The sequence below is a fragment of the Neospora caninum genome, chromosome IX (assembly GCF_000208865.1).
Source record: "Neospora caninum Liverpool complete genome, chromosome IX".
Taxonomy (NCBI): Eukaryota; Apicomplexa; class Conoidasida; order Eucoccidiorida; family Sarcocystidae; genus Neospora; species Neospora caninum.
This window is the reverse complement of record NC_018390.1, coordinates 1633089-1910302: the sequence shown is the minus strand read 5'-3', so window position 1 is coordinate 1910302 and position 277214 is coordinate 1633089. Positions and strand designations below refer to the sequence as shown.

At 55.0% G+C, this 277214-nt stretch overlaps 27 protein-coding genes across 27 annotated transcripts in view; 13 read left to right on the top strand and 14 right to left on the bottom strand.

The window, feature by feature from the left end:
• NCLIV_040740 (conserved hypothetical protein) overlaps positions 1–988 on the bottom strand; it is a gene marked incomplete at both ends in the record, with an annotated part of 2617 nt that extends 1629 nt beyond the window's left edge. Inside the window, 2 exons of the mRNA XM_003880983.1 lie at positions 1–144; positions 775–988. The exon at positions 1–144 is cut by the window's left edge and continues 17 nt beyond it. Of these exons, the coding sequence (XP_003881032.1) occupies positions 1–144; positions 775–988 (358 nt within the window). The remainder of the gene's footprint in view (positions 145–774) is intronic.
• A 3254-nt stretch (positions 989–4242) lies between these two features.
• Positions 4243–13308, bottom strand: NCLIV_040730 (hypothetical protein; the record flags this gene model as incomplete). The annotated part of the gene is made up of 14 exons (XM_003880982.1): positions 4243–4482; positions 4835–4966; positions 5282–5435; positions 5858–5995; positions 6274–6359; positions 6959–7280; positions 8084–8163; positions 8512–8655; positions 9096–9170; positions 9592–9664; positions 10041–10096; positions 10746–10897; positions 11443–11668; positions 12934–13308. The coding sequence occupies 14 exons, from the start codon at positions 13306–13308 to the stop codon at positions 4243–4245; spliced, it is 2253 nt and encodes a 750-aa protein (XP_003881031.1).
• Positions 13309–18279: 4971 nt separating this feature from the next.
• NCLIV_040720 (conserved hypothetical protein) lies at positions 18280–34075 on the top strand (the record flags this gene model as incomplete). The annotated part of the gene is made up of 5 exons (XM_003880981.1): positions 18280–18426; positions 18993–19280; positions 19472–23668; positions 24890–25846; positions 26201–34075. The coding sequence occupies 5 exons, from the start codon at positions 18280–18282 to the stop codon at positions 34073–34075; spliced, it is 13464 nt and encodes a 4487-aa protein (XP_003881030.1).
• A 1711-nt stretch (positions 34076–35786) lies between these two features.
• On the bottom strand, positions 35787–39673 carry NCLIV_040700 (conserved hypothetical protein; the record flags this gene model as incomplete). The annotated part of the gene is made up of 6 exons (XM_003880980.1): positions 35787–36056; positions 36657–36827; positions 37399–37598; positions 37701–37939; positions 38464–38679; positions 39567–39673. The coding sequence occupies 6 exons, from the start codon at positions 39671–39673 to the stop codon at positions 35787–35789; spliced, it is 1203 nt and encodes a 400-aa protein (XP_003881029.1).
• Positions 39674–51197: 11524 nt separating this feature from the next.
• Positions 51198–62637, top strand: NCLIV_040690 (putative selective LIM-binding factor; the record flags this gene model as incomplete). Its single annotated transcript, XM_003880979.1, has 18 exons — positions 51198–51239; positions 51770–52014; positions 52689–52797; positions 53244–53459; positions 53838–53903; positions 54358–54444; positions 54722–54828; positions 55232–55320; positions 55742–55917; positions 56345–56560; positions 56991–57098; positions 57610–57804; positions 58204–58311; positions 58766–58909; positions 59400–59657; positions 60191–60600; positions 61447–61545; positions 62514–62637. The coding sequence occupies 18 exons, from the start codon at positions 51198–51200 to the stop codon at positions 62635–62637; spliced, it is 2799 nt and encodes a 932-aa protein (XP_003881028.1).
• A 6712-nt stretch (positions 62638–69349) lies between these two features.
• Positions 69350–79669, top strand: NCLIV_040680 (conserved hypothetical protein; the record flags this gene model as incomplete). Its single annotated transcript, XM_003880978.1, has 12 exons — positions 69350–70597; positions 71023–71301; positions 71729–71881; positions 72444–72526; positions 73716–73772; positions 74664–74919; positions 75604–76137; positions 76806–77583; positions 78275–78516; positions 78975–79163; positions 79437–79505; positions 79616–79669. 12 exons carry the CDS (start codon positions 69350–69352, stop codon positions 79667–79669), a joined length of 3942 nt encoding a protein of 1313 aa, XP_003881027.1.
• Positions 79670–81590: 1921 nt separating this feature from the next.
• NCLIV_040670 (conserved hypothetical protein) lies at positions 81591–82820 on the bottom strand (the record flags this gene model as incomplete). The annotated part of the gene is made up of 1 exon (XM_003880977.1): positions 81591–82820. One exon carries the CDS (start codon positions 82818–82820, stop codon positions 81591–81593), a length of 1230 nt encoding a protein of 409 aa, XP_003881026.1.
• A 1842-nt stretch (positions 82821–84662) lies between these two features.
• Positions 84663–85250, bottom strand: NCLIV_040660 (conserved hypothetical protein; the record flags this gene model as incomplete). The annotated part of the gene is made up of 1 exon (XM_003880976.1): positions 84663–85250. One exon carries the CDS (start codon positions 85248–85250, stop codon positions 84663–84665), a length of 588 nt encoding a protein of 195 aa, XP_003881025.1.
• Positions 85251–89317: 4067 nt separating this feature from the next.
• Positions 89318–100738, bottom strand: NCLIV_040650 (conserved hypothetical protein; the record flags this gene model as incomplete). The annotated part of the gene is made up of 8 exons (XM_003880975.1): positions 89318–89422; positions 89822–90284; positions 90667–94171; positions 94497–94535; positions 95554–96953; positions 97337–98410; positions 98896–99336; positions 100626–100738. The coding sequence occupies 8 exons, from the start codon at positions 100736–100738 to the stop codon at positions 89318–89320; spliced, it is 7140 nt and encodes a 2379-aa protein (XP_003881024.1).
• A 2349-nt stretch (positions 100739–103087) lies between these two features.
• On the top strand, positions 103088–110417 carry NCLIV_040640 (forkhead-associated domain-containing protein, related; the record flags this gene model as incomplete). Its single annotated transcript, XM_003880974.1, has 10 exons — positions 103088–103187; positions 103636–105447; positions 105953–106007; positions 106410–106516; positions 106979–107079; positions 107518–107557; positions 107876–107980; positions 108355–108533; positions 108941–109042; positions 109551–110417. 10 exons carry the CDS (start codon positions 103088–103090, stop codon positions 110415–110417), a joined length of 3468 nt encoding a protein of 1155 aa, XP_003881023.1.
• A 1764-nt stretch (positions 110418–112181) lies between these two features.
• On the bottom strand, positions 112182–119596 carry NCLIV_040630 (conserved hypothetical protein; the record flags this gene model as incomplete). Its single annotated transcript, XM_003880973.1, has 3 exons — positions 112182–114680; positions 114893–118261; positions 118736–119596. 3 exons carry the CDS (start codon positions 119594–119596, stop codon positions 112182–112184), a joined length of 6729 nt encoding a protein of 2242 aa, XP_003881022.1.
• Positions 119597–123029: 3433 nt separating this feature from the next.
• On the top strand, positions 123030–125679 carry NCLIV_040620 (conserved hypothetical protein; the record flags this gene model as incomplete). The annotated part of the gene is made up of 3 exons (XM_003880972.1): positions 123030–124181; positions 124650–125114; positions 125434–125679. The coding sequence occupies 3 exons, from the start codon at positions 123030–123032 to the stop codon at positions 125677–125679; spliced, it is 1863 nt and encodes a 620-aa protein (XP_003881021.1).
• Positions 125680–126845: 1166 nt separating this feature from the next.
• On the bottom strand, positions 126846–134639 carry NCLIV_040610 (virulent strain associated lipoprotein, related; the record flags this gene model as incomplete). The annotated part of the gene is made up of 1 exon (XM_003880971.1): positions 126846–134639. One exon carries the CDS (start codon positions 134637–134639, stop codon positions 126846–126848), a length of 7794 nt encoding a protein of 2597 aa, XP_003881020.1.
• Positions 134640–139154: 4515 nt separating this feature from the next.
• NCLIV_040600 (hypothetical protein) lies at positions 139155–142346 on the top strand (the record flags this gene model as incomplete). Its single annotated transcript, XM_003880970.1, has 7 exons — positions 139155–139361; positions 139579–139681; positions 140218–140369; positions 140662–140906; positions 141291–141422; positions 141706–141820; positions 142266–142346. The coding sequence occupies 7 exons, from the start codon at positions 139155–139157 to the stop codon at positions 142344–142346; spliced, it is 1035 nt and encodes a 344-aa protein (XP_003881019.1).
• A 2272-nt stretch (positions 142347–144618) lies between these two features.
• NCLIV_040590 (DNA topoisomerase, related) lies at positions 144619–157555 on the bottom strand (the record flags this gene model as incomplete). Its single annotated transcript, XM_003880969.1, is given in 24 exon segments — positions 144619–144742; positions 145067–145134; positions 145557–145639; positions 146041–146104; positions 146604–146638; positions 147329–147412; positions 148009–148135; positions 148887–149011; positions 149746–149822; positions 149946–150115; positions 150127–150216; positions 150361–150495; positions 150867–151202; positions 152109–152255; positions 152842–152985; positions 153282–153380; positions 153774–153896; positions 154486–154603; positions 155078–155124; positions 155213–155569; positions 155986–156030; positions 156427–156455; positions 157015–157066; positions 157460–157555. 24 exon segments carry the CDS (start codon positions 157553–157555, stop codon positions 144619–144621), a joined length of 2775 nt encoding a protein of 924 aa, XP_003881018.1.
• A 3378-nt stretch (positions 157556–160933) lies between these two features.
• Positions 160934–167471, bottom strand: NCLIV_040580 (putative SIN-like domain-containing protein; the record flags this gene model as incomplete). Its single annotated transcript, XM_003880968.1, has 10 exons — positions 160934–161027; positions 161407–161471; positions 162060–162174; positions 162573–162813; positions 163244–163397; positions 163714–164064; positions 164466–164686; positions 165215–165311; positions 166003–166626; positions 167010–167471. The coding sequence occupies 10 exons, from the start codon at positions 167469–167471 to the stop codon at positions 160934–160936; spliced, it is 2424 nt and encodes an 807-aa protein (XP_003881017.1).
• Positions 167472–169300: 1829 nt separating this feature from the next.
• On the top strand, positions 169301–172891 carry NCLIV_040570 (conserved hypothetical protein; the record flags this gene model as incomplete). The annotated part of the gene is made up of 3 exons (XM_003880967.1): positions 169301–169370; positions 170990–171677; positions 172105–172891. 3 exons carry the CDS (start codon positions 169301–169303, stop codon positions 172889–172891), a joined length of 1545 nt encoding a protein of 514 aa, XP_003881016.1.
• Positions 172892–177746: 4855 nt separating this feature from the next.
• NCLIV_040560 (uncharacterized protein) lies at positions 177747–189510 on the top strand (the record flags this gene model as incomplete). The annotated part of the gene is made up of 6 exons (XM_003880966.1): positions 177747–179900; positions 180379–180463; positions 180903–184268; positions 184493–185853; positions 187042–188076; positions 189037–189510. The coding sequence occupies 6 exons, from the start codon at positions 177747–177749 to the stop codon at positions 189508–189510; spliced, it is 8475 nt and encodes a 2824-aa protein (XP_003881015.1).
• A 1585-nt stretch (positions 189511–191095) lies between these two features.
• Positions 191096–192257, bottom strand: NCLIV_040550 (conserved hypothetical protein; the record flags this gene model as incomplete). Its single annotated transcript, XM_003880965.1, has 2 exons — positions 191096–191169; positions 191678–192257. 2 exons carry the CDS (start codon positions 192255–192257, stop codon positions 191096–191098), a joined length of 654 nt encoding a protein of 217 aa, XP_003881014.1.
• Positions 192258–196566: 4309 nt separating this feature from the next.
• Positions 196567–202651, top strand: NCLIV_040540 (hypothetical protein; the record flags this gene model as incomplete). Its single annotated transcript, XM_003880964.1, has 8 exons — positions 196567–196966; positions 197496–197662; positions 200033–200147; positions 200496–200579; positions 200997–201073; positions 201503–201704; positions 202080–202172; positions 202485–202651. 8 exons carry the CDS (start codon positions 196567–196569, stop codon positions 202649–202651), a joined length of 1305 nt encoding a protein of 434 aa, XP_003881013.1.
• A 3005-nt stretch (positions 202652–205656) lies between these two features.
• On the top strand, positions 205657–211162 carry NCLIV_040530 (conserved hypothetical protein; the record flags this gene model as incomplete). Its single annotated transcript, XM_003880963.1, has 2 exons — positions 205657–208653; positions 209633–211162. 2 exons carry the CDS (start codon positions 205657–205659, stop codon positions 211160–211162), a joined length of 4527 nt encoding a protein of 1508 aa, XP_003881012.1.
• A 5708-nt stretch (positions 211163–216870) lies between these two features.
• Positions 216871–217524, top strand: NCLIV_040520 (conserved hypothetical protein; the record flags this gene model as incomplete). Its single annotated transcript, XM_003880962.1, has 2 exons — positions 216871–217008; positions 217330–217524. The coding sequence occupies 2 exons, from the start codon at positions 216871–216873 to the stop codon at positions 217522–217524; spliced, it is 333 nt and encodes a 110-aa protein (XP_003881011.1).
• A 4112-nt stretch (positions 217525–221636) lies between these two features.
• On the top strand, positions 221637–226138 carry NCLIV_040510 (hypothetical protein; the record flags this gene model as incomplete). The annotated part of the gene is made up of 2 exons (XM_003880961.1): positions 221637–225596; positions 225980–226138. The coding sequence occupies 2 exons, from the start codon at positions 221637–221639 to the stop codon at positions 226136–226138; spliced, it is 4119 nt and encodes a 1372-aa protein (XP_003881010.1).
• A 1556-nt stretch (positions 226139–227694) lies between these two features.
• On the bottom strand, positions 227695–234588 carry NCLIV_040500 (gk12616, related; the record flags this gene model as incomplete). Its single annotated transcript, XM_003880960.1, has 8 exons — positions 227695–227919; positions 228267–228350; positions 228939–229103; positions 229503–229658; positions 230271–231070; positions 231787–232086; positions 232693–233682; positions 234414–234588. 8 exons carry the CDS (start codon positions 234586–234588, stop codon positions 227695–227697), a joined length of 2895 nt encoding a protein of 964 aa, XP_003881009.1.
• Positions 234589–236936: 2348 nt separating this feature from the next.
• Positions 236937–243665, bottom strand: NCLIV_040495 (srs domain-containing protein; the record flags this gene model as incomplete). The annotated part of the gene is made up of 4 exons (XM_003880959.1): positions 236937–237818; positions 238095–238336; positions 238600–238645; positions 238992–243665. 4 exons carry the CDS (start codon positions 243663–243665, stop codon positions 236937–236939), a joined length of 5844 nt encoding a protein of 1947 aa, XP_003881008.1.
• A 3696-nt stretch (positions 243666–247361) lies between these two features.
• NCLIV_040490 (DNA polymerase, related) lies at positions 247362–263540 on the bottom strand (the record flags this gene model as incomplete). Its single annotated transcript, XM_003880958.1, has 11 exons — positions 247362–249145; positions 249547–249733; positions 250489–250639; positions 251017–251133; positions 251750–251828; positions 252186–252561; positions 252735–252893; positions 253146–253332; positions 253866–254765; positions 255065–262770; positions 263379–263540. The coding sequence occupies 11 exons, from the start codon at positions 263538–263540 to the stop codon at positions 247362–247364; spliced, it is 11808 nt and encodes a 3935-aa protein (XP_003881007.1).
• A 5071-nt stretch (positions 263541–268611) lies between these two features.
• NCLIV_040480 (hypothetical protein) lies at positions 268612–272901 on the top strand (the record flags this gene model as incomplete). The annotated part of the gene is made up of 6 exons (XM_003880957.1): positions 268612–268836; positions 269451–269618; positions 270021–270211; positions 270547–271028; positions 271254–271396; positions 272197–272901. The coding sequence occupies 6 exons, from the start codon at positions 268612–268614 to the stop codon at positions 272899–272901; spliced, it is 1914 nt and encodes a 637-aa protein (XP_003881006.1).
• Positions 272902–277214: the final 4313 nt, after the last annotated feature.

Genomic DNA, 277214 nt, shown 5'->3' with positions numbered 1-277214 from the left:
GGGATCTCTGTGCGCAGTTGGATGCTGCTACTCTCTCCATAAGGGCGACCGCGTAGCGGTCCATCCCTGAATGGGCATGAAGGGGTTGCAGGGCGTGCTCCCTCAGGTGATCTACTCGAAATAAATTGTGGTATCTGAGGCACTCTGTTCAAAAGCAAAAAGCGAAAACCGATGGACACACACAACACTGCACGAGCGATGCTCTGCTGGGGCTCACGCAGCAGAAAGCGACTCAACGGCGGGTGGTGTGTTCGAAGATTCTCCCGGAGAGGTCGGTAACATCTAGGCTTCTGTTCGCTAAAAAAAAAGACCAGCCGCACGCTGAACGAACCAGAGACTCGTGGAAACAAATAATTCCAACTGGAAACCGGACGTGGAGGCCTCGAGATTTCGGTGACCACACAACATGAAGAACAGCGACACAACCCACAGCAGGCTTCGGATAGGTAAAGTTCAGAAAAGGCGATACGCATATCCACACGCACATTAGATATGGATATGTATAATGGTTCCGGGGTCAACTATGAGAGGCTCCTGCATTCAACTGCTTTTCAGAAACGTCTGAACAGAAGCGACAGCGTTTCGAATGCATCGCTCTAGCGTTCCGGGTTTGTAGCCACACTCCTTACAAAAGCTCATGCGTAATCGACCTAGAGAGGGTACGCACATATATATATATATATATGCAAATACATATTCTTGTGCTACGTCGAATTGGAAGTTTAGAATTCCATGCATTTCGCTAGTTGCGTATGTATTCATATTCCAACGTACCTGACGTGATAGACGCTGCGCGTGGAGCCGCCTGCTCCGGTTGAACATCTGGCGGCGCGAAGGATTCTTCGTGAGAGCCAAGTTCTGGGGGAGGCTGTTCTTTCTCTTCAGATTCGCGTTCTCCATCTTGTTCGCCTGAGGGTTGAGCCTCCTTTTCCTCATGACGGCGTCGCTTGTTGTCTCCCTGCTCACGCACGTTCCCCTCGTCTTGCATTTGATCGTGGCCGTGCCCTGTCTGGTCTCCCTCTGTTTCTTCCAGTTCTCTGCCTCGAAATGCCCCGTCCTCCCGTGGTTTTGGTAGAAATAAGGCCTCCGATGTTTCTTCAAGCCCATGAATTGGTACAAGTTGTCCGTCAACACGTTCTGAAACGGCGACGAGATTGCTCAACGCGAGCATCGGCAAGACAAAGCGAAGCCTGCGTAGTGGAGACGTGTGAGCCCCCATTTTCTTGATGCGACGTTGGCTGGGCTGTAAACAGTGAAACACCCTGCAAATGAGCACACGAGAAGGTGAGGGAAGACCAAACTGGCGAGATTGAGAACGCACTCTGTCGAAAGAGAAGAACATCTTGCTCTCCACGCAAAAGTGCAGGCAGTTCCACAAGGCCACGTGCAACACAGATTGCCCTATGAACAACGGGATGAGGGACACGGTTTCCATATACGATCATCCGTTTCGTGAACATCCCCATCACGGCCATTTAAGCAGGTAGAATCTGGCAGGGGAGTGTCGCTCGCCGGCCGTACGAAATGTTTCGTCTACGCCGTTTAGCCTTTGTCATGCAAAAACAAGCTTTCGACAACAAACAGTATCGACACGCCCGTCGCCTTACGCATCCTTCAACACTGTCAACTTCCCATTGTTTTACCGTAAAAGAACACACCACCCAACACACGCACCCCTCGTGCATGTATGTAACAACGTTTTACACACGTATGCGTATTTTTCAAAGTTTACGGATTTCTAACCGCACGCGCGTCGGGTTTCCCATTGGCAAACGCCCCTTAAAATGAATTGGCTTCACTGTCATTGGGGACCGGAACGGTTTGAGATTGCATATCCATGTTTGTTGGCGCTGAGGTACTGTTGCGTTATGTAACCGACAGCTCGAATAAGCGGGGAAGCGGAATAGCGTTTCTGTTTTTACAATCGACTGCCCGCCCCGAGTTCCCCGACTGTGGACACGGAATGCAGATTGCGCTACGCACCGGATGTCCGTAGAACAGGGAAAACCACCTTGCTTCAGCAGTCAACGAGGAAACTCACTTTCGGAGGTGGACAGCCAAGAGCGGGATTTGACAAGCATCCGGCAGTCGATAGGAGGGGGCTCGAAGCTATAGGAGAGCGTTCAGTTTTTTGAACGAATAGTCGGCTATCCCCAATATTCCTCACCAGCGTGGCGACAAAAACGCAAGAACGACAGACAAAAATCAGAACGAGACGACGTGTATTCGTCTGCTGCTCCTGGCGTTTTCTGGCACGTGTGGAGTGCAGTTCCGCTGCACCAGTCTCAAACTTATAGCATGTTGGGTTTCTGTTCGAATTCGCTAGCTAGATCGCGCCATGCGAAAGCACGGGAGACGTTCGAAAGGAAGCGAGCGGTGCAGAGTCGCAGCTTTTCGGGCGTCAAAGCGAGACAAGAAGACGGAGGGGAAAACCACAAAAAGAAACAGAACAGTAACAATTGTTTCGGCACTCTGAGCACTTGAGCGCACAGACGTCAACGCAACAGAACGCGAAAAAGCGCATTTGGAACCACCGTAGTTGTTTGAGAAACCTGAGATTTGCAATACTCAACGAAGCCGGAATTCTGAGTCAGCAACATGATGGCATTGTTGCGCGATGGGCACCATTAGTTTCTCTCACGACGAACTGCACACAGACGCGTTCCTCGCAGATTTGATTTCTCAGACTTGCAACAGCGGTTGCCGGAACGAGACACCGCTCAGTCTAAGGCAGACCAGAAACGTATCCAGGACTGCTTTTCAGCAGCCGTTTATTCCTTTCCAACGAAAAAAACGTGGATGACAAGCGCTACCAGTGTGTGATCGAGTGTCCGTTGGGTGCCGCGCAAGCATCCTTTTCCCCTCATCCTGTATTGGCCACTCGTGCTTGGAGTATCAGTCCCATAGAACAAACTGGAAAGAATACATTTCCAAGGAAATGCGTACCAGGAGGACACCTGGCGCTCCGTTCTGGTCAGTTACGCCCATTGATCATGTAGCGGCTTGTCCTGAGAGTGTTTGAGACTCAACAAGAAACAGATTGCGTCCTATACCCTCCCGTAGCGTTGGCGTGGTCCTCACGCCTAATATATGTAACTTGTGCGGCAAGTCGCGCGTCTCGAGAAGCTAAAAAGGCTAGTATCCCCCAACAAAAACGTTACCTAGAGGTGATTCTTCGCTTAGACACGTTGCGAGCTGGGGAACAGAGCTGGCATTCGCAGGAGAAAGATGTACAAAACGTATTTCTGCGGTGGAAAATACCTCTATCTCGAACCCTCGAACCAACAACGTGTATGATGATACACTTTGTGGCTCTTGATTCTGAAACAAGTGGAGCGCTACCCGGTTTTGACACGCAGCTCGCCCGATACACGCCGAATTCTTGGAAAAGAAAAGACGCTTGTTGGCACCACGGTAAGCAGCCAACTCGTGTGCCGTGCAAAAGAAAGTTTCCTCGACGCCGACGACAGTTTTTCGCCTCCACAACCGGTACGTAATGTTCGCTCTCGCGGTGGAGAGAGCCCCGAAGGGCTCTAGGACTACGTCATGCTCCCATCTAAAATTGCATATATATATATATATATGTATACTGTGGAGGATGTGCACCAGTATGTAGCTACATATATACATAGACAGAACATATATACTATATATATACGTACATGTTTAGGTTTGTGGTACATTTATGTTTCGCAATCATAATTTTCTCGCTCTTTCGGGTACGCGCTGCCCCGTTTTCTTTTCGTTGTCTCCCCGTTGCTTCCCGAGATCGGTCTAAAAAACAAAGGAGACAGAAATCAGATAGAGCGAGAGTATCTTGTACGTTTGACCATCTTCCTCCTTAACTCGATTGAAGCCTAGACGGTCACAAGGTTCTTCACCTGTGCCTGTGCAGTGAGCAACCAATCGGGCTCTGCTCCTGGCGCTTGTTCAACAAATCCAGATATGCCGTTTTTTTTTCTGGAAAGGCAGAGGGAAACACCTCGTTCTCGCCGAGCTCGTACACACTCCCTCCTCTCTCCCTTCTTCCGCTCCACAAGCTGTACACGCTGTATATCTAGTGCTCAGTCTCCGCCGTTCCCCCCCCCCTCCCCCCCTCTTGGATTAGGCGTGGGCGTAGCCTGCCACACATGCACGCTTTTGCATTCGTTGAACGGGAAAGGGTATCGTCTTTCCGCTCTCTTCTCGCCAAACCGTAGACAAAGAGACACCTGCCTTCGCGTGGTTCCCTATCCCTTATCTTTACTCGAGAAGAAGCAACACATCTTGCGCAGCGTCTCCAATTCGGCCTTCAGCAGGGATATTTTGATTGAGAGGAGGCAAGGCGCCCGCCATATCAATCGCTTGGCATTCGTCGATGAGCAGTCTCCGCTGCTGAGGTTGAGGAGGCGTAACCAGGGTGGTCAGGAGAGCTACGAGACACCGGTAGTAAATATCCAGATCTCGTTCACTCTCCATCACGCCGCGAAGCAATTTAAGAAGCTGGAACAGAAACACACGCCGACAGGGGTGCCCACATGTGTACACATGTGGGAGACGAACACTGCTGCAGAGAAAACGTTTTCACCCCCTACGTGCATTCATCCCGTGACACAGCCACCAACGGCGCATGCAGATCGAACAGACGCATCTGCATTTCCCTATTCTACACACGACCCTGCGTCTGCCAAAGACGTTTTGCCGCCGGTTTACAGCCACAAGCAGGCCTGCCCAAGTGCCCATCTGCATGCATTTCGCCGTTTCTTCAGGCACGGTGTCTTCGAGCTCCGCCACGAGGTCTTTGGCGTCGCGCGGAACCAGGCAGCCGCCGCAAGCAGGTTTCTGCCAAACGCACCTTGAGGCGAGCTTCCTTTTCTTCTTTGTTGGCAAAGGCCACAGAAAAATTCGCCAAGAGCGAGGCAGCGGTGAGGCGAACATTCTTGTTGGGGCTCTTCAGAATGCGATCGGAAGCAACGCTCTCCAGGATCTGGAGAAAACGAGAGAGAACCAACTCGAAACAGCGATAACTCCCACTAAGGCCAGTTACTCTGACGCATGAACGAATCCCCATCCACACCTAAATCGACACCGAAATATATACATGTAGACATGCTAGTAGCTGCCGAAAAGTAGGAGTACAGCCAGAAATCTAGAAGGTGAACGCACACACTTACTTGGGTGCAAAAAGGCCATTTTGCGCGGAGAAACAAAGGGCACACTCAGGCGGAACTGAGCACGTGCCTCCTAAAGGACGTGTGGAGCGTCGTTTTAGACCCCAGGTGTTGTTTCTTCTTGTTCTTACTACGGCAGAATGGCGAAGCATGACTGTTCGATTCGTTGTCAGGTCCATGAGGTTCGCGAGGAAGCGGAGACAGCAGAGCATCAAGGGCGATTCGTCCGTTTCGCTCGTGCATGCGTCCTTCAAGTGCCGAAGAGCGACAATAACCGTCATCCACCTGAGGCGAGGAAAACGTTCACTGACCGGATCCAACCAAATAAACACTATTGGAAACAAACGAAGGGAAACCCAGCACGGACGAACCATCGGCAGAGGCCGGAAAGCCCCCATCCCGGCGCGCAAATGCAGGAACGGGGAGGGCGCGAAAACGCGCAGAGGTCACAGGCCAGCTAGAGACGCGAAGGAAGCAACAAATGTCTTTCTTTTGGTTTGCCTTTTCGGCGTGTCTCCCTATTTCCGCCCTGTCTTTAGGATTTAGGGTTTGAGCCGTCCTTCTCGTGCCATCTGCCTCCTGTGATAAGTGCGGCTCTCGCCTGCTTTCGGTCGGTTCCTTTTCCCCTCTCCTGTGCGTAGGCCTCTCGTTTCTCTCTTCGTCGCCCTCTTTGGGGCCGCTTCCGCCTTTCCTCGTGGGACGCTCACCCTTGGTCACCCGTTTTCTTGTGAACCAAATGGTACTGGGGATGAAGCGCCATGATTCGCCAAATGTCCATCACAGGCATCGCCTTGCTGCTCGGCCACGTCGCCAGTTTCTCGAAAAGAACATCAATCTCGCACGCCCTAAGAAGGAAAAGCAAAAACGGCGAACACATACACCAGCTGAAATATATACATATATATATTTGCACACACATATATGTCTACATATATATATATATATATATATATATGCACAGGCGCAGGAGGGAAGGAAACCGTTCATTCATGGGATCTGCAAAGGATTCTCAGGGTTGCCGTTTTTTTCTGCTGCACATCCAGGGCATTGTGCTCGGCTGTCCATGGAGGCACCGGGTGTCTAGACACTCGGTGAGGCAAACCAGGCGAGACGCATCGCCTACCGAAAGCCCTGCTTCATGAAACTCGGTGATTTGATTTTCTCCAGAGCGTCGAGCAGGTACTGCGTCTCCAGTGCTGTCAAACGCTCCTGGCGAAACAAAAACAAAATCGAGTTCCAATCTTCGCAAGGAAACACATCTCGCGCACCGTTGACTCGGGCGGCGACGTGAGAGAGACACCAGAATTCGTTTTTATCAGGGCAAGAAAACATGGAAACGCACACAGGCGCATGCGGACAGCAAGCGACAAATCGAGAAAACGTGAACAACCTGCTTAGAACGAATACATGTGTGGAAAGTCGACAATATAGACGGACATCTTTTTAGACCATTGGATGCATGAAGGAAGAAAAACTGAAGCGGAGGAAAAACCAAGCGTTTTCCCGCGAAATCAACGCTCCCCTGTATCAAGGTTACCACAATCACCGAAGGCACGGCAGTTCAAGCAGTTATTTATACGTAAATGTATGCATGCTTCTGCATATATATATATATACATACATACATACATACATACATACATACATACACGTATCTCTTTCTGTATATGGACGGTGTAGAGAGTCAGGTGGACACATCTACATCTGCGTGTAGAGGTGGTTTCCCCTATATACATATATATGCACGCCAGTGCATGTGTACAGGATTTCGAGTGTTTGTCTTGGCCTCTTTGCAAAGGGATTCTTACCGGGGAGTCGGCAGGGAACTGTGCATCGAATTCCAGGATTTTCTTGCTAGCTCCTTCAAAGTTTCCCTTGGCAAATGTGAAGACTTCCATAAGCGGCGCGACCTTGCTCGCGACAGCTGCGTCGAACACGCCCACCTGGCTCGGCGCCCCGGGGCGCAGCGACGAAGAAGAGGAAGAAGAGGATGAAGAAGATGAGGAAGAAGAGGAAAAAGAGGTGCCGGTGTTGCGGCGAATGAAGCTGGTGATTTGTTCAAGGCAGCTCTTGTTGATGCCTTCGCGAACGCAAAACTTCTCGGCGGCAACCAGCGGGTTGTCTGACATTCTGCGACAGAGACGAGACAAAAGAGACAGGAAACGAGAAGAAAGCGAGAAGAGAAGCGAGAGAATCAGGAACTCCGAAGTGCATCCATGCACATTGGGGGTAAGAAAATCCGCGATGGGCAAAAGCGGATAAGGCCAATGTATGGGGAGTATCTTCGGACACGAAACGAAAACTGGCGATGCTGCCGTCCGCCGCGCGAGACCGAAAAGCAGCCGTGCACTTCACTGCATGCAGACGCCTGGGGGCCAAAGCTGACGCCGTTAGGATTCTTCCACGACAGAGGCGCTCGATGGCGAAAGGTCAGGTTGAGACGCGCAGAGAAAAAACATTGCGGAACTATGGAATAATCGAGCAAGCGCATGCAGACATGGAAGAAGCAACGCGAAGACATTAAAAAAACGATAACATACAAAACACAGGTATAAAACACGGATATATATATGTATATATATAACTATAAAGACATGTTTCTGTTGCCTGGCCTGCCATCTCGACTGAAAGTACAGGATGAAGAGAAAATGAACTGTGGGTCACGACTGTTCGAGATTCTGGATCCGACAAAAACGTGCATGCTGCACTTTGGAACACGTTCTACAAACACACAGCTACGGGCGTTTCTATTCCAAGTTGTCTCACCTCTCCAACTGCCAAGTGCACACTGACAGACACCCAACCACAAAATGTACATATGTGCATATATATATATATATATATATATATATATGCATGCGCACGCATACACAGAAGTATTGAGAAAGACTGGTATTTACGCGGAGACACTGGTAGCTTGGCGTGCTGAGCACCTGAAGGGAAGAGGTTTGTAGGCGCCGCCTTCTCCAATTTCAACCTTGAAAACGTGATCGTACTCTCCCGCTTCGAAGTACTGAAAAAACCCGGACAAAAATGGGATGCATGCAGACGGCTAACTCGGCAGAGACGTCCATTGACGCATGCACCTGACTCTGGCACATACGCCGTCATACCCACACAAGCCTATTCGCGTCATCCTTCGCTTCATGCCTATAAAGAAATACATACATATATATATATACATACATATGCATGCTTTCTGCATATGTTAATGTGTCTGACTGTCTCTATATATGCATAATCGAAGATTATAAGGGTGCATACACAGCTGACTACTTGTGCGTGAGGTTGCGGCGCCTCCGCGTTTGAGAGGTTGGAACATGGCCCTGCTGGTTCGGGACCCGTTTCCGCATCAACTTACCGCGTCGCCCTCGTAGTGCGTTTTTTGCTTGGCTGCTCCAACCACTTCGCCGACTCGCTCCCAGCCTGTGCCTTGCCACGTGTAGACAGTGGCTAAATCCCCCTCGCGAAACATCTTCATCTCGCCGATTTTCCCGCGAAGCGACTGAAAACCGCACCAGAGACACAACGCCTTGAAAGACAAAAAAACACCAGCCCCGCCGCACCGCCTCTCTTCCCAACATGACCTGTCTCCAACGCCACTTTCGACAGTTTTATCTAGGGACAGTGATGTGTTTACCTCTGTAGGACTGAATGTCAGATTGCATGCACACACGAAAAGCAAAGGCGGGCACCTGTTTAACTCCTGTACAACTGCACCATGTCTCACTGTTTGGCTGTAATCAACCTCACACTTTTACATCCATCAATCTAGCTATTCGCAAATGTATATATATATATATATATACATGCATCTGTTTATTCATGCGGTGAGGCGTGGACGAGTGTGGGTTCCAGTATGTGCGCAGGCCACGCTGTATATCCACAGGAACGTGCGTGTATTTGCTTGCATCTAACTGCATGCACGGCAAAAATGCAACTCACAGCCATTTGGGAGACATCCGGGAGAGAGGAGACGTCAATCGAAGATTCGCCTTTTGCCGCGGCGGCCGCTTGAGCCTGCGACGGAACAACGCATTTCCACAAGTCTCTTCGAACGCTACGCTCCTTTCTTTTGTTTCTCGTTTGACTCCCTGCTGCGCATCAGATCCGCAGGAAATGCCGGTGCACAGAGGCCAGCGGTCAACCACTTCGCAAAGGTTCCTGTCACGCGTGATCTTCGCACTTTCAATTGGAAAAAAAAGCAAAAACACCGCCGATTCAGAGACGAGAAATGCTGTTGCCGACCCCTCAACGCGTGACCCCATACGCATACCGGTAGTGTCAGAAAGCGAGAGAGAAACGTGTACAGATATATGAACTTACACCTGCACCATATAGTGTAAAAGAACTATCAGAGAGGAGGAAAGCGACGGCGAGGGAGCGGACGGGGCACAGAAGCCATCTTTCAACTCATCGCGTGGGAAACCAGTTGGCTTACTTCCTGTGCCTCGTGCTCCTGCTTCATCCGTTCAGCCTCAGGGAGGGCCCGATTCTCATCCCGTGTCCATACCCTAATCAGAAAAAGAAGAAGCGGACCGGTAGAAGCCACACAAGCATCGCAGAGGTTCCCGCAATGCATTTTCTCGTCATTTCCAGTTGCAAAATACAATTTTTGGATTATGCGTCGCTTTCACAGGCTGCGGCGATGCCCACAAATGTGTATCCCTATTTATTTAGATGCAGGTTTTACGCCATGAGCAAATCAAAATTTGCACGTTCATGCACCCCGCAACTCCCTACAGTCACTTCGTCTGTACAGGTATATAGTAAAACCCGCTCAGTCAAGAAGTGCATACATACACATGTATTTTCACGCCTTATTAAAAGGACTCTGTATATACGGAGAGAGTTGGGGGTGAATCGGCCGTTCCCATTAGAGTTTCCTACCTCAGTTTCCCATCTTCGCAGCATGTGACAATATCCCCTGTCGGAAGTTCGGCGACCTGTGTAGAGACGAAATGCACAAAAAAACCCTAAAACCAATCAGAGAACAACCGACGAAGCTAGACACAGTGTTACGCATAAACTGGAATTCCGAGGTCCACATAAACTACCTTTTCCTGGGGAGTCACACTGAAACCCCTATGCCACGGGAAATACAATTCCAACAACTACTTATACACAAATGGATGAGTATATATATGATCTCGAAATGTCATGTTGTGGACTGCGTGCATGTCTGTAGATTTTGAGAATCCCTAAAGGAGGCGACGCAATCTGCCGGTAACCCAAACATGCGTTCGCCTGTTGAGTTGTCAAACATCGGAGCACAAGTCAAAAGAAGAAAGCAAACGCCATGCAGCGGCCTTCACGACTCTTCGCTGCCCCGTCCAGTGAAGGCGACAAGCAGACCTGGAACTCTCACCGCTGAGCGAGACCGCGCAACCGACATGATCATATATATATATATATATATATATATGCGTTTTCATTTAATCGCTAGATGCCTGCAAGCGTCTTCAACTTTGCGCGCATGCAAACTATATATATATATATATATATGTTTAGATGGCAAGAAGTGTGTGTCTGTCCAGATGTCCTGCCCAATGTCACTTGAGGCGGCGTGGCTTGAGGGAGCGAAGAGCCCCTTACTCGCCAGACAGTCGCTGCATGCAGAAGCGTTTGGATCGCGCGGCCTGTGAGGGCCTTGTCGACTTCCGAGCCTTCAACCAACCACACTTTGCATGTGCAGTCATCGGATGCCGTGAGGAACGTATTTGGCTGCAGGCGACTCGCCGTCACATCTGGAAAACAAAGAGAGCAAACGCGTGCAACACTGCCAACACACAGGTATAAACGGATGTTTGCGGATAGGCAAACGCGTATCTATCGATACATATATATATATATATATATATATGTCTGTGCATGGAAGCAAGGACGAGGTCATGGATGCGTGTATATATGCATGCCTATAAAAATCTGGATAGTGACTGTAGGTATATATCCCCAGAAAGATAGGTAAGCAGATGTGCATAACTAGCTTTTCGCACCCGTTTTATCTGTGGCACTGAAAGACAGCCTGTCGTTTCGTTTTTTTCGCTTCGAGCGCACGAGGCGGCGCAGCGTCTGTTGCGTCCGCCGCCCCTTCGACTGCCTGACGAATGACCGAAGCTTTCCTGACTCTCCCAGACCCTGTCCCTCACATGCCGTACACCCCAGATGGACAAACATCCGCACGGAGAGACGGAGCGATACGCAGAGGAAAATCACGAGCGTCGCCGACCCTCGACAATTTAGGGTTCACTCCCAGCTGCACGCGAACGGCCGGTGCACGCGTCTGACTCACCAAAGACGAACGCCCCGTGGCCTTCGAACTCGCCCAGCGGCGTGCCGTCGAGTCGCCACGCTTTCACGAGTTGATCGTTCGAGGCCGAAAGAACCGTCGCATGCGGAGGACTCGAGGACGAGGCCGCCAGAGCCAGGAGATCGAGAGCCCGAATGATGTCCTGATGGGCGTCTGTAGAGGCGCGAGACGCAGATGAAAGCAAAAAGAGGAGACACGGAGACGCTTGCTGAGAGCGACAGTGAAACGGAGACAGTGGCAAGAAAGAGAAGAAACGGACAGCCAGGCAAGAACCCAGGCGGCCCATGTGGGAGAGGACGGAAAAGGTGAACCAACGCACGAGAAAGGCCAATCTGAGGGCGTCCACGATTCCAAGCAAAACCCCCGGCACCCATGTGTAAACCCAGAACCTCATACGCATACAGACGCATCTATATCTCTACAGACAAGCAGATATATACGTAGACATACATGTATACGTATATATATATATATATATATATATATATAGGCCTGCACGCAGGAGTCGGGGAGAGAGGAAAGGAACGAACCAGGAATTGTCTTTTGCAGATCTCCAGAGGTCGTCCACAGCCTCAGGGCCTTGTCCTGGGATCCTGTGACGATTAGAGGCGGCTCGGGAACAGCCAAAACGGACACTGCAATTCACACACAGCAGAGACACGAGATTGTTCCCCTTCACTCTCTGCCTTCTTTCCTCGGGATTATATTCTTCCTTCTTCCCGCTGATTCCTCTGTCTCATTGTTTTTTTGCTCGGCCTTAGCTATGTGGCGTGCCGTCTCTTCCTTGGACATATAGCAGGGGCATCTTCCACAAGCCGACACCGCGTAACGCGCACGCTCTTCTCTGCTGTCTCCCCACTCCGCATTTTTGCACAGGCAGGCGGGAGAGCGCCAACACTGTCGAGTGTCTATCTTGTCTGTTTTCCGCAGCCTCTCCGAATAAAGGGCGAAAGAGGGCTCGCCGCGCACCTGCGTGCTTGTGTTGGTCCAGCTTGCGAAGACACTCTCCGGAGGCGATGCTCCACAGCCGAGCTGAGCCGTCCCAACTGCCAGTCACCAACAGCGAAGAAGAAGAAACTTCTGCCAAGGAGCACACCGGACCGTCGTGACCCTGATCAAACAAAAAATAAAGGACCCATATATATATATATATATATATATATATAAGTGACGACAAACACAAAGATGTAGATCAGTATTGGTTTTAGAGGTGAGAAGAAGGCGGTGAAAGGGAGTTAGGGAGACGACTGTTTTTGGGATATGTTGCCGGCGCCTAGACACGTAAATATGCACTGACGCATGCTGACATGCCGATCGACCGCCGCATACATGTGCAGGTACTCATACTCCAATATATATATATATATATATATATATATATATGAATTGTTGACGCCTGGGTGAGTACGGGAGTTCCGTTGACAGGATATTTGAGCGTTGATATGGAGGGTGTGTTTTTGCAGAGCTTCTCACTTTGTATTCCATGAGAACGCGGCCATTGTCTAGGGCAATGCGCACTGCGCGTTTGTCTTTTCCCCCCGAGAAGAAGGACGAGACAGTTGGATCGGAATGACAAGGAGCGACAGAGTATACAAAGTCCGTGTGGTGATGGAGACACAGACGTGACTTGAAAACGGTTCTCGGCGAGGATTCGCCCTCTCCACCCTGAGGAGCCTCCTCGGGAGACCACACCACCACGGAACTGTCGAGACTTCCCGACACAATCTCAAAGGACGCCTTGACAGAGGCAGAGCGGGGATTTGTGGGGACGACGCACACGCATCGAACTGCCTTGGAGTGTACAGAGCCCTCGAAGGCGAGAAGGAAGGAAGAAGGCGAGGTAGCCATGGCGAAGAACCGAGGGGAAAAGGCAGGTAAGCTGGCCGAGGCGACGCGCCTTTGCGGGAAAGACGGTGAAAGAAAGAGAGAAAACAACCCAGAAACAAAACAGAGAGAAAGGCCGACAGGACTGCTGGAGGCGTTCTTCTGGCCCCAAAAGAAAAAGGAAACACCAGCTAAGGGAAAAGGCCTGGAGGTCCAACACTCTCCTCAAGGCGTCATAGACCTTTTTTCTTCTCGCTCTTTTCTCCAGCACAGCCTATTTGTTTTTCCTTGATATTCCGTCTGTTCCTTCACTGCCTCCTTCTCACGGTGTCTGTTTCGCTTGGTTTGTCGGACCATTATTCAGGTGAAAGAGGACACATTGGAGCCTCGCGCTTTCCTGTTGCGGCGAGCGCATGCACACCAAAAAGGATCTCCAGTCGCTCGTGTCGCTCTGTCCGTTCTTTGCCTCTATCGAGCACAAACCGTCCCTGAAAGCGTCAGAGACAGCGCAATCTCGACGCCAGAAAAGACGGAAAATGCAGCAGGCTCCTCGTTCTGCCGCACCACACCCAGACACTCGCGGAGAGAGGCCAGAAAGCGGCGTGCATGCGTCCGGGACTCGAGCTCGCAGTCGCCCCGTTAGGCAAAAACCGGGCGTAGACGAAAACGCTGTGACTATTGTTCACACGTCGTGCGAAGAAAGAAGAATTTGAAAGGCATCCTGTCACCAAACGATGACCGTCGCTGGTCCCGCGGCTATTTTCGCACCCTGTCTCGTGTCTTGTAGATGTTGCCTCGCAGGTTCTTCGGTGTAGCCGTCGAGACATGCGTGCCACATTTTTTGACCCGAGGCGCTGCATCTGTGAATTTTGATCTTCTTAGCGACGCTTGAATAAGTATACGTGCTGAGAAACTGTGCGTACAAAGCCTTGGATCCCCCGCACAGGTCCAAAAAAGTGGAAGGGAAAATGTTTTTCGCGAAAAAGGAGCCCGGCTTCTACGTAGACGCGGCGGCAGAGGACACCGCCACGCTGCATGCACTCCAAGCAAGGCCAGAGGAAAGCCCATTTTAACGTGTTTTGCGATTTTTTGCTTCCTCCCTCGTAAAACGGGACAGAGACATGGAGCGCCGATGGATACAGACCCCTCACACCAATATCTGTAAAAGGAACGTAGAGATAGACACATCTGCGATCGTTTGCGCATATGAACTCACAATAAGCGTGCAACAACTACGCGATAGGGGCAGCAAAACCCTTCGCTGTTTAAATATGACTGAAGCAATACTGCCTGAAAAAACTCTGACAACCTCACTGACAAGAAGGGAAGGGGATCGACACAGAGCATTTGTTCAATCTATCTATCTCTATCTATCTCTATAATTGTATGTGCAATCAGAGGTGGGAAAAGAGATGCATGCACAAAACATATTCTTGAACATAATGAGCATATATCCAGATATACATATATCCTTTGTGTATTTATGGTGCACTCACTGCCATGGCCCAAAAGGCGTCAAGTCGAGACGCCGATGATGCTTTTTGTCTCGATCCACCGAGCGCCCAAAAAATGTACGCAAATACATACGTGTGAACGCAAGGGTATCCGCATGTAATCGGAGAATTACGTATACATATCTCTATACTATACGCGTTACAAGCGTTACTATGCATTTGTTGTTCTGTATATCTAGTCGTTTATGTGTGACATTATGTACATGAACATAGACCTCCATACACCTCTATTCGCATATATATATATATATATATATATATATATAAAGCCCTTGAATGTGTTAGTGAATCTATGCCGAGAAGTGTCGACTGCGGAGTTGTGACAGGGTGTGTATCGTTTCAAATTAGAAGAGAAGTTGAATCTTTGCAGATGGTTTCTCAGTTGCACGCTGCCAGGGCCTAAGTTTGTTTCCCGCACAGGCTCGGCCTTGATCGACCCCGAGTCTCCACCTAGGAATTCTGAAGGATGTGCGGTGACCACAGGCGAGTCAGCTGTCTAGAGACAGAGCACACGCACACCGGGAGCAACCCCCAGCGAGAGAGCACGAAAGAAGGAGAACAGAGACGAAGAACAGGAGGGAGGTATAGCACTCTATAGAGAGAACTAGCGAGAGAGAGAACTAGCGAGAGAGGGAACTAGCGAGAGAGAGAACCAGCGAGAGAGAGAACTAGCGAGAGAGAGAACAAGGCAGAGAGTGAACAAGGGAGAGAGAGAACAAGGGACAGAGATAACACGCGAGAGAGAGAACAAGCGAAATGGAGAACAAGCGAGATGGAGGAAAAGCGAGGAGAGAATAAACGAGGGAGAACAGGGGAGAGAGAGAACGAGGGAAGGGGAGAACAGGGGAGAGAGAGAACGAGGGAAGGAGAGAACACGCGAGAGAGAGAACACGCGAGAGAGAGAACAAGCGAAATGGAGAACAAGCGAGATGGAGGAAAAGCGAGGAGAGAATAAACGAGGGAGAACAGGGGAGAGAGAGAACGAGGGAAGGGGAGAACAGGGGAGAGAGAGAACGAGGGAAGGGGAGAACAGGGGAGAGAGAGAACGAGGGAGGGAGAGAACAAGCACAAGAGAGTGAAGAAGGCAGAACAAAAAAGAGTGGAACAGTGAGGACAAGAGAGAAAATCTGGCACACATGAGATAAAGGACACGGGAGAGAGAGGTTGAACAAGAGAGAGAACAATCTGGAGACATAACAACAGAGAGAGAACATGCGAGAGACAGAATAAGCGGAAAAAAAGAGAGAACAAGGTACAGAGGACACGCGAGAATGAGTGAACGCATGCGAGAGAGATAAGAAGGTTGAGGAAAAAATGGGGAAGAAGAACAAGGCAGAGAGACAACAGGAGAGAGATACAGAGCACGAGATAGAGACACAAGGACGAAGAGATGGCGACAGGGAGAGAGAACAAGACAGCGAGGGTGACGGGGTGGTCAGGCAAAGTGCCTTATATGCCGCCGTTTTGCACAAATGATTTCTCCAGATTGGTCTTTTTTGTCTTGGACGAGAGAAGCATTGTGAAGAGAAGCGCATTCTCTTTTTCATTTTTCAGATCCTTTTGTCCGTTCGAGGGTGACAGGCGCTGCGTGCATGCTCTTTTTGGACTCTTCTCCCGCCTCTCGGTTGCTTCGCTGCCGGCTTTCCAGCGACTCGCCGAGGGTTTTCTCACACGCGTTGAAAAAAACTGGGCTGTCTTTCATGCGAAGAAGCCGTTTTTGGCGGAGAAACGTCGGAATCCTTACTTTTTCAAAGCGGCGTCGGATACTCCGTTTTGTCTGTTTTTCTTCTCCGGTCCAACGCAGGTTAGGCGGGGCTGTTCCTGCGGTATTTTCCCTCCGATTTTTCCCGTTGCTTACACGCAGCGTTTTTGACTGCTACACTTCTCTCGCTGCACGCTCGTGTCAGGTTCTTTCACGCTCATGAACATGCACATCTTCGGGGATAGCATCACCGGACAAGGCATCCTCTTCTGACTTCACCTTTTATAGGGCTGCCGTTGCCCTGGGGCAGAGAGAGGAAAGATCCTCGTCCACATTCCCCGACGGGTCACTCCGGAGCGCCAAGTCTCCCTCTCGCGCAGAGATCTCTGCGGACCCCAGGGAAGTCCCTTCTGCGTGAGGAGCGCACCAGCGAACAGAGAACGAGAAGAAAGAGAAGAAGGAGAAGGAGAAGAGAGAGAAGAAGGAGGAGAAGAAAGAGAAGGAGAAGGAGAAGAAAGAGAAGGAGAAGGAGAAGAAAGAGAAGGAGAAGGAGAAGAAAGAGAAGGAGAAGGAGAAGAAAGAGAAGGAGAAGGAGAAGAGAGAGAAGGAGAAGGAGAAGAAAGAGAAGAAGAAGGAGAAAGAGAAGAAGAAGGAGAAAGAGAAGAAAGGCAGCGCAGGAGAGATTCGCCGTTCTGAAAAACTGGTGGAACTTGCCACTTTATCCTTTCGTTGGGAAACGCCCATCGTGGGTTCTGGCCTTTTTGTCGTCGCCTTAAACGAGCGCGCACTCTTTCATGTGTTCAGGTACCATTTTCCCCTGTCTCTTCAGTCCGAAAAGCGGCCGTTTTCAACGCCTCAGGTTCCGCGCACTCTGTCAAGTCTCACTTGCCTTGTCTCTGTCTCCTTAGTGTCACTTTCGCCGTTCTCTTCTTTCTCCCCATTTGTCTCGTTCTTCCCTTCTTTCACTCCCTGACTGGCTTCCCCTCTTCTCTCTCTTCTCGCCCTCTCATGCTTCGATCTTCAGCGGTTGTTTCCGGCTCTTCTTTTCCGGTTTGCCTCTGAAAACATGTCTGCTTCCCGTATCTTTTTTTTCTGAGAAAGCTTCTCTTGTTGTAAGCACATGCGGCATGACTTTCCCCACAGAGCCGCGGAGGGTGGCGCCTCTGGCCCTCCGGAGATCCTCCCGGCTTCTGCGTCTCCTGCGCGTTCTTCTCGCCTGTGCGCCTTGCGAAGGCGTGTAACTTTTCTATCGCGTTACCGCATGGCGGGGTGAGGCGCGTCCCCCTCTTTTTGCGGCCAAGAGAGAAGGGTGACGCTCGCGGGGGAGACCGGAGAGCGGGTCTTTGAAGTAAGAAGACGAGTTCTCGCCGTGTCGGCAGGATGGAGATGAGACGGCCCTCGTCGCTCTCGGGGGCGGCGTCGTTGCCGCCTGAGGAGCACGACCCTGCCTTCCTTGCAGATTTCTTCTTCACTCAAGCTTTTCCTCTATCACTCCTCGCGAGAAAGACCCACAGCGACAAGGAAGCCGCGCACTGCCCCAGCTGGCTGTCCCTATCAAAGGGTGAAAAGGAAAGTGGGTACCAGGCCTGTCCTGTTCCCGCGGAGCGCTCTCGCGATTCGTCTCCTTCACCCCTCCATGCTGTCTCTGCGCCGCGTCGCCACGACACGCAGAAAGTGCCTCAGCATCTGGGGCCTTCAGCGGCGTCGCCGACGAGGCTTCAGGGTGACGACAAACTGCATGCGCCGTCCGAGACAGTCTCCGAGCACTGGACGGACTCCATGTTGACGGAACAAGCTTCGCGCCTGACGCTCGCAGATCCAGAGACAACAGAGCCTGCACGCAAAGAGCCTTTTGCTTCCGCGCAGGAAGGAATTCGTCTGCAGCCGCGGCCAACCTGCGTTGCATGCCACGGGGAAACAGCAGCCGTAGGAGGGTCGGATGGCGTCATTCTCCTCTTGAGGTGAGAAACACGTCTCAAACAGCTAGAGCCAGTTCCCCGTGCCCTCAAACCGAAATGCGAAACGCGTACACATCATACACCCCTCCACACACCAGCTCTAGCTGCTTACACACATGTATGCATCATGTATATATATATATATATATATATATATATATTTGTCCGTGCACTAACGTATATATGTGCCTACGTCAGTCATATATATATATATATATATATATGATATTCCTCTTCGGATAATATATATGGATGTACCTAGTTCACATACTGAGTGGAATGCGAAGCAGTCGGAGTTCGCAGATTTTGAACGGCCCCGTGGGGGATTCTGCCCGGGGAGGCCATCGGTTGCTTCGTGGCTTTGTCCCGTCGGGTTTTTTGGTGGTGTTTGCTTCTAATCCGCCTTTTCCCTCGCGTTTTTGTGCTCAGCATGCCTCTCTCTTCCTGGCCGCCTGTTTCACTAAATTCGCCGTCTCTGTTCGTTTTTTCTCAGGCGCCCCCGTGCGTGTCTTCCCCTCCTTCCCCTTGCTCGAGTTCATCTTCCGTCTTCGCCCTTCTCTTCGTCTTCGTTCTCCTCTTCGTTTTCTCCGTCTGCTGCTTCACATTGCTCTTTGGGCGAATTCCCTTCAAGCGTTCGTTCGCTCTTTCTGTTTGACTGCGGCGATTCTCTCCCTCACCTTTCGCCTCTTTTGTTTGTCGGAACTGGGGAAGGCCTCGTCTGGCTTCTCCCGGCCGGACTTCTCCGGGTCCCACGACGCCCCGCCGTCAGAGACAACCTCCGGCGCTCGCAGGCGCCCCGCCTCTTCGCGCAACATTACCCAGGTGAACAAGGTGAAACGCCCTCAGAAACGCTCAGCGCTTACTCTTCTTCCTCGTCTTCGCTCTCATCCTTTTCCTCTTGTTTCGCCTCTTCTTTCCCAGGAGTGTTGGAAGCCGGACCGGCTCTGTGGTTTCCTCTGTTTCGCACTCGCCACTCTCTCAACACCCCGGCGAAAGCGTCTTTTTCCGAGGAGCTGCAAAAGCTGCGCCTGGAGGGCGGGAGCGCGGGAGCGGGTGACCCACAGCCTCAAGAGGAGGACAGGCTGAAGAGCCACCGAGAAAGCCCGCCCGAGAAGGCAAAAGAGCCTTCCGTGACTGCACTGCTGGTGTGCGAGAGCCCAGAGACCAGCGCCGGGGAAGAAGGAAGATTCGCGCAAAGGCAAAGCTGCAAAGACGAAGTTTCGGCCTTTCGGCAATCGGCCACTCGCCCGTTGATTCTAGGGTCTGAGCAAAGTTCCCCAGACTCGCGCGGAGCCGCATCTCTGACTTCTTCTCTCCGGCCTAATCGCACGCCTGCACTGTCTCTTTTCGTCTTCAAAGGAGACGCAGCAGGCGGCTTAACGCGAGCGCGCGTCACGTTCTCGCCCGCCGCTTCCCTCCCTTTGTCTTCCGGCTCTTCTGGTCACCCGCTCGCCTCCTCGCCGCCCTTGGACGGGGCTCTAGAGGCTTCGCCGAGGGAGCGGCCGGAGACGGAGCAGGCACACCCGGCGCGACGCCGCGGCGTCTGGGGGACTGGAGCGCATGCAGTCTGCGTGGAAGTCGTCGAAGAGGGGATCGTGTTGATTTCCGGCGAGAACACGGAGGCGGGAAGACTTGCGGAGCCGCGAAGAGACGCGTCAACGGGACCTGTCGCGAGCTTGGCCTTTTTTCCGCCGTCGTGGCAGCTCTCCTCTTGCTCGAGAAGGAGCGAACAAGACGCGAGCTGGGACATGCGGCCGGAGGCTGGTGACGACGCGACCAGAGCTCTGAAAGACGCGTGGTTCGCCGACTCCCACAGTCTGTGGAAAGGCGAAGGCGAGGAGGCGGTTGGAGGTGGTCGGGCTGAGATTGGTCAACGGCGAGGACGGCCGGCGAAAGATCTTCTCGTCGTCTCCGGGCAAAGAAGAAATGTCGCAGTGTGGGGAGCCTGTGGAACGCAGCAGCTGTCTATACACCCGATAGGCTCGCGGCCGCATGCAGGGACGTTCGCGTCCGTCCTTGCACCTGACGTGCTTTCGCCTGCACAACAGACGCTGGCGAGTTCTGGGGCGGCGCAGGGTTTCGGGAAGGACCCGAGAGATGCGTCTCGTCTCCAAACCGTAGCCATTTTCTCGGCTCGCCCCGGCGGACGCGTCTGGGTCGCAGACTCGAACTCCGGCAGTGTCCAGACGACGTTGCGTCTAGCCCCCACCAACGCCGCCTCTTCTCGCTCTTCCTCCTCGTTCGCGGAAAGTGAAGGGAGACGCCCAGGAGCGTCAAGAGTCAACGGGAAGGACGGAGAGGGCCAGAGGAAAGAAGAGACGGCGGCGTCGAAACCTCCTCGGGAAGCCTCGGAGCTCGCGTCAGGGACGCGCCCCGCTCTCCACCGTTTGTCCCATTTGACGGGAAGCTGTTTTCTCTCCTGGAGCACTGTCGAGGACACCAATTTCCCTTGCTCTGCATTCTCTTCCTCGGCGTCTGAGACTCTGACTGCGCGCAAGCAGGCAGGAGCGGGTCCAGTGTGTGGGGAGTCCCCCCGCAGTGGCACCAGCGCGTCGGCCTCTCCTCCCTCTTGGCCGGAGACAGGGAGACAGCCAGGCGGCGCGGAAGAGCGCCCCGCTCCTGGGTCTCTCCGAGCGGGACTCGACGCACTCACAGACACCCTGTCCCCCACGAGATCGATCGCTTCGCCCCTTCAGCCGACCGCTCCGCAGCAGGCCTCGCATTTGCACATGCGCGACGACGTCGGTCTCTCTCTTTCGTCTCCTTCGTCTCGAGCCTGCCTGCCGCCTCAGCTCCCCACCGCCTTCGCCGGCGAGAAGCCTGCGGGCACGCGGGCCCTCTGGAAAGAAGACGGAGCAGAGCACAGCGGGCGTCGCGGCGAGGCTGTGGCGACAGGCGGCGCGTTGGAGACGAAGACAGAGGCTGTTGCGAGCTCGTCAGTGGCAGAGCGCGTCCTCCTCGTGGACGTTGGGAAAATCCGAGTGCGCCGCGAGTGGAGACTCCCAGGCGGGGCGGTGCATGCCGCCGTCCATGCGCACGTCGGGGGGTTGGAGGCTCTCTTCCTCGTTGCTGGCCCCGCAGAGAGCCGAGGAAGGCGAGGAAGTTCGAGCGACGGGATATCCTCGCAGCAAAGGGGAGAAACAGCGACAGCGCGAGGAGACAGGGACGGTCAGGCGCGTGGAGCAGCGAGAGAGAGGAAGGCGACGCGCGACGAGGCCCCTGATGGAGAGGCAGCGATGACGCTGGGAGATGCTGGAGCCTCGGCACATCAAAGGATCGACGCGCCAGACAACGAGGAGCGAAGAACTGCGGAGGAAATGGGCACACCTGCGGCAGGTTTTGCAGCCGTGGACGGAGCGGAAGGCACGTGGCTGAGAGAGGAGGGACGCGTGGGAGTTGCGCTGGACGATCGCTGTTTTCTCCTGTGTACTCTCGCCTTTGGTGAGCACAAAAGGGTAGTGGCGACGCAGCTTCTCTCGGCGCTTGGCGCGGCCTTCCCGGCAGAAGCGCACGCCTGGAGGACGCCGGGCGGGCGAAGGCCGTCTCTCTCTGAGACTTCCCGCGAGACGCACCGCATTGGGCGCGAATGCCCGGACGCCACACGAAGAAGCGGAGGTCTGCAGACGGGGACTGGCTTTCAAGCCGGGTTTCCAGAGAATGGCGGCGCTTGGCGTCACGACAGCATCCGGCCGGAGGAGCCGTGTCCGGGGCTTACTCGCCGCACACCGTCTCCGGATCGGCCTTCGTCCTTCCCGCTGTCGGCGCCCCTGCCGCTCCCCGTCTCCGTGTCTCTGGAGGCCTTTGATTCCGACCCGGAAAACGAGACTCTGTTCCTCTCTTCTCCGAGTGTCCTTGTGGACCAGGGCGGACCTGAGAATCGCAGACGAGACAGGGACGATTCCGCCGGAGGCGTAGGCTTTCTGGGCTCCAATGCGCACTGGAATGGGCATCTGATTCGCCTCCCCCCGCCTCTCGTCTCTTCCTCTTGCTCGAGTTCCTTCTACGCGCTTTCGCCGCCGTCTCCGATCTTGGATTCATGCAATCTTAGAATTCAAGATCTGTCTCTCTCGTTGACAGGGTGGACAGAGGCAGCCCTCGCCTACTGTCTGGCGTACGCAGTCGACGAGTCCGCGCTTCTCTCAGATTGGTCAATTCCAGCGGTTTTCCTTCGTTCTCGACGTTTTGCCCCAGCGCGTGCCTCCTCCCACAACTTGGGGCAGGAGCGAGGAGGACCGAGCGATCTCTCGTCGCCGTTCTCTCCTTTCTCCTCTTCCTCGTTTCCGCTTCCTTCTCACGCTTTGCCTCTTTCGTCGCCTACTGCCTCTCGCGCTGGCCGTGGCGACGTCAGCCCTTTGGACGCACTCAAAAACAGAGACTCTGGGGTCAGTTTCTCCACGTCGAGTTCGGGACGAAGGCCAAGTGCTGTCCCCGAAGGTTCGCTCGCAGAACTGGCGAGCCGGCGCGCGCATGCAGTCCTTCGTTTTCTTCTCCCTCTCATCCGCGTCGCCGCCCCAATGCTAGAGATGCCGCTCTTTTCCAGCGTCAGTGTATCTGCCGCGCAGGCGCGAAGCGGCCTCGAGTTTAACTCGCCGCTGCGCGGACTCCGCACGGACCAGAGAGAGGCGGAAAGCAGAAGCTGGAAAGGCGGAGAGACCCGCGAGAACGTGCAGGAAGTGGGAGGGAAGACAGCAGAGAGCGCCGGCTTCCAGGAAGGCGAGAAACGACAGGAGGGGGGAGTTCTGGAGACGAGCAGAAGATGGGGTGTGGAACATCGCGTGGGCCATCATGCAGGCGGTCAGAAGGCAGACAGATGCGAGAGCACATCGAGAGGACCCGAAGTTTCTCTTTTCTTTTGTCCGTCGTTTTTCAGAACCTACTTCGCGCCTCAGGGTTGCACTGCGCCTGTGCCTGGCGACAGCTTTTTCGCAGCGCAGACGTATCTGCCAGTCTCTGTGAAAGAGACCACCGTCTCGTCCTCCGTTCCACTCTCTTCTTTTCTTTCTCTCCTTCGTCACTTCGCAGCAACCGTCGAGGCTCTCGAGGCTCTCACGTGCGCGACTGTGGCGTCGGCTGCTTCGTTCCCGCTAAGGAATTTCCCTCCAGCTCGACCTGTCTCAGCTTCTCGCGTCCGTCAGCGAGTCGCCTGTCAGCCACACACACCAAAAACCCGGTCCTCTTCTGCCTCTTCTTCCTCTTCTTTGTCGCCGGAAGTGAGCTTGGGAGACAGAGGGGAGACTGCTGTTTCTCTTTGGAGGGATACGACTGTTTCCGGATCTCGCGCGGCGTCGTTGTGGCCTTGTGCTGTCGATCCACTTCGTGCGTCTCTTCCTCGGCGAGCATCATTGTTCTCCCTTCATCTTGGCGCAGACGCGCGAAGGAAACCTCTTCCTCAACTTCGCTCGCCGTTAGCGGGCCCTCTGCTGAAGTTGCCGCTGAGGCTCTCCCAGTCAAAAGTGGCGAAGCTGAAAAAGAGGGTTCTTCTCCTGACCAGCTGGCTGCTGGACAAGGAGGAAAGCTGGAATCGAAGCCGATCCGCGAAGATGTCTCAGACGTATGTACACTGTCTGCATGCTGCTGCATGCGTTGGACTCGCTGAGAGGCAACAACGCACACGCTCGCGGAGAGGAGACCAGGAAGCGCGAATCTTCTCTCCTTTCCAAAACGCTTCGCCATTCCTCTTTTCGTCCGGCTTGGACTGCGACACGGACTCGCCTTTGCCGCCTCACTGGTTTCCTCCGGCCAAAATATCTTCAGCTTCGGCGTCTTTCAAAGCCCGCGCCGTTTCGCCTTGTCGTTCCAGTGCCAGGACTCGAAGTCACGTTCGCGAGACAAAGGGTGAAACGTGTCGCGGACTTCCAGAAAGGAAGGAAAACCACACTCAGTCGTCAGACCGCGGCCTCTCTGATAGCAACGGCCTCGCGCCAACCTCTGCCCCCGTCACTCCGCCCACGTCTTCATCCACGCCGTCCGCGTTCCAGGACGTCACTGCTCTCAGAAGTTGCATCGGCCAACCACTCGCCAGCACGGAACTCCCAAACACTTGCTTCACTCCCTCTCTCTCAGGCTGTTCATCCCCGGCCGCTTCTTCCTTTGCCTCTTTCGCGTCATCATCCCCAGCCGCTTCCTCTTCTTCCTTTTCTTCTTCATCTTCCTCTTCTTCCTCTTCTGCTTCATCTTCCTCTACTTCCTCTTCTGCTTCATCTTCCTCTACTTCCTCGTCTTCCTCATCTTCATCTTCCTCTACTTCCTCTTCTTCCTCTTCGTCCTTTTCTTTCTCTTCTTCCGCTTCGTCTTCCTCTTCCTCTTCCTCTTCTTCTTTGTCTTCCTCTTCCTCTTCTTCTTTGTCTTCTTCTTCCTCTTCTTCACCTGTTTCGTTCTCTTCATCTGTCCCTTCTTCCTGTTCTCTCGCCTCGTCTCGGCCGGTATTTCAGTCCGCTGAAGATGGCGCGTTGGGGCAGGCCGAAGTGCAGTGCGCCGGTGAAGCGGAAATCTCCAATGTCGAGACAAAACCGCTGGACGACGCAGCGGCGCTCTTTTCCGCCTCGCGGGAAATGCATGCGCACCGTGACGACCTTCGTGGCCCCGAACCCGCCCCACGAGAGGGCCCCAGAAACGCAAGCGTGGCTTTCCCGCGAGAAGGAAGTGACCCGGGAGTTTCAGCTGGGGGTCTCTTGCACACTGTGGCAGCAGCGTCTCATGCTGCAACGACGGCGCTCCTCGGCGCGGCGACCAGCCTTCCTTTGCCGGATTCCCCTGCCTTTTCTTCCTTTGCGAATCCTCTCCGAGAAGGGAACACGCGACAAGGATCGCTCTTCAGTCCTCTCGGGAGGGACGAAGAGGGGATACGCGGGGCGTGGACGCTCGCTGCAGACGGCGTCTTCGTCTCGACGCTCGTGGAAACCCACGCAGCTTCTCCGCCGCCTTCGCTTTCTTCCGCTTTCTCGTCGCTCTTCAGAGGGGCTGTCGGAAAGGGAACGGCGAATCAAGAGCGCGAGGGCGGCGGGGTCTCTTCCGCGGTGGGTGCATCGCCCCGCGTTCCGGAAGATTGCCTCGCTTCTGGAGCTTCGCCGAAGAGTCGCGACCTCCCAGCACAGGCTGACGGGGAGAACGAAGAGGCGACGAGACCGCCTCCCACCTCTCGACCCGCCATTCCCTCGATCGGAGACGCGAGGCGTGGAGGAGCCCCGACGATGGCCCAGCTGGCCTTTCACGCCGAGAAGGAGACGCGAAGCAACGCTGGACACGCCGCCGTCGAGGCAGCCGCTGCGCTGGGCGTTTCCGCGGCGGGCGCGGCAGGAGCTGCGGCGGCGTTTGCGGTTTCCGAGGCGGCGGCTGCGGCCGGAGCGGCCTACGGGAAGGTGGCCTCGACTGTGTTTCAGCAGAGTGCGGTAAGCAAAAAAAGGGTAAGAAGAGGAGGAGAGGAGAGAAAAAGGAGAGGCGAGGAACGAAGAAGGAGAGGGCGGGAAAGAAGGGGAAGGGAAGGAAAGGGAAGAGAAAGAAGAAGAGGAGAAGGAAGAGCTGAAGGAGTTGGAGAAGGAGGAGAGCAAAGTGAACGATAGGAAAACAGCGGGAAAGACAGGCGATTCAGTGAGACGATAGGGGGCTCTTTTCCCGCCTTGGTCCAGAAACGTTTCGCTTTTAGCAGTTTTCTGGATCACCGTGCAAGTGACAGTGGAGGCCGAAGAATGAGACAGAGGGATGTGAATCTCGTGCTGTTTGCGGTTTCGGTTTTCTCTCCGCAGGGCGTCGCAGCAAGGGGAGCGGCCGAGGAGCCCGGTTTGCACCAGATCGGCTCGACGCTCTTTAAATACTTCTGGGGAGATGAGGCGTCACGCGCGGGGTCGTTGCGAGCTGGCTCTTCGCAAGAAGAGGCGACGCCTGCGTCTTCACCTCTCGCTGCGGGGACGAAGGCGCCTCCGTCCTCGACTTCCGCCTCTCCGCAGAGTCTCGTGTCCCCAAAACGCCTCGCGGCTTTGGCTCCTGCAGCTGCGCCGTCCCCCTCGACGCGCTGCGGCGCTTCGCCCCTTTCCTCGCAGTGCCCAGGACACCTCGAGCACGCGAGAGGAGAGCCGTCCTCGTCTCAGCTCTCTGGAAGTGATGGCCGAGTCAGCGAGGCAAGAGAAGACGAGCGCGCCGCCTCTGACTCTCCCGGAGCTTGTCGCAGCAGTCTGGTGTCTCCTCTTCGCGGAGGCGGAGCAGGACAGGGTGGCCTCGAAGAGCGCGAGGCTCTGGCGGCTCGCGCAGGCGCGGCGACGGAGCAGACGGAAGGGGGAGAAGAAGGAGCGGAAAGGCATCGGAACTCAGAAGACGCGGAAGGAAGGACACACGCTTGCAGTGAAGAGTCTTGCAGGACGGGTTCTCCTGCGCTGGCGCCCCAGGCACGCGCTGGAGATGGCCTGCTGTCGAGGGTGCTCGAAACGGCGAGAAGAGGGAAGGATGAGGTCGAGAGGCCCACGAGAGGCGGGGGAGATGATGCAAGATTTAATGATCTGGGACGTGTATGGAGAGCAAGAGGACGCGAAGATGTCACGTCCTTCCTTAAAGACGAAACCCTGACGGCGAGTAGCATCGCCACTGCCGCTGCTGCGCTCTTTGAACTCCTCGCGCTCCTGGCAACTGCATGCGCGCAAGACAAGCTCGATTCGGCATCCAACCCCCGCAGAGGATCGACTCTTTCTTCCCGTCGCGCGTCCGCGAATTCTTCGTGCTCTTCCTCCTCCCTGGCTCCTTCCCCGTCCCCTCCTGGGGGGTTCGTTGCCGAGGGAGTGGCGGGTGGCGCTCGCCGTGGCGCATGCGACGCCGCAGAAAGCAGGGCGAAGACGCGAGATGTGTCGTTTCTCTGGCCTGCCCTGGGCGTCCCGTGGCACGTCTCTGCAGCGTCTTTGTGCGAGTCACATCGCGCGCTCTCGGGCGGCTTTTCTGCCTGGCTTCCTGATTCCGTTTCAACCGCGACAGACGCAGTCTCGCCCGCCTCGGCCTCCCACGCTGTTGCCATCTGGATGCGTGAGCAGAAAAGCGAACCAAGTGGAATCATCCTCCCGGGTGCTTCCTCCGTTTCTCCTCGCCTATCGTCAGCTTGTGGTTCTGCCGCCTTGCCTCTGTCGTGTCCCGTCGCGGAAGTCTTCGAGGAGAGAGATGCGCTGGTTTTCTGTCACTGCTTCTTTCGTCCGGAAGCGGGATTCGCAGCCGCAGCGTCGCGGGGAAGAAGAGACAGCTCCGCTCAAGATCGCCGCTCGACCGAGCTCTGTCTGCATGCAATCTTGGAGGCAGTTGACCGCGTGATTTTCGTCGCGAACGGCCTCGGCTGGTTTCGCGTTTGTGCCTTGATGGCGTCATGGTGGAGGGATACGGAGGCCTCACAGGCAGTTTCCAGAAACGAAGCCCCTGGTTCTTTGTCCTTCGCGCGTGCTCTCCTCGGTGCCGAGCCTCAGCTGAAGTATCTGCCGCTCGCTGCAGCGGTCTACGAGCTCTGCGTGGGGAGCAGAGGCCCGTTGCAATTTTGGAGGGCCGGGGGAGAAGGTCGAGAGGAAACTGAAAGCGTCGGAGACAGCGAAGAAAGCCGCGATGCAGATACAGACGAAGAAGAGGAAGAACGGCACTTCAACGACGTTTTCGGGGAGGAAGAACAGTCCCACCGAACGGTTGGGTTTGGTGCGATGGAGAGTGGAGACGAGAAGGCGCAGGGAGCGCCTGTGGGTCGGGAGAGTGAGACGGAAGAAGGAGCGCGAGAAACTTTCGAGCGAGACACGGTGGAAAGGAGGGGAGAGCGTCTGGAGGACGGGGAACAAGAGACGCCGCGGCGAGGGCGAGGGCGAGGACGCCTGGATGGCGTAGGCGAGGCGGAAAACCAGCCAGAGATGACGGTGGAACGCGGGACCTTGACGGCCACAGTTGAGATTCCTTCTGTGTGGAGGAAACCCCGTGAAACAGGCTCGAACTTCCAAGAGAGAACATGCGGTGCCTCTGCCAAGAAAAGACATTCAAACCATGTCCTGCTCTCCACGAAGCGAACACTGGTTTCCTCTGCAGGCTCCTCGGCGCACCTCAGTGTGGTCCAGAGGGCGACAGTGACGTCGCAGATTGAGATTCTCGCGACTGCATGCGTAGCAGCCTTCCCCGCCGTTCTGCCTTGGAATGTCCTTGCGTGGATCTTCCGCGGGGCGTTTTCAGTTCAGAAGAGAATGGTGAAGGAAGGAGAGGAAGCGACTCTGTGGCGAGGCACGCCGAGAGGGAGGGCGACGTCTCTCCCGGCGGTTCTCGAAAGGGAAGTTCTCTTCAACTCGCCGGACGGCGTGTGGGTGCGCCTCGTCTCGCACCTTCTGGGCGCAGCGGGGTTTGCCGACGAAGCGACACTGGAAAGACCGAGAGACGCAGGAGAGCACACAAGACGGACCACGCAGAGAGACACTCAGTCGCTCTCTTTTCTTTACGCTGTTTCGTCGGGTGGCTCCCAAAGGCGTGCGGATCTTTCCTCGAGCTCTTTTCGCGCTTCTGTCTCTTCGGGCGCGTGCCTGTTGTTCCTCCCTTTGGCCGGGTTGCAGCTGTTCCGTCGCTATCTCGCACGACTTCGGTGTTCGTCTTCCCTCCCGCGGCTGCGTCTTCCTGGACTCCAGAGCCTCCTCGCTCTTCAAGCGCACTTCCACCTGCTGGGCCTTTCGGCCCACGCCCGTCGCGAGACGCATTTTCCCTCTTTGTGTCGGAATTCGTCTAGCTTCTCGCCCAACGGAGCAGAGTCGCATTCGTCCCGGCCGTCCCACCGCATCGTTCCTCCGAGCAGCTTCGCTGCATCTGCATCGGACAGCCCTCACCAGCAAAAGGAGACCGGCGGCGAGAGGATCCGGACTTCCAATCACCCTGAGCACTCCCAGGAATGTTCAGACACCTCCACACAACTCCTTCCTTCCTCAGGTTCCTCTTTGGATGCTGCCGTCCTTTCACACTCTCGCGAATCTGCCTCCCCCGCGTGGTGTGCGTCGCAGCCTCTGCCGGGGCGTGCCTCTCCTCACTTCTGGGGCCCCGAATGTTCTGGCGGCTTCGACGGCGAGGCTGCAGGCAGCGTCGGCGCCTTCATGTCGAGTCTTGTGGAAGACGCAGCGCTCGCCTCGTCCAACCTTGAGAACCCGATGCTTTTGCACCCCTTCTCACGTGAAGTTCCCGAGCCGACCTCTCAGGACTCGGCTCGGGCGTCGTCGCGCGGCTGTGCCGCCGGCACGCCGCCGTCGGTTTCCTCCTCGCGATCGACTTCTCCACCTCGCGACTCGCTCGCGTCTCTGCCGTCGTTCGCCGCGTCCTCCGTCGCCTCGGCGTTCGGGAGCTTCGCAGGCTCGGCCTCTGTCTCGTTTGCGCACTCCACTGGAGAGCGCAGTCGAGCGCCTGCCCTGGGGCAAGAAACCCAAACCGACGGTCCAAGAGAGCGGCGAGAGGCGCAAGAACAGCTTGGCGACGCCCAGGTGTCTGAACAGGGGGAGACAGGGGGGACGGATCTGGAAAGGCCGATCTGCGTCCGGGGGCGCGACGGCGATTCAGGGGAACAAGAAGGGAACTCGGAGAACCTCGTGCCTGGTAGGCGCCCAGATAGGGAAACCGATGTGGAAAAGGAACTGGCTGCTCTCTTCTCTTTGCTTGAAGCAGCTCTCAGTCTCGGCTCGGCACTCCACGTTTGCCGTCTGCTCTCGCGCCACATTCTTCCGCGACTTCTTGCTTCTCTGGTTCCTTCTACCTCGTCCGCTTCTCCTTTTCGGCCCTCGAGTGTTTCTCTCCCATGGATGAACAATGGAAAGAGCGGCTCGGCGTTTTCGCGAGACGAACGACAGGGTCTCACGGCTGCGGAGCTTTCCCGAGGAAGCAAGGAAGGCGGACGAGAGGGAGAAGGAGAACGCGACGCTCTTAGCGAGTCAGGGCGACTGGAAGGATCGGGAAGGGAAGAGGAGAGCAAAGCGGCTGATTCTGCCAGGGCGAGCAAAAGCGAGAGTAGGCAGACAGGCCGAAGCGTCGCCGAGGGCGTCTCGCACGCTGGAGAAGGACGCGTCTGTGAAAACAGAGAAGAGCACGGCAAGAGAGCGCGAGAAATCCTCCAAGTTTGTCTTCTTCGCTGCGCAGCCTTCCTCGCTGAGGGTCTAGCGCAAACCAGCTTTTTGCCGCAATCACAGGAGGGCGATGAGAGGCGAAACAGAGAGGCGAGGTCTCGCGGCGAGCGATCCGGCGAAGAGGAGCGAGGAAGCGACGGCGGGGGAACGCAACAGGAGAGCGCAGGAGGCGTGAGCAGCGGCTTTTCTTCTCTGTCGGTTGCAGCTGAGGAACTTGAAACGAACGCGACCTCGGGTAAAGGAGCAGTATATCCTTGTTCTCTCTCTTCTTCGGCTCAAACGAAGACGCCCTCAGGTTTGTCTCTCGACGAGGTGGTGAACTGTTTCTTTCTCCTTCACGCAGCTCTCCAAGCACTCGAGGCGCGAAGGGAAGAAAGCGTCACAACGGCCAGAGGCAAGGAAGGAGTGAATCCCGCAAGAGACGAGACGGAGACGGCGTCCCAGGCGCCGTGCCGAGCCAACGTGAGGCCCGCAGACCTCGTTCTCCTCTTGCTCGCAGCGTCTGCTTGCCACCCGGGTCTCGCCGCGTTCACTGCTACGAATCGAGCGTGCGAGAGAGGGAACGAGACGAGAAAAGAGACGAGGACAGAGGGGACAAGAGAAGGAGAGCGGGAACAAGACAGTGGCGGAGTCGGGGAAGGCAGAGACTTGCATCCGAAGCAGCGCGGAAAGGGTGGGGAGGCTGAGAACCGTGAGCGAAGTCCACCGCGGCGCAGACGCGAGATGTCTCGGACGCTGTTTCCAGCAGACGGCGAGGACGCGTCAGAGGCCGGAGACCTAAGTGGCTGGAGAGTCGCAGTGAGGGGAGATTCAGAAGAAACCGAGGAGGCGAGAGAAGGAAGAGAGGAACAAACGCTTTTCAGAGAACGGCAGAACGCTCCGACAAGCGACACGTCTCCGCCACAGTCTGCGCTTCATGTCGCTTTCTTCTCTCACGCTTCTCGGGGCGCTCCTCGGGGTGCTTACAGGGCTTCTCCCCTCAACGACCGGACGCCTCCCTCCTCCGTCCTTTCCTGTGCCTTTTCGCCGGTGGCGTCTTCGTCTTCTTCCAGCTCTCGTTGGTCTCCCACAGAGTCCAGGGATGTGTTCGACGACGCGGAGAAGTCGGGCAGCGAGTTCTCCTGTGAAGACGCGCGGGGATCGGCAGGGACGCAAGACGACGAGAGCCGCGCAGGAGAACCCCCAGCGGAGACGCCCGAGTCTCTCCTCGAGGTTCTTCTCGCGCCGCCCTCCTCGGATCCTTTGAGATCTCTGCTCGAACGAAGCAGCGCCTTCTTCAAAGAGCGAGGCGAAGGAGAAGACAGAAGCGCAAGAGAAGTGCAAGGCGAAAGAGGAGCGAGAAGCGAAAGAGGACGGCAGGATGCGGGAAGAGAAGAGACGGAAGCTGACGATGAGAAAATGATGGAAGGAAAGACGGCTGATGGCGAAGGCCGATGTAAAGCTGAGGCGAATAGAGAGAGGAGGTGCGCCTGCGAGGTAGACAAGCACAGCTCGGAATGCATGCAAATCGTCGACTGGGCACGGGGCTGCTTTGGGCCACCGTCGCCTTGTCGCCACTTCGCCATGGCAACGCTCCTGAAACTGCTTGAAAGGCGCGCTTCTGGGGGCTCCTCTGTCCACCACACTCTGGGTTCTTCTCCGTCGCCGTGGTTTTCCCGCGCGCCGCAGTTTCTAGACGCGGAAAAGGAGGCGTGCGTTCTCGGAGACGGGAAGGCAGGCGGAGACGGTGAGGACAAAAGCGACGAGAGAGACGGAGGAATCGCTCTTCTGACTCCAGAGCCTGTGCAACGAGCAGTGGCGATCCCCGTCTCAGTTCACCTCGCCTTCCTGTCCCGAGCGCACGCTCTCCTCGCCGCGATTTCGAGCCACCAGCGGCTCCACGTCGCTTCCGCTTCGAAAGACCGCGGAGTCGAAGAACAAGGATCTGCTGACCGAGGGAAAACCGTCCGTCTCGTGCCGGATCCAGGAGTCCTGGATCTTCTCACGTGTGTGCAGAAACGCGCGGGGCCGATGCCCTCTCCCGCTTCTGAAAACGTCGCTCCCATCCCGTCGGGAGAAGAGAGATTTGTGTCTCGCAGCAGGAATGAAGAGGAGTGTTTCGCCTCTCCAGGAGGAAACGGCGAGACGGTTCGTCGCGAGGCCCTATGCCGTCGTCCCGTATGCTCGGCCTCGAGCGCCTTCCTCCTCCCTGCAGCAGACGCGCCTGGAAAGACCTCGAGCGTCCCGTTCTTTCTCTCGCCGATTTCGCCGTCTCACGCGGCGCCTGGAGACTTCTGGCGTCTTCTCAGCGGCCTCGCCTTAGCTGCGCGAGGGCGGGAACCGCCGTGGCTGTTACCGGCCGCTGCCGATGCCGCTCGCTTCGCCTCGGAGGATTCGCACGCCGAGGGAGAGCTGAATTTGCGTGCGTGGGGCGACGGCCGAGGTTTGCGTGGGGGCGCGCAACCCGACTCTTTTTCCCGCCAGAGCGGCGGGCAGCGAAGCAGTTTGCGGGATTCCCAGCTCCTCGCGGGCGCTCTCGCGACTCTTGAAGCACCACGAGCCCCGCGTCCGTGCGACGGCGTCTGCGGCGCGAGCGAAGGACAAGGAGACTTGTTCCCCGCGGAAGAGTGTCTGTACACTGGGAAGGCGGACCAGCCGTCGACGCCTGGCGAGAGCGTTCCGGGGGGTCCGGCGCGAAAGGACGAGCTGAGACGAGACCTGAGGGTGGCTGCGTCTTGGCAAACACAGCGAGCGGCTGCACACTCAGCGAGTTCGCCTCTTTCCCAAGGCTCCGCTGCAGCCTTCGCGCCTTCCCAGCCTCTGGGGGCGAAGGGCGTTTTCAGCGGTGGTGGGGCGTGCGTGAGGGGGGTGGGAAAAGCGCATCGCGGGCCTTTTCCGAGAGAGGGAGAGCCCGGGTGCGAGCCTTGGGCGAAACTGCATGCAGCAGTCGGCGGGAAGGGGGCTGCGTTGCCTCTCGGCGTATCAGAGAGCGCCGAGAGCTCGGAGCGTTTCCTCATTCGCAGAAAGGAGGCTCTGCAGGACTTGGCGGTGCGGTCCAGATGCGACCGGAGACTCCCCCAGAGAGGCGCGAACTTGGAAAGTTCGACAGTTGCCGCTTTGGCTGCTTTGGAGGAGACAATGCAGAAGAAGTGGAATCGTTCCTTCGCAACGAGAGAGGGCGAGTTCCATGCGGCACCACGAGAGGACGCGAAAGTGCGACAGGAGAGAGAAGGGAGCGAGAGAAAGGCGATTGAAAAGAACACGAGAGAACGAAAGAAAGGGACACGCGAAGAGAGAAAGGAGAAAGAGAGAGCAGAGAAGAACGAGGAGACAGAATTGAGCGGGGACGAGCTTCCTTTTGGGAGTCCAGGTCGGCGAGGCGTTTGCGGTGACACAGCCGAGGAAAACGGAAAGAGCGGCACTGGAGAGCAAGTGCGAACTGCTCATCCGGTTCCTGTCTCCTCGCGACAGAGCAGCGAGAGGTCGAGTTTGACTTCCCCCTCGCCGGGGAACGGCCAAACTCGGCACGTCTTCTCTCATCCTCTTGCGTAGCTTGAGGCACGCTGTCGAGTCCGGGGAAACGAAGCGTGAGACGCGAGGACAAACTCTGATGCGCGTCAGGGAAAAGACACGCGGCACGCCCCTCAAGGGAAGAAAAGCAGACGCATGCATGTATGCGCAGCAGAGAACAAACGAGCTTCACGTCTCGTCGCATCCCACCTTCTCCCTGTACCCCTGGAAGCGTATATGCATACTCTATATGCATTTACATATAGTTCTAAATATATCGGGGGATATATATATATATATATATATATAGAAATACCTTGTGTTTTTTGAGCAAAGAATCCTGCACAAGGGACTGATGTTCGTTCACGACCTTTTTCACTTTTCTGGTACTTCTGAGTTCCAAGCGCTGTAGAGACCGAGGTTCCAGATGGGAAACTATGTATCGATGCATGCAAGCGCCTGCACTTGAATATATATATATATAAGCAGAAAAAGGAGTGCGGATTCAGCATTTTCTATTTAGAGGGAAACGTGGACAGAGTGGACGCGGCTCCCACGGCTGTCACTGTTTGGAGGGAGACGGAGGTCCAGGTGTGTTCTGTCACTCTTTTCGTTTTCTGTCTCGCTCAAGGTGGAAAAATGTTTTCTGGAAAAGTCGGAGTCTCCGTCGGCATTTGAAAGTGGACGAGGCTTCCAGAGACAAGCACGGGCGCTTATCACCTCACAGCATTTCGTAGGTGCCAGGAGCAGTGTATACAAGAGTATCCATGCGTGGATATGCATGCGTATGACAAGGCGCGCTATGCGTGTGTGTGTCTGCGTCTTTTCGTTGGCATTTGTTCTGGTTTTCAAGATCCTGGGCATTCATGCGCTCGTCTCACTCGCGTCTTTCGAGTAACCCGTTGGTTCGAGACAAGACAAACTTTTGCGTTTTTTTGACGCTTTGCTCTCTTCTCCGCGTCCTTCTCATTTGGTGTGATACACACTAACATATATACATTTATAAATCCAACCATATGTATATGTGCACATATAGCTCTGCATCTGTATGCACACATGTGTATAGCGGGCGTTAATATATACATGTGTATGTATGCAAGGATTTACGGCTAACGCGACTATCGAGAAAGTTGACGGGGGAAACGTCGCCACTTCCGCGAGAAGCTCTAATTTCTTTTAGCGCGAAGATCGGTAGAGGAAAGGAACAGAAAGATCGAAGAGAAAGGCGTTGACAAAAGGGGCAAAAAAGGAGAGGGGAGCTCACGCAGCGAAAGCGAGCAAACCATGCAGCGACAGATATAGAGAGAAAAGGAAAAGAAACGGTCAGAGGATCTTCACTGCGCGAAAAAGTCGAACCCGAAGTCACGCTTCACGGAAGGACACATGCACAAATCGTCCTGGCAAACCTTCCTCAGACAGCTTGCCGCTGCCAGCGACACACTCGTCTACACATCTCAAGCGTGCACGCATGATAAAAGCTCTTCGTCTTCTGAAACTCTCATATGTCTCCAAATCTGCACTGGGTAGTGTAGGCGTATGTGTATCGCAAACACGAATACCTTTCTATACGTAGCTCTTTATATATATATATATATATATATATATATATATATATATATTCTCGGGGTGTATGTATGGAGAGATGTGCCTCTGGATCTGCTTCACAGTCCGGTGCATACCCCGCTTGTCTGCATCGCTCTCTCGAATATGTATCGTTACGTTTTTCAGGAAACAGGAACTGTGTGTGTCCCGCCTAGTTGGCGAAGTTGCTGTCTCCTCGTCGGACGCGGTCGTCGTGTTCTTGCTGATACTGTAGCTGTCTCGCTCTTTGTCGATCTTCCGCGATCAGCTGCTCGTATTCCTTTTCAATGACGTCGCGAAAATCTGCAATGCCGGCCTCGAAGGCGCGCTGGACCGCGACGCGCGTCGGCCAGTGCACGTGCGTGTACCAGTAGGGCCTTTCCTCCACGTTCTCGGGTGTAAAGGCAGCGAGGTTGTCCCATTCCAGATTTGCCGGGTAGCACTGATTCCGCAAAAGCAAAGACAGCACAGACACATCGCACCCTCGCGCCTCTCCCATGCCCCACCCGCGAGAAAACAGCCAGTCGACAGCGGGCGAACACACCGGAGAAAATCAACTTTGACTCAACTGCATGTGCCCGCATGCAGAACCGTAATGCTCACATGCTCGAAACCAAGGACACAGAGCAATACGCACCACCTAGACTCCGGCAACTCAACAGGATACGATACTTCAACATAAATATGAATGCACAAAGGGATACTTCTGGTGATGTATAGCATCTTGTCACTACTCTATAGATAAATACATACATACATACATACATACATACATACATACATACATACAAGTGTACGTATACACCGCCAATATACGGATATACAGCTTTATGTATATGTATAATTATCAATATATATATATATATATATATATATATATATCCACATACATGTGTCGATCTTGTGCACGTGGAGGGCTATAGGCAAGTATACGAATGTATGCATATCCTCTGTAATACGTGCATGAGTATCGCTGTTTTTCGAACGCATTTGCACAGATCCATATATGTTTAACAGGGTCGGCGAGCATACGGAAACGCACCTCCGACTCGGGTGGAGGCTGATTGAGGCATTCGTCGAGTTCCTCCATGATGCCGTCCTCGTCCCATTCGGGAAAGAGACCGGGGCATCCGTCTCCGCCGTATTTTTGCACGAGTCTCTCGTCCTTGGCCAGTGTGGGACAACGCGTGCGGAACCGAGGGCGCACACGATACTGACAAGAGAATGCGCACAAATCAAAACACAAAATAGCAGAATCCAGAAACAATTTTCATCTTTTCCAGCCAAACCCGCTCCGTTCACACCGGAATCTGCCGAGTCCGCTTCCATAAACGGGATGTGTCGCCTTTCGAAGACGCTCAGTCGCCGTAAACGGTACATCCATAAAATCCAGTCACAAAAAGGCGCGTCGTTACAAACGTCTCTTCACACATCATATATTTACTCAAATGCCAATGCATCAACGTATATAATTATATATATATATATATATATATACGCACATGTAGACGAACGGATGTGTATGTAGCCATATATATTTGTATCGACACAACTACGAAAATGCATCTATACGTGTATTGTGATCTCTGAAGGGTCTCCAGTGTGCCGACATTGTTGGGTGATGGAAGGCTTCTTTTCGGGTGTCTGTGTTGCTGTGTCCGCGTGTGTTGTTTCCGTCTTTTCGCGTTCTCTCCGGCGCATCGTCTGTTCTTCTCTATGCCACTTTGGAAGGCCGGAACCGCACGAAACGCGCCTGGATTTCGTTTTTTTTCCGCGCCCCGCACCTGAAGAGTTCCTCCTCTGGCGTAGAAAATGCGTCCCAGCTCAGGAATCGGCCCAACGAAAAAGACCTCGCAGAGAGGCATATCCGCAGTTAGAGTGATGTTGTAGATATCCAGCGCATTCCGGTCGTACCGACTCCGAATACGAGAAACCAGCGCGTGGACACGCGGGTTGTCGTCTTTCATCAACTCGCAATACGCTCCTGAAACACAATCCAGTGCACAGAGACAGACAGACGGATAGACAGGTGAGCAGTTATCGATCTTCTTTCTTTTGTTCCCTGGATGTGGACTCTCTTTCGTACCTTGTTTCGGTCTGACAATCCACAGAGCAGGCCGGCCACGCGGCTGGTGATGCACAAACTGGAAGTGAGGGATTTTTCGCGCTTCGAAGATCCTCTGTTGAAACTTTTCTGCGTAAGTCAGAGTCTTCTCCCCCCTCAAAATTTGCGCTTCTGTCTTCCCCGTCGCGTTCCACGACCGCTGCTCTTCCATCAAAACGTCTTCCCACCCGACCAAACGCTCATCCTGCGGGGGCCCGTGTCTGTAACCAAAAAACAAGCAAACATGAGGGATCGCACCTTCCATGATCATGCATATATATAAGATACAATATATAATATATAATACAATAAATAAATATATATATATATATATATATTTGAAAGGTGTTTGACATCGAAGAATGTCCAGATGTGTGCGCGGCGTGTTTCCCGTATCTTTCATCGCTGGTGTGTGTTGGGGCGACGCCACAGAGAGTCCCAGAGAGAGCGTTTGGAGCGTTCGCTTGGTCGCCCTTGTGTGTCCATGGGGGCGAACCTCTTTTCGTCTAAAATTTACTGATTTTACCAGAGAGACACTCAAGCGGAAGGAAGAGGACTCGTGTGTGCCGTTCCTCATGTCCGTCTCCCTCTCTTGCTTCCCCCTTTCTTCCCTCTCTCATTCTGTCTATCGCTTCTTCTCCGTCTCGCAATTGCTCGCGCGATCTTTGGAGAAGAGCCTCCACCCGATCTCTTCTCTGCCGCGACTTGGAAGCCGTGCAGCACTGTGAATGTCGCAAAAACGTACTGCTCCAAAATCTTGAAATTTCCATCTGTGTCGACAGTCCAGCGAGGCGCTCGAATGCCCGGAGGCGGCGCCGCCCCCGCTGGCCACTCTGTCTCTGTTCGCTGAGCAGGTATCCCCCACAACTTCAGTCTGGAAGAAAGGCGCGCATTTCGCTGCTCGCCGGCGGTTCGTACACCCTGGAGCGACGCATGCGGCGGAATGTCTCGATACGCAGGCCTGCGCACGTCAGCAGAGAGCGGCGGTGGAACGGGAAGGAAGAAGAGCCCGCTTTTCCGCGGGCCGTCACGAGCCGCATATGCAGAGAACAACCGGCAAAAAGAAGAGCGACGAAGAGGCCTTGCAGGCGAACGATGAGGAAAGAATGGGGCGACGAACGAGGGCCAAGCGAACGAGAATGCCTGGCCCTCTTCGCGGTTCAGACGCCAGTCTCCGCATGCCCCCAACGACGCGGGAAGAGAACACAGGAGCGGAGACAGCCCAGGGCGGAGACGATAAGCAGAAGGAAAAGAGAAAGAAGAGGTGGTGGAAGAAGAAATAGAGGGAGAAGACGAAAAAAAAGAAAAAGACACGAAAGGAGAAGAGGGTAGCGACGCGAAAATCGACGAAAAGGAGCTCTGGGTCTGTTCGTTTTCAGAAGGGAAATGAGGATACCATTGAGGCGCGTATCCAAAGGCAGTTGTGTTTAGGAAAGCGAGTGAAGGATTCTGTTTGGACTGGAGAGGCAGAAAAGGGCCTGAAGACAAAGTGGGTTTTTCGCGTCTTAGGTTCAAGACGCGAAGAGAGTAGCCGACCCCGCCAAAGGGCCGAAAAAGACGCGTGCTTGTTCTTATGTCATGTTTTCCCGGAAAGGTGAGAGCGTAGGTGAAGGTGTGCGCAGGCTGGTGCGAAACTGTGGCGGGCCATAGTGCCGGCGAGAAGGAAAGATAAAAAAAAACCGGAGAAACAGGAAAGAGACAAAAGAGGCAAAAGAGAAGAAGGCGAGGAGGAGCTGCTGCAGGCGCGGACCGCGTTCTGGGAAGTTCGAACAAGAAGAAAGAGAAACAGGAAACAACGCTTCTGTGTGGCATTTTGCGGGGTTCTCCTGAGGCCCCATCCAACCTCACGCAAGGGAGGAAGAAGAGGCTCTGGAGAGAGCAAATTTCTCTTTCTTCTTCGACTGCTCCTCACTAGAGTCGCCAAAGAAGAAGAAAGTCCTGCGGGATCGCCTCATGTCCAAACACACTCGGTGCCAGCAGCCGCCGCCTGAATCGGAATCTCCTCGGGGAACACGAAAGGCAAAAGCTCGAGGGAAGACGAACAGGACACGGCTGCTGGAAAAGATTTGGCAAACTCCACAGTAGAAGGGACGGAGGAGAAAGGAAATGAACTGTGCGGAAGTGCAGGCCCCTGCATAAAGAAAAGAAAAGAAATCCTGAGTCTGTAGCGGTCCCAGAAGACGCACGGCGGGTGCATGCAGCGAAGTAGAGAGTTACATCGGAGAGAAGAAGTGAAGTTTTTCCGGTGGAAACAGGTCACGGTCGAAAAGCAATCATCGTTGAGAAATGTGAAGAAATAGACCCGATATGGACTGGTTTTGGAGACAGAGCCGATTTCAGGACAATGGTAACCACACACACACACACACCAGGACGGACACCGAAAAAAAAAGAATTATATCGTTGAGGAGGACAGAGTGAACCTTCTGTTGAAGACCAATGATGAAGAGCGCGAGAGAGTGACGACATCAGGGAAGTTTCGGAGGGAATCTTTCAAGACAAACAGAGAGTTTGAACTCAGCAACCTCGTGCATGCAAGCTGACGAGACACGGGTTGAGGGAGAGACGGTACTTGGTCGCAGCCTCTCCCATCGAAAAAAAAGGTGTGAAAAAAAAAGCAAACTGTGGAAGGAATCTTCGCTGAAGAAGGAAAATCATGAACGCAGCAGCAAGCTGTGGAAAGCCGGCGCATGCCTGTATCGACGTTGGCAGCGAAGTTAAAGAACGGTCACGTGGAAAATCGAGGGCTCATCGACGCCACAGAGAGCTAATCTGGAGAGAGTTGACCATCATAGAAAGTAAGAAACAAAGGAAAGCGAAGGCGATGAGTCAATGCAGAAGTGAAGGTATGTCTCCCTCAAAAGAACACGCTTTGCAGCAGAGAGACGCTCAGCACGCCTCAGATGCGACTGAGCAGCCGGAACACCCTTCCACAGAGGAGTCGTTTGCACGAGATTTCAGCGTCTGAAGAGTCAACTGGACGCAGTTCCTGTGGATGATTCAAGACTCCGAAATGAGTCATCTTCTATTAGTTTTTCTTTTCGTGTGTAAGCACGAGCAGCCGAATCCCCGGACAGCGTGTGAACGAGCGAATGGTGTCCCGCGTGCTCGGTGGAGTTCCGTCGGAAACAGCATGGGAGGAGCATTGCGGCTAAACGTTTCCAGTCGACCTGAACAACACAGAAGACAACCCTGTTGTGAGAAACGACAAAGAAGATGTCGTGCGACGTTGCTGGAAACCCCAGGAGATGAAGTGCTCTCGAAAGACAGAGTGTTATGCAACAACAGCTGCAAATCAACAAGTATATGAATGCACACTAGTGAATGTAAAGGAGTGTATCTCTATTGTATCTCGTTGTTGACCGACACATCTCTACACAGCTATGTATGTATGTGTACGTAAACGCTGATACGAATAGTCAACCAGCACGACACCGTGTCACATGCTTCATCTTGTCTGGGCGGGATTGAGGCAAAAATGGTACGAAAAGGCAACGCGTCAGTCAGAAGCACACCTCCTGGGCAATTCCCCGATCGCGTGGCCCTCAGCGTTGACTTGCTCCCAGCACACATGTGCCGCACTCTGCACGAGAGCAAATGTAGGCCTTGAACGGTTCGAAATGCCGAGGCAGGTCAATGCTTTCCTGTCATGCTCAAGGTATGGTCTTTCTGGGAGCGTCTTGCTCGCCGGCGACTTGGGATCGGCTTTAGCTTTGTGTGTTGCGGGCCTGTCGGCATTCCGGAACAAGCCGATGAGTATCGTAACACGTGTGCTTCCCAGACAGAAATGCTTAGATTGTAGACAACAGTGGCTTACACAGCTTGCACGCATTATTACCTGGGGATCCTTTCTGAGAGAGTCTAGGGCCGTACCAGCAGCAAGCATGGGGAACTCAACGTAGAGTCCAAAACCGTGAGACTCCAAGGCCGTCGTTCAGAAACAGAAGTTTGCAGACGTGGGCGTGAGTCAATTTATCGCGATGCGCTTTGCAATTCCGTCTGTCAGAAAACACTTCTGGAAGTCACTCTGTGAGCAAGTCCAATTGCAGCTTAGTCCTTCTCTGTGGCAGCTCTCAATTGTAAAGGGGCTGCCTGTGCGAACATGCGCTAAACAAACTGGTTCAGATCTCAGTTATCGAAAGACTGGTTTCAGTCCTTCTCGTGTTCCCTCTAGGTTTCCCCAAGAAATCCGCAGCAGCGTATATTCTCAAAAGAGGCGCAGTTCATCGCGCATTTGATGTCACTTTGTCCTTTGACTGCTACGCCGAAATCTGCTGTCGGGTGAATCGGTTACGCGCAACGAGGCGGAACGCAAAAAGCTGTCCGTAAGTGATGCATACCGGCTTTCTTTTGCTGTGCCACTTGCTTCCTAGGGAAAAGACCCTAGGCGTGTCTGGGTTACGTTTTCAACCCCGTTGCAAGAGCAAAAAGATCGTGGACCGTTTCCTTAAGGACAGAAACGCCGTGGCATTGGAGTGAGCAAGGCGGACCAGGTGCTTCTGCCGCGTGGCGAACGCGGGAACTTCCAAGCAATTCTGAGCATGTGTGTAGCCGGACATTGCCAGTGGCGACAAATACTAAGGACTGAATCGAGCGTTCGCTGCTCCCGCCAGTAAACGTCCTGTCTACAGACCGTAGATTTGTTGCGAAGGGCGGGCTTCTGGCGAAGACCGCGCCTTGGCTGCTGCCCCGTCTGTCGAATCGCTGTGCTCTGTGTGCGAGAAATATCGCAACTTTGGCGGGGCCCCCTACGCCCAAGCCCACAAGAAAAAGGTACAAGCAAGTCACATTGGCGTGCAACTTTTTTTGGCGAGTTGCTTTCCTTCAAAGAAAAGGGTGCATGTCGACCTCGCGGAGCGGCTCAGATGCGTGAGTTGCGTGAGCCAGGGAGACACGGCAGGCTGAGATACGCTGGCAACCCAGCGTGAGGGGAAACTATTTGGAGTTCCATTTGAAACCAAAGTGGGGCAGACAGTTTACAGCGATACAGATGTCTCTGGGGTACCAGGCGCTCTTCCAACACGCCCTTTTGACAGTGTAGGGAAGAGCTGTGATATGCCTCCAGTAAACGTGGCACGATCAAGACAGCCATACAGGGTATCAGGCTTCGGAACTCCGGATTCTAACGCTCTTCAGTTTGAATGATGCTACCAGTTGAACCGGCGTTTTCGGGGAGGTAACGATATACAAGCACTGCGCGGCGATCTCGGTACAAGATGAGGCTGCAGTGGTCAGGCACAGTTTTGCAGCCTTCGGCCAGCGGCCGGAATTCAGTCTGCAGCCTGGCCCGGTCGAATGGAAGTCGAATGGCAGTAGCTCTGGCGGCAGATCGCGTCGTTCATCTCTTCGACGCTCGAGGAAACAAAGTCGATCGCTTTGGCACGCGACCTTCGGACAAAGCTGCCACAAAAGCGCACTCTGTGACGGGTAAAAGCAGAAAAAGTGGGAGAATTGAGATTCTGTGCTCAATCACGCAACTGGCTGGTTCTGGTCGCATATATGCGTTGATGTACATATATGTGTATATGTGCATATGCACAAACTAATCACTAGTGAGCGAAAACAGAAGCCCAGGCAACAAGTCTTGTTTTCCTTCCGCACACGGTAGAGAATCTCGAATGAGAACTATTGATTCATTGAAAAGGCGGAAGCACTGAGGCACCGCTTTGTGGAGAGAGCGTGGCTTGCGTCGTGTGCTGGAATCAACGTTTGGTCCCTTTCAGCGCTAGCACTCAGCCCAGACTCAAGTCGTGTGGCTGTGGCTCAGTCGGACAATATGATTGTCGTATACCATCTGGGACTGGCGCCGACTGAAAAGAAAGTCGTCTACAGAAAATTCCCAACTACAGCTCCGGCGTCCAGCGTCGTGTGGCCTTCGGAAGGGACCGACACTTTCTACTATGGTCTAATAGACGGTCGAGTGCGCGTGGCGCACGTCGAACCGAACAAATCAGGCAGCCTCTTTGAGAGAGCGAGGTAGGCAGAACATGCCCCGTAGACGCCTCCGAATTTTGGCTGTGGACCAAGATGCAACTTCGGACGCCAGGGATATATATACCGCACGGGAAGTTTTTTCTCCCAGAGGCTCAGAGTTGCCTGGAAGGACGGTGCAAAACCACAGGCAAATCAGGAAGCAAACAGACTCAGTGATGGTTTGACACTATGAGACATATGCGAGGTTAAAACTGTTTGGCGCAGGCAAATCGCCGGGGCCTTGAATGAAACCACGCTGGTCGTAGGGTTCGACAGGAACCCTGGCAGTTAGAAATTCTGGAATTCTCTGGTCCCAACGGACTGTCTCCTACGCGACGCTCGATGTGCACTTCGAGGTGCTGCAGATTGGCTGTTTGATGTCCAGTGGGGCAAGTGCAGCCTTCCCCGTTCTGGTTTCCTGCCTGAAAAAGTTACTAGTGTGGTTCCTTTCTGACAGTCCAGTCATCTGCATCGACTGCGAGAGGTCAGGTGCGCTTCTGGCTACGGGGCACGCAGATGGATCTGTTCAGCTCTGCTGGATGGGCCTGTCAACAAGTCGCGTCACAAGCAAGGAAGTCTACACGTAGGCGTTTATCATGAAACTGTCAGAACTCGGTTGCTCCAGCAGCAGTACACCACGTGTGTGTGTTGCTGCGCTTGTTCCTCTTCTCGTCCGCGTCGCGGACTCTCCTGTCGCCCACAATATCTCTGCTTCGTGCACGTTTTTGTTTTTGCGCCTCACTCTCTCCTTTCCATTCCTTCTCTTCTTCGTTGTCTCCCTTCTCGACCCCCATTCACCTGCACGACTCGTGCTCCACTACCGATCATGGAGGGAGGAAGTGAAAAGCTGGATTCTCCGTCTTGTCGAATGCTCTGCCGGCCCACAGGTTCCCCGTTTCTGTTTCCGCAATTAGCTTTGCCGCTGCATGCATTGCAGCAGCTTCTCAAAAAGCCCACATTGCGCTGATTGACCCCGAAGGAAACTTGGTGAGCTTGGCCAACAACCCCGCTGTCCCTGCTGAACGGCACCGAAGGTGTCGGTCTCTTTGCGCGCAAACAATACCGGAGCACATTGGTGCTCTGTTCGTGGTCTTGTGGGTACCTCTGCAGCTCCATCGCATGGACTTTCGCTCGGTGTCTCCAGTGCACAAAGAGATATCGGCTCTCGCTTTCCATCCCAACGGCAGTTGCCTAGCCGTTGCAGCTGGCGAGCAGCTCCACGTCCTCGTGCCCAGTTCTGCGACGGCGGCGCCTGGAACTCAGTCGACTCAGCGCCTCAAGGTAGGTTCTTCTCCCGGAACGTATGTCCCTTTGACGCTACCCTGGCAAACGCGAGGGTATTCACGCCACGAGGCGTTCTTCGAATGGTCTACGCGTTCCACGACTGAACACAGGACACCGGAAGAGCTCTACACAGATGCTACTCCTTCACAGCACGGGGAAACACTGCGCCACAGACCACACGAAAAAAGGATGATCCTGGCGCTTCCTGTTGTTGCAACCGGAAACGTAGTTCACAAAAACAAAGGCAGGCAACGGGGAAGAGAGCATACCTGTGGGGGTTCCTTCCCAGACGCACGAGGCGCACAGTCACTCCTACCACGTCTTGCTCCAGTAACGGCGCAACAATCGAATACCTCTATTGCCTGCTGAGCATGAACAGTCGGAACACGGCCGCCAGATTGTCACGCCGCAGGCGCTCCACTCTCTCCTGTCGTGTGACGACGTTGTATCGTGACGTACTCGCCGCCTTTTTTTGAGAGCAGCGCGCGACTCTCAGGTGGGGATGCGCGGGGGTGGCTGCTGGGCCCAGCTTATCTCTATTAGGTCCTTTCCTGTTTTGCGAGAAAACCCGGGTTGTTCAAGATCGCTCGCGCGTTTCGCAGCCAACGTGTGTCATGATGAAACGGTTCGTTTCACGTGCATCTGTTGTCAGGAGGAATCAGGCTGGCAGAGCGTACCGGACCACGTAAATCTCGCAGGGCGTTACGGCGTCTCCAGTTTACTCTGGACTCCCGACGGAACGGAGCTCGTCGCCGGCACCCGCCGTGGATCTGTCGAGCGTTTCCTGGCCTTTACCGAGAAGGCACGGTGGGGACAGACTTTCGAATTCACGTTTTTTTCACCCTCAAAGGTACGTGCGTTGTCGGTGTCTCTGCAGTGTCAACCCCGGCGTGTGGAGTTCGAGCAGGAAAGAGCGAAACGCACGTGAAGAAGCGGTGAAGCCCGCAAAGCTAGCAAACCTGGATCCGAGAACCCGAGCTATGAGAACCTGTCTCCACAAACATCTGTACAGTTGGGCTCCCACACGCATTTCCACATACGTATGTTTCTATACATATTGGGTATGTTGTCTCTACCGCTACATCTGTAGCTCCGTAGTTTAAATGCATGGCTAAGTGCTTCTATTTTGGAGCTACGCGTGCCGACAACCGAAATCTGATGGACTTCTTGGCCATCTGTTCGTTCGGGAGATGCCTCGGCAGGTCCGAGCGGAACGACTCTCTGATGGGCTGTCCACGACGCTCGAGGCACTGGACAAACCAGAGGATGGAGAGACATGCAAAGTTGTCGGGTTGAGCGTCTACGAGGACAGATTCCTTGTCGCGCACACAGCCGGCCACCGGATCCTTCTGGCGGATGTAGAACGGCAGAAAGTGTCGACGGTCCTGCCAGCATGGCCCGGAGTTGCGAGATTTGTCTTTGATTTCGAAGGCGTCTGCCTCGCACACGACGTAAGCTCGCAGACTGTTCTCTACGAAATTGCCACATGTCGTCTCATTTGATTGTGCACAGATATGTGAGAGGGAACGCCCTGCACACCCCTCTTTTTCGATGCGCACATATTCATATATATATATATAGATAAATAATTAGATGTATAAATATGTACAAATAAACATCAATATATAAAAGTATATTCGCGTGTCGTTGTGTAGCTGTGGCAAGTGTGGATGCGCATATGTGACCACAACTCTGCACACTGATATACACCTTCAGATATGTCAATATGTAGGCATACCGCAAAGTTGAAAAAAAACAAGCATGAAGCCGAGTGTTCCTGTGATGTTGATTTTTTTTTGCGAACCGTTGGGTTGGTTTCCTCCTTTCTCTTGCGTCCCGTAGGGAGGCAACACCGTTGCCGTGGTCGTGTTGGGAGACTCGAGCGTCGCCGGTGAGTCACAAGGGAGGCTCCAGATCAGAAGTGTTCTGAGGCTACTGAGAGGCTGCTGAGTGTGGGGGCGGCCGGTTTCGCGTCTGCATAGAGACAGCCATTCTCTTCCACAGGGTTGTCACGAAACAAGAGAAACTAGATGCACATGTAGACTGCATAGCCATGCAGGTGTACGCAGATGAGCAGTCCACAATCCTGAAGAAGGGGACACGCCTATAGCAAGCTTCTGCGACGAATCGGCATATTCTATTTGTTGTTTCCTTCCCTCGCATCTGCGTCTCTCCAGGTTGTTTCCGGACAAGCCATTTTTTCAAAGACAGAGTTGCCGTCAAGGTAACGCATGTAAGTGAACCTGTCAAACGAATCAAGTCGAACCGTTTCCTGTTAACTGTATATCTTGTTGAAGCAGCACACCTTGCATTTTGATGGTTCACACTCTCTCGGTCTTCAGGCCCCCAGCAAGCTCCTTGTTGCATATCTTCTTTCGCCTTCGACTATCCAGTAAGGCGGCCATGTGGACGGAGCTGGAGTTATTTACCCCAGATGACGCACCACACACGAGATCCTCTCTCTCTGAAGCACGACTGTCTGTAGGTTTTCATTTCGTGCTTCGAGTTCATTCCAAATCGCGCTCAACAGCGGGCGCAGCCACTCTTGAGAGCATCGCCACGCGCGCCTGCGCACGTCGACTGAGATTTGCTCTCAAACGCTCCAAAGAGAGGAAGTGATTCGGAGCCTCCGGTGGGGCTTTTAGGCCCGTGCTTGCGATGGACGCTTTTTCGTGGACGCATGCTTCTGTGGACAGAGTTTATAAAAGAAAGGGAGGAACTTGAGGGAAACTCCTGTGTTACGTGCACTGTTGAAGGACTGTAACTCTGGTCCACATCTGTAACCTTCAAGCGAGTGGAACCGTAAAACAAGGTTTCGTGCAAAGGCTTCCGCCGCACCTGTCGACTGGGTAGCGTCTCTCTCGCAATGCCCACTTTTAGAGTCCTCGACCTTTCGTGTAAGAACGGACAAGGCCGCATCCTGGCAGATTTCGAATGTCAAGCCCCGGTGAAATGGATCAAGATGACCGAAGAGTAAGGCTTCGCAGGGGCGGCGTTTCGATTGCCGACACTCTTTCATTCCGGAGAAGAAAACGGATTGTGGGTAAAGGTCGAACATCTGAAAATAGACCTTCTTCAAGGTCGGTGAAGAACGAGGCGTAGATAATCGCCCACAAGCTTTCTCGTGTATTCATAGGTAGAAACAGTTTGCTTTGATGTACGCCTGCGCTCGCAATTTCTTTTTCTCTCTAAGTATATATCTATATATATACACACACACACAAAGTATATATATGCCTATATATGTGCATGTGGAGGAACGTAGAGAGGTGGACCGTGTCGAAGACGCACCTGAGTTCGTTTCCGAACCTACGAATGGTTGAGCCTGATTTCGTGTTCGTGTTGCATTCCTCTTTGGTTCAGGGGAAAAAAGCTAGCCTGCAGGGATTCGACAGGAAAGCTTCAACTCTGGGATATTGCAAGCAGGACAACTACGCTCCTGCTTCGTGACTGTACAGCTGCACACTTCCTTCCCGGGACGGATGCTCTCCTCGCACAACAGAACTTTTCTTCTCTCTATCTGTGGTGAGGAGCGCTCCTAACCTGGCTCGCACGTAGCTCGACGACAGAAGCTTTCGCTTCTAACTTGGTATTAGCCAATGACAACCCGCATGCGCGGTCCTCGACGGTGCTCTTGCGTGAATATCGAGACCGATCGGCAGACACTGCGCGCATCGACATGTTGATTATGCGTCGCCTTTCCATATACACCTGAGGAAATGTTTTTGTGACATGGCGAATCTGGGCAAACGAGGCGAAAGTTCAGAGCGTTCGCAAGCGTGAGCACAAATAAAACAACGAGAGTTCCACTGTGAGCGAGACCCGTCGATTGAGAACGTCGTCTGTCCGTCTGCGCGGAATTTTCCAGCGCGTCGAGCTCTCCCTGCTCCGGTGACGGCATATACTTGCTGGCGTTGAGGGAGAGTGGTGGCGTAAGCAAGATGTAGCGCGTGGGTGATTTCCGTCCGTTCTAACGCGTTCGAGGGGTTTTTTGCAGGCCCAGCGTGCATGAACGTTCTCACGGAATGCCTCTTCAAGCCGACGGCCGACTTGAAGGGATCACGCGAGGCGAAGGTGGACAACACGAAGCAGTTCTCCTACGCGCCGACGGATCCCTTGGCCACCTGAAACTGGAGGGGATTCTCGTACAGCTGGCTGCATGCACGCGAGAAAAAACGTATGCACAGGTGAGGCACTACGTAGAGACGAAACGCAGTCAACTCCCATCCCAACTCAACACCATATGCGAGGTCTCGAAGGTAGACACCTACACGTCTCGTCAAAAAAAACGGAGAGAGGCCTAAAACCTGGCCGGTCGAAAAGGACAACTCGTCTATTCGAACGCTCAGTGCCGGAGTCTCTACGAACACAAAGTGACGTCAAGACGCACGCAGCCAGAGTAGCAGGGGGAGCTCGACTGAGGACAAACAGAGCCTAAGCAATCATGGAGATCTCGAGAGATTCACTCTGGCTGCGCGGCGACGAAAACCTGAGACCTTTCTTGAAAGAATTCCCCGTTTCGTTCAAACGCTGTGCTCCAAACTCTTCTCCTTCGCATGCTGGCTTACGTCCAAGCGCTTCAAACAACCTGCATGCAAATATATTAATATGTACACTTGTATGGAGAGACCAGGCTCGCTGGATTGCCGGCGTTGATTGGGAGAATGTCCACAAAGAGATACCTATAATATATATAAATATATATATGTACACGTATAGCACTTGAAAGAAACTGAGATCCAGGAGCCGTGTCGCGTGTATGGGAGGCCGTCCCCGTTGCATTCCGTCTGACATGCATCTGCACGTAGATATCTACGTATAGAGGTAGATTGACCGCAGCACTGTTGACCGGTGGGCTGAGGACGAAGTCTTGGCCTCTGTCGGTCGCACCATTCAGACCCACATGTGTCTGCACGTACGGTTCCATATTTCACCAGTCTGCCTTTATTTACCTATACATATATATATATATATATGTGAGGCCCAGTACGGGGTTGTTTGCTGCTTTGTTTCAGGCTCTCCAGCTGCTGGCGACCGTCGAGGGGCCCTTGACGCACGAGATGAAGCGCCACTGTCGCTTGCTCGCGGAGCATGCGCTCGCAGATGGTTCTCTGGAAGTCGCGCAGTTTTGCTATGCACGTTTGGGCGACATCGCAACCGCGCGTTTTCTGGGAAATGCAGCGAAACCTGCGATGCACTCAAAGAGCATTCTGCCGGTTCCTGTGGACGAACACCAACCTACGGCAAGCGCAGAGCCCCAGAGAGACGCACTGAAACCCTACCTGTTGAAGGCGAGGTAGAGACGCCCGCAACCTAAGCGCTCCGTCTAGATGATTGAGATAGTTCTGTTCATGGATAAAACACACATACATTCCTATAGATGCATAATCAACTAACAGTATAAATATGCATACGAATGTGTATCCTTGGGCGCCTGTGTATCTAGTTTTATCCATACAATTAGAGGACGTAGATCTGGTATGGAGAGCTATTTTTCATTAATGCATGCACGTGCGGGAGGAGGGTCATGTTTTTTCCGTGTTCACGTGCGGATGTGCGTCTTGGGAGAAATGCTTCAGCCTCTCAACCTCTCGTTCCCCTTGCGCAGGGGGCGGGCGCGAGGCAGGGTCATTCAAGCGAGAAATTGATACTGCTCGCTTCTGAATGCATTAATAGTTGGCCGTACATACGCTGGGATGCGCACTGGCAGACAAAACAGACACAGAAAGGTACATATTTGCATGCAGAAGGAGTGGCGAGCGTAATGTGGAGATGTGCCGAAGGACCGGTGCTCCGACGGGGACTCGAAACCGATAAGCGGCTGACTTGCCCTGCGCTCGCTTCTCAGACTCGCAGTCTTGAACAGGCAGTTCAACGTCGCGGAAGCGATCCTTTCTGAAAACCAAGACGTGGAAGAAGCGATGCACATGTATCAGAACTTACACATGTAGGTTGTCGGGTCCGGACGAAAGACAAGAAAGAAGCACACAGACCGAGGAATGAAACTGGAGAAGCCGTCGAGAGACATCTCGTCAGCAACGCATATATCAACTGGTTGTATTCGCACACAAACATTATATATATGTATATCTTTGTACGGATGTATGTATGTATGTATGTATGTATATATATATATATATCTTGTGATGCGGAGTTGGGTGGGCCTGCAGGTTCGAAGAGAGTATACGGCTAGCAGAGCGCGAAAACCGAGACGCGACTCAAATGAAATCTCAATATCACAACTGGCTGATGCAAACTGGTCAGGTGACATTCTCACGTGCACCAGGATGGGGACAGCCTGCAGCGGTTCACTCGTCGGTTTCGTCGAGAGGCCAGGGAGGCGACGAGACGGAATTAAGGTTGCTTTTTAATTGTACTTTTTCATTTTTCATTTTTACAAAGGAGATCTGCGATAAGACGACCACGACAAAGGGAGAAACGGCAGGCTGCGGAGAGAAAAGCTGGGAAGGCTTCCAATATTTCACCGTACTGCAGCAGACAGAGCATCTAAAGAACGCGAGGAAGCAAGGCAGTTTGCCTGTCACTTGTTTCCCTAGACACCCCAAAACGATGGAGAAACAAAGTTACATAGAGGGCACACAGCCGCAAACCAAGATATACACATATGCGTTTCAAAAATGTACGCACGTGCAATCGTGCACATGTACATAGGCGTGTATGTAGAGAGATGGAGCGGGCAACTCTGTTTCGGTCTCTACCGCAAGTCTGCGTGAACTGGTTTACAAATTGGTTCGTCTCGAGTGTCTGCTTGGTTGGTTTCGTCGCCGGTACAGGAAGAGAAGGCAGGCGACGTGGCGTTGCGAATTGCGAAAGACCCCGAAACGGCGGTGAAGTGCTTCATGAACGGTGGCATGCCGTTCAAGGCCGCTGGCGTGATTGCGTTACACGAGAACGCGGCCTTCCGTCCTGGGTTGTTGGAGTCAGTGGCCGAGGCTCTGACTGCATGCGGACTCCACGAGAAGGCTGGGGACATCTACCAGAGACTCGGCGAGACAAAAAACGCTGTTTTGGCGTACCGGTGAGCCAAGATTTGATTCACTGGGTTCGCCGTTGAACATCTTTGAAACGCGTCTAAAAAACGGCGTGCGGAAAGTAGTAAAAAACGTTAAGTGGACTCTCGGAAGTGGCTCGTGTCTCAGCAAAACCAACACACGAACTGGTTTTGTCCTCTGTTTCGTTAGATGCATTAACGGGAAGAAACGCCATTATATTTGAAACAAACAAACTTGGGTTAGCGCGTCACGCAGGCGTGCGGGCCTCATGCCTCTCGACCTTCAGGCGGAAGAACGCTTTCGTCTCTTATCCCAGTTCCCGTCAGGAGGCAGCCCTCGCATGTGTACTCAGTTGCTAAGAGGGGCAACATGCCGTGCACGGCTTCTGCACTGACGCACCAACGGTGTCTCTTGACAAAGCCCAAAATACAGCGCTATAGAGATGAATGCACATCTGCTCTCATGGAATACACATATACATGGTAGATATCTATACGTATATGCATAGGTCTATTTGCGCGCAAGCATCATGAACGAGAGTGTTCTGGGCTCGCCATGATGCGGTGACCGGTTGAAACTGAGGTAGCGGTCCGGGATGAAGTTCGATCGGTTGTCACCTCAGGCGCGGAGTTCTGGAACTTCCGAGGGAGACACCAGAACGCGAGTTTTTAGAGTGCGCACTTTTCCTTCGATGCTTCAGCAAAGGCTCTGCCTTCAAGAAGGCTGTGGAACTTTCGAGAGAGGTTCGGCCCTCAGATGTCGTGGAGATCGAGGAAGAATGGGGGGATTGGCTGCTCGGGCGACATGAGGTGAGACGCGCACGCCCGCGCGGCAGAAAGTGCAGTGTTTCTTCCTGGCAAAGAGAAGACGAACTGCAAGGAGATCGGAATCCCCTGTTTGCTGTACTCGATGCGTTGCCTCCCGCTCGCTGGTAGCAAAGGTCCGCGCGCCTTTCTCCACACGAGAAGGGTTAACTAGATGGTGCCTTCCTTCAAGTTGCCCCGTCATTACCCTGTCTGTACAATTGAAGTTTCGCTCCCTTCCTTGCTGGGATGTTGAAGTGGTTCTCCATGTCGAAACTGATCTTTCGCCGTTCGAACGAAGCTTCTGGAACTTCTGCTTGGTTCCAGTCTGCACGTTCCAGGCGTGTCCCGCCGCCTCGTGCAAGTTTTCTCTTTAGATCTCTGGTTTCACCAACGATATTTCCTCTCGCCACACCACATATGAGTACCCTTGGGTCCCACGGTCAATGCAGCCCGACGCAGCGCTGAACCACTTTCTGGAGGCGGCGTGCTCGAGGAAAGCCGTCGAAGCCGCGTTGAAGGCAAAGCAGTGGAAAAGAGCCCTCGAGTGTCTCCAAGATTTGATCGCCACAGAAGGCGAAGACACAGCCAGGCCGTACCTCCTCGACTTGGCCAAGACGTTCACTGCGATGGGCAGTCTTTCAGAAGCCGAACGATGCTTCTGCCAAGTAGGCTGTGGAGTTATTTCCTCTTAACGGACACAGTCAGTCGACAGAGGCCGGGGGGAGACCAAACGGTTCGAAAAAAGAACCCTCTGTTCGTTTCGAGGAAAATGTCTCCTCTGCGCGATCTTGGTAAAATGAGGGTTCCGCGTTTGTCTCGCCGACATATATATCGGGGGCGCGCCTCAAAATCTGTGAAGACGCGTTTCTGGTCCTTGTTTCCCAAGTCCACTTGTGCCTGCTCCGTCTTCGATAGACGTGCCCACAGCACCTGGTCGGCTCTCCGCTGTTCTGTTCCCACGCGTGAATGAAAGGCAACGACGTCTCTGTCCCTAGGTTCAGCGCGATGCTCTGATTTCCAACTGACTACGTCTCGCCCCTTAGGCTGGTTGCAGCAAAGATGCCGTCGTGATGTATGTGGAAGCGGGATTCTTGGACCGAGGCTTGAAGGTACTTGGAGCCTGGGGACCAAAACACGCGAACGTCTCTCTGAGTGAGACAGTCTCTGGTCAACGCGGCAGTAAAACACAGAAATGCGCAGGTTTTAAGGCCAGAAATTCAACAGACACTCTCGATGCTGAGCCCCTCTTCCAATGCCCAGGAACACGTCTAGAGGCTTCAAAGCCATGTCGAAACGCAAACATATATATATATATATATATATAGAGAGAGAGAGAGAGAGATGGATATAGATATATACATATATATTATATTTCTCAATGATCAGCTGTCAATCTACACCAATATATATATATATATATATATATATCTAACTATATGCGTAGAGATAAATACAGGCATAATACATATATAGATAATTGTAGGTTAACAAACCAGAGTGCCCATATCTGTCTTTTCGTTTGTATCTGAGGCTCTTTGTGTTGTTTACTTGGTGGCTGTGTAGCTCGCCTCGGAACGTCTCTCTGCGGCCGAACGCAGGGTAGTCGTCATGGAGATCGCGCAAAATCTTGAAGAGCGAAGAAAGCTCGAGGTGAGGAGACTCGACTCTTTTCGATATGAGCCTTTAACTCAACACGTCTTTCTCTGCATTCTCAGTCGCTAGCCGTTCCAGGGCCTTGAAAGCACCTCGCCGACATGCGTCCCAAAACTTCAATCTCTCGAAAAACCACACACTTACACCTGCACATATATGCATAGATATATATATAGATAGATATACATACATACATACAAGTAAAGTATAGAGGAACTCAAGGCGGCATCTCTCTGCATTGGATGGTTTTGTCAGGTGTGCTGGTTTGCTGTAGGAAGCGGAGAAGGCGTACCTGTCGATTGAGGAGTATGACGACGTGATAGCGATGCACAGACGGAACGGTCAAGTCGAGGAAATGCTCCAGCGCGTCTCGTTGTACAGGTGATTGCTTTTCTCCTTTTTCTCAGTCGCGCGTCTTTTCGCGTTTTATACCCCCGACGAAATCATCGTTGAGCCCCAGCAATGCGCTCCTCAGCGCCGTCGAAACGCGCACCTTTGCCAAGGCTGTTGTCGCTATCCTGCTACTCTTCATTCCCCTCAAGAAACAAAACCCCCCTTTCTCGCTTTTTTTGTCTCCTCTTGCGCTTCCAGTCGACTCGCACTGCGGGAACGAAAAAATACTCTTTCGTGCTTACGTATCATACACATATGCATATATATACGGGTGTTCTACGTGTATATGTTGAGAGATACCTTCCTCGTACATCCCTGTGAACCTATAAATGTGTATCTCCGTATGGATACACGCGAAAACGAAGGCATTTTTCTTTCCGGCTGGTGTCAGGCCTGACCTCCTGGAAGCGACGCACAGAACTCTGGGCGAGGAGATGGAGGCGGCGGGGAACCTCGACGAAGCGGAGCAATTCTACACACGTAGGGGTAGAAACCCCCGGCGAGAAGCTCCGGCTGTCCAGGACAAAAGTGTAGTCTTTTTCTTCCTTTTCTCGGGGTCTTTTTATCACCTACGGAGAAACAAACAGGAAAAAACCGCGCATCGGTGCACGTCTGCAAAAATCCATCTGCCACCGCAAATAAACACACCGCACCTGTTCAGTTACATATAAATAAATATGTATATACATCTGTATATACATATATATAGACATATAGATGCATGCGTGTGTCGTATCTCAACCGCCCAAGCATCTCCACGCTTAGTCCTGTACAAAAGAATGCATTCGCATGTACGAATAAGTATGCATGCGCATGTAGGTATGTACGTACACTCATATATGCCCGGATATACAGATGGGTGTGATGCATAAGCGAGTGCAGACGTCGTTCTCCGTTTCAGGTGGCGGCTTGTGGAGGCTCGCCGTCGGCATGTACAGACAGCTGGGCAAGTGGGATGCCGCCGCTCGCGTTGCTCGAAAAGAAGGCGAGGCGGCGCACAACGAAGTCATTCGGGCTCTCGCCCAAGAGACAGTTGCCGCGGAGGGCCTTTCGGCCGCTTGCCAGTTGCTCTTGCAGGTACCAGGCCGACACAGTTGCTCCAGCTTTTTCTCTGAAAAAGCGTCTACACGAGAAAACGTACAACTTGTAAAGGCCAAGGCAACACACGAACAAGGCAAATTTCTTCGTATCGGAAAGTACATAGAGGTGATGTCGGCGAGCGCATCGACTTCTGGATGTGTGCCGGTTTTTACACTATGCCTGCCATATACACATGCATGCCTGTGCCCAGGTACAAACATATATATATATATATATATATATATATGAGGAGAGAGGCCTTCATAGGTTTGCATAAATGTGATTGGGTAGGGCTAAATGGAAACCAAGATACAGGCAGATGTAGGCTCACGCAATTTTGTTCAAGATTGCTAGGTCGTCGTCTCTCCCTGACCAGCTCCGGGTGTATAGGTACTGTGATGTTATGGATTGCAACTTGTGTCAGCACCAGTTTCCGGAGGATGCAGTCAAGCTGGCCCTAGACGCCGAGGACTTTCCTTTGGCTCTTCATATCGCCGAAACTTCCGCGGAACACATGCTAGAAGCTGTGAACCTTCAAATGGCGACGGTGCACGAAGAAAAGGGCGACTGCTGCACGGCAGAGAAGCACTTTGTGAGAGCTGGGAGGGCCACCGAGGCAATTGAGATGTACAGACACCTGGTGAGAACGGAGTCAACGCAGCGAGAGAACGAAGAAAAAGGGCCCTTGTCGACCGTTGTCTGGGTCTCGAGTCGCACGCATTCTTCTCGCATGAAGATGCAAGTCAAATGCACCAGTTAGTATGTGTTGCGCTGCCCCAATCTCAGTGACAGATATATATATATATATATAGGTATATATATGCATGTATATAAGTATATATTTATGTAGACAGGTATGTACGTGCTGTGGTTCCGCACGGTAAACCATCAGAGCCAGGGGGTGGGCAGAGGTCTTTGTATCCGCACGGATGTGTCACTCAGAGGTCTGAGTTTTGTACGTGGAACAGGCCGCCTAATATATGCCTGTGATCGCTCTCATTAACGGCGAGAGAACTCTGCTACTCACAAGTGGCGGCTAGCCGTGCAGTCTTTCGTGCGTGTCCTCGCAGGGCGCCTGGGAAGATGCAATCCGCGTCGCCTCTGCCCACGCTCCCGACACCGTTTCAGACCTGCTCGTTTGCCAAGCAAAAAGCCTCGCCAGCGAAGATGACACCAAGGTGAGGCTCCCCATTGCAGATTAAAAACGGTCTCAAAAGATATACATTTGTGCAACTACTAACGTACATCTATGAAGTTCATGATCATAAACTTAAACGCATTCATATAAATAATTATCTCTAAATATATAAATATATATCTATGTATATACGTATATATACGAATAGAAACAGATGGCCAGAAAATGCAAATAGAGCAAGCTCGACTTCTCCGTACACATGGATACAAACACTCATCTATGTATATGTATGAATAAATGTATTTTCAATGTCCGTGCGTGAACAAACGTGTCAATATGCCTGTTTGTATTCAACTTCGGCACCAGCGGTTTGGAGGTATGCGCAAAGTGCCAGGGTTTTTTCCTATCTGGGAGAGGATCACCTGTGCCGCTGTGTCATGGACCAATGCATGGTTGTGCGTGGTTTCCTAGAATTGTTTTCGAGCGCATTTCCGCTTGAACTAGTTGGCGTGTTTTGGTTCTCTGAATGGTCTGTTGCCTGCTTGCACTAGGGAGCGGAGCGTCTGTTTGTCGAGGCCGAGCGCCCAGATTTGGCAGTGAACATGTACCTCTCGAAGTGCATGCAGACGGAAGCAATGGCCGTCAGCAGAGAGCATTGCCCACAGCTATTGCCGGAACTCGTGAAAAGAACGGCGTGTGCCGAGGGTGGACCGAAAACTGCAGCGGAGCTCATCGAACTGGCAAATGTACGAAACCTGGAGAGTAGACGCAGATGCACATTCTCAGCTCCAGAAGAAAAACCACCAGGTGTCGCCATCCACGACCGAACGCGACAGGCGTACAGCTTCAGGACCTTTCTCAGATAGAGGAATCCCCATCCATCCGCTGCGAGTCCCTACGTGCACATCCACAACAACGTCGAAGCAGATCCTCGTTGAGGCCGTATACAAATATTCAGAGTCATCCCTCCGTCAACAGATACACAGGGCATTATGTAGATGGCTCTCGACCTACTCTTCTGTAAAACTATATATATATATATATATATATATATATGTGTATATATAGGTAGAGAGATAATGATAGACAGATAAACTGGCAAATTTCTGCGAAGGGGTTGGCCTTCCTGTGTCTGTGTTTTCTAGGCGTTTGAGGCTGCAGGGGAAGTTGATGCCGCCATCGACGTCTGTTGCAGCGCAACTTCCGCCATGGTCCCTGACAATTCGCTGTTGAACAAGATTTGGTTGACCGCTGTACGACGAGATGGAAGCATCGCGGCAATATTTCAGAGCTCACGCTTCTAAAAACGAAAGTGACATCACGCTTGAATACTCAGGAGTCGGGGCAATCCGTGCAAAATGCATAGTCATATATATACTTAATCATGTACACGTGGTCCTATGTGGATTTATTTAGAGGAAGCAGGCGGAAACAGCAGAGGTAGTGTGTTACGCAGATCGGTACATAAGTAGACGTGCGTAAACATCCAGTATTTATAACTTATAATAGGTAAGAACAGCCCTATCTGGAGGGTATGCATATTATATCCTAAAATTACGAATTTAAGTACATGTCGGACAGGCGAGACACATAGTGCTCAGTATAAAAATATATCTATGTATTTATACTCCTGCCAACCATTTCGGCATTTGCATGTTTTTTTGGAGACGTGAACATTTGTTTCTCGTTGATTTGTCGACACTTCAGGTAAAGTTGGCGGAAACGAAGGCGGCGCATCGTGTCAAAGGCATCTCCGCGGAAGTGGCAAGAAAAATGATTGACGCGTCTGGTCCCTCTCTAGACGTCGCCAGGCTCTTCCAAGCAGCCGGTCGGGCAGCCGAAGCCGTGAAAGTAAGCACACCCGATGCATGCATGTGCAGTCGTGCGCAACGAGTCGTGTGTCGAAAAGCTCGTCCCGGCTGCGCTTTCGCCCGTTAGCCCCAATTACCTACCGACACATGTTTGTCGCTAAACACACATGTACAAATATGTGGATACGCGGCGCGGTGCGTGTGTACGTGGATGTGTGTATGCGTCACGACAAACGATTCCAACTACATATATATATATATATATATATATACATATTTCTAGGTAAATGTGGAAGCATACTGAATGACGAATTTTAGGTAAGCTTGTGACTGCAGACAGGTGAATATGGTGGGTTTGATTGATAGCCAAGGTGGGTGCTATAAATAGATAAGGTAGAGATAAAGAGATCGAACCAGGTGTGCATTGCAAGACAGTTATCTCGTTTGAGGTTTCTCGTCTTTAGAGAATGGGGAGGTTTGGCGAGTGAAGCGGTCGCGGGGGCGCATGGTCTTTCCGTTTCTCGCTGCAGTGTCTCGTGGCGTGCGAAGAGTGGGAAAAGGCCCGTGAGCTGGCGGCTGCAGTTGCGCCCGAGTGTCTCCCTTTCGTCGACGAGGCTCGCAGACAGAAGCTGATTTCTGCGAGAGATATCGCAACCCTTCTTGCGATCGGCGATGGCCCAGCAGCCATCCAAGTCGCTGCAGAAGAGGGGACCTGGGATGCCTCGCTCTCGCTCGCGAAGGAATGCGCACCTGGAGTGGTTCCGCAAATCGTCAACGCCTATTGCCGGGTCCGAAACGGATCCTCTTCGCGGATTCGCGAAGAAATCAATCTACAGCCATCTCCCTAACTCCACTTCCACCCTTATTTCCATCGCACACACGTCCTGCCAATCGACATGGAGAGTTAGTCACCGATACAACTGAGCATTGAGGCATATCTACCCAACGCCTAAAGATATACCTATATATATGTATATATATATAGATATATGTAGTTACGCGGACGAAGAAAAGAATCGAAAGGACCGAACGGAGCATAGACATCAATGAAAAATCTCCATATGTATGTATATATATATATATATATGCACTCCATTGGAGAGGGGGCATAGGTGGGACCTGAAGACATGGGAGCTGAGGGGAACTGAACGAAGAGTCCGCCTTGGATCTGTACATGGAGCGGTCGGGAGTTTCGTTTCGACTGACGAAGCGTTTCAAGAGTATGTGCCGTGAAAAACACGTTTGCGGAACTGGGCAACGGAATTCAAGGAGGCCCGACCCAGACTTGAGCTTTGGGCACATCTGGACTGTCTGCTGCCAGGCTCTGATTCGAGAGAAGCGGGAAGACGAGGCTGCAAACATCTTCCTTCATTCTGCAACTACTCTGAGCAGTGAAGGCAGGCTGCTGATTTGCGAGCTCGCTCAGAGTCTCTACAGCTCTCTGCATGCAAGTGACGAAGACCGAGCGCGATGCCTTCCCCTGGTCAAACGCCTTCTGATGAAGCTGTTTTCTTCCACACGTGGAGAACGAGAAGGCGAACAAAACGAAGGTCTGGCGCTGAGCATCGGCAGAGTGCAGAGAGAAGCTGATCGGGCCGAGGAGAACGAGGAGAAACATCGGAGAGTTCTGCTCCTTGTTTCTCACTATTTATCTGTTCTTGACATAGCGGGAAAACACATTCAAGAGGACGTGAAAGAAGCTGCGGCGAAAACCGCTGTCGCCATTCTGAGGTAAACCGCCTCTTTTACGTTGGTCGTGTCTTTCATCTCTTCGTAGGGTGTATGGGTACCTGCACATCTCCAGGTGGAGCTAGAGGCATGCATGATCTACGGATCGACGCCAGTGATGACACACAGAGGCCCACAGATATATAAATATTCATGCGTAGCGACACAAAATATGTGTGTAGACGCCTGTCAGATGTATCGAGAAAAGCACGTTTTGTATATACGGTTCAACGTTGGGGAAAGAGTCTTCTCTAACAACATCCGTTCTAGACTCCCGAGTCCATGCCTCCCTTACGCCTTCCAAACGTGTTCGACATCTACAAGCAGTCGTTCCCGAGCACAACTACATTTACCTGGATACCCATTCATACGTGTACACTGATATATATATACATATATATATGCATATATGAGCATGTTCACATGCAAATTCCTACTTGTAGTTTTCAGCGTAGGGAGACAGTAGGTCTGCCTTTGTGGAAGCGGCGCACAGAGCGGAACTTCGGCACAGACCGCAGGTGCCGAAAGGGTAGAAATGGACTGCTTTCACCGCCTGTCTCTCGCTGTCATTTCTCTCCAGAAAACCGGAACTGAAGGCCCAACAGCCAGAAAAAGGCTTCAGTTCCCCTTCCCCCTCTGTTTGCTGCTTGTCGGTGTTTTCTGTGTCTCGAGTTTGTCATGTTCCGTTTGATTCGGTCTCGGCTGTCGTCTGTTTGACCTCGCTTCGAGGGAAAGGGTTACCCGCTGCCGAGCCCTCATCTCAAAGTGAACCGCAACCCAGTGTATTCACAGGTATCCCTGGTCCACGTGGGAGGCCAGCGATTGTTTGCGTCTTTTTTCATTTCCCAGGCACGCAAAAGAATTTCGCTCCGACGAGGCCTTTTACAGGGCTGGGCAGCACTGCAGGAAAGCTGGGTGGACGGGCATGGCTTTCTTCTTCTTGAATCGGTGAGGCGATGCCGCTAATGGGTGTGCCGGGTTCGGCGTATATACGGGGACATGCCTGTCTGGGGTCCTGAGCGTGTTTCCTTAGAGGCTTCGTGGTTTCCCTCCCCCCCCCACCGCGTTAAAGAGACAGAACGTTTGCAACAAATGCCCACGCAAGTTTTGTCTAGTCCCCAGTAGTCGGCTTTGTCACGATTTCCTACAACTCGTTCACACAGTTTCCTTTAGACTCAAGGGCCAGCACGACTCGGATTCGCAGACTGCGTGCGTGTAACCAAAGCAAAGGTGGTCTGAGAGAGTCCGAAGCGCGAGTCTTGAATGTCTTTCCTTGCCGTTTTTTACTCCCGTTCTTCGGTGGTTTTCACGACCAGCATGTTAAGTGCATTTTGTGTAGGGCACTCGCCACCATGTTGGTAGGAAGTTGCTTATCACAGTGCTCCGGACCACACGTGTGAGATAGCGCAAGTATTCGAGTATTTCCCTTGACGCATGTGCATCAAAATAGTTACATGTGTTTGCATCGCCTTCTCTCTTCAAATCGGTCGAACCAAACGTACAAGAATCTGCATCTCTGCAGAAAATACATACATATGTGTTCACCAGAGCGAACGCAAGAAAGTGAGGACATGCTAGTACATGCATATACATATATATATATATATATATATATATATATATGCATAGAAAACCCTTCTCGCGGTATGTATACATATATATATATATAGACACATACAGATATAGACATATATGTACATGCTTTTTGAGAGAGCATGTGAGGCCAGAGGACAGCAAAGGCTATTTTCACACACACGGTTTGATTCAGATTTAGGCCACTACAAGGCGGTGTCTGCGCGGGGATATATAAATATATAAGATATCTGCCGAGCACCCGGAAGCAAAGTTTGTGAGGTTCAGGCGTTCTTTTTGGAAGCGTGGCTATTCATCCCTCGGGGTTTTCATGATTTGTTCAGATATCTTGACATTGCCGACGCGATCGATGAGCCTGGCGGCACCTCGCTTGCCAGCTCCGATTTTGAACTTACAGACATTCCCGCTCCGGAAGAACTCCGCATTCCCGAAACGCACTCCCTGTAGGACAATGCGTGCAAACGGTCTTTTCTTGAGTCGGAAAACGAAGGAGCGGCTGCAGTATCCCGGCCTGCCTTCTCGCGGTTCCCTGCTGTCACATCCTCGTTGAGGCACACAAATGGAAATTTCCAAAACCTCACACCGCCATCTTCACACTCACAGAAGTCCCACCAAACCACAACAATAAAACTAGTTGAAGCGAGTGCGAGATATTTAAGTGCAGATCGATGTGGGTAGGGACATCTGTATGCGTGGGAATCAAAGGCGAATTCGACGGGGGTCTATACTCAGAGTCTGCCGGGAATCACCGCTGTCTCACAGGGTGACCGTGTCGCCACAATGTGTCCATAACCGACGTGGAAAAGCGCGTGGATGTAGTAGGGTGTTTCTGTCAGTTTTCTCGGCCTCTTCAGACCTCGAGAAAAAATAGAAGACGCGCGGGAATGCGTCCTATCATGGAGCGTTGACCCGTCCGTATCGCCAACTCTCAACAAACGGTGAGGCGTCAGTTTCCTCTTCGTGGCGCTGTTTCATGTCTGTTTTTCACCGAAAGGTAGGTGAGAGGCACAGGCTTCCTCTTGTTCTCTTCAGCGCATTCGGGGGACTATGCTGTGGGGTTTGACCTCCGGTCTTGTTGGACCCCTTGAGGAGACTCTTCGTTCTCTGTAGACATGATGCGCCACTCTATATGTCCGAATCTGTAAGTCTACAGCATCCAAGATACGCACAAACCCTTTGCATGTATCTATATGATGTGGCAGAGATAGCAACGTACGGAGATGCTAGAGATGCATCTAACATGGTTAGCTGTCTAGACAGATAGATTTCCATCACACCTCTGCCCACAAGCATCTCTACGGAACTCTGGATAGGAACATCTACAGGTGTACAGCAACTCACAATATACCACATACTCAAATATATATATATATATATATAAATATATATAGAGAGAGACAGAGCGAAACGTCAGATATTTATACATATACATGCCATATATATATATATATATACATGCTTTTTGTCGTTGTGTAGTGCGGGCTTTCTTCGATCCGGTTCTTCGAGTTTTTCTTCTTGTCCTTGGAGATGTGTGCGCCTTTTGAATTTCGTTTTGTGTGTGTGTATCTTGTGGTATGATGTGTCTGTTCCGGTTCAGATCGTGCAGAAAGTGCAGCCATTTGATTTACGAAGCCTCCCTGACATGTCCGAAATGCTCAACCACTGAGACTCCGTGTGTCATCACAGGATACCCTGTTGACGAGGCATCTGCGGTTCGATGTTCGTCCTGTCAGAGTGTTGCAAATCGCAGCGACTGGAACGCATTCATCGGCCTCACGAAAATGTGCCCCTGGTGTGAAAGTCGACAAGAACCAAGCTAGAGGGAAATCCTCAAATGGCATGGGAGGAACGAAGTGACCGAGACACACTCATGCATCACTACAGAACGAATGTGAGCGGCAAATACTGTTACACCGAAACAAAAAAAGATCTTATATATATGCATATATGCATAATAATAAATTTCTAGAGATATTTGTGGGTGAGGGAATGGGCTTGTGAAGAAGAGGCGAGTTTAGCGTTGCCTCCATGTGTGCGTCAATGAGTTATTTGTCTCTACAGCCGAAATCTGGCTGTGAGATTTAATGTTCGTCCTTTTTTAAGAGGACCCGAGACCCGACTGACTCGTGGATTTTAGCTAGATAAAGGACAGCTGAGAGCTAGACGTTCCCCAGATGACAGGAGATAACCCAGCAAGCTACGGTAGTTTCCACACGAACTTACGATCTATCCCTTTGTGTTGACTCTCTCCTGTCCGTTACAGAAGGCGCTTTGTTTCACGCATTGCAATGCACTACACACAAAACACGCATACGCTTACATATTTTCATAGGGATGCGTAGAAATTCATTTGCTGGGGAGTATTACCACATGTGCACGTACACATCGCGAGTGTCTCCCTACAGATCGCACCGAGAGGGTGAGACGAACCACAAGGAGAGAAATTTCTTTGAACGCATCCGAGACGGGAGCAACACGAATCGCCGCCATACAGCCTGTTCCCCCCTTCGTAGATCCAGGCGGAGAACCATGTTGAGAGAAAACGGATTAGATTGTTTCGCACAGAAATGTTGAGTGCACAATCTCTCCCGGTCCTGAGAGGAGACACCAGGAGTCACCGAGGGGAAAGCAAGAGAAGGGCCAAAACGAATGCGCTGCAGCCTCGTCGAACGAGGAACAACTTTTGCCATCGCTCTGCCTACCCCCTCCTGACAAGGCAGTGCCCCACATAGGTGCAAACATTCCAGTCAGCCCTGTGGGCGTCGCCCCTCGCAAAAAAGAATCAAATTTGGCCTTCATTCCGATCACACTGCAGAAAAAGACTACAGACAGAAATCCCGCATTGATGGATCCTCGCACGAGCGACAGATCTCACTTGAGAACTTGCCCCAAGGCGCATACGTCCACACTTGTGAATCTATTTGAACAGGCTCCAAAGGATATCCATACGTTGTATATCTATGTACAGAGACGATTAGGTAGGGGAGACAGAGGTATAAGATACAAAGTGGTGGTTGGACAAAACCAGATATGTTGAGAGATAATGGGGTGGGATGGCCTTTTCGGAGCAGAGAACTAGAGACAAGAGTGTTACTTTCCATTCTCTCACGGTCCCGCAGGGATAGCGAATCGGTATTTCTTGCGGCGCTTGCTGCGTCCACTGTCTTCGCGTCTTCCCCAGCAACATACAGCGATGCCGATAAGCATAAGACAAAAGAGAATGGACATGATGATCAGAGTCATCTGAAGCGTCGTCAGCATGCAGGTTCCGGGGTAGGATCCATAAATCGCGCAGTCTGGCGGGTAATACGGGATGCCATAGGAGGGATAAGGATAGTGGACGCCCGCGAGAGGATAACCGTTGCTGAGGCCCGAGCCGAGGAGCACGCCGCCAATGCCGGCAGCCAGCGCGAGGGCATTGCTGTCGATTTGCACCGTGGAAAACGGGGCTTTCTCCAGCGCAGGTAACCTGATCCGCCCTCGCGGAACGGAAGCAGAACCTCCGTCTTCCTCTGTATCCTCTCTCTCGTTTGTCTTCGCTCTCTCCGCTTTCGTCGCTCTCTCCCGGCCTGATGGTGCGAGATCTACGAACCCAGCTACTCTCTCAGGGAAGAGTGGTACTGCAGGATTGCGGCCAGCGGGGGCTCTCTCTGGGACCAAGTCGCCTTCTCGGTCTCGGCGGGTCCAGGGAGTTTGGAATCTGGCAACTGAAGTCGCTGTTTCACCAAACAGAGAAGCTCCGTCGAGATGTGAACGACGGGTAGCGTCGGCAGCCCTCAGCAACTGTCTGGAGAACCTCGTGGCGGTCGCCTCCTTGGGGGTTGGTACGAAAAAAGAAGCAAGGTCGAGGGTTGCTGATGAGGAAGGGCCGGCTCTCGAAACCCCTGTGCGTGGATTTATTTCCTTTTCCAGAGGATCAGAGACATCTCTTTCGGTTGGCCCCTCCGCGCCACTGCCACGGCTTAGCGTCGCGGAAGCAAGCTTCCAGCTCGGCGCATGCGTTTTGGAGTCTCCGCCGGTGTCTCCACGCGTGGCGTCTATCTCAGCGGGCCGCCGAGAGAAGAAAGGCCCGGGTGAAAACACGTGCTGCTCTGCAAATGCAACTGGCTCGGTGGAGGTGCTGTCTAGCTCCCTCTGCAGGGGCAAAGTGTCCCCTTCACCGTGTATCCGTTCCTCTCTTTTTTCCCACGTGAGGCTACTTTCGTGCGTCGCGCGTTGAGCCGAAACAGGGACGGTTAGGCCGCGTCCACTGCTGTGGTCCTGCTCCTGCATTTTCGCTTTCCCAACCGCTGCAAATGGAGAGCCTCTGTCCTCAAAGCGAAGCGGACTCGCGCCTCGCCACTCCGTAGGCGGCGCTCCGTTGCTGCTCTGCAATCCTTTTGCTCGCTGCCCCGGAAGCGTCGACAGACTGGCCTCGGGTCTCTCTCGCTCTCGATGCATGTGCGCTCTCTGGAGAAAAGTCCCCCTCACGAGGGGGCGCGCACTGCGATGTCCATCGGAGAGGAGAAGGGGTGAGAGAAACGCGCACGCAAGAAGTAACGCCAGGCATCTGCGACCGCAACGCCGGAAAGGAAATGGAGATGGCAGTTCCACACCAAATCGGGGAGACATCTTTCATTCTGTTTCTGAGAGACGTCGTGATCTCCCTAGACACACAAAGCACCAAAATGGTGGGCAGTGTCGTGGCGAGACACACACTGGCGGCAGCTACGCACGAAAGACAAGGGGAGAGAAAGGCATTGCGGCGCCAGCCAGGACATCTCTCACAGATGCGTGGGGTCTGCATGCTCCGGTCAGGCTGCTCGCGCCATGCCACGGTTTTTGCCTTGCATTCCGAAGACGAAACGAGGAAAAGATCTTTTCTTCCGAAAGGATTGCAAAAATAGAGATGTCGCCCTCCCGGGACGAGGCAGAGCACCACATTCACACCCCTCTTTTGCATTTCTCTCGTTTCTTAGATGCGAGAGAACAAGCGACGAAATGCACTGAAGCCGTGGGACACGAATGCATAGATGGGTTTATCATTATGTGCGTTTGTGCGCTTTTACTCTCCACTATACAAAGGATTTCCTCCCTATATGGAGAATACGGAAAAGCTGCAACCTTTCGGATGAACCAGCGACCAGACGATTATCGGATTAGGAGGCAAGTCAGAGATAGGAGCGGAGCCGAACAGATCACAGAGAAGAGGAGGGAACAGGAACTGACGAGAAGGACAGAAAAGGAAAAAGAAGGGGAGACGAGAGAGAACTTGCGCAAGTTAGAAACCATCGAACGCGCAAAAGACAAACGTAAAACCTACAAGGAACAAGCAACTGCGACAGAACGGAATACGGCATGCGCAAAAATCCTCGGGTGATCAGCAAAAGGCTATGCAACTCCTGAGGACCTCCGTTTAAGCTGAAATGGGCGAGACGGAAGAGAAAAAGACGAGGGAAAAGAATGAAGGGAAAAAATACAGGGAAAGGAAGAAAACGGACACCCCCTCTAACTTTTGTGCCCAATAAAGCCATGCATATGAATACAATATACCTGTGTTATATATATATATATATATATATATATATATATATATATATATATATGTTACACGTATATAAAAATGTTACACATATATACGTGTGTGTCTGTATCTAATACATACAGGCGCGTCTATGCATACCGGCGGCGATCGACATCATTGCTTGTACAGGAGAAAGCGAATAGAGAGTCGAGGCAGAGCGAGGATGTCCTTCGTTGCCTTTTCCAGTTCGTTTTGCCGCGAAGCATACGTAGAGAAAAACGCGAAATACCACATTGAGACTTGTTCTGTGACAAAGTGCGGAAAAATACAGGCAGACGCCAAGAAGGAAGAGAGACAGAAACCGAGAGAAAGGGCGGAAGACTTGGGAGAGAAGATGAAAAAGATCGGAAGGACAAAGGAAAGGCCCAAGGGAAAACGGAACTGGGCGGCGGAGCGCCGCGAGTGACCTGTCCGGCACAGCCCTTTCCTTCGCGCGGCGAAAAAACGAGCTCGCAATTTTTTTCAGTCGACAATTTGCGCTCAAGAAAAAGAAAGTTTGAGGCGGGTACAGAAGAAAGAAAAAGGCAGCTTTTTTCTCCACCTGCCATGGGTCCCGCTGGGGGGCTAGCCGAACTCTCAGCAGGGCCGGGGACTCGGAACTTTTTTGGCTTCGAGTGCTCGTGTTTGTCCCCCGCTAAATTCTGAAGTTCCCTTCAGCATTTGCAAGGCGGGAATTTGCAATATATCCGGTGGAGAGAATGCGAAAAATGGCCGAGATTTTTCAAGTCTCACGGCCACTGCCCATGTCTCGACGCCACGAGTCTTGTCGCTAAGATTTCAAGACAAGCGCCGTAGCAGCTGCCCAAGCGCACCCTGCTGGCGAGTCTCGAAGCGGCGTCGAGATCGAGAAAGGCTCTTTGCCGTTTTCATCGGGGGAAAATTGACGCAGTTAGAAGGTTCCAGGACAGTTCTTCAAGCTTCCGTTCCTCTCTTCGACAACAATCAAGAGATAGGCGTGCTTACACCTCGACCCCAGCAGCTTCGCGCACTTAAATTATCTTCGCGGGAAACTGGATTCTGCGTATATAGACTGGGGAGCATGCACAGGCCACAGGAGGATCGCTGCAGATGAGTAGAAAGCACAGATTATGTACGTGGAGGAAAGGGCCGGTTTTCCTCTGAAGGCAATCATTTCCGATTCCAGGTGTTGCGAACTCAAAGGCGACGTGGGCGGTTCGCCCAGCCAAGAAGAAGATCGAGACGACACAACACACATTTCCGGCTTCCTGCTCGTCTGTGTGTCTCTCCGGGCTGCTTCGAATTCTTCGAAAACTAGGCGGCGCCCGTTTCTCGCGGACTGCATGCGCTGGCGAGGAGAGTCGGAACCGCGAGATTTTCGTGTTTTTTGTTCCTTTTCGAGGAATCGAAGACTTTGAATCGAAAAACGGACGTGACGAGAAAGAAAGATACTTTTTGCGTTCTCGTCCTCGTCGCACCTTTGCTTTTCTCCCGGGGCCTCCTTAAAACGACATGTGCGGAAGTTCTGTGTCCCTCCCATGTGATTGGTAAAGACCAATAAATGTAGAGAAAAAAGGCAGGTATGCATTCTTCGAGATCCTGTGTTTGAAACGTGTCCACTCTTCTCCCGATGCTCCAATGGTAGAACGGGGAATTGACGGGGCTCTTCCCCCGACTCGGGTGAACGAAGGGGACGGGCCGTCCCCCTCGTCTCTCCCTGCGGCTCCGCCCACTTCCTCTTCCTCCACTTCTTCTCCTCTTTCTTCTTCTCTTTCTTCTGTAACGGGTTGTGGCGCGTCTCCTGCGAGAGACGGCGCAGATGCCGAATGTGCCCCGCCGGCAAAGCGCGCACGTGTTTCGCACGAGGGCTCGGCATGTCTCAGCAAAAATGGTGAGCCTCCGTCGGGAGAAGAAGCGAAAACAGGGAAACGCGGAGAGTCTGTAGAAGCTGCTGAAGGCGTCAGGCCAGAGCCTGGTGGAACGGAGGCCCGCGACGGGGTGGCGCCGCTCCCCGACGAAGCAGCCGCGGCAAGACAGAGGGAAGAAGAAAGGCTGAGACGAATCCACCTCGAGGAGAAACAGAAACAACTGTACACGTCGTTTCTTCCGCCTGGGATGCTCAACGGTTTCGTTTCCGCTGCTCTGTCTCTCGATGCTTCGGGCACGCTCTCAGCTGCCGCCGGGGCGGCGCCCTCGGCAGATGCCAGTCTCGTGGGGTGTACGTACACCCCAGATTCCGGGGTTGCGGAGGGCAGCCCAGTGTCTAGACAGCCCGACGGCGAGCTGGCTTCGCCGAGCTGTTTGAAGGCGTCTCGAGATCCTCAGTCTCCCTGTGACGCCTTGCTCGCCTCGGACCGAGAGTCTCTGCTCACCTTCGCGTCCCTGTTCCACCTTCTCGTTTCTGGAAGAGGGATCGACGCTCGAGAGCTGCAGGGCGCGGCGGATGCAGACAAAAGAGAGGCAGAGGCAGCTGCTTTGGGCGACGGCGGAGACGCCGAAACCGCCATGAATGGGGTGCAAATGTCGACGGGGCTTCGCCTCAACGGAGATTTTGTCTCCGCACAGCGAAGCGAATCGAAGAGCTCGAATGCGTGGAAAGAGAAGGTTCTGGAGGACGACAGCTTTGGCGAGAGGGCCAGGGAGACGGCTGTCCAGATGGCTTCGTCTCCCCTCGTTTTCTTGCGAGGCCGGCATAGCCGCGAGCTCTTGGTGCGCCGACTCCTGAGGCAGTTGCGCGGAGAGGACGCAGAGGGAAGAAAGGATGGTTCTGCAGGCGCTTCGGGAGCAGGCAGCAAAACGCCTCCGAGTTCAGGTGTACATCCACCGCCCACTGTTCTCTTCGAGGCGTGGATGAAGGCCCTCAAGATCTTCCTTTCCTTTCTAACTGTAAGTGGAAGTCTGTGCTTCGAACCCGTCGTTCCCCGTCCTCCCACTTGGCGCTGCGATTTCGCGCCTCTCACTCATTTCTCTTCTTCCGAAACACTCTAAGCCTCTCGCCCTCTGTTCTACACATGCATCTGTAGACGCGCTTCCTTATCTGTGTTTCTTCTATCCTGCCACTTTGCATGTGGACCGCCGTGTTTGCAAGTGCGAATGACGTCCTCAGTCATCTCTCACTATGTGCCTCGTCGGAGGTGCGCCACAGGAGAAAAGAACGATTCTTTTCTTGCCAGGGGAAGGCGTTCGTGCTGCGAGTGTATCAACACACGAGTCGAGATAGGCAGAGAACGGCGCCGACCCTGGCTAGGAAGATCGCCGTGTCTGAAGCTTTGCTCTCGACCAATCTGTGTGCGTCATGTGCTTCTTTTCAGTCGAGTGCACTCGTCGGCAGCAACGCGAAGGCGCTTGCTCTCGTCGCAGTTTTCGAACTTTTGCTTCTTCTTCTTTCCCCTGAAGAAGGCCTTCCTTCTTCGCCCAGCTCTTCTGGTGCTTGTGCCTCTCGAGCCTCGCCAGTTGCAGCTGCCAACAAAGCGAGTGAAGGCGAGGGACAGCCGGCGGACGGCGGGCCGAAGGGCGTGGGACGAGAAGGCGCCTCGCGCCCGGTCCTCGACTTCAACAACTTTGCAGACTTGCTTGTCGAATTCGTTCGGGTACGCTCTCTGGAAAACGAGACGCCGCTGATGTCCTCGCGCAGGCTGTGTCTGTTTCGCGGTCTTCGCAGCAGCGGAATTGGGCCAGGGTGAGGCATTTGCCCGACGAAATTCGCCCTTTCGGCTCACGAGCTGAGAGACGAGAGACTCTTTTGGTCCATTCGTGTGTCGGATTTTTTGCGTAAGTGCAGGAGAATGCATCTTGACGCAGCCCTGTACCTGCGTCTTCTTGCCCTCTTTCTGGGGCGCTGTGAGGGAGCCGCCTCAAAAATAAACGTTCTGCCTTTCCTGTCTTTGTGCTGACCTCGCTCGCCTCTCGCTCTGTAGCGCCGTTCGAAGGGTACCGGGAGGTCGAGTGTGCCTTCCTCTCTCTCTCTCGACGCGTCTCTGTTTCCTTCTGTTTCCTTCCGTTTCCTGTTCGGGGCAGGCGGTGCCCTTGCGGCAGATTGGCGCGGTGATTTCCTTTCTCGAGCGAAACAAAAGCAGTCTGATTGCGGCTTTCCGGCGAAAAGGCCGGGAGTGCCTCGCCTCGGGCGGCTCCAGGCAGCCCGACACTGCGCAGGCGAAAAGGGCTCTTCAGGTAACTTGGAACGCATGCAACGAGAATCAGGAAAGCGGAGCAGAAGCAGGCAGGCACCCTATGCACCTTCCCCAATCCCGTGGTGTCTACAGAGGCATCCGGAAAGATGCGCTCACGGTGGAGAACCTGTCGCTACCGGGGGCCGGGTATGCATCTGCACAGAAATGTACAGCTATGCATAAATCTACTCATGTGCCTGTGTGTGTAGTGTTAACATTTGGTTTCTTACATATACGAATACATAGCTGCGTTTCGAAGGATTCATTCGGGCTGCCTTTATCGCACATTTGTTGTACTGGCTTTGGCCCACCGGAGAGGATGCGCATTCAGACGCGGGCGGATATCCGTGGAGACACCTAGATGAAAACGCGTCGATCTCTACATTAACTTGGCAGCGTACACCGACGCGCCTTGTCATGGAAAGGTGGAAATCGGTAACCATCAGAGAGGTGCTGTGCGAGAGTGCGTGCCTCTCCAAAAACGGTCCCCGCGTTCGGGAGAGAGGCAGCGCACAGAGGACAGAGCAAGACCGTCTTTCTTGGGCAAATGAAATGGCTTCCAGGCTGCAGGTGCTAAAGTGATTGGAATGGTGAAGAGTATCGAAGAGCCGTTGATGCATGCGAATGAAAAGCAATACATTTTCGCGTAAGTCGTGGATCTTCCCCTCTTTTTCAGGATGGAGAACACCTCATATGCCGTGTCCACGACCAACGCGGCAGTGTAAAGAGAGTGCCTCGACGTGCCTCTATCCCTCTGCGTTTTTCGTGAAGAACGCCTCTTTATGGATATGCAAATGTACATGCACTGATTGATAAATTGGTACATGGCAGAGCTAGGTGTAAAGATATAGGTGGAGAGACGGACGCTGATGCATACAAACAGATAGATCGAATTCGAGATACAGCTGTATGTCGATATTTAGGCGGATGGACGTGGACAAATAGAGATAGAGATACGAACGCATGCACCTCTATACGATGCTCAGCGATTCTGGTGCGCAGAAGTGTTTCTTTTCACCCGGTCGACTTCCTGGAGGAGCCGCCTACCACACTTTCTTTTCTGGGAGACATTTCGGCATGCGTTTTTCTGCGTGTTCTTCTACAGACTTCGACGATTGCTAATGGAGACTCTCTCGCTGACGCATGCAGGCTGTGAGGAAGAGACTGCGAAACTGAAGAACAGCAAAACGGATCCACTGCGTCGTTGCTTCTCTGCCCTCACACTTCCAGTGCACTGTCTCCATCTGAGGCCCTGAAACGGAGACGCCTGTCTAAGAACCTACACTTTGAATCTGTATCCACCGAGCCATAAATTTTCCCATTTGTATAAGCGTAGGTATTTGTATATATTTACATAAATATACCCATTCGTGGTGATATATATATATATATATAAGCATAGGCGTACACAAGTGCATAAAAGTACATTAAAATCTATAGGTTCTTGTGGACATGCATTATATGTAGAGACGAGTGGTTGGTGTGAGGATTTTTCTGCATCTCTATCTATGTAGACGTAACTTCATTGTATCGTTTTCATCAAATCGCTTTTGCAGGTGAGCGCGTAGGGACTATGTGTGCTGTGGCTGTCGGTGCCTGCAACAGCAACAATCTTCATAGGGTGTACACCCTGAAACTTGAGAGACGTGTGCATCGAAGCGAATCTTTCCCTGGATGGTGCCGAATAGTGGAGCGCGCACCACCTCTACTCCGGCCCCAAAAAAGAGGAAACGGTTGCACCGACGCGATCAGCAGGATGTAGTCCATTGTGTTTCTTTCGCGTCACCGTAAAGAGATAAGTTCTGTGTCACTGCGCGTTTTTCAGTGTCGAACAGGACCATGCAGCGAGCAGAGGCGACTCCCGTTGTACTGGATAGTCCTGAAGCGTGGAGGTGAGAGCCTCGCCAAGCTTTTCTCCTGCGTTCTGTGCGTGTCTCTCCTGTCTTTTCTGTGGTGGGGTCTGTCGCCTTCTCAGCTGTCTCTTCTTTGCTGGATTGCTCGTCTCTCTTCTCTTCTCCTGCGTTTCTCTCCCTTTTGACGAGACGTCGTGACAACTCGTCTCGCTGCTGTGTCTCTCGTCGCGTTCTTTGCTTCCTTTTTCTCCTCTGCGGAGCAAATGCATGTGGCGGCTTTGTCGGCGTCGCGTGTATAACACACAGGCGCAGTGAAAACGCCTTCTTCGCGATGGTCCTCTCCTCGGTTTTTCTTTCTTCTTGCCAGCTCTGGAGTCTCCATATCTGCGAAATTCGGCGGGGATGAAGTGCAGCTGTGTTCGGGTGCACTATCTCAGTCCCTGGCAGCCATCGCGAGGCGGCACGTCCTCTTTCTTCACCGTGTGACTCGGTCCGTCGTCCGTGGTTGCTTGATCTTTCGATCAGCTGCCGTCTTCCTGGTGTCTTCCTGGCTGTTATTCCTCACAGTTTACCTTCTTGTTCTCTCTCCACTCTGATTCTGATTTGCCGCGGGTGTGTGCCGTCTCGCTTGCTGTTCCGGTCGTTGCCCTACTCTTCCTCTCATCATTCCTCGTGTCCTTCATTCTTGTCCTGTCCTCCTCTCGCCCTCTCTTTCTTGTTCTACTCTGTCTCTTTACTCTCTCAATTCACTGTCTCACTTTCTCTCTATTTGCTCTCTTCCTTTCCTCTCCTCTCACTCTCTTCCTTTTCCTTCGCCGTTGCTCTTCCTCTGTCTCTATTCTCCGTCTCTATTCCTCTCTTTTCGCCACCACACTTCCTCTATCATCTCTTCACCCTCTCTCTCCCTCTCTCTTCTCCCTGTTTTTCCAGCGCTCTGAGCCAGTTTGAGGCAGGCGAGGAGTCGCCGGCGTTTGCCGCATCATCGTCGGATCGCAGCCGTTCGAAAAAAACTTCGGGGAAAGTGTCTCCGCCACAGGTAGCCGCGTCGGGCAGGGAGGCAGCCGCGCAGTCTGCCAAGGGCCATGAAAGTGAACCAAAGACGGAAGAGAAGAAAGGAAACGACTCTCTCGCCTCTGGCGTCGGCGCATGCTCCTACACGATCTATGCGGCATATGGCAAGGCGCTGGTAGGCTCCGTGCAAAATGCGCGAAAGAGGCGTCTCGCTATTATGTTTCGTCACGAAAAAGCGAGCAAACGCCAGGCAAAAACCCGGAAGAAATCAGACAGACCGAAGAGGCAGCATCCGCCAAGCGTGTGATGTCAAGGCAAGTGCAACACTAGGAGACTATTGGGGGAAAATGTGAAAGCGAGGGTGAGTTTCCTCGGTCTCGACAATTGCAGACCTGCATCTCGCCACAACGCGTAGGTACATGTCGCTCTGTGTCGCCTTCTTAATCGTTTGTGGAAACTGCGACTTGCGGGGCCCCTTGCGAGTTGAGTTCGGACAGGAGTTGCCGACTCCTCGTTTCTCATCTTTCACACGAGCCTTCTGTTGCGTGTGTGGCCTTGTCAGCCTCCCGCATGCATCTGCGACGTGGACCGTTCTAGCTCGAGAGAGCGAAAAGAAGCAGAGAGTGGCGGGGAGAAGCATCACGCGAGAGGCGAAGAAAAAAAGGGAAATGCGCACGAATGTGTTCTCTCTCGTACCCGTTTCCTCTCGCCCCCTGATGCGTCTTCCGTGTTTCTTTTCTCTCTGGATCCCGTTTCGCCTCGGTGTCACCTCTTTATTCTTCGCCCGACCTGTCCCTCGCTGCCTCTTCGTCTCTCACGACTCCCCCCTTTTTCCTTTCTCTCGCCGCTGTGCTTCCAGGCCTTCCTGCAGGCCCCCGACCTCGTTCTGGAGCAGCCCGCCGACACGGTCGCCGACGTTCTCTCCTCGCTCGACACACTTTTGTCGTATTTTCAGAAGCACCCCGCCGTCGCCTCGGTGAATCTTGCCACGGAGAGCAGAGTGCCAGGTGTCTCGACGCCCTCCGTCGCGGAGGGAGACCCAGGCGAGAGCGAGTCGAGGCGAGCCGGCGACAATCTGCTCCTTCTGTCGAGCTCCGGCAACCCGCACTACCTCTCCGCAGGCGCATTCCGCGAGCGCGTCGACACCCCGTTCTTTCGACGCGAGCTCCTCGCCAGTGCATGCGTCGCTTTCCACTTCCTCGGACAAGCTGGCCCCGGTCTGCTCGAAAAAAGGGACAAAGGGGACGGCGATCCGAGCGCAGCGCCGCAGGGCGCCAAGGCGCCCGCGGGGGCAAAAAAGGAGACGGGGCGACCCGCCGGTGGAGAAACAGGCGTCACAGCTCAGCGCATGCAACAAAAAATCCGGGAGAGCTACTCGGCTCTCAGTGACAAGGTGAAAAGCACTGGCCTCGAACACACGTGGTGTAAATGTTCACATGTAAATACATACGTGGAGACAGACCTCAGATGCATAGAGACAGAGTGAGACTTGGAGGCACGCGTCGGGTGTACACCGTCCCCCGCAGAAGTGCTCAGAGGATGACATGGAAACCAGGGGTGAGAGCTCTCTGCAGCTGTCAACCAGTGCCACAGTGCGCGTCATTACCGCCTACGACGTGTCCATGTAGATATATATATATATATATATATACAATATATACATACAATATATACACAATATATATATATATATATGGGGAGAGAGAGAGAGTCAGTGGGCGAGAGGACAAGGCGATGTCCTCCAGCCGCTTAGACATACTGAAGTATGTAAACCGTGGGAGCCTCTGGTTGTGATCCCATGAGGCGAGGAGTCTTTTTAGGGACATTACGCGTTGTCTCGATAGCCCGTCTGGTGATAGAGACTGGCGATCGACACACTCTCGCACGCACTCTCCGCGCCTGTTGTCAGTTCTCGCTGCCCGCTGCGCCGTTGTTTTGGCGGCGCCGAATGGTGCCGCCGCATGCATGTGTCTTTCTCGCGTTATGCCCGTTTCCTCTGTTCCTCTGTTTCTGCCTGGTTCCGTACTCTGTCCACGCGTTTCTTTCTGTTTTATTCTTCAGACGAAAAAGACCCTCGGAGCCCTTGAAACCCGAGTGTGGTCTCTGGCAGCCGAGGCCTTCAAGTCGCCCGCGCACGCTGTTCTCCCCTCGGGAAGCTCGTCTCGCCTCCCAAGTTTGTCCTGTGCATCGCTCGCCACGTCGCCCCCTCCTGGCGGCGCTTCCCAAGCTTCCAAGTTGGGCGCGCCGGCGCCCGCTGCATGCGCCGCTCGCAGGCAGGCCTCTGGCGGGTCTTTCCGCCGCGTCTCCGATTCTGAGAGGAAGACAAACGCCGTCGAGAAGCTACTGCAGACTGAGCAGCTGTGGCTGTGTTGGAAGGAACGCAACTGCTTCGATTCAGTGTTGAAACCCGTGGGCTCAGACACCCTCGCCTTCTCCGCCGCCGACGTTCCGCCGCCCGCGCTCCTCCCCTTCGCCGTCCAGACGGCTCTCTCGACTTTGAACCCGCAGAAGGGTTCGGAGCCCAAGAAGGGGAGCGCGCCCCAAACCTCCCCTCTTACGCGAGACGGGAAAGGGACGGAGAAGAATCCTCGCGAGAAGACCGACAAGACGCAGGCGAAGGACAACAAGGGAGACGCGAAGAACGGCAAAGACAGCGAGACGCGCGCGACGACCGGACCGCGGGAAGAAGCTGCGGAAGAACCAAAGGCCGAGGAGAAAGAGGATACAGACATTCCAGGCAAACTCCTCAACGAAGCTCAGAAACTCGCCAAACAAGCGGAAATGGCAAAGGGATCTTGGTGGCCCGAGGCGCCAGGAGGGGCAAACAAACCCAGGCGGGGTCAGTCAAAATTCCACATACCATATATCTGTAGCCGTCTATCTTTTAGAGACTTGTAAATGGAATTGATACAGAGGACCGTATCCAATATCGTATACATATATATATATATATGAATGTCTGTACGCATACGCACGGGTGCATCAAGGTGTGTGTTTATTTTCTTGTTCAACTTTCGGGTATTGGTTTGTCGATATGCGTATTGCTCAGTGCCTCAATCTCCTGGAGAAATCAGGATGTTTTTTGGTGTGAAATGCTCGAGTGTATCAGCGGGGTGTGATCATGTGGAAGCGCGTGACTGCTCCCCTGCCGGCTCCAGTCGCTCCTTTCCGTCTTTTTGCTCGTTCTCCTCGATCTCTGTGGTTGTGCGATTCTGGATCGTGCTCGACCTGCTGGCTGCTCCGCTTCTGCGTCCTTTCTCGCTTCTCTCGTTCTTCCTTCCTCTTGTATCTGTCGACTCCGAGAAAATCATATGCGTTTCCGTGTTGCGCCTCGCTCCCGCAAAAACGAGGGTCTTTCCTTCACCCCCCTTCGCTCTTCTTCACGTTTCTTTTTCTGTCTCTCTCGTCTATGTCTCTCTTTTTGTTTCCCCTTTGTCTCTGCCTCTCTCAACAGGCAAACATCCGTTTATCTTTTCATGCATGTGTAGAACTATTCCGCCTTTTTCCTTTCTGCGTATTCTGCGTCTCAGACAGCGCAATCATGCGTCGCCTGGTGCAATGGCTGCATGCGTGGGAAGCGGCGGAGAGTGGCAGCTCAGACTCTTCTGTCCCGCTGTCCTCCGCGGAGCCGCTGTCTCCCTCCGAGGAAACTGGAGACGTCGCGCATGCGTGGAGGCGCGGCTTGGCGGTTCCTGGTCCGCTGAACCTCCTTCGACAAGGCGAAGATTGGTTTACGAGTGACTCGCGAGACAGTCCAGCTAACTACGACGACGTAAGCTGGGCGAAAGAGAGCATCGAACGGCGAACAAGAAACAGTTTCCCAAAAAAGGAACGAGTAGTGCAACGTTGCTGGTGTCACATGTCCCTCGCTCCTGTCTGCTTGCCAAAGCATGTCCACGCGTCGTTTCTCTGGGCAAAACATGCATCGAAGGGTGTTGTCAGTCAACACAGAAAATCCATATGTCTATAGATAGATAGAGAGATAGGGTGCGATGTATATATATATATATATGTATATATGTCTTTGAATGTGGTGGAAGCGTTTGTGTTTTGTCTGTTCCATATTGGTTCAATGTGATATCGCATTCCATTCGGCTCCAATAGCATGCGTGAGGGTCGGTCCCTGTTGTGTATCAATCACTGTGTTTGTGGTGAGATGCCCGTGCATTTCCGCTGTGTCCTTTTTCTCCTCGTCTTACGCGGTCGGGCGTGCGGCCTGTGCTGTTCCAGCTTCTTTTCATGGACAAGCTCCGGGTGAAGCTGAAGGACTTGGTAAAGAAGATGGACGATGACGACAACCCCGACAACGACGTGGAGGAAGAAGAAAGAAGCAAGCACAATCCTGTCTTTTCGCTTCGACTCCAAAGGCTCTTTGCGCTCTTCTACGGCGATGCATATGTTGCCATGTCGTACAAAGACGTAAGTTTGATTCTTTACTGGTGACAAAACCGGTCGTCCGCAGTCGAAACAGATATTGCAAAAGGTCGTTTGCAAGCATCCATTTGTTGGAGATGCGTCAACCCTTAAACCATAACTAAATGCGTACACAAGCAGATGTGTTTCTAAAGTAGTACCGTTGTTCGACAAGAGGGTGTATTCGGATTTGATTCTTTCTTCGCGTCTCCCTCTCCCTGTTTTCGACGTGTTATAACTGAAGTTACCTCTGCACGGATTTTCTTTTTTCCCCCTCAGACCAAGTGCGAAGACCTGCGCCAAGCGATTGCGGAATACGACACAACGGGACTCACCGCCAGGCTGGGGGTAAGGCCAGTGGGAAAACGGCCTGTGCCGTCAGCAGCGAACGATCGACCCGAGAAGAAAGAGAGTTGAGGCCGATGAAAAGGTGGTAGTTCTGCACGTGTCTTTTGCAGATCATCGAGCGTGCAAAGCGAACAGACACCTGCGAGTTCCTGGAGTTTGCGTGAATGTGCAACAGAGGAGGAAAGGAACTGGAGCGGAACGTAAAATGGGCCGTCTGCTTAAGGACAAATAGAACGTTTGGCCGTCAGTGGCTCCATCTGGGAAGGTTCTCAGATGTTTTGTACATGTGATTTTTTTGGAGATCCTAACCGAATGAATAAGCCCTCGAGACGCGCCCTCGGCAAGAAGCTTTCTCATTCTGCATCAAAACAAAATCCCCGGGTGAAAAGGCAAACACGAGTGCCCCGCGCTTGGTAACCATGTGATTATATATATATATATATATATATATATATATATAGGGACTGAGACGGAATGACAAAGAGGCATAGACAGAGTAAGACATGTACATAGACATAGTGATATCAATACAATGTAGATATGTCTCTACATGTTTGTCGGTCACTGATTCTAATCCTGCCGAGACGCTCGTCTCCTGTACATGTAGCAATGAACAGATATGTCGGATGTGTACGTCTACAGTTCCGGTGGGGATACAGCAGCAAAGCTCAATGAAATCCATAGCACGCATACAAAACGTTTGCAGAGCGAAGCACACGCATGTTCACCTGCACCAGCGCACGAATTGGGGTCCTTGTCCTCTATCGAAAAATCCCAAGTGCCGGCCATGTGATTCGTCAAGCGGTCGGCACGCTTGCGTGGGACTACGACTCGTCAAGGTGCGTTCCCCTTGGCATGCTGTGCTTTCTGGCCTGGCTGGCGCGTGGTCTTTAGGTGCGACGTTCAAGAGCTGTTAGTGTTGCCTCTGCACACTTGTGGAAACATCAACAGTTTAGTCCCTCCAAACCGCGGGTATATTCAAAAGTGAAGAGACGGGAAAAAGTTTCGTCGGGCACCCCCGTGGTAGGATGACACCCCTGGGGAGAAAACAGGAACTCAGTGGTCATGACTTCGGATCTATGTTTTTAGTCAGATCGGGACTCATCTCGGGGATATGATGGAACTACCTCCTCTTACGCACTGTCGATCATACGACACAAACCAGACTCTGTAGAACGGCAACCAGGTGTGAACCGCCGGTGATCTGGATGCGTCACCGACTGCTTGCGCTCAAGCAACGGCTGCCGAACGAACCCTGCCAAGTTTCTTGATCTACATCCGCATTTAAGGCGAGGCGCCTGGTTCCAATTCAGGGTATCGGAGATTTTGGGGGAGTGCTGCGGGGAATCTGGGCTATCCCGTGTCACCGGGACGTTTTGCTGTGTCACGTTGAGGCAACGCAGTGGCTGACAACAGGACAGAGAATGTCTTCGTCTAGACCGCGCGTTGAGGTAGCGCGACAGGAAATATTTGCCCGGGGAATGCTGTAAGCTTTATATCGCAAGAGCAGACGCGAGAGGGTTTTTCCTGTGTCTTCAGTCGGGCGGCAAACACTGCTGCAGCGCGGGTCCAGAGTGATCGCGGCGACGGATGGTACTAGAAGCTGTGTTGTATTCACCTCGTGACGTACAGAAGGGGTATCTCATTTATGAGGGCCGCCCCCATTTCGTTCTTAAAATGGGACGGTCATCTTCAGAAAAAAAAAAATCCCTTAGAAAAGCAGAGGCACGTTCGATGACTACCACTGAAGATCATCCCACCGTTCAAGTTTCTTGTGTGCTCTCGGAAACGTGCACGTTACAAAAAATCAGCATACGATACATTTTGAGGGTACACCGTCTCCTCAATGAAGAGCTAGTTTCATATCCCCGTCTGTACTGTACCGCCATGTGCTTAACACAATCTTCAAAATCCCGTCACCCAGAACTGAAAAACTATTCCATCAGTAAGATATAAGACTGTAGCTAATCTACCAAATAAGAGGTAGGTCGCTTGTGGAATAGCACTACATATAATCCAGAAGACCCCTGAGCAGTAACCCGTGCGGTTATGTGGGGGCACTCGTTGAGTGCCGTTCCAGGTTCTTTATCTGCGGTCCTCTTCATCGACTACCATCCAGTCACCGTCGAACGTGCTCTTGTGTGACCGTCGCGGTGAGTCACCAGAGGCTCCATTCCCACTGGCTGTGGTTTGCTTACCAGCCCGGCGTCGCCTCACCCCACCCCTCGGCGAGTCGGCATTCTCAAACTGTTCGCCATGAGCGGTGTTTCCTTCATCAGGACCCCGGTGATCTCCAGTGTTGTCAGTGGAATCCGGTTTGATGTGAGTCGACTCTCTGGGGGACGGCGAAGAACTTTTCCTCCATGGTTTTTCCCTCTCATAGTCCCGGCCGTGCGCCCTGCCTCGCTCGGTGTCAACACGTGTGCAAACCCCTATCGGGGTTTGCACGCTGTATCCTAGGAGAAGTAGCAGACTCGAGAGCAACTGCCTTAGCTTTTGCTGGAAGGGACGCCACCACACTGCAGGCAGGGAAAGCTCGCAGTGGCTGCGGTCCTGAGATGCCGACTCGGGTTCATAAGCGTCATGCTCATCGGCGAATCCCGTCGTCCTGCCGTCCGTCGGCGGAGCCCCGCGAGACTCCTCATTCTCACGCTCGCCGTCGGCGTCAATCCCGTGCCGTGCTGTCGGACCTCGAACGCGTTCTGTTTGTTCCGGCGCAGTTGAGCGTGAAGGCTGCCTTCCAACTGAGCCGCCCACGGTCCTTCTGACGTACTCAATCACCGGGTTCCCAGGGAAGCAACCGAGCGCTGCGAGTTCAAACAAAGTGGTGAGGACAGCAGCGGCGATAGCAAACAGCAAAAAGACACCGGTGACGACTCGGACAAGTTGTGAGGCCGTAAGAGCAAGAACAATTGGCGTGAGGTTGTGGTGCATCAGGCCACCGACAGTACCTTGGGTAAAGTAGTAGTCGCCTACAACGCTATGCATGGCAGCTCCAGCAATACACAGTAGAACGGCCGCACAAAGTAGGGCCAGAAAGCCCGACACTATCTTGGCAACCCTCCATCGGGTGGAGGAAGAAAAACTGCACGTGGTCGCGTGTGAACTCATCCCGGAATAACCGCACGCCACGTCTCTCTCTCTGACTGCGTCGACGGCTCCAGAGGCATCATTTGTTGACGCGACGTCTTCGGACAACCGTGAACATGAAGCCTTTACGGGCGATACGGAAGAACGAGAGTTAGATCCATTTGTCCCGGTGTCGGATACCTCCCGCTGGCCGGAACGGCCGGCGAGCGGACGGTCACCAGCCATGGCCGGGATACAGAAGAAGACCCCTAGGTCTGCTAACGTTGCTTAACAGACGGGGTAGCAGCTCTACGGTTGGGGCTTGATAGAAACGATGGGAAAACATTTATTTTTGCCGCTGCGCAAGGTCTCCGGCGGCTTCCAGCTGGCCATGCGTAAAGAAGGCGACCCCCCCGGAGTTGGTTTGTTTGTTAGGCACCGGCAAAAAAGGGGGTTCACGCTGCCCCCTCCTCTCTCCTGTTCGTGGCCATCATCGTTCTGGGGCGGTACTGTTGCCCACCGGGGACTTGAAAATGACACTCACAAAAGAAGACAGCCCCTCAGATGAGGCAATGAGACCTGGTTGAAAATGGACGCGCATGCCACCTCAAAACCCCCGTTCAAGTTGCTAGTGCTAGCTAAGAAAAAAGGTCCCCCCCAGCCGGGCGTCTGGATGAACGCCTCTGGCGCAGGCAAGAAAATTGCGTGTAGTGTCAGTACTGAATGTTTGATCAGGTCAATTCTTTGTGTGCATACAAAGGAACATACGCCTTCGCATGAAGACATTTTGCTTCGTATGAGGGAGTTCATAAACAATATCTTTCCCTTGTACGTAGGCGCACCGAAAGTAAGCGACTAAATGAGTCAGCCGCTGCACTGGGTGTTCCCAAGTAGCTAACACAGCAGAGCGCGCAGCCCTCCAGTACGGCCCCCCTGTGAGGTTTGGATGAGGCTGAAGGAAGCAGGTTCAAGGAGGAACAGTTCCCAATCTCTCTTCCTCGATGTGTTTGAGTCCAGCTGGCCAAACGGACAGAGTCGCTTACATTTGAACATCAAGTGTCTGTCGTCAATTACGCGAACTAGTTCCTCGGAGCACGAAAGATTGACCGCAGCGACTCGTGGAATCAGCAGAGCTCGGCGGCGGGGGAGTGGTGTAACAAATGTTAGAGAGAAGTCCACGATGAATATTCACTGGCTTGATTACGTCGTTTTTCAAAAGAATGGTCGGTCATCTATGCCGAGTTGCGAATATCGGCACGCACTATTTCAAGTGCTAGCAAAAGACTGACCAGACACATGTGCCACTGCATCAGGCGCTCCAGTCTCAGCAGCAGCTGGTTGACTGCGAGGCCGAAAGAGGGTTCACCAAATTAGACTGCCTTTGAAGGAGCAGGGAGGGAAGCGCGTACAGTTGCTCGGTTACTCTAGTTTTGCGTGCCGATCCAGTCATTCACGGGTGCGCAAGCGAAGCAAGTTCATAAGTGCGAAGAACGTCTGCAGTCTGGTGCCGAATGAAGCCTGCACCACGCCGAATCTGATGGGAGCGAGGTGCACACTTCAGTGCTAGAAGTCGATCGGGCGCGAGAGCATTCGGAATAAAATGTGTCCGAGTTCCACGCAAGTGTAATCCACTAAACTAAGCGAAGCCAATTCCGGCCCGAGGAACGAGTAAATAACTGCTCGGTCGTTCGTTTTCCAGAGTAGTTCCACTCGATTTCAGAAGAATTGCTACGACTATACCACGAGTGTATGTACAGCCGATTCATGGGGTTGCCCCAACGCGCCACTCCCTAACGCGCTGTCCAGGTGTGACATAACTGATCACGCTTCTGCCCCGCCGGTGGTGTTTGTCCTGGTGTCTATGCGAGGAAGATTTGAGTCGATGCGCTCCGATCCCTTTATTTCGACGAAAAGGCTCATCCCCCACGAGGACACGAGGCTCTACACGGGTAGAGACTAAAACTTGCCAGGCACACCGCGTCGACCTCTTTGGGTTCACCATAGACCTCAGGCAGATTACAACATGCTAGAACAATTTTTTCCAGGCAGACGGTGGGAATTACTTCTTGCCAATACAGTCCGTGAATGCTAGCTTCCTGTGTCACTTGGTGGAACGCTGCGGGCCGATGTTCCTGACGACAGAGGTGGAAAATTGCCTCTCAATTTCTGCAGGAGTTCCAGCTGTTCTTGTGTAAACGGTTGCAACTCCAGCTGTCTCGACGCTCCATCCCTGATGTCATACTTATGTTCGTCGGGCAGTTCTGGATTTTCGCCTCCGGCGCCGTCGTCTGCAATTTCTAGGTTGCTGGAGGGTACTCCAGCGCTCCTGTTTGTGACAACGTGAACTTCTTTAATAACCCGTATTAAGGACACCGGGTCAGGCCGATGTTCAGGAGGCGACGCCAGAGAGCATCTTCCAGACTCGCGATAGAGTGGGCCAGAATTCTCACCGTAACGAGGAGATGCCTGTTCTTCAGCATCAAATGCCCTCGATCTGCCAAAGAGAAGTTTCACGTAGGATTCAGTTCGAGTAGCAGCTTTCTGAAGGTCAAGAAGGGTCCCTCCCGGAGGAGAAGAGAGGTCGAGGAATTGGTCTTCTACCAGTACAATTATTTCCCGCTGCTTCTCCCACAATCGGCGCAACCGCACCTGGATGTCATTGGCTCCTGCTGCCATTGGAGCTTGAGGCGCTTCGACTGATCCTGTCACATTATATGACGCTCGAGGCGGGCTACCACCAAAAAGGGTGACAGACCGCGAGCGGTAGACAGTTCTCGCCACTGCCACCCCGGACGTCGCTCAGCCGCTGAGGCGTACATGCATAAGACGGGGCGTGGGCTACAGATCCAGAGTATACGATTCCGGCGCCACCAACCACGTTTCGAAAAGTAACGGCTCAGAAAAGAGATTCATGTGGGCAAGCTGACGAAATCCTGCAGCCGTGTAGTGTATCGCTTATACGCTAACACAATTCGCTACCAACACACAGTACCAATCCTCTGCCATAAACTACTCTCTGGCTGCACATTCAGCTCATCTTGGGGCAGTACCCGGGACGGCAATCTGGAAAGTCCGACTGCAGGCCCAGTTTGACTCCACACCTGCCAGGCCCGGGGCCGATTCATCTATCAGTGCCCGCACTCTGTGTCAATAGCACGTTGATGGGGGTGACTCATTCTTCACAGGCACTCTTCCCTGGAACAGCCCCGGCTGGACGGATTTGCGCGAGCGAGGCCCTGTCAAGACCGTCCACAACACGAATGACAGGAAACAGATGTAGCGGTAACTGACGCAGGTAGCCTCGTTACCGCAAGAAAACAGTAGAACGAGGCTAGAATGTCAGCTTTAACAATGTAGTGGTCTTTTGAGCGAAGCCAAGATCCAAGAAGAGGGTGTCGTCCGGCAGGCCTTCCGATTCGTACCAACCATTCAATATGGATCAGAAACTGCAGATGACGACACAGGACTGTTGTCTGCCGCAAGAAAAAGCAACACAAAAGACGCGTTCACTGTTCCCATCGACGAGCAGGGAGGCGAAGACGTTCCAGCTGTGCGATTGCCGAGGAACGTCGGCATGGACGCAGAACGTGGCGCAATACAGTTGTCCAAGGAATAAAATTCTGGGCTTGCGAAAAAGGTGCATAATGGGTCCACAATAAAAATGCTGTGGTTGATTCAGCGAAGGCAATCCAGATGTCGACAATCCTGTACAATCTGGCGCGGCTGCGTTGAATGCTGACACGGTTGGCCGCCGCAGCGTGCATGCATGCAGGGGGATTGATTCATGCCTTTCCACGAAACTCCGTGCCTGCAAAAGCCATGCAGTGTGAAACACACAGTGTGGCGCCTTTGGCTTTTTGTGGCCATCGAGGAGAAAGAAACATCACGTTGGTTTCATAGGCACTCGTGTAGGTGGCAATTCGTCTGCATGTCTCTTCCATTCACGCACTGGATGACGGTCCACTCTCACCCCCGGCCGCCGATAAGGACTAGGACTGGCACATCGCCAGAGGATGCGCGATCGTAAAGTTAGGCCGTGTCTGACTGCGTCTGGGTCTTCCATAGCATTCCAGAAATATCTGTTGCGTCGCTTTTCTGTGTGACTCCCGGTGCCCAATAGCCGTGGCCTCACTAATGGTAGTAACCATTAATATCATTGCGAAGGCGCACTCGTCCCGCGCTCCGTTTCTAGCAAATCGGGAATCGTGTCCACCAAATGTTCCACAGCAACCAAGAAAAAGGGGGCGAAAGCTGGCTATACGGCTACCAAGCACAGTCCTCAGCGTCTTCATTGCTACTGCAAGACGACTCGATTCCAACTCTCTGATAGAACCACTGCGGATGATGCAGCAGCCACTAAGAAATGATCATCTAGTTGCCGCTTAGGTGTGCCACTTTCATGGGCAGTAACATCGAGAGTGGAGACTTGAATATCGCACAAGTGTAATGACGAGAGTGTGGCTCTCTGCCTTGCGGTGAGACTCCCGCCGCTACCAGACGCCATTTAGTGGCTATCATTCCGTTATTTTCTATGTTCCCTTCTCATATGTCGAGAGACGAACATAGCACCTCGGTTTGTTGCCTCGTTTCCTCCAGAGTATGGCTTCTGTCCGCAGCTCTCTGCGGATGCGTCCTTAGTCATTAACAGATAGCGAACACAGCTCGAAGGCCACATCCAGGACCAGTCACGGTTTGCTTGTCCCGGATGATTAAATCAACAAGGTGCAACGACCATGATACAGATACGCTGTAACGTGCGCAGGATGCTAAGCCACACAACGGAGGATCGGTACGGTGCTGGTTGCGGTGAACGTGGTCGTATCCGATCCGTGTGCTTTAGTGACGGTATGAACCTCATTCGGCAGCGTGAAGTTGCGTCGCAGGCCCCCACTTCGTTCACGTTTAGGTCATCAGCACTGGGCTTCAACGGAGACGCCGGCAATATAGTGATAGATGGTGCCAATCAAGTCGATGCTCTTTCAATCAGCCAATCCTAATGTATCATTCGCCACCTCTGTACGTCGGAAGGGGCGAAACCCGCTCTTCTGTCTCGGGTGCTCTTGCATAGAGTTCCTGAGGAATATGTCGCACCAGCCTCACCCTCCTTGCGGAACCTCTGCAGAGCGATTCACCACCTGCTAACCGCCGATGTCGCCAGTGAAAAAGCTCCTTCGTCCGGTAGGGCTGCCATACCAAGCTGTCTATGAGGCTACACGTTCCTGTTAGTACGCCCTGTCACTGATTGAAAGACATGCCTTCCAGGCACTTTTCTCCACTTTAAGACAGTAAAGGCGAAAGTGTGATGTCACGTAATCAACGAGGCGTACACCATAGCGTCACGACAACACAGCATACAGCGTGTGGTGCCAGAGAAAGTTGTTCAAGACTCCATCGCGAACTCAGATTCTAGAACACCACAATACTTTACACGGCGTAGGACCCGGCTTTTCACCCCTTACTACAAACACTGGATATTTCAAGCTTTTGCCCTCTTCCTGACGGTGTGACTTGGCCAGTGTCCAACGTCGTCCCGAACGGCCTCGCCCCCACAGTAAGTCCTCCTGTGAATCATGTTCGCCGGAAACTCTCTGCTCTGTGGCAAATCTTGGGCATAAACTAAGTCCTCATCAGATATTATCAACTGAATAATCCCGTCAACAAACCGCCATTATATCCTCACAAAAACTGTTGTGGACCGTCGCCCCGCTGTCTCGCGCCGGCTCGTAAGTTGCTGCAGAGCAGAAAACACGCCTTTTCAAGCTCGCGCATGCGTTGCATCGAGCAGTCCCGGCACAAGTGAACCGCATAAATGACGAAACAGGCATCCACGAAGCAGCGGGCTGCGCTCCTAGCATGGAAATCCGTCTGTGAGGGGTTTGGTTACCCCCGCCAGAAATTCTCTACGGTCATATTGATTTCCCCCGGACGCTCAGCAGTTTGCCCTGTGGCATGAACCTTGCAGCGAGTCAACAACTACCGCTAGCATTAGTCATTCCTAAGCAGGACGCGTTGCCGTTCTACCAGGGATGTCAAATACTGTTCAGTACTTCCGGTACTCACTTGCTATACCCGAAGTGGAGATCGAACTACAATCACTGTGTGCTGAACCTCCAAAAGGTACGTGTACCACGTACAGCGAGGCTGCGTTATGAATCGGGTTTTGACAACATGGGGAATATCTACGACCCTCTGCAAACATAACGGCCCCCGTAGCGTATATGGGGGAAAGAGTTGAGGGAGTAGACTCACATGAAATAAACCAATCCAGACTCAGCACCACAGAAGAGCTGGAAGGCATGAGCTGTGTGGGCAATCGGATGAAGATATGCGTGTGACTGGGCACCATGTTTCAGCATGGTTATAGTGGATACGTTCTCAAGAATCGACAATTCAGCTCCCACATGCATGGCAGCTGTATATATTCTTAGTACGAGTGTAAACTGTATAGAACCATAAAACTACAAGGGAACGATATACAGATGTCTTTTACAAGTGCGGTGCACGAACCCACATACGAAACCCCGGGGAACTTGTGGTGGCGGAGACAAGACTTCATTCGGTAATCCTCCGAGAAAAGATATCTACCAAAACTCAACTCAACCGCTTCTAATAACCACTGAAATGAAGCAGGAATGCAACGAAAACACAACGGAGACATGCTTGCTGATCCGTAAGCTATAGGCGAGAGACTGGCGGACGAACACTCGCAGGGGTCCTGAGCATAGGATGGCTCTCCTGCAGGGTCAGAATCCCTCAGAAACGCATTCACCCAACGCGGGAGAGCACACTGTCCCAAGTTCGCATGTCGGGCAGATTTTCGGACGACCTTCAAGGAACCATAATGGAGGCTGCAAAAACATGCCCACAGCAGAAATATCGGCGACGTTGTTTGACAGGAAAGAATGTGGAGGTGACCAGCTACTGTTGTCGGGTCTCGTTGACTAAGGGCACGTTGCGGCCTTCGAGAATTTTCGAATGCCACCCAACCTCTTCAATCCTTCCTTATTTAACGCATACAAAATGTTTTTTACGTGATGCAATACCAATCAGATAACAACTGAAGCTACTCTTTTTACGCCTGGTATGTATGGATAATACTCGGTAAGGCTACCATGTCAAAATGTGTCCAGAAAGCGAACGGGTAACGCGCACGCCTAAAAACGATATAAAAAAGCACCGAAAGACACAGATATTCACGCTGAAGAGAAACTTCAACTTAATGCAGCTGATGATGAATCGCAGCGTACCGTCGGCAATCCTGCTATCGTGAACGGATCTATTTGTTTCATCGTCAGCACGTCCTCTGTTCCGTGGTTTATGGGGAGGACGGCGAAGGCCTTGTGTGCCGCGCCGCTTGTTCCCTGCAAAGTACGGGAAAAGCTTGTACTACCGGCCTGGTCCCCGGGGACTGAACGCCGGGCCAGCACGTACACAAAGGCAGTAGACAGCGACACTTCGTAGAAACCTGGGAAGTTGGCGGAGGCCAGCACGGCGAAGGAGTGAGTTCCCGGCGGCAGCGACTCACAAACCCACTCAATCGCCTGTCCACGGATATATTTTTTGCAGTGGCCTTCTAAGAAGGGTGTGGTCACAGCGCAATCAGCCGCCTGATCGCGCGGAATCGGAGTTAGGCTCTGAGGGGAGAAGCCTTCTGCAACTTCGTCAAGTGGTTGCAAACCGGCAGGCAACCAATCGCGAACGGTTATTAGCCTAAACACAAACAGACAAAACAACTTGGTGTTTCTCCGGGCACGAGAACACCCTCGCTTTTGGAACGAAACACGAGAACTACACCCGTGCGTCTTCGTGTATAATAGACATTGGCTGGGAAACGATTGCTAGCAGAATGCCGGAAAACGAGTCATTCCTTCAGATCCATGGACCAAGCACGGCACCAGAGCCACTGTCCTTGCAGGACCCGGGGTGCGCTAGGTGCACACACGTGTTTCAAAATATTCCCTGACAAATAGAGAAGGAAATATGCAGCAAAAAACGACACCTGTCCCCGATTAGACGTAAGTTTCAACAGACGATGTGGTGGCATGGCACACGCTCATCCAATAAAGCCCCTACCGGAATTCCTTTAACTTACTTTGCAGTACTCTTAAAAGTTACTGTGATAAACACGCAGACTCTGTCTCCCGAGTTCACAACAAGAGTGCTGTCGGGTTTGCAGTAGCCCCGGTGGGCATCAAGCAGGTGGTATCTCTTCTGAACCAGACATCCCTCGTAGGTCGGCTGCACAACAGGTCTGGAAGGCATGAAGTCCGAAAGCGTCGAAACGATCGCGGTTCCTTTGCCTACCGCCAAGACGGCAAGCCCCGCTTTTGCAACCGGCACTTCATCTGCAAAGAGCCTCCTTAGCTTCTCATTCCGCCTGCTCGCAACTTTTTTTTCCAGTTCCCTCCAGCCAATGGATCGTTCTACTGGACCCCGGTGGTGAGAGTAAAAGCGGCCGTCGATCAGAGGATATCCATCGATTTCAGATGATTCTCGAGCTTGCACCTCGAGCACCAGATTCTGATCTGTCACGTTCCTCAGCTGACGATCCCACTGTTCTATAGCCAGAAGGAGTAAGACCAGAGACCATCGAGAGAGACCTGGAACCATAAACGCCCTAGGGGGTTTCCGTCCACCCCCATAGAGGTAAATCATCATAGCCCGTATTTCCTCCGCGTACTCTTGAGTCCACTGAGGCCTTGAGGTCAATAAGAGAAGCATCAAGCTGTGTACGGTGTTGGTGTTTGGTTCGTCTGTGTCGACACCTAAGGCGATGTATCCCTTTAGCCCCCGTCGCCGAAAGAGCCGAATCATGGCTCGGATGCAGCTGGACTCTACCGGGTGCGTTTCGGCTGTTGGGTTTTCTCGCTTCATCACCAGCAGTGCCCACAGAATGTGCGGCGGAAGTTTGTCACAAATATCCTCACGCGTTGTTTGCGTCTGTGGCAGCAAGCTCGTTGTCGAAAGCGCGTGTTCGGACTGCAGATCTAGGCCAAATCTATGCGAAGATCCCAAGACAAAGCGGAGCGTTCCAATAAGAGCAGGGCCAATATACTGTAGCAACGTCATGCCTTCATTATTTTGGTTCCAAGTGGAAGCCATCATTCGAATGTAGCGGTTTGCTGCCACAACAAACTTCCTCCTCTGGAACTTCAGGGATGATGTTACACCTGCGTCTGCCACAAACACAGCCAGCATGGTCAGCATGACGCTGAGCGGTGCATTTGCACCCTTGACTGTTTTCGCAGGCGCTGCGAGAAAGCCCCGAGAGGAGTCTCCAGAGTAGAACCCCGGGAGAAGGGTCCTGGCCCGATCAGCTGCCACAGCGACTTGGGCGTCCTGGAACCCGTAAGCCTTCCGCATCAATGCCTCGCCAAATAAAATGATCAAAAGGTCACTTCCGTTGTATGGCCGTTGAAACCAGTCCATGCTGCGGTTTTCGTAGGGCACGAACAACCTCGTTTGGATGAGCTCGCGTAGTCTGAAGAGGATTGCCGACACGCCACTTATTCCCGCCGCCAACCGAAGCGTCCCGATGTCAGGCACCACGGGTCGCGGCAGCGGCAACCCGATACGCGTGTTGTACCCCAACGCTTCCACTGCTGGGTCATCAAGAGAAATATTTAGAGCCTCGACTGGATACAAGTTTGCTGTGGTCATGCGACGCAAGCTCGGCAACACCTCCATAGTGACCTTCACAGTGACTACGCGCCTGAACCGCCTCTTCGACCACGCGCCGTTATCGTTCAGGCTACTTCTTGCCATGCTTGCTTCGAAAGTCGTGCCCATTGAGGGGAGCGACGGAAATGTGAACCAGTCGGAGAGTGATTCCCTTTGCGATGACAGTCGGCTGGTCGACGCCCCCAGACCGACACTGAAGATTGCCTCCGCTGTGCCAAAACCTCGGTCTGCAGCCACGTGAAACAGGACCTGTTGCGTCGGTCTCTCAATATAAACGCGTTGGGTCCGTGGCGTCAGCGACGTCAAAGGTGTCAACAGCGAAGTTGAAACGAGCTTCACAATCGCGCCCTTCCCTATCAGGTTCGGGCCCGCATCCAGTGTGACGCCCACTAGGGCCACGTCCTCCCGTCGTATAGTTGAAGGGGCATACGCGCGAACGGCCACAGACTTCCGAATCTGGAAGACTTTCTCCAGAGAATCCACCATGAGTGCTGTCCCTGAATATCTCTCTCGTGCCATAGTTTCGGCTTCAAAGCTCTGCTGGTCCTGTACCAAAATCCCGCGTCGTGAGGTATCAGTTGCAGCGAAAGCACTGTGCGTCTCGCTGGGTGATTCATCGGAGACTCTGCCAGGAATGGTCTCAGTTGAGGAAGATGTCTGTGCTGGACTCACACGAATAACCGTGTAAGCTCTCACAGCATGTGCAGTAGCCTCATTGGGGAGTGTCACCTCCAAGGAACCTCGCAGTATCCCTCGTCCGATGTCAACCAATTCGACTGCACGCCACCCGATAATAGGTTGCGTTCGAGGAAGGAACTGGAGTTCGTAGTCTGCATCATGATCTTCTCCGTGAAATGGGCGTACGTCCTCCAGAATATCTAGGTCTTCTTGTTCCTCTCCATTGGGGGGTTCACCCGATGCTTTTGGTGTTACATCCCACACGCCGTCATTGCCTGCCGCCTCCGCCGGATCCGGTCTCAACACCTGTCCCCATTCCGCCATGAACAATCCCCGTTGACTCACACGCACTTTTTTCAGGCTAGAGGCGTGCTTGGGAGGAAATTGTCCGGTGAGCGGCCACGCATACTTTTCGTATACTGCAGTGTCGTCCAGATATTCGTTACTGTACGTGGAGTTGTAGAACATCCTTGGCAACAGAGGCCACGGCAAATCGTCAAACCACGGGTCAGTGGCTAGTCTTCGCTGCTTCACCTCATTAATGAAACGGAAACCCTCATAGCTGCAGACCTGATCCAGAGAGGAGCTCCACTTCAACACCGTAGTTCCAACCCCATGGTGTGGCCCGGCAGCCGCTCTCTTGTCCAGTTGATCTGCCAGCGGGAAAACTGGTGCAGAAGCACTATCGAGGAATCGTTTGTCGACCATGGTCAGCAAAACCTGGCCTTTGACACTAAGCGGCAAGTCGTCCAGGAACATGCTTCCGTCCCCTGTTTCCTCGCTATCGGACGGATTGACAGAAGTGTTGCTTGGCACTGAGGGAAACGTCAAGAAAGCCGAGGCCGAAGTTGGCGTCGAGAAACTCGAGGCCGAGATTGGCCTCGCCGATTGCACTGAGGTGCCGTCGCGTTGATCACTGCTGGAAGTGACATTCCGTTGCCACCCACGGACTTTCAACAGCCCGTCGAGGCCCAGCCTGCTCTTGTGGACAGTGACCTGCACTGTGACACGCTCTTTTCCGTCAAACGTCTTACGTGGTAAGCCCCGTGAATCGATGATGCGCAAGTCAACAGCGCCTGCGGGAACGTGAAGCTCCCGGACGGGATGAGATACGACCACTTTGATCTCCTGTTGAACGACGAAGGGTCCGTACTTTAGGGCCAGCGGATTTTGTGCAACTGCAGTAGAAGGATAAAGCCCGTTTTCGCTGAGATCGAGCTGCATAAGAGGCAGCGGCTCTGACGACATTGGCAGTGTTATGAAGAGAGTGAAACTGCAAATCGATAGGCATTCCTCCGGAACTCGTCCGACAGATATATCCACGATATCCTTGTTGCGGAAAGACACCATCCGTGAATGGCGACGCAGTGTCTGTGTATTCCATACTACAGACACATTTACCTCGACATCCGCTTCCGCTGCAGCTTTTTCTGCATTGTCGTTTGCTGTACCCGTCATGGTCCGTGTCCTCAGCGGCCTAATCGCAGACCCTTCCGCAAACGGATTTAGGAAGCGCAGACGAACACCGTCACCTGCTGCATATTTATGCTTGTGTAGACGCACCTAGATAGGGGAGGGCAAACGAAACAACCAAGCAGTCCTCTGTAACACAGGCTCAGCAGATGCATGCATTCGCATAGCAGTCCAACTCCTATGAACGAATGTGGCTGCTGAAATTTAACATCCGGCTTGATACCCACTCCGTACATAGCAACTGCGGGGCAGGAGTCCAGTCCACAGAACGATGACGACCCCGTGAAGGAAAAGTGTCGTTACATTACTGTTAAAGATCGTGTCGTGACAGCGGCGAAGACGAAATATACCCTGCTCGACATCCTTCTAGATGCATGGTGCTTAGCACGAAGACTCACCTTCAGAGAAATTTGTTGCGACGATAACGTCCGCTGATTCGCCTGAAAGAACTCGCAGCGGGTCTCTCGGCCCATTGCCGTATCAGTGAGTGTAGCGATGAAAAGGTACTGGGCTGCATCGACTGGCAGTTTTACGTAGCAGTCCCTCTTCGCATCACATCTCTGCACCAACGTGATTCCCTCGAGTTTACGTAGCTCCTTAACTTCAACTGTTCCGTCCGTCGCCAGTGGCATATACCCTAGTGGACAGCGCGCCAATCCGGGGTTCTTCATCCAGTCTTTCCAGGCAATCCCGTGAGGCAGGGGAAGGGGGGTCTCTGGGGCCACTCGCAATACTTCGAGAACGACCTCCCGTCCAATTTGCTCCACTGACTTCACCCGAGGACGAGGCACGACTCTGGTGGTAACTGTAAACGGTACTCCAGGGAGAAGAGGCGTGATGGAAACTTCGAAAGCCGAGATGCTCCAAGGCGTGTTTGCTACTATCGTTGTTTCTTTGTAGGGTGTTCCTCGTTCCGTTTTCGGCCGCTGACACTCGACTTCAACGGAAATAGCAGTGCCCAACTGAAGACGGAGTGGGCTTGCCTTTCGGTCCTCAGCCATCCAGACTAGCTCTCCAAGGTTTAAACTAAACTCAAAGCTTCCCATACCGTTCGACCATGCTGCCGCCTCGACGCGGACCCGTCCAGCACGTCGGGAAACCACTGAAACGGCCGCGTGTCGTTGCCTCGTTTTCACTGCCCACCAACCTGAGTTGCGCCCAAACCGCGTAAGTAGGAAAGCCGGCACGTCGAAAATGAAGCGGAGGCGAACTTGCTGACCGTTCAGGTGAAGCCCGTCGTGGGTTTTCACCACACCTTTCACAAGAAGTTGGCCATCGTGACGAACAAAGGGTGGAACGTTGACCTCAGTGAGAAACACTGCTGTGCGCCTTGGTGCGAAGATCACAATATTTGGTCTGGAGAGGACTGTGGGCTGAACGATGTTCTCCGTTTGCACGAGACTTTCAGGGTGAAGCATGCATGCACCAGCCATGATAGCATTTTCTTCGGGCAGCCCTCCCCGCTCGAAGATGCCGACATCAATCACAGCTCGCAGGCCATGCTCAGCTTTAGTGGGGACGTTCACGGTAGCAACAAAGCTTCCGAATTCATCAAGCGTAACTACAACGTTTGAGCACTCTTCCGCGTCTCCGGCCGAACCTCTGTTTGTCGAAGATACCGCACCACGTGAATCCCTCATGACCCTGTCTGCAGAGGCTCGCTCTTCAATGGGATTGTCTCTGCTGCTCCCTCGCGGAGGAACGCCGTTAGGCGTTCCTCCGCGTCCTTCTGGAGTCTGCCAGGTCACTTGCAGCCAGATTTTCAAGTCTCCTGGATCCAAGCCAAAAGCGTCGTGAATGAGGGTCGTTGCCCTAGAACCGCTGTCCCACGACTCAACCCTGAGGAATTGGAAACCAGACAGCAGGATGGATTCTCCAGGACGATATGTACTGCGGTCACTGAGTAAGACGAAAGATAGATCCTTCCTGTAAATGATTTCCCCATTACGCAGGCGCAGTCTCGAGCGAGGCACGTCCCAGGACGGTCTGGCTGCCGAGCCAGCGGTGTTCGGGGCGAACCACACAGAAGGCACGTCGAAGATCTCGCTCACGTACGGCGCGACCTGTCCAGCAGGTACCACAACCAAGATCAGCTTCATTGTTGCTGCTGGGTTCTCAACCGGAACCAGCGCGAAGCCCCGCACGTCCGTCATGCCGTCGCCTAACAAAACTACGCTTCCACCCCGCGGCTTTCCGTACACAGAAATCATCGAGCGAGTCAGAGGATACGCCGTTTCAAGATCAAGCGCCTGCACAAGCAAGGCAGGAGCTTTCTCTGCCTCATGCCTGACTGTGGGGGCGACACGCACGAGGAAACGCGAGACACCCCACAGAAAATGCGAAGTCGAAGTGTAGAGTTGAACCGGGTCCTTGCTCTTGACAGTGATAAGGAAAAGCGAGGTAGTAGTGAATCCATGAAAAAGAAAAGGCTGAGGCGTAGCGGCTTTAAATGATCCCGACATCGAGGAGGCTCCATTTTTAAATGAGTAGACGAGGTTTGGATGGGGAAAGGTCTGGGACGGAGTCACTTCTTTAACACTTCGGCCGCTGCAAAACACAACGCTCACGCACACACGCCGAAACGTTAACTGTTTTCGGGGAACAAAACGTGAGTCGTCTATGGACCGGAAAATCCAGTAGAGCCTCGGGCTACCTGGATTAATTGCCTCGGAACCCGTTCCAGCCACAAAGCTCCTCGCAATCCACCGAAAACAGGTGATATCACATGCCAAGCAGAGACGTTGGGGGCTGAAATATGTCGGAGGCTGAGGACCAACCTTACACCTAGTGCCGATAGACACATACCTTAAAGACGCACACTCAGACCCCCCTGGAATTTTAATTCGAGCACATCTTACGAAAATACAGCCCACGTGAAATTAAAGGGAGAATAGAGCGAGAGACAGCTTCAGCAGATGAACGCCACTCACTGATAGTTTTCGCGAGCGGTTGTGAAGTTATCGAAAAGCGTGGCCAAACATGCCTCTGGGCGGCTTCGCAGACATTCTCCGAAGTCGTTGCTGATGACTTGTCGCACTTCCATATCTTCATTTGAAGACGAAACGCCGGTGGAACGCCCGCTGCCAGTGAATTGTACAGCAGTCCCCAAGTGGACCGTAGCTCGTTCTTGCAACTGGTGCCGGAGGTACGAATCTTCGATTAACCAGACACGTGGATCCCTAGGCAAAACCAACCGAGCAGAGTTCTGAAGCCTGTCCATGCGGAAAGCGAGCACGGACGGTTGAAGGGGCTGGTTAAATTTGTCCCTCACCATAACACTTCCTCCGACCGACAAGACGTAATTCACCCCTGGACGGAGGTCGCGACTTGTTAGCACAGCCGTGATACTATCTCTCAAGTGCAAAGTGAAGTTGACAGTCTGGTTCGAGCCTTCGACACGTAGATCAATCTGGCCTGCCAGGCGTTCGACGGCCTTTGCCGACCGTGCATCGACGCTAGTCCACGACGACCAGCAAGTTCTCGGCCACAAGTGCTTCTTTGGTTGGCAGCCGTTCAAGCCATGAGGGAGCAACAAGGTGAGGCGCCGATACCGGACCGTTGGCATGCTGCGGAAACTGGAGTTTCCCGTGCCGAAAAACTTGAAGGGACGAAGACCTGTCAGCTGAAGTCCCACTGATCCTCCCCCGAGCTTCTCAAACTGACGGAGATTCAAAGTTGTTTCGGAATACACAAACCCACTGCTTTCTGGGCGGTTCGATGACACGGCCTGATCCGCTCCTCCGTCTTCGCCTCCGTCTGGGCCGTGATACCTGTCGTCGCCGTCGCTGTCTTCCTCTTCCAGGTTCTCTTCAGTGGATTCCTGAGAATCTGGATCCTCGTCATTCGGGACTTCGCCCACTGACAAGAGGAAACGGGAGAAAACCGAAGTAGAACTCGAAGCCAGGGTAGCAGCCTGCAAATACTCTGTTCGATCAGCTGTGACGTGAGGCGACGGGGACTCCACCGGTTTCCGTTGGCCTGTAGGGCCGCTCATCTTATTATATCTGCAGAGGCATTTTGACACACAGGTGACGTTTTGCACATCTTTCCGATAACGATTCAGGCATCAGGAATGACTCAGCCACCGGGACGAACAGAGAATAGGGAGCCTTCTCAGTCTATCGGCGGCACGAGACCGAACCGAAAGATTCGCATTCCATTGTAGAAAAGAACAGTCAATTCAAATAGTCACTTGATCCAGTATGTCGTGCGCCAATCAGGCCTCCTGGTCACTTCCAGATAAAAGGACGAGGCTGCTAAAGAGGGGATCGGGCTGCCTGAGAAACGTAACAGCCTTGCCTCCAGCTGATCCTCTTCAATTTCGTGCCTTGGTCGGTGACACGCACATGACGTTGTCTCAGGTAAGACAGAACCTCAACATTCCTCATCCAACGGAGAGCAAACGAAGTCACGGTGGTCGTTGGTTGTATCTGCACAACCTCTTTCGAACCGGACTGTGTCACGCTTGGTGTCACAATAGTGCTCTCACCTGATCTTTTTCTTTATGAGGAGTTCATACTCTTGGCCAGAGCGCAGCTGGTCTCTCGTGAAAGATAAAACGGCGCATCCTACAACTTCGTCGCGCTGGCGATCCTGGTCGCCTGCGGTGAAAGGGGACACATCGGGCCCTTTCGAGACCAGGCTATCAACCTCGGCGTCCAGACACTTTCTTGCATCGTAGTCCACATAGTAGTACTCGTCCTCCTTGGTCCCGCCTCCCGGACGGTAATGTGCGACAGCGATCAATCGGGCATGAAGTCTCTCGTCATTTAGGTTCCCTATATCTACAGCTGAATTGAATGTGATGACAACCTCTCCATCCGGGGGGACTTCGAGGTGACTCGACAACGGATCAGCGCTTTGACTCAGCGTAGGTGACCACCGTCCATCTGTGAAACTAGACGCAAGCTTGGACGTTACCGCGCGAACCCTGGCGACAAGCCGGGGTGTCGTAAATACACGCACTTTGTTGCAAATCCAGTACGGATCAGCTGTGTCCACGGCGCTGCCGCTTAACGACCGCAGATTCCCATTTAGATGGACCTCAATTCGAAGATCTGTAGGCCACGGTTCGAATGGCTGGAACCGATATATCTTTGGTGTTAGCCAGTAACCTCTACCCGAGACCGTGCCGAGGGAGTTGTTAGCCTGTACGGAGAAGGCTGCCTTCTCTGGGGCGTCACTATACGAAAGAGGAGGCCCACCCACGGGTACCACTGGGATCGAGAAGGCTGCGAGAAGCGGCTGCATCCCCTTCAACACAAACCTCGACTTCGCGGAGAGAGGATAGACGGAAATCAGTCTGAACGGTGGTTCAAAGTCCCGGAGTTCTGGTTCACAGCGTGGTGGGGGAGCTGAACTGAAGTCCTGTCTTAAAGAAAATGCGCCTCTACTCGACGTCAAGTCCGCAGAAGGTGACACTGAGTGGGCGGGGGTAGCGGCTACGTCATCCCGGTCCGCGTTTAATATCTGCTTTTCCAAAGGACGCGGCGTTACAGATTCCGCGTCAGAGTTTGTGCCGTTGACGACTGGCGACGGCAATGAACCGGCGGCCCCCGATCCTCCAAATAAGTCATTTGAGGACGCCTGGAAGCCATGTAACGACGTTCCATTTTTATCGACCCCCAACGCTTGAAGAACGGTGGCGATCATACCAGCTATGCGGTTCGCATCCGGAACAGAATCATTAGCGTTCCTTGACGTCACTTGTGACTGTTCAAGACCAAATGCCCCATCAGCCCATTTCCAGTGTCCTGTCTCGTGCGGCAACTCGGCAAGCAAGAGGAGCAAAACAGTGAGACCGCTCGCACCTACCAAGCCCTGTAAACTAAACACCTGGAAACGCATCTTCGCAAACGGGCACCTGGAAACAGATGGCGCGGTTTTTTCGCTGGAACGTCAAGCGACGCGCATCATTAAACGACCAAATGGAAACCGCGCATCAAATAGCTCTGCAGCGGTGATCGGCGTCAAAGTCCAATGCGGGACCTTGCCCGCTCACAATTCCGCATGTTGCACGGAAACCCAAACCTGTTTCCTGGAAGCTTTGTCACAGGAAATTTATACAGAGACCATTCACGGAAGAGACGTGGTCTTATTGCTGCAACGTGTCGAGGGCTGTTCAGGGCTCACATGGCTCGTCTCATTTTTTTCGCATGCCGTCACCGGAGTTCTCTGGTCGCCCTCTCTATGTCTTACACCGGGATATTGCTGGTTTACCTGTATAAGTAGTTCTTCCGAAGGAAGCGGGCAGCCTCGATCGTAATGCGAACTTCACCATCAACAGTGGGGGCGATACTCTCAGGCTCTATGTAAACTGCTATTATACCCATACGCGCGCGATCTGTGCGCTGTGTTGGCTAGACTTGCCCAGAGACTCTCTATCGCCGCGTCGCACGAACAGTAAGAGCTTTCCGAGCTGTCTTCTTCAGTTGCTTTTCTCCTTGTTTGTATCTTTTCTTAAACTATCCTGTCCAAGAAATCACGTCCCTCGGTTTTTAAGGGAAACAAGAGAGTTGTCTCTTTCTGCATCTCCCGCCTACTCTTCTCACGACGCACGGGCGGGCGTATCAGCCATGCCTTCCATCAAAAAGCACTCAATGATATTGGCAGCTGCTGGAGTGTTGAATCATGCGTGTATCTGCCCGGTCGGAGCAGCGGAGTGGAAGAGCCATAAAACCCGCGTGACCAGTTTTTGGCCCAGAAAGCAGGCTTTTTGGTCGGTCCTCTTTTCTGGCGGATTCTTTCAGTTTTCTCTCGACGTGTGAGTGGGTGACTCGTGTAACGCCCTCTCCTGTTTTTCGTTAGACAGTGATCCTCTGCTTCCTTCTTCAGCACTCCAGCAACCTCTCCATGCCCTGCGAGCGAACTCCAGAGGGAAACTCCCGTTTCTCTTGTCTTGCGCCTCATTCCGCAATTACCATTGCCGACAACTCGCTCTAAGGACATCTTGACAATTTTCGGTTAGCGGTTTTCCTCCGTCATCATCGAATTTCGCGAGAGTTTGGTTGTTCCCTGCCCCGTCTTTTAAGTGCCTGTCGGCACCTTCGTCGGTCCTGCGATAGTTTGTCGCGGCCAGACAGCTTTCCTCCGCCTCATGACTCACAGAAAACTGGCGATCCCAGATGCTTTGCATGGAATCCAGCGTGTCACGGACCACCGTCGCTTTCTTCACATGCTTTTCCACCTTTTGCGGGCGTGCGCAGGCCTGGAGTGAAGCTTTCTCCGATCGTCTTCCTCCAATTTCTTTGCGGTTTCGTCAGAGAGACACAGCTTGCGTTTTGCCCTTTCTTCGGAAACTGGCTTCTTTGTCGCAACTACGCCTTATGACGTTGCTAGGATGACACCAGGCTAATATGTACACGGTGTTTCTAGCAGTTGGTTTTCCCGTTGTCCACTGTCGGCTTTTCCGCGTGCTTCTCCCGCCCCTCCGGAATGAGTACCGGTCGTCTCTGTCTCGGCGATGCGTTTTTCCTAGGTCCCCGGCGAGCGTTCCCCGCGTCTCGAGTGTAACGGAGACCGCGGAGTGGTCTTACCCCTTCTTGGCTTCGACTGCTCGTTAGCTCGGACACCGCTGCTGCTGGGCCTTATCCACCTTTTGTTGCGGATATCAAACTCGGCGCAGAACGAGTCGCCGACAAAAGCTTTTGTATCAGCGTTCCATTTTGCAGCTGTAGTTGAACGTTTTTAATCGTGTTTCCCTCGGGAAGAGACCGCAGAAAAAGACGGGGCATGACGCCCCGCAGAGGTACTGACGGGAGTCAGCACGTTAAGGGGACACGCGTCCCGCGCCAAAGGACTGTTGACAGGTCCGTGTTGTCTGGCCTTTTTTGAGAACAGCATTCAAGGCACAACAAACAGACCTCTGGCTTCATCGGTGGAACAGCGGAACGACTCCCCCCTGAAGGTTCTGTCGACCGTCGGCTGACCGTCATAGACCTCCGGCGACGCCCGCCTCCCACCTGTTGCTTCTCGGGCCGCAAGTGCCTGCGTGAGGTGAAGGCGATGAAGACGAGAGAGGCTGCGTCCAGTTTTTGATTAGCTTCCGTTTGCACTGGGCGCGGCATTTATCCCAGCAAGTGTGGACGATCCAGCGCAGGCGAGGCTTGCGGTTCGAAGAACCCAGAGGGCCAGGGACATCTGTTACCCCACCGCCTCTGGTCTCCCCTTCCTTGTTTATGGGGGGGAGGAACAAAGCCGACGCTTTCGGATACGCGATTCGGGGGACAGCCCCGCCCAACTTCGCAGGGGGTTCGGTCTCTTGTCTGTACGTACACTGCGATATCTGCAGCTGGGTTCTCGCTCGACAGCGCCTGAGTAAGGCCGGGAGACACGGGGAAGCTTCCGGAGGTCTGCCCCCCCCCCCCCCTCCCGCCGGAGCGAACTCGTTGAAGAGAGGTGCTCGACAACGAGGGGCGCGACAGCGGAGAAGCAAAAGAGCAGCGAAAGGCACACTTTAGAGCGCCTGGACTGCCCAGTTGGACCGCCTTTTCTCTGCAGATCTCACGTGCAGAGGACTCCTTTGCGCCGTGCCTGTTGACGGGGGAGGCGGCGAGCAGGAGAGGGAGACACGAGACTTGCTCGGGAGGGGAAGACGCCGTCGACGAGGCAACATGGAGAGCCGCACGTCGTCTTCTGGAAGAAGTGGAGGGCGCGGGAACAGTCGCAATCGCGGTTACGTCATGTCAATTTCCTGTTTAACCTGGGCGAGCGACTCGCACGGCCTCTTTGATTATGAATCCCGCAATGTGTTCAAAAAGAACTTCAAAGTTCAGTGCCTGCGTAAGTCAGTAGGGGGAGATTTTGTCTTTTCGACGTTCGTCTCGTGTCTCCTCTGTCTCCTCTCTGTCCTTCGCGTTGTGTGCCTGATCTGCCGTGTTCCCATTATCGCCGCTGCCTCCCGCGGCCGTCTCCAGGTGAATGGAGAAACGAACTGGACCTTGGATGAGACGCTGTGTCAATCTCTGTGCATTCCTGCCGCGTTCTGACTTTCTCGCGAAGCGCGTTTTCGTACTGCATCGACGTCGGCCTCAAGTTTGTGTCAAATGCCTGCTTCAACACCCGTGCACCGACCGTGCGAGGTGCCAGAAAAACGCGAGTATCCGATGTCTCCGATGATTCCGCATCGTTCGGCAGGCCCCGAAAAACTAGAATTTCCAAATTAGTGGATTTCCGTCGACGCGGTCCCGCTTTCTCCACGTGCTCTTTCTCGCGTGTCCTTTGTTCTCAGAAGATTCCTACCGCGCCATCCGCATCAAGACCGATGTCTTGCTTCTCCCCGAGGAGGAGGCGATCCAGTTTCTGCATCAGCAGCGTGAGTTTCCCGCTTCCGACGTCCGGTCGCTCCTCAAGTTACAGTGGACGAATGGAGCGTACCACGTGATTCCTTCTCACTCCTCAGAAGTGTGTATCGACCCCGCGTCTCACGCGGGAGTTCATGGGGCAGCCTCGCACGCGCGCTCGAGCAACAGCTCGGGTGCTCTCCCTTCCCACGTCGCTGCGGGCCAATGCCCCGGCAGTCCCCTGAACCGCCCGACCGGCGGGCCCTCGCCTCGTGCGTCTTCGCAGGGACGCCACTCAGGCCCCGCGGCGACGCTGGCCTTCCCCTCGGTGTCCGTGCCGGACTCCGATCGCTCCCCTGGCGGAGAAGCGAATCTGCCGGCGGCGGACCGCTGTGACGCGCTTTCCCGTGGACAGTCTCTCTTCCCCCCTGAGAACGCGCACCACACGAGCCGGGGTGGGACTGCTGGAGGCGCAGGCGCTGCTCCGCTCCCGAACGCCTCCCACGTGGTGTCTCCGAATCCCTCTCCTCCCTCTTCGCTGGCGCCTGGCACAGGGACTGCCGAGCCGCCTGTCTCGTCGCTCGCCGGTTCAGGCAGCGGGAGACTTCCGGAGGCTGAGGAGCCAGCTTCCAGTCGCGCCCCGTCGGTCGACGACCCCGTGCAGGCTGGAAATGTCTCCAACGATGGCGGGAGCGTCTCGTCCGCGCGCGGGACGGGCTTTGAGGCGCGCGCGCCCGCAGACAGCGAGGCTCTGTCGCCTCGGCGGAACCCCCCATCGGGGACGGCGCCGCGTTTCGAAGGCGACACGGACAGTCAAAACCTGGAGCCTGCACACGGTCCAGCCCTTGTCTCTCTCGGCGGAACCCCCTCTTCGCCTGTGGACGAGGGCGAGAACGGCGCGGGTCTCCGCGCCAGCGGCTCGCCGAGGCATGCGAGTCCCCCACCCTCCGCTGGTTTCTCGGGGGGGCCCGTGGCCCCGGAGGCGGATCCGAGCCTGGCTGCAGTGACGGGGAGCGACGTCCCGCGCATCAGCGCAGAGAAGATCTGGCTTGTCGTGCGCAGTCTCCGAGAGAGAGGAGGCGTCACGTTGCGGGAGGGCGACGTGATGAAGCTCGGTCGGTTTCGCCTGAAAGTGAAGGAACTCGTGGCGAATTACCAACAAGCTGCGCGAGCTCAGGAACACCGTCTCCCGGCGGCAGACGCAGATGAGTGCGAGACTGTGGCGCCGGAACCTGAAAACCAAAACGCGGGTCACTCGGCCGCCAGCGGCGAGCCGGAGGCCCCGGTGCCTTCGCCTGGAGGACTGGGACTCGCCTACGACCAGGTGGAGCATGGCCCCGGCGGCGGGTCTTTGCAGTCACACAACGACTCGTCTAGCCCCCCGGAGATTCGAGTCCCCTACGCGTCTCCGCCCCTCGACCCCCTGTCCCTCCCTGGGGACCGCGTCTCCGTGCTGTCTGCCCCGTCCCCGACGTCCCCGGCAGCAACCGGAGACAGCGGAGACAGGGACCAAGAGAGCGGGAGCGAGGTGAGGGAAAGGGAGAGAGAAGAACGCCTCCGGGTCGAAGGCGCCCTCGACGCGGAGTTCCTCCCTCCCCAGTCACAGACGGGTCCGATGCCTCCAACGGCAGCCGCCACGGACGACGAAGATGTCTGCGGGATTGAGAGACCCAGACGAAATGAAGGCCCACGGCAGGCGTCCTCGTTCGCCCTCCCCGATGGATCCGTCCAGGATTCTCACTGCTCTTCACTCGCTCCACGTAGGTGCCCCCCCCCCCCCCCCCCAAAAAAGTCGAAAATCAGCCGGTGCCTCTGTCGAATCGGTCTGGAGAAAAAACGCAGCAACTGCAGGCGCGGGTTCCCAGTTTGTATTCAGGTGTCTGTACACACTCCTGGAAAGACAGGTGGTGACGTCCACTTGCATATTGTTGAACATCTGCGCATATGGATATGCCGTTAGACTCTCCGTTCGGCGTAGCTGCATATGCGAGGGGATCATTGCGTGCTCAACACATGCGGAGTTGGAATCGATCAAACTCGATGGGTGTATCACGAGTTGAACTCCGTGGCAGGACCGTAGCAGGGAGTAGCCAAGCGGCAACTTGGACGCGTGAACCAACTTGGACGCGTAACGGGATGAAGCAGTGCGCGACATCGACTGGAGAGGGGACAGAATCTCGCGTTCGGGTGCCTTCTTCGCCAGTTTTTTGACGCTGTGTAAAAACTGGACTATCTCCGGGGTGCTTTCTGTTTTTACCCGTGCAGCGGCGCCTCCGACCCCGCGGCAGTTCTCTGAGGGCCTCAGAAACAGCTATGGATGGTACGCCTTTTTTTTGAGATCGAATGTTCCGTCGCTTTCATTATATGTTTTCTCTTATCGAGGCGCTTCACGCGAAGCATCGACAGCCCTACTGTATATATATTTCTACGTAGATGCACGCAAGCACGTATGTAGGCATGTATGTGTTTGTCTGGGGCAGGGTCCGTGACATATTCGCTGCAGATGTTCCCGTTGCGTGGCGTGTGTCTCTTCCCGAGTTCGGCGCGGACAGAGCGTCCGGGTCGAGGAGAGGCGAGGACGGCGCGCCAAAGCGTAGGTCTTCGCCCAGCCGCCCAGGTGTCTGTGTGTGACAGTTTGGCTGTCTCCACGTGGATGCGGATGGGTGTCTTTTTCCTGTTGGCAAACATGCGAAGCGGTTGCGTTTGCTCCTTTTCTCTCCAGCTTCCCCCCTCAGCGGCCTGCGTGCCGGATTTGTCTGTGCGAAGCACCGGACGAAGACGACGCAGAAAGCAGAAACAATCCGCTCGTCGCGCCCTGTCGTTGCAAAGGTAAACTCGGGACCTCTGCGACGAACGAAAGTCGAACGCTCTAGGAGACCGATGCGCGCCTTTCCGCACGGAGCACATGCAAAAGGCATGTGGAGGCCGTCTGGTGCTTGGTGTGTGTTTTGACAGCCCTACACACTCACAAACATGTTTGGAGGAAACCTGCTCTAAAGGAGAGAACAGGCTATAGAGAATGCTTCTCGACAGATTTCTTGCGCCGCTGTTTTTTTCGCTTCGGCGTCGTTTAGACCTCTGTACTCAGACATGGCGTGTGAATCCAGATATCGAAACCAAGGGGCCGTGAAAACGCCCACGAGAGCTTTTACCGCACTCATTTCAATGTCAGTGTCAGTGCTATCGGCGGAGGGGGGGGGGGCGTTTAGTTACGGCATGTGTAGCTTCCTCTGTGCAGACTAGCCGGTAAAGCTTGTGAATGTGAAGTGCAACGGTGCATTTGCGTCGAAGAATACGGCTCTCCGAATGCGGATCTGGACGCAGGGAGCATGAAACATGTCCACCTCCAGTGCCTTCGGACGTGGATGGAGGGCCGACTGAACATACGCAGCGTAAGTTTGACGAGCCAGCTTTTGATTTTCGGCAGTGCTGAGAGAGCGCATCCCGCGAGAAGGATCCGACAAGACGCGGAGTCTCGGTGGCGCTGCCGCTAGCGTCGAATTGCCAGCAGAATTTTCCGTTTCAACTGAGAGAGAAAAACTCGGGGGAGTGCAAGGGCGCGAGTCAGAAACACTGGGGGAAGAAAACTGCGGTTTCAACAGCACAGGCTGACACGTCTTTCTCTGTATATATTGCCTGGCCTTGTAGACGTATATCGGATTGGTTCGTATGTAGAGAAAGACCTTAACGTTTTGCCTGTCGGTGGTGTAAGTGTGTATACATGTCTGTGTCTATGTCTATATACATATTGGCAACCGTTCATGTTTTATTCCCTCCATTCGTCGAGAGCAGTCGAGCCTTTTGTCTTGGGTCTGGATTCCCTTTTACAGGATGGAACAACGGTTGGATACTTTCTGCGTGCTCTAGATTGTAAGCCGCTGTTCACGTGCCGTCGCCTTCGCCCGAGACGCAGCTGCTTCACTGAAACGCAGACACGGCAAAAGAAAATGGTGCCATCGCAACAACGATTGCTATATCTATCCCTGTTCATCGTGGTTCTCGATTTATTCATCATTGCACGCCTCCAATTACCTGTTTTCTCCATATATACATATATGCAGAAGAGTTCGAGGTGGGGCTGTATTTCTCGAGTTTCTGTTATTTGGTGAATCCATGGGGATGAACCTTGGGTTGGTGTACACTGTACCCACCGTGTGCGCGTGTTTTGCCTTGACTCATATGTTGCAGGCGAGTTGTGCAAAGCTCCATATCCTGCCTTCGTCGACGGAGGACGCGGCAGGGTCATTGAGCTTTTTGAGATTCCGCGCCCTTCCTTCCCGTATATCATTCTAGGTAACTCCAATTATGCGGTCTTTAACCGCACACGCGCATGCATCCACATTCACATGTATCCATCTCACCGATCCTCGATCCAAGCATGTCTTCGAATTTCTGCTTCTCCCTGTCTATTTATCTATATCTATATCTACATACCTACCTATCTATCTATATTTGTAAGTACATAAATTTGTTTAGCAACGTCGGTGGGCTCTCTGCGTCTGCTGCCTGCGCGTTGGCGGTGTCACGCTCGGTTTCGTCAGTGTTCCAGCACTTCAGCGTTTTTTCGTTTGCATCGTTTCGGATCTCTTCCCCGTCGAGATCTGTGTTCTCATCGAGGCTGTCTCGCGCCACGCCGCGTTTCTCCTTCGGGTCGGATTTGTGGCCAGAGCCGCGGAGCTCTCATCCGTCTCCCTCGTCGCCGTCGCCCCCGGCGCTTCGGCGCGGGCTTCACGTGGTGTCTCTGGCGACGCGCCGCACTGCTCGCCTAGGCCGCGGCCACGAGTCCGACATTCGCTTGAGCGACATCAGCGTTTCTCGACTGCATGCGCTAATCAAATTCAGCCAGGTCAGCAAAACCAAGAGTCGGTGCACGCCCCTCCGATTTGCAGCTTCAAACGTGCATGCACGTTGACTCTTGCATCTCTACACATTTAGTGGTACAGATGCTGGCGTTGGGGGATGTGAATCCATCTGCTTTGTCTGGACCCGAGTGACAGGCGTGTCTGGGACTGGTTTCCCTCGGGAAGAACCCGAGGCGATCCGCGACAAAACCTCGATAGGGCGTATCGTCCTCTGTACCTCCACCCTGCACATGGCGGTTCCAGTGCCTTTGCACCGGTGAATTCGTCGAGGAATGGGGGCATCGGTGCCGAGCTGTGAAGCGCACGACTTGTGTCCTTCTTCTGGAGAACAGCTATTCGGAGACCGCAAGACAAAGCCACAGGCCTCGACGAGTGCGTCCGTTTTTTTCAGGGAGCGTTTTGGTTGGAGGATCAGCGGAGCAAGTTCGGAACTTTGGTGGAACTGAAGAGGCCCCTCAAACTCGAACGCGGCGGCACGGGAGTTGCTCTTCAGGTCCGCTGGCTTCCTTTCTGGAGAATTCAAAGTTCGAGCCTGTGTTGTTCTCATTCGTTTTCGTTTCCCTTGAGTCAGCTACTCTACAAAAATCGGTTTTCTAACTATTTCCGGGGCCCTAGCACGAACGCTCAGGCAACGCTCTCTGGACGTTTGCCGGCGCCGGCCGTGGACGCACTTTCGTCTGAACCTTTGTCTCGTTTCACGCTGAGCGTGTCCACTTGCGTGTGTACTTGAGCACCCCCCTGCATTGATATATATATATATATATGTAAATATATATATATATATATATATATTGCACATGAAACCTGTATATTGCACTTTTTCGTGTGTCCAGGTGTTCCCCGCCCCTCGGGCGTCCTTCCTTTTCGGATTCTTTGTTCATTTTGCTTCCTCGCGGCTGTATCTGCGCCCCCGCGCTTTGTTTCCTGCCTGTTGCCTGTTCGTTTCTTTTCTCTCCATGTACCCGTGTCACGTTGTCGCTGTTTCGCTGTCTCCTCTTCAGGTGGGCCGTACAGTCATCTCGATCGTCGTGAAGCGGCAATGGAGCTTCCCGCTCCCGGTATGCTTGAAGGGGGTTCGAGCCCCAGAGAGCGACATCACTGTCCTGGAGTGTCCCCAGCAGGCGAGCGCGTCGTCTGCCCCGGGCCACGGGCCGTCGATTCCTCCCGCCCTCACGAGTCCCCGCCACGCCAGCGGATACGCCGGACCGGCGACCGCAAGCCCCGAGGCTCCCGCGGGGGCCTCAAGGCCGTTCCCGGTTCTCCCCCAAATGCCGCAAGTGGCCCCGGCCCCACAGAGTTTGCCGTCGGGGCCGCTCGGTCCGTCGGTCCGTCCGCCGGGGCCTGCCGAGCTGCCTGGCGCTGCCTCGCAGAACGCGTCGCCCCAGAGCCGCCCCGAGGCCTTCGGGCCCTCGCAGGTCGTTGTGTCTCCTCGCTCGACGCTCGGGGGAGCGGCGAGGCGTGCCGAACGGCAGGACCTGTCCTTAGAGGCTCCCGGAGCTCAGGAGGCGGCGGCTGCGCCCGGTGGAGGTGAGGGCGTTGGCCAAGTCGACAGCGGCGCAGTCGGGGCGCACACGGGGACGGTCAGAGGCGCTGCGTGTCTCCCCCAGGAGAGGCAGGGAGGCGGCGCTGAGCCCCCCCGCGCGGGCGTCTCAGAGAGAGAAGAGGCGGGAGAGGGCGAAGGCGCACAGGGGCGAAGCAGGCAGGAAGCGGAGGGAGGTGGAGCCGCGGCGGGCGAGGCGAGTGTTGAACGGCGAGAGAGAGAGGAAAGAGTCGAGAACGAGATCGACCAAGCAGAAGGCAAAGAGGAAGGCAAGGAAGAGACAGCGAAGGCTGCGTCGGGGACAGTGAAGCGGGAAGACGAGGCGTGAGAAGGGCACAAATGGGCGTGGTTTGACGGCAGGAGCATCCGCCGCGAGAAACAGGGAACGAAGTCACGTCGGCGTGTTTCTGGCGGGAGAAAGCTGGTGCGGCACGAAGCGAAGGCCGAGATCGACGTCGTCCACATGTGTAAGAGAAGGAAAACAGGCGCCTGAGAGGAGAGGCGAAGGGAGTGGTTGGGGGGCGTCGCGGCTGCGGTGGGTCAGAGAAGCTGGCAGAGGAATGGAGAACGAGCAGTGACGGGATAGGGAACGGAGGGTAACAGAGCGGAGAAGGAAAGGGGGATAAGGAAGAAGATGGAGTCGGATTTCCAGCAGGCGAGAGAGACGCACGCACGCTCTCTCTGGAAATGGGAGTCTCAGGTTACGTTGTCAAATCCATCTCCGTCCACAGCGTTTTTCGTTTCAGGTGCAAAGCATATGGTGGCATAATCAGAACAGCCTCTTTGGTCGCTCATTTCGGCACACTTCTGTTCCAGGCAGGCACAATAGCTCTACAGCTGCCTTGTGTCAACATGACTCGTGCGAGGTTTGCTTCGATACAATACCGTTTTTGTGTAACCGTGCATTGGCCTCTCGCCTTCCTGCGAGGAACGTGTAAATTGAGAAACACAGATTTGCATGAATCCGTTTCTATGTTTGTATTTGCCTTTGTATAGTTCAGAGAACGTGAAAGCCCATGCGTGCTTTTTGGTTGCACGTTGGCTCACCTTTTATTCCATTCTGGTGAGGGACATTGTAAATCCGAAAGGGCCCTCCGTCCCCAGTTTGTCCAGTAAAACTCCGCGAGAAAAGCGGCATTTCGAGTTTCCCGTTCCGCCGGACGGCGAGTAGCGACTTCACAGCTCGTCACCAGGCAACGCAGCTTGCCGTCCCTCAGACGCCTGGAGGCCCCACAGTCTCTGTGTCTCGGTTTCGGTACACCCCGCGAAAAATCTTCGTTTTTCCCCTCTCGGTTCGAGAGACTAGGTCAACACGCTGGCGAAAACCGCTCTTGTTTGTTCATCCTCGGCCTCTCGGCTCTCAGCCTGTCTCTCCCTACCTTTGTGGTTCCTTGGTACCGCTGGCCGAAGGACACTCCCCGGTTCGTAGACGCATGCGGACACTGCCTCCTACACGGCGCCCCCCAGAATGATGCACAGCTTCTGATAACCTGGCAAAAAGAGAGTTACGGATGCCATGAATAGCCACTTCCTGCACCAAAAAAGCTATGACTACAAATCAGATACATTTCGTAGTTTCCATGGCTGTGTGGAATGAATATATATATATGCCTGAGTCGCTCAGAGGTGCCGGCCGACCGCCGCAAAGGAAAAACGAGAATATCTTTAGAGTGGGAGTTCCTTGGATTTCAAGGTTGCGGTGTGAAGTTGCCACGGGTTCCAGTAGAGCCGTTTGAGGCGGTAACCGTCACTCCCCACAGGCTGCTAAGGCGAGACAAGAGACCGGTGCATTCTCATCGACATTTGGAAAGTCGTCTCTGACACATGCACGCGAACACGCCTTGGCCACACCACAAACATTCGCATGTGTAGATGGATAAACATGCACACACACTATATATATATATATATATAGTCACCGAAACCATGCCGCGAAAAAAGTGCGCAAATTGAGCATCTGTAAATGCATCTCTAGACTCCGATACATGCATGGGTGTTGGAAGTTGTCTGCTTGCCCTCTTTCTTGTGTTTTCCTTTCGGTGCGGAGCGTTTTTTCGAGCGTCTCTGTCGGTCGCTGTGCGAGGCGCCAGGTTTATCGTCTCAGATTCTCTTGTATCCACGTGCCCAGAGTGCCCTGTCTCGCTGGGGTTCCGAAACGAAGCGCAGCTGAACGGGGTTGCTCCTCTCCAGCTGGGAGCCTTCGGGCGACTCTGGTGGGGGTGGCGTAGCGATACACGGCGGGTCCGCACTCGGTCGGCTCACCCGAGCCTGAGGGCGCTTTTCGGTCTCCACCCTTTCCTCTCCAGTCCACAGCTGCCTCGTGCATCTGCGGCCGATACAGAGATCGGGCCAGTCTGCTCTCTTCTCGGCCTCCGACGTCTCTGTGCGTCGACGGCGCAGCCGGTGCGCGCCTAGGGTCCGTCCCTCGGACTCCCGCCAGCGACGAAGCGAGGGAATACCCCGAAGGCGCGACGGAGACGGTCCCGACCGGGGGATTCTGCGCCACGAAACACGGGACGAAGGAAAGCGAAGGCCGTGCCGCGGGTCTGTGCAGGCTGCCGGGCGTGGACTGGACAGACGAGGACCGGACGTGAGGCGCGCCGCCTCGGATCCGGCCTCGTCGACCTTCGTCCTCACCCCCAAGGTTTCCCATCCCCGAGACCCGCTCCGCACGACTGCCGTCCTTGGACCATCCTCCCGACGCCCACGGGGACACAGGCCGTCCCACGGATCCGACAAACTGCGTGCTGGACGGCGCGCCGCCTGAAGGAGCGGTGTAGGAAGCGGACAAGACTTGTTGCTCCGCACCGCAAACGGGCCCCGGAGACAAGACGTGGCTGCTTGCCGAGAGCTGCCGCGTCGTCGGAGAGCAGGATCGCGGCGTCGGTCTCCCCACATGCACGGTTTGCGAAGTGGAAACGGAACTCCGGGACAACGAAGGCCTCGCCGCGGAAGGGACGAAGCTGCGTTCCGCGGGGGAGCGCGTGGAGGTCTCGACGCGACTCACGACGAAATGAGCTGTCGAGCTCTCTGGATCCTGGAGCTTCGCGGAGCCGGCGCGGTCCTTGCTGCCGCGGGCAGTCACCGCGCCTGGGCGGGCGGGCACCTGCAGAGTTCCACCGCGTCCAGAAGGGTGACACAACGAGAGCGACGCTGGCGAAGCGCTCTCGGCCTTTTCACGCGAACGGAGCAGGGAAGGCGTTCCAGTGAACCCGACCTCGCTCCGCGTTTCCCTTTCCTCTTTTTGGCCGTGACCGAGAGGCTTCGAGAGTCCCGCAAGAGACTGGTGACCAAGGGAGGAGAGAACGGGGGACCGCTGTTCGTGCATGTGGCGAATGCTTTCGCGCATCCCCCGGAGACGCTGGAGCACGGACGGTCGCAGCGTGACGCTCTCTTCCCTCTCTTTCTGGTCCCAGACCGCGGCGGGCGCCACAGACGACGCCCGTTTACGCTCTCGCTCTGGCTCCGCAGTTTTTCGGCCTTCTGCGTTCCCCGTCCGAGCCGCAGCGTCCCGAGTCCTCTCAGCTCCAGCCGGAAGCGCCGCGCTCTGGGAAGCCCCAGAGGACGACGGCGAAGCGGCGTGGGTGAAGAGCAAGGCGGAGGCCGAAGCTCGCGTGGATTGCGACAGGATGGTGGCGAGTTGTTCGTCGATCTGGAGCAACTGCTGCTCGAGGTCTCGCACGCGCATGCACTGGAGAGAAAACAAGTCGACGAGGTGGAGCCGCTCTTTCTCGCGTTGCTTGTCCAGAGTCAGGAGGCGAAGACGGTCCTTCTCAGCCAGGGCCAGTTCGCGTTGGAGCTTCTCGACTTGCTCCAGCGGCGCCGACGCGTCCACGCCTCCAGGGTAGGAAGGCGAAGAAGAGGCCAAGGAAGACGAGGACGCACAGACAGCGACACTCCGTTGCTGATCCTCCAACAGGCGAATCTTCTGCTGCTGACGTGTGAGCTCCTGGGTCGCGTCCTGAAGCTGGCGCCGGAGAGCCTCTGTTTCCCTCGCCTGCGGAGGGGTGTCTAGGTTTCTCTGCCGTTCGTCTTCGCTCTTTTGCGCGTGGGTCCGGAGCGCCTGCAGTTGAGCATGCAGCTGCGCGTTCTCTTCCTCTCTCTGGCGTAAGCGCGCCTCCTGTTGCTTGAGGTGATCAAGAAGATTCCGCATCTCCTCTTCTTTCTTCTTCATCGCTTGCCCTCGCAAAGCCTCCTCGAGCTCGACCTTCCTGGCCAACGCGCCGTAGGCCGCCGCCAGCGTCTGCGCATGCTGCCTCAGTTTCTCTTTCTCTGCGCTGTCGTCATGAGCCTCTCTCTTTTCCTGCGCCTTGCCCTCGGTCTCTTGACGCCGCTTAGCCCTCTCGGCCTCCACCCCCCTTCGCAGCCGCTCCTCTAGAGCTGCTCGCTCCTTTTCAAAGGCGTCCTCGAGCTCCCGCTTCCGCTGTTCGAGAGCCTGTTCCTTCCTCACGCGTTCTTCTTCCTTCTTCTCGCTCTCCTTCCTCAACGCATCTTTCTCCTCTGTTGTCCGAGCCAAGTCCGCCTTCAGGGACGCAATGGCTGTCCGCGCGCTCAAGCATTCCGCCTCGAGACGCTCCAGTGCTGTCTGGTCCTGAAAAAAGACAGGACGCCGGACACGTGCATGCAGATTGAGAATTCTTCGAGCGGCCTCCTCGCATCGCGAGAGATAACCACAGATGGCGGATAAACGGATGCAGAGGACAAACTGATGGGACGCCACCCAAAAAGCGACATCAAAAGCGCGAATCGAAAACGCGCAAGAAGAAACGCCGCAGGAAGTAACCGAGAGTCCCTTCCGCGTACCTCCCTTGCTTTCTCAGCAAGCGCCTCTAGTGTGCCAGCAGGCTCTACAGTCTTTCTGGCGCGACTCCAGTGCTCGTCTCCGCCGTCCTTCTCCCTCGCTCTCTTCTCTAGGACCGCCTCAGCCAGGTACGAGAAGTCGCGCATGGCGAGAGCTCTCTGGACGAAAGCCTCCGAACATCGAGGGTCCTCTATCTTTCCGCGTTCTTCCTCGCACCCTTCCGGCAGGATGGCCGCGTCCTTGGAGACTCCCGCCTCACTGGTGTCTTCTCCTTCCCTCGCCCTTTTCCTGTCGCCGTTCGGTCCTTCCTGCTCAGGGAGGCCGAGGCTGGAGTCGCCTTTTCGGGCGGCCTTCTCTCCCCGTTTCCCGAGTTTCTTTTTCTTGCTCAGTCTCTTGGACAAGCGGTGCTCAATTCGGACCATGTAGCCGCGCAGCTGGTCCACGACGGCCCGGAGTTCGTCCTCGTGAAGCTGGGGCTTCTCGTCTCCCCGCGCCTCGTCCTTCGTCAAGGCGAGGTTCTCAGGTCCGTCGCCTCCTTTCGTGTCCTCAGAACGCTGGAGAGAAGCGGGGCAACCCACAGACAGCACGGGCGCCGGAGACGGCGCCGATGCCGCACAGACAGGGGCTTCCCCCGAGAGCAAAGCGTGAGCAGGGAGTGGAGAAAAAGACGGCGGAAAGCACAAAGAGACGTCACTCGGGGCCGCTGCGGGGTCAGACAGCAGGGAAGGCCCGAAGGCGGGAGCGCAGCACGCAGCCTCACTGCGCTCTGGAGACAGAGAACAAGCGGCAGAAAAGGCAAAATCTTCTTTCCCTGCGTTTGAGGCGAGGACCAACTCTGTCGCCGGATGAGCCTCGTCGTCCGTGGTTTTCTGAGCACATCCGAATGTGTCCGGTTCAAGGATCTCCGCGGCGCGTCCCTCGGCCAGCTCTCCTGCGGTTTCGCCTTCGCACTCGACAGACAGAGACACGGAGAGCCCCTTGACGGGCACGCCACTCGGACCGTCGTCGATGCATGCGGCGCTCCCGGTGGTGGTTATGACATCTTCGTGGGTCTCCGGTGTGGATGGCGCACTTGCAGGGCGTTTTACTTCCTTGCCGGCATCTTCTTTTGGTTGCTCTTGAGGGCTAGACTCGAAGGCGCACGGGAGAGAAGGCCGGCTCCCAGGCGACGCCTCTGGGAGCGATGGAGAGGCCTCTGTGGAAGGCGACGCGCGTGAGCTCTGCGGGGCATGGTTTCTCGTCTGCTGGTCCCCGAGTCGCTCAAGGGAATCGCTACGTTGTTTGGAGACAAGAGGAGCCTGATGCGTCTCGTCGACCGCCTTTCTTGCGCTCGCCGCTTCCTGCGCGCTCTCTGAAAGGCTCGTTGCGTTGATGTGATCCCCTGTCAGCCTCGCCGCTGGAGCCGCCAACTGCGAACGTGCGACATCTTCACTCGCGGTCTCCTTTAGAGTTCCTGTCTCCCGTCCTGCTTGGTTCGCTTCTTGCTCCTCTGTGCCGCAGCCTTTATCACACGAGCCGTTGCGCGCGGCGCGCTGTTCTTCGCGTTGACGCGCCAATGCTCTCTGCTGGTGCTTCATCTGGCGACGCTGAAGAAGCAGCTGGGCCTGATTCATTAAGAAGTTCATTCTTTGGATTGAAGACGTCAGCGTGGTCTTTCGCGAGTGGCTGTCTGAACGCAGCGTGCCTGCGCTGCCGCAGTAGCTATTCGTTTCTCCGTCTCCGTCGCTCGACCAAGCTTCGCGCATGTCGCCATTCTGTCTGCGGTGGAAAGTCGACTGCAGAGTCGCTGCACACCCTTCGCCGTCTGCATTGCCTCCGCCCCGCCCTCGGGCGTGCGTGTGAAGACGCACGGGCGGTTGGTCAGGCGCGGCTTCTCGCCTGCCGCTGGCCTCGAGATCTTCTTCCGACTCACAGTCCTGTCTCCGCCCGCGGCCTCCCTCCCGGACAGATACACTGTCATCCGGAGAGATATCCTCGACCTCGCCTTCCCGCACCCCATCGTCTATCGACACGCTCGCTGGAGGGCGAAAATGTGTTCCTTTCACGTGTGCGAAGGACTGGTGTAGGCGCATCGTTTGGAGAGACGACAGACCTTTCTCTCCGCAGCTGGTCGCCAGAAACGCGGGTTTTCGCTGCGCAGTCTCGGCGTAGATGCGCGAAGACAAAGGCAACCCTGAAGAGTCCCTTGCCATTCGAGTCCTTCTCGCCGCCTCGCCCGCCAGAAACAGATAGCGGTCAACGCCCGCATCGGACTGCGCGGACGAGATCTTTCCGAGGCCGCCGCCTTCTCTTCCGCATTTCAAGGAAACCTCCCGCGACAAGATCTTGTCTCCGTTCCCGCGCGCTTTCTCTCCAGTCGGTCGATCGGCACTGGCGACCAAGCGGGTAGACGGCGCAGAGACCGGGCGGCACGCCATCACGAGTCCGTGCTGGACAGAGAAGCCTTCTGATCCATTCCTGTCTTGATCGCCTTCGCTCAAACGAAGGCCCGCAGCGCCCACGAGTCCCTGCGACGCCTCTGGCGCAGACGTGTCCTCCGGCTTCGGGCCGGACGTCTCCGGAGTCTCCGTTTGTCCCTCGCCGGCCCCGGCCTCGGGCCCCACTCGAGCCGGAACTACGGGCGCGGAGACGACGGAACCGGGCGCCGCGCAGTCCGGGGGCACCGCAGAAGGCGCGGACTGCACGAGCGACTGGAAGAGGGGGGAGGCAGCCGTTAGAGCGCCGCATGCGCGCGGCAGGCAGGCCACGGAGCGCGGGGCAGTAGGGCGGTCGGCTGACCTGGAAGGCCCCTGGACGACGGAGGCGCACGCGCGACGCCCTGGCTGTCGCTCTCGGCCGAGGAGCGGGCTGCGCTCGGAGGCGAGCGCCTTGTGTGTCGCAGCCATCTTCAGCTGGTCGGCGAGGGCGACGGAGCGGGAGCCTGAGCGCGAGAGAGAAGCCTGCAAGGCCGGAGAACGCCCGCCGCAAGCAGCGGCGCTAAAGAGCATCCGCTGCTGAGCGTGCAGGTGGTAAAGCTGGTCTTGCTGCGTGGGCGGCGCCGTGAGGAGGGTCAGGAGTTTGAGAGAAAACAGAATGATGTTGCAGCGGTTCGCCCCTCGCGTCGAGTTGTGGAGCGCCGCGCGGTAGTCGCTCGCGAGTCTTTCAAGGGAGAAGGAAGGAGAAAGCAGAAACGAAGAAGAGGGGGAAAACGGAGCAGGAGGTGGAAGCGTGAGCCGGTACTTTGCTTCGGTGGGGCCCAAATCCAACTCAGACAGAGGCAGCTGGAGAACCGAGAGGGGCGCGCGAGTCAGGGACGACGGCGAGATAAAAGGTTGGTCGTCTGAAGGAACTGGGATCTCGTCCACAGACCGGTGAAAGTGAAGCAAAAGGACCTGAGCGCAGACGCAGTTCCCAGTCAGGACAAAAACAACACACATGCGGGACACAGAGAAGGATGCATTTGGCGCCGAGAGAGCACGGGAGCTGAAAGAGCGGAAAAGTGAGCTGGAAGCGCGCAGCGAATCGGCAGGAGGGAAAGGCATACACGAGAGGGCATAGGAAGGACAGCGAGAGCAAGGAGAGAACAACGGTAAAGGCGATTAACGTTTAAGGGCCCGAAAGCAGAGCGAACCAATCTTCCGCTCTATAGACCCTTGGAAAGGAAAAGGCGTGTCGGTCTGTTCACCACCTCTCTCCCTTCGTTCTTCTTGGGTATTCTTTCCTTTGTGCTCTCCCCCTCTTTCGAGGCGCGATTTTTCCCCTTCTCGGACCGCTGTCTGTGCCTAACGGTGCATCCCTTTTTTCCATTCCATGTCGAGCATGGCAGCGGCTCGAGGGCCCACGCCCGGTGACGTCTCTCGACTCACCTCGATTTCCTCATTCCTTTCCTCCGGTTTTTCCTGCTGCAGTCTTCGGGCGTGGACGAGAACTTCTTCCAACACCAGAGGGCCCCACCCCCGCTTCTGCAGGACGATCTCCTCGCGCAACTTGGGAGACGTCCCCTGTTCTTCGCGCTCCTCTGTCTCTTCCGCACTCACGCGCAGACGAACAATCGTGCAGAGCATCGCGGGCGCCCCCTGGAAGGAGAGGTCGCCCCTCCATCGTGCTGGCCCGGTAATCACGATGCGAACAGCGTAGGTGTTGCCGTCCTCTTCGTCCGACTCCGGGGCGTCTGTCGCTCTCTGGGAACTGGCAATAGCGGCGACGCGGCCGGAGGAATCACCTTCTCGAGCGGAAGCGACATGTCGTGAAGGCAGGGCGACGCAAGGGGAGACACCAGGTGTGTTTTTGGACAGTTCAGGACCGTCGCCGGAGGGCTGTTGGAGCTTGTCGGCCTCCCTTTGTTCTGTCGGGAGAGATGCATATGCAGGCGAGGGAGACCCCGAAGGCGCCGAGCTCTCTTCGGCTTCTGGATCCTCGACAGAGGCGAACTTGGGCGTCTCCACGGGTCGGGTTTCCGAGGGCGGCTCGTCAGAACGAGAGAGAGGCGGCTGGTTGGCACTGCATGCGTGGAACGGAGAAAGAATAAGCTGGTACTCCTCGTCGTCAATCATCACTTCTTCTTCTTCACTACTTGCATAGGGCTCGGAAATTTGGACGCTCGCTGCCGAAGTCACAGCAGCCGCCACCGCCATATCTTGGTGGAATCTCTCGGCAGGTGAGACTCCATTAAGCACGTGGAGAGAACGAGAGGATAGCCCTCCAAATTCTTCCGGAATGCAATCCATGCCGCTTTCTATATGGAAGAGCGAGAGAAGCGTCCACGGGGAAGAAGAGATCGAGAGAGAGATGCCCAATCCCCTCCCGAAAACCCGGAAAAATACCTTGGAAACTAGAGCCGACTGCTAAACCCAAGTCGGCGACGGGGAACACCCATACCTTTACATTCAGACATCTAAAAGAACACAAACACTGAAAGATCGTTTCTCCTCGTACAGAAGCCGAAGACACGCGAAACGTGGCCGAGTTCTCACAACGGGAGACGGAGGGGACAGGGCGTCACCGAAGCAAGTCACGGGTGCTGGCTAGTTACAAGCAATCTTTTCTTCATGTGACCGACAACACCTCCACATGCGTGAATGTGTTGTCATACGTAGATACAGATAGACAGATACAGATATGTATTGAGTCGGTTATCTTGCAAAAGATGGCAAATTCGAGGTTGAGGGCTGAAGAATACCGACGGAGAAAAGGGAGGAAAAGGCACCGGCTTCAGGCCCATTCGTTAAATATGCACCAGCGGAGTCTCTTTGCAACACCAGAGAAGTATTCCAGCGCGGAGTGTGCTGTGAAGGGGTATCGAGACGCAGGCCAGCAAAACGGGTAGGCGGAAACTGGTGAGGAAGGACGGCATCGGAAGACGCTTCGCAGAATGTTGAAAAAAGCATAAACAGATTAGTTACACCACGTGTCATGTGTTGATTTCCCTATCGCAAAAAGACCCAAAACAGGTGACCCTCCAAGCTATGAGGGGGTCTAACGCTTTTCAAAACTTTGGCTGCAGTGAATTCTGAAGGAATCGGGTCCCCAGACATGTAGATCTATCTGCGGTTTAACGAAGACTTGGTTTCAGGTGGTGCCTCTCCGACTTTTGAAGACCCAGCACCAGAAACGCAGACATTTCTTGAAAAAAGCAAGGGCTTTTCTTGGGGCTTGGACCAGTCTTTTTTCGGCAGTGAACATGGACTGTAGTGGGGCTACGACAGCTCACATGCGCATATTGAAGCGTTCAGAACCGAGCTGGGCCCACAGACTCAGAATAGTGACCTTGAGTAAGGAATTGCCCCGACGATGAAACCTCACTGATGAGCCGTCGGTCCAAAGTTTCCGAGTTGCGATTTTCTTCACTTTGAGACTCTGGATCTTCAGACAGTTGCGGCTTTCTTGCCCCAGAGGGAAGGAGCGCCTACACGGTTTGCTTGATATGCTGTTGAAGCAGCAACAATGTAACTGCTGGCGGCGCAAAGAAGCCAAAGATAAAATATAATTTTCCACAAGTCGGCGACCTGCTGCCCGCGCAACTGTGACTCGACTCCACGATAGTGTTTAACGAAGGGTTCGCGTGTCCCGTCGAGAGCAACCGTTGAGACGCAAGTGAGTCAACTTAAACGGGAACACGAGAGTGAGGAAGAGGCAAACAAAGAGAAACGCAGTCGCAAACGGCAGGTCAAGCGGCAAGAACGAAAATAGAAAGGTGGGCGTCGGCCTATCCAAATTTTGGCATCCACTGGAGCGCCGGCGCAAGACACGCGCAGTCGCAAGACAGGCCAGTCAGCACGCGGCGCTGAAGATGAGCGATGGCGGAAAATGAGGAGTGAACCGTTCTGATTTATGCACACGCAAAATAAGGCATGTGGAGAGTTCTTCCTTTACGTTGGGGCTGGCAAAAGAACTCGAAACACGGTCAGCGGCTAACCTAACTCAGCACTGAACAAGACACCACGGGGTCAACGGTTGGAGAACCCCCTTCTTGCCGCGCCGGCCAGTCGGCGGTCCGTAAAGAGTTTGAGAAAAAGCGCAGCGATCTGGTCGCGAAGCATGGCCAGAAATTGCGGCATACTCGCTTGGACTGGTGCTTGTTTGACTGGAGAAGGCGGAACAGAGGGATGGATTTTGGTTCTGTGAACCAGAAAGCTACATTCGAAACAAGGCTGGCGTGAGCATATTCTGTTTGAGAAAATATCTCTCAAAGAAGCACTCCGTACGCCGCCTTTAGTCAACGCCCAGCACTTGCTGTAAAGATGGACACGTGTCGGTCTCCGTAGAACCGAGCAACGCAGCAGAGCTCCAGTTGTCATGCCTCTGTCTCGTACGAGTGGCTGGGGAATCTCTCGGAAAATGCAGTGTGTGCAGTCATGTGCCCACGCATAAAACTGGCGCACCTGGCCACCAGATCCCTGGAGCTTCTGTATAGTCTAGAGGGAGCGTACGCTTCGCGCTAATGACACAACACAAGCGAGTGGTTCACCAGAAGGAAGGACTCTCCTGTGGGCTCTGGGACTTACCAAGAAACAGGCTGTGAAAACCACAGTGCCCGCAAACAACGGCTCCCAGGAGCTTTCTCATGCCTGCGTACGCTGCATCACCCACCGCATTTGCAAACAGGTAAAACTGGTCCCACCACACTGGATTGCCCGTTTCAGAAGCATGCACTTCCCCCGCTCCGATGTCTACAATACATTTTATGGCTCTTTCCAGCGAACACGCGTCGTTAGGGGTCTTCTTCAGATCGTTGTACGGCACCGCGTTGTGTCAATGAGTGCTTTTAAAGTCTTTTCTCTTCGCCAAGCTCCAGAAGTCAGCTCCGCCTCTCGCCGCCCTCAACTGTCGGGTTTCTGACTATTGGAAAGCCCATTCCTCGTTTTGCGCAAGCGACTGAGGCGGCCGCCTCGTCAAATAGCAGTTTAATATTATCTGGAGTAGCAATTCCTGTCGCAGGGACGGCCTCACCCCGCTGTGGTTCAGAAAAATGTCACCATTTCCTGTTTCATTGGTCACAAGTTTGCTTTTAGATCGGAGGTCCTCGCCACTCGCAGAGTGAATCGCTATTTATGTGTGGAATTGGCAATACCATGAGTCAGCTGGAGCGAATAAAGCGAACTACTCTCTTTTCCGAAGATGATGGCCTTGCGAAATCATGAAGTCCACTCGACAGTCAAGGTCTGAGATGGGCTATTCTAGTCAATCATTCGTTCTGTAAATGTCCGGTCAGTGGCAGAGTCGATAGCAAACCCGTCAAACGACCGGGGACGACCTCTACATCCCAAAGCCCCTCGGTGCTGACGACTGTGCTCGAGGGTCATTGCTTCTCTCGAGATGTCGACTGCAAACCGCAATCGAATCCTCTTCTCAACCTTTGTGTAATTAATTCGTCTCTACTTTGGTGGGCTCTTCCTCGTCGTTCATATCATGGGAGATCAGCCTTTGTTTACATCTTTAGTTTGTTTGGCATCGGAGACCAGGTACGCGCCGAGATACACAACTGGATCCGAAGACACCTTGTTGTGATTTGTGCCTCACAAATTTATGTCTGAAGATGCTAGTTCGCGAGTGGTTCTGCTACTCTTTTTTCATTACCCAGTGACACGTTGTGTATATATCTGTGATTCGAAAACAGCCAGGCCACGCCTGATACAATGTTTTTATTCAATTCGCGTGCCAATGGGGCAACATCGCATTGTCAACTGTCTGCTTATAACTGCAACATTTTGTAGGCTATGGCCTACTGCGGAGGCCGGGCCGTGGCCATCAGGGATCCTTGATTACCCAGACACTGGTCGCTGGCGGGGCCATGCGCTTGGCCTCAACGAGGGTAGCGCTACAGATTACAACCCCATCCCACGTGTGGATCGCGCGCAGAGTACCCTAACGGAACCTTTTTTGAAGCATGACAAGAAGAAAGGGAATGGTGCAAAGGCACAACATCCTCCATTGCCGGTGGAACAGAAACCTGTGCTCGATACTCCCAACGAGAAAAGCAAGCTAGTCCCTGAGTTGCGGCGCACCTGCTCACAAGTTCCGTTCACAGAGGAGCATATGTGTGCGAGAAAGGTTGTGAAACAGAAGTCCTACTCATGCCCGTCCGATTTCTTCCCAGAAGTCTGCGTCGAAGTAGAGCGACAGGTGGTTGTTGATTGCAAGAAACTGGCGACAAGGGAAATCGAGTTTGAGTGCCCGACAATGACTTCCAAGACAATCTGTTACAAAGTTCCTCGGACAGTTCCATCGATCTGCACACGGGAGATCTCTAAATTCTCCAGGCGGCCTTGCCCGAGGAAAGTGAAAGAATATGATTGTCGTACTAAGACAGTTCAAGTTCAGGACACCTGTCCACGAAACATGGCCGAAGAAGTTCCTTATCCCTGTGAAAAAGTTCAGAGCCGATTGGAATGTGATGTTCAGTTCCGAGTCGAAGCCGCTACCTGCACCCGCGAAATCGATGTGCCTATCACGTACGAATATGAGGCAACCGAGACACAACGACATTGCAGGGTAGTGAAGAAGCTGCTGAAGAAAACATGTTCAAAGCGTGTGATGGTAGAGGAGACGTATCCATGCCCGAAAAAAGTTCTCAGGCCCAAATGTGAGCTAGTGACAGAGGATCGAGCCAAAACGTGTACACAAACCAGAATCAAGACTGAGTCGTACCCGTGCCAAAACGTGGTGGTAGAACGAAGGCAAAGCAACTGCACGCGTTTGGCAACGAAGAAAGAAGAGAAGCCGCAGATCTGTCGTGGTCAAAACGACAAAAACTGCAAAGAATCAGTATCGGAAACCGCCGTGGAGACTTATTCTTGTGAAAAGAATATCCCCGTACGTCGTAATCTGTTCGCGTGTTTCGTAACTGTAATGATGCTTTGTTCGGCGGGAAACTGGGTAAAGAGCTTCCGAAAAGCGTCTCTTTCGTTCTCACCGTGGTGTTCATGTCTGAGTGTCTCATGAGGTGGTCTGGCGATGACGAAAATGAGCGAAGGCAAAATTTCGGGTGGGGATGGTGTCCCCTGAAAACAGGCTGCCCGTCTCTATGGGCGTACCTGGACGCTGCTTGGGTGCACTACCTCAGCGCCACTTTTAGCCTTTTTCCGATCCTTTTTCTGGTGATGTGTGAAGTCAGCGCATGAGAGTTTGGCCTATGACTAACCACTGGTGTAAGAAGACGTAGAATGCGTAGAACTGTACTCCCGAAAACTGCAGCAGTGCACCTGTCGAACGAACGCGGGCGCTTCAGGTGTTGCATGGAAATATAATTCAGCTTTCCAATCTGCTAATGTGTTTGCTCAGGTCGTGGTCGCATCGAGCTGTGAACGGGACGTTCCGTACGAAGCGTTTTTCCCCTGTTCGGAACAGGTTGTTGTTGAAAAATGCATGATGGCTGAAGAGACGATCCCTGAAACCTGCACGCGTCAAGTCGCTCGAGACGAAGACTACGCATGTGAGGAAGTCGCTGAGGTGGAGGAATGCGAGGACACTGCAAAGAAAGCCAAGAGGACGGGAGTGCGCCGAGTCGATACCCGTAAAGAGCTATACGATTGCGACAAGCCAGTCTCAGCGGAAAAGTGCACGGAAATTTTTGACACGGTTCCGACGACGTGTGTATCCTCAGTGATGAAAACTGTGGACCAACCATGTACGAGAGACGAACTCCAAGAGACTTGCGAAGTTGTCGAGAAAGTTGTAGAGGGAACATGCATCGAAGAGGAGACGGTCAAGGAACAATATGCGTGCCCGCTGGTGCAGTTTGAAGAGGTAAGCGAGCTACAAGAATAACGCCTGTCTGCTGGGCGTTGCGTAGGCATGTAATCTTATTGAAGGGCTTTTTTAGGAAAATTCGTGTTAAAATCTACGTGAGGAGACATGTTGGCTGGGATACATATCGTACCTGGCAGCTGCCTCGAATCTGCGTGGTATTCGACGTTCTGTCCGTTCGTCTAAGTTCCGCTCACTTGCGTGACAACTGGGCTCTGTTGAACTGGTGCGTTATCAGGGAGCAGCGTCATTGGTTCCTCTTTCCCGTATGACTAATACCGAGACGAATTCTGCCCTGTCGGCTTCTCATCTGCTGCAGAAGTGCCTCACAGTGCAACACTGGGAACGAGGGAAATGCACCGAGACAATCGAAGAAGAAGTGGATGGGAAGTGCACTCAGATTGTACCCGCTATCGAGTGCAATCCATCAACAACGGCAGCCAACCGAACATGTTTCAGTGAGTTCGAGGAGAATGTCAGCTATCCATGTTACTCGCTTCAGTACAGAGAAGAGTGCCAAGAATACGCCTCTACAGCCGATGAAACAAAGCAAGAGAACAGGTAGTTCCCCCCTGTGTACCCGCGACAAGCTGAAGTTCGCTCCGGCTTGACGGCGCGTGGCCACCCATTACTGTCGGTGGCAATCGACCCCCGTATTGTGGCGAACGGTGTTCGGCCCTCACCCTCTGAGGGATCGAATAGTCATTTTTGAATGGGAGACATGCGCATGATTTGTCGTTTTTACAATTCAGTTCCTGTTAACGCATGCATTGGTGGCCGTATCAGTGACAAGGCCTAGTACACTGCGACTACGGTGATTTGCCCGAGCAATGCGACGGCATTTATACGGGAGTTACCACGACCCAATTTCCGCTGGCTGAAAAAGGCTAAGACCCGGCGATAGAGAACACCTGCACCATAGAGGGAGGAACGTGAATATGCCACACACACACACATGCGCAACGCTAGTTGTGACCACAAAACGAGACAAAACGATTATTCTTTTAGTGGCAAATCCGAAAACAGAACGAATGCTAAGCAAGTCTGTTCAACCATCACTCTCCTGAGTGGCGGCAGCAGGCACTTTCGTGATCTGCTCTCCAACAGGCAAAGCAACGAACAAACCTTCACGGAGAGAAATAGAAGCGACATACGGAAAAATTTACAACAGCCTAATGTGACGGGCATGCCGCACATAGAAGAGTTACCAAGAGTTTCGAATGGCCACTCTACACAGACACACCAATCATGGCAGAACGGACTCTGAGGTCGTTCCTGGAAGAAAACACGACGCCCCTTTTTTGGGGAGGCAACAGCCAACACAAAACTTAGCAATTAATCCACAGCTGATTATACAGATGTAAAGTCTCCAGGGTGCTACCGCACGAGGACAGGTCAGTCATGACCTGCGAGTTCCCTCGCGCAAGTTCATACCCACGTCATTTTTAATCTCAGCTGATTTGCATTGCTCACTACGTACTGTAGCCTGCCGCAGTGTAAAACCGGAGATGCCGCCTGGGGTACAGGGAAATTCAGAAGCGACACTCTGATAAGTGGAAACTCGAGAATTGTTTCGCCTTTGGACCAAAAGCTTCTAGACCTCGAGGAGACCATTATGTTGGGCGTATGGACCCGAATCCAGCAGTATTCTTCTCTTGCTCATTAGCTTCGACGTCTTCCCAAATCTGTCGTTATTTAATTGTTCTCAAGTGACTTCTTCATTCCCAGGGGTCACTTCGAGGACATGGTCTTCAGAGACTTCGACGATTGCAGCACAGCCACGCCCTCTTTCGAAGATTCTTTCCTCAACTCGTCCTTCGAAGCCTGCTTTTTTAGGCCCTCTTTCGACTCTTGCCTCTTCAGTCCCTCTTTCGATGCCTGCGCCTTGAGTCCCTCTTTCGATGTCAGCTTCTTCACACTCTCTTTCGAAGGCAACTTCTTCAGCCCCTCCTTCGATGCCAGCTTCTTCACACTCTCTTTCGAAGGCAACTTCTTCAGCCCCTCCTTCGATGCCAGCTTCTTCACACTCTCTTTCGAAGGCAACTTCTTCAGCCCCTCCTTCGATGCCAGCTTCTTCACACTCTCTTTCGAAGGCAACTTGTTCACTCCTTCCTTCGACGGCAACTTCTTCACTACCTCTTTCGGAGGCAACTTCTTCACTACCTCTTTCGGAGGCAACTTCTTCACTACCTCTTTCGAAGGCAACTTCTTCACTACCTCTTTCGAAGGCAACTTCTTCACTACCTCTTTCGAAGGCAACTTCGTCAGCCCCGCATTCGGTGAGTCCTTATGTAGCCGCTCTTGAGCCGTGTCACCGACTACTTTCGTGTCGGATCCAGCTTTGGCAGGCGACATGTTTTCAAGCGACTTCTTAGCCACCAGTGCCTTCGGCATCTCCTTTGCCGATCCCGCCTCCTCTGCAGCAGTTGCGTTCGGCGCAGCATTTGCGCTGCTCTCCGATTTCCATTCCCCACCGAGGACATCCTTCACTATCGGTGTCCCCTTGGAAGCATCAGCCGCCCCAGGCACTTCCGCGGAGGCCGCCGTCTTCTCTGGCACGCCCACGGGCACCTGCGAAGCCTTCGCTACTGCCTCAGCCTTCGGCACCAGCGGAGCCTTTGGAGCATCCTTCGGCACTGGACCAAGCTTAGGAGCGACCTTCGCTACTGGTTCTGCCTTCGGCGCGTCCGTCGCTTCCGGCGCAGCCTTTGGCGCATCCTTCGGCACCAGCGGAGCCTTCACGACATTCTTCGGTAGTGGGGCAAGCTTAGGAGCGGCCTTCGCTCCTGGTTCTGCCTTCGGCGCATCCGTCGTCTCAGCAGCCTTAGGTGCATCAGGTGTCTCCGCAGCCTTCGGCGCGTCCGCCGCTTCGGGCGCAGCCTTTGGCGCATCCTTCGGCACCACCGGAGCCTTTGGGGCCTCCTTCGCTACGGGGACAAGCTTGGAAGCCGCCTCCTTCGGCACCAGCGGAGCCGCTGCGGGTGATGGCACATGTTTGTCTTCCGAGTCAGCCATCTTCTTTTCAGTGTCCTCTGCCGCCTTTTCAACGGCTTCGGCGCTCGTTTCCGCTGCTGGCGCTCCGAAAATGTTGTAGAAAAACCCTGCTAAGCCGCTGGACACACTCCGCTGTGGGGCGAGCTCGGCGTCTACTGCGGTGACCGCTCCCGGTGTTTTTTCATCCTTCTTCTCCTCGACAGTCGCACTTGTTTTTGCGTTGTGGCTACTGTCCATTGTCGGAGCCTTCGGAGCATCCTTCGGCACCAGCGGAGCCTTTGGCGCCTCCTTCGGCACCAGCGGAGCCTTTGGGGCGTCCTTCGGTACGGGGGCAACCTTGACAGCCGCCTCCTTCGGCACCAGCGGAGCCTTCGGCGCCTCCTTCGGCACTATCGGAGCCTTTGGGGCCTCCTTCGCTACTGGCGGAGTCTTCGGGGCCTCCTTTGCTACTGCCACAGCCTTTGGGGCCTCCTTCGCTCCGGGGACAACCTTGGCATCCGCCTCCTTCGCGGCAGCCTCCTCAGGAACAGCCTTCGCTACCGCCTCAGCCTTCGGCACCAGCGGAGCCTTCACGACATTCTTCGGTAGTGGGGCAAGCTTAGGAGCGGCCTTCGCTCCTGGTTCTGCCTTCGGCGCATCCGTCGTCTCAGCAGCCTTAGGTGCATCAGGTGTCTCCGCAGCCTTCGGCGCGTCCGCCGCTTCGGGCGCAGCCTTTGGCGCATCCTTCGGCGCCAGCGGAGCCTTTGGGGCCTCCTTCGCTACGGGGGCAACCTTGGCAGCCGCCTCCTTCGGCACCAGCGGAGCCTTTGGCGCCTCCGTCGGCTCCAGCGGAGCCTTCGGCGCCTCCTTCGGCACTATCGGAGCCTTTGGGGCCTCCTTCGCTACTGGCGGAGACTTCGGGGCCTCCTTTGCTACTGCCACAGCCTTTGGGGCCTCCTTCGCTCCGGGGACAACCTTGGCATCCGCCTCCTTCGCGGCAGCCTCCTCAGGAACAGCCTTCGCTACCGCCTCAGCCTTCGGCGCCAGCGGAGCCTTCACGACATTCTTCGGTAGTGGGGCAAGCTTAGGAGCGGCATTCGCTCCTGGTTCTGCCTTCGGCGCATCCGTCGTCTCAGCAGCCTTAGGTGCATCAGGTGTCTCCGCAGCCTTCGGCGCGTCCGCCGCTTCGGGCGCAGCCTTTGGCGCATCCTTCGGCACCACCGGAGCCTTTGGGGCCTCCTTCGCTACGGGGACAAGCTTGGAAGCCGCCTCCTTCGGCACCAGCGGAGCCGCTGCGGGTGATGGCACATGTTTGTCTTCCGAGTCAGCCATCTTCTTTTCAGTGTCCTCTGCCGCCTTTTCAACGGCTTCGGCGCTCGTTTCCGCTGCTGGCGCTCCGAAAATGTTGTAGAAAAACCCTGCTAAGCCGCTGGACACACTCCGCTGTGGGGCGAGCTCGGCGTCTACTGCGGTGACCGCTCCCGGTGTTTTTTCATCCTTCTTCTCCTCGACAGCCGCACTTGTTTTTGCGTTGTGGCTACTGTCCATTGTCGGAGCCTTTGGAGCATCCTTCGGCACCAGCGGAGCCTTTGGCGCCTCCTTCGGCACCAGCGGAGCCTTCGGCGCCTCCTTCGGCACCAGCGGAGCCTTCGGCGCCTCCTTCGGCACCAGCGGAGCCTTTGGGGCCTCCTTCGCTACGGGGGCAACCTTGGCAGCCGCCTCCTTCGGCACCAGCGGAGCCTTTGGGGCCTCCTCCGCTACGGGGGCAACCTTGGCGTCGGCCTCCTTCGCGGCAGCCTCCTCAGGAACAGCCTTCGCTACCGTCTCAGCCTTCGGCACCAGCGGAGCCTTTGGGGCCTCCTTCGCTACTGGCGGAGTCTTCGGGGCCTCCTTTGCTACTGCCACAGCCTTTGGGGCCTCCTTTGCTACTGGCACAGCCTTCGGGGCATCCTTCGCTCCGGGGACAACCTTGGCATCCGCGTCCTTCGCGGCAGCCTCCTCAGGAACAGCCTTCGCTACTGCCTCAGCCTTCGGCACCAGCGGAGCCTTTAGTGCATCCTTCGGCACCAGCGGAGCCTTTGGGGGCTCCTTCCCTACTAGCGGAGCCTTCGGGGCCTCCTTGGCTACTGGAGGAGCCTTTGGGGCCTCCTTCGCTACGGGGACAACCTTGGCATCCGCCTCCTTCGCGGCAGCGTCCTCAGGAACAGCCTTCTCTACCGCCTCAGCCTTCGGCACCAGCGGAGCCTTTGGGGCCTCCTTCGCTACTGGCGGAGTCTTCGGGGCCTCCTTTGCTACTGCCACAGCCTTTGGGGCCTCCTTCGCTCCGGGGACAACCTTGGCATCCGCCTCCTTCGCGGCAGCCTCCTCAGGAACAGCCTTCGCTACCGCCTCATCCTTCGGCACCAGCGGAGCCTTCGCGACATTCTTCGGTAGTGGGGCAAGCTTAGGAGCTACCTTCGCTCCTGGTTCTGCCTTCGGCGCGTCCGTCGCTGCGGGCGCAGTCTTTGGCGCATCCTTCGGCACCAGCGGAGTCTTCGGCGCCTCCTTTACTACTGGCACGGCCTTTGGGGCCTCCTTCGCTACGGGGACCACCTTGGCAGCCGCCTCCTTCGCGGCAGCCTCCTCAGGAACAGCCTTCGCTACTGCCTCAGCCTTCGGCACCAGCGGAGCCGTTAGTGCATCCTTCGGCACCAGCGGAGCCTTTGGGGGCTCCTGCCCTACTAGCGGAGCCTTCGGGGCCTCCTTTGCTACTGGCGGAGTCTTCAGGGCCTCCTTTGCTACTGGCACAGCCTTTGGGGCCTCCTTCGCTCCGGGGACAACCTTGGCATCCGCCTCCTTCGCGGCAGCCTCCTCAGGAACAGCCTTCGCTACCGCCTCAGCCTTCGGCACCAGCGGAGCCTTCACGACATTCTTCGGTAGTGGGGCAAGCTTAGGAGCGGCCTTCGCTCCTGGTTCTGCCTTCGGCGCGTCCGTCGCTTCGGGCGCAGCCTTTGGCGCATCCTTCGGCGCCAGCGGAGCCTTTGGAGCCTCCTTCGCTACGGGGGCAACCTTAGCAGCCGCTTCCTTCGGCACCAGCGGAGCCGTTGGCGCATGCTTCGGCACCAGCGGAGCCTTCGGCGCCTCCTTCGCTCCGGGGACAACCTTGGCATCCGCCTCCTTCGCGGCAGCCTCCTCAGGAACAGCCTTCGCTACCGCCTCAGCCTTCGGCACCAGCGGAGCCTTCACGACATTCTTCGGTAGTGGGGCAAGCTTAGGAGCGGCCTTCGCTCCTGGTTCTGCCTTCGGCGCATCCGTCGTCTCAGCAGCCTTAGGTGCATCAGGTGTCTCCGCAGCCTTCGGCGCGTCCGCCGCTTCGGGCGCAGCCTTTGGCGCATCCTTCGGCACCACCGGAGCCTTTGGGGCCTCCTTCGCTACGGGGACAACCTTGGAAGCCGCCTCCTTCGGCACCAGCGGAGCCGCTGCGGGTGATGGCACATGTTTGTCTTCCGAGTCAGCCATCTTCTTTTCAGTGTCCTCTGCCGCCTTTTCAACGGCTTCGGCGCTCGTTTCCGCTGCTGGCGCTCCGAAAATGTTGTAGAAAAACCCTGCTAAGCCGCTGGACACACTCCGCTGTGGGGCGAGCTCGGCGTCTACTGCGGTGACCGCTCCCGGTGTTTTTTCATCCTTCTTCTCCTCGACAGTTGCACTTGTTTTTTCGTTGTGGCTACTGTCCATTGTCGGAGTCTTCGGAGCTGGGGCCTTTTTCTCAGCAGCTGGTTTCGCCAGCAACCCCATCTTTGGAACCAGTGCCTTTGCGGCAGGGCCAGTCGTTACCGGGGCCTTCGCGGTCGCAGGCTGCTTGTTTTCTGTTGAGGCCAAAGACGCTTCTCTCTGGGGCTCTCCAGATTCAGCGCTTTGTGCAGCACGTTTTCCTTCAGCCGGCTCTTCCACGTCCCTCTCAGCATCGGCCACAGCCGGGTTCTCGCCTCCCGAGACAGGCTTGGGCGTGGGCACCTTCGGCTCAGCCGCTACTTTTGCCGCCGGAGTTTTCGGTGCATCCGTCGACATCGATGGAGGGGGTGCGGCAGCCTGTTCCTCAGGGGCCTTAAGAGCGTTTTTCGCTTCGGGATCAGCCTGAGGTTCCTCCGTCTGCAGCGTGCCATGTGGAGCGACGATGTGTCCACGCGCACCCTCCTCAGGCGCAGCCTGCGCATCGCTGGTTGGGTTGGCTGGGCTGGTTGAGGCGGAAGTCGCGGTTTCCAGCGGCGGTCGAACCAGGTGTTTCTCAAGAGAGGCATCCCCGCTTCCTGGTTTCGCGGCTCCATCGGGTTGTACCTCACGGCTGGCGTTCGGCGTGGCGTCTGGGCGCTGAGGCTTCTGACGAGTCGCCGGCTCGCCGGAGTTTTTTTCCACGATGGAGAGAGGCCTCGGGGACGCGGAGCCGAAACCCAGTGGTGGCCGCCGCTGAGCACCTGGCGCAGCTGCCTTGCTTGAAGACGCAGCTGAGACCACGCCTTTCGACACAGGATCCTGAGGTGCCCGCGCATCGACGCCCGAAGAACCCGAGCCGCCGCCTCCCGATTGGGCCTCTTTGGCGTTCGTTTGTTCTGTGCGCTCCTTGCCGCTCCCTTGCCGCTGAAGGCTCAGAAGCTGCTGCAATTGCTCTTCGGTAAAACTCGCGAAGCCGCCAAGGGGGCCAAGCTGGACCGGCGCTTCGGCCTCCGCCAGGGTCTCTGGCCGCGCAGCTTCCCCTTCCGACCCCCCGGCCTTCAAACCGGCTTCACCTTCGTTGACCAGTTGCGTCACCAAGCCAATGCACGCCTCCGCAAGCTCCTCGTTGGCTGCGTCAGTCGCTTCCTTTTGGCCCACATTCTTCGTCAAGGAGTGAAGTAAGTCAATGATGTGCTTTACTCGGCTCTGCATGGAGACGACCGCTTCCTGAAGACGCAAGTTCTCATCTTTCAGACTTTCGTTTTCCTTCACAAACTGCTCCTGGACTCGACGATACTGCTCTTTGGTCTCCTCCAGTTGATGCCAAATGGCGAGGGACCTGGTGCTGCACTGACCGGCGCTTTCACCGCCAACGTTACGCGCACCTGCTTGGACACCCGCGTCAGTGATAGCAGGCAAACACTCGCGCGTGCCTGAGGGCGCGTGAGCAACGGCTCGAGCGACTCCTGCATCCCCGGCGTTAAACGGCACTCCTGAAGTGGAACTTCCCGCTCGTGGGGGGAAGGACCAAGTGGCCACAGACGCGTTTGCAAGAGTCGAGTCCTCGCGAGCCGCACGCCCCACAGAGTGCGCTCCCCAAGACTGCACCGTCTCTGGTTTCGCGGGTGCCGCAGGCTCTCCTGCACGCTCGTTGGCTGCTTCCGACGCGCCAGCTTTGGCCACTGAAGACCAGTCGAGTTCCTCTTTCCCCTCAGCTGAGACGGTCAGCTGACCCTCCAGTTCCTCTTGAGCCCCTGCCCTGACTTCCAGCTTCTCGCATGCACGTTCAGAAGGCAGTTTTTTCTCCTCCACTCCTGGGGCTTTTCTGTGACTGGCTCTCGTCTCTTCACCTTCGCGGCTGGCCCGGGGGCGTTGCTCCTTAGCTGGGCGTTCCACGTCGGTCGATTTTTTCCCCTGCTGGTCCCCGTTCCTGCCTGCAAAGACCGCTGCCGGCACGAGCACCACGCTAGGCACCGAGCCGACGGGGAAGGCATTCACCGGCACGTGCGTCATCATAGGGTGCGGGACGGAGGCAAGTCGTTCTTGATACGTGTTCACAGGGTCCGCGAAGCTGCCGTATCGGAACGCCGTCCTAGACTGAGACGGAGACACCGTGAGAGACGCTGGCTCGCGGCTCCGCGGTTCGGAGGGCAATGGTTGGCGACCGCGCTGTCCAAAAAGAGCTGAGAGCGGCCCCGCACAGCACCGGCAGCCATCGGCGATTTTCTGACTTCGTGTCGTGCTCAAATCAATCAACGCGTCGGCAGCCAGGCTCACGGGAATTTCAATGCCTTCTTCGGCGCGTCGGGTCACGGAAGTTGTCGTACGCTGGCTACTGTTCGCAGCGGAACGGAAACCCCTCAGCTGCACGACTCTTTCGCCTACCGGTGTTGAAGTGCGATTGCTCGGTTCAACAAGCATGTGCTCAACCACTCCCCTCGGCGGCACTGCCACGGAAGAAAACATGCCGTAGGGATACCCCCACGGCGACATGGTGGCCCCAGTCGGAGGCACGCCCGCGTTCGACACATACATGTTCCCCAGGGAGCCGGTCATGGCGGACGCCCCAGCGCCGACTTGAGACCCGGTCGGTTTCACGGACGTGGTCCCAGCCGCAATGTTCACACGCTGGCTTTGGATCGCTTCAGCTCGAGAAAGGTCGAGTCGCGGGATGGCGCTGCCGTGAACTGGGGCCATCTGCGTGGACGCCGTGAGGTGAACAGACGGCGGCGAAGATGTGTCGCGAGCTTCGCGCGGGACTTCACCTGCTGACGCACGTTGGGGCGAGATCCGAAGCGGATCTTGCGCACCCCTTTCCACTGGCGGGAGGCCAGCGCGGTCGGAAGGAGGGAGGAAACTCATCGCCTTTCCGCTAGGAGGACGCGGACTAGAAAGCTGGCTGCAGATTCAGGCACTCGAAAGGCCGGCTGCGTCGACACCCTTCGCCAGGCGCTGTCCACTGTTTTTTCAGAAACAGGTCGCAAGTTCCCCGGCAAAAGAAGGCTCGTAACGGGGGCAAGAATCTGAATTTTTCTGTGGTGTTTCGACGAGTACTGCTTGTGCAGTCTTTTCGGTTGACCTTCCGCGAGCAGATCACTACTGTGCGTCAAGCAGAATCAGCGAAGCTAGCGCCGTCTGCCTTAATTTTGAGGAAATTGAGATTTGACAATGGACGTTTACCGCACGGTTAGATATATTGAAACGGCAATATGCGCAAGTCGTACGGCTCGAAACTGTGGCCCAGTCTTGCGCCCCTATCGTATATCTAGTCCAGCGGGGGTCTTTCGTGCTGGTCCGAAAAGCTGGCGTACCACGTCGTTTTGGCAGCCTCTAAATTGGGGGTGATACGCGCCACAGAAAACACACTCGACACCACGACGGAACAGCAAGGCCTTGAAAGCGCTTCGTGAACGAAAGAATTTGACGCTCGCTCTCTACACATCCACAGCACCACTCAACGCGTTTTTGAGTCCGCGACGCCGGCAGCCCGCACTAGCAGCCACGGCAGCAAGCAAGCGGGAGACAGATCTCCGAGAGAAAGCGAAACGACACTTTTTAGCTGGATGCAGGTGGACGCATAGCTCAGCAGTCTCTCTGAGAGGGACTGTGTGAACATTTTTCGGAAGTAGTAGCAACTTGTTGGAGCGTTGAAACACTGTAAGCTGACGCCCCCTCTCTCCCAGCAGCCCGCTGTGGTTGGCCCACGCGTCACGAGAGTGCTTACTCGGTGGTGCGCGTCCCAGCCACTGCCACATGGCGTTTCTTGTTCTCATTTTCACTCTCCCCGTAAGGGGTCTCCTGCTAGACTCAAACTGATATATCGCGGCTTCGTCTGTGGGGGGATCGGGCCGTGTGACGATCAGGCACATTTATTTTGCGTCTTGTCGATCGGCGCTTGCTCCATCGAAGCGATAGATGAATGGACGGCAACTCCTAGGAAAAGTTTCAGAGCCGAGGAGATAGCGGAGCCAGGCTCCCGCGAGGAGACCCGAGAGCATATGAGCTTCTCGACGCCGCGGTTGCTCACAGTGTGCTTTTCAAGGAAGCCCCCACGTCCAGTGACAACTTTTTCTGTTGAACACGCCTATACATTTGCAGTAAGACCAGGCTGATTAATATGCGTGTTGAGTTCCTGTAGACACCAGCACGGGAAGAGCCACGCGATGTGGCGCGGATGTGCGGCAGAAAACCAGAATGCCGAGCCTCTTCCCACCTCTCATACGGCAAGGACAGAAGGACTCTAAAGAGATATCTTGGGTCTCTCAGGAGCCAGATACCGTCTCGGTCAACAGGTTTTTCCTTTTGCTGAGTGCACGAGCAGAGGAAACGGGCTCGCTTGTCTATTCTGACGCACTCAGAACGCACTGGTCGTATCCGTCCACATGAACAGCTCCACGTGGACGATTCGTTCGAGCGTCAAAGTGATTGACCCCCGCAGCTGTTCAAGATGCAGATCGCTAGCGTTTAACATCGAGGACGAGCCGTGAGGAAGGCCACACGGGCTACTTTCACCTTGCTTTAGGTTACTCGGTTGCACTTTTGTTTCCCATAATACAGGGTGCCGAGTCGCTCGTAGGGCAGCAACACTTCCGTCACTTGCGGTAACGTTCTCCGCAGACGATGCGTGGACCATCTCTATCTTTCGTGTACGTGGAAACAGCTGATTCCTGCTGCGTTTAGAGGTTGCTGCGGAAAACCGCAGGTTGCCTGCTCTTCTGTGGGAGCCTTGAACAGAGCGGTACCAGGCAGGAAACATTGCCCTTCGCGTTCCAGTATGCCAGGAGGCACGCCGCAGCTTCGAGTAATGAGCTACCGTTGCACAGCACAGCCGTACCAGTATCAATTTTGAACATTTGAGGATGAAGCAGCGAAAACAGCGAGAAATGTTGTTGTGTTCGTGGGAGACCTATGTCGCAAGGCGCACTCTGTACCGAGTGCGCTCGACACGGTAGTTGTAGGAAGTTGGAATGCCGTGTTTTGTCTGTTAAAGGAAACCACTACAGGAGACCACCTCGGGAAAGCACACTGAGTTTACACGCTGGCCGACTTTCCATGGGAGGGCCGTTCTTTTTTTTGTGCTTTTTCAGCGAGCACGAAGGCTTGGCGAACGGCGATGGGGCGCTGATGGACCCGTACTTTCTTTTTTCATTTTCTTGCAGTGGAAACTCACGGATTCGGACGTTCTACTTTAACGTAGATGGGTCCGTCCACCCTGTGCATTCAGGGGAATCACGATTGTCAGCACGAGGGCGGTAGTTCTCGGTAGCCAAGGTACAACGGCTACACAACCATTACGAGTTGCGCATTTGCTTGGACATGTGGTGCAGAAGAACTTTGTGCTGTGAACATACACGCGACATGGACAGTTGGATGAATCAGTAGCCCAAGTTTCCATTCAGCCATTTTAAACTGCGGAATGATTTGTGGCAAGACGCGGCTCGCAACTGGAGCGCGTGTGGTGGGAAACGATTTCAAATTAGATCAAAGACCCATCGACGGCAAACAAAGATAGGTGAGGGGCGGTAAACGCCGAGCGCAACTGCGTGGAGCCAGGCTAGAAAGGGAACTTAACAAAGAAAGGATGTCATCACGGGAAACGTTCGTGGATGGTCTCACATTTCGCTCGGGGACACGCTTTCTGGAAAACGTGCCGCGCTACATCTCGAGCACCAGTGCAGTCCCGCGATCGTTTTCCTCCTCACCCCTGTGTGCGCTTCTCGGGCAGAAACACTCCCGCTTCTTTCCTCGTGATACGAAACACCGGAATGCTCCTTACTGATGTAGAGTAGACTCAGCGAGGCGATCTCGCCTGGTAGGCATGGAGCTGTTGCGCTAGAGACATGCCTTCACGGCAGTCGCCAAAGTGCTGTCCTTGTCACTCATTCACATCACCCCTTTGTTGAACGCTCTTTGACGATCTGCCGCTCTACGAACTGGAGATCGCTGGGATTGTTTCTACCCAGAATGTGCAAGGAAGGGTGCCTGCGCGCGTGAAGGTAGCACGACTAAAACTGCTTGGCCACGAATTGAAAAGAGGAAGTCGATACCCCTCTAGACCTTTCCATTCCCCCTGATGTATGTGGTTTCCACGTACTTCACTTCCGTTTTTATTTCGTTCCCCGGCCGACGTCGCTAGTTCACGACACGGCACACCGAGAAAAACTCGGCGTCTCACGCTCCACGCTCGGCCCTCCCTCGTCCTATTTCCCGAATGCCGGAGTGCATTTGAGCCACTGGTCCGCCTCCGTGCTTGCGACCGAACTGTCGAACCTCACTCCTCACTTCTTTTTTATCCATTTACTTCGCAGCCATCAAAGTGTGCGGACCCGCCCGCCGCTTCCAAGCATGACCTCACGGTTTCTCGAAACACAAGTCGACGTTCTCGCTCTCTTGGTCCCTCCTCCGTCCTTCCCCAAACAGGAGCGTTTCCATGCATACATTACTTTGAGTCAGTCCTCGTCTTTGTCAGCCCGCTCCAGAGTCCGTCCACAAAACGGTAAGTTCGGGAACAGACTCACAAGTTTTTGCCTTAGACGCGAAGCGCATAGCGGAAAAGCGTGCCGAGCCTGTTCTGGTCCCTGTCTGCATGCGCCTGTCGAATCCAGAGCCCTCGGTCATCTGTAACTCCGCGCAGCTAATTCCATCAGCTTGCCTCGTATCCTTCTCTTTCAAAATCTCCCTTTTCGTATGCAAAATCGCAAGACACAGTTTCACACGTCAGTCCTTCACAGGCATGCTTACGCAGGACCGTTTGACACAGCGTGAATGCCGAGTTTTCGCGGGTCTCTATCGATCTGTCCGTGTCGACTTGCGGTCCGTCAAATTAAAAGGATTTCTTTGCGACTTCAGGGTCTCTTCCAAAAGTTACACTGCTGACAAGACACGACCTGCCTCCCGGTTGTGTCGGGCCTCGCCTGTCGGTTTGTTTGATTGCTCGCGACTGGGAACTCGGTCACTTTCTCCGCAAGAGTCGCGTTCTTCCTGTCGTCTTCAAACATATTTCAAACGGGTACTTCTCGTTTCCCCTTCTCTCCTGCAACTGGACCTCTCTTCGTTCCGTCGATATTCATCTCGTCCCAGGGGTTCTCCATGTCTTCGCCTCTCTCTGCTGTGTTTCTCGTGGCGCGCGTGAATATCGATCTGTTGCCAGTCTCTGCTTAGGCCTTCCGTTTTTCGCCTTCCTGTGTGGGCACATCTCTGACAAGAAGCTGCAACAGACCTAGCGAACCAAGTCTGTGTTTTCCCTTCCGTTGCGACTTTCTCCTCGTCTCCTTTCCAGTGCCCCGTGGGGCTCCTGCGGCTCACCCGCTGTCCGAGTGTGTCGCGTGCCAAAGAACGCTCACTCTTTTCCTTCCGCGTCGTCGCTAGCGCCTCCCCATGGCTGCATCGTCTTCGGAGAAGCCGTCCGGAAAGACAGGAACGCAGAAGATGAGTACCGGTCCGCAAAAAAGGGAGATGAAAAAACGGTCGGCGAACGGCTCAAATGCCCAGGCAGAACCCGCGCCATCTCCCCCCGTCGCGTCTCCGTCATGGGCACAGAGCGGATGGCAGACTCTCGTTGCGTCTCCTGCTGCACAGCTGCGAGTAAGCCTCCGGACGGGGTGTTGACCTGTCTCCAGACCCGCTTCTCTGCGCTTTCCAGGAAAGGCCTCCAGGCACCCGCGGGCATGCGCTTCACACGGAACTGCCTATGGATGCTCAAAGTGCCTGTCTATCGCTTGATCAGTCTGGGCTCTGCTTTCGTCGCCTGTGGCTGCGTCATCTCTCGCGTGCCTTCTCCGTTCCATTCGCTTCCTTTCAGCACTCTGCCCACCGCTATTTGCGAGCTGACGTGGTTCCCTTCGAAGCGTGCGTCTCGCTCGTCTTCTTCGCATACTGCGTCCTCGCCCTCCTGAGCTTGAAAGGTTTGTCCCTCCTTTGCGGAGACACGCGAGACAGCGAGGCCTGGGTCCGCAGTCACACCAAGCAGCGATCGATACAGACACAGGCCTCGCACGCTGCACTTGCATGGACCACACGGAGGCGGCGAAGTTGCTCAGGTGGAATTGCTTCCAGTGCAGGCGCATTACTCCTCTGCATTTTTCGCCCTTGCCTCGTATTCTCCTCGATCTCTGCGTGAACCGCTAGACCCAGAGCCGCTGTATCCGTCGACTCGCTTTGCACATATCGGTAGCCCGCATGTTTCAGTGCCATTTTGTGTGCATTTCGCTCTCTGCAAGGATAGTTCCCTGTGCTAGGCGCACGTGCATGTGTAGGCTCGAGCGTGCGTTCCCCTATACAAATAGATATGTTCATCTCTGCATGCAAGTGTGTGTGTTGCGTCAAGATCAAATGGCATGGCGGCCTGGCGTCTGCATTTCGTGTTTGACCGACTGGGGACGGTTTCCTGGTGCTTGAGCGAGCGCAGCTCTGTGCATGTCTTTTGCTTGTCGCGGCGCAGTCGTCAGAGGGCTCCTATCCGGCGGCAGGGGCCAGCGCGGGCGCGGCGGCGGCCGGCGCGTGGTGCTCCTCGGTCCCAGCGGGAGTGGGAAAACGAGTCTCTTTCTGCTTCTTCGAAACGGCCGAGTCACGGAAACAGTGCCGTCGATGCAGGTGAGAAATTCCCTCAGCAACGCTACAGAAAGTCCCATTTCCACTCCCTCTGGCTGGGGCCCACCTTTTTCGAAAAGCGAGTGAACACAGGAGACACTTCCATCGCTTCTTCCCAACCGAGACGCGCGCTTTCCTGGCACGAGAAGGCTGCAGGACGCGTCAAACAGGAGTTCCCATACGTCTGCTTGGGTGTCGTCCTTTGCGGTGTCTCGCCCCGCATTTGGTGTTGCTGTCCTTCACCTGTTCCTGCCGCTACCGCATGCGCGGCTGTGTCGCTGGGGGGTGCCTGCAGGAAAACAGCGACACGGTCTCGGTCTTCCCCACCAGCGCCGCCGACGAGGACGCCGCAGGGCACGTGAGTCCGCGCGAAGGCTGCGAGGGGAGCGAGGCGGACCGGTTGGCTGCAAAGATTGACCTCGTCGATTTCCCTGGACATGCGCGGCTGCAAGGCCTCGCGAAGCCGTTCATCGACGAGGCCGCAGCTCTCCTTTTCTTCGTCGACGCCGCCGACAAAGCGGCTCTGAAAGTTGCCGCGGAGTAAGTCCACGCCTCACAGACTCCGTGGTTTCTCGCGATGCCCACACAGCGCCGTTTGTCCAGACAGAGCGCCTATTTTCGGGGCTTTCCCTGTCTCTGTTGACCTCGCTTCCTTCCCTTCTACCGGATTGAGGATTCGCGTTCCTGCGAGGCCTCTGGCCACTCCAATCGGCGCTTCCCTGTTTCCGCTCCACTGGCTCTTTTCGCCCCTGCGACGCATCGCCTCTCCGTGCCTCCGCGCTCCACACCCTGCGTGCTTCTTCTGACTCTGTTTCTGCGGCGGGCCCTCTGCAGCGTCCCTCGTTTTTTTCTGCCTTGGTTCCGTTCTCTGGAACACCTCTCAGGCGGTCGCTTCGTTTTTGTTTCACGTCCATTCCTCTCTAGGCAACTGTACGAGTTGTTTGCCGACCCGAGCCTTCACCGGCGGCAAACGCCTCTTCTGCTGGTGGTAAACAAGACAGATTTGCCGGATGCGCGGACGCAGGAATCGGTTGTCGAAGACATCGAGAGGGAAATGTAAGCCGAAGAAAGAAAGGTGTCGATCCACCACGAGCCTGGTTTTTTGGTCGGTCTCCTCGGGGAAAAGAGCAGGGATCTTCTGAGGCTCCCAAAGGCGGCGCCTGTCTTGCCAGCCATCGCCCGCGCGACTCTCAACTCTCAACTGCACTGCCTTTTTCTCCTCTTTGCGCCTCCGTCCCTTGTTCGTTCTTCTCCCTTGCTGCCTGCCTTTTTTTCGCTCTTCCCCTGCGCCGTGGCTTTCATTCGTGGCGCCCCCTGTCGTCTTTCGCGTCTCAAACAGCGAGCGGAGCCGGGCGTCCCGCGCAGCGATGCTCGAGGGAGAGGACGATGGGACCAATTTCATCGGCGTGGAGGGCGACGCATTCAAAATTCTCTCTCACGTGCCGAGTCCAGTGGTAAGATCGGCCCGCCGTCTTCATTTCAAATCAACTGTCCGTGTATGTGTATCTGATTTTATATCTGTATCTGTATCTGTTGTCGCCTTGTGTGCTCGGTGATGGAGTTTGTTGTGCAGGGATCTCGCGGTTTTTATGTCTGCCTGGTCCGCTTCACGTGTATGTTTGTTTTCGTGCGCATTTCGGCGTAGACACGTCGAGTTGGTCGAGTTGTCGTTTGTCGAGCGATCCTCCATATGGCCATCTCCTCTAGCCTTATGATGGTGCATGCTCTCTTGCGTATTTTCTTTGTCTCGTTCTCGGGAGCTCTGTCTCTCTATCGACGTTCTGCGCCGCACGATGCACACCTGCGTGAGGGCCTTTCTCGCGCGGAAAAGCGATCGCCTCTGGACTGTCCCGGCTCCTGCAAACGTTCTCCGTTTTGTCTGGGCCTGTGTGGGTTCAGGCGATTTGCAGCTGCTCGGTGAAGAACGACGAAACTGCGGAAGTTCGAGATTTCCTTCTGGGCCTTTTCCCCCCAAACTAAACCTCGGAAGAACCATTCTGTTGCTAGAACTTCTTTCCTGTCAGGAGGCACTCTCCATCGTGCACGTGAGGTCCAAGACGAGAACGTCTCATTTTTGGCCGTTTCCATTCTTCCGCCTCTCGACAGAGATGCGACAGTGCCTGCAAATATATAATATAAAATATATAAGGTATTGTATATATCGCTTTATCTGTCGACTGATCTATGAGTCTCGGTGCGGATTCCCCGCATCCTCACTCTCTTTTTCTCCAATTGTCAGACTCTCCTGTTCCCTCTCTTCTGTCTTGGGCCGCCGTCCACTGCGTAGTATTGTCGCTGTGCCTGTGTCGATCTGTTTTCTATCTGGGCGTCGCTGTACCGACTTCTCCGTAGGTCTCTCTTCTCCCCCCTTTTTCTGTTCAGTTTCTCTTCGTAAAACTGCCTGTCCCTGGATGTCTTTGACTAGGCTTCACACACACACGTTCGTACATATATACTTTTCACATCTACACGTAATGCTTAGGTACAGACGTTATTCGTCTCGCATCTACTGCATATCCTGTGCACGTATTACTTCTCTATCATCTTCGTACTTCGTACTGTAAATAGGTACAATACGTGTATTGAATTGATACACTCGCATGCCGGCTGCATGCGCCAACCGTTCCGGAGCATCTTGGTTAAAAAACTCCAGTGAATCGCGCTTTCGTCTCGCTCTTCTCATACGCAAAGCACAAACGCTTTGAAATCACGCACGCTGGGGCGGCCTCTATATGGGCCAGTCTTCTCATCGGCGAGCTTGCTGTGTTCCGCCGCTTTTCACCCCGTTGAATGCAAGGGCAAGAGAGGCGGGGCCCAGTGAAGTCGCGCGCTTGGAGAAAGCCGGACTCCTCGGCTTGTCAGCCAATTTTGGACATCAACGGTAATAGTTTATAAATAGATGACAAAAATTATGGAAAACTCTTTACACCTAGTTATTTTGTGAAAAAATCGTGCGCTTCCCTACAGAACACCAATACAGCCCTTTTAGGAAAAAGAGGGAACACCTGATGGAGCAAACTCGAGCATACTCGCCGACCTACACACAGATGTCACAAGGTATATAGATGCATATAAACAAATACATTTATATATATATATATATATATGTGTATATATGGTTATGGAAATGTGCAGAATGCGTGCTCTAGATATATGGCTGTTCGGATGAACAAAGCGAGTGGGGTATTTCCGGACCTCTGAGCAAGAGACCATGGGAACGACAACGAATGAGGTCTTATGTATACATGTGTAAGTTTAACTGTATGCAAGTAAACTATAGTATATATATATATATATATATTTATATCTTTTTCCTGGCTGGTGTGAAGACGGCGGGTGGGTGCGTTTTGACTCGGACTCCGTCATTTCGGCGCTTCGAGTCTCTCAGAGTCAGGTTGACGCCATTCGTTTCCATCGCTATGGAGCTCGGAAAATCGCACTTTGTCGGAAGTGCGGATTTACGCCTCTGCATGAAGGTTCCGGGAGGGAACGAAAACAAAGGGGAAATCTGAGAGAGACCAAGCAGCCCTCAGTCCGCGACGACAAACACCGGACAAGACCACTGCATCCACCTGCGTGTGCATGCAAATACATTAAAGACACAGCTATGCATCTTTTCACACGTGCGCACGCGCATATACAGACGCCGACCGAAAACTTGTAAACAAATTGTAAGCCTCTCGTCGCGGGAGTTCCGCTAGGTCAGAAAGGCACGACCGAGACCGAAAACTCCCGTGGGAGCCTCCGCAGCCCTGGTCAGTTAACTAACGAGACAGGCGGTTGATACAAAAGAACGAAACCGGCAACCTTGAGATGAAAGTTAGAGAGAAGAACGAGGGACAAGAGACACCGCCTTAACTTGACAAAAGGTGAAGAAAAAGCGAGACAGGAGAGAAGGACCAGAACCCGGTCGAGCAGAGCGCGACAAAGAACAAGGCTGGAGGCGCGCGAAGCACAGAACGGGAAGAGCAAACGTAGGGGAAGCCTTTCATCTTTACACATTGGCACGTGAAGGATCAAAAAGCCAGCAGCTGCCTCGCCCGTTGTTCACCACGAAAGGGAAGAAACAGGCGTCCCTCCTGACCGTCTCACCCGCCCCGCTGACGAGGACGAGGCCCGAGGCGGCCTCGTTATCGCGCTTCGGTGCAATTTACCAGCCGTCGAGAGCGCCGATAGGCTTGATCCGATTTGCGTGTGCGCAGCTCGTTTCGACCGGCATGCATCTCGCAGCAGCCTGCAGCCGCTTGGCTCTTTAAAATCCATCGAACGTCATCTTTGGGTCTTCGATCTTCCGGCCTCGTCCTCGGCCTCTGCCCCGGCCTCGGCCGCGCCCTCGACCGCGTCCAGAGCGTCTGCTGCGGAAGGTCTTGGCGAAGCTGAAGAGACATCGCACGCATGCAGAAAAACGCTCGTGGGCACCTGTACACCTGCGCGTGCTTGACAGATTGCGGTTCCCCTTGCCCTCTGCGTGACGCCCGCGAGAGGAGCTAGGGGAACGTGGCAGCCGAGAGCCCATACACACCGAAGAGGGCGACTCAGAGAGAGGACTGAAAAACCAGACACCACGGAGGAAAAGGGGCTACCGCGGGGAGAGGAAGAAACCGAAGACGACAGAGAGAGTCGGACACACAGCCGCGAATCGGCGGACCAGGAAGGCGTCAGAAAGGCACTTGTCACGCGGAATCAAGGAGAAAACGTACGTGCTTTCCACGAGAGCATTGAGCTCAGCGTCGCAGACAAAGCATGCCACTTTCTCGATTTCGCCATCCTGCATGAAAGGCAAGAGATCGGAGACACCAGATACAGGGCGGAATCCCGTCCTCGCGCAACCTGAAAAGGACCCTACCAACAGCGACAGGTCACCTTTTCGCCCCATACACTCCACATGTTTGTTGATTTTCATGTGCGGTTCTTGCTCTTGGAGTCCATGGCTGTCCTCCGCGCTTCTTGCGTTCGCTCAGCAGCTGGGTACGCTCTATATTGCCCCGCTAAGGCTTCGAAAGTACCACGGATGGGGTGTACGGAGAGGGAGGAGGCAGCGAGAGCTCCCCCGCCTGCGCGTTCCTGTCCAGTGCGGAAAGTGTTTTTTCACTGGAAGGGTCAACGCGATCTGGGGCGACCAGTCTGTGCGCGCCTCGAAAGGTATTCTCTTCACTTTCCTTTCCCCTCCACTCCCGTTTCGCAGGGTACCTTGAAAGGCCTCGTTTTGTTCATCACGACGTTCAGAAGCGCAGAGCCGCAGGTGTCGCACTCGTCGCTGGTCACGGAGATTCCTGGAAACGAGAGTGGACGAAACGAAGGCCGAGACGAGCGGAGGCATCACGGGGAGGAGGCGGAAGCGCGGCAGAAGACAAAAGAAAAGGGAAGGCACGGGACGAAACGAAACAGAAGAAGCAACGAGGGGAAGTGTCAGGCGGTGACAGCAAGACAGCGGAGGAAACGCAGAGGCGGAGACGCAGGGAGACGGCGTGCGCAAACGCGACAGGCTTCTGAGACAAAAGGAGAGAAGAGAAGAGGGAACACGAGACGGAGAGAAAAGAGTCGGGCAGACATAACAGAGCCAGACTGCAAGTCAGACAGAAAGGAGGCTGGGAGAGACGGGGCCAGCGAGAAGACAATCGGCGAGTTTGTGAAAAAGCCGCGTAAACGAAAGAACAGAGAACGCGCGACTCACTGTGTGCGCCCTCCATCAGCTTGACTTGATATTGACACGCGTTGCAGTCGAGTTTCCACTTGGGCTGCATGCACGCACACATTGCAGCGCAAAACGGGAGAGGAAGGCAGCGTGGGGAACTCGACAAAAGAAGAAAAGAAGAGAGAGCGGGGGCCTGCGGAAGAAGAGACGCTCAGGGGAGAAAAGATCCAGTGTCGAGGGAGTCAGGCAAAAAAGTGTGATAGGCTTTATGAATTTCAGAGCCTTTGCGCAGAGACAGAAGGCGCCCTCACTAACGCGAACGCGCTGTGGCCTATATACTGGGAAGCTGCATCAAAGCTCCAGAGCGCATAGAAGACGAGGAATCCTTTGGAAGGAGAGAGAGGTAAGGCACTTGAGTGGACGATTTCCCCCCACTTGCTTTGTGTTCTGCTGACGCAGAACGCAACTCAGCTTCGTTTTGCAGCCTCGCGAGACGAGCTCGGCTGTCCCTATGCTGTGGTAATTCCCATGTCCGCTTCAACTAGTCAGACTGGACGTTTCCAGGCTTGACGCAAGTTCTTCGCTCGTCGAGACTGCCTTACTCCCGAAACAACGTCGAGGTACAAGATGCCTTTGCCTGGGAAAACGCGTCAGTTGAGAGAAGACAAGGACGGAACCGATGCCGGGAAAGATGCCGTGACCGTGACAAGACGAAAAAGAGACTTGGAGGTAGAAAGGAGGAAAAGACAGAAACAAGGGGGGATACGAAAGAGCGACGAGAAACGGAACGGCAGGAAGAAGAGCGACAGCGCGAGAGAGAACAAGGAAATGGAAGTGGGAGAATGCCAGGGCGGGACTCGAACGCCGACGAGGTAGAGTAGCCGAACGAGAACCAGGCACAGACACATACGAAAAACACGAGAGACGACGCGGAGAAAAGATGGGAAAGAAGTTATACGCGGCCACACAGGGGCGAAATCAGTGTATGTGCACATGCGCACATTTACATATACAGTTAAACGATATATATATATATATATATATATATATATATGCATACATCTATTCATATATGTATGCGTACATTCATACCAGCATGCAGAAAAAACGCCTCTACCTCCACCCATAAATCTAACAACATCTCCATCTGTTTATGCTTCTACAACCTTAGGTGTCTTTCGATAGAGAAAAAGAGCATGCGCCTAGGGAACAATGCCAGCGCGTGAAGGTAACACTGCGGGATAAGGTGGTTTTCATCGTCGTTTCGCTCAAAGGCGCCTCGATAAAAACCGAGGAGATCCTTGAGCGCGAAAAGGGGTGAACCTACACTCCGGCTGGGGACACTGAAGGACGCCAACGGCCTCAATCGCGTGCTTGCAGGTGGGGTGCGTGCATTCAACGCAAGACATTTCTGGAAAAAGCAAAAACACAAGAGGCATATGCCGCGTACTGTGCACACCAAAAGCAACATATCTATCGGCACCTTTGTCTCTATTTCTCTCTTATTCCATATATACACATATGAATATGTATGTCTATATACACAGATATATATATATATATATATATATATATGCACATTTATTCCAGTTTATTTACCTATATACATGTCGCTATGTGCGCTCATGCCAGTACGTCGGTTTCGCGTGCGCATCGCATGTAATGTTGTATGCGTCTCTAGAAACGGCATAATGGTCCTCAGGGTCCAACATAGACGTGCTTCGCGCCCGAGCAGGTTTCGCCCACAGCCGGCCCAGGAACAGAAAGGCAAATCTTTCCCGCTCGGAATTCGAGAGCCTTCACCCTATCTCCCCCTTTACGTTGCGCTCTGGGGCGAGCGCCGAAGATCTCGTCTCCCTCCGTTGCTTTCGCCTCTTGCCGTTCCCGTCAGATGCTCCTCCTCTCTCCTCTCGGGCATTGTCCCGGGCCTGGGATAACGGCGTTCCTGGCCTCCCGCCGGCTCTCCGAAATCCCTTTTTTAAAAGATGCCTTCCTCTATTCGCCTACTGTTCACTGCGCCTTCCAGAGGAGGATCGTTGTAGCACAGCGGGCACAGAGGGAACGTTTTGCCGCCCTTCTGCGTGAAGAGGACCAACTCGAAATTATCGAGAGGACACCGAAGTTCCTTGTAGAGCTGCGCACACACAGACGGCTCAGTGCATGCAGCGACGCATCGCTCCACGCGAGGGAAGCCGCCAGTGGGGGAATGGAATGAGCGTTGAGATAGACAAGGACGCGAGAGATTGACGGCACAGAAAACGTCTGAACTGTTGGACATGCACGCACATCCTTGCAGAGATGCATGCACACGCTTGCAGAGATGCATGCACACGCTTGCAAGGATGCATGTACACGCTTGCAGAGATGCATGTACATGTTTGGAGAGAAGGACAACACAAACAAAGTACCAGCCACGTCCGCGTTCCTTTGTTGAGGTGAGGAACGTATCACATGCACATTTTCGGATCGACCCTCGCTTGTGGAGGCGCCTCTGCCTGACAGGGGAGACGCTCCGCTCTGTGCTCCAGCAGCGCGAGGCGAAGCCAGACAGAAGGTGGCGACGAAAAGGCGCAAACGACAGGGAAAAGAGGACGGGCATGTCAGGGACACGGGGCTCAACACGCCCGCAGTCGGGAAACCGGAATCTGCCGCAGGAAACCCGGAAAACGCGAGACCCGAACGCAAGCGACACCGCGATGGTAAGCGCACGGCGGGAAAGGAGACGGCCGCGAAGGAGGGGCGAGAAAAAGCCGATGCATGCAGAGACACATGTACGCGTAGCAACTGAGAGTGCGTCTGGCGGTACAAGGGCGAAGCTGCGCGAGACACAGGAGACAAGGGAAACCGCCAATCACGAGTTGGCGAGCGTTTTCGAAAGACCCTACTTTGATTGCCCCATTCGGAGGCATGTTGTAGGTTTCGTTGCAGGTCCGACAATGCAAACGCGTCGGTCGCTTCGTGATGAGATTCATGTACCGATTGCACCGTCCACAACGCGACAGCGCGTTCCCTGCAGGCCGGAAACGAGGCGACACAGACGCAGGCCGTCGTTTCGTGGAAGCAGAGTGGATAAGGATCCACGTTACCTTCTACCTCTGAAGTATATAACGGTCGTTTCCACATGTCTCCCACGAAAACTCCCGCACAAACGAGCGGGCCTCAAAACGGCGAGAGCCGGGGTTAAACTGTGCCACTCGAACGTCTTCAACGCCTCCCTCTGGCCCCTGTCTCCAGAAGGAGGAAACGGCAGACACACGGTTTGTGCAAAGGAATAATTGCCTCTGGGTGAATCTGAACAGGTCGTGGCATGTGCCCAACGGACGCTGGCCTTCGTGCCGCTCTGGCTCGGAGGAAGCGCATGCATTCTGAACGTCTTGTGTTGAGACTCGCATGTGTTTGCCCACGCGCAGGGACGAGAGACGTGGCCATATGGAATCGAGTTTCTTTCGGGCCTTGTTCGCAGGCCTTCGAGAGCGCGGCAGTCACCGGCGATGCGCAGGACTGGGCCCGGGCGGCACGCGAGGCTACGCGCTCACTCTTACCGGTCTGCGCGAGCATCGTGAAGCTCGCCTCGAAGAGCATGTCCATTCGTTCAATCTGAAGAACAGACGAAAAGGTTCCGATGAGGCCGGAAGCGCAGGGGGACAAGACAGCAACCGCGTGGGAGACAACGAAAAAGCGGGAAGATGCGCAGCACAGACGGCGGCAGAACAGGGTGTTTTCCTCTCCGCTGGGGAGCCTCACCTGTCGAAGGAAGTAAGCAAACTTGAGTTTGAACATGTACAGCGAGTGCGTGACAACGGCGGCGAGGTCGGCCTTTCCTGGGCAAGGACGCAGGCAAAATCACACACCAATCAGAGACCAACCAGGCACCAATCAGGCACAGCGCACATCGGCGCAAAACGCTCCACAACGGGCCCAGGCCGGTGGATGCGCGATCCCACATGTGAGCGAAGGAAGACGCCCGAGAAAGGCACACTGGGAAAGAGGCGCCGTGTGAACTGAGCAGTGCGCTGAGCTTCTCGACGAGCACGTGGCCGAGCTTTTGGTGCCCAGTTCCCTCTCTTCGTCCACCGACTTGCCTTGAGCGATAACGTCGACGAGGGCTTCGATGCTGGCGCGCACCGACGGCAGCACGAGGTCAGGGTCGATTGCCATGTAGCCGTGCACAAGACAGACGCCGAGTTTCGTCGGCTCCAGTCGCCTGTTGGACACCTGCGCAGAGCGGAGAAGCGGGAGGGGAAGGCCGGGAAACCTTGAAGGCGGCTGTCGACCCACACACGCCTCTCGAGACTCTCAGCTGCGACGTGCGCGTTTCTCCGCCCGTCTCAGCCCACCCCGTTCGACGCGCCTTCTCACCAGAGAAACGTAGTTTCGTTCGCAGATGTTGTTGATGTGCGTCGCCATCGAGGCGTCTGTGCCGATCCCGTGCTTCTCCATGAGCCCGAGGAGATCCGACTCGGACAGAAAAGGCGGGGGGTGCGTCTGACCCGACTGCGGGAAAAGAAGAAAAAAAAACGCACCCCGCGAAAAACGGTGCGAGCTGAGGCGGCGCGAGCGGCCGCGCGACAGAGCGGCAAAAAGAGGGGATAAACACACAGACAGGGCTGCGGCTCTCGCGCGGCACGCAGCCGGTCGACGTCGCGCCTCGTGGCAGAAACAAAAACGAGGTCGAGGCGCCAGGACGCCAGCTAAAGGAAGGGCGAATGAACAGGGTTCATCCCACACACACTCACGCACACAAACAGAGCTCTAGGGTCCCACGCGACACACGACACGTGTCTTCCTTCCCTTTTCTGCTCGTCGCATCTCTCTGCTTCTCCCTGTCTCTTCGTCTCTGCCTTTTTTCCGCTGGCGCATCATACCCCGACGGCGACTTTGTGCAGGGGGACTTGGTCGCCCTTTCTGAAATCCGGAATGGAGACATCTTTCATGCCGTCGCCTCGCATGACGCGCGTGAATCCGCCGTCGAGCATGTGGCGACCGGAGAGCGAGAAGATCTCGTCGTTGACGCTGAAGGTTACTTTTCGCTTCAAGAAGCGACAGTCGGGACTGATGGAGGCGAGGAAGTGGCGGGTGATCAACTCGTAGAGGGCCCAGGCGTCGCCGCCGCCGACGTCAGCCTCAGTCGCTGAACGGACGGGAGTGATCGGGGGGTGATCACCTGCGTCCACGCCGTCTCGGGGGCGAGCGAGACCCGACTGGACGGAAAACGAAAGCAGGGAAAAAGAAGACTGGAACAGTGAGGAAAACAGATCGAGGAGGTAGTACAGGCGGATGAAGAAGGCCCCAACGGGACAGAGGGGACAGAAAGGGAATGCGGAGAAGAGCCGGCACTGTTGACGTCAGCCAGCAGTGAGGCAGCCAGGCACAGGCGAAGGACAAGAAACAGAAAAGGTGAAGACCACGAGGGGAAGACGCGAAGAACGAGAGATGGAGGAGGCAACGCAGCATGCGAATACGAAGAGAGAGAATGAGCAGGAGACGGAAGAGAAGAAGAGACAGGTGGAAACGAAAAAGAAGAAGGGGAAGAAGGAAGGAGAAAAGGAGGAAGGAGACAAGGAAGGGGAGAAGGAGGGCAAAGATAAAGAGGAGAAAGAAGCAGGAGGCGACAGGGAAGGTGAAGAATAAAAACCAGCACAAGGAGGTGGCGACCGAGAAGAAGGAGGAAGAGACGCAGAAGACGCAGAATGGCGGCAACGAGATGACAGACAAGAGGAACGGGACGACGAAGTACAACCGAAGAGGGAGCGATGGATAGGAAGGACAAGGGGGAGACAAACGCGCTATGGCATGCGAAACGGTCGGAGACAACGTTAGCCTTCCACAGAGACGAGACAAGACATGAGGAAAGAAACAGAGGAGCGTTTTTCGTGAAGAGCGCAAAGGAGGAAACCTAGAATTGCTCGCGGAGAAACGCGAGATCCACTCGACGACAGGACAAACGGAAAACGACATGAGAAGGAAAGCGTTCGTGGACTCCTCGTGTGTCGAAGCGGCAAGGTGGGATGCAGGGATGCAGACGGCTTCGAGACTTCACTCGCAGCCAGGGCGAAGAAGCGAGAAAGGAAAAGGGTAGAGGAAACGAACGGGAGCGTTTTTTTTACCGAAAGCAGCTCTTTGACGTAGCCACCCCAGTAGGGGTTCGAGGTCTGCGCCGCAGCGGTGCCGCGAAGGTCGAAGCTGTCTGGGTATTTGCAAGTTTCCGTTCTCGGATAAGTCACAATGCCTGAGAGATACAGTCGCTCCGCCGTCTGCATGAACACGGGACGAGAACAACCAAGGTAAAGAACGCCAGTCGATGGAACGAGACCATGCAAGGGAAGAAGAATCCTTGGAGACAAACACGGGGGGGGAGGAGGGGGCCAAGGAGGGGCGGAGGATGTAGAGAATCCCGATGGCGAGATGACAGAACCGGAAAACCAAAGCTACACAAGTGAGGCGCTCACGACGCGGCCGAGGGAAGAACGATCAAGAGGGAAACAGTGACTCGAAGAAACGAAAGGAAAACAGGACTCCAGGAATCAGCCGCGCTTCCACTTCAGTTGGGACTGGCTTTTGGGGGCTCTAATATCCTATATATATATATATATATATATATATATGAAGCGGCTGATATTCATCGTGGCTTCCCCCATCCAAAGGGGGGAGCTTCTACAGCCGCCTGGCCACGTTTGGGGTCTTGTGTCTCTGTTTGTCAGTCTTTCTCGCCCTCGCTGTCTCGCCCTGAACGTCTCTCTCTCTGTCTGGATCGCTGTTCGTTGGTTTCTGTCTGTTTATCTCCACTCCTTCTCTCTCCCGTCGCCGCTCTCTCCCCGCCTTTGCGTCGCCCTCGCGCACCTGCATGGCTTGTTGGGGGCCCATACCGAGGCGCTGCGAGGCGAGTTTGAGCATATTCACCGTGTTGAGCGCCTGCGGCCGAGGCAACTTCTCTTCCTTCTCAGAGACGTCGACAACGACGGCGACGCCGCCTTGCGCAGAAACCTGAAAGCGGAGCCGTCGGGCCACGAAACGTTCGAGGTGAGGCGAGAGGACGCCGCGGTGGCAGGCAAAGAAAACACGTCAGAAAGGGGGGGGAGCAAGCTGGAACACGCGGGAAGGTGCGCGAAGCCGAGATTTTCCTTGCACCGCTCCGGAGACGCGCAAAGCAGAGGAAGAGGCGTTCTTCTAGTGTGCGATGCAGTCGTCCAAGATACACTCGTCCAGTGCCAGGTCTGTTTAATGCCTTGCTACGGAAGCCTCGCTGTCTTGAGAGGTTTTCTCGCCAGAGAGAGCCTTACGACATCTTTGTACGTGTGGGCGACGACGGAGTCGAAGACCTGGCCGCGCTCCCAGTCGAGAAACAGTTCCTGCTCGCCGACGCGAATCGACGTATCCAGCTAAAGAGAAGAAGCGACACGGAGCCCCAGGAAGAGGCAGAGACACAACGTGAACAAAACAAAGTCAAGAAGTGCTCACATTCTCATCAGACGTGCACACACTTCCCAAGCATATACATATATATATATATATATATATATAGTTATGGATGTTTGGTAGATATATCCGTACCCGTACTGACACAGCTATGTGCAAATGTAGCTGCATCTTCGGAGAGGCGGAGAGTGCAGTGATTCACGATAGAGACGTGCGAAAGGGAGGCTGATTGCACCGACTCCTGGTCGCCCTATGTGCACATTGCTGCGTGCACGTGCGTCTGCGTGGGCCGCCGTCTCTGCACGAGATTAAACAGACGGCTCTAAGGGGGGAAGCTGGAAAAGGAAATTTCGTACAGTGTAGAAAGTCTCAGGCTGGAAGGCGTGGATGTCGTCGTATCTCTGAACGCAGAATTGGAGCGTCGGAGTTTGGCAGGGGCCGTAGGAGACCAGCGAGGCGTCCAGATCGCCATACTTCCCCTGAGCCAGTGAGATAGGAAAGCGAAAAAAGAGAAGGGACACCGACAGGGAGAGAAGAGTCAGATAAAGCGAGAAGAATAGGAGACAAGCGCAGGGTGTCTTCAGGAACGGAAGGCCGAAGCCGCAGAATGGCGCGCGCTGGGAGGCGACGCAACCGCGCAGGGAAACAGAACGCCAAGCCGAGGCCGCAGTTGCGCATGCAGGAACGAGAAGCACAGCCACACGGCACCACGGCTTTCCTCTCCCAGGCCGCTCGCGCCTGCCAACCGGCGAGACCGTCGACACGGAGACCACCACACTGCCAGAAAGCCTCTCCCTGTGCATGCACCGCACTTGCACACGCTCTCCACAAACAGCTGTAGAGGGGAGAGAGCCGGACTCCCGGTTTGACGCCGAACTGCATGCGTCTGTGCACAAACGCCTAGCTCTCTCTCGTTGCAGCGCGCGACACAGAAAGACAGACAGAGAGAAGGGAGAGACAAAGACGTCGATGGACACGCGAACATGAGACAGAGAGATGCATGAAATGTGTATCTTTGACCCTTGCGGGTAAAATAGAATCTGGCCGAGTACACGTGTCGGTGGGTACCTGGAAGTACTGAGTCTGAAACCTGGTGAAGGCGCAGCCAACCTTCAGATCAAGTTCTTGGCGAGCATCGACAGAATCGGATTCGTTCTTGTTGGGGCTCCCCAAAGTCCGCATCGCTCTACACGCAGAATGGAAAAATGAGGGCCGAACGACATGCGAACCACCCTACTCACACTAGTCCGTACACGCATGCATGGGCAGATGTACGTTCGAATGGGCCAACGGTTGATGCCATCGACAAGTGGAGATGCGTTTCTAGCGCACGTTCCATTCATGTGCATACATATTTGTACGTATAAATGTATAGGTATTTGCATGCACACGAATCAATGCTTGCATGCGCTCGGATGTTAGGCGTATCGTGACGTAGGCTACATCTTGTCCATGCATACTGCTCGCATGCAGATAGAGGTACAGAGAGAAGGAGGAAGAGAGGGAAAGACTTCGAGGGAGAGACACAGAGACACAGAACCAGACAGAGAGGCAGGAGGCTAGAGCAACCGGAAAAGAGGCGGGAAGCTATGTAGGCACGCCGAGAAGGAGCTGGCGCTTTGCATGCAAACGCGCAGGTCGTTTCCTCGAACGCGCTTACTTTTGGATGTCTGCATGCGCCAAGGCAGAGAATTTCGCTCGCCAGATCTGAGTGGAAAGCACAGCGCATCAGAGACCCCGGGGGATCCGCGGGGGCGCGAAGAAGACGTGAACGTAAAAAACAGGAAGCCCTCACTTTTTTACATCTTTTCGGAGGGACCATCCCGGCGACAGCCGAGAGAGTCTGTTCGAGACTTTCTTGCGCCTGGCGATTCGATCCCGTCGCGGGCGTCTCTCCCTCTCTGCTCGTGTGTTTCCTGAGTCGCGCGCGCCTTGCCTGCTGTTGGCCGCCGGGGAGCTTTGGGAGATGAGGCGCAACGATGCCGATGACTTCGAAGCAGATGTTTTCGCCTTCGCGATCGCAGTCCAGCCAGAGCACGAGGAACTTGCAGCCGTGCGCCTCCTTCTGCAGATGGGCGGGCAAGCGGTGCTTCGGGTTCGCCTCGACCTTCACCACCGGCGCGTCGAAGAGCTCCACCGGATTCGTCTTTTCCTGAAAACGAGAAAGAGACGAGTCGCCAGGGCGCTTTCGAGTTGCGGGCTTTCCTTTCTCTCGCTGAGGCAGCGAAGCCGCGAGACACAAGACCTCCGAGAAAGCGAGACACGACACACGAGGCGATAGGGGGGCAAACGGGGCAGTGGCGCTGCGGCCACCTGAGAACAATGTGAGGCGAGAACAACGAAAGCCACTCACGCCCACTGATTTCGGACGCGACGACCGCGGGAAGAGGTGGAAAGAACACGAGGGGACCAGTGAACAAGAGGACAAGACAGAAAAAAAAAGACAAGACAGAAAAACAAAGACAAGAGAGCAAAAAGGATACGGGCGGAGGCGACGAGGGACGCTGGCGGCCAGAGATCCCGGGGATACTGCCCCGTTTTTCGGCTTCACCGCGTTGCGAGCCTTACCCAGTCATTGTACTGTCGAGGAAAGTCCGTTTGGAAGATGTGTCCCTGGCAGCAGAGAGAGAAGAGCGCGAGAGACAGAGTGGAAGAGAAAGAGAGCGGGAAGGCGAGCGACGAAGAAACGCGAAGAAAGAAGGAAAGTTGCGAAGCAAAATCCAAGGAGAGGAAGGAAAGGGCAAACGCAGGGAACACGACGTCGACGCGAGTCTCGAGGACAGACAACACGCCGGAGCACGGGGGGGGGCGGGAGGGGGAGAATAAGGAAAGGATTCGACGAGCAAAAGGCGCAGAATTTGAACAAAGAAGAGAGCGAAAAATCAAGAGAGACGCGGCCAAGAATGCGAGCGCACGAGCAAAGGAGCGGACGCCACGAGGCGGAACGCAACGAAAAAAACGGAAAAAGCGGAGAGAACAGACGAGACAAAGCTATGCTTTCGACCTTACCGCTGTGGATGTGACCTTGAAGTGGACGGCTGAACGGCAGCAGAAAACAAACAGATTTCGAGGCTCCAGGAAAACGGCTCTGACGACTCGTTCTTTTCACCTCTTCAAAACGGCAACAGATTTCCCAGGTTCTGAAACGAGATTCCTTCTGGGGCCCCACGCGCACGCACAAAGAGATAGAACAAGGCGTTGCGCGGCAAGACCGGGATTCCTAGCGCACGGGAAGCGCATGCATGAATAGACTTGAGTTGAAAAAGGCAACGGCACACGCATCGCACTAACGGCCAAAATAACACCATATGTGTATCGATGTACAGACAATCATCTACAAGCATATATAGGAACATATGTATTTACATATACATGCATATATATATATATATATATATGCAGGTGGTAAGTAAATTATATATATATATATATATATGGATGTGTATGTGCAGATACGTGAGGAAAGAATGCTATGATCGGGGAGAGACGTAAAAAATGTGGAACAAGAGCACATGGGCGAGGGGACGGCGAGGAACAGCGACAAAGACACGAAGCTGCAGGAAGCGAAGACCAGGAGGAAATGGAGGAAAGGCCGACCTTCACCACGGAATGTGCCGGGAAACTCCCAGACGCTCGTCACCGGCGAGATCTGCGGAAAAAAATGGAAAAGAGAAGGAAGAAAATGAAGAACGTGAAGAAACAGCAAGGTATACGGGAATCTTACTCACGAAGCACCAACAAGTGACGGAGTCGAGCCCCGCTGGAGAAAGACCCGGATATCACGCAAGGGTCAGAAAGAAAGAGAGAGAAAGGGGGAGAGAGAAAGATGATGAAAGAGAGAAAAAAGGGGAGAATGCGAGAGAGAAGAAAAAGAATAAAAGAGGTAGCAATGGGGAAAGAGAAGGAAAGAGAGCGCGGGAGACGATGAGGAACAAAGAGAAAGCGACAGCGAGAAAGAAACAGGGAGAACGCGAGAGGAAGAGAGACGGTGGAAAAACATGATAGCAGAGTTCTCATCGCGGATCCTGCTGTTCCGACTCACTCCCTTTCGTTTGTGGAAATCTCCTCCTGAGAGAATCTTGGCGATTGTCTCAGCAATCGACGGCTTTTCCGCCACCATCAGCACTCCGGGTGCCATGGTGTAGAGAGGAGAGGCGATGAGGGAAAGAAGTGGAACAGAACACGAACAAGCGGTTCAAAAGCAGAGACGCGCGAAGCGAGAAACGGAAGAAGAGAGGGTGAAGAACTGAGGGAGAGGAAGCGAGAGCAAGACAAAGTAAGACTGGAGAGAAACCCGCAGGCCGACGGCGAGGCCTTGACGCGAGAGAACAGAAAACCTGGAGACGGGAGGACGGCAAAACGAAATATATGCAGGAGGAGATGAAACAGATGGGCAGAAGGAAAAGCAAACACCACGGGGGAACCGGGCGAGTTGAAGCAGGGGAAGAAAGGCGTAGCCGAGAGACACCGCAGGGTTCGCGGAAAAGGACAACAAACAGGAAATCAACAACTTGAAAGAGGAGCGGAAGTCTCTGCTCGACGCGCCGTCTTCCCCGCCATCGCTCGCAGGATGATAAACAGAACTGCAAGATCAGACAGAAGAACAGATCCAGAAAACAGCCGGGAAGGCGAGGCAGAACGGCTCAAGTGAAGTCCACGAGATGGAGCGCGAGGAAACAGAGCGCGAACGCCAAAGAGAAGATAAAGGAGCAAACACGAGAGCGAGAGGGAGGAGAAAGAGCGAAAAAAGACGGGAAGAAACGGAAAAGGGAAGCCGTTCTCGCTCCACAGACAACGAAATGTGAAAAAATTCAAGAATCGGGCCCTTGTAAACGGCGGAGCCTACGCGCAAAGAAGAAAAACCGGCGCAAATCGGAAAAAGGGGGAAAAGCTAGAAACGAAGAAGAGGAGAACACTTAGACGTCAAAAGGCGCTTCTTCGCGAGTTGTGAGGTGAAAGAAGATACGCGAATAGGAGAGGCGAAGGGAAATCCGGCAGGAGACTCAATTTTTCCGCCCGCTTTCTTTTGAAGTTTCGCCCTACGGCTACTCCCTGCATGCGACACACTTCTCTGCATGCGCGTACGCCGATGTCACGTTCGGATTCTGCTCCAGTTCCGTTTTTTTTTCTGTTTAGTTGAGGCGGAAACGCACCAGCGGAAGAAAAATGAGCGGCAGAGACGAAAGGCACAGGGCGAAGAGAAGTTCTGAAACAAAATTGAAACCTTTCTCCGCCTTCGTCTCGAGGATTCTCGGCCTGCGACTGCCTCGGTGTGTGTTTTTTGTGACGACAAAGCGGTGCATCAGAGAAAAGAAAATGGAGAAGACGAAAAAGAAACCAACAGAAAGAAGATAGAAGTGAGCACACTCTTGCCTCTCCGTCAGTGAGTGATTCTGTGTGTTGATTCACGTTTCTCTGGTAGGTTCTCTTGCGAACCAGCCTGGTAACCTTGCAGGACAAAAGCAACGCCCGTAGCTGTCTGAGAACGTTTAGTTACACTCCGCATGTCGAAGCAAAAAAGGCTAAAGAAAACGCACGAACAGGATATGAAACGGACACACGAGAAGCAAAAGAACCACGGAAACAAGGACAAGGTCCTTTGCTCTCTCTCTCTCTCTCTATATATATATATATATATACATGTATTTATCAATAAAAATGGACAGATATACACGTTTACATACATCTATACATAAAGGAGTATCTGTTGAGAGAAGTATGAGTAATTCCCGCGTATGTTCACACTAGGCATCTGTGGCAGAACCGTGTGGTAATGGACCATGAGCATTTCTTCCGGTCATCTGGACAGGATCGCCTGCATTTTTCTGTTGCTGTTGAACGAGAGCTGTGCCTTTTTACATGCGCTGCAGCCGTGCGCACATCTATGCATGTGTGTCTTTACATTCGAACATATCCTGAATAGAGCGCTTTCAGAGATTTGTTCCTTGGCGCGGACGCCGGTGCCTTACGTCGTACGTGTCGATCGTCGTGTGCACCTTGTATCGATTTCTCCCCTCCGTCCGGAAGTATCGGTATCTATCTTTTTATCCCTCTCTATATACTAGGAGGAATGTATGCTTAGTCAGGTACCCTGCCTTCATATGTATATATATATATATATATATATATTTCATCTGTGTGTGTACTGTTACAGGAAAACGATTTTGAAAGGCTCTTCTAAGAAAGTGTTGCCGAGAGAGGCGACAAGCCTGCCTCCTCTCTCGCTTGGCTACTCCCGTCTTCTTCAGCTCTATCCTCGATTTATCGCGGCGCCATCTCACGGACAAAATGCAAGACGAGCTCTCTCTCGCTCCTCAATGTGACGTTCTCGCAAGCGGTTCCCGAGAGTCGTGAATGTGTGGTTGTATCGGATTTTCTGTGTCTGTCTCGTTTTCACATTTTGCGACTCTCTAACTGAAGGCAGCAGAGAGAGGCGGCGACCTTTTACGTTTTCGCGAAACTCTCGACTCGAAGGTCTACAGTAAGTATTAAATAGATGTTGCTTTTGTAGACAGTAAGACAGAGCTGCTCTTGTATATATATAGGCGTTTCATCAACACATCTGCATGTACTCAGACTGACATATATATATATATATATATATGAATATCTGTGTATATTCTATATCTGTATATATTCTCATGTTAACAAAAAGTGTATATATATACATGCATGCATATGCATATTAATCTATGTCAACTCATGTAAATATCATTATCTGCCAAAATGAAGGTTGGGGAGGCAGAGACGATCGCGCAGTTTTTTCGCGTCTTCTCAGCCACGGGAGGTTTGTGAGCCGGGACGGAACAGAACGGGAGTGGATGACAACGCGAGAAGGAAACCGCGACGAAGAACACCTTTGGGAGGCGTGCTGCAAAACGCCTCTTTGCAGAACTCCCGTGGCCAGGCAGACGTGGCGCAACCCCAAAGCGAGAAAAGATATAAAAGGGGAAAAGAAACGAAACAGACCCAAAGGACGCACGAGAACGCAGAAGGCCTGCTCCAAGAGGGGAGACGACACAGGGGTACGGACAAGAAGGCGGAAGAGACACCCAAACTCTGTCGTGTGCCAAGCGAGTGTCTTCCTGCCGTCCCGTCTTTGTCCCGTGCATGAGCCGCTATTGCTGTGGGGACACAGAAAGTGAAAAGGAATGAGATCCGTGCCAGCCGAGCCGCTTTTCGGCGCCTATCGCTTCCAGCGAAATCGCGCGGTGATGCCCCCCGCGGCCGCGCTTTTGGCCGCTGCGAGGTCTCCTCTGTTTTCTCCCACGACGCTTGCTTCTCCGCCTCTCTCGGTGTTTGTTTTCTCTCCCTTTTTCTCTCTCTGTGCTTCCGTTCTCTTTCTTGTATCTCTCTTTTTCTCCGCACCCTCCCCTGGCGTCGCTGACAACCAGATCAGCAGCCGGACCCAGACAGAAGGAAGATGAGAAGAGAGAGAAGAGAGAGAAGAGAGCGAGATGCCAAAGCGTAACGAGAAGAGAAAGCGAGCGAAGAAGGTCCATCTGCCTTGGCAGAGTTAGAAGCCTTGCGGAAGAGGCACGTCGCCGTCTCCTGTCTCCGTGGCGCGGCCCTTGAAGGACCAAAAACCGCCCTCGTTCACCGCCAGCTCTCTGCAGCGACACGCACGCCGTTCGCAAAGGAGATAGACACTTCTGTCCACGCGCATTACTGCCGCAAGCGCGCTTTAGATTCCTTGGCACAAAAACGCAAACCTGACACGAATCAACAGAGGTAGAGAATACAGTTTGACGTCTGGGATCCTGTCCACGCCGACCGCAGAGCCCCCCGAATTCGATAAAAAGGGAAGCGGTGCTTCCATGAACAAGAATGGAAAACATGCAACTGCCTCTCTCGAATCTTTCCTGGTGTTCCTTCAGGCGACCAAACACGAGACGGGCTCGCCTGGCACTGGCGACTGCGCCAAAGAATCCGAGAATAGCAAAAACGCGAAGAGAGCTCGTCCGCCGCGGCCCCAGCTTCACCGCTCACCTCAGCAACTTTCGAAGCGTGAAGTCTGGGAGATCGACCCGTCGATTGAGCGCCTGGGTCATTTCCTGAACGCGAGAGGGAAGTGCAAAAAAACGAGCGAGGTCAAGGCGCGAGCTGCAGACGATACGAAGAGCAAGTCGTTAAGAAAACGAAACAGACAGCAATCATAAAGAACTTGGTTGTGTGTATCTCCTAACTGGAGTTTGCACACGAACTAGCAGTGCCAGTGAAGGGCCGAGACGGCGACGCAAGACAGACACGACCGCGAGAGCGACGCGGGGCGAGCTCGCCGTGGCGCCGAACTCGAAAACGTGGCAGCGGACTGCGCAAGCAGAGGTGAAAAAGACGAGGCAAAAGAAAGGCGGAACGAGGGACAGGCGAAGGGAAGAAAGCGAAAACGGAGAACACCAACGCCACACAGAAAGGCAAAACAAGACGGCCCTTAGGGAGCCACGGCGTCCCGGGGGGTCGACTGGCGAAGCGAACGGCGGCGCACTGAACACGGAGAGGAAAGGCTGGCATGAGGCGCCGAAAAGGCTTGGACTCGCCGCGGAGATTTCAGCGCCAAAAAAAGAGAGAAAACGGACGACACACGTTGAAAAGGCGAAGCATCGAGCCTGACGCGCGCGGCTGATAAAAAAAATAGCACGCACCTGAACAATCGTCGCCTTCGACTGCGGCTGCGTCTGCTTTTTCAACACTTCAATCAAGCAGTCGCGATACAAGTCGCTCTGGGCGTTGCCGACCTTGGGCACGATCCATACAGTTCTGCAGAGAGAGACAGAGCAGGAAGATCTTGGGCGACGTGGAAGCGACGGCCACGCGGCAGTCGAGGACAAACACACCGAAACCGGAGGACGAAAATGACAGACAGCAGGGATAAAACCGCACGCAGACCCCTTCAGCAGGAGGCGGCTGCGTTTTTTGGAAGGCACACGAGATAGCTGGACCTTGAGATGGACTCTCTGCGACTCGGTCAGTCGTGTGTCAGCAGAGGGTGTTCTCGGGGCGCGTCCTGATCCTCTTGGGGAGTCGAGCCGCAGCGCAGGCGCGAAAAACGCGTCGGAAAGCAGTCGAGAAAGAGGATGGGCTATGGCCGTTGAAAACCCAAAGGCGAGGCGACGCAAGGGAGCACAGAAAAGGCGAGGCGGAGCCCTGTGTCTTACCCAACTTGAATCGCGACTGTCTGGAGAACGCGTTCGAGGTCGCGGTCCGCCACCGCCAGGAAGTCGTCGTTTTTGCTGTTCAGAGTCTCCCGCAACTGCTGGAAGGTGAGCGCGCCTTGCGCTTTCAATACAGAGGAGCAGAGACGCCCAGCGAGCTGGAGCAGCGCAGGAGACACCGCAGCTGCTGCGTCCTTCGTCTTGCCTTCTTCGCCGGCAGCCGCGGCGCCCTGAGGGCTGGCGCCTAAAAAAAGAAAGGAACCCGACAAACGGGCGCGCAAAGAAACGAAGAAAGACTCCAATCGCAGCGCTAAAAGGCCTGAGGAAGAGATAACGCGAGAGAGCGTGCAGGCGCACCACGCCCGGACGGGAGTCCCGTTCTGCAAAACTCAACTTGGGGAAGGCCAGTGTGTGGAAGCCAGGGATCCCCGGAGACAATCCTCCTCTCCCTCTCTCCTTCGTCGAGCACACATGCGGCTGTGCATGTGAAAACCGGCTATCTCTCCCTCTCTGTGTATCGCTCCTGGCCCGTTTTCGGAAACTGTCGCCATCCCCCGCCAGAGCACGGCGCGCGCGTCACGTGTGCCAACGGGCGTCTCTCTGAAGCGCCGAAAACCCTCTTTTCTTCTTTCTTGCCCCACGCGACAGGGCCACGCGTGGCCGACGTCTCTCACGTGCGTCCCGACGCTGGTGCACTTCCTTCACGACTTGCTGCAGTCTTTGTCTCCACCACTGGTCAAAGTGTTTCTGAATCGCAGGGTGCGCTGCCAAGAACGAAGTGTCTGGAGGAATCTTCAGGCGCCACGCCGAGGAAGAACACACTGCTACCTGCGCGCACGAGAGAAGACCCGCTGACCCACACGATCGAACAAACGCACCCCACACGGGAGCAACCGTCCCGCAGAGAAAAACGAGACACAAACACAGACACAAACACAGACAAAAAGGACACGAAAACAAAAGGATCTGGTACCCCGCAGAACACACACAACCATACATATATATATATATATATGGGACCTGGCGCTTCTCCGTCTCCTCTCCCGACAGTGTCTTCTTCTTCTCGCCCTGCTCCCGCTTCTCTCTCTTCTTCTCCCGTCTTCAACTCTTTGTCTTCTTCACTCCTTCTGCTCCCTGCGCTCACCTCTTGAAGCATTTGAGTCACTCTGTCGACAGGCAGGCGCGTCGCACTGCGGAAGGCCTCCTTGGGCAGCCCCACAGACGAGGGGAGCGTGGCGTCTCCGCCTGGAGCGCCTTGGGTGGCGGGGGCGAAGGCCGAGCCGCTCCGGATGAGGAGGGCCAGGAGGAGATCGCGGCAACTGATTTCGTACATGTCGTCGTACACATACATGGATTTTATCGCCCAGTTTCCCAGCACCAAGACGGCGTACTGCAGAAGGAGACGCAGCAAGTCGCTCTCAGCCATCGGGGCAGTCAACAGCCGCTGAATCGTCGCGAAACTCTCGACGTGCCGGTGACGGAGAATCGTAAACACCTGAGAGGCGAACAGACACGCACAAGACAGAGAGATTTCAATAAATAAATGTATATATATATATATACAGAGAGAGAAAGCTAGGTTTATACAGAGAGTGCGAGACACAGATTTGCGTGCGAACGACTCCGCGTTTCCTCTCTCTCTGTATATATATATATATATATGCCTCGGACACGCCCCGCACGCACTAGGGAAAGGCCAATCAACCCTAGAGCGAGGCGAAAGTGGCCGACTGCGCTGCCTACGCCGACTCGCATCGCGACTCGTGCCTGCCTCGCTGTCCTCCGACGTTCCAGACGCGCGCAACGAAAGCTGTCATGAGTGTCCAAAACCCGAGATTCAGAGCCGAGCCCCGTGGTGAACCGAATCAAGCGCCGTTTGCGTCTCCGGCGGTTCACCTGTTGATCCGGAGAGAGTTTTGCGAGCGCGCCGTATCCCAGAGGCCCCGTTGCATGCGCAGCGTTCTGCGCAGCGCTTCCTCCAGTGCTTGGTTTCTCTGCCGTGTGACCGCAGAGAGCTCGCAAATAGCTGCGCGTGTTGGAGACGAACAAAATGTCTTGACTCGCAGACGAGGGAGGCGAAGAAGCGGGCGCAGCGGAAGGCTCGGCGAGGAGGTCTTCTGTCGCGACGCACAGAGGCAGACTCACAAAATGATGGCAGGGCGCTGCGAGAATCCACCGAGAGGCCAGCGAGGAAGAGTCGACAGCAAAAGGCGACAAACGAGCAGGGACACTCCAGACAGGCTGTGAGGGGCCAAGACCGCTCGCCTCGCGATCTCGACACCGCTTCGCGTGTGAACGCCACACCAACATCCCACCGACTCGATAGAGACACACAAAGAAACACATCTGCAGATATATACATAGACATATATATATATATATATATATATATACAATTGGATGCACGGCGGGGATGTTGGTTCATTCTTCGCTACGTGCACGCGCCTTTCCCGCGTTAGGAGGCGAGATAGTTTGAGTCAAGGAGAAAGAGGCGGCTTTCGTCTGACCGAGGGGAGCGAAAAGCCGGAAGCAAGAGACGCGCCCCGACGTCTTCCCTGACACTTTCGCCTGATAAGGGCGGAGGCGCGTTTGCGAGGCGAGAGGGGAGGCGAAGAAAACCCTTAGCGGAGAAGAGCCGAACACACCTTCTGTCTTCTCGTCTTCGTCGTCGGATGCCACGGGCGTGCTGCACAGCGTGCGAATGATGTCAAGAGCCTCCGGAGTGTCCGCGTCGTAAAACGTCTGAAGAAGCAGCACGCACGCAGCCAGTCGCCTAAAACGCATGCCAGGCCGTCGCCGCGCCCAAAAAAGACGGACACTCAGAAATGGAGATTCCATTTGCGCGTGGACAAATGCATACACCTACGACGAGCACATGCAGACAGATGCACATACATATACATACATACATACATACATACATACATACATACATACATACATACATACATACATATAGAGAGAGAGAGACATGCACGCGTGCACGCACACATGGAAGGAGAAAGATAGGGAAGCATGGATACCGAATCTAACTGAACCGCAAAAAGCCTCATGTAAGGGAGCATGCATGCACGATTCATGTGAGCGTTCTTTGGAATGGGAAGGTCTTTTTGACCCCAGAGCCGTCTTTCGCGTCCCCGCTTCAGGTCGCGGACACCGTCGTTTTTTTTCTCCAAGACGACGAAACACACATACACGCTGTCTCTCTTTCCCGCCCTCTCCCTTTGCTGGCATTCACATCTACCTCTTTATCTATATATGCGTAGGGATGCATAGGGACTTCTCCAGATACGTGATGGTGTGTGTGGCAGGTATCTTTTTTTCTCGGGAATCGGAAACCGAGCATGCGAGAGAGGTTCGAAACGTTCCCTAATCGGATCTCAGAGGCGACCACTTGGCGCGCGTCTGACAAGCTTCGCTGAGCAACCCTTACCTCTAGCGTCAGCCACTGTTCGCTTTCCTCGATGTCTCTCTGTCGACTGTGCGATATTTTGCCTCGCCCTTCTCCAGAGTTCGCCACCACGGTCGCAGGCCGCTCGCCGCCTGGCCGCGTCGCTGCTCCGGCTCTCGGCGCGTCTCCTCTCGCTGTCTCGGCCGCCGGTGCCTCGCCGGAGCCTGCAGGCGCCGCCTCGAGTTTGTCTTTCTCTTCGTTTCTTCGCCTGAGAGCAGGCGCAGCCGCGCGCGAGTCGCCCGAGGCAGACAGCCGTCGCCCCGCCGGGTAGCTTGCCTTCTGCAGCTGCTCAATCTGCGTAAAGTCGGGGCGGAACTGGAGCACGTGGTCCACGGGCGTGATGAAGATTTTGTCCTTTTTCAAGATCCCGACGGCGTAGCTGCAGTCTCCCGCGAGTGCGCGCTGGCTCTTCAGAATGTGTTTCGGCCGACGTTCCTCGCTCCGCTCGGTCGCCCCGGTCTTCCCCCCAGGCGCGGGGTCATCACAACCCGAAGAGCCGGCGCGCTCGGCCTCCACATTCATCGGGTGCGAAGGATCGAAGTTGTCGCCGCCCGTGTGCAGCCCGTAGGCAAACTGCAACGTCCGCTGTCTCTCTCGGTACGCGACCTGTGCAAAGGTGCGCAAAACAAAAAGAACAGGTAAACGTGCGCGAGAGAAAACGTGCGCGAGAGTGCGCGAGAGAAAACGTGCGCGAGAGTGCGCGAGAGAAAGAGAAAACGCGCGTGAGAGAAACAAAATGCAAGAGAAAAAGAGACCAAAACGTGCGCGAGAGAGAAAGAGAAAGAGTCGTGCCGCAAGTCTATTTCCGAGGGCCGACACTTTAGGCGCATCTTGTGATGCCGTCAGTCTACGTGCAGATTCACTTCTCCCCGGTAGCGAGACGCGGAGTGGTAATCCACTGGATATCAAGATAACGAACTCGATAGGGTCAGTCTCTCTAAACAAGAACTGTCAGCACAATAAATCAAATCCCTATAAGAAAGTCCTACCTCGAGCAGCTGGCCGTGATCACCGTACGGTCGATACAGCGGCCGCAGGGGGTACTGAAGAACGTAAACGGACGTTGCACTGGAAGTGTCGAGACGCCGAAGATACACATCAATTTCCCTCACGACCGGGTCGTCGTCACTACCGCTCTCGTCTGCCTCTTCCTCTTCATCTTCCTCCTCTTCTTCCTCTTCTTTTTCCTCTTCACTGGAGTCGGACGAGAGCCCGCCGTTCTCTTGCGCCTCCTCTTCAGCCTTCACGCGGGAGGCCGCAGAAGACGGCAACTGCTCTCGAGCCTTCTTCACTTGGTCCTTTGAGTCATGATCTACGCTCATCGGCTGTTCGTCTTCGTCGTCGCCGTCCACAAAGAGCACCCCTTCGTCCTCCAGCGTGTCTGCGTGGTCGTCCATCTTCACTTCCTCCCCCTCGTCCGCTCCAAGAGACGAAGCGCCTCTGATCGCCATGACGCCCGCCGTCGCCCTGTCTCCGCCGAGCGTTTCGCTTCTCTTCCAGCAGGTCGTCTCCTGGATCGGGGCCTTTTTTCAGCCGTCACCTTGTCGCCAACTTCCTCTCCTCGCGAGCCTGGCAGTGGGTGCGTGTCAGCGAAGGGAGATAGTTCTGCGAGCAAATGCGTGTTTCTTCCGCTGCGACGTTCAGATCTCCAAGGAGGAGAGCTGGAGGGAAGAGGGAAAAGAAAGAGAACAGAGGAGAAAAGGAGAAAAGGATAAAGAAGAAAGCCAAGAGACGAAAAGATACAAGGCAATACGAGTGACGGATTCGCAAGCGCGCGCGCAGCCTGGTGGCCGAGAGAGGAAAAGAGCGCGCGGGACGCAGCGAGGCGAAGGAGAAAAAGAGACGAAGGCAGAAAGGACACCGCCGAGACAAGGAAGTGGAGGGAGTGAAGAAAGATCGAGAGGAGGAAAAGGTGAAAGAGAAGAATCGAGAAAAGAGGGTAGGAGGGAGGAACAACACAACGAGGAAAGGCCCTGAGACAAACAAGTGCGCAGCAGAAGGGAAAACGTGAGACTGACGACGGGAGAGAGAGGCAAAAGAAAGATGGGCAGTGGCTGAAGAGAGTCAGAGTCAGAGCCTTGTCGTGTCTTTCGGCGTCTCTCCTTAACTCTCTCTCTCTCTCTGCGATCCCGATCCCTCGAGAGAAGAGAGGGCCTCGTGTGCCTCTCTCGCGGTGCTCGAGGCTAGCTGCTTGCAGCGCCCGAGAGGCGGCGAAAAACCGAGGGAAAAACGAGGGAGAGAGTACGCGAGAGCTCTCCCCTCGCAATTCTGTTCCCTCCTCGTCCGACTGAAGCGTTCAATTGTGGGCAAGGGAAGAAGGAGCGAGACGAAAAATCTGCCCTCGCATCGAAGGAGAGATCTCGACGCTTTCGCCGGCACGCACGTCGCGAGAAAAACGGAGAGAAATGAGAAAGAAAGGGACAAAAGCAGCAAAGAGAGAGGTAGCGTGCGCGACCTGAGAGTAGACAAAGAGGATCCCACAAAGGCACCTAGGAAATCTTTGGTCTTCTCTTTTTTTCTCACGTCACCGCAGCGCCGAGGTTTTTCCTCGATTGTTTGCCCCTCTTTTCGCGCAGCGTTGCCCGCGAAGCTGCATGCACACGCGAAATACTGCCGTGCATGCACGAGAAACACCAAGGACGCAGGAGATGAGAAAAGAGAAAGGATCACAATACGTTCTCGTTTTCGGTTTTCCGTCGCGATTTCAAAGGAGGCTTCTTTCTTTCTGCAATGAGGGACATGTATTTGGAGAGGAAGATCCTGAGGCGAAACCGAGCATCGTCAGCATCCGCGGCTTGCCGCCTGCTGACGCGCGCCCCTCTGTCTGTCTTTTTCTCTCTTGCTCTTTCATTTTCTTCTGTCTTTTTCTCCCGCTCTCCCAACTTTTGTATGTTCTTTGACTCACTTTTTCTCTCTCTGTTTCGGTCGGGTTCCTCCGGAGACACCCGTCGGCATCGGTGTGTCTCGCGCGTTGCGCGCCATCTCTGTCTCCCTCTCTTCCTCACTCCTCTACGCGTCTGCGTTTTTTCCAGTCTCCCCTTCTTCCTCTCTCTTCTCTTTCTTTTCCTTCTCCGTATCTCCCCACCTTCCTCCGGTTCTTGTCCTGTGTGCTCCTCTCGCTCGCCAGCAGTCAAGATGGACGACTCAGGCGGGTTTTCTTCCCACAGGAAACCTCACTCAGGGGGAGAAAATCCTGCAAACAAAGAACGGAACGAGCAGCAGAAGGCGCCAAAACAAAAACGAAAGAGACAAGGGCCCCTCGAACTCATTGGACAAACAGATGCTCAGGCCAAGAGAAATCGCCGAGTCAAAGTCTCTCTCGCGTCTCCTTATCAAAATCAATCGTTCGGGTGAGTCCTCTTATCTCTCCAGTTACCTCATTCCTCCGTCCTTTCCTCTCTCTCTCGTTCTTTTCCCTCATCCAGCTTCTCCCGTCTGTGGTTTCTTCTTCCTTCACTCTCTATACCTGGTGTGTGTCTCTACCTCTCTGCGTGTATATCTCTCAGTCTCCATCCTTCTATCTCTCTGCTTCTATCCTTCTATCTCTCTGCCTCTATCCTTCTCTCTCTCTGTCTCTATCCCTCTCTCTTTCTGCTTCTATCCCTCCCGTTGTCTCTCCCCTCGTCTCTTTCGGCTTTCTTCTTTTGCGGTTTCTCTTTTGCTTGGTGCCGCGTGCTAACCTCTCTTCTTTCTCGATACGCTGTTTTTTCCCTCGGTGCTTCTGCCTCGCGAAGACACCTAACAGGCCTTTGCAATATCTCCTCTTCGACTCTGCAGTTTTCCCTGGGTCGCCGTTCAGACGTTCGCTTCGGGGACCGATTCACCTCTCTGCCGTCTTCCTGTCTCCAGAAGTATCGTTTGATCTTTCTCAGCTCCCAGTCTGTAGATTGCGCTTTCTCTCTTTCACAACGACCGTTTTCCGCCCCGCTCAGCTCGGCCGTTTCCACTTTTCTCTGTTTCCCAGGACTGCCTTGACGTTTGATCAAGAGAAGTCTCTGCTGCATGCGCTGCAAATGTAAGGCCTTGCACACTTGGGGCGCCCTGTCTGCTCCTCCGTTGTGTCTTCGCCCTTCTGCTGTGCCTCCCACCTTCGGTTTGTTCGTCTTCTTCCTCTCGTTGCTCCTATCCATCTGCCCCCCCCCTTGCCACTTTCCAGCGAGAGAGAGCCGGGTAAACCCGTGTTCCCTTTTTCACGTCCAAGATTCGATTGTGGTCAACTAGACACATCCAGAGCTGTACAACTATATATATGGTATATATATGGATCTCCAGATCTACCCTTACATAGATATCTATACACATATGTACGTATATATGCATGCGTGTGTATATTTACAGAGACGTATACATGTAAAATATGTCTCTGCATATATCTGTTTATGCGTGGACGTTTGTGGGCTCGCCGAGCTACCGGGGGTTTCAGCCAGTGTTCCTTTTTTATGGGACGGGTGAGTGGAGGCTCCGGCGTTTTTCCTTCTGAATGGTTTTCTTCTGTTGACCTGTAGAGACGCCGCGCTCTATCGATGTGAATCGAACGCACTTCTTTTTCTATCAGTCTATGTGCACATCTTTAGATCTACAAATGTATTTACACGCACTTCCAGAGGGTAGGCAGAAAGCTGTGTGTCAATGCGGTGTTTGGACAGCCTTGACTCGCGTTTATTTTGGGACCGATGTGTTTGTATGTGTCTCCTCAGGTGTATTTCCAGCGCGATAGAGGAAAACGTGCCCCTGAAAAACTTTCTCGTTTGTGGAGTGAATGACGTAACGGCTGCATTGGAGTCGCACCAGCGCCGTCTCTTTCTTTCTTTCTTTCCGTCGTCTCCGTCCTCCTCGTCTTCGTCCGTTTCCTCGTCCTCTTCTCGCGACTCGAAAACTTCCTCTTCTTCCTTCTCATTTGTCCCGCCAGTCTCTTCTTCATCTGCCTCTCGTCTATCGTCGTGCGTCTCTGCTGATACCAATTCGTCAGCATCCTCCTCCGCTTCTACCCCGTCCACTACGCTATCTTCTCCCGCTTCTTCTGCATCTTCCTCTGCATCTTCTGTGTCTCCGTCGTCTCCGTCATCCTTGTCTTCTCCTCATTCGGCCGCTGCATCTTCTCTCTCTTTGAATGCGGACGTCGTGAGAGACAAAGAGGCGCCGCACGCTGGGCAAGCCGAGAGAGGTCCGCCTAGGAGTGAAGGTGAGACGAGCGAGCCTGCAGCGACAGGGCTTGCAGGCGAAGGCAGCGAACCGGATAGCAACGGAGCGGAAGACGGAAGGGACCAGGCGACAGACGGAACGGACACCTCCTCTCCAGCAGGAGAACCGCCCGTCGAACACGGAGAGAACAAACACGGAGAGAACAAGAAACAGGCAGAGAAGGAAAACGTCGCGATGGGAGGCGAGAGCGAAACCGAAGTGGCAAGCGCCGGCTCAGTGAGGAGCAAAGACGAAGAACACACGCGAACGAGAGAAGCCGGTCTACGACGGAAACCACACGTTTCTCGCGTCGAGCAAGCAGTCCCGAAATGTCAAACGCATGCAGAGCATGCACAGGAAGAAGTCGTCGGCGCCGTTGGGATCGTCCAGACTGGCCTCGGAGCCCGCATTGTCCAGCATCTTCCTCTCATGGCTGCTCTCCTAGGCCTTCCTTGTCTCATCTTCAAACGGGAAAGGTATCGGCAAGAGACGCTTTGAAAACCGCGGAACGCAACCCGCTAAAGGAGGCGGTGCTTGTCACCGGTCGGTATTTTCGCACATGCGTAGCAGTGAATCGACTGATGCGTTCGGAAGCCACCGTCGCTTTGCGTTTAACTCTCTGTGCAGTCTGTGCGAGTCTCGATTGACGTGTTCACGCCTAGGCGTGTCTCTGGGTTTTTCTCTTGTCAGTGCCGGAGTTTTAGGTTTTGTTCCGCTCGCCCGTCTTCATTCGCGTGTTTTCGGCCAGAGCCTAATCTTGACGGGTAGCGCGTGGGGAGGTTATCTTTTGCTCTCCCGTTTCGGCTGTTCTCGTCCAAGCTGTATGCATGCTGGTTTTGGTCTCCGTTGTCATTTTTTCTGCCACGCTTCCTGCTGCTTTTCCTCGTTTTTTCTCTCTTGCAGCACTGCCCTATGCGACATTCTCGGCCTTCCCAGCGTTGCGGCGTTTGCCGTCCGCGCCCCCCGCGATTCACGTCGCTCTCAGCTCTCACTTTCGTCGCCGTCTTGCTCGTCTTCTTCCGCTCTTCCTGCTGACTCTCCGGCGATGGCAGCCTGCCCGAGCCCTCGCCCCGATGCGTGCGCAGCTCCTAGCTTGAAGGCTTCCCTTGCAGCTTTTCTTTCGCTTTCTGCGTCTTTGGTCTACCCGACGTCCTTCCCGTTTTTTCTGCCTCGATTGCACCCGCCAGGCGTCCCAGCCGCGGCGCCCCGCTTGCCGCGCGGGCGTGGCGCGCGGAGACCGGAAGGCCCGTCCGATGAGTGCGTTTTTTCGCCTGCGTCTTCTGGTCTTGATGGAGCGGAGACGAAGACGGAAGAGACAAGGCACGCGGTCGAAACGCTGGGGACACGAAACGACGTCGACGAGGACGGAAAGGGAGAAGAAGACGGAAGACAGGACGGTAGAGAGGACCTGGGGAAAGGGCTCCCCGCTGCTGGGACGTTTCGGTCCGGCCCAGGGGTATCGGCTGCTTGCGCGCGGCGTCTGCGGATCGAGACCCGCGGCTGGCAGCCTTTTCTCGGGACGTGTCTCGCGACATCCTTCTGTGATGCTCGCGATGCAGAGGCCGGGAACAAAAAAACACGGCGGGAGACCAGGCGCCTCAAACGGCGCGAGAGAAGGCGACTCCTGTTTAAAAAGGCGAAAGCAAGGAAAGAAGAAAAGAAGCCTAAGGCCGGCCAAGAGAAGGAATGAATTGGAACGAACGCGGTTCACGTGCAACTGTTGCTTGAGGCAAGCACGAGAGAAGGAATCTCGGAAGAGGCGATGCACGCCAGGGACGAAATTCCCAAAAAACGCTTGGGGAAACCAGTTGAGAAATACAAGAGGGCGACCGCAGTCACGTAGTTTGTAGGCAAGTCGGGAGAGAAGAAAAGACAAGCGATGCATGTTTTCGTCTTGGGAACGGCTTTTCTTCGCGATCGTTCTTCACGGCGACTTGAGCGTTTTTCGTGCGTTCATCTGGATGCGATGTGCGCTTCCGACGCGAGTCTGGCGTTCTCGTCGAATGTCAAGCATGTTCCTTTCTTTCTCGAGGGAAGAATCTCAGCAACGTCAGTTACACATGCAATGCAGCCTTGAACGCATTCATACACAGCAATTTGTGCACATATGTATACCGAGTCAGGGAGTTGACACGTGGAGAAGGAATACGGTTCTCCGATGTTTTGCCGCCGGCGGTTTCTTCGGAAGAGCTTGTGCGTCCTTTCTTGACGCTCACGCCTGGGAACGTGAACGAACAGCGAGGACACAAAATATCCTGGCCTTGGGATAGCATTGCGCTTCAGTCCCAAGAGACTCCACTCTTCCAAAATTCGTCTTTGCCTCGTACGACACAGAGGCCCCACCAAGCTACCCGACGGCCTCTCGGGCACTTTCTGGCGAGCACCCCTGATCTTTGTTCACCGTAGAAAAGAGTCGAATGCAGGCCGATGCCTCGGCGGCGCGTACCTCTTTCCTCTACTCTGGAAGGAATTTCACGTAAAAGCAGCCTCAGCGGTTTGCTCAGTGCCTGTGGGTTTCTCGTGACTGATACGCGGCAGCATTTGTGCCGGGCGACACAGCTCAGTTCAGGGTAAGAGGGGAAAAGACGGAAACCTTCCCGTAAACGAGGTGTATGTGCAGTGCCCTCCGATGTAGCGGCTAGACAGGCAGTTGGCCGTTGAAGGATAGCGGGTCTCTTCGTGGTGTTTTCGCGAAGAAAGCCATCACTGGTCAATCGGTCGGGCATCCTGGAGTAGGGAAATCGAGTCCCCGGCCAGAGAAGCGAAACCGCAGCAATGCAAGCAACAGACTGCTGGTGATGGCTGCGCAGGCACAGCTGCGAGGGCCGGAGATTTCCCAAGTCCGATACACTTCGTGTTCGAAACTGGGGACTGAAAAGCAAAGTCAGTCCTTGAGATGCTCCCGTGAGTTCTTTAACGTTGGCGAATCCGGAAATCGTGTCAGTCGCTGGGTGCGACGTCGGTCGGTGAGCCGTATTTCTCTTCATAGGGGAGACGCCCGCAACTATTTAGAACTACCGCCCACCCTCGCAATTCATTGGCTTTCTTTCCAACAAAGAAATCGGCCCCGGGTTGTCTCTCTCTCTGTGCTTCTCACATCCTCTCTCCCACTCTTCCCCGCGGTTGGAGTGTCTCTGGATGTGTGTGTGTCTCGTTAAAAGTCGCGACAAGGCCTCCGTCGACCTTGTCTTTCGTTCAGTACACCCTGGTTGTTTTGTTCTCGAGCTACGAACATCGTGCCAGCGTTTCTACTGCATCGTTTCGTGGAAGGATCTGCCTTTTGTTTCGCGAGAATCTGGAGATTTCTCAAGCAGAGGCGCCGCCCCTAGCGGCAGAACCTGTGCCTCGTTACGGGGACGCGGCTGGTCTTTCAAAGGGGGGAGGGCGCTAGCCGTTTCCGGCGCGGTGCCTGTGGACCCCCGCCGCCCTCAAAGCTCAGCTGACGGTTTAGATCTAATCTAGCTCGTGTTTTATAAAGCTTTTCCGCTCCGTGGAAATGCGGGCTACTCTGGCGACTCTCTTTTATATCCGGCGAGCCGTTTGCCTCGCGCGACCCGCCCCGGCTACCCCGCCAGCGCGCCCCGGCCGCGCGGGGCCCCAAACCGAAATATCGCAGACCGGGGAGTGGGGAAGCAGACGCACAGAGACTCAGCCAGAATCGTAGATCTTGCACAGATTGAACGCGGGGCAGAGAGAGGAGCGCGATGGCGCGGGATGGGGCGAGGGGGGAGGGACGAATGTGCGAGGCGCGCAGCGCGTGGCGGTCCCGCGAGATGTGCGAGAGAAATGAGTTAGTGCATCGTTTGGTGCTCCTAGAAGCACGTCTCTTCTTTGCGTCATCTGGCTGGGTCTTTTTTCGTCTCTGCGCTCTGACATTTTGCGAACGATCCGCTGCTGGAAAGGACCGTTTGACTGCTCAGAACGCGACGCTCTCTCTCCCTCGCGGTCTCCTGCCGGCGCGTGTCCTGCCCGCCTCTGCGCCGGCTCTTCCTGCCGCGGCGCGCCTCAGATCCGGCGGCGCTCTCGCCGCACGAATTCTAGCGACCGAGACGATCTTCTGGAAAGGAAACCGTTTCGAGAGCAAAACTGGAAGAAAGGTGCCGCTTGGATAGGCCAGTAAACAGCTCCGCTCGGCCCACCACATCTTCCGTCCGAACCGAGGTCACCTGTGTGTAGCCGTCCACGAGTCAACCTGGCGCGCTTGACTCGAGTCCTCAGCGGACCTTCAGAAGGCGTTTCCCTCCGATCTTCTCCTCTTGGCGAGTGCCTTGCGTGGCACTTGAGAGAAAACGGACTCGGAAAAGCGGCTCGAGCCGCGGGCGGACACCCAAAGTGAAGCATGTCTTACGCTCGACAGTTCCTGGAGAGTCATGCCTTTTTGCCCGGTGTGTTTGCGGAACCGTGAAAAAACTCAGCAGGGGAGGAAAAGGGCCATAGCGTGAGAATTGCGAGGAACATCCCGGTTTTCAGGTCGCAAGAGAACGCGAGAGATGGCTGCTTTGCGGGGAAGAGAAATATCGACTTTCCCGCCGTAGAGCGACTGGAGTCTTCGCAACCGACTGGCTTCATCCGACAAACGCGCGGTGTAGCCATCCATGAGTGAAGGGAATCTGAGGGGAAACCAATTAACGGAGCAAAGGTTAGATCTGTTGGAAGACTCCGCCTGGACAGCAGAGCGACTGTGCAAAGGCCGCGGCGCGTTCAACGCCGCAGAAAACCGCCGCTTTCTGCCCATCTTATAGCCTTGTTGTCAAGCTCCGGTAGGTTTTCGGCGGGCCAACCTAGAAATGCAGTTCCATGCACACGCCCTGTTTAGTCTACATTTAAGTTTGGAGAAATGTGAAAACCTATCCTTGAAGAGATAACGGGATGCTCCTGGATGCAACGGTTCAAGCTCTGTGAACGAAGGACTCGAAAAGCTCTCTGAACTCTCACATAAACTTGGCCCTTCTCGAAGCAGCTGCAGGCCGCGCTTCAACGCGTCAGGCAGACGCCTTTCCCGAGTCAACCAAGCACGAATTTTGCTGCGAGTTCGGCGCCTCCCTTTTCAATTCCGCTCCCACGTTTGTTCATCTGGCCCTCCTTGTCTCTAGACCTCCAGAGCGCTGTGCTTCCCGTTTGCTGCTGCCAGGAGATAGCGTCGGGGGTCTGTGGCGCTGACGCACCAACGACTGCATAGACGCGCTTGTCTCTGGATGTGCATCTCGAAGTTCCACGCCCACCCTGGTTGGACATGGAGGGCTGAACCTGTGTATCTCTGTATATGGATGTGACTGACTCCGAGCTTTGGCGACACGTCTTCACAGAAATAAGGTAATATGTGTGGGCGCGAAGGAGAACGTACATACACAGCGGAGCAGAAGTCTCCAAACATTGGGAGGACAGCAGGAATACCGAACGCAATTTGCCTCTTCCCGTGCTGCTTCTTTGCAAGCTTCCGGCACCTTGCCTTTGTCTCGGACCAAGGGGAGAGTGTGTCCAAGTTCGTCAACGAAGATGTCGCTTTGGTATCCTTGTCAGTATGCACAAAGCAAAAATCTCCACGTGTGCGCCGCTAAAGGTATGTCAAGGGGTACACCTCGTGCCAACTTTTTGTTTTGGCAGAAACGTTCACTTTCGTATTCTGCCTTCCCTAGTCTCTGTACTCTCCCGTAAAGCTCCTTGCTCGACTTCTGTCTCTGTCTCCACCGTTTTTTCTGCGAGTGTCCCGTGAAGCGTCAGTTTTCTGTGAAAACTGGACAGAGCGAGATCGGAGAGACACGGAAGCCCAGGCAGGGTCGGGTACAATTGGAAAAAGCGATTCGTGAAAGCCTCGGACGCAAAAGCTGCGGGAAATATCCAGGTTGTGGGGGTCAGGGAACGCGTTTTGAAACACACGCGGCGTTTCTCGCACATGTGCCGCATGCATATTCTGTCAACGTACATGATCTCCCTCCCGCCCCTTTCTTGTCAGCGTGAACGTCTCTGGCAGTGTCTATCGAATTCCCGAGCACCCAGGCCGCTTGAGCACAGGCCTGTCGCGGAGACAGTCTTTGTCGGCCTTCCTTTTCTCAGGAGGGGTGCGCCTCTGAAGTTCTCGCAACCTCATATGCACAATATATATATATATATATATATACGTATATATATACATATGCATGTATACAGCCTAGTACTTGTCAACAGAATCACTTTGGCAGGAGAGAACCAACCGAACCCAGCCTCACTACTGTTCCTCTCTTTCCTTCCTCGTCAGCTTCTTTCGCGCGTTCGCAGGGGGGGAGGGAAAAAAGAAGAGGGCAGGGGTGGTTGAGTCAGCGCGTCTCCATTCGGCGTTGAAGCACGCGGTAGGAGAGTCCGTTTCCGAAAGCACTTGGGGAGGGCGGAAGATCGGGAAAGAGACTCTTGACACCAGGAAACAGCAGGAAGACCCGCCACATCTCGACCACCCCTCTTGCGTTTCCCCTGGTTCTTCCCGGCCTTAGAGGCCTTTCGTAGGGAACCCAAAAGCCGTGGAAAAGAGAAGGAATGGCAACAGCAAAGAAGACCAACTACTGGCGAGCGAAATGATACGACTTCCGTCGTCTCCTTGTTCTTCTCTGTCTCCCTCCTCCTGCGGTCTTCCCGCTCCTCCCTCGCCTTCTGCGGTTCGGGGCCGATCCCTGCATCTGTGGCGAGTGCCGGAGCAGCTCTGGTCGTGCGGAGATTCAAGAAGGCCGCAAGGCCCCCGAGCCCTCGACGACAGCCTAGACGCGTGCGTGGCTGCTTCGGACGGTCGCCAGAGTCTTTTGGAGCGACGGCGTCTGGAAAAAGGGGGAGAACCCGACGACCCCTCTGTACTCCACGCTACTGACTCCTGGGCCGGCGCCTGTCCTCGTCCACCGTCAGCTCGCTCTCCGAAGGCCGCCCAACCTTCCTTCGCCGCTAACTGGGAGAGTGCGGGAAGCCGAGACGCAGGTCGTGGAAGGTGCGGGCGGGAATCGCGAGGGGAAGGCAAAGCAGAGAGAGAAAGGAAACGAGGAGGTAACGCCGAGCAGCGCAGCGATGGCCTGGTAGGGCCCCACGATGGCGAAAAGGTTTCCGAACCTGAGGCGAAAGGGACCACACCGTACTCTTTGGAGGCTGAGAACGCTGTCCCTTGTTCTCCCTCGCGATCCGCAGCCCACAGCCTTTTCGCGTGCTCCGCCAGGTCTCTTCCCGACACTGGCGCGAAGCCTGCGTGGGCGGGGAGGACGCAGCTCTCCGGTGGCGACACGCGCCTGTCTCCCCGCCAGCAGGGATCGGAACCTCGCCCGTCCTCGACGTCTTCGTGTTCAAACTACCCTCCTCTCGAGTCTGCATCGAGTGGCCTAGCCGCTGTCCACGCACGCCACGGCGGGATCGTGTCTCCGTCGAAACGCGGCTTCTCGTCCGGTGTGCCTTCCTCTGGCTATCTTGCCTCTTCCCCGAGCATCGACGCTCTCGAGCCTCACCTTCCCGCGACTTGTCTCGCTTCTCACCCTTCCTTCTGTCATTACCCGAGGCCAGCTTCCGGCCGCGCTCAGGAAGACCAGACGCCTCAGCAGGATCCTTCTCCCTACGGCTCCTATGTGGACCTTCCGTCTCCTCTCTCGTTCTCGTCGGCGCCGATCCACCTCCTTCCCTCGGCCTCCAGTAGCCTCCCACCTCGCCACCTGTATCCGTCTGCTTCCCCGTATTCCCCCGCTCTCTTGCCCCTTTGTCAACCTTCCTTCTCGTCCCCCTTCCTCCATTCTCTCGCTTCGGGCGACTCGCCCGACCAAGCGACTTCCCCAGAGGGAGACGGCGCGATGCCCGCCGAATCCCTCCCCGGCCCGTCGACCGCCCTTGCCTGCCTGTCTCCAGGTTTCGCTGCTCGAAGGGCCGGGGCCTTGCCACCTTCTTCGCCGACAGACTCGCCGCCTTCCCACCCCGCCAGTGCCTTCCAGCCTCCTGCGCCGTCGCCGCCCAGTGAAACCTGCGAGACTGCAAGCTACTCCGGGAGTGGGTCGGCGACTTTCGCCTCGTCCTCATTGTCTCCGCTTCTTTCTGGCCCTTCGTCCGGCTCCGCACCTGTCTCTGCGAAGTGTCCGCTTCCCTTTGCTTCCTCACCCTTTGTCCCGCCCGCCTCTTCGCACCCTCCGCAGGCCGAAAGCGCGCATGCAGACGCCAAACCGGGGGCTCCTCTCAATCCGTCCTCCAACGCGTTTCCTCTCCACCTTCCGGCCCTCGCAGCCCCAGCTAGCCAAGCGCCTCACGCCCGACCGCCGCTGTCTCCGCCCTGCGCCCCTCCTTTCTCGCGTCTCGACCGGCCGTCTCCGGCGACGCCCGGTGCGACCGAGGCGCCGTCGCTCTCTCTGGACCCTCCCGTGTTTCTCGAGGGTGACGCTGGTAGCCGAAGCCTGGCCGCAGCGGGGCGCGACCCTCCCGGAGCAGCCGGAGAGTCCACGCACGCCGCGGACGAAGGCGGCGCAGGAAGTGTCCTCCCTGGCTACTACCCGACTTTGGTGGTGCAAGGCGGCGAGCCTCTGGCGAGCGCCCCTGGCCTGTTTCTCGACCAGGAGGGGGCCGACGGCCGGTTGATGTTGGAGCAACTTGATCTCCTGAGAAGTGGAGCCTCGAAAGACCTGTACAAGCGCGAACGGACCCGCGTTGTCGACGAGCTCATTCGCCAAGCCGTCACCTATCCGAAAGTCTCTGGGATCTACTTCGACAAACACCAGGTAGGACCAAAACGCACACACCACGCCAGCGCCTCCTCTCCACACGTCTACGTGCACCAACAGACTTTTCCTTCACTCCCGATTTCTACGCGATGCTCTCTGTCTCATCACATCTCTCCTATACATATATATATATATATATATACATATATGTATACATGTGTATATGCATATGATTGTACGAAGTGGGTGGACGGTAGTTTGGTGGAATCGAAGGTGCCCAGAATACGAGCATATCGGGCAGCTGCAGATTAAGAAACAAACAGTGGAAGCGCGTAAGTCAAGGAAACTGGGCATGCTTTTCTGCGTGGCAGAAAAATGCATATCTGTCAGTGGAATCCGCCTGAAGCCAGGAATGTTTGAAAGTAAAGCGTGAGATGTGGAGGTCACTGATTAGAACTTACACCTTTTCTGTTTTCTTTCTTTCGCTTTCTTCTGCTCTTTCCCTCAGTTGCGGTGGTCCGTTGGCTGGGCTCAGCATGGAAGGCGAGTGGCCAAGTATTTTCCAGTCAAAATATTTGGCCTTGCCGAAGGGTATCGGCTGGCAGTTCACTTCAAACATGGTACGATGCCTTCCCTCGGCTCCATTTCATTGGGGACTCGACCCTGGACCGTGCTTGCACTGCCTCCCTGTCCCTGCCCTCTCGGCGCGCCTTCCTCCAGCTGCTCTCCCGCCTCTTCTCTTGATTCTTCCTTCCTCGCTACCTCTCCTTCGTTACTTGAAAAGACAGCTTCGTCTCTTTCATATTATTTACCTTCTCTGTCTCCGCCTGTTGCGCTTGCCCTTGTCCTTCTCAGTATCGCCTGCCTCTGTCCTTACCCTGTTCCCTGCTCGCCAGACAAGCTGTTGGCTGCTGTGTCCCTGTTTCTTCTCCGCTTCTTCCTAGCTCGCTTTTCCTCCGTTTCCTTGCGTTTCGTCTCCTTCTGTACCCCAGTGCGATTCGTCTGATTCGTCTCTTCATCTGTTTCTTTTCTGTCGCGTGAACGTTTCTCTTCCCTCAGCGATGCGGGCCGCAGCAGTGGCTGGTGCTGCATGCGTCCCTCCCACAGGTCCGCCTCCTTCGCCCCTTCCTCTCTCTGTTTCGTCCTTTCCTTCGCTTCCCTCCTCGGGCACGCTCCCGTCGCTGGCTACCCTGTGTCCGCTGTCTCCACAGCCTACCGCCTTCCCAGGCAACGTTGAAGCCCAACGAGCGGTGTCTCCGCTGCTGTCCCTCTCGGGGGCTCCGCCACCCCGCCACCCCACAGTGGCAGTCTCTGCAGCACAGTCTGAGTTTCCACGCTTCCTCGACAACTTGCAGAGTCCCCTAGGCATTGTGCGGTCGTCAGGCGACTCGACGCAGGCTGCACTCGCCGGCTCAGCGGAGGTCGGAACCGCCGGCGAGAAGAGCAGCGGCGCGAGCGCTTCCGACTGCGGCCACTCGACTGCCTCTTCGCATGCAGAAGGGCCCTTTCGACTCCCAAGTGAAGCTGCATCGCTTCCGTCTCCTCCTGGTCCCCACGGCGAACCCCAGACGCTCGTCTCCCTACCCCCAGTCGCAGCAGGGGTCATGCGTTACGGCTTCGCCTTCCCTCCCTTCCAGTCCTTCTCGCCTGGACTTTCCCCGCAGTTTCCTCTCCACTCGGTGCCTGCTTCTCCCGCCCTTCCCCCCTCGCCTTCTGCTCGCCCGCCCAAAGTCGACGCCCCATCTTCCGCGCAGCTTGAAGGCGAAACCTGTGCGGCAGGGCCGGTGCCGCCAGCCAGCGGATCGCAGGCCGGCAAGGCTCCCCACAGCGCAGTCCCGGAGGCGGAGCGCTCTGGAGAGGCTGGCGCGCATGCAGCTTGCCGGAAGGCGCTGTTTGCAGAGACGATCCTGGGCGCGAAGCGGGGGAGACACGAGGGACGATCGCCTGGGGACGGCGTGCCTTATCTAGAGGCGCGCCTCGAGCGAGGTGCGTGCGCCGGCACGAGGAAAGCTGAAGAAGGACGACGCTCGGCAGCGTCGTGTGTGGCTGAAAGGAGCGATAAGGCCGAAGACGGCGGTAGCGGCGGAGAGACAGGAGACGCAACTCGCCACCAGACAGAAGGCGTCTCGTCGTTCTATGCCCAGGCTCCTGCGGGGGAGGCGCCGGAGTGGCGAAGTCTCCAGGGGATGCAGAGCGAGCGGGAGGGCCCGGGAGATGGCCCTTCGACGCACACGGGCGCAGACGCAAAACGCGAAAAAGGAGACACACCGCGTCACCTGTCTCCGTCTACTGAGGGCTTTGAGCCTCCGAAATCTCGATTCCCGTTCATGAAAACCCAGCAGCCAGACGACGGAGACTGCGGGGCCAGCCGAGACAGAAGGGAGCGCGAGGCCCTCTCAAAGGAGACAGCCGCAAGGGCCAGAGACGAATGGGCCACGCGCCGTCTTGCCACGGGGAGGCGAAAGAGAGAAAAGGAGGCAGAGATCCGCGAAAACCGAGGTGACGCTTCGCCGTGTGCAGAAAAAGAAGAAAGGGACGCTTCGGCGCGAGACACACAGGCATCGTCTCTGGCGCACTCCGTGAGTCGTCCTACCCTTGATGCTTCTCAGTGGATCGGTGGACGCGGCGTCGACGGCGAAGAGCTTGTAGAAGCTGGCGGGGAAGGGAGGAGTGAAAAGCCTGCACAAATGTGGGAAGGCGCCTCCGGGCCTCAGCCGTTTTCCCGAAATACCTTGCCGTCCTCTTCAGCTCCTCCTTCTCTCCGACAAGGCGAAAAAGGCTGCCGGGCCGTGTCTCGTGCGCCTCGCTGTCCTGGCGAGGGACGAACGAAAAGACAAGGTGGAAGCGAGACGGAAACGGCGGCAGAACACGATCCCACGACTCCTTCTTCGCCTCAAACAGCCGGCGTGTCTTGCACTCTCCGGGGCAGAAGGCCGAAGCGTCTGCGGGCGTCCTCTCCCAGTTGCCGCCTCGGCGCGGGAGAGGCTGGAGCGCAGAACTCCGTCGAGGGCGGAGACCGACGTGAAGGCAAGGAAAGAGACGGCGACTGTACACCGGCGGGAAAGACGGGAGAGGACGACAAACGCGCACCAGAGTTGCGACAGGGAGGAGAGGTGAGAGCGTCAAGCGAATGTCCTTCTCTCCATCTGTCCTACGCTTGTTCTGCTCCCGATACGTTGTCGTCTGGAGGCTCGTCGACGTCCTCTGCCTCTCCGTGCCCTGGCGAAGGCAGCCTCCTCCAGGTCGGCGCGTCTCCCGCCTTCCGGAGGCGAGAAGCATCACTGCTTCAGTCGGTGCATGCGTCGCCTGCAGCTAGTTCGTTGTCTGGGCGTCCTGCACGCCCGGCTTCTTCGCGTCAGTCAGAGACGGAAGTCTGCAGCATCTCAGCTTCTCAGGAGGGCGCGGGCCTCGCGGCCTCTCCTGGTGTCCCGGTGAACGGCGAGAAACCGGTTTCCCAGATGGAGGTGAGGGGATATTTCGCTTCGCCTTTCTTAGCAGTGCAGGAGCGAAGCTCAGCATCTGCCTTGCTGGGAGCCTCTCGAGAGCCCCCCGTCTCGACCTTGCCTTCTTTCTCCCAACCTCTGCCGGGAAAGGGCGACTGTTTCCTCCCTCCACCTTTCTCCAGGTGTTCTCGCTTGCCTGCCGCTTCCTGTGCTCCCAACCCAGTGGCTCCTGTCCCCGCGTCCTCTGCGTCTCCTGGTGCTAACCCTTCTGCTCAAGGCTCGCCTGGTGCAACGACTTCGCCTGTCGTCTGTCCTTCGCCTGGCCACCCGCTGGACGGCCTCTCTCCGTCATCTTCCGGCTGTCGAGGAGCCGCACCAACACAGGCCGTTCCCCCCAACTCTCAGTTCGCGTGCCCGACTGGATCTGGAAACGAAGATCGGCCATATCCTGGATCGAGTTCCCCTGCTTCTTCCTCGTTTTCCGCCTCAGCTTCGTCTCCGCCGCGGTCTACATCTCTCTTTCCTCCACCGTCTCTCTCGGATGCGCCTTCTCTCCCCACTTCTCTCCCTTCTTCTCCCATCCCTTCTTCTTCTCTTCCTTCCTCTCTTCCTTCCTCTCTTCCTTCCTCTCTTCCTTCTTCTCTTCCGTCTTTTCTTCCTTCGTCTCAGTGTCCTGCGCCGCTGTCTGCTCCGGGGCTCTCTTCTGCTTCGCTGTCTTCGTCTTTTGTGCCTTTTCCTGCGCTCTCGTCTTCGCCCCGCCTGTTCGTCCCTGCGGATCTCTCAGCCGCGCCCTTCGCCTCCGCCGAGAGTCCCGCCGTGGCCGGTAAGGGGGCTGCAGCTGTCGGCGGGCCGAGTGCGGGTCAGCCGCTGTCGAGTGTCGTGCCGCACACGACGGGCATCCACTTCGATAAACACTCTCTGCGGTGGAAGGCCACCTGGTACGATACGACAGGACAACGAAAGGCAAAGTACTTCCCAGTCGGTAAGAGACTACTTCTCTGCTTTCCTCCGGCCTTTTGCTCCTCTTTCCTCGCCTTTTGCTTCGCTCTTCTCCACTTCCTGTTTCGTCCTGCATCTCCTGATCTTGGCTTCTTCCTCCTCGTTGCCTGCCGTCTGCGCAGGTCGGCCTCTTCTCTGCGTCTCTCGCGTTTCGCATTTTACTCCAAGCGGGGCTCTCTCTCTTCTTGCGACTCGACGCGTGTGCAGGGAAATACGGCTACGACCAGGCTCGCCGACTGGCCATCCAGGCGCGACAGGCTAACCACGTGCCGCGCAGCAGTCGCTTTGCGGCGGCGCATGCACAGCAACAGGCGCAACTTCAGCAACAGCTTTTGTCTCAGGCGTTGATGTCCCCTTCGCCGGGGCTGTACCCGTCTTCCTTGTCTTCCTTCTCTCTCTTCCCCTTTCCTGGAGGTGCTCCTGGAACGCGGCAGGCTTTGGCTCCCCAGGCGTTTCCGGCTTCTCCCGCCCACTCTTCGCCTGCAGCCTGCGCGCTGCCTTGTCGTCCCTCAGCTTCTCCCCCGTTCCCTCAGGCGTCTTCTGCCTGTCCAGTGACGCCCTACGGTCCGTATCCGTCTTCGTATTCTTACTGTCCTTCTCCATCCTTCCCTCCTCCAACCTGCGCTCCCGCTCTCTCCGCTGTCTCTGGTGCGCCTTTCCCTCCGCCGCCAAAGGGGGCTGCGAGCGACGCAGGCTCTGACGCCTGTCGAGTTCCTCCGGCATCCGAAGGCAGCGAGAGACACGCGACGAGCCAGCGTACGGAGACCGACGCGGAGGGCGAGAAGCGAGACGGCGAGGAAGCTACGAGGGACGAAAGGCGCGCCGAGAAGGCGGAGACAGGGCGAGGCCGAGACGGCTGTCGCCGCGCGGCGGAGGAAGAAGAGAGAGGACCAGAAAGATGCGACGTCGCTTTTTCAGAAACAGCGACGAGGCGAGAAACAGAGGGAGGCGAACCTGCAGCCAGGACGCGTTTCGAGCAACCCCCGGAGGGTCTTGGGCCACCCGGAACTCCTGCTCCGGCCCACACCCATTTCGAGCATCTTTCGTTGCCTTCTTTTGAGCAAAGAGGAGACTCAAGAGGACACGCAGGCGTGGCCGGTTCCACTGCTGCTCGCGCCGGCACAGGCTCACAGGGGGAGTGTCTGGGAGAAGTGAACGCACAAGTCGAAACAGAAGAAAACGGGAAGACCCAGCAGGGAGGCAGAGCAGACATGCGTGAGGGCGTGCAGAGTCTGAATCGCGAGACACCGGGCACAAAGAAGGAAGGCGAAATAGCTGCTCGCCAGGGCGGGGAAAGGTGCGAGTCAACTGAGACGACAGCGAGTGGAGACCAAGAGGGAGGGCAGTGCTTTTCGCCTGGGCAGAAGGGCGAAGCGCTAGAGGACGCCGAGCGAGAGAAAGACGAAAACGATGGGGGAGAAAACGACGGCGCAGTGGCGCCTGCAGAAGGCGAGGAGGCAGACGACGTCGGGAGAAAAACGCCGTCTTCCTCGCCAGAAGATGAAGACGGCGGCCTGCTCGACGAGGACATGTTTGATGAAGAAGCAGACAAGCGCCTCTCTCAAGAGGTGAGCGTCCGGTGTGTATCTTTGATTCGACCGCACAGCCGGACGAAGCTCCTCACGTCAACCTCGTTGTTTTCCTCTCCACACTACAGTGAGGCATTTCCCCGTATGCGGCCACGCTCCATCTCTCTCGTGTGTATATACACACATGTTCGAGCCATACAGGATATCTCCAGCTTGCCGCAAATGCAAAGCCACATGTATCTGAGCAGCGTCCGTGTGAAGACTACGTTTGTGTCTCTGTCCGCACGAATGAGCGCGGAGGGTGAATGCATATGCCCACTATGAACAACGCTTACAAATATGTATGTATGTATGTATGTATGTATGTATGTATGTATGTATGTATATATATATATATATATATATATATATTTGTGTATGTATGTACATACATTTGCTACAGATATGCATTCTGTGCTGAGCATTTCTTTCTCGTCGACTCGCCTCGCCTTTCCCTTGTGGCGTGCGGTTCTCGTTCCTCTGTGCTCCCCTTCTTTCCTGTTTCCTCTTTGTTTCCGTTTCTCCTTGGTCGCTGGATGCATGTCGTCTTTCCATTTTTGCGTGCTGTTTGTTGCCTTCTTTTTCGATTGCCGTTGCGGTTTCCTGTCGTTTCTGCCTGTCTCTCCGCTTGCTCGTCAGCCTTCCCGCGTGTTGATCCGCCACGCTTCGCGTTTGTCGAGAGTCCCGGGGATTTGGTTCGACAAGAAGCAACTGCGTTGGGCGTGTACTTTCACCGATGCGGCAGTTGGGAAGAGAAGAGCCGAGTATTTTCCCATTCGTCATTTTGGGTTTTTTGGCGCCCGCCGGCTCGCAGTTCACGCTCGAAGAAGAATGGAGCGGTTGCGGCAAGAGCAGCAGTATTTTCAACAGCATCTGATGGTGGCGCACAGGACGTCAATTCCTTTGCTCTCTCCGCGTTCACCTTCCTCTGGTGCTTCTGCCTTTGCACTTCCCTCTGCGCCGTCCGCATTCCTGCCTCCTGTCGCGGCCTCAGCTTCTTTTCTTTCCTGTGGTTCACCTTTCCATCTTCTTTCCCCTTCTGCTCCTGTCCACAACCCCGCGATCGGCCTCTCCCCCAGAGCTCCTTACTCTTCAGCGCCTTCGCCTCCCTTCTTCCCGGCCGCCTCCTCTCCGTCTTTCTTTCCCTGTTCTTCCCCCTCGTCCGACGCGTCTGCCCTATGCATGCAGCCACCTTCCGCCCCGTCGACCTTCCCTCTCTCTCCCTCGCCGCCGGGCGCTCCTCTCTCGCCCTCTTCCTCGCCTGCGCTGCCTTTTGTCCACCAGCGCCGCAACGGCGTTCAGCCTCAGGGGCCTCCTGCCCCGCCTTCTTCCTCGAGCTTTCCTTACTCTCTCTCTGCGTCTTCTCCACGGACGGCGGCGGCGAGCTTCATGCACCCTTTGGCGCAGGTTCAGCCCGCAAGTCCAGAACCGACAAACCTTTCAGGATGCCCGGGTTCAGCCGAAGAAAGGAGCAAGTGTGGAAGAGAACGAGATGCAGGAGAAACCCTAGGGCGCGAGCAACTCCAGGAAGATGTGGTTCGGCTGCTTCTGCGTCAAGCCCAGCAGAATCGACAGACGAAAAGCACTGCGTTCGCGTCGTCTTCGCTCTCTCCAAAAGACGCGGCGAACTCTGCAACTGCCACTGAGAGGCAAACTGGAGATACACTCCACGCCACCGATTCTGCCGAACGGAATCAGGTTTCTCTTCAACTTCCTTTGTCGTCTTCCAGTCTTGGCCCGATCGAGCTGCCTGAAGCAGTTCACGGGTCGGCGAACGGAGACGCGACAGCCACGGTGGAGATATCCAAGAGAGACGCAGCGGAAGGGGAGGCCGGCAGAGAACGAGGGGACAGAGAGGCCGTGGACGAAGGACACAGCGTGGACGAAGCAGTTAACGAAAGGAGCTGCTGCAGAGTAGAGAGGGGAAAGCCGAAGTTGGAAAACACAGACGACGGCTGTTCGTTGCCAGACGGATCAGGACTCGCAACTGCACGGCGGAAAGAGGAAGCACTTCCTTCGCCTGCTTCCTTCGTCCGAAACGGGGATGACGACCCGTGTCACAGGGAGAGCGTCTCCATGGCGAGATGTTTTGGCAGCGAAGCGGAAGTTCGATCTTTCCTAAACGAAGTTGGGACGTTGGCGAGGGCCAAGCAAGCAGGAAAGAAGGTGGCAACGGAGCGACAACGGAGAGAAACAACTGAGCGAACGGGTCCAACCTCTTTGGTGAGGCAGCCATGCGCAAGCAACGTGGAGAGGACCAAACGCACGTGCTTTCCTCTCCAACTGGCTGCCATGAAAGGGGAAAAGCGTCGGGATAGAGTTGCTGGTTGTATCACAGATTCAGAAACGCGCTCTCTTTTTCTCCATGCTGCAAGGAGACAGGAAAGGAAAAGGAAAAAACGAGAAAAAAGTCCATCCTCCGTTCTGTCTTCTCTCGGCTGGGGTTACGCCATGACGTGTGTATATCTCCCGCTTCGTCCTACAGCAAAGTACCTGTCCGTTGATGGTTCTCATCTGCTCGCCCTCACACCACTGCGTCCTTTGGTTCTCGCTGCTTCTGCTGTCCTTTTCTACTGTTTCCCTCCTCGGCTGGGTGTGCCTATCACCTTCCGTAAATGGTTGTTTTGGGTGTACAGACGCTGCCGCCAGGCGCACCCAATCTTCGCCTTCCTTCGAAAGCAAATGCTGAAGCACCTTTTCCTCCTCAGTGCGCAAGAGAGGTACGACGGGAGGGCCAGGAGAACAAACTCAGTATATCCACGAGTTTCTAAGGCAAACACTTTCAATATCTAGTCCAGTAGTTCAACTCGTGCTCTGGCCCTTCCTCAGAGATGCCGTTCCTGTTCTCTGTTGCAGTGTTGTAGAGGTGGAGAGGAAGAGTAGGCGACGAGAAGAACAGGGAAAGACCCTCGTACCGGCGCTGCCCCAACATAAATGGAACCATGCAAAGAAACGCGCAGAGATGACGGGAGACAACCGAGGAAGGAAGCACAGAACCATAAAACAAAGGTTGTTTTTATGCATGCGTAGATACGCGCAGTGGCTCTGACGGAACGGAATCTAGGACAGAAGACTTGGCGTTGCGCGCGCACGTATCCTCGGGGGCTCGTACGTGGTACTCTAGGTGTAAGTACAGGCGCGTGTTTTGTTCTCGATTCCTTCTTGGGTTCGGTTTCCTTCCAGGCTGCTTTTGCGCCATCTGAAGCCGGTGCCCAGCGACCGGCCGACCCAGAGGGCGGCTTGCCACCTCCTGATCATCCGGCGAGCTGGAAAAAAACTCGTGAGGCGGATATACCGCCTGGAACTCCTCGCGGCTCTGTTTCTCACCCCGGGTGCGAAAACAAGACCGTGCCTCTTCTCACTTTGGAGCGTCAAGCGATCCGCTTCTTGCTTCTCGATCTGAAGAACAAATGCTTGGCGAATCTCGCACCTGTGCTGCTCCCAGCTGTGGTCCAGAGACACCTGACACACCTAGCGAACCACATTCGTCGCGTGGAAGACGCAGTTAGCTGCGAAGGCTTAGAGTCCTTTCTCCTGCTTTTCGCCGACTGTATAAAAACCATGAGTCTCCCGAGTCAGCTAGGGATGGCGGAGCAGGTTCACATGATCGGTCTAGTTGCCGCTCTCGGAGACGAACTGGATGCGCAGGGACTGTAGCTCCTTCGCAGCGTCCTAGAGAAAACAAGGATAGACGAGGGGAGGAATAGTTCGTTCTCGTCAAGCCTAGAAAAGAGGCCCCCTCGTCCCCCCTCAAAAAGAGGCACAGCCTGGGTTGTGGAAACCACTCAAGACGAGGGCCAACAGCGCTTTGTTTTGTCTCTTTTCCCGCTTCGCTCTTGGCTTTTAATATAGGGAGAAAAGGGAAAGAACCTGGGGAGGCCGTCTTCTGCAAAGAGAGAGGACATGGGCACACACACAGCGACGCCGTTCTGCTCAGAGAGCCACGGCAGATCGTTTTATCGGACTTCCGTTGGGCGTGCCGGTGTCGAGGGGGTTTTCATGGCTTTGACCCTTGTCTGTGGATGCGACGGCAGCCTTTATTCAAAACAGAAACCGTGGCTGTTTCGTGGGCGGTAACTGCGAGGTCCACAGCAGCACTTCGCCAATTCGAAACTTTTTTGGAGGCCCTCACATGCGTCACGTTGCCCGTCGTGATACCTGTGACGGCACGACACTGTCCCCCTGCTCACACACAAGCTGGGATGCTGGTGCGCTTCAGCCGAAGCCTTTGATAGGATCAGTAATCCATCATCGCACCCGGCGTCAGCACGGTCTCAGACGCCCCAGCACACAAAACGTCGCGGGCAGCGTCGTGCAAAGAAAGCGGCGAACTGCATTCTAGGGAGCTCCGGGTTGGCAGTGCGCGGGTCTCTGGGTCTAGTGTAGCTCAAAATGTTCAGTGCAAGCTTTAGAAAACTGACGAGCCGCCTGAGAAGGCGAGGATGGCCGCACACCAGTACTAAGGGTTACGTCGGTCGGAATGCAAAGACGTGTTTGGATCTCGACTTCGGCAGTTCGTAGAGAAGACATGAGCCCAAGGTGCGGATCTCTAAGAATCTTGCGATAGTGCTCGGGGACACGTCAACTTAGATAACTCTCACGAGCGAATCATGTTTGCTAAGTGTTCCACTACCGGGCTTCAATAAGATGGGACGAATCGTGGGATGATTTCTGGGGGCTTTGTCGTGTAAAGCGGTCTAGCGTAACCCCTTTCATGCGCGGGAGTTTGGGCCAACACCTCACGTGAGAAAAATCCACGAGAACCGGTTACGAAAAAAAGTTTGATTTGTCGTTTTCGCCAACTTTGGCACAGCGGAAACGCGTTCGCGGCACCACTCATACAATGAGCAAGGCCAACTTACACTACTTCGAGGCCTGTTCCCTTCGGTGGACCGGTAAGGCGGGCATTTCACCGTTAGCCACCTGACTTTTATACTCAAGTTCGGTGACGTTGCCCCCTTTCTATTGATCTGTCAGTCTACCGACCGACTTGGAACCACATCATCAATTTGATTCTCGAAATCTCTCCCCAGTCTAGTAGAGTCTCTGAGTCTTGCCTTGCCAGCAACCCCTGCTACCGCCTGTACTGAAGGCTTGAAACAGCAATGGAGAGGCGCTCCACCGACGCGCAAACTCTACAAACTGGCTGCCACACAGTCTGCTGAGGAGAGAGGATTGAGGTCTACCGCCACCAGGAATTTCAGAAAAAGGTCCACTGCACAGTCATCTTGCCTTGCTTCTACTACGCCTGGCCAGCGAAGCCTCCTGCAGGCAGTGCCTTGTGCAGGAGATTCATCAGCTTGCGGAGTTTGTACGCTGAGACACACAGGACAAAAAACATGTGAGTCCAGAATGAGCTGAAAACAGCATTCATTTACACATCAACGCTTGCAATCATGAAAGGACACCACAAGACGAAGACGGAGCACAAGGCTCAAGCAAGTGCGATGCCACATGCGGCTCACTCCGGCTGCATCGCGCCAATAACAGATAGACTGCAGGTTGACCGACAGGAGTGATGGGTGACCGTGGTTATACACAAAAGCCGACGTCCCTGCTTGCGCCCCCCCCACATTGAAAGTTATGTACACAGGCCATTCCTGAGATCCGCTACAGCACAGGATAACGCGTCAGCCACGGGTCGCTTGTCGGCAAATCATGTTTTACACTTTTCCGCTGCGGGCTAAAAGAGAACGCGTAGAGCCCCACTCCCATGCAAGCTGATCCACTTTGTGACGACCGGGTAAGGAGGTCGCGGGCGCTCCGAGCATAGAGCGTGGTGCACAGCAATGCTGCCGAGACGTCAGCCGGGAACGGGACTCACCGTTGAGCAGGGATATGAAACAGGAAACGCCAGCGGTCGCGCAGACGCCTGCAAAGAGAGACCGCTGAAACGCTCCTCCGCGAAAGTAAACATAAAGCCGGTCTTGTTCCATGGAGAAGCAGATGATGCAGAGATCCCGGACACAGAGTAGAAGCTCGTACGTGCTCAGGAGGAGGTGTCCCGCACAGGATTGAAAGAGTTTTGCCGACGAACCTTGGCGAATTCCAGCAACGCCAAGTAACAAGCTGACAGAGAGGACAACCAAGTTAATGCTTGTGTGCACGGTGGTCCAGCTGAACTGCCCATGAAGGCATTCCGGGTGGATGTTGATAATGAAAGCGAGAGTGAAGTTTCCCACGTTGCAGAGGATGTTCAGTACCCACTGCAACATCAGACATGTCGCAGAGCTCTGGAAATGCTTTGCTTCCTCTTCGTCGAATAATTTGGAATACCGCGTTGTACAGACATCCCAAAATAGCGACGATTTCGACGCGAGGTTACTCTCGCTTGTAGCGCTACTCCGACCACCGTCAGGTGAGTCGACCAAACCCTGGAGGCTTTCCTGCGTAGTGCCCGCCATGAGCGTACCCTCTCGTCTTGTTGAAGTCTATCAGGCTAGCTTTTTCTGCCGCGCATAAGGTTGCCAGTGTCTCGCAGGTCGAGTCGCGTGCATGGGAAACAGACCAAGTGTCAAAGCAAAGGCCCTGAGATCCTGTGCTCGGGGCCTTGGAAACCGCAAAAAGGTTAAGATGGAACGGGGAACCAAGGTCCCGTACGCGACGGCAAAGCTTGAGACATCGGAATAGAGAGCTGCTACATGGGGAGTACCAGCAACAATGGTTCCTGCGAGAGACAAGCGCGACAGACGCGGCCTTGGCCTTTCCGCTAATCTGACGCAAGAACTAAAGCAACAACGAAAAAATAGGTCTGGAATGCATGAAAAAAGACTCAGACAGCGAAAAACGAGCTAGGGATGCTGTAGCTGACGAAGGCCGCCCGCCTGCCGTGTCTTGCACGGCTAGTGGAAGATCGCTGTCGTCGTCACAGCGCGGTTTCCTTTATCCCGTTGGCAAAGAATATTTTCCTGACTTGTATTTTTTCAGAAAAAGCCGTGGCTTTGAGGAACATCCTGAGTCGTTATGCACGACTACGCCACGTCTAGCAGTGCTAGCAGCCTTCTGCTGGGCGGGGCCGGTGGGGGGTGACTCCCGGGGTTGAGCCAGCAGAATGCATGTTTGGGCCGGCAGATCGTCGGGCCCTCTCAAGTGAGTACGGTGCTTCCAGGAGAGGCGTGTCCAGAGCGGAGTGGAGAAAGAGATCGGTCACGTCATCCGCGACCAATACGGAGACGCCGGTTAAATGTGCCGGCGGGCTGTGGTTTCTTTGTCCTCGACCTTCAGTGAACAGGCGAGTAGATCGTGAGTCGAGGTTCAACGAGGGGGAACAAGACACGTCTTTGGCTTTTCATAACAGGATGGCAAGAGTCCAGATACTGTTCCATTCGCATTCGCCGGGGGAAACAGTTGGCCGTGTAAATGCCCAAACAGTACTTCAGGCTTTGCCAATTACGGTTACCAGGTTTAGGTGTGTTTGATCAGTGCACCAACTGGGACTGGACAAACAGGTGTGGCGACAGTGGCGGGGTGAACTGGGAAACCTCGAACTTGCGAGGCGGCGAACCGACACTGAGGCATGGGACAACTTCATTGAAGCATATATATGTTTCTTCTCCATTGATTCGAGTGAAAGAAAGTGTACAGAGTGGCAGTGTATCTCCAGGCTAGCTCTGAGCACCCAAAAGCACGGCTGTACACGCGAACACACCAGGTCCACGGGCAGCGGTTTCGTGAAACTTGAGATCGCTGGCGGCAAGGTTCGCCATCGGTTGCCTCAAAAGAGGCCGAGACGCTGCTGGTGCCTTTCGCTCGACTGGCAAATGGTGGAAAGTTTGGAGTGTCTCTGAATTGTCCAATCGTGAGCAGCCCGTCATTCAGTTGCAGAACCTGGTTGGAGCTGCGTCGGGAGGTGCTTAAGTTCGGGTGGCAGTATAATGCGATGCGTCGTTCGGGGCGACGTACGCGCGTTGGCGAATGGGACACTTTCTCGTTTGCAGTCTCCGCATTGCTGTTTGGTACATCTCTTACCACCAAGATGCCACTGTAGCCTCTTCTCGACCTACATCTGATGTGTCGGTGGTGTTATAATGCTTTGGCCTCTAGTTCCAGTTGTAGTCCTTCAAGGTCAACGGTCATTCTGCTCAGGGGGCAGTGGATACCATCGAGCGTCCTTGTGCTGGATTTGCCTGAAGGGTTCCGGGACACACCACTCGATGGCCACGCTTGAATCTCAGATAATAAGCGTAGACTAATACGAGATGACATACGTACTAACAAACCGCCGATCTAGACGGGCTGCAGGAAAAATCGTGGCTGCTTACGAAGGGCTGAGAGGAACCTTCTCTGACCCGTGACACGTCCGAGAGAATACAATGATGCCACGAAAACAGAAGGAGAAACTCCCTGACAGAGAGTTGGAGAACAAACCAATGAGATCAAAAAGTTCCACAGTCCGCTCATTCAGCCAGCCTCGGCATGTGAACTGGGAGATTATCTCGGCTCTATCAGATGGGTACAAGCACTCAGGACGCACAGAGAGCGCAGCTCTTGACAGGAGGCAAATTCGGAAAGGGCGTTCTCCCTTGTCTGTTTTGCACCCTAGCTTTTTTCCTCCAAGAGTGCACAGGTGGAAACATCGGCCACTCTGGCCTTCCCCGCTTCTCAGGGGTCATGCTGCTCATAGGTACAAACTCCCTTTTGGAACCTGACTTGTAGAGGCATTGATGGTTTCTTAACCTTCTTGCTGAACCCTGACGGGAAAGCCTTCTCTTTCGGGCACCACACCGCGTGATCTGGCGGGTGATCGACTAATGGAAACGTTGACTGGGGCTTTTCCGTTTGTGTTTGGAGGTCATACCGTGAGGCCAGCGGACTAAACCCGGATTTTCTGCAAGTGCTTCACACCAGACATGGAAGTTTCGGTCTCCGCTGAAAGATCCGCACTTCGTAGACTGTTCCATTCCAGGCACGAATGAATGGCTGCTGCGGGCCAGCAACAGCTTCCGTCCGGTCTGTTTTCCCGTTTCGTCTGAGAAGGTGTTTGCTAAAGGTCGTCTCATCCAACATGACCACATTCTTTCGTACATGGGATTGAAGCCTTCGACGGCGTTCAGGTTCAGCTAGCCGTTGTGCAGATTTCGGTATCATCAGTGCCGTGAGGATTTCGTGTACGTTGTGGAGCTATTTCGGGGTACCAGTTCGTAGAGCAACTTCACCTCAGTTCCGTTGGTACTGTATAAACTATCGCAAGCCTCTAGACTTCCTTCCTTCTCTAACCTTTTTTTCATCTATTGGTGGCAACCGTGTCCAAAACTCGGGTCCATCCCAGTCGCCACGCATCCTACGCTTTTGTATGCGATTCCGGGGTTTCCCCGTCGCAGAGTGTACCGAGTTCCAGTCATTAGCAGAGTGCATCTTCAAAACCTAACGGCCGTGATGTTTCTCGTGGTGAAGACACTGTTTCTTCGAGTGTAACGTCATCTTACATCGACAGTCTGGAATGGGTCTTGGCATTGTGTCCGTCACTCGCTTACGAATACAGAAGAGCCGCCAGACACACCACGTCTCTGGATCGCTTCACCGGGGTTGGTTTTTTCTTTTGACAGGTGTTTAAGTCGCCAATTTCTCGACGTTTATCGCCGGGCGCGCCACTTTTCGGCACCCTAACGCGGCGTCGTCTCTCTCACAACTTCCGTACGTTGAAGTGCTCTCTGCGTCTCGCGGCATAAACAAGTGGTATGCTGACCCGATGTTTACGGAAACGACGCAGGGGTGGACCGCCTTGATTTGTGTGTGTGTAGGAAATGGGCCTCCTCGCGTTGTAAAATTCCACGTGGTTTCTCTCATGGCGTGCACGAATCGATAGCGAGGAAGGCGGAGAGTAGCTGCGTGTGTGCCGGCCTCCTATACGAGCGGTGCCGGAAGACAAGAGGCTTATATATGGGAGGTATGTGTCGCCAGCAGCGCAGAGAGAGCGCGGGTTGGAACTTCAGGACGCCAACCCGTGGTCCGAAGGAGGGAGAGGGGAACTGTCAGACTTTGTACACGGGCTGTGGCAGGATTCATTTGGGGTCACGTGTGCCGACCTCCGCAAAGGGGAGGTATCTGTGCGTGTTTCTTTCCTTTTCTTGTAGCCCCTTACCGATTCACCTTCGATTTTTGCCGTGTCTTTGTCGCTCTTCAAAGGGAGCGTTGCCCTCTTCTTCCAACACAGTACTCGGTGCGTGGGGAGAATCTTTCTCGCTCGAGCACTTCCGGTCACAAAAGGTTTCCAATTTTGCAGAGTAGTGTGAAAAAGCCTGTTTTCTTCCGTCCTGTGCTTTTGGCGATTTTCTCTGCTTCACTTTCTGCGCCCTTCTCCCAAGCGCCGCACGTCTCCACGAATGCTTACCGGCCGCTCCTGAAGACTGCGTAGCATCTTCCCTTCCACGCTCGCGTTCTGCCCCGAGTTTCGTCACCCCCGCTCCCGGTTCCCCAGTTTTCTTGCGCCTTTGTTTCCACTTTCCTTTCCATCTTCGAGGTAAACCAGTCTTTCTCAGAAGGAAGCCGTAAACTGCCCCGACCCCTGTTCTTCCCGGTTCCCCGTGTCGGATCGTCTCGTGTATATACCCCCGCTTGCCGTTCCGCGGCCTTGTCTGTCTTTCGCTTTGTTGCTGGCTGTCTCCGTTCTGGGACGGAATTATCCATCGCGTTTTTTGCATCCAAGTCTTTGTTTTTCCCAGCCCCTCTGTGCGCGTCGCGAGCTAGTGCTGTTTCTAACCGGCAAAATCAACCATGGCATTCGACGGACCGAACAACGGCGCGGTCGGGAGCATGCCCGAAGACGACTCGGGCATTCCCCTTCCGTATGTCGAGGGCGAAGCGCAGCCCCAGCAAAACTCGGAAATGCTTCAGATGCTTCAGCAAGGACAACCGAACGCGGGTCTCGAGCAAGACGGCCCCGCAGCTGGCGAGGGCGCAAACGCAGGGGATGTCGCGCCTGCGTTCGGAGAAAATGCAGACTCGAGGGAAGGCCCACGAAACGAAGAGGACAGCTCGCCGCCCCCGGCTTCTGACGCAGAGGATCCCTCCGGTGGCTCTGGCGGCGACGGACAAAACTCCCCCCCGCGTGAATCGGACAAAGAAGTGCAGATGCGCAAGTTGTTTGTCGGCGGGCTCAGCCGCTCCACCACAAGTAAGGACACGGTCGGTGAACGGCAGCGTTTCTCGCGCATGCCTCCAGTTCCGCCTTCTCTCGACTGTCTCGACCGCCTCGTCTCGTGAGCGAGGCTGAGACAGCGGGAGTGGGCGCCTCGGAGTGTTCACGCGCGCGGACGGACACCGGGAACCACCGAGTCGCTTCCTGCGAGGGTTCCCCCACCCTAGACCCTCCCCAGGACAGCTCAACGAGTTGGGTTTCCCCTCGCCTCGGGGCGCTTCCTAGGAGAGAGTTCCGGCAACCAGCCGTGACCATCGCGGGCCGACCGGAGTGAGGGGAGACATCGGAGGTGACGCTGTTTTTTCGGGAGACGTCGAGCGCTCCAGTACACACGGAGTTGGAACCGTTTTTAGGCGGGAAGGAGAGAGAGAGTGCGGGGCACAGACTGTCGGCGGAGACTGAGAAAGTCGATGAGGACTGGACGAAATGTGTCCGTTTTATCGTCTGACGGAATCTTTCGGGTTATGCTTTTCCTTTTTTCTGTTTTTCCTGCGTTCTCAAACAGCCGACAGCCTTCGCACGTACTTCCAGCAGTATGGCGACGTAGCTGACAGCGAGGTGCTCTTCGACAAGTTCACAGGCAGGAGCCGAGGCTTCGGTTTCATCACGTTCACGACCCCAGAACCGGTCTCGCGTGTAGCCGACATGCGCCACACCGTTGACGGCACCCAAGTAAGCGTTTTTTCGCCCCTTCTCTTCGTCTCCGTTGCCGTATTCCTGTACCTGCGGCTGTCTCTTGGTGTGCATTCGGGGACACCGCACTCACTGGCATGTTCAGTGTCGTCGCTGGGATTTCTGGTTTTAACGACGTGCGCGTTTTCTAGGACGCGCTGATGTGTATGAAATGCGTGAATGGATGCTCGTATGTATGTAACTTTCTCCAGTGGCTGTGGTTCCCACTTTTTGGATTCATGGAGCTCGCCACCTTTGAGGCAGAACGCGAGAAAATAGCGCTGCCTGGCACGATAGCCAGCCAGAAACGCGTACTCGCAGGGGAGGCATGTGCATCCTGTTGTGTAACTGGATGTGCATCGTTCTGTGAGGATCGTTGTGGGGAAGGGGGAGAGGGAGATATACGAGAAAAAACGTATTCAGGAGACAAAGAGGCAGCCTCGCGTTACCATATGTGTTGAGGCTCTCGATATTCTACCTGTCGCCGTCGTAAACGTCGTTCGAGGCGCCCAGCTCTATGCGATTTCGGTGCCTCATTTGCCGTGCAACTTTCGAGTGTACGGGGGCAAGAGCAATCGGGGCCGAGAGAGGACTGTGTCTAATTCGAACGGTGCTCTCGGGGGCACCGATCTACAGCGGAGGAAAGAGAACGGCGGGAAGCAAGGAGAGGAGACGCGGGAAAGGCGCCTGCGCACAAACAGAACTGCGGGCGTCGTCGCGCGGGCTGCTGGGGGACTCAGAGACGCGAAGACGAAGGCAGCAATCTAGACGCAGCGTCACACTTTCCAGGCAGCGGACTGGAAAGTGACGCTGCGGATTTTCTCTGTCTCGTAGCGAATGCACCAAGTCAGATATGGCAGCGAGAGACGTGGAGACGCTTCGACAGAGAGGACAGGGTTTTCGCGCAGTGTCGACGTGTTCCACTCTGCATGCACACTACTCAGCCAAGACAAATCGGCAGGGAGAGGAGCAGTCAGACGACAGCGCAGGCGTTGCTGACATTTCCATGTGTGCGTTTGTGGCATTTGGAGCGGGAACCGAGAGCGGCGTTGGTGGCCAGAGAGTCGGGACTGGTCGAGCTTCCCGTCGTAGCGAATCTGTACGACTTGTATGTGTTTGGTGTGTTGCTTTTCCTTCCTTCTGGGTCTCTCGCGTGACTCGTCTCAAAGTTCCTTCTCGTGTCTGGAGAGGAGAGAGGAAATTTCGAGCGTGTGGAGCGCGCCGCCGTTCCTGTGCGTCTCCCGTGCCCCGCCTCCCGCCGTCCTTCCCGGGCCCTCAGCCCCTCTGTTCTTTCCCCTGTGCTCCTTTCCTGCTGATCCGCGCCTCCTAAGAAAGGCAGGGAAGAAGAGAGGTCGGAGAGAAAGAGCGGTGAGAGAACGCTGTACTTCGCTCTCTGCACGCCGGAAGCCTCCTTTGCCCAGCACAGCTCACACCGCGACCGTCCGCTGCGACAGCTAGTCTCCTCTGGTGCACCATCAGACAGATCGCTCGTTCGCACAAGAAGGCCAGTGGTTGCCAGTGTGTGAGAAGACGCGCAGCCTTCCAGCTGACAACTGACAGAGAGCGCCAAGAGAGAAGCGTCTCCCGCGATCCAGTCTGGTCGGTACACTGCATGCGCTCGCTGTCGAAAAATCGTGGCTCGGTGTGTGCCCTCGGTTGTCTCCCGGTGTCTTCGGAATCGCGCTTCCGTGCATGTGTGTCCACGCGAGTGCGTCTCTCTGGGCTTGCGCGGCTTCTCTTCGTCCTCGGCGCCCCGAAGCCGCAGCGGCGCCGCAAGGTGTATGTCTCGCGTCTGATTCTGTCTGCCTGTCCTTCCTCTCGGCCGCACCCGTCGTCTCGGGACGGTCTCCGTGCTTTCCTCCGTCAACCGCAGGGTTCCGCCTGCTCGTAGACTCGGACGAAAGTGTTGCGGGGGTTGCTTGCACCGGAATGAACTTTGCGTCAACCGGGGAGGGTCATAGAAGCTCAGAGGGTCAGAGGCCTGTCGTCGCGTTCGTTATGTCGTCACTCGCCCAAGACGAATTCGAGAGAGAACGGAGTGAAGGATGCGGAGGTCTTCTTAACCGCCACAGACACGCGCTTCCCTGACAATTTTCGCATCGTTCTTCGCCCCGGCTCCTCTCCTCTCTCCGAGAAAAGAGAAAGGACGAATGCAGAGAGATACCGCCACTTCTCATTCTCCCGTTGTGCGTCTCGTTGAGGCCGCGAAGAGGCTGTGTGCACGTCTTCGATACCATGGCGTATGCATGGTCTCGGTTTCTTCTCTCCCTTTCGTCTGGCGTCATGTTCACCTTCGTCCTCCAGGTTCCCGTGGGGGTGCACTCTTCCTTGTGACCAAGGTCCGCAGCTTTTTTGTGTGTTTTCCCGTAGGTGGAGGTTCGCAGAGCCATTCCACGTGAAGAAGCGCGAGAGCACGGAGGCTCCGGTGCGGATCGTGACGCTGGACGTCTCTTCGTTGGCGGCATCAGCGACGATGTAAACGACGGTAAGAAGTCTTCCCCTTTGTATATGTGCATATTCGAGAACGGAGCACATACGAAGCGTAAGGATATACAGTATGCAGTGTCGACGCAACTGTCACACCTGTGCACATGCAGGTCGTTGCTTTTGTCGAACGGTCTGCGCAACTATGTCATTCCATATAGAGATATCTTGCACGCCTGTATAACTTCCCTACAGCCTGCAGGCCCGACGTTACGCGTCTCGGTATGTGTTTGTACACACAAGTGTATGTAGAGATGTATTCGTACGAGTGCGATGCGCGTGGGTGTTACGTCGAAGGACGGGGTATGGGCCGTGTGGACTCGCGCTGTTGTGCCTTTTTGTTCCTTAGAGTCTCTACGCGCTTACTTCCGTCACTATGGCGAAATCCAGTCCGCCAATGTGATGGTTGATCGCCAGAATAACCGCCCTCGCGGTAAGCAGGTTCTTCGCCTCTCCCCGGGAACCGCATGCAAGTGCAGATATCTGTGTCAATGCGAAGAACGGAGTCTTTTGCGTCACTGCCCCATTTTTAGAGGAACCTGATTTTTTTTGCTTACGCACAACTGTGTAACGAGTACACACAAGTGGGCCAGTGCTCGTGTGACACACTCCTCGCATTTCCCGTCTGCATATTTAGTAGAGGTGTATGTATATATATATATATATATATATGTATATATATGTACACATGCATGCATGCTTGTCGCTTCACCGGTGACGAGCCCGTTTCAGCATCCATGGAAACGTTGTGAATATATCTGTGTAGTCATCTGATACATGGCTGCATCTGCGTAGATGGGTGTGAGGTGCTGACGCTGGGTGTCTCTGCTTTGTGTGCCTTTTTTGCCAGGCTTTGGGTTCGTCATTTTCAGAAATCCCGACGACGCGGAGAAGGCGATTGGCCCCCACAAGAAACTCGGCGTGCATGTAAGATGCTGGACCGTGTCCCCCGGCAGAATGGACACTCGCTTAGATCGCTGTCACCGAGCTCCTCACGGGCGATGCCACGCCCTGTAGACTGCCGCGAATGAATGTTTAAAGATAGTATACTTATTCTTTTGTGTCTGTGTGCATGAGTAAGTCTCTGCGCTAGGTCTAGAGAAAGACGTATCTACAGCAATGCGTGTGGAGAAGAGAGGTGCCTGGGGCGTTGCTTTGGTTGCGTGGTCTCTCCGTGCGTTTTCGTCGATTGCTTGGCGAAGCGCGCTTGCATGCGCACGTGCCGGCATGTGCTCGGATTCCTCTTGGGCAGGAACCCAGGTAATGCGCACGTCGTGCATGCACCTGGTTTTGGTTCTGTGGCGCGCTTTCTGCGTAAACTGTAAACCCTATGAACCCTATCTGTTCGGTCTGCAGTGCGAAGCGAAGCGTGCACAACCGCGTCAGATGAACCGCGACCGCAACTCCGGCGGCTGGGGCGGCAGCGGCAGTAACTGGGGCCCCGGCGGCTACGGTGGGCGAGGCTATGGGGGTGGCCGAGAGGGAGGCTATGGAGGAGGCAGAGGACGCGACTACGGCAACTACGGGCCGCCCGGAGGCGCAGCAGACCCAGCAGCAGGTGAAGAACGGACAGTTTGTGAAAAAAGACATGCGAGAAGGCTGTCGTCTTGGCGGACTCTTGTGGATCTTCCAAGACTGTCAACTCCAATTCGACGTGCGGAGGGGTCGCGCTCTCTCTAGACTTTCTTTGTCACCTCTGTATTGACATCGGGAGGCCTGGGCGGAGACTGTGCACAGAACATGGTGGGATGAGAACTCCCAGGAGTCGTGATAATATGTACATATAAAGACACAGTATGGTCACCTAGGCAGAGCGGCCTAGGTGGTCAGGGAGATCTATGTGTAGGGTGGCGTTGAGTACTCGCTGTGGGGCATCGGTGACTTTTCGGTTTTGGACCAAAATGCGTGTGATGTTTGTGCCTTTCAACTTCAGGCTACGGAATGGGAGGCCCCGGTGGCGTGTACGGAGGCGGCGGCTACGGGGGCTACGCGAACTACAATCCGTACTACGCTGCTTACTACGCTCGTAAGTTGAGGTGGAGGGCGTAAAGAGCATGGATTTTGGGGCTTCTCGTCCGTATTTGATGTGGATTTACCATTGCCATCCTTCACGCCTCTTGCTTCCTGTTTGCGCCGGATTTTTTTGTTTTCTGGTGCGCCCAAGCGTTGTTCTCGTTTTCTCGCGCTTTTCGAGTGCCGTCGACTTGTGTGAACCCTTCGGTGTGTAGGCCTCCGTCGTCTTTTCCGCTGTGTCGCCTTGTCCCCGCGTCTGCCCTCTTCCGTCCATCCCTCGTTCCCGGTGTAACTCACTGTCTGTGAGGGTGTGCACTTTTTTCAGAAATGGCGGCCTACAGCGCCATGGGTGGCTACGGCGGTTACGGTGGAGCTGCAGGAGCGCCCGGCGCCTACGGAGTAGGCTCAGACGAGGGAGGCTATGGAGGCTCTCCGGCGTCAGGTGGAGCAGACCGGGGCAACCGCATGGCCAATCGATCGACTCCGTACTAGATTGCGGTGGGAAAACAGAGATGAAGGAAAGCTGCAGAGAGAGAAGGATGGTGTGTAGGGTGGTGATGCCCTCGCGCGCTGAAAAGTACGCGCAGGTAGACTTCTGGGTTACGAGACGTGAAATGTGGGACAGCGGGAGAAAGGAAGGAGAAGACAGGAGACAAGAGGGTGAAAGGAAAGAACGCGGCTTAGAAGAGCGCGAGGCAGGAGATGCGGCTGCGATAGATCAGCAACCAAGGGGCGACGAGGGGGTTTTTCCTCGGGTTAGAGGGAAAAGCTTCGCGGCAGTATGCCCCCAAGAAGGGAAGAAACGCGAAAGAGGGGAATGGAATGGAAGAGGAGAAGCCATCTAGCTGTTGGTGATGGGAGACGGTTTTCTCTCAGGAGGATCGTCGACCAGTGCCCGCTTGAAAAGATAGAAGGCGTTGTTAGAAGCAAGTTGACACCGTCTCGTGTGGAAGAAAGACACCACACAGCTGACGAAAACAGCGAATCTGCATGGTTTCTGTTCCGGAAACCCAGTGCCACAACGTTCAACTTCCACAGACCACTTTTTTTGTCGCTTCCGGCGGCCAAAGGGGATGCGCAGACTGCTGTGGTCACCCCGGCTCTCTTCTCTTCCATTTCCTCGTGCCCAACGTCTGTTTCGAGTCCCGGATGGGCGTGCGCAGTGAGACACGGCTATGTCAAACCTTGGTTCTCAAATGGAGAAATACACGCATTTCGTTCGTTGTCGTACATTCCGGGTGGCAGCGTATGCACGTTCTTACACATGTTTCTGCATGTTGCTAGAAGAATGTGCTCTTCTCCAATATGGTTGCGTGGCGATGGTGTAAATGTGCGCTACGAGAAGGACGGAGGGGAAGCGTTACAGCGAGGAGTGAAGACATAACAAAGAGAGCAGGGACGCTTTTCGCGGACGGCCTTTAAGAACAGATTTTCTCAACGGCGTTGCGGAGAACAGGGCGAGAGAGGAAATAGAAGAGACGGCAAATGCAGAAAAAACCGCATCCAGTCGGCGTTGGGTGAGCGACGGAAGAGGCAGCCCGAGTTTCGTAGGAGTGATGTCCATTTATGCAGATGTATGCGTCTGTATGTACACGTGCATCCCTGCGTGTGCATAGAGATAGTGAACGAAAATTACGTTTGGTTCATCGTGTCTTGTTCATTTCGACTGTTCAAGGGTGCAACATCACAACACTGGGTCGAACGCATGTTATCCTGCGAATGCGTTAATTTTCTTTTTCTTTTGTGATACTCGTCGACGTCGTTCCTGTATTGATTTCTCTGGCTAATCATTTTTTTCCGTCTGCGCGTGCGCCGCGTTTCCTTTCGACGACCTTGAAGGCCAGCCACGACATCACTGACGCCTATACACTGCCCGAGATTCTAGGATTTTAGTTCCTGAGCGCCTCAATCTCCCCATCTTGCCAAGTAGTCCCCATCACTTCTAACAAGATGTGTAAATGCCTGGAGAGAGGGAGTCGTGGCATACAGATGTATGTGAGTGGCGTCCAGATTTGACGGGAATGTATACCAAAATCGTTTAGCTTTTCGACTTCTACAGGCCACCGTACTGTGCAAACGTGGCGAGAATGAAAGGGGCCGTTAGGCGAGCGTCTACCTGGGATGCAGCGTTGCAGTCCAAATTTATGGTCATGTCTGTGTCACACGTTCATGGCAGATCTCTCGCTGAGAAGGAGTTTCAGAGCGCTAGCATAAGCCGTGTCGTCCGTGTGGAAACGGCTAACACGACGGAGACTCCCGAGGCCACGTTCTACGTGCCGGAGCAAGGCACCCTTGGGGTCGTCCACCTAGACGGTCAATACTCTTCAGCTTGTAGAAAAACTAGGTCCTTAAAAGCTCGAAGTCTATCTTCAGCTACATGAGCCGCGAATGCCACAACAGCTGGAGCCACTGCTGCAGTTTCCATGCTGATCCACACAGCAGCTCTGTCAGGACGTCGCGCTACGGCGCAACTCAATGCATGTCTGGAATAAAAAGATAGCCTGTCTTTCACCAGGTACGAGACGTCATCCGCCGAGCTGCTGCATGCGGTCTCGGTCAACGGGGCGCGCGGTGATGCAGCGATTGACGTCGCCTCTGGACGACCCGAAACCGGAAAAAGCCACGTAGACGACACGCGATCCAGGAGCATGCAATGCTTGATCGGAGATTTTGGTGTTTCTGGGTAAACGGGAAGGGAACGGACAGCTTTGTTGTGACTCGTCAAAGTCCTCATCAAAATGGCGTCAGGAAAACTCCATCGGGCTCGCTCATCCGTCCACAGAGACGCCTTCGCGGGCCACGGCCAAAGATAGAGGTCGCTCGCTGTGTACACGGCCCGCCGCGCACGTGAGTCAGTCGTGGTTGTGTATTCACTAGGAGGCGCCTGTGGTTCCACACAGTCTTTTTTGAGTCGGCAGACCATGTTTAACCTTTGTCTGATTCACCATTCAAACAACCTGGCATGTGGAAGAGAGGGGGAGTCTGCGCTAACTGTGGACCGCCGCCATCTGTGCAGACTCTCGATGCTTTTGATCGAGCTGTCAGATCCTCTTCTCGGCTGTCTTATGGGCAACAACACACACTGTTCCCTCGAAGTAGCTGCAGTTACGCTCCGCAACAAAAGAAAAAGCCCATTTTTGTTGGCAGGTTTTCGGGCAATCCTCCCTGGTGAGTCCAAACCCTCTTCCCGTTCTGCCGGGTGACCAGGTTGGCGGCAAGGTTATCTAGTGTGGCGCGTGCACTTCTTCAAAGCCCGCTTTGTGCTGGTTCCTGTCATAAACTGCGTGCGGACAATCATGTTCTTCGTTCTAGGCACATATGAGCCCACCGTTATGATTCGTACTTCCACAGGAACGAGTTGAGCCATGGCTCTGAGCCCTGGGCTCTTCAAACAGGAAGCGCGAAGGGGCCGCTGTGGCGCAACCTCCCCTGGATTCGAAGCTTTTTCTCGTGGGAGTTCTCTTCTTCCACAGCTGCGTCACACGCGTATTCCAATCATGCGTCACCCTCATGTGGCCTCCTTTCCTGCATCCGTCATCGGTCGCAGGAATCACGAAGTCCGCGGGGCTTTTCTCACATGCTGCTCAATATGGTCTCTCTCCCCTCCGTTTATCTTTGCTTGTGTTGCCATCCTGTGGCTGCCTTCTTCTTCTTATGCTCATGCGCATCTGGGGGTGATCAGCCTGACAAATAAGTCGTTTTTGAACCGCAACGGGCCCTTCGGCTTCCGCGCGTTTGCACACAACGACACCTTTATCTCGGCGGATGATACAACTCATCCCGATTCAGTCCCTTCAGGCTCTTCATACGGTCTCACAGTGGCGCACAACATCAAATTTTCCGGCGTTCCAGTGACGCATGACGCCTTCTTCCTCTATGTACCGTCCAAACACGGGACGCCCCGCACAGCGGCCGTCAACGCCTTTGAGAGCAGCGCAGAGGAGGGCGAAGATGCCGCGGTTAAAGCTGCTGCTCTGGCCGCAGCCGACCTGTCGTGGGGGTCTTGTAGTGCCTTCTGTGATGGTGGCAGGCAGCAGTGGAACAGGACACTGGCAATGAATGAGGCTATGGCGGGGATTCGTACAGTAGCAACAAAGGCAGATGAAGCGGAGCTAAAAGGTGTTGTCGTTGCTGCTTTAGAGGGAAAATATGGCAGGGACGAATGGAGGCAATGCCACGCGTTCCCGTGCGGCGCGCTGGCAGACCAGGCGAAACTTGATATGGTGGCAGCGAAAACCGGCGCCGCACCTTTGCTAGGTAGGAATCTCGCGGCAGCCATGGTCGATGGCGACTGTGGGGTCTATGTTGAGTTAGAATTAGATGAGGCATGTAGAGAGAAGCTGCTTCTTCTTGAGATAACAACCGACACGTGGGAGCTGCTTTTGGGAATGAACAACCACGCTGGTCTATTCGGGGCGCCCCCCATCCGCGGTGCCCCTCAAAATGATGGCTTGCGTTCTGGAAGTAAGCGGGAGCCTGCCTCCGCGGGGACACCCCAGGACACGGCAGCAGGGGTGGATGCTTCTACCGTAACCGCGGAATCAAGGCCGAGTGTTCGTGCCACGGCAGAAGGGCTAGACAGCGATGATGCCGGTGCCACCCTACAGCTCGATCAGTTAATGTCTGGCCTCAGCTTTTCTTCGTGCTTGACACTGTGTCAATTTCGAGACGATTGCGCGGCTATCATTTATAAAGGCGACCCCGCCGAACTGGCGCGCGTCAAGGACCACAGTGAAGGTGTTGAGACAATCCGTAACGCTTCACATGCAGAGAGGACCTCTGATGTACGGCAACCGCAGAGACACTCTGCTGTTTCTGTCTGCCAACTCATCAAGAGCATGTCTCTCCCTCTGTGTTTTAAACCTGTAATGTCGGAGCCGGTATTATCTTCCTCGGCTTCCTTTCTGTCTCACTTGCCCGTTCCGAGTATTTTGGTTGTGAAGGGTGCGGCTCTTACTCTCTGTAGCCCAGTTCTGGAGGACCAGATTTCTCGAGTCAAATCTCAAGTAGATCAACTGGAGAAGCAATGGAAAGGAACCAAGGAACAGTCAATGAACAGAGAGAGAGAGGCCAGAGAGGAAGCGGCCAATCAAACACCTCTTGCAGCTGCCCGGTTCCGTCTGCTGGCGCTGGAGTCCATGAGAAAGCTTTTGCAGATCCGAGTGTCAGACGGGGGGCCCGTAGAGGCAGGCAAGCAAGAAGAGGGCGAAGTCGTTTCACAAGGTGGAGGTCGCGTTGTAGCCAGAGAGGCTCTATGGGGGACAAAGAGTCTTCTTCCGCTCTCAACCAATTCTGTAGATACCGACGTTTGGCGGTCACAAGTTGCTCTTCCACTCAGCCCCGCATGTCCCGCCTTCCAGTGGGTCCGCTTGTATGCAGGGGCGGGGTGCGCAATGCCCCTTCTCGTCCGCGAGGTGTCGCTCGGTGCCGAGAGGAACGGATCGTGGCAGGCGTCCCAACAGGTCGTCTCCCGTCGTCGTGGGTTGAGGAAGCTGCCTCACGGAGCGTTGGAGCTACATCGAGGAGCACAAGGGCTTCTGCCGAAGAATGAGGAGACGACGACGAAACAAGCACGATTGAAGCCAATAGAAACGGTGTCGAATAACTCGCCCTCGCCGTCAGGAGATCCGAAGAGCCAATTCGACAGAACCGGAGAAAAGGCCACTACTCTTGCCCTCTTGCAAATGAAGCGTACAGAGACGAATGCGGAGCACAGTATGATGCCAGCTGCTGACGACACCAAGCAGGCGCGCGCCGCAGGTGTGTCGAGCAGAGAGACACGTAATGGTGATGCTGAAAAAGGTGGCCCCGTGATGCCACGTGCCACAAGAGCAACCGACGCTTCCCCAGAGGGAAAACTTGCTTCGTCATCTTTCTCTCCTTTGATCCTCTCTCCTTTAGACATGGCGCCCAAACACCACGAAGACGGCATCAGGGGAGCGCTGACTGCCGTCCGTCCCACCAAGTCTAGAACTCGTCAAAAGGAGGTGTTGCCCTTTAGGCAGGCTGACCATTCTGACGATAACGGGGCGAGCACCACCAGGTCTTCTGAAGGTGCTCCGGACACCGACAACACAGGAAGTGTAAGAAAAGAGAGTAAACCATCCGGTGCGCACTCGTCTCCGCCCGGTGTAGATTTTATGGGAACACCGCAATTGAATGTGACGGATACAACACCTCCGGCAAGTGAGAGCGACCTCAAAGGTTGGCGTGAATGCTATGCGCTTCTGATGCGGCTAGTCGCGAGACAGCAGATGCTGAAAGCCGTTCCTGTTCCCGAAGAACAGGGTGTGGCTGGAAATTACTGGCTTTCTGAGGAGGACAGTGACATTCAAGACGTTCTTGACAGGGTCAGTGCATTCTCAGTATCTACGAAGCCCGAGGAAGTGGCGGAAGCCAAACGGCTAAGAGGAATTATACGTGCATACCGCCAAGGAGAGGCAGCTCTCTTCGCCTCGTACGATTTGGTCCGAGAAAACTGCTCGGTTTATGCGGTGAGTGGACCCGCTGCACGTGTGTAATGAGGGACGCAGTGTTCGTGAGGGCTTTCACGAGCCACGCAGGAGTTAGCGAATCTCTGGCATGCCAAGAATTTCAAACAACTATGTGTGAATGGTAGGGTCTTCTGACAACGCTCTGTCTTCCCTGGAGGTGAGTTTCCGTGTTATGTCAGTCCATTGGTGTTAATTTCCGTGTGTGTGTTGTGTGTCATGTTTCCTCGCGTGTCAGCTGGATGTGCCGATACCGTCGTCCATTTCGACATCAGCACCGATTTCGTCTCTCTTCCCGACTTCGTGTGTCGTCTACGCCCCCAATTTCCTTCTTCTTCTCCCCCCCACGTTAGATGCAGCAGCAGACCCTACACTGTTAAGGCGCGGTGAGGGAACAACTGAGGCCAGCGAAGCTCCCAACAGGAGTACCGAAGAGATGGAACTTCTTCGGTCGCTCCCACCGTACACATGTCCAACAAGCTGCGCGCTCACAGGCTGGTCATCGTGGTCCACGTGTGAGTCTGCAAGGCAATACCCGTCCAGCGTATCGTTACCTCACACTCAGGATCAGCCGGTATCTGCAGGTGCAAAATGGAGTGTACGTGTCAGAGGAGTGACAAGGGTTCCTTTTCCACATGATGCCTGCCCATCTCACGTACAGGTGAAGCTGTGTGAAGCGAGCGAGGATGATGAGATTGAAGGTGCCGTCTTCGACACAAAAAACTGGGAACAGCCTACAAGTTTGAGAGTCGCAGAAGAGACGAATGTAAAACCTGGGGGAACTGAAAAACATAAGCCACAGACAGTCAAAGAACAAAACACAGCGGCAGCTTTTCAGTCGCAGTTTGATTTTGACAAGTCAAGATCGATCGATCAACAAATGGTCTGGGCTCGAGCCTTGATCTCCCGTATGCCGCAACGAGCTTCGAGGGACTGTGTCCTCTCACCTTTCTCGCCATGGTCGGAATGTCTGTGTCCCGAGGATGAGATCAGGGACCGAATGCAGAGTAAGGATACCGCAAACGAGCGTCACCGCGGTTTTTCTCAAGTGCTGGCAGACTCTCGCGGCACCGCTTCAAGCGACAGCGCTCGGGCGCTGAGCCAGCGTGCTCTGAGGGCCACGGAGGTAAAGGCGAAAACGAAGCGTATCATGGGTGCCCGGAAACGCTCCCGTCACGTTCTTCAAGCGGAAATCCCATGCATTGGTGTGGCGTGTCAAGAAGTTCATCTTGAGGAAACAGAGACATGTGATGCGACAACTCAATGCCACGCACAGGTGTTGGAGGCAAGGGATCAGCAAGCGCAGCAAGCAAGAACGGCTAAGGAAAGACTAGACATTTTCAGTGAGCAGACACCACCGCGCTCGCAAACTACTGAGCAACAGGTGGCGTCGTCTTCCTCCGAGGCAGCCGACCTTTCGGTGGAGGAAAAGGGACGAAAAGCAGCCGATGGCTTGGGCTTAGCGGATCCGGAGCATAAACCCGTAGATGGAGCGAATGGAACTTTCAACCAAACAGCTGGAGGTGAGGCAAATAATCTTTCCCCACAATGGGGTGATGCGTCAACGCCTTCTCTTGACGATATTACCAAAAATGACCTATATGACATAACTGACACTGGTTTACGCCAGGGAGATGGAGGCCAGGCAGTTAACGTCACGTTTACTGTCCGTCCGAAGAGGCGTTCCCCGATCATCAAGTCGTCGTCCCACAAGGACCAGGAAACGAGACTGGACGTGATTCGTGACGCGGCAACAAAGTCTGCATTACCGAAAACTCAAGAGGCTGTTCATCCGTCTCCCAGTCCGCCGACTCTTCTCTCAGCGTCTCAACTTCAGCTGGGAAACGAGAAGCTCATTCGAGAGCATTACCTCCCTGAGCTAGGCCCAGTGAGCAACCCAGGAGGCGCATCTCCGAGGCAGACATATGCATCTGCCGCTCAACCCTCCACTGGTCCCCTAAATGCGGATGACGTTGAACTGCCGACAGGAGAAAATATAAGTTATCTCAATTTTATTCTGATGACTATCACTGGAAGTCTTAGCGCCCTTACTTGCATTTTCTTCTGCATCGCATGCAACAAAAAGGTCCGCCTCATGCTCGCTGTTGGAGAAGGGGCGCTGCCCAGACAAGAAGAAATGTTAGAGCAGGTCCACCGCCGGCAGCGTGGTCGGCCGGTACCTGCTGCTTATCCCCAATCTGATGCCTCAGTCAACACATCCCGTGTTACTTCATCCGATGAGAAATACGTCGTAGATGCCAACAATCAGCCGCTCATGGCCACAGCGTGTTTCAGTGCAGGCGCCTCTGGTAGTACCCCAGCTGGAACACAACTCAGGACGTCGAGTGATTCCAAAATCTGTAACGCTCAAGATGAGCGTTTAGTTGGTGACTGGGGAAAAGATCTCGGGGTAGAAAACCTCCCCGTGCAGCGCAGACCTAATTGTGCCCGCGGTCCCTGGGTAAGTGATATGCTGTTGATGCTGTTACTCGGCATGTTGGCAATTCCTTGACTGTAGGGTGTAGGCTCAGTCGAGTCTTGCAGTTTATCTCGTGCATCAGAGTGTCCCCGTTGCAGTGCATGCACACATCTTTTTGTGCTCGTTTGCAGTCACCAGGTGACAGGGGGAAATGTAGAGAAGGCGAGTTCGTTCGTACGAAAAGGCTTTACGGGGATGGGTGAACCGCTGAGCCAGCTTCGAGATATAGAGCTTTCAGACAAGAACCAAGCTTCATTTTCGTGCTTAGAGATGAGAGGACTAGAAACTTGCTAGCGGAAATGTGTTTTCTAATATCCGAGATTTATATACACATCTGCTCGTGTCCCAAATGCCCTTCGTATTTGCATCTTTGCAGAAAGGCGCTAAGAAAAGCCCAGAAGATGACGTATGTGTCAGACAAGGCGCAGCGTGTTTGTCCGGTAGATAAATCTGCAAGCAGGTGGATATCCCAAATTCGTATTTCTTGAGGGGATGGCTAACGGCGCGGCAATGCACTTGGAGTTTTTCTTATGTTTTGTGAATATGTTACTTCCTATACCGTGCAGCATCGTCCGGACGTGATAGGGGACTCGAGTGTTCCAGAGCAACCTATTGAGGATTGGAATGCTTTCTTCGAAACTCCGCCCAATTCATCCAGAGAGTCTCATCCATCATCTTCGCGGCGCCTTGCCACAGGGAGAGTCACAAGCTCACCGAGGAGGCATATGGCAGGCGTCAGATCGAAACCGGATGAGAAACGCGAGTCACAGCACATGCGCGAGCCAGTTCCTGGCAAAAACAACGAGGTTCAACACCGGCGTATTCGCAGCCCTCATGAGGCCGGTGGAGGCGAGAATGGGCCCCCTGACAAAAAAGAGGAAGGGCGCTGGCACAGCTCAGTCAGGAGCCGTGCGAGAGCCTCGGTTAACGGGGAAGGAGACCAGGCAGATCAGCGCATCTCTAACAAGAGCCGCAGAGGCAACAGCGCCAGTGGAGATGCACACTCACGCAGGCATGACACCGATCTTGGCTCCAACAAGAACTCGTCCGAGAGAAACAAGGAAGGTGGCAACCAGCCACACAGTAGTAGCAGGCGGGGCAGTCGTGCCTCTCGTTCGAATCGAAACGACGAGTCGAAGGACGCTGTCAACCGAAACAGTAAAACAGATGGAAGTAACGACAGAAGAAGCGTTGCCAGTCCCGTGGGGAGAGCCCACGATCGTGAGAGCATTGACCGCGACCAACGCGCCTGAAAACTTCTAATGGCCTGGCAGAGGCAGAGACAAGTAGCAGGGTGCCGTCAGGCGGTAAGAGTCAACAAAGTGAGGGTAACTGTTGGAGGCCAGAAGAGGTTTTTCCGAGAGAAGGTATTGGCATTAGGATTGCGCAGCGTTTTCTTCGGAAGGAGTGCGATGCACGGGCTGACTACAGACTCTCTGATTGATGCGGTGCATCTGTGACGGTAGTCAGCCGAAAGAGGTCTGTTCGTCAAGAAGGGACCGTTTGCCTCGGACAAGCAATCAGAGCCTCACGGTTATTAATGGGGCTGCCGAAACATGCAGCGAACGTCCAGCTGGCGGGCAGTGCTGATTGGGATGGTGATGGGGTTTTTCCAAAACAAACCAGTCGAACTTCATTTGTCTGGCGTATGATTTATTTAAGGGCAGTCTTGCAATATTGATTTCGATCCCTTGAAATGCTACCAGCCATAGTCTGTACAAATTTCTGGCTCATTGTGCTCACCGCAATGCGCCAAGCCACTCCCGACGGCATAGGTAACGCAGCTTCGAGTGTCGTCGGCTGGTAGTTGTCCAGCGGGCTCCTGCGATTCGTTTCATTGCGACGGTCGCCTATACAGTATGCTTCTATCTGCTTATGGGGACAAGTGCATTTCGTCTTCCAGCTGTGTTTTTTGAGTATTGCCGGTGACTAGCTTCCGAGGCCACGTTGCGGATGTGGGGCACCGAGGGCGCCCCTGGTTTACCAATCCTATGTTTCCCCGGGGCATTAAGGAAACCCTGTCAAGAAATTGACTACAGTTGTAAGGCGATCTGCAACCTCACAGGCTGGCATCAAAGTGGCAAGGGCCGATTCAGCCGCAGTCTCCGAAACTTCCTTACTTCACAGCAGCTGGAGCATGGCTTCCTGTGCGTTTATTCCACTTGCACACGAGCCACTGCATGCTTCAGTCCATTGACGGCCCATCCCAGTACCTTTAGAGTCGAAAAGCAGAACGGGCGCTACGCGTGCTGTTGAGGTGGCGTGGTGCACGCATGTGGAGACAGGGTAACAGAGTACCATACACCCGTTCAGACGTCATTCCATTTACAGGGTTGAAGCAAAAGATACTAGGCCTCCAAAATCCAGAACAACACAGTAATTGCTTCAGATCACCAAGAAGGGGGTACATTTCGAATGTATTGGTTTTTTATCTAGCGAGCGAACATCGGAAGCTTTTCCCTGTTGGACAGTAAAGCGTTTGAGGCACGAGTTACCCCGAAATTTACCTCGGAAGATGGGCTTGACTGCTAAAGTACTTTCCCCATCGTTCTCAAACGTACTGACAGACAGGCTGGCAATAACAGCTGCTAGGTTAGGTAGAAACTACGCTGGCATATATCAGTACCAGAACTAATGGGTGTTTACACACATAGCAAAACGAAAGGGGACAGTACAACGCAAGCGAGATACTATCCTGTGGGGGCATAAACATCCGTTCCACATGTAAAGCCGACTGTTTGTATTTGGGACGGCGGCTGTTTATGTCAAAAACGAATTTTACAGTACTAAGGAAGACGCTCCACAGTAGTCGAAGGTTCTGTGGAGCCGCATGAAAGAAGTGCTTGATCATGGAGGTAACGCGTCCCTTTTTCATTAGGCTTGGTGTTCCATCGCTTGGGGTTTCACCTTCGGCGTGTGCGAGCAACCGCACGCTACTTCTTGCAAGTGAGCGTCAGAGTTCCGAAAGAAGGTAAAGCCATTTTGTGTGGAGCTATTCTGACTTTAGCGCGAAACATGTAACTCAGACATGATGCGGATGAAAATAACCTGTCGCCGGGAGACACGTCCCACCATCATGTCCCGGCACTGTTGCCGACCTGGGAGGCCACCTTACTCACGAGAGAGAGGCGGTTATCGCTTATGTTTGGCTGGCCAAGATTAGATTATTTCAGAAGCGACCGATGGGGAAGGAAGTACCTCATGATTGTGTCTGTCTCTCATTCGTGTAACTTCTCTTTCACGCACTATCATACAAGCTTGCGCAAGTCTTCCGGAATACATCTTTCCCCCTGGGCCGTCATCGCTCAGAACTCGAGACTTTAACATATCTACGCCGGCTGGGAACTTGACGAAACCACCAATTGTTGGTAGATATCTTCTCCTATGTTGGGAAGACGCAATGCAGTACTAGTACGGAGACTTATAGAGGTTGTGACTGACCTTTCTCTCCTTCTGTCATGCAGAAGCAGATGCCTAGTACGAGTCTTCCCTCCACGAAGATCTGTGCGTCTCCTAGGGTGCGTTCGATATCGAACTTGTGGTATACCTGAAGAAAAAGCCTCTTCTTCCAAATAGATTTCATGGGAAACCTAAAACTCATTGGCATTCAGCCGATAACATACAATCATCCAAGGTATCATGCAGAAAAGCGAAGTTGTACTTTACAAGAATTTGTGGTCAGCCTTCGGCATCCATGCTGCAGAGCTTGGATCGTCGCGGGCGTATCGTGTAACACACTACCTGGTAATCACTTCGTGAAGATTTCCCCTCCTGAACGATATGGTACTGACTTGCGTAAAGTGATGACTCCACCTGTGGGAGAATCATGACAATATACCCGTGTCTACTTTCCACCACAAAAAGGTGTACTGGAGATATACGGGGACCTGAAGGCCACCTCTAGGACTACAGTGCTAACGGGACCCTACATAAATGACAACAGAAAACTCCGTGGAAGAACAACGCATCTCATTCGTAGACAATACGAACAGAGAACATATAAAACTGGTGGTATTGCCTGTACCCGGTAGACACACAAGTGTGCCGCGGTATCACACTGCGAGCAGGTATGTGTTGTAGGACCTCGTTAGGTTTACCTCCTGGTGAGACCATGCGATAACAAATGACGATTGGCTGAGTCTTCAGTGCTCTGTGTTGGTCTATTCAGATGCAGAGGATCTGCTGGGCACTGACAGAAATAAATGAGTTCATCCGGTTCTCGTTTCGCACTACTGCGGATAGCAATTTTACTCAATCGAGTTGGAAGTATGCAGGCACCCCCCGAAGGTTTACGAAAAGTTACCACTTTTGGGTTCAATTCAACTGCTACTGTGGTAAACTGTTCCTGTTCCTCCGCAATCAAGTAATGCCTTTCGACCGTTGCCATTCGATGAGGACGAAGACTTTTCAGCACGCTATGATGGGGCACAATCTATACTTGACCGTGTAGAATCATCCGTGTCAGTGATATCCGCGAGTCTGGTCGTCGGCAACAACCAGCACAGCATTAATCAGACCTGATTTATACTATCAAAAATCAGGAAAAACATGTCGCAGTGTTTTGGTTCATTCTGCTGTTGCTGAAACCCTCAACCGATCGACACAACTCGGCGGAGTTCCATGCTCTTCACCATCTCAGTGTCAGATGGTTGGCCGTGATCCTAACGACTCACGACGAAAACGTTGCTTCGCCGCAAAAGTTAAGCCAATCGGTGAGTTACTTTCCGCTTTGTGTTTCCTTCGATCGCCCCCATATTCACAATCAGGCACTGAACATCCTTTGTTCCTGGTGTCATTTCTTCGAATATAACGATAAATCGTGAGAACTGACACAAGGGCACGCGTTTGTAACTTCTCGCTCTTCAGCGTGCGTTTGGTTGACCTCTCTGGGGCGTTCGAATACCGTATTCTTCGTTATCGCGTCTAGGTGTGGCCTCCGGACGAGGCGGTGAGGAGAGGGGATGATCACACTCTCTGCTGTCCTCTGTCTTTTGGTAGTACCAGCCTATTCGCAGTTTCCGACGCGTCAGAAATCGCGGAAATATTCTCGTGGCAATAAAATAGCATCGGAATCATCCTCGTCTCATTGTGTCCACACGCATGAACATATTCAGTATAACCTGCCCCTTGACGGTGATCGACAGAAACGGAGAGTTGAGAACAGCGATACCCCAGCAGGTAATCTCCCTAATCATTGTTTATTCCTTGAACACCGTGCTTCACGTGTCTTTTTCCAAAACGCTTTTGTGAACGGTCGAGTTGAGGGTCGCCATCCAAGAGCTAGCTTTCAGCGCGGCCTTACGAACTGATCGAACTACCGAAGCAGGCGGGTCAGACTCACGGCAGCTCGTACGCTTGTCGAGTTGCTGGGAGCGCCACCACGGAGATACAAGCGAACTCATATGCTGTATTCGACGGTGTTGTAACCCCCGGTGTGCCTTTTTCCTGCGAAGTCGACGCCCTCTTGGCAGCCCATGGAGACTGCAGCGGGTGGCAGCATCACGCCGCTACGGGGAATTCAGTGAGAAGCGTGAGATCTATTAATAGTTTTCCGTTGGTATATGACAGCGTCGTTATCCGTGGACCAAAACTCGAGGTTACGCTGGCTGTTCAGTTCGTTTGAGTACGACAGCCTGTCGCAGCGTTTCTTTTTTCCATTTCTTGGCGGAGCGGATTCCAAGGTTTCTTCTCTTTTATTTTCGAGTCTACTTTGGTTCGAGTTTTTCCTGATTTGGGCGAACATGGGCTCGGCAAAGAGACCAAAAAGTGAAAGAGCAGGCGAAGCTGCCAGTACACGTCAAAAACCAACAGCTATGGGCACGTGGGTTGGACATCTTCTTAAGAAGATCCTCGGCCAAGGCCATCATAAACAGTCTCAGGTAAGGTGGCAGTAGCTTGTATGCTCGATCATCTAAGGAAGAATCCCCGATTTTCAAAGGCCCCCACAAGAAGAGAAAAATGGATTAATATCGATATCTCAAAATACTGGTTTTTCGCTGGGTTGGCCGCGAATTTTGTAACGTGTACCGGCTCTCAGGGGGTCTGCGTTCATTTGTTGCTGCTTGTTCCGACAAGCCCTGTTGGCTTGAGTTTTGCCACTGCTGTAGCGGCATGGCACCAAACAAGGTTTTCGCTGGTCAGATGTCTTCTTCGAATTTTTAAAGGTCATGCATACTGCCTGCTGTGTTGCCCATGCACAGGCCGACGAAGAAGGCAACGGGTTCGTACTCGACAACTGGGGACGACCTGTTCCAGTGTCGCCGAGGGGGAACTTGCCTTGCTTGTTTTTCTATTCGGAGTGCAGACGAGGCAGCGAACATATCTACGATGCTCCCGCGTTTAACCCTGCGATACACGGTAATCCGTACCCTCAAGGCAACGGACAAGCACGGTGATTTGAGGGAATAGGGGGGGCGTCCTCCAACAGACAGGCATATAATTCCAGCGATAGTGTCTCACAAGCTGGAAAGAGATTAAGAATGAAGACCCTCGACTAATCTTCCCCATATCAGCCCATACAGATAAAGGAATCTGCGCAAAGCAAGAGCTCGTGGGGGAGGATGCGACGGTTCTCTGCGGCAGGTCAGCGATCTGTGAGAATTTCGTGTGCTCTTCCATGGGGAGCAACGAGAGCCTAGTCCATTCTGACACAGTTTTCAGACACCTTAAAGGGAGCGAACGACAGTTTAATTTGATGCAATCAGATTCGCTCTGGCAGACGGACGTCTGCTATGGTGAAAAGGACACGGGCAAAGGTGGGTGCCAAGTTGGCGGTGGAGACCTGTCAAATTAGGAGCTTAAACTTCGGTTGTTTTGTGTTTTGAGGACACTCTATAGATATTTTGAATTATAGTTTGGTCAAAAAATGGTGTTTGTTAGCAGAAGCCGGGATCGTCCCTAGCAGAGTTCAAATAAACGCTCGTCTCATCGACACGTCGTTACTTAGTGCTCCATGCATTCTGGCGGAGCGTCTCATGAGATATGGGTGTTTTTTGATGGCGCCCTGCCTTCAAGTTTCCAGGATAAGAATATGCATTCTCTCAGATTTGGGATAACAACGGAATGCAGATATGCGTTGCACAGCGTCGGGACGCGATGTCTTTTCGTGGCAGTATCTTATAAAAAACTTTGTCAAATGCGTAATACAAAACATAGTTCGGGTGGCTCGGGACCGTGCATCATTTCTTCTTACCTTCCAGCCACAACAAATTTGGCATCTGTGGAGTGAAGCAGTATGAATCTCATATGCGCCGTAGCAAAAGTTTTTTTTTCAGTTGCCAGAGCGAGGGGCTTTAGGTAGACGACCTTGTTTCTTAAGGCTTGTGTATCAAGAAGATCCTGGGTCTTTTTCTGTCAAGCCTCAGCGCTATTCTGACCGTGGCCGGAAGGTCCATTTGGTTTTTTTCGCAGGGTGAAAGAAGCTAGTAATTCTGTTGCCTCTCGGGTGATACGTCTGCTGGTGACCATGCGCGCTTCCGTAGAGAACTCTCTCAGTTGTTCAACGAACAGCGACGTGCACACCGACATTATTTATTTTCGAACTGGACGATGACATCAAATTCTCTTTGGGCAATGGAGATTTCCGGAATTTCGGCATTACCATCGGCACTACACGAAAAAGCCAAGAAGATTTGTGGGGCGAAAATACAAGCAGGCACTGGGTCCATCCTTGTCTGCATCGGCTAGATATCCTCGTTCCTCGCCGATTTTCTTTACTATATGGGGCCTCTGTGGTTGGCCTCTTTGCACACTATACGGTTTCACGCTTTTTTGTAGGCGTCAGGTAGACAACATTAGTTAACAACGAGCAGGGGTACCGTCTTCGCGCTTTGATATTTCGTGTACTCGTGAACGGGACAGCTACAAAAAGGAACATACACCGTCAAGATTGTAGCAGGTGGCACAGAAGCAGCAGAAAAAGTGGTACACTATTCATTTTCCTAGACGTTTTCTCCACTTCTTGCAGCATTCACACTCGCGATGGTACTGATTGACGGTGATTGAAACGATGCCCACTCCCGGTAGTGACTCCGCGCTGGCAACCCGCCCAGTTTTGACCCACAGTTTTCATCTCCTCCAATCGCAACAGTTTACGTGGAAGCCTGAGGTGTGAGAGTAATGCACCAACGAAGGCTTCTGAGCCTTTTGTATGTAATACAGGCAGCGATGGTTCCTACAGCGAACTGTGCCATTCCGTTCTGCGAGCGAAAGGCGTCCTCAACACTTCATTAGTCAACTGAAGTAACTGCTTCTTGAGTTAGTGGACTCTATCCAAATCATATCGCTTTCTGCTGCTGCCGATTCCGTGGACCATTCACGTGCAGTGCATTACTTTTGTAAGTCGCCAACAGGCTGCTATATTCCTCAGCAGGAGGACCCACCAATGGACTGCTGTCAGGGCCACCAATCGCGTGTGTCAGCGCCTTCGTATTCACACCGAGACTCCAGAAAGAAGGGAAACGCCTTGTTAGCGTTTTTGACGCGTGTGCGGGTTTCACAAAGCAATATTGTACGTTCTTCTAGCTTTTCTAGACCACACACAGTGCGTTTCTATTGCCAACGCTTTCGGTCGACTTTTTCACTGTTCTTCTCCACAGTTGCACCTCTTCAGGAGGTTGTGGCAATCCCTTGAATTGTTGTCTTTGTGTGAGAAATTCATATCCAGCGCACATCTATGAAAAAAGTTCATGTCCACCATATTGATATTCGACTGTTTGTCTGGCAAGCCCCCTGTAAATCTACCACGTTCCAGCTGAACGGAGAATTCGCTGTACACCTTAACTGCGTTTGCCCTACATCACTCACACATCATGAAAAATCCCTGCCACACTAAAAAAAATTCAAGGCACACAGAATCTAAAATTCAGACTCTGTTATTCAGGAAGAGTGTCGTGCTCTCGGATGCAGCCGTGTCAGCCCCTCTCGCTTCCTACTCGGCTCGCTGCGTGGGTACAGTCGTAGGCGTTGCAACATTTCGTGTAAAGTTCAGTCGTTTTTGTCCTCACACTCTGTTCTTGCCTGCGTTCCACCGGCAGGAGAGAAAAACTAGCGCTCTCTCGTGGGCGGCATTTCTTTTTTCGCGCTCCGGGCGGCGCGTTGCGTGGACCCACCCACCAGGAATGCGCGTCTCTCAACACGCTTGCGCCGAACAGGGGGGAATCCGGGAAGGTGCTGCGGGGAGAAACAAGAGCGGGGGAGCTGCGCAGGCTGAGCAGGCGGTGTATGGGGGAAGAGAGAATTCAGGGGTACATACAGCTGGGTCGGGGAGGGGAACCCTGGTGCGCGCGCCTGGAAAAGCCTAGCAATCAAAGCAATCTCCGCGGGTCACCATGCAGCAGTGGACCGACTCTTGCTGCTCCTGCGCGACCGATGACGGCGACATGCTCTCACTTTTCTAATTATTATGCGCGGCCCTCCGAATTTTCTTCTCCCGCGCTGAGACAAAAGCAGCGTACGACCCCACGTGCAATATGGGGCACACCTGGATGAAGATCTTGCGGAATGGCGAGCGTGTTACAGTTCGGCGTAAAATAAACGCGGACCGGGAAGAAAAAATTTGGGGAAAAGTTTCCGGCGTAGATCGAATCCTGGAGCAGCTTCTGCTCTGTCTTGTCTACGTTTTATTTTTTCGTGTGGCAGGAGGAAATCCTCCCGCGTTTTCGCAGGGAGTTTTTTCTGTTTCGTTTCCGTATCTTCCCGATGCTTACTCCCCGACATTAAAATGGGAGCCTGAATATTTTCTCCGCAAAGCGCGCGATTTTCTTGGTGGGACTCCCGTTGCATTCGATTTTTACACCTCAATAATTTTTGTCCCCGTCACCCTTTTTTCTTTCTCAAAACGTTTCTCTCCTGTAGTCCATACCCCTCTTCGGTCACCTGTGCAGCTGAACCGGGTTTTTTTTTTCGCTTGCCTGCTTTTCTTCGTGTACGTGGCCTGGGAAAGCTCTCGACGTCTGCCGTACTCGTGTCCTCCCATGTTGTGACGCAGTTCTCGGAAAATTTGTTGCTTGGCTCGTCTTCCCCAACCAAGGGTTGAGCGTTTTTCCCTTTTCTCTCTGCAGTCTCTGTGACCGTTCAGGCACGCCGTTGTGTCTCTTGCTTTCCGCCGGGTTTCTCTTTCACGGGAACTGTATTGGCCCTATGCCTGGAGAACACAGCGTGTGGGTAGCGTGGGTATTTCGACATTCCCGCCACAAAAGAATAGGGCGGGGGCATTTACAATTCAAGTGCCCTGCCCTGCCCTCTTACGTGGTTCGCGGTGGATATGTCTTCCCCTGTTTCCCCTTCCATTGCGGCAGCGGGGGAGGGGGGCCATCTTGCACAGGGGCCACGTAAACCGTATTGACGCTGTTACTTCGGGAGGCGTTTTGTAGGAAGTGTGTTTATTTCATTTCTGGTGACTGCCCTGAATCTCTGCTTATGCGTGGACTGGCTGCCCAGCCCTGGCCCTGGCTTGCCGTTCCACAAACTTCGTCCTCCGCCAACCCTTCGACTCTCCGTTCTGACAATGTCATCGGTGACAGCGTCGCCCCCTCCTCTGTCAGCCAAGACGGCTGGTCCGGAGGTCTCGGGAGAGGCTATGTGCCCGCCTCCTGTGCACGCCTCTTCTAAGACGGCACCTTCCTCTCTCAATGGAGATGCGACGTCGTCTGGATCTGGGTCAACGCGATATTTGCAGAGTGGCGACAAGGAACGAAGGAATTTTGCAGGTAGAGGCGCCAGCTTCTTGCCTGAGGCCACAGTCAGGAACGCCGAAGCGGGCTCGGCGAGTCCGCTGTCCCCGGCTTCTTCGTCTCCAAATTTTTCGCTGCCGCCGTCGGCGACCTCGTCGGTATCAACTACTGGGGAGATCTCTGCGCCGCCGTCAGGCGCGAAGAAGGTTTCCGAACCACTCGATACGTCTTGTCGAGCCTCAGCCGCTACTTCGGGAGCGTCGGCGACACCGATGTCAGCCCCGTCCTCAGGTGCTTTTCCCGTAACGTCGTTTCCTTCTTTTTCCTCAATACCAGGAACGGAGAAGGCAGACGCATCCCAATTTGCGTCAGCTCTCCAGGGTTCTCATGCGTCTCCGCCAGGTTGCCCTCCCTCTGTGGACCCGATCGTCCTGGCAGAGGTTCTTCACGGCTTCGATTGCGTTAGAGGCGAGTTGTTTTTGAACGAGGAAGAGCGACAAACTATCCAGCATTTTCTTCAGCCGTTTAACTTCCGTTTCGTCCCGGTCATTTCAAGGCAAACCCTGGCGGCGGGGGCTGGCGGAAGACGCGGTTTCTCGTCGAAGCGCAGTACGTGTGGCACGGGGCCGTCCCGGCGTCTCACTCAGGAAGTTCAGCGACTTCAGGAGGCTGCATGCTCTTTCGCGGCTCTCCCGAGGGGAAAGAGGAGGCAATCAAAAGCAAATAGCCGATACCAGGATGATGACACTGGCAGCGCTGTTGGTGATAAGGTGGGAGACTCTGAGCAGCGGAGCTCTGAGTTTGGTTCTGTCGGCCCGACTGGGCACAGCCGGAGCGGCGACAGTGTAGATGGAGGAGCAGGGTCTCAGTATCTGTCCGGAGGTGAATTTTGGATGGGGCCTCACGGCCCTCACAGTGCGGCATCTCCCGGGTCAGGTGGTGAGAAGACAGTGTCTGTTGTCAGCGATGACACGTCGACAGTGAGCAGGAGCAGTCGAGCAGGGAAGGGTGAGGGAAGGAGAGCTGGAGGGCGAAGAAGTCGACACCAAGGCGGTGTCGGGGGCGATAAGAGTGTCTGGGGCAGTGCGTCGGGAAGAGGAAAGGGCGAGGATGCGGATCACGGGGACGCAGTTGACGATGGTCGCACGGCCACGACTGTTTCAGGAAGAGGAAGGAAGAGAAAGGTGAGGCAGGAGAGATATGACATGCTGGATGACCAGGGGTGGGACGAAGACAAGGAAGACCATAAACTTCGCAGGACGTCATCGAGAGTTGGGAAGGGCGGAGAAACGGGGCCGTCGTCAGGCGCTTCGACTGCAGCCTCGGGATTCGAGAGAATTGTCTTCACCCCGATTCTGCGGTCAACCCCGTGGAGAGAAAGTAGCATGCTGATTCTTCAGCATCTCAAACGCCACTCAGCTGCCCGCTGGTTCCTGGCGCCTGTTGACCCGGAGTTGGACGGCGTCCCCGGTTACTTCGAAGTCGTGTCTCGTCCGATGGACTTTGGGACGATCGAAAGGAAACTGCGTGCGGGGCCTCGGGTGTACATCCACCCGTCCCAGTGGCAGCAGGACGTCCGGCAGGTCTTCTTCAATGCCTTCTCGTTCCACCCCGCCACACACGACGTGTGGCAAGATGCGGCAGTCCTCGCGGCGGAGTTCGAGCGCTGTTGTCGCCAAACGGATCAAGTGAATCCGTACTTTGCCACCCTGACGTCCGGAGGGGTCCAGACCGACGGCTCAGACCGGCACGCGTTTTCCTCGAATGGACATGCAGAGCCAAGTGCTGCGCCAGAGTTCGCGGCGTCCACAGGTGCCCGGAATGCGGGAGGCCGTTGGGGCGGCGCTTCGGCGTACGCGCCGTTCTACGGCGCGTCGGCCTCGGCGCCGGCGTCGCAGGCGATTCACGAGAACTCCTGGGGCAGCTCGTCCGATGTCGGCGCAGATGCTTCGCACGTTTCCGCGAGCGTCGCTGGCGGCCGGAGTGGCCGCGGCGCGGGCCGGGCTCGGCGGCAGGCGCCCCATCCGTTTGAAACAACCGCCCATGTCTCCGATCCGTATTTCGGAGGCGGGTACGGAGGGGCTCACGCCCCTGGCGCATCTGGGAGAGGCCGGGGACGGGGCGCGGCGGCTTCCGGCTTGGCCTCACCTCGACGAGGCGGGCGCGGGCGCGGCCGTGGAGCCGCCGCCCAGCTGCTCCAGAGATGTCACACGTGGGGCGAAATGTCGTCGAAGGGTGGGCCGTTCCTGATGGGCCACCAGCAAGGGGGCGGTCGGGGTCGCGGCGGAGGTGCCGTGGGAGCCGGTTTCGGCCCGGGAATGGGCCCGTACGGGACTGGAGCCCAAGGCGTTGGGCCTGGCGCGATGCCCGGAGCCCAGACAGGACTGAACGCAGCGGTCGGCGTCGATCCGCAGCAAGCGTACATGGAGCTGGACGCGCCGCCCAATGCGCCCGTGCTGCCTCCGCCTCCGGTGCCCCGGATTGGCGTGAATGACAAGCCGTTAAGTGCGAGTCAGAAGCGCGTGCTGGAGCAGAACATGACGCGGTTGTCCTCGATGCAGAGGAAGGCCGCCCTTGAGCTGATTCAGGACGACCTGGGAATTCTGGCTGCAGAGTATATGGATGAGAAGGAGTTTGCTTTCGACACCGAACTGCTTTCGATTGAGAAGCAAAAACGTCTTTTTGCATACGTGAACTCGATGGTGCGGGCGAACCGGGAGTTGTGGCGACAGCAGCAAGAGGCGGCGAGTATGGCCGACCCGAACTTGCGAGCCCACGGCGGTGGGGGCCCCGTCGCGATGGCGGGAGTGTCTCCGTATCCCCCTGCATTCGGCGGTGTGGTCGGAGACGGGGCTCCAGTCGACGTTAAGGGCCATCAAGGCAAGAGGGGGAAGAAGAAGCAAAGGGAGGAGAGAAGTAGTGGGCAAGACAGGAGGCGGGACGATAGTGACAGCAGTAGCAGCAACAGCGACAGCAGCTGCAGTAGCAGCAGTTCGTCCTTCTCAGACAGTTCGTCCGACTCGAGTTCTGATAGTGATGACAGCGACGACACTGACGATGAGAAGACAGACGCAGCCGCGGCCGGGAAGAAACAGGTGCGTCCGTCTGCCGTCCCGGGTTCTGGCGACCACGAGAATGCGTCTGCGAAACCGAACAATGAGGGTTTCTTAGCATCCAGTAAAACAGAAGTTAACAGTTCCGCTGCTCCGGGTCCCGGCTCCAGTCACCAGGTAGCGGGTCATGCTGATGCGTCTGGCCTGCCGTCGTCCGGAGCCGGGGCGCGAGATGGAGCCCAACTAGCGGGGCTGTCAGGCAAGACCGGCACGGACAGCTCAGGGCGACCGGGTAGGGGGACGATCTCGTCTTTCCCGACCGAGGCAGGCCCGAAGGCAGAGGCTGAGCGAGACGGTTCCCCGCCGTTGCTGCGAGGAGGGGGAGAAAGGATACCGGCCGATGCCGCCGCTGAGGTGCGTAAGGATGAAGCGACTTTGCCACAAGACGGGAGAAGAGATGCTTTGGATGGCATGCAGCGAGGAGGGGCGGAGGCGATGGCTACAGATAAGGCGAGAGAGGAAGGACGAGGCGTGGAAAATGCTTCTCGTCTTCCGGCAAGCACTGCTGCGGTGCCAGTATCCGCGGCGGGGGCCAGGTCTGCCGGTGGCTTACCTCAGTACACTCCCGTCTGTGAGGAAGAGGGGTCCGACGAGATTCGAGAAGAAGTCATGGGCAGGCATGCCGACTTCTTTGGCGCCTTCGACAGTCACCCGCCTGGAGAAAATAGCGAGGAGACTGTGGTAAGCCTGACAGCCGGAGGGGAAGGAGGGAAAAAACGTGGAAGGGCGCACCTGTGACAGCTCGACGGGAAGAAGTAATGAGCGGGACACGCGCCGGAAGCACCTAGAGACACGGTTGGGAGTCCCCTACCCCCTCTCCCGCCTTTCGTTTTTCTCATGGCGACACCGAGTTCAGTTTGCGTCGCTTTGCTGGTTTTCTTCTGGCTCTTCCCCGTTTCTCCATCCTTTCCTTGTACCAGTTTCCCCTTTTATGTATGCGCGCCTCACTGTGTGTGTCTTGCTGAGTCGCGACTTTTGTGGCGTTTACCCTTTTGTGTTTTTTCCGGAGCGTCTTTTTCTCCATCGTCTCCCCGCTCCTTTTTCGTGTTGTTGTCTTTTATCAGGGTTCCCAAGGCGTGGCTGCTACAGAGGCCAAACCCACTGCTTGGAAAGAATGGAAAGGTCAAGTTATTCAACAGGGCTTTGTGGCTCAGCGTGCATATGCTGCTCAAGACCGTAATGTGAATGAAATTATCGCTGAAGGCTACGACGCTCGCATCTAGGTTACAAACCCGAACAATTGGGCGAATCTGTATTTCTCTCCCGAGAGTACCGGTCTGGTGGGTGATCCTGTCTCTGCCCCTTTCCAAGGCTTTTTTCCTCCCGATGTGTGTCGCCCCCGCCCCAACTGGGTTTGGTTTGGCAAGTCTGCAAATGCGGTCCACTTCCCCAAGTGCGGGGTGCTTTCCTGACATTATCGTCGATCCAATTTTATCATTCGCATGCGCTGGTTTCCATCTGCTGCGGACTCATATATACGCATGCGCGTGTACCTAAGAGATGTACGTGCTCATGGGTGTATGTCCAAGAAGGCAGCCTTTGACTGAGCATCTTTTTTTGTAAAAGCGGTCAAGATGGGAGCCCCCGCCGTCTCCTTTTCTGTGCCTCTTTGTTGTACAGAGAAAAAGAACGAAGAAGGGAGAGATGAAAAAGGGAGAGCCCAGAAATTGTGTGTGTGTGTGTGTGGAGAGAGAGCGCGAGTTCTCGGGTTATGGTAGAGAACGCTATACGGGGGGGGGGGGGGGGGCGTCGAACGTGTCTACTCGAAGGAAGGATTCTATTGTGGTAGAAATGCTCTCAGCTTCAATCAGCTTCGGGCTCCAATTCCCCTCTCTGTTGTCTCATCTGCGCGTCAAGAGGGCAATGGCCCCATTCAGCGGGGTAGTGGAACATGTTGTGGCGTATGTGGGTATGCGGCAGTATTCTAGGGGGAGGGCGATGTTTGGAAAAGGCAAATCTGGCTCCATCCAAACGAAACAAAATGCGATTTTCAAATGCAGAGACGTGCCACGTCAGCTCTGGTCCCCGTCTTGAGAGCAGCAAGCACGGGTGTTCCTGTCGCTTCCCGTTTGTACCTCAGAGAAAAAGGAAAAACTGTACAAGATCCGAGATGTACTCTCCTCCTCTTCACTGACAAACACAGCTGCTTCGTGCAGCGATCCGGAGCTCACACACACCGAAATATCCCCACGTGCATATATATAATACATGTATATATATATATATATATATGTACATGTACCAGAAAGAGGGGCACACCACACAGAAGATGCGCCTCTCTGCTGCCAGTGAAATAGAACCAAAAGAGATGCATGCGATAGCAGAAGTTTCAGCGTCCAGAAAAGTATGTATACCGTGAGGCAGAAGCCGCGTGAATGCAAAATGAGGTATGTATCTGCACACGGACAGATTGGCCTCGTGCGTTTGTCGTTTTTATTCGCCTTCTTTCACAACTCAGAAAGGGAAACTGGTCCGTCTTCCTTTAGGATCTGGCTACCAAAGGATCCTCGCCGAGAACCCGGAGCTCGAGGCCAAAGGATTGCTGCTCCCGTCTGTCCCTCTCCAAAGCAAAGTGGCGAGACACTAAGAAAAAAGAAGCGAATGGAGACAAAACAGCACTTGTCAGTGCCCTTAAGAAGGGACATGCCAGCTTAGTCCTCACTCCCTAGCGGAATGAAGAGACAATTCATTCAGATGCGGAACCTGTATACACAAAACAGGGCTCAATACGAGCTACTCCGGTGCATACACGCACAATTTGTACGCCGAATTTGTGCACTCATTCCTCTTCCCATCTATCTTTTCGGCCATCTTGTTCCTTGGTTGCTTCCTCGAGGAGCGCGGCGTATTGGACAACGAGTTCAGAGACAACAGAGCCGAGTGTCTTGGCAGAGAGGGAGTCCGGGGCCTCCACGTAAATTCGACAGACGTCTTCGGTGCCGGAGGGCCGAACGAAACTTCGACAGAAGGGCCCTGTATTTTCCACGGCTTCGTCGATCCAAGACTGCAAAACAAACACAACAGGGAAAACTCCAGATCTTAGAACCAAAGACGGCCAATGAGGAGGAAGTCTGCGTGGCGAACTGCCCGCGATTCTATCGGGATATACCCTGCTCTACCCCTCTGTACAGATGCGATATAGATATGCACATGCGTTTATCGACAGATGCACGTAGGCCGAAGTTGCTGCACGTATCTCTGCGTATCTAAAGTTGATGGGCTCGAGGGGGACACGCGGAGGGGGGGGGGCGAGAGCTATCTCCAAAGAAATACAGATGGAGACGACGAGAGATTTTCTGTGTCTCCCGAGACAGACCGTCGTTGGCCGGCACTTTTTGAACTGGGGCCTACTTGGAGGTTTGCAGGCTCCATCAGTGTCTTCTCGTCACAGGGATCGGGTTTCAGAGTCGCGAGGACACTCCGTGGAAGCGCCACCTGCTCAGTGGTTGCGCACAGACACAAATCGGTTTTTTGGGGTGACATTCATTCTCAGCGGGTTCAATCCAGCAACCGACAAACGATGCGAGACCGCGGCCTGCGTGCAGGCGCAGCGTTTCCCCAGCCGCGAAACGGTAAGCAAGATCCAAAAAGAGTTCCCGTTCTGAACGAAACGGAGACTGACACCAGTCACAGGGCGCAATCCCAAGTCGACTGTTCCGCGGGCTTCTTTTTGCCATGAAGAAGGCGAGTGAGATGGCAGCAAAGCTCTCCCCCCCGTCGGAAACAAGAAGGCCGAGTCCCGTGAGAGACGCGCGGGGCCTTTCGTCCATCCTTTCTCTATAAAGCGGGCGACAGCGAAGAAACGCACGGTGCTGGCGCTCCTCTCACCCCGCAGCCTCTCGTTGCGTCTTCACAGACACGCGGCTGCTTCGCTCTCAGGGGTGCGGAAGACGCGAGGCGCGCCTGCAGCCGTGGCTCTTGGATTTATGCATTTTAGTTCTCGTTTGGGAATGCCCCGACGCGCAGGAGCGCGGCCGTCGTCTGCGTCTTGTTGCTATCGCGCTCCCTGGGACGTTGTCGTACCTTTAACGTGAGACACGGTCGATCGTCGTACAAATCGCTCCACTGTTGAGGAGACATGTCCATCCAAGAGAGAGCCGCAACAACGGCGAGCAAGTTCGTCTGTGCGTCGCCTGTCGCCGCGTTGAAGAGATTTACGAATTCCCGTATAATTCGCCATTCTGCAACCTGAAGCGGGAAACGCAAAAGCAGCACGAAGGCGCGGAAAAACAGGTGAAACGAGGAAAGCGCATTTTTGTCGTGTTTGTCGGTTGCAGAGGTGCCGCTCATGGCTGCTCGGTTTCCTCGGAAACCAGAAAAAGGCCCACTGTCGCCTCTCCGACCCTCGCTTTCTTCTGTGGGATTCCTCCACCCCATACAGCAGCAGCTGCCCCCTTCCCCTTTCCCGTTGCCTCCCCCGTCGCTGACATTCTTTTTTCCAACACCACACATCCATCTGCGCAGGGCCTTCATTCGCGCATCCGCGTTTACCTCCTGCGAAGCTCTTCACGGGGTGAGCGACCCGACCGCGCTGCGAGCGGCGCAACTGCGTATCCGAAGCGCTTTCTGGGACACACCGGAACTCACCGTAGACAGTCCATGCGCCGCCGCCCACAGATCCAGCTGTGCGTCGTCTCGCACAACCGTGCCGTGTCCATTTGCTTCGAAGTAGACCCCAAGAGACGCTTCCGACGCTCGGCGGTGGAGATGCTTGACTCCCGTAGGCACGCATGTAAGCTCAAACTAGAGACACCATAGCACACAGGAAGGAAGAGTGTGCAAGAGGGGGAGCAAAAAGGATAAGGCATGATAAGGCATCAAGAGACAGACCAGGAGGGAGCAAACGCAGGGGGCGAAAGGCAGTGGCGTTTTTGACCGTCTCTCGTCATGGCAGCGCGTCACGGCGAGGCACGAGGAAAGCTCTTCAGTGCAGCTGCAAAGAGCCCTGCTTGTTTGCAGGTGGACGCAGAGAAAAAAATGCGAAGTCTCGACCTCTCCAACTGCCATCATCCACACGCTACGTCATCCCAGGAGAGGTTATGCCCGTGCCTTAACGCTTTTTTGTGCGCAGAGACTCGACATGTATCAGCGCGTGTGCCCTCGGGTTCCGACAGAGAAGAACGCGCATGCCACAGTGGTCCTGGTGCCCCGTCGATCTGGCCACGGGAAAACGCGTAAGCGTCGAGTACCGCAAACGTTCATGCAGTTACTCTGTGCGCTCAGCCCTATCGCTTTGAAACCAGTCACGGGGTACGGGCACACGTGCACAAGACACGTGCAGGCGAGAGATTGAGACAGAGGCGGGAAAGAGGAGAACGATGAGCAGAAAGAGGCATTTATCGTGAGAAGACGAACCAGAACGCCCGAGGAGGTGAGGGAGCTGGCGGCCGCCTGGAGCTTCTTCAAGAACGTTGTGCTTCCGCCGTTTGCGTACGCCGTTTGCACGACGCAAATTCTCAACAGAGGCTCCGAGGAAGGAGACGCGGAAGGCGACGAAACAGGCTGGCCGTGCTCTCTTGGTTTCCCGAGAGCTTGTTTGAGAAGGCAGAGAAGCGTCAACGCGACGAGACAAGCAATTCGGTCGCCGTCGTAGAGCCGCATCCGAATCGCCTCTTCCTCGCTCACATCGAGGGCGGACGACGTCATTTGTTTTACGGCTTCTCCATTGGCAGAATCCAGTCCACAGGCGCCAGGGGACCCAGCGTTTGTCTCTGCCTCGAATCCGCCTGGGGATCGTTCGCGTCTCCCGCGTGCCCCGTCTGTTCCGTCCTCTCCATCTTGGCCTTCTCGCGTCTCCACCGCCCGGTCTGCGTGCGGTTCGTTTCCGCGACCGGTGCTGGCCGTTGAGTTGGCGGCCCGATGTGCATGTCCTCGTTCGCCTTCTTCCTGGTCGAGGTCTGCGTCGTTGCCTGCCCGAGAAAGATTGCGCCGCGTGACGGAAGAATCTTGGGTGAGGGAAAAGGCTTGCTGCAGCTCTTCCCGCACAGCCTCTTCCGGCGAGCACAGCCGCTGTGGACCGGAGCAGGGATCCGGCGAAGGCGGAAGAGAAGGCAGCCGCGAAGCGCGTTTCTGCTCCCAAGTGAAGAAAATGAGGCGGTCGGCATCTCCGTCAAAAGACGCACAAAGCGTACCTTCTGACACGTCAGTTCGACCGCCTGCACACCAGAACGACACATCGACGCCGCGGTGCATAGCGGAAAGACGAGACGTGGGAAACGGGGAAAGCAGAAAAACCCAGAAAGGAGCGACAAGCAGGGACACAAAGGCGCAAAGAGGTGAGACCGGTGTGTGGACGCTCAAGACGAGACGAAGAACACAGGGAAAAACGCACCACGAAAAGACATGAGATGCATCGCGCGAGACGCGTCAGCCTGAGAGGGTGAAGAAGACCTGGGACACAAGCGGAAATAGGCCGTGCTGCACTTTTTCGAGAGCAAAGCGGACACCAGACGAACACACACAAAAACACCACACAGAACAACGAAGCCGGCACAGATGCTGCTAGACCCAAACTGGACGGCTGGCTTCGCTTTCACCGAGGACGAAGTAATCTCCTCATTTTCGAGTTAGGCGCCGCCCCCTTGCGCGATGCGACTACTCCGTTTTGCTTGCTTCTACCCGCGCTCCGCGATCCTTGCTTTCCTGGCTTCAGGTTTCCCTCTTTTGCGGCTGCTCCTGGCTCTCCTCACTCATTTGTCGCGCTCGTTTTCCCTTTCCGACACCCTGGCGTGTTTGTCACCTCTCTATTCTCCGTCTGCGCTCCTCTCGCTTTCCTCTCAGTCTCTCCCGCGCTTCGTCTTCCTGTCCCCTCGCCCTCTCCTGTCCCTCGTTTTCTGCTCCCGGTCTCTCCCTTTGTGCTTCTCTGACTCACCAAAATTTCTGGGCAACGCCTTGAGCTTTTGCACGTGCTCGGCGCCACAGAGGACATTGAGACCCTCCTTCACTTCTTTGGCATCTTCTCTGTCTGATTCGGTTTTCTGCCGGCCTCGGTCTTCTCCCGCCGAGACACACGCTTCTTGGCTGTCGTTCTGTCCGGCGTTGCGCACAAAGAGAGAGACACCCGCGTCCCTCCTGAGCATCTCTACAAAGGGCTCGATCGATGGACCTCCCACGCCGTCTGCCGCGTCAAGGAAGAGGGAACTGGAAGGAAAGGAAAGCGGAAGAGCGACTTCTGGAAGCGAGAGGCACACACACCGAAAGCAGAGAGAGAGAGAGACAGAAGAAACACAGCGAGAGAAAAGTTAACATACACAACCAGCTCGACATCAAGTTTCCAGAATGTCACGCATGTCCACACATGCAAACACTTTCACTATTTGCGGGAGTCGCACAGCCAAACTGAACACTGATTCTTTCAAGTGAGCAAAGGTTTCCCGGCATGACTCTATCATTATATATATATATATGCGTTCCGGTTGACACGGTGTAGCTCGGGCATGCTTGCATTCGGCATAGGGAGACACGTGTGTGTGTGTGTGTGTGTTCAGCCGGCGAGATGTTAATATGTGAATGTATACGTATGTATGTGTGCAAGCACGTACCCCATCAGCCCAATACGTGGACATGAATAAAAGGCAGTCCCGCAGAAAGCTCTCTATCGTCGATCTTACGTTCAGTTACGTTAACTACTTGGAATGTGCGAATAACAGTAAATGCCATGCATTTCTGTAACGCTCCAGTGTCCGGACACAAGCACGCTCCTGGTCTCTGGTCTTCACTGGCGTTGTCTCCGGCCGCTGTATCATGCTGCTAAGGTTCGATCCCAGTCCAATCTCACCTTCCCTTGCTTCGTCTCCGTGGCGGGCCTTCCCGTCCGTCTGTGGCTCTTCCCGCTCCCTCAACGCTTGCTGCTTCAGCTCTCTCGCCTGGAGCATGAATGCCGAGAATGCCTTTCCAAAGTGGGCATAGTATTGGCGAACAAAGCGGCTGCCTTCATCTCCTCTTTCGTTTTCGTCCTGCTGTCTCTCTCGCGGCTGCCGTTCAAGCTGCGGCTCCTCTTCTCCGTCCACGCCGCCTTCCAGTCTCTCGTTTTGCTGCCTTACAATGAACTGCAGCTGCCCCGTCGTGACTTGCCCCAGAGAAATAACTCGAACGCCAAGCGCGCTGGCACCCGCCTCGAACGCCTCCTGCAGACACCGCGATGACGGCCGGTTGTCTCTCCCCACAATGACGCAAGGGAACACCGGAGCCGGGCTCGAGCGTGACGCAGCTCTCCTGTTGTCTACTGAAGGTTTCTCTTTCTTGCCAGCTGCATCCTTTCTCGCGCCCGATCCCCTCTCTCCCTGCAAAAAGAGCTCTTGCGCGATCTCCCTCAGCACTTTCAGTTCCGGCGCGACACGCCCTGCGTCGCATTTGTCGGCTTCCTGACCTGTCGCCTCTCCGGGAACGGCGGCGTTGGGGCAGCGATCCGCTGTCGCCTTCTGGTTCGAGGCGTTCGCAGCGGCGCGCCTGTCGAAAGCTTCCTCCGGTGCATCGTGTGCCAGGAAGGCTGCATTCACCAAATCTTCCGCGTACAGCTCCCAGACCGGGGAAAGGAGACAACCATCAGGACGGACGAGCTTCACTCCGTTGTCTTCCACAGGGTTGTGACTCGCGGTGATCATACAGCCTACGTAGACGCCGGCAGCCTCCTCTCCCTTGTGGCGGATCGTTTCTTCTGCCGTGCGACGCGTCGCCGCTCGGCGCTGCTGATCGAGAGCGAGAAGAGATGCCAGGAGCCCGCATCGGTGAACCACATGCGGCAGGAGCTCTGCGTTCGCACGAAAGCCTATGGGCAAGACAGCGCAGGAGAACGGTCGAGAAACTCTGGGTCTCTGGCAAAGGACTCAAGAGGGCTCTCCTCTTTTTAGCGGGCGCGACCGCCGAGACGAGAGAGCGCGTCGCGAAAGGCCAAGACATTTCGCCAACACGGAAGGGACATACGTGGAGGTCGTGTGAAAACGCGGAACTCCGAATGAAGTCCCTTCCCCGTCCAGGAGTATGTCACAGGCGCGCGAGACCCGTCTGAGCCGGGGGCATGCAGAAAGGAGAATGAGGGCCACTCACGCTTCACTGCTTCTGAGTGCTCCACATGGCACTCGAGAACCTGACGATTCGCGTTTCGCCCGTGGAAACAGATCTTCGCACGCGGTCGTGCGTGAAGGAAAAAAGCGAGCTCCTGTGGGCTGGCCACCGAAGACAGACAGTGCATGCATGCTTCATTTTTCGTTCACTGTTTTTTGACGACGGTTCCACTCCCGGCGGATATGCCGGGTCACTCCTGGCGAAATCTGGTCATAATTCGCTCCGTCCTTCTGGCGGCACAGAGTGTAACGACGCGAAGAACAGGCGTCGAGAGCAGGTTCCACGACGTTAAGGGGCGTGGCGCAGCGCACGAAACGTGAGAAGCGCACGCAGACCCGTCGCAAACGCGTGACAAACGCGCCGGACACGAGGGCGAAACAACTATTGACTGGTGCAGAGAGGAGCCAGGGGACACAGCGCTTTTTCGGCAGTTACCTGCTGTTCCGTAGTTGAATCGTCGATCCCGAATAGCGGGATACCGCGACAGAGACGCTGCAAGACTTGTGAAGGAGATGGCCCTTTCTGGCAAAGGAAGGAACGAGTCACAGCTGGATTCGGCCTCGGCCAATGCAGCCCGTTCTTCCGGGGTCGGCCCGGAGTCGTGCGCCATCTTTGACGGGCGACAGCGCAAGTATGTGGAAATGGAGTGGAGAAACTTGAACGATCACGGATTTCGAGAGAGACGCTTTCTCGTCACTGAGAACCTACCGGTCGACACCACAACCTGAAAGTTACGCACCAAAAACAAAACTTTCCTCTGCGCTCGCAGCAAGCCGGAGGGGAAGCATCGGGATGCCAAGAGATGAATGTAGGCACGGAAACTCGGTGGTGTGTGCTGTTGACGAAGCGGCAAAGAAGGTGCTTGTGGGGCACGTTTCTCGCTTTTGTAGGGTGGAGGAACAATGCAAAAGGGTGACGTGCACGGGGAGACCGCGAACCGCACGTGTCTCCCGGCGGCGTGTCTTCTCTCGACCAACTCCGCGCCGTCTCCCGCTCCAATTAAACGTGCGATGGCCCGAGGAAGGGGCAGTGTGCGCCACAATGCCTGAAAAGCGAGGCACAGAAAAGCACGGAGTTTGCCGGAAATCCCGAAAAAGGGAAGATGCAGGCAACAAACGGACACAACGGGGGGTCGGAGGACCCGAGGCAGAGTTATCAACCGGCACACTGTCGGCACGCGTGTGGCGATGCAGATGCACGTTGAGTACATCACCCCATTAACAGGCCTGGCCCAGGTACAGTTTATTCCGAATGTCAGAGACCGAAGGAAACAGCAACGGGTTCTGGATGGGTTGGGCAGTTCAAGGGCAAAAGCGCGTATTGCCCTCAATTCATTGTAAGTAGGTGGTGACCGCATGCATGTCCCCTTTTCGACGACGGCACAACCACGGCCGAGGTGTCTTCCGGCGTATCCAGGGAGTGCTGTCGCACGACTTTTTAGGCAGGAAATAGGATAGTGTACACTCCCCAGTCGACCTACACGATTTGATGGATACAGGGCAGTACCAAAACGCGATGGAGAACTCAGAGCGTTATCACCGTGTCAACTGCCGCTTCTTGTACAGCATCTGGAGCTTTCGAGCCGCGGTTTTGCCTTGGATGCAGCTGACCGACACACACCAGGCCGCACTAGGCACGACCAGCGACGCCTCTGTGAGACAAACAATTTCCCCCAACTTTCCTCTGAACTCGAGAAATCCCAGTGGGTGGCTGACTTCTTCGCCAATGCCCACTCTAGATGTGGAGTGACTCAACGGCGTACCAGCTTGCCAGGTGGGAACCGCGGGCCAGGCTCGCCGCTACAGCTCCGATGCTAACGAAACCTATACATAGCCAGATAGCTGTTAACTAGACAGAAAGAGCTTTCCTTGACTGTCTCCTCGCGCCCGAAACAGAGACACAACGCTGTCTACTCTCCAAGGATGAGGGGAACGCTCCCGGAGGTTATCGATGCAGTGCGGCAGCGTATAACTCGGCACTGCTGGCGGGGACACTTGCCCCTTGCAGGCTTCCCCACGGAACGTATTTTGAAAAACTGCTTCACCGCCACCTCCGTGGAATGTTTTATTGTTTCCCAACCGCATCACCCGTTCCCCTTTCCAGAGAACTACGTGTAGTGTACGAACAAGAAGTGCCCCCGCGACCTCGTATCGTTGCGGAGGCCATGTGTTGTAAGATCTAACGGTAAATCCGCCCCTGCCTGCTGTCAACGAAACAAGTTTAGGTTTCTAACGGGCACTGTCTTCACCCGACACACAAACGTCCCCACCTACCCAGTTAGTAACTCATAAAGGGGTCCTTCAGGGAAGGAGTATGACAGACCGCTTACACGCTCGTGTCGCGCCGATCCGGCGCATTATTTCCGTTTAGGTTCATTCTGTGTCATTTCCGAATGCTGTATGCTCAAAACACACGGGCGCTGAAGAAGTCAGTGATCATCTTTACTACTTCCGAGACTACGGAAAAAGTACCTGACTTCGTCCCGTACAACCATGTGCCTACCGACCACCGCACCAGGTAACACCACATAGCCTACGCACTTTCGTCTCAACCAGTGTTGCTAGGGATCCCGCTGTGTGCACACGTTTAGTCCGTTCAGGCAGTAATGCCGGCTACTGCCTGGAACTCTTCCCGTAGTGACTGGCGCCTGTTCATGGCACGATCGGGATGTTTGCACGGCTGGTTGTTCGAGCAGTAATGCTGGCTACTGCCTGGCACTCGTACCCTAAATGCACGCATGGTGAGATGCTCAACCGGGACAGTCCAGCTCATAAACGCTTGCCACACCTGTTCCACTGTTAACTATCACCCGCCTCATCGAGGGGATTCCCGTCTCCAGTCAACTAGATGAAACAGCCATTGCGGTGATTTGGGCGCAAAACTGGGAAACAGGCGTTTCTCGGACAGTTAATATGGAGTGTCATGCCTCCGGTTTCCACAACCGTAGCCGCGGCACGGTTACTTAGGCCCACAGCAATCTTTCTTTTTCTGTAACGGCTCCAATGGAGGGGGCGGTTGAGTGATTTTCGCTTCATATACACCTGAGTGAGCACCCGTGCGCCCTTGTAGAGCTCCTGAAAAGCTCCATTGACCTGCCAGGGAGGCCAGTTTACTCTTCCAGTGGAACAATGACGTCGCCGGTGTTGTTGACCCAACTGTAGTTGTTGAGGTTGGTGCTTCTGTCCGTATGTAGTGCGTTGTGGTGGTGCGCCTGGTTGTTGTGGTGGTTTCCTCAATGAATACGGGTGACATAACCACGGGCGGTTTCGATGTTGTTGACGTAGTTGTAGTAGTCGTCGTGGTTGTGGTCGTGGTTGTCGTTGTCGTCGTCGTCGGTCTTCTCGTTGTGGTTGTCGTCGTTGTCGTGGTAGGTCTCTTTGTTGTTGTTGTCGTAGTAGGTTTCTTCGTTGTGGTTGTCGTCGTAGTAGGTTTCTTCGTTGTGGTTGTCGTCGTGGTAGGTCTCTTTGTTGTTGTCGTCGTAGTAGGTTTCTTCGTTGTGGTTGTCGTCGTAGTAGGTTTCTTTGTTGTGGTTGTCGTCGTCGGTTTCTTCGTTGTGGTTGTCGTCGTCGGTTTCTTCATTGTGGTTGTCGTCGTGGTAGGTCTCTTTGTTGTTGTCGTCGTAGTAGGTTTCTTCGTTGTGGTTGTCGTCGTAGTAGGTTTCTTCGTTGTGGTTGTCGTCGTAGTAGGTTTCTTCGTTGTGGTTGTCGTCGTAGTAGGTTTCTTCGTTGTGGTTGTCGTCGTAGTAGGTTTCTTCGTTGTGGTTGTCGTCGTGGTAGGTTTCTTCGTTGTGGTTGTCGTCGTAGTAGGTTTCTTCGTTGTGGTTGTCGTCGTGGTCGGTTTCTTAGTTGTGGTTGTCGTTGTTGTGGTCGGTTTCTTTGTTGTGGTTGTCGTTGCTGTGGTCGGTTTCTTTGTTGTGGTTGTCGTTGTTGTTGTAGGTTTCTTTGTTGTGGTTGTCGTTGTTGTCGGCCTCGTCGTTGTGGTTGTCGTTGTCGGTGGCGCCAGCGGCGGTACCACGGTTACACGCACTGTGCATGATTTGTGCTGTAGTGGTTTTGGCTGCAAGCATTTGAAACATATTGTCTGCTTCACTGCGGATTTCGGGACTGAGAGCTGTACCGCAGTCGCGACCGTCTTCGTCAAGTTGTTGTACTCCGGTTCCTTCACAATCGACGCCCCGGGACTGACAGTGGCCAACGCTCCAACGTCGTCGCAGGCCTCTCCGTAGTAGACTTTCTGATCCGACGCAGCAGCGGCAAGGGGCGGGTCAAGGTCGGGAAACTCCACACCGCAGCGCACCGTCAACTCACCAGAAGAATCTATCGCCATCGGCAAAGTCTTTACCTCGTTGCACAAGGTCGCTGCAAACATCGCGAACCAAACGACACGCGTGTCAGACGGATTTGTTTGATAGTTACACTCAGCGACTGCTCGCCATCAAGCCTACGACCCACGAGTTGAGAGGGAAAACGTTTACAGCAGATGCAGCGTAAGTGGGTGCCTCGAAGAGCTCCTCGTGGTGTCAGAAAACACACAGGTGCCCCACGTGCCACTCTACGGATTCACTCTGTGCTAGCGGAACACCGTTAGGCTATGGAAACCATCATAATCGGCGTCTGCTCACCCTCGCTGTCAGCTGAATTTCTTACCTTCGACCGGTGGTGCCCAGACTGGGGGAACATTCACAAGGATTCCGCAACTATTTGCAACATTACCCCTGTCCACACACGCGAAGCAGAAATTCTTTGGCTGGGGTGGAAGTACTGGAACACGGAGGAAGCCAGTTGTAGTGATGGCTCCGGCGACCAGTTTTGTCTTCGTCCTAAGCCTTGCACCAGGAACCACGCGGTTCAAACTCAGCGGTGGCTTCCACACATTACACATACCCCCTGCATCCACTGAATACACGACAGCCTTTGCTGGTTTTATCAAGGAGGCCCCCGGTGGATAGACTTTCGCATTAGCCCTGCATTCAAAACGAAGGGGCTCCTCCAATGATAGTACCATGAGCCTTACCGCGGGCTTCAGCTTGCCCGTTATCTCCACTTCTTCTGAGTACTTTGGTGCACAGCCGAAGTCTTTTGGCTTGGGTGGAAGCGGAGAAGGCGGAACCCCCGAACCTTTCACATTAATTACTACTCCGCATCTGTGTGTAAAGTCCCCTGGTGACACGCATAAGTAACACAGGGACGTATCTTTCGCCGGAAGGTTAGCGACTCTGAACGTTTGTTTCCATATTGCATCACCTTCCTTCAGCGGTTGAACCGCCGTGAGGCTTGCTCCCGGAACACGGTCCGCAAGGGTCTGCAGTGGACCTTTGATATCGCAAATCTGTCCGTCGCGTACAGAATACACTTGTGCCAGAGGCCCACGGGATGTTGCCGTGGTCGGATTGATCACTGAATTGCTGGGACACCCGAATTCCACGGAGCTGTTGGGTCCCTTCACGATTAGCGCCACTGAGGCCTCAAGCAGGCCTGTCGTGGCAGCTAGCGGCGCATGTTCCAGCTTACATACTGGCACTGACACTGGGGGGATGGTGGCTGGATGCGGCTTCACAACAATTACGACTCCACAGCTACGCGACGTGTCCCTGTCCTTGACGCACATGAAGCAGACCTGTTGTTGTTTTGCTGGCAGCTGCGGGACCGTGAACGTATACAGGTGCCCTTTGCTGTGTCCGTTTTCCACTGCACTTTTTCGAAGAGATGCTCCTGGAAGTTTGCTGGCCAGCACCTCCGTACGGCCTCGCACATCGCAGGTATCTCCGGTCACTCTGTATGAAAGAGCGCAGCTGGGGTCAGGTGAGTCCGCATGGTCTGGGAAGACGGTGGATCCCTCAAGGCATTCGAAACTCGCAGTGCCACCCGCTCGATCGATTGTGAGTGTCACATTTGGCGTTATCATCCCCGTCTGCCCCTCCGAGGCATCATTCGAGGGGAGACAGACCGGATGCTTTGGTATCGGCGCAGGAGCAACTGGAGCTTTCACCTTAACGACGACACCGCAACTGTACGCTGGTTCATGGCCACGCACGCACAAGTAGCATAGATTGGTCTCCGTCTTAGGCAGCTTTGGAACATTTAGTGTATAACTCCGCAAGATAACAGCTCCTTCAATACTCTCTTTAGCTCGTAGACTTGCTCCAGGGACGAACTCATCTAGTTGAGATGCCGCCACTGGTCCTTTATAGATGCACGCACCTTTCTCATTGGGTGGGAAAAATGTCGCCTTGCCGGGAACCACTGCATTCTGCGGATATAAAGTTGTATTGGGGGGACAGTCGAATGTCAGCGGCGTGTTCGGCTTTTCTATGGTTAGCATTATGCTCGGCATCCTTACTCCGGTAAGGAAGGCACACTGGGAGAATTGAGCTGCACATATCGGTGATGGCAACGATGCAGGTAGGCCACCTGGCATTTTGCCCTCTCCTTTCACGGTAATGGCCACAGCACATCTCTTTGTGGGGTCCACTTGGCTCACACACGTGTAGCACACCTTGGTCTCCTCCAACGGTAAGCTGGGAACCCAGAGGGTGAATTTCTTGGTTGTAACCTCACTCTCTACCAAAGTTTCGGTCGACAAGCACGCCCCCGGGACCGCGCTTGCAAGAGACATCAGAGGTTTGGTGAACAGGCATGATTCCCCTGCACCAACACCATAGACCTGCGGTTCTGAACTCTCTGGATTTGGAAGCAATTGAGAGCGATCCGGGCAGACAAAACTGACTTGTTCCTCCGGCTCATTGATCCACAGCTTCACAGATGGGTCCAGGTGGCCTGTTAGCGCCGTTCCTGGTTGTATACGAGGGGTACAAACAGGTGTTGGCCGCTCCTCTGGTGGTTGTGTCTTGGGTTCTGGTAACTGGCCGCTGCCCTTAACAACAATAATGACCGCGCAGCTCTGATAAATATCGTGCTCACGGACGCACATGTAGCAGAAGCGCCTATCCTCTGCGGGCTGGTTGGGAGCTGTAAAAGTGTATGTCCTCATTATCACTCCGCCTTCGTCTGTAGCGTCCATTCGAAGAGTTGCACCCGGCACCAAGCTTTGAAGGTTCGCTCTGGCGCCTGCGAAGAGGCACTCATTACCTTTAACTCCGTAAACTGATGCTACACTCTCCTTTGCTAACGCTGCATACTCCGGGAAAACGTGCGAACCTTCAGGACATACGAAGCCTACAGGAATGCTCGGTTTCTCTACTACTAGCTCGATCGCCGCCTCACGCATTCCCGTCTCCTCAGATCCCGGAGAATAGCCCAGATGACAGACGGGTCCAGCAGGCGTCGCATCAGGCCGCTGCTTCCCGCCCTTCACTGTGATGTGGATCCCGCAGCTCTCCGTAACCTGTCGATTCTGTACACACAAGTAGCACAACTTGATGTCCTCGTCAGGCAGCTTGGGCGCGGTCAACGTATACGTCCGATTCACCACGCCGGCATCAACTGTCGTGCGGGAGCTCAGTGCTGCACCCGGCAACACATCCGAAAGGAGGGGAGGCGAGGCCGCGACGTTACAGAAGTCGCGTTCACCCACCAGATAGACCATGGCTGACTCCTGATCGGGCACCGCCGCAAGATCGGGGAATACTATAGAACTCTCGGGACAAATGAACTGGATACTCTGGGTCCTACTGTCGATGGTCAAGCCAAGCGCCGGTGCTTTAAACCCTGTTTCTGCCACCTCAGGAGAGTAATCTGGCTTGCAGACAGGTGCAGGCGGTATCCGCAGCGGGTTTGGCACAACTGGAGGTATAGGAACGCCAGCCGAATCTGCTTTTACAGTGATCATCACAGCGCAGCTGTCGGCAGGGTTTCTCTGGCGGACGCATAAGTAGCATAGCCTTCTATCCTCTGCTGGAAGTCGCTCAGCCGTGAAAGTGTAGAACCGCTGCACAACTCCTCCTTCCACGAGGATTCTCTTCCGCAACTCCGCACCAGGGACCTCATCCCGCAGTAAAGTTGTCTCCTCCCTAGTGTCACACGAATCGCCGGCTACTCTGTACACTTTGCCGGATGGTGGATCGGCAACTTCATCAACTTCCGGGAAAACAGAAGAATCATCTGGGCAAATGAAGCGGACAGTACGGTTCGCCGAATCAACAAGGAGCTCCATTTCTGGAAGCCTTAGACCGGTGGCTGCAGTGTGTGCCGAGTAGTCTGGCGGGCACTGCAGCTCCACAGTGCTGGGGACAGTTTGATCTGGTTCAATTTTGTCCTCGTTTTGCTCGAGCAGCTCTCCCACGCGGTTGCTGGCGACGTCGATCATGACTCCGCAACTGTTCAAAACATCACGGTTGTAGACGCAGAGATAGCACAGCCTCTTGGGCGTCCCGGGAAGCTGTTCGACGGTTAAGGTGTACTTCCTTGTAACCTCTCCATTATCGAGGGTAGTGTGAGAGACTAACGAAGCTCCGGGCAAAACCTTTGTTAGATAAATCGGTTCTTCCCACACATCACAAGAACCGCCAGACACCGTGTAGACCGCTGCTTCTTCTGCATCGAAGTCGGCGGCTTGGTCGGGGAAGACGAGAGAGCTATGCGGACACGTAAACTCGACAGTTCGATGATCGTCGTCGACTGTGAGTATCACAGATGGCTTCCGCAAGCCACTTTTCGCTACGTCGCCAGAATACACCGGCGCACATACTCCTCTCTCTAGCGGTGGTCCGGGCGTCTCTTCTGTAGGGGGTGCTGTCGGCATGACTGTAATCAAGATCCCACAGCTCTCCGCAATATCATTGTCCTTGACACATGCGTAACACAGCTTTGTTTTTGAGGACGGAAGCATAGGAACCTTCAAAGTGTATGTTCTTGCCATGCTACCATTTTCGTCGGTCGTGTCTACCCGAAGTGTTGCGCCTCGAAGAATGTCTACCAACTTCGATGGATGCTCCCAGAGGTCGCAAACGTTCCCGTCTGGCCCTGTATACACAGCGGCAACTTCCGGGCTCTTATCAGTTGCATGCTCTGGGAAAACAACTGAATTTCCTGGACATTCGAATTGGACAAGTCCCTCTGGCTTGTCAACGACAAGCTCCACAGACGGCTGTAGAAGACCCCTCTCAGCCACCGCCGGTAAGCGCTGTGGCTCGCACACAGGCGCCGTTCTTGGCTTACCATTTTCTTTCCCTTTCACGCTAATCACCACTCCGCATCCGTGAGCCGCGACTGAATTGCGGGCACAGACATAGCACACCTTCTGGCTGCTGGTCGGCAGCATGCCTACAGAAAAAGTGTAGAGTCTGTTGACCGAGCCTCTATGTACTATGGTGGCGACTCTCAGCGTCGCTCCCGGAATGCTTTCGTGAAGTTTCGACGTCTGCCCTTCAATAATGCAAGAACCGTCCTTGCCGACTGGAAAAACAGATGCTTCCAGGTTGTCCTCTGAGGAAGCGTCTTGCGGCACGACCTCCGAATTACTGGGACAAGCGAACTGCGCACTAGCGTGTGGCCTGCCAATTTCCAGCGTCAGTGCAGCAATTTTGATGCCGGTCTCTGCTGCCTCGGGGGACTCCTGAAGATGGCACATCGGAACTGTAACCAGCCGCCCTGTCGGATCCTCTATCATTCCTGCTCTGACGTTCACCAGAACCGCACACCCATCCGTTGGATCGCGGCCCCGGGGGCACACGAAACAAAATCTTCGATCTGTAGAGGGAAGTCGAGGAACATTGAGAGTGTACGTCATCAGAAAGCCGCCAGCTCGCTGTCTAACGTCCGCCGTCACTGTTGCTCCCGAAAGGAATTTCCCCAAAGTAGATGATCCTCTCGACAAGTCACACCATCCCCGTCCATCGACTGGATATACTTGGGTGGGCGCCGAACGTGCCCCGGCCTCGTGTGGAAACACTGTGGCATCGCTCAGGCAAGAAAAACGCACCGATTGCCCCGGTGCCGTCACATCGAGAACTACTTCTGGCTGCCTCACACCTAGCGCCCAAGCTTCTAGAGAGAAGCTGGGTTTGCACACCGGCGCTGACGCAGGAATTCCACGTTCTCCATCTCCAGCACGTCCCACCGTGATCACCACCACCTGGCTATCTTCTGGATTATCTGTGTGAACGCAGACATAGCAGAGTTTGACCACCTTCGACGGCAAACCTGGGATCACAAGTGTGTATGCCTTTGTCGCGCTGTCCGCAGTCACCGAAAGCTCCTCCTGCAGAGAAGCACCGGGGATCAAGTCACCCAGCCGAGACGGCTGGTCAAAAATGTTGCACGAATCATCAGCACCCACAGCAAACACTGTGGCACTCTGACTGTCGCCAGTTGCTTGTTCTGGAAACAACACAGAGTCAACGGGGCATTCGAACCGCTGGCTTCCTTCAGTGCTAACAACATCTATTCTCTTCATATCGGTTCCCCGGTTTGGGGGTTGTTCAAGATCGAACCCGGACGATTGGGCTCCTAGCCGCGCATACGCCGGTAACAGCAGGGCTGCACCACTGCTTGACAGCGCGAAAAAGAAACTAGTTAGTTTCATTGTGTCTACAGGTCACGCTAAACCTACGGGCCTGGCTTCTTTGCACGCACACAAATGATGATCATCGGCCCCCCTGATCGGCACAAGCGCGCCGTTCCCTCTAATGTTTGGCTTCACGCTTCAACACTAGATCTATACACAATCAAAAAATGATTGGTCATATTACCACCAGCCGATCCACTTCGAGTGAAGCCAACCTGCACACAAAAAAATCTGCTTGTTCACAATCTTTGCTAACGGGCACATCGACGTGTCTCAGAGTGTCGGCAACAGAAAGGAGTTGGGGGACTCTTCAGACGATCGTCCAGTGCTCGCTTGACAAGGGTGACGGCGTTGTTGCAGTAGCCCACTGGCCCAGCTTGTGTGACTGTCTAGCCTTCACCCGGGCACCGACTGTCAGCTGCCGTTGCCGTGGAGGGGTGGATATCGCTCTCGGTGTCTACTCGATCCTGGATCCTGCGTCTCCCCTCCATTGAAGCGGGCAGGGAGTCGCGGAAATCCGTGCAACTGTAACAGGAACGAGAACTGCTACATCCCATGCTGGAGCCCGTCGAGTTTTTTTTTCCTTTCTTGTTGGCAGGTACTAATGGGCGTAGCCAATGAAGACTCTGGCACTCGCGTCCGAGCGGTCCACTTCGGAAGTTCACTGATGCGTGGCGGTTTGCCACTGCGTGTGTGATCTGCGGACATCGAGACCTGAGTCCAAGGAAGATTGCTGTACCGGATTAATGAGTGCCTTCCATAAATAGAGCATGACGAACACACGGTCGTGCCTATATCGGATACCCGCTCGGTACGATGACTCTAGAGTGGCCAAGAGACACTGGCCTCTTCATTAGCGAACTCAGATATATACTGGCTGCGAACTTGTTGCCAACAGATCCGTCTTTGAAACACGCTTCGTTTTTCCACACGGGGCGGGTGATCATACTGGTGTTCTAACCGTAGCGTCGTTGCATTGGTTCAAAATATCAGAGAATCCATGTGGATGTGATTACGAATGCATGCCACCGCGTGGGCGTTGACGCTACTCGCGAGCCGTCACAAAGAAGCCCGGCCCAGCTATACTAGACTGTGCAAGCTCATAGCACCATCCATATGGTGTAACTGAAAGAAATGATTGGCCATCTCATTGCGATGATATAGTCGGCAGGCCGGGAGAAACGAAAATAGCTTGCCAGCAATGTAAAAGCCCTCTGGGATTCAACGATTTGGAGCACACACAGAGAACAACGCGAAAATGTAGAAGATGACGTAGTCATGCTGGGGTGCCCTTCTGTGAGCGCTACACAGAACTGAATAAACGAAAGAGACTGGATAGCTAAGCAGCGCTTTCTCGAAACCATGTATACATACCAGAACTTGGAGCCGGTAAGAGACATCCAACTGTTCGGTTGGAAACTCGTTCGATGATACTTTCCGTGTCCTTCACCATGAGGTAAGATGGCGTCCGATGGCCGCGGCCTTCCGACGGTTCAGCAGCCGCACCCACCAAACAGGGGCACCTTCTTTCCAGTTTTTCGGTGCGGTGCCGGACAAAGACCCTGCATACTTCAACAGTTCTCTCCTCCCGCGGAGTTGAGCCCCAGAAGAACACAAACTTGCGGAGAAGCCCGTGACGTGGCGACAGACAGCCTGTCTGGTGAGAAGCCACAATCGCGCACGCGAGCCAGCCACCGGCGTTAACTTCACGCGCATGCCTTCGGACTTCCCATCAGCGCTCGGACTAAGCGCCATTCATGAGAATTCAAGGTTGAGTCTGGGGGAGGATGCATCCCCCAACGTTAGGCGACCTGTGAAGAGAAGCTCTCGAGTCGCGAAAGCCTATGCCGCAACGAAATTGACGCCGGGTGACACGTGATACAAGTTTCTCGCACCAGGAGGTTCCACTTGTGGTGCGTGGACCATCCTGCACAGCTAAACGAGCAAACGTCTCGCTCAGGGAACTCGCCCTCGGCTTCACTATCGCCACAGCTGACGCATTTGATTCTGACTCCTGCTTCCCTGGTCTTGGTGATTCTGTGACTTGCGCGCGAAGGTTGCGTTCGCATCGAGATTCATGAAGACGACTCAAACACCATGAGAGCGTCCTCATTTGTTGTTCCGTACTGTTCATGCCGCGTTACACACAAGTCCCCGCAGCTGAGATCACAGCTGAACGCACACAAACTGCTCCTGCGTTGGGCTACTAGTATGCAAGCCAATGGTGAGGAGAACATTAATTCCCGGCGGTGGATCCGCGGTGAATCAGACTGGAGTTGCCACGAACAATCACAGTCACGTTCTGGCTGGGCCACAGCTAGCTTCACTTCCCATAGCGAATGATTTTCAATTCGAGATCGCCACAGTGACAAACTGCACGGAGAAGTTACGGTGAATATCCTTGACGAGGTCGCCCAAGAGTGAGGCATCACTCGAGAACGGCGTGATCTCAAGATATCGTCGCGCCACACTAGGCCGCGGCTGCGTATACTTGAATGGTGACCAGCGGAAACGACCAGACTGTTCCTTGGTTCAGAGCCCCTTTTCAATGTCGCCTGGGCGTAGCGCCCGATGCGAATTCCATGGATAGCGTCTGCAAGGAATGGTAAGAAAAGGACTATGGCTCCGCTGCACACAGGACTGCCGAGCTTGGTCACTGCAGCTCCTCCATGCGAAGCAGGTGGCAGTCACCGACTTTCCTTCAGGTGCAAATGAAGCGTGCGCAGTTTCGAGGCGACAGCTGCTAGGCACCTCTCGTTTCGCAATTTTCTAAAATACACGTCGCAGTGCCAAGCGTTCAAACATGCCGCTGCACACAGTTTGCTCCCTGTGACACAAACAAGCATGGTGGCACAGGAAACAGCGTGAATTTCGATGGCGAGAGATACGCGAAAACTTCACCACACGCTTGCCTCCAAGTTAACAGACTCCTGGAAAGTGCCTCCACAGACGTGCAGCGCGAAAGGACCAACCCAGCATAACACGCTCGCTAACAATTCTGCCAACCCTACAGACCAGCTTACCTGCGCATGTCTCGCAAATGTCTTCGACCTCTTTCACCCTTTTTTCCTCCTCGCGCAGCTCCGAATATGCTAGCACAAGAAGGCGTTCGGCATCCACGCTACACGCTGCACACACCGGGGGAGGCTGCCAGTACCGACGTTGCTCTTGGAGTGACACGGGCTGAAACAAGGGGCTGAAGATGGACCCATGAGACGATGACGAGAATGTAGAACTCGATGAAAGGTCGAGTATTATCTTTTCATGTTCGTTGCCTTCCCCGTCATCGTCACTGGTGAAGTTACGACACTCGAGTTTCCTGAAAAGCTGCGCTCGGATATCGGCTTCGGCATCCTCTTCAAAATTAATTGTGCCTCCCGTGCGCCTTCGCCACCACCTGTCTGTGCTACCCCCTCCTTTGGGGCCTCCAGCACTCCCCCTCTTATTCTGCTTGTCTCCGGAGTTAGCCTCCGTCAGCCCTCTGACCGCGCCAGGCGGGAGTAGAGAACACTTCGCTCCACAGAAGAGGCAGGCCGAAGCTGCAAAAAAGTGGTGAAGGCGTACTTTGCTTCCTCCTCCGGCCCCGTTAGAAATTTTTAGTGCCTGCAGCAGTTTCTGCCGGGGCTGAGCCGCCGGCGATACCGCACCAGCCTTCGGCAGAACAGCCATTTGACCTGCTCCTGGCGTTCGCCTCGGCGGCGGACCGTCTCGAGCTCGGACTGGACCGCTTTCAGGACGCCTTTCCCGAAGCGGTGGTCCTGCCCCAAACCTCAGCATGCCCTGTCTAAGTTTCTTCACTATCTGCTGGTCCGTTTGTAGTCGACGACGCAGTCTCGTCGCCAGGCTTCTTTGCGGCTTCGGCATGCTGTCGAACCACTGGCGAAGATCTACAGAAGTTTGACCGGGAAGAAGACCAAAGAGGCGGTCGAGGGCAGGAATGATCTGCCGTACAATGTAATATTTCAAATAGATAGGCAGGAGCAGTTGCTCCGAACCACCGTCTCCAAGTCTTTGCAATACAGAAGGTAAAGAACCGGTGAGCTCTTGCCCGTGTTGCGCCGGTACAGAGGCAGAACGGGAGAAGCACGCGACAACCGCACTCATGTCGGGACGACGCCCGCCGAGGCGAGCCGCAGGCGCCTGAAAGGCTGCGGAGGCACCTTGCATTCTCCCGCCTTCAGGGGAAAACGCATCTGTGCCACCCCACAGCGTTGGACTGGGCATGTTTTCCCAACATCGAAGCCACACAAGAGAGGCGCCGTGCTGACTCGACAAGTCCCCACCGCCTTCGTGCTGGGGCGTCTGCGATCCAGCGCTCCAGCTCTCTGGAAGCTGGAGTGGCATCGGCCTCAGCACCTTTTGAGGCGCGCCGTAAAGAAAGAGGCTGACCAGGTTATCAGCCCTTCCTCCCCCTTCGACTTGTTCAGGGCTGACAGCGCAATCAAGAAGCCGCAACGCGGTCTGCTTCCCTGTCAGAAATGCTTCGCCTCCGCCGAGGCCGAGATCCGCGTATACAAACGCCACTCGCTCGCCGCGCGAAGGCCCCGACGGAAAGGCGAGAGCCGCTTCGGACACGCCCGCGCCGGCCACATCGTGCAAACCCACAGAGGGTCGCGCGACGGCTTGCAAACGCGCATACGCCACTTTGGCTTGTGGGGGCAGGGACGCAGCGGTCGACGCGCCGACCTCGGCTTTGTAAGACCCTGAGCGGAAACCAGAAGCAGCGCGCCAGAGAGAGCCAGATTCTCAAAGCATTTTTAGAGTGCATCCGCGGCAAAAAAAAATACTGGAAACAATGGGGCTTCCGAACGCACCAGTGAGCAACGACCTAGTACCGCCCCTGGACACATCCAGTGATTGTCATCTCCTGGATGCGCGGCAATCGACTGCGACTTAGAGGCTAGGCAAGAGGCAGCGGGGGGCGGAACGTCAGGGCATGTGATCACCGGAGCAGACGACTCTCAGCGAAGGATGTCGAATATGTGAGAGCAACGCGTGCTACTCCCGTATTCGCGTTCACGCACCGCGAGTTCTAGTCGACGCCCCTGGCGCTGCAAAGAGATGAGAAAAACAGCGTCTGACCGTCCTCGCACACTGGACTCACCGAGCCTGCATTTCTTGTAAAAAATAAAATCCTTCAAGGGGACTTGGTTTGACAGGATCTTTGTCCACTGCCGGTAGAGATGAGCCTTGACCTGCGAGATGTCGCGAGAGGCGAAGAAGGTTTGTAGAGTGGACTCCAAAATCGAACTCGTACATCCACACTGATCTCGCCGGATCGCCTCAATGCCCTGAGCGAAGCAGCCGTTGGAGAACCCAAAGGTATGTTTACTCGCTTCGGACAACGCAGAACCAGAGTCTAGATTTGCTATCGTCCTGTCAGTGGAAGCCGTTTCCACCCCCACACTTGGCCCAAACGCACCTTTGCCTCAAAAGTTGGAGGAAGATTCGGCGACGCATACGCGTTTCCTACATAGCGCTTCTTCGAGACGAGACAGCAGGGGTAGAAAACCTGTGTGCGCGATACAAGGGAGAGGCGCAGAAGTAGCCGCAACCCAGCATGAGGACATTTCGATGCCTCAGTGGAAAGGAACTGAGGCAGACCAAACGACTCCGGGGACAAATACGTCCCAGCCCTGACGAAAGCGCTGCGGCGGATGGCCGTGGGTCAGGTTGAGGAAAATGCGTGGGCGACCGTGGCAGGAGCACGCGCATGCTAGAGACAAAGGAAAGAAACGAGCAGGAATTAACGTGACTCTGTTAATCCTTTTTTCTTCAGGGGCAGACAGGGCAGACGGACTCGGGGCATCTGAGGACGTTCTTGAGGCTACCGAAAAGATCGCAGAGTGGATCTCGACTTTAGCGAGGCCTTTGTGGAAAGGCGAGTGACATTGGCATCAACGGTGTTTTGGGATGGCAGCACACACGGAACGAAAACGTCTGCATGTTTGGACAGACACTTTAGTCAGCACGAGGCGGAGGAATGAGAAAGGGAGTGCAAAGTGAAGCGCATCGCGACGAAAGCACGCTGGAAGCTCTCACGGACTTTTTCGAGCTCCAGCTCAACAGGCGCTGGATTTTGCTGAGTGACAGTGTACGCGATTTCACGGCCGATCTCGAAGGCAGCTTCCAAGGACTTGTTCTGGACCAGAACAAAGAGACTATCCGTGTCTCCGTACAAAACTCTTCCGCCCCACCTGAAACGACGGACACCACGTAACCAACCGCCCAACATCCAAATAAGAAATGAGAAAAGTTTCGTGCTAGAATCGAGTTGGGGAGAGGGACGAGTCGTCGCCGAACTCAGCAGTCTGAGTGCTGATCTACACACCGTTGCACGATGATTCGTGACGTGTTCAAACGCATGCATGCAAACATGCAAAAATGCGCGGCGCCACGATCGATCTCCGCTACGGATACAGCGGGTCTTGCCCTTGTCCCGTTCCTTGAGGGGAAGGCCTTTGTTTTCGAGGACGTCCCCCAACATCCAAATTCAACTCGAAGCGAAAACAGGCCTTGTTCACATCGTGTTCAGGTTCGAGCGAAGTCGAACGACTCAAGAGGAGGTACTCACCTCGGAGTGCTATGGACGAGCTCGATGGCGCGCATGAGCGTCGTACGGGCTGTCTGTACAATTGCATCGGCAATGTCAGCGCACGGCATGTGCCCTGTGAAACTCGCTGCGGTGTAGCTGCAAGAAAGATTGAAACATGAGAAAAACGAAGCGCAAGCCGTGCCAGTGTCCATCCGGCTAAACGCGTGCTGGGCCCGTGGCATCGACGAGCACGCGGAAGGTGGCTACCACGCGAGGCGCCTAGATTCGAAAGCCGTCGCGTCCATCCCACATGCAGTCCGATCTATCTATGTATCTATGTATCTATGCATGTATGTATGTATGTATGTATCTATCTATCTACCTATCTATCTATCTATCTACCTGTGTGTGTGTGAATAGGTGTCCTGTGCGTCTCCTATTCCCCAGCGCCCGTAGTCGGTACCACGACTCTACTCTTCGGTAGCTGGGCGCTTCGAATATCTGTGGACATCGATGCGTCATGAATCTGCCTCACTCCATTGAGAATGAGAAGTGTAAGAGCAAAAAGGTCCCTAGTGGAATAGAGAACCCCGTACCGCCCGCAAGCGTTCCTAGTTCTTATGACTAACTCAAACCCCGTTCCGATGGAATGCTGTCAAGCGCTAGGGAGGCCCGGCGTTTCCGTTGCAGGCTTTGAGTCACCAAAAACAGATATTCACGAAACAGCATTCGTATCACAGCGACGTTGTCTTTCCAGCAGTTCGTGGCGCACCCGTAGGAGACGTTTGCTATCATCTTGAGGCCGTACTGTCTGTAGTTCAGGAGCCGGAGTAAGCCTTCGTCGACCTTCCCTGCCAAACACGAACGTAACAGAGGACGTCGCAGTGTCTTGTTTTTACAAAAGGACCACGTGGAAAGGAACCCAGCTACGGACGCATGAGGCGGCATCCTGCATGGCACACACCTGAGAACGCGGCGGGGCAGAGCGAGACCCGTTTGAGACCAGGCTGTACGGGAGAGTCACACAGAATAAAGAAAAGGCGCGCGCAGCACGGCTGCGTTTTAAAACAGCTTCTCTGTGGCATCCGCTGCAGTGTCTGGTCAACTGGCACGCACGGCGAGGGACTGGCTAGTCGGTTTGCGTTTCGGCGCCCCTATTTCATGTCTGGCGCCGATACGTTCCAGTGTCTTGGAAGAAACAAAGTTACCTTTGTACTTTTTGATGGCTTTTTGAACCATGATGCGCGTCTGAAGAATCTCGCTGAGGACTTGCGGGAAAATCCCCTTTCTCACACGCCGCGACACGAACATCGCACCGCTGGGGAGAAGCCGAATGCCGCCACTGTCTGCGTCCCACGCCTGGCTGGTGCAAACGTCGCTGGAAGCTTGGCTGTGTCCGCGCTCGCCGACGCGTCCCGCCTGTCTCTCGTTGTCCCCCTCTTGACAGCCACGCAGCGGCGCAGCCTTCCGTAACTCCGCGGAAGCAGCTTCGTAGTAGGCCCCTGAAATCTGCTGAAACAGCGCTGGCGGCGCGTGGAAGTCCATCACGCCCAGCGTCTTCACGGGTTGCACTGTGGGATCTACCTGGAGAACCGGAGGCAAGAAAGGACCCCAGAGGACGGCAGAAATGGCGAAGTTAAAGGTGAGGAGCAAGCGCGCAGCTTCGCTAGGTGCACGGCGTGAGCCAGACCACGCGCGAGGCCCGTCGGGGACTCTACAAGAGGCGGTGACTACACATATTATTCGCTTCCACGTACTTCAACCGAGCCCATAGCCGTCGAGTAGCAGATGTTGTTGGCAATCACAATGGAGGGGTAGAGAGACCGGAAGTCCAGAACAAGCACGGGGCTCCAGTAAAATCCACTCTTTGGTTCGAGGACGAGTGGAATACACAGCGGCGCCGGCTGCTCTGTCACCTGAAGAATTGCAGGACGAAAAGGCGAACGACAGCCGACACAACGTAGAGAGACTTGCCACGCACATGCCGATACGCGTTTCGACAGACGCTTATCTGATTCTCATCCAGTTGACGATCTGTGGCTGTGGGGCCCATGGAGCCCCGGGAAACCAGGGCCGTGCGCACACGACACAAAACGTGGACGCAGCGGCCTCACACGCGATCAAACGAGAACGACAGCCAGGTGGTAGCCTGCGGTGAGAGGACGGACCTGACTTTGAGAGGGCGACACGAAAAGGTAGTCGAGACGCTTGGTCGCCTGGATCATCACGCTTTCCACTTTGAACTGGCTTCCTCGCGTCAGGGCACTGAAGAAATCGCAGCCGTAGAGCCTCGCCAGCTCAGCTGTTCGAGGAAGCAACTCTGTGCTGTCGATCAGTGCGAGTGTGATACGCACCCTGCAGGCAAGTGAACGTTACCGGATCAGCAAAGAGAAACGAACTGAGGAGAGCCAGTGGAGGGGTTCGAGCCGGCCAGGATTAGGCCATAAGGCAGTGAATCAAAAAGCAATCACATATGCATGCACTGGGGAGCGAACCGACGCAACGACGGTCTTCACGCTTTTCGTGAGGCGTGTGGGTAGCTTGCCTTCCCAGATGCTTCCGACGGACCCAGAACACTCGCGAGTGCAGCGAATGGAGACCAGAGAGGCTCCGCCAGACGCGGACACGTGGTCCGCAGCAAGACTGAACGCTGTATGGTCCCTCTGCGCCGTCCTGTGTTGAATCCGTTTATTCGAAAAGAGGCAGGACGGAGAAGAGGGACGAAGCCGAGCAAAAACAAGGCGAACGCCGTGAGACACTCAGCAAACAACGGAAAAGGAAGCAAAACATCATCGCTCTCTGCTTGTGGTCCGGAAGCTCGCCGAAACACGCCACGCTGTCCCTCCTTTCCCTCCCGCTTCGTCTCTCCATTTGATCCGTCGCCTTACCTTCCCAGCAGGTACTTGAGGACCGCACCCATAGTTGAAATGGCCCACACCACCTCTGCGGCATTTTCTCTCGGTTGCCGTCCAGGCCGCCCAACCGGACAGCCTGCCGTCCGCTCTACGTCTTCAAAGATTTCCTCCAACGCGAGGCTACCTTGCTCGACCAGAGTACTCTGGGCATCGCCGCGCCCCTCCGTCCCTTCCTTCTCTGCTCCCTTCTCTCCATCGCCCGTCTCTTCCGCCCCGGCATCGGCCACCCGCTGGCCCTCTACCCTTCGCTTCGTTTCCAGTGCCCAGCTGTTTCGGTCCGACCGCGCTTCGCCCCGTGAAACGCGCGCCTCCCCCTGGGCACCAGAACCCCCCTTGTCTGCGCCTTCCTCACTGCCAGTCGGCTGACCGTTTGTCTCTTCGTGTCGCCGCACACGCTGCTGCCACGCCCGCCAGGCTGTCATGAGTTCGACTTCGTCGCGCCTCTCTGCTCGCCTCAAAGCGCCCTGGCCCTGCTTCCAGAGATTCGCGAGGATCGCCGGCGGCACAGACGCGAACGTCTTGCCGAGCACCTCTGTGGTGACGCCTTCCAGGGATGACTGCTGGAGCTTCACTTCGCTCTGAAGCAGCCTCCAGCACTCGAGGAGGAGCCGACCCGAGAGCGCGCCGCCCTGGCGGAGCACGTCGGAGACCCCACTCGAGCGCCCGGACTCGCGAGCCGCCGGCGGTCGCGCGTCACGGGCAGGAGACGAGCGAGACGGCGGACTGGGCGAGGCCGATGCCGCTGGGGTGGGGGAGGAAGACGAAGAGTGAGAAGACTGCTGGGGGACAGGCGTCGCAGGCGTAGAGGTGGTCGTGTGCGACCGAGGCGGAAACGGGACAGACTGGAGACAGGAGAGAAGGCGAGGATCTGCTCTGCAAAGACAGGGAAGAATCAAAGGCAGGCGCAGGACGAAAGGCGTGTCCGACACGACGCTCTCGAGGTGAGAATCATCGGCCGCCTCCGCGGTGAAGGCGACCGGTTATCATATGCCTACGGTGGACCACGCTGCGTAATCTGAGCCCGGTGTTTTTACAATTCCCGTATCGCCCATGAAACGCGCCTTAATTTCGACACAAATACACCCAGCGCGGTGGGGGCACGGCACGTCCTTGAAAACGCCCCGGTGTGTTCAAACCGCAGACTCCCGCTGCGAGCAGCGTACGCGTCTTACCGTCTTCCGAGTGCTTTCGCTACTTCCAAGCCAACGCCGAGGACACGCGCTCTGCGCAGGAGAAAGCCAAGGCCCGTGCTGCCACCGTCCCACTGGAGAACCATTGAGGGATCGGCCACACTAAAGATAAGACAAACGCGATGCAGGAGCGCTCGCTCGCTGTCCACCGCCACCAATTCTGTCTCGGGAGGAAGAAAGGCCGTCAGCTGCTGCTGCGCGGCCTTGGTGAACGGATGGCGAGACTGCCATACGGCGACGAAGTCGGCAAACGACCGCTGGGCGCGAACGAAGGGCGAGGCGCAGGACGAACTGGAAAGGAGGTGAGCTGTCGACGGCCAAGGAGCAGAAGCGGTGGGGCACGCCGGAGGAGAGGCACAGAACTGTGAGTTCAATGGCAGGCGAGGCTTGTACACTTGGTCAACGAAGACGATGATCGAAGCATCGAAATAGGCAAGACCGTCCGCCGCTTCTTCGGCCCGTCGCTCGCCTCGGGCCGTGGACAGAAAGGCCTTGGTGCCGCCAGTGCCCTTCTCCGTCTCCGAAGCTGAGCGCGAGAGAGGCTCACCAGAGACGCCTTCCTCCTCTCGCCTGCCTCCGTGCCTTTCCTCACTCGTTCGGCCGTCTGCTTTCCCCGCCTTGGGCTCAGCTTCGTCCCTTTCCTGGCCGTCTGTCTTCCGTCTTTCTCCGTCCCGTCTGGGCGCACCTGCCTGCTGCCCCCGACTCGCCTGCGCGCGACCACAAGCCAGCGCGAGGCGCTCATCTCTGAGCACCAAAGCGACACCGAGGATGGCGTCGTGCTGCGAGTCAGGCGCTCCAGCATCGACCGCTTCGGGGCTGCTGAGTCTCCGTTCCGCGAGAACTTCGACGGCGAGCAACGCGCCGTAACTGGCGAGCTCGCTTTTCCCACGAATTGCTTCGTCTCTTCTGTCTGCCGAGAAGCCTTGGAACGGCCGAGCCTGCTTCGCCGCGTCCTTTACAGCCGCCGCGACACTGAGTTGCGAAACGCTCCCATCGCCTTCTCCAGCCCCTGCCCAAGAGATGTCGCTGCTGGAGCACGTGCTCGAAAACGTATGGCTCGTCGCGATGCTTCCAACTGACAGACTCAGCAAACCGTGTTGCTGTCTCTGGGAAGAAAGTAAATGTTGTTCCCGGCCACACGCGGAAGTGGTCCTGTCTCCACACACACTGTCACCCGCCGCAAGGGGATCTCCTTCACCAATCTGGCGCGGAAACGCGCCTTCCGCCTCGTTGCCCTCGTCCCGCTCCGGACCGCCCACGCTCTCTCTGTCCCCAGCTTCCACAGAGTTGCTGGGGTTTCCTGTCAACGCATCTGCTCCGCTAGGCGTCAGGGCGGGCGACAAGCGACCGGGGTCGACTTGCGCCTCAGAGACGTCAGTTGGCCTGCGTAGGTTTTGCTGCTCGCCCGTCTCGCGAGGGCAGCTCTCCGGGTGCATGCATGAAGACTCGCACGCCAGCTCGCGACCCGGAAGACGTTCTCGCGTCGCCTCCTCTTCGGCAGAGTTCCCGCAGGCCCTCGCCGCGACTCCGTCGCGGCGAGGGCCGTCGGCGGCGCTGCCGGGCGACGCGGATGAGGACGAAGGCGCCCCAGAGTGCAGCTTCACTTCTGAAGCAACGGGTTCCGCTCTGAGTCCAGACATGTGGGTCATGCTTCGCCTACGACTTCTACTCCTTTTCTCTCGTCGGCTCGAGGCTGTTTCGTCGCCCTCGGACTGAGTCGCTGGCACCAGCATCATTACGATCCGCCCCACATTATCCATCCTGGTGGTCCACCTCAGAGCCGCTATCGCCGCTCTTCTACACCTGCGGTCGTTCCGCCTTGTCTCATTCCTAGGCTGATCGTATTCAGCGCTTCGTCTCACGTCGCGTTCCGGCTCGTCTCCACCGTCTCGAGGTCCCCGGAGTCGTCCGCGCCCCGCCGCGGCCGCGCCCTTGCCTGGCCGCTCACTCTCAGCCTCGCCGCACCGGCTCGGGTGTCTCTGTCGGTGGCGTGCCTCTCTGCGGATCTCTCGCCGCAGCAGTCTCTCATGCCGCTTCTGCACACTGGGCGGACAGCTCGCGAGCGCCTCTTGGGTCGAGGGCGGCGGCCTGTAGAAGCCCCAGAAGGCGATGCCAGGCGCCCCAGGCTCTTGTGATGGCGCGAGCCCTCCGCGGGCCGCGTCGCGTCTTTCTCCACGACAGAGCACGAAAGAAACAGGCGACGCCGGCTCTTCCAGCGCCTTGTCCGCCTCCCCCGTCACCAACAAACTCGCCGAGCGGCCTGAGGCACCCTCACTGGCATCTTCGGATGACGATGAAATCTCCACTACCAGCGTGGGTTGGCCGATCTTTCCGGGAAAAAAAGGTTCCAGCGAAGGGTGAGCACGGCCCGCGTCCCCGACGCGATCGCTCTGTCCCGGCCCTTTGCTGCTCCCGGCCTCTCTTGCCTGCGCTGGCCTCTTTGCACCATCTGTGGAAATGGCGGCGCTTTGGCGGTGCTCGAGGTGCGAGCCTTGTTCCGGGTGGTAGTCGGCTCCAGCACGCAAACCTAGTCGTTCCGATCGCTGCGAACCCTGCTGAGACGACCCTCGAGAAGCATAGAGCGACGACTGAGAAGCAGTGCGCTGAGAGGACAGGACTTGCGACCGTCGCGCATTCTTCCTCCTTCTTCGCCTTCTCGTCTGCTTGCCGAGCGCCGCGCGCCTCTCAGCCAGAAGGCGGGTCTCCGCCGCAGCAGCTGCCGCGATGCTTTCGGCGCGGCGAGCTCCGAGGACTGTCTCCTGTTCGCGCAGAGACCGCCCTCCCAGCGTTGCGTCCACCGCGCGGATGACTCCCAGCGGCAAATCCCGCGGATCTCCAAAGAAAGGAAGCTCTGCGGGCTCGTCCGGCCAGCCTTTCACTGACTGCTGCGACACCGAGCAGTGCTCAACCAGGGGAGCGTCGTGGGCTGCGCGGTGGGTCAACGGAACCGCCGGAGAAGCCTCCAGCTCACTGGAAGGCGCCAAAAGCACGCAGGGGACCTGAGAGGCGCGGGGGTGTCGAGCCAGGGTCTCGGGAGAGTTGTGCGCCGCGCCTTCGCTCTTGGCTTTCCCCGTCTGAGAAACTCGGTCGTGAGGCACGCACCATTCGTCGTTGTCCTGTCCTAGGTGGCCCGCCTCAGGCGGTACATTCGCTTTGTCTCCTTGCTCGTCTGCTAGTTGGAGATTCTCTTGTCGGCTTTTAGATTCTGCGTTTTCGCCGGAAGCCCGTTCCGTGCGTCCGCACGCCTCGTCCGAACCACTGGACAGAACGACAGTGGCTGCATATGAGGATGACGATCCTTGCTCCTCCCCTCCCAGACCTTCCTCGCCTGGAACCGGAGACAAACCGTCCCCACGTGGTGCCGCCTTGAGGCAGTGTCCCATCTCCCCCCTTCCGCCGTTTCCTGCCGACTGCCGCGCATCTGTCGAGGTCCCAGCTAGCGTCTTGACCCCGCCCGGAATCTCCGGGCTGGCTAGCGAGATATTCTCGGCATGTTGACGCATGCCCGCGCTCGTAGAGCGATTCGCCGGCTCCGCGGCGGAACCGGCAGGAACACACAAGCACTGAGGGGGGACGGAGCCTCGCGATTTGCAGGACTCTCGAACTCCCTGGACACCTGACGCCGAAACATCGTCTGGCGTCATGCTCGCTGATCTCGACTGATTGGCGAGCGCGTCGACTGGGCGCGTGGCCCCCTCTAACTGAGGCTGTGCACGCATTTCCCCTTTCGCCTTTTCCTCTTCTGGTGGCGGCTTCCTCGAGGAGTCATTTCCCGCCTCCGGGGCGCCGCTCGGTTCACTCGAAAGGCTATCGCCGCTGCTTCCTTCCCCCGAGTCATAGTCGACCGTAGGCGAGCAGCTGCTGCTGTCGAGCGTCGGTGCGCGTCGCCGCCCCTGTGCACTTCGCAGTCCTTTTCTTCTCTGCCGAGCGCGGCGTTCGTCCTCTGCACTGCTAGTCCCCGATGAACTCGACTGAGATGGACTGCACACCTGCAGTGCAAAAAGCTCGTCAGGCTCTGGAGCCGCGCCGCGACGCCTGCGAGGCCTTGGTCGCCTGTCCCTTTCTGCGGCAGACAAGAACGAGTCCACCTCTTCCTCGAGGTCGAAGAGGGGTTCCTCGTACACGTCGTCGTCGGGCGAACCCGCGGTGGGGAATTCTCTGTCCCCGTCCGCTGCGTCTTTTCCGTCAACCGCCGCTTCCACAGTGGCGCTGCCGTCTCGCACGGTCGGGCCCGCGTCTGCTGCTTCTCTCCCGCTGCACGCCTGTACTTTGCTCGCTGCATGTTCCTCGTCTGGATCTCGCCAGTCTTCCGCGACTTCCACGAACTCTCCGTCCTGTGCCTCGCTGAGTTCAGGCGCAGACGGCTCCAGGATTGATGCGGGAGGGCCGTCGGCGGTTTGCTCCAGAACCACCTCCGCCTCCGAGCGCTCCACCCTCGAGGCGCCACTCTCGGGCTCCTTCCAGCGGCCGAACGGACCTGTCCACCTGCTTGGGCTCTCACTCTGAGGCGAGGAATAGGAACTCTGGAGAGGCGCGTGCTGCGAAGGCAAACGCGCTTCTACCGGCAAATCCCCGTGCCGGTTGGGGTCGGGGGCTGGAGGCGAAACCCGTGCGACGGCGCCGTGAGCAGCCTCGCCGTCTCTCCAGTCATCTGAAAGAGAATTGGGCGACGGCAAGACCGAAGACTGGGCAGCAGCAAGTGGAGCGCGTTCAGGTCGTGCCTCCGTTCTGATGAAATGATCGGACAAAAAATCGGTGCGAACATGCCTCGAAGTTGGTCCTTCCAGTCGAGTCGCTAAGCATGAAGGTGCCAACCCCGGTAAAGCGAGCGCTTCCAGCGTGTCTCCCGACCCGCGTGCTTCTCTGGGGAGGCGCTTTTCACAAGCGAGCTGTTGAGAGAAAACAGCTAGAGACTGATACGCGGCAAACCCCGTTGCCGCGTTCGGCGGCGCGACGACAGGGACGCCTCCCGGGTGTGCCGACGCTCGACCTCCGAGCTTCTCTGTGGCCTCGCCCGCAGAGGCAGGAGCGTGGTGACAATGCCACGAAGGCTCGGAGGGCCCGCCGGGGAGCGGGCAGGCAGCTGAGGATGGGGACTGGAAGCCTTCGCGGGCGTCGGGAACGAGCGGGTCTTGAGACGCGCTGAGCGAGGACAGCTGCGACGTCGCGGAAAGCGAAGCGGAGTCGATGAAGAACCCAGAGGCGTTCGCGGGGGACAGCGGGGGACACGAAGACGTGGAGGAAGACTGGGAGGCGGAGCAGGGGCGTCGCATGTCCTCGGCTGCGTGCGGTGGAAGCGACAGGAAGAGAGACGAGAACCAAGAACCGGTCCGACGGTCTGCGGTGGAGCCGTCGCCCGTGGCCTCTGGAGGTGGGGTGACACGCAGACGCTTCGCGTATTGTTCAACTCGTGAAGCTGGCCCCGAGGAGACAGACCCATGTGTCGCCGCGCAACCCTGGTTCTCGCTCCACGCCTGTCTGTCTGCATCGCCATGCACAGACGGTCCTTCGCCCCCTGCCTGGGCCTTCTCCCTCGCACTGACCGCATCCCGTGTTGCCTCAGAGGCAGGAACTGTTGCCGCCGTTTGTGGTCTCTGCACACCCTGTTCGCATGTCCCCCCTCGATCTTGGGGGGATGCAGCTGTTAGGGTCTGCCTTTCTCCCTGTCTCTCGCGTCCTCCCTGCGACCGTCCCGCTTCTGCTGGAAGACGCCCTATCTCGCCCAAAAGCTCCGGGAGCTCTTCCACCCGGTCCAAACTGTCGCCAGAGCCCGTCGCGCTGCGCTGAGGACCGCGGTCCCGGTCCAGCCCGCCCCTCGGCGAACCGTTGCCGCGCAGGTCGGCCCGAATTGCCGAGACGTCCCTCAGAGCGCCGGTTTTGTCGAGGAGCTGAGCGAGCCGTCGCTTGAAGATTTCCGGCACTGCGCCGCGCGCAGGTGTCTCGTCTCTTTGGGCGAGGACGGCCGCGGCGGCAGAGGGAAGGGTCGGGGGTGCGGGGAGAGCTGCGTTGGGACTGTCAAAGGGGAAGGGGATGCCCAGACCTGCGCAGCGAGCGGCTTCTTCTCTCCAGAAGTCGAGCACGGAGCGCAGGAGCAGATCTGCTGCGAACGACGATGTACGCTCCCAGCCCCCTCCTGTGGAGGCCTTGGTTTTCTCATCCGACTGGGAGGCGACGGGTGCGGAGCGGTCGGTCCCTGCCTCGGACGCGGAGATGAAGAACGGATTCAGAATGTGTCTCGACATCACATGGCATTCCAATTCACACTTTGTGCGGCGCGGAACGCGGGATGGCAAGACACGAACGCAGCTTCGCGTGCCGCGAGGGGGCGGCTCTTCCCCGGTCGCCATAGCAGGCGAACTGGCCGGAGGTCCACAGGCTCTGGATGGGGACTGCGGACGCGCGAAGGGTGGACGAGGCGACGGCAAACCCAACGAGGAAGCCCGCGACGTGTTTTCTGCATTTGGAAAGGCGACGCGCAGGTTTCCCTCGTCACCACACTGCTGAGAGGCCTTCGGGTTCCGTAAGCGCCTCCACAGCTGCGCCCACGACTGGCTGAGAAAAACGCCCCCGGGTACAGCGGCAGGACGGTGCATGAAGTCGCTGCCTTGAGGCCGTTGCGCTTGTGTAACACTGTGCGTCTCTCGTCGATCCTGCGCTAGTTCCCACGGGGAGCGAGAGCGCGCTTGCTCGCGGGCACCGATTCGCCCCGTCTTCTCAGCACGCCAGCCTTTCTCGGCGGCGGCCCCGCCTCGGGCCTGGTCTCCTTCGCGAGCGCGCGCCGTTGTCAGCGGGCATTCTGGAGCGTCCGTGGGGCGACGCGCCGACCCGGCGAGAAGAAGCGGAGGAGCGAGGAAGAGGGGCTGTACGAACGAGGGAGCGACGAACGTGAGGAGGTCCATGCCTCGAAGGTGGAAGTCGGCGAGGAAGTGACTGACAAAGGGGATGTGGATTTCAAAGGGTTGGAGTGGGCTGCCGGTGACGCGCCCTTGGAGAAGCAGCGCAGCCAGCTGCACAGTTTTGCTCCCTGGATGAAGAGTGGAAATCTTGACGAAAAGGCGCGGCGCGTGGTCATACCCGTAGAAGGCCCGCTTCTTGACGAGACGCAAGGCAAACAGCAGAGGCGAGCCCGAAGCCGCGGACGGACCTTGGCCAGGCTGGCGAGAGGTCGCCTGGCCTCTGTGCGCCGTCAGTTTCTCCTCGCACGCGCGAAGTTTGGCAGAGAACCACTGGAGCCAAACCTCTGGCCTCTCGTGAGCTTCTCGAGGCAGAGGAATGAAAAAGTAGGGAAACACATTGTGCACTGTGACGCAGCACATGCGCCCCAAGAAACGCCCGTCGCCACGTGGACAGCGAGCGGAAGTCGACGAAACAGAAGACGAAGAGATGGAAGACAAATGCAACTCGGAGGGCGGCGAACCCGCCGTGGGCGCAGGGGACAGGGCCGTCGCGGCAACAGATGTGAGGGGGTTTTCATTGACAACTCCGTAGATACGAAGCACTGGAACTCGCCAGATTCGACGACCTGAGAAAGGCGCCACGGCCGGATCCAGCCCCGGGACTGGAGCCTCCAAGCAGGGTTCCACTACAGTCACGGAAACCGACATCACGAGGGCGTTGCCGCTGTCGTCGCGCGTGGGACAGCCGTCGGAGGCGAGCGATTCTGGAGGACCGGGCGAAACCGGAAGAGACTGAAAATCAGGGAACGGGCGCGAACCCGACGACGATGGTCGCGGACAGCAGGCAGAGACAGGTCCTGACGGTGAAGATGGAGACGCCGGCTGCGGCAAACCCGACGGGGTTTCTGGCAGCCGGAAAGACGGGTTGAGAGAAAGAGACGGAGAGATAGAAGAAGATGCACATTTGAATGTCGACAAAGATGAAGGTGCCGTACAAGGCAAGCTTTCCGTCGAAGGACGACCTGGCGGAAGGATCCGCCGAGCCTTCTCTCTTCCAGTGGCAATTTCAGGGCGGCTGCACGAAGCGAGTGCTGTGTTGACCTGTTCCCCAGTTGGACCTCCTGCGCCGACACCGACCGCGCTGTCGCTAAAACCCCGGCGGCGTCGAGCAACCCTGTTCGCTCCATCTGAGAACCCGTATTCCGGTTCCGCAGGCCCTCTGGAGACAGGTGGTCCGTATGCACCCTGACCAAGCCGCGACTCTCTCGTGTAGACAACTGCTGACGGAATAACGCCGGGGAATCTCGCCACTGCTCCTTCAAGAGAGCGGCCTCCCGTGTGCCTTTGTTCCTCGACTGTATCTGCCCCTAGTCCCCCTCCGCATGCATTTGGTTGCTCACCTTCTTCCTCTCCTGGTTCTCTCCCCTGTGCCCGCCCGCTCCCGGCCCGCGGCGAACACTGACGAGCGGTTGCCCGCCGCGCAGCGCCGACGTCTTCATCTCTCCCAGAGCTTTCCACCTGAGACCGGGTCGGTGGCTGCTGAGCCGGGATTCTTGGGACATTCTTCGGGGCAGAGACAGTGCTGTCAAGAGACGCCGTAGGATGCATCGTAAAAACAACGCCTCTTCACGGGTTCCCGTCTCGCCACTTGGACCTGGGGAAAGAGGGCGTGCGGGAATTCCGGAGACTGGCGCGCGTTCCGGGAACGGTAGCCAGCCGCTTTGCCGCTGTGACCTTCTCGGTGCGACTAACTAACTGTAAATGGCGGCATATCTGTCATTTATTTTGTTTTTGCATGCCGTCCGTGGTCCAGGCGGTCACGCGCCCGCCGCCTTCTGACCGTCATTTTCAACGAGACCCGTCACGGAAGTCTGAGCCTCGTGTTCGAGTTCACCCACGGCCCCCCCCGCTTGAGATCGAAGGCCTCAAAAAAAGAACGCACGCAAGACTTCCGTGTACTCAGTGCCAGTGAGAGAGGCAGATGAAGAGAAAAGGAACGGGCTAGCTCGCTGGGGACTTCAAAAAGACTCTAGGGATAGGGGAAAAAACCCTACAGGAAAGAGAAAAGGGGGCGCACCAGCAGGAGGGAACGACAGCTTCGGCGCGAAAGAGTCGAGCTCGGAAACAAAAGAGAACGATGCGTCGTTGAATGAATTGGTCCGCGTACGCCGGACTGTGCCGCAAAAAACGCTCGAGAGACCCAAGAGCGGCGCTGATGACGAAGGCACACCGCAAAACGACGGCACTTTGGGCTACAGCTGAAATGCGGAACTTCTCAAATTAAAGCGGCAATCACATGCAGGAAAGGTGAACGGGAACGGGGTCAAACCCAACTGAATTTCTTTTCACGACTCTTTTCCTTCGCTGTTGCCCGAGATCGAATGTCTTCTGTGCATGCACCCTCCAGCTATGCTGCTTGCATGCATGCTGCGTGTTGAGACAGTTGGCGGAGACACACGCTCACCTCTGCAGCGCCCATGTTGTAAACAGTAGTTCTTGGTAATGAAGAGCCAGAGAAGTAGCCATCGATTTCTTATGCTACACGGGGAATCTCGCCGTCATACCTTTCCCGTGTAGTCTTCCGTGGTGCAAACCTCGGGCGGTTGTATCTCTGCTACAACGCGCTGCGTGCATCGCTGTGGCCTCAACCCGAATACGACAACGACGCTTCACCGTTTCTGGGCCATCGCGAACTCTGACATTCCCGAGGAGCGTGAAGTGCAGTTGGTTCCGCCCAGGTCACGGGTCATGCAGGGGCTGTTCTTAGCGGCTATTTTTCTGTTTCGTTTACCACGTCCTGTCGCTCTTTGCGGCGAGCATCGATTGTGCACACCTCACAGCGATTACCTGCTTCGTGCCTCACAGGGACTACAACAGGTCACAAACCGCGAGGAATCGTCTCAGACAATGAAGAGCTATTCCACGGAACAACCTACAGCTAGATTGGATAACAGTTCTTGGTACCGAAGAGTGAAAACATGCGATAAAAGCGGGTCATTCTTTGTGACGCACGCCAAGGACGTTGATTGGCCTTTTCCCTGAACTCTGTACCGAAGAACCGCCTCGCAAGTGTGTGTAGTGTAAACGGCGTACCGACCTCATCTGCAGACGGCCGGGCCCCGTGAGAAGCCTCGTGAAGTCTACACGGCTTCAGGGACTTTTGCTTCAATGCAATTCTGCCTGTTTACCTACCGGCGCTCTGGACGTGAATGACCATACGCCTGTAGAACCGAGACAGGGAATACTCGCTCTCTAAGTCAAAGTTGGAGCTTCGTCCTTCCCTCTGAGTCGTACGGATTGGATCTGAAACATAAAAGGCCCCTCCTGGAAGTGTCGGGTGATTCGCATCCCCTTCTATCACAAGGCCTGAGGTACCCACAACATAGACGGTCGTATACGTGTGCTAGGTCTGTCTTTTTTCGTGCCTGAAGCCCTTTACAGAGACACCGTACTGTCGACTTGCCTGGAATTAGACGTGGTTAGAGATTCCTACAGTTTTCCGCCTGTTACTGCCACGCATTTGTACAGGTGTACCTGCATGGCCTTGTCTACCCCGCATTATCGGGAATTTAGAGTGATGCCTTCGGTCCCCCGTATAGTCACCGTAGCAGATCTGCCCGACACTGCTCATGGCCGCACAGCACGTGTTTGGTAGCCACTGTATGGGCATGTGAAAAAAGAAAATGCTCAGCGGCTGCTTCAGTATTCAGAAAGAACATCCTTGTGCGCCCAGAGCGATGGACAAGAATCTTGCTCTTGGTTTCCCATGTACGAGCGCTGCGGCGCGCGATGCTGAGTGATCGTTTTGTAGACTCGAAAACGTGAAAGCAAATGCTGCTCCTTCCGTGACACTGTGCAACGCGTTTTCCAACAACGTACCCTGCTTGTATGCGAGCTGCGGCGTGACGTAGAAGGAGTGAAACAATGAGAAGTAGCAGGTGTAGCAAGGGAAGTAAATGTGTATTTCTAAATCACGACGATGAATGCACCCATTGGCTCTGATCCGACTCATCTTCTCACCTCCCCCCGCGTGTGATGATGCAGCCGAGTCCGTGGGAGGTCACAAACAGCTCCAACCAGGTGCGCTGCCACGCGTGAAAAGAAACAACTGTTCTCGGCTGTCCCCTGCAAAAAAAAAACGAGGGGCGTAAATATAGGCAGCCGCCCTTGCTCTACGCGAAGCGTGGCAGTGCGTCATGGCAAGAACCTTGGATTGAGAGGACACGCAGCGCGAACCTCATGCTTTGCGCATCTCTCTCTTCCGAGTAAAGCTTGGTGGCACTGCACACGGGAGCCTTAAAATCTCAACCGGTAACAGAACTACTAGCCCGTTGAAGCTAAGTCCGGACCAAGAGGAACAGCTGCTTTCTGCTCGTTAGCGAGTTGAAGTAGGAAAATCCGCCAGCGAACAGAGAGCTCGAGCTCAGCACGGTTACAAAAAAATCGTGCGTAGAGAGGCATGGAACCGACCGAAGTTAATGCTGTGCAATCCTCCAGAGCTGTCGCTCCACTGTCGCCGCGTTCGTTGTCTCCGCTTCTTGTGTGTGGTAGGTAGAAGATATCATATCAACGGCTACTATTTGAAGTTGGTGCCGGGAGACATTGGCAAGAGCAACAGACCCATAGTGCCTAGATTTCTTGTTCGCATTCCCTCTTCTTGTGGCACATCCTGGTCCACAGTACACTGGTGATGAACACGACAACCACTGCCCCCTCAAAAGAGGAAACCACTCACTAAACACAAGAGAAAAATGATGTCTCCGGCAGCGTTACACGGCACGTACCGAATAAACTAGCCCACCTGTACAACCTCTGAACGTTGTCATGAGGCTACGCATGGCATGAACCTGTCGCGATACTCTCGACACGGTTTCCCAGATTTCACGCCGCATTTGGGCAAAATGCTGAACAGTGTCTAATTTTCCTCAAGTCAATCGTCCAGATAAAACTCTGGGCATCTTTTAGGAGGCTAAGTTTCTTCGTTTAACTGTCGCGTCGCTCCACAGCGGAACAGCCTCTTACATCACGACCAAACTGACACTCTTTCACCCCTTTCCTCCTCAGAGGAAAGGCAAACGCTTACCCTGGTTTTCATATGGCAGCTCAAACCCCCCGCCAAGACGTTACTGCACACGCAAGGTCGAGTAGAACGCGTCAAACCGCTCTGGAGAGGATGGGAAAACTAAGAGAATGGCGAGAGAAGTGAAGCTCGCCCTGGGGAAAAGAGCGCATGCGACAGCCCTCGATGTGGCAAGAAAAGAAGGGGCGGGTTCGCGTATCGGCTGCGTAGCGGCCATGCCAGCGGACCGCGTCGCACAGTGAAAGGTGTGTCATTCCGGAGTTCTCTGAATTTGCAAAGTGTCACGCATGTTCTCTCTGTTTCCTTTACCCCGTAACCCTCTTTTGCACTTCTCAGTTCTCTTCCGCTTGAGAAAGATTTGTGCGTCACTCTCAGGATCCACGGCCCACTCCGAGGGAGTCCAAGCAGGTGTTCATTCGCTTCACACTTTCTCGCGCTTTGTCCCTTGTCGACAAATAAAGTCTGGATCCCAGTTTCTTTTCTTTCTTGCCAGTGGGGAGAAGGAACAGTGCCTAGAAAGGAAGGGGGAACTGTTCCGCCGCCTCTCGCGTCCGGCCTCTATACTGGCGAATATTCAGTCCCCCGCTACCCTCTCCAGGGAAATTCTTGAGATTCGCTGTAACGTTTCTTTTTCTTGGGCTGTTTGTCCATATCCCGTCTTGAATGCCGAGTTTTGCTGCCGCAACGGCAACAACCTGAATCCGGCTTTTCCCACCTTGCATACCGTTGCGGGTTCCTGTCTGTGACAGCCCTTCCAGGCTCTCGATGTAAAACCGCCATGGGGATCGTCTTGTGGCGTGGTTCTCGTGTATTCGGCCTTGCATGGCCATTTGCTGTTCCCGTTTCTTTTTTGCGGTGTCCTTGCTAGTGGATAGTCTCCTTGTGAAGGAGGGGAGTAAGGTCTTGGCAGTATCCCAGTGTGTTTCTCGGCTCTGCCGCTCTTGCCCGCTGTCGTTTCAAAACTCCGACAAGACGGTTGGAATCTTTCGACGCTTCCTCGCTGTCTGGGGTCGCGTCTTCTTCCGCCTCGGCGCACCTGCATGTGCCAAACATTTTTCTCGTTCTGCTGCGGGCGCGCAAAAGTTTTCGCCTCTCTTCGGCCGGCCGTCTGCGTCTATCGCTCTCACCTCCCGGGAGAGCATTGTCTCTCGCTCGTCAGTGCCTCGGTTACGTCTTGTGTTTGTCTTTTGCTTGCACGCCGACTCTGTTCGACTTTCGCCTTCTCGCGTGGTGTTTTGTCACGCACAACCGCCCTTCGCTACCTCCCCCCGGAGACACCGCCACCCCTTGTCTTTTTGTTTCCCGTATCTCCTTCTCTAACGCACCTTTTCCGTCCGGCGTCTCCTGCTCACTCGGGCCTCCCGTTTGGTTCCTCTGCCGTCCCTACACCTCCCTCTGCCGTCCGTACACCTTCCCGACTTTGTTTTCATCGGCTACGTTCTTGCTCGGCGGACCTTCCTGCGCCTCTCCCCCCGGTGTTTTTCCGTCCCCGTGTTTCATGCTTCGGGGTGTCTCTGCCTCTTCCTCGTCGCCTCGCTTCTTTCAGAGGAGCAATGGCGAACCACATCGTGCTTCCTCCGCAGAAGCTCTTGAAGATGCCCCCATCGGTCCGCGATGGAGTGCCGCGAGAGGTCGAAATCGAACAGCGCATCTACGGCTGTCACCTGATTCAGAAGGCGGGAATTCTCCTCAAGTTGGAGGCTGTCTCGATTGCCAGCGCCCAGACGATCCTTCATCGGTTCTTCTTCCGCCGCTCCCTCAAGCACTTCGACGTCAGGGTAGGTGTCGCAGGCAGCAGAAGAAAACGGAAATGTCGCAGTCCGTCGCTCTGACGCTCCCCCCCAAAGTCTAATCGGAGCATCCGCTTCCAAAGGCCATCCGCAGATTCCCCCCCTCCAGATGATATGCGTATGTGCGTTATGTGAACTTGGTATGCGAACGTGCACAATACTTTTCTAACACGGCTTTCCCTTGTGCGGATGACGTTGCGTGCGCCTGAAGAGGAGAGCGGTTCAAACACACGGGATGCTCTGCTCCCAAGCAGTGTGCGTTCTCGCCTGTGATACAGCTTGTGTACAGTCAGTCCTTGTGGGGCTGAGGAGAGAGACCCTAAAGGTCCATCCTGTGCAGGGAATAGATCTTCATGGATGCATGTATGGGTGTCATGCGTCATTTCTTGGGGCATCTTGTCTTCACTCGGTCGCCGCCGCCCCGCTCGCTGGCCGACCCTATCTTCTTTCTCGTCTCCACCTTTCTGTCGACGGGTGCCTTTCCCCCTGTTCTCGCCCTTCTCATTGCCGGTTTCGCGTGTCCTGCCTTTCCCCTGCCTTCGTCTCCTCTCGTCTTCTCGACATTTGTCGTCGCCCCGTTCTCCGACACCTGGTCTCCACAGCGCGTCGCCACGGCGGCTCTCCTGTTGGCCTGCAAGCTGGAAGAAGATCCGCATCGCGTTATGCACCTCATTGGAGTTATTCACCTTCTGTCCCAGATGGAAGACTGCCCCGAAAAAGCGCTGACAGAGGACAACCTCGACGATTTCCTGATTGCCTCCGACTCTCAGGTAGGTCACTCCACGCATGCCTAAAGCTCTCTTTTCCCCCGGCGCTTTTCGTCGGTCGCTCGGGTGCGGCAGCCCGTGCTGAGCAGTAGGGAGAGGCGGTTGCCGTCTGCGATATGACGAGGCGTCAGGTTCCACGCAGCCATGACGTTCGAAAACTTGGTTGGGGAATCGGTTCCCAAGCTCGCGGCGACGAGCAAAAACACTGTTGCCGCTGGCCACGCTGTCTATGTCCTACCCGCCGAGAAGTTACCCCGTTCATCCCTGTGCCTTTCCGTCTCGAAGTCCTCGACTGATGTTGACCCGGGTGCTTGTTTGCGGCGTGCATGGGTCGTTTTCTCCCGATTGGCTCCTCGTTCCCGTCCGCTGCCCACTTTCGCCCGCCCCGTCCTGTCTGCGTTTCAGGAGTATGAGCTGTTCCGCATGGACGTTTTCCGGTGTGAGCGGTACATTCTTCGAGAGCTCGGCTTCATGGTGTCCCAGACGCTCGTGCATCCGCACCGCTACATTCTTCAGTACATCCATGCGTTGTTCAAAGGGAATTTCGTCCCAACGAGTCAACTGTCCCAGCGGGCCTGGGGCTACCTCAATGACAGGTAGGGGGACCAGGCGAAGCACAGACCGATGAGAGACAGGCAGACGCAGGAGAGGATTTACACGAGTTCAAGACGTCTCAGCAGTGGACGGTTCCGGCGGGCCGGTAACATCGTGAGGCGCTGAGGTCGACGGTGGTCATGGCGAGCCTGCGTGGTTTTTTTTTTCTCCCGTCTTCTTCCTGATGTGTGGCACTACCGGCGCCTCCTCCCCCCCCCTCCCCCCCAATCGCCCCCCCCCTCGGGTGTGTCCGCTTCGAGCGTCAGCCGCCCTAATCGGTTTGACTTTTTTTCACGCGTTCGCGTGTCTCGTCGGTCGCTTTGCTTTTTTTCCGCAGCATGCGGACGACTCTCTGCTGCGAGGTACAGCCAGCGGTGATCGCCGTCGGGAGCATCTTTTTGGCGGCGTGCGATTTAGGCATCCCGCTTCCGGAGGAGACGGGGTGGCATGAGCTCTTCGACGTCTCCTGGGAAGACGTGACCAAGGTCTGCGATGCCATTCTGTCTCTCTACACGCGGCCGCTCCCCTCGTACCTGAAGCTGGCGGAGCCTCTGAAGCCCTCGAAGCCGAGTCCCGGGCCCCAGGCTTCGAAGCCGGCGGACGTCCCCAGCGCCTCGGCGGTCGCGGCTGCAGCTCGGCAGCACATTCACGCCCTGGGAAGTGCAGCAGTGGGAGTCGACGGTTCCGAGAAAAAAGCCGAAGAAGGCCAAGACGCCGAGGCGGGAGGGCCGAAGAACGACGACGAAGGGAGAGGTAGCGCGGACGCGCGTCACGCAAACGGCAGAGACGGGGAAGCAGTGAAAAAGTGGCTGGTTTACGGTAAGCGAGAGAAGCGAAAAAACACGATGACCGGAGCAAGAGACAAGATGACGACGGTTTCGGGGAAGAGGGTGGAGGGTAGAGAAAGCGCAGGCAAAGTTACTCGCCTCGTGTAGCCGCTGTGTCCAGTTACGTTTTGGTGCGTCGTATTCGGTGCCAGGCTTTTGCAGAGGGTGTACGAGGCGGTGTAGTTTATCTTTTCGTGTGTTCATTTGCTTCCTCGAGAGTCGAGTCTCACGCCTCTCTTCTCTGCTGCTTTGTGCGTGGGCGAACACTGGAGCACATCGGAGGCCGTGCATGCATGGCGGTGTACCGCGGACGGCGAGAAGCCTGCGTGGATTCAAGTTTTCCAGACACGTGGAGACGTGGTCGCCTTCGTCGGGCCCATGCATACACCCGCGTGTCTATCGTTTTTCGTTGTGTTTTGTGCTCTCCCCCCAAATAGATGGACCCGAAAAGCCTGAGACGCGCGACAGGACGAGCGACCGGGCAGACACGGGAAAGAGCGGAGGCGGAGAGCTCGCGCGTTCCTCCGAACCGAGGCGTGGAGAGAACGAGACACCTCGCACGGAGACAGCTGCTCCAGGCGCCAAAAGCACATCTGGTTTCTCCTCTGTCTCCCGAAGCTCGGGCTTCTCGGGGGGCGAACGCCAGCCGTCGGGCGGGAGTCACGTCTCCAAAGACGAGAGCAGCCGAGTGAAAGGAGCGGAACATCGAGAAGACGATTCATCTTCGAGGAAAGGCGACAGAAGAGGACCAGGTGAACGCACAGCTCGGATCAGAGGGAGGGCGCCAGCATATATACCCAAGCACCGGAAAAACCAGTCCGGGTCCGCGTTCCGGCAGGCGAACCCGCGTGCAGCATGGTTCGTTATCTTCCCCCACACGCGGGCGAGCGCGGACAGCGCCGCTTGTGGAGGAAAAACTGCGTTCAGCTGTCGTTGCCACTGGCCTTGGAGCTTGTCGACGTAGCGAGCGGTCGTTTTCAGGAAAGCGTAGCGCGTATGTTTGTTCAGCACCGTTTGTGCAAGAAACAGCCACAGAAGACGGTTTTGTTTGTGCCTGATTCGTTTCCTGATACGAAGCCGTAGCATCCGCCATGGGCAGAGGTTTTTTGTCTCCAAGTGTTTCCCTGTCACCCCTTCTCGTTGTGCATTCTGATTTGCAGATGCGTCTGTTTCAAGTGCCCGCCGGTCGTCCCGCGAACGCAGCCATCCCCGCCGAAGCGACGGCGGCTCTCGACACCGGGACAGGCCACACGGGAGCCGCCGGGAAGCAGAGAGTGGCGGGCGAGATCGGTGGAATGAACGAGAGCGCGGCGAAAGTCGCGACGACGGCGACCGCCGATCCCACGTGGACTCCCACGCGGGCTCAGGACCGCACACAGCGCGTGAATCTGACCATCGCAGCCACGCGTCTTCGCGGCGCCGGGAGGGAGAATCGGGCGCCTCCGTCTCAAGTTCAGGTTACCAAAAGAAGCGACGGTCGCGATCGTGGTCCAGAGAGAGGACTCCGCGGCAAGCGTTCAAGCGGCCGCATCCGCCAGGGCACAGCGGGTCTGGGTCTGGCGCGAGTCGTCACCGAGCCGACCGAGATGGCGAGGGGCGGGGGAACCATCGGGATCGGGAGGCGGGTAGGGGCTCTGGCCGGGCGTATTCGTAAGAGGGCTCTGGAATGTTCGCCACGCGTGGCGCCATCTGCGTGTGGGTGTCTCTGGATCCGGAGACGTGTTTGGCAAGCAACAGCGGGAGCCGCAGCGCCGCAGCGAGGCCCATCGCGGGAGCACGTGGCGAGCTTCGGCTTTTACTCAGTGGCTATCGTGGGGCGTGGGGAACAATCGACAGCGAGTCAGAGAGTCTCGGTCAGTCACTGATAGGCGGCCGACTGGGAAGGTGTTCCCTTTATGTAGGAAAAGCGATGGCGTGTCTGAAGCGGTTTTTCCCGAATGTTGTCCGTGCGGGCTTCGCCTTGTGTGTGAACGGGGCAAGACCGCCTTTCGGAGTTTCAAACCTATTTGTCCCCGAGTGGTGCGTTCCGATTTCGGATTGGAAAGTGTCGTCTGGCGAAACGGTGGTTGCTTGCGTCTCTCTTGCAACAAGCTGATATCAGAACTGCGTAACTGAATCTGCGGTTCCGAACTTCCATTCCCCGGTTTCGTTTCATCTGCACCAAGAGATGTGCTTCACGCCCAAGTCCAAGGCCCAGTTGGGACAGTCACACCAGAGAGTGGCAGCTGTAGTAAACACCGCAGGAAGTGTACAGCTCGAAGGAGCGAGCTCGTGCAAACTGGCCACAGGAAAAAGTCGGGGGCATGAGTATGAAAGTTCGACACCCACAAACGCTTGCGCTTTACGATAGGCCAGTCTGTGTTGCTGCCTCTCACGATTCTCGTGCTGAAGACTTGGCACCGTGTGATATATCGCCCAACGAAGGCATGCTGTTCCTGAACCCAGTTTTCGTTCCGGCAATCGGCGCACACCGCACCGTGCTTCGGCCGGTAAAACTGGAGACGTCACAATTGGCAAGGCCGTAGAAAGTGTCAGCCCTGCCAGAGTGGTAGGCAATGAGGCTCCTGTCGACTCCTCCGAGTGAGGCGGAGAGGTCGAAGAGCTGAGCGTAGGTCCTCACACGATTTGGCGCGACGGTGTATACTTGGAGGTCCGGGGAAGGCATCTGTCTATGCGGTTGCTTGGGGTGGTTCCGGGAACGTTAGATCGAGACGGAAGGCTCTGACTCAGCATGCAACCAAGCCCTTTCTGTTTATGTGGCACGTGCCTTCGGCCATATGAGTAACGCATTCCCATGCGGTGTAACCCGAGGCAAAGCACCCTAATTCCGTCATCTCCGTTAGGTCGCTCGACGCTAGAGTTGAGATAAAAGGTGAGTGTCCGAGGGGCAAAGGTACCCAGCAGTTTCAAGAGTTAAACGGCCATCAGAAAGCATGTACGACCCTCAGGTAGAACGCTTTCGCACGACTTGAACCCTACGGCAATAACGCACAGGCTACACGTATATCTTAAGTATTCTCCGAAAACGTCAACCTGAAAGACAGTCATGCTGGGGAGAAACACGCCACGCTTCAGGATGGGGCGCCAGGAAAAACCTTCTTGAGATGTTTGCTTATCTGGCAGCGAGTTTTCCGCACGTATTCGTAATAGTTGAATTTCCTGTCGAAACGCAATGTACAAGGGAATAGCTCAAGAACGCGTGACATCGGCGTAGCGGCAGTGACGCGGATAAACAAAATTCAGTGACCTCTCCAGTCAACCGGCCGTTTAAACAAAGCATTGCGGACCAGGTGGAAAGTTATGTCAATGCTCAGAAAGGACAGCTCAAGACCTCGCCGCCGTCCTGACTCAAAATCGGGTAGCGATTGGAATGCGCAGAACCGTATACCCAGTGTTTTGCTGTGACATTCTAGCAAAAGCCGGGTAAACGGCTGAGCAGTTTGCAAGCGTATGAACTGGTTGTTCAATGCAATGTAGTATCTGCGAAACATCCTCTTGATTTTGGAGCTATTGCAATCTGAGATCAGCTGTCAAAGGTGAGACCATGTACTATTGACTGAGAGGAGGCAATGAGGCACGGGACGTTGTCATTTTCCAGTATCACCTAGAGTGTGTGGACATAGTGACACAAAATATCTGCCTGCAAACAACCTGTACGAGCTGTTTGTAATGTACAAACAAGAAAGCCTTGTGGCCGACCCGTGGAACACTGCACTCTCCAGAGGCCAGCAATAGGTCTCCTTGCCTCAAGTCCCTGATCTGGTTCTTATTTCCCTCACTCTTCTGAAATCAGGCCTTCGACCATCGCATAGCCCATGAAGTCATCCATCTCTCTTCGAAGTCCATCTGGAGTTCCCCCCAGAAGCTCACGAAGTTCCTCAATACTCACGAAGCCGGTTCGGTCACGGTCTAGCACCTGGTTAAAGAGACCCGCAAAGATCAGTTCGTACGACGAGTAGTGACTCTGCGACTCGGTTCGTATCATATCACAACAGGTTTGCGTGAGACAGATATGGGTGATTCAGGGACGCAACTCCTGTCAATTTTCCAGGTTTTTGCGCCCTGGGGACGGAGATGAAGAAACCTGCCAAGACTCCGAAGAGAAGCAAAACAGCACACAGCTGCTACTGCGGAATCACGTGGAAAGACACAGCTGGTTCTAGTTTGCAGCTGTTTATTATTTGCTTTCGTGAGGCAGACGCACGTAGGATGACCCGATGTGCCTTTTCATCAATTCAAGTGACGTCTCACAGTATCTCTATTGATTCCCGAAAGGGATTGTAGTGGAACAGCGCATAACTATCGCAGCAACCTTGCCACAGCTACAGCGTACAACCGAATGCTTTCACTGGCGATGAGCTCGAGGTTTACGCATAGCTCTGTCGATCGCTTACGGTAAAAGCCGCCAGAAGAAGGTCTTGGTTGGGTGGAACATATTTCTTTGCTGCCATAAACTCCAGTACTGCATCCCGAAACGTTTCATGTGGTACTTCGCCTGGAGTCTGTGCTTGGAGCTTACCGACAAAGCATAGCGCCCGGAGGAAACAAAACTAAGAGGTATCAAGATAATGGAAATGGAGATCTCACACGAGGACATAACGGGATATACGGGCGAAAACCGGCCTCTCCATTCAACTTGTCGGAGGGCCCGGCGTTCCAGCAGATGCCAAATCGTGCACGTTACTTTTCTTAAGTTCGCAGTTGATGACAGAATACCAGCGTTTGTGCGATCACCTGTGGAAGAATTTTCAAGGCGACTTCCTCCTCAGAAGGAAAGAACCCGAGATATCGTAGCAGGTGCGGCGCCTCTCTGAAGAAGCATAACACGTTCACTCGGTACATCGAACATCTTGGCTAACGGTAAACGCTTGGTTCCAGAGTGATTGGCTGCTACGCTCACAAACTCGTCGCGGGGACTGCTTACAGCACGTAGAGCAGTCGCGCATGACTTCAGCATGCTTATTCGGAACTGATAGCTGAAGTTCTAAGAGAGATGCTGGGAAATGCTTATTTAACGAGAGTCCACAATCTGTCGAGAAAAGAACAAGTACAGTAGACGGCCGGCGGGGCGACGGGCGTCGCCCGCTGTAGCAGTGTCCGATCGTGTGCGCTTCGCCAATTCTGTTGTTTCACCTTGGCATGCTGTGGACGTTCTTCCGTTTAGTGTATAATCGTCTCTAGTAATCGTTCTGTTCACAGAACCGGCCGCTGAGTGCGCTTTACGATTCATACTCAGTGTTGCTTGCGATTAGCCGCATTCTCATCTGGCCGCAGTGACACGCCAGCGGCATGAAGCGGGTATTCCCTTTGGAGAAGACAGTATGATTTGTGCGACAGGGAGGACGTGCGCATTAAAATATCACAGGCACAGCAAAGCTTTCGTCCTGCGACAAAGGCCAACTGGAAAGGCGTTGCCATTTATCTAAAACGCGGATCCTCTCCTCTTTTGGATTCTCAAGGCCCCTTTTTGATTTCGAGGTTCTTGATGCTTACTCGGCTACGATGCGGCCACAGCGATTTGCGTCCAGAAGCTGAAAGGCTTCCTGGATTGCCGTATGCACTGGATCAGCATCGTTCTGGCCGTCTTCCGGCATTACGGTAACGCTTGCAAGTGCCCTAGATGGCCCCACATACGTGCCCGGGTTGTCGGCGGGACCGCCTGAAGCGACTCCTTCAGAAGGGGAGACAGAGCTCTCCATTTCGAAGAAAGGGACAGTAGGTGTGCACACGCGTTTTAAAGAGATTGGTCTATCTTCAGATTCAAAGCCACCGTATGCGGCCCTTTCTCGAGGAGCTCTCTGGAAGCGCAGGGACTAGCGTTTTCGCCGATTTGGGGGTGTGATCCGCAAGTAACTTGTAAGTGGACAAAGCGCGTTAGAGCAGCAAGCGGCGTTTCGTGGGGCGAGCCCCTCAAGCACACCGTTTTCTGGGCTTCTATCTCGGCTGAGTTTCAAAACAATTTCGTCAACAGCTAGAAGGCAAAAGAAAAGAACGAGGGCACTTTACTCTATGGCAGTAAATCAAACATATCGGGTAACCTGATTTCAGCAGGTACATTAGACAACGGCAGCTACGAAAAGGATCTGTGATCGAGATAGCATCGGATGCCGCTTCACAATGGAACGGAAATTTCCTGTTCCATCCGAAACACATTACACTGGGGGTTTTAAGGATTTTA